At 35.5% G+C, this 288,358-nt stretch overlaps 13 protein-coding genes and 1 pseudogene across 15 annotated transcripts; 6 read left to right on the top strand and 8 right to left on the bottom strand.

Moving 5' to 3' along the window:
* Positions 1-5,415: 5,415 nt before the first annotated feature.
* Positions 5,416-6,675, bottom strand: LOC123523986 (transmembrane protein 18-like). Its single transcript, XM_045301827.2, has one exon. The coding sequence runs from the start codon at positions 6,673-6,675 to the stop codon at positions 6,139-6,141; it is 537 nt and encodes a 178-aa protein (XP_045157762.2). The 3' UTR covers positions 5,416-6,138.
* A 9-nt stretch (positions 6,676-6,684) lies between these two features.
* On the bottom strand, positions 6,685-11,707 carry LOC123523987 (uncharacterized). Of its 2 annotated transcripts, none has more exons than XM_045301830.2 (4): positions 11,582-11,649; positions 9,102-9,258; positions 8,163-8,300; positions 6,685-6,956 (listed from the first exon to the last, which is right to left on the bottom strand). In XM_045301830.2, the coding sequence occupies exons 2-4, from the start codon at positions 9,234-9,236 to the stop codon at positions 6,891-6,893; spliced, it is 339 nt and encodes a 112-aa protein (XP_045157765.2). In that variant the 5' UTR covers positions 9,237-9,258; positions 11,582-11,649; the 3' UTR covers positions 6,685-6,890. The 2 variants fall into 2 exon arrangements, with proteins under 2 accessions (XP_045157765.2, XP_045157763.2); XM_045301828.2 differs by having other exon boundaries at positions 6,686-6,956; positions 11,586-11,707.
* Positions 11,708-14,455: 2,748 nt separating this feature from the next.
* Positions 14,456-25,529, top strand: LOC123523344 (tartrate-resistant acid phosphatase type 5-like). The gene is made up of 6 exons (XM_045301031.2): positions 14,456-14,598; positions 15,173-15,408; positions 15,865-15,989; positions 16,407-16,598; positions 22,089-22,236; positions 25,269-25,529. Exons 1-6 carry the CDS (start codon positions 14,532-14,534, stop codon positions 25,512-25,514), a joined length of 1,014 nt encoding a protein of 337 aa, XP_045156966.2. The 5' UTR covers positions 14,456-14,531; the 3' UTR covers positions 25,515-25,529.
* A 3,521-nt stretch (positions 25,530-29,050) lies between these two features.
* LOC123523985 (tartrate-resistant acid phosphatase type 5-like) lies at positions 29,051-41,403 on the top strand. Its single transcript, XM_045301826.2, has 6 exons — positions 29,051-29,197; positions 32,327-32,562; positions 34,983-35,107; positions 37,292-37,492; positions 39,915-40,062; positions 41,013-41,403. Exons 1-6 carry the CDS (start codon positions 29,155-29,157, stop codon positions 41,247-41,249), a joined length of 990 nt encoding a protein of 329 aa, XP_045157761.2. The 5' UTR covers positions 29,051-29,154; the 3' UTR covers positions 41,250-41,403.
* Positions 41,404-50,331: 8,928 nt separating this feature from the next.
* On the bottom strand, positions 50,332-52,405 carry LOC128555975 (tartrate-resistant acid phosphatase type 5-like). The gene is made up of 3 exons (XM_053539844.1): positions 52,197-52,405; positions 50,929-51,076; positions 50,332-50,580 (listed from the first exon to the last, which is right to left on the bottom strand). Exons 1-3 carry the CDS (start codon positions 52,403-52,405, stop codon positions 50,332-50,334), a joined length of 606 nt encoding a protein of 201 aa, XP_053395819.1.
* A 7,184-nt stretch (positions 52,406-59,589) lies between these two features.
* Positions 59,590-75,626, top strand: LOC123523983 (tartrate-resistant acid phosphatase type 5-like). The gene is made up of 6 exons (XM_045301825.2): positions 59,590-59,692; positions 61,007-61,239; positions 63,004-63,128; positions 72,345-72,542; positions 73,238-73,385; positions 74,645-75,626. Exons 1-6 carry the CDS (start codon positions 59,635-59,637, stop codon positions 74,891-74,893), a joined length of 1,011 nt encoding a protein of 336 aa, XP_045157760.2. The 5' UTR covers positions 59,590-59,634; the 3' UTR covers positions 74,894-75,626.
* Positions 75,627-77,332: 1,706 nt separating this feature from the next.
* Positions 77,333-79,938, bottom strand: LOC128555976 (uncharacterized). The gene is made up of 4 exons (XM_053539845.1): positions 79,722-79,938; positions 79,162-79,390; positions 77,537-78,205; positions 77,333-77,375 (listed from the first exon to the last, which is right to left on the bottom strand). The coding sequence occupies exons 1-4, from the start codon at positions 79,936-79,938 to the stop codon at positions 77,333-77,335; spliced, it is 1,158 nt and encodes a 385-aa protein (XP_053395820.1).
* A 10,403-nt stretch (positions 79,939-90,341) lies between these two features.
* LOC123525584 (ficolin-2-like) lies at positions 90,342-91,249 on the top strand (annotated as a pseudogene).
* A 4,848-nt stretch (positions 91,250-96,097) lies between these two features.
* Positions 96,098-102,992, top strand: LOC123523343 (uncharacterized). The gene is made up of 3 exons (XM_045301030.2): positions 96,098-96,351; positions 97,401-97,525; positions 102,169-102,992. The coding sequence occupies exons 1-3, from the start codon at positions 96,101-96,103 to the stop codon at positions 102,858-102,860; spliced, it is 1,068 nt and encodes a 355-aa protein (XP_045156965.2). The 5' UTR covers positions 96,098-96,100; the 3' UTR covers positions 102,861-102,992.
* Positions 102,993-104,450: 1,458 nt separating this feature from the next.
* Positions 104,451-167,221, bottom strand: LOC123523981 (uncharacterized). The gene is made up of 25 exons (XM_053539846.1): positions 167,069-167,221; positions 162,961-163,107; positions 162,601-162,666; positions 161,795-161,940; positions 161,340-161,426; positions 160,819-160,872; positions 152,848-152,956; positions 150,717-151,286; positions 148,106-148,171; positions 145,845-146,111; positions 145,324-145,362; positions 136,188-136,955; positions 134,815-134,853; positions 131,794-131,856; positions 124,058-124,158; positions 123,525-123,660; positions 120,529-120,554; positions 118,184-118,261; positions 117,434-117,597; positions 116,157-116,290; positions 114,952-115,100; positions 111,417-111,551; positions 108,227-108,316; positions 107,822-107,929; positions 104,451-107,408 (listed from the first exon to the last, which is right to left on the bottom strand). Exons 2-25 carry the CDS (start codon positions 163,088-163,090, stop codon positions 107,334-107,336), a joined length of 3,600 nt encoding a protein of 1,199 aa, XP_053395821.1. The 5' UTR covers positions 163,091-163,107; positions 167,069-167,221; the 3' UTR covers positions 104,451-107,333.
* Positions 167,222-175,875: 8,654 nt separating this feature from the next.
* Positions 175,876-179,115, bottom strand: LOC123523342 (cholesterol 25-hydroxylase-like protein). Its single transcript, XM_045301029.2, has 3 exons — positions 178,889-179,115; positions 178,325-178,393; positions 175,876-177,322 (listed from the first exon to the last, which is right to left on the bottom strand). The coding sequence occupies exons 2-3, from the start codon at positions 178,383-178,385 to the stop codon at positions 176,415-176,417; spliced, it is 969 nt and encodes a 322-aa protein (XP_045156964.2). The 5' UTR covers positions 178,386-178,393; positions 178,889-179,115; the 3' UTR covers positions 175,876-176,414.
* A 4,305-nt stretch (positions 179,116-183,420) lies between these two features.
* Positions 183,421-209,498, bottom strand: LOC123523979 (ribonucleases P/MRP protein subunit POP1-like). Of its 2 annotated transcripts, none has more exons than XM_045301790.2 (8): positions 209,382-209,498; positions 203,884-203,998; positions 202,903-203,087; positions 199,444-199,671; positions 197,495-197,582; positions 191,403-192,101; positions 187,712-187,864; positions 183,421-184,900 (listed from the first exon to the last, which is right to left on the bottom strand). In XM_045301790.2, exons 2-8 carry the CDS (start codon positions 203,984-203,986, stop codon positions 183,693-183,695), a joined length of 2,664 nt encoding a protein of 887 aa, XP_045157725.2. In that variant the 5' UTR covers positions 203,987-203,998; positions 209,382-209,498; the 3' UTR covers positions 183,421-183,692. The 2 variants fall into 2 exon arrangements, with proteins under 2 accessions (XP_045157725.2, XP_045157726.2); XM_045301791.2 differs by lacking the exon at positions 209,382-209,498 and adding an exon at positions 207,150-207,387.
* LOC123523980 (2-iminobutanoate/2-iminopropanoate deaminase-like) lies at positions 209,496-218,996 on the top strand. Its single transcript, XM_045301793.2, has 6 exons — positions 209,496-209,600; positions 213,344-213,449; positions 213,815-213,869; positions 215,173-215,241; positions 216,023-216,078; positions 218,743-218,996. Exons 1-6 carry the CDS (start codon positions 209,527-209,529, stop codon positions 218,803-218,805), a joined length of 423 nt encoding a protein of 140 aa, XP_045157728.1. The 5' UTR covers positions 209,496-209,526; the 3' UTR covers positions 218,806-218,996.
* A 38,705-nt stretch (positions 218,997-257,701) lies between these two features.
* Positions 257,702-260,052, bottom strand: LOC123523978 (DNA-binding protein inhibitor ID-2-like). Its single transcript, XM_045301789.2, has 3 exons — positions 259,656-260,052; positions 258,955-259,050; positions 257,702-258,420 (listed from the first exon to the last, which is right to left on the bottom strand). Exons 1-2 carry the CDS (start codon positions 259,947-259,949, stop codon positions 258,994-258,996), a joined length of 351 nt encoding a protein of 116 aa, XP_045157724.1. The 5' UTR covers positions 259,950-260,052; the 3' UTR covers positions 257,702-258,420; positions 258,955-258,993.
* Between the last annotated feature and the right edge of the window lie 28,306 nt (positions 260,053-288,358).

Genomic DNA, 288,358 nt, shown 5'->3' on the forward strand with positions numbered 1-288,358 from the left:
GAAATATTTTCGTTAACAGTTATGCTTGGCTTCAATTATTCGAATAGTAATGAACTGGACGTCATTCGGCAATTTGATGTCGTAACTGATGAAATAATAGTCTCTTATCAGTTTGCACATCAACTGTCAATGCAGAATATACAGAACTTGGACTTCTTTTTTTACCTGGCGATCAAATTGAGCCAAGTTAGAATGTATAATGTCATATGTAAAGAGAAACCACAGAAATAAAGTTTGGAGAAAAGGTGAATCAAACAGCAGAACTTATTTTGTCAATTACAAATGATAATTAAAACTGAAACAAGAGGGTCATGATGACCCTGGATTACTCACCTGAGTAATATGAGCTACATGTTTCAAATGTCAAACTAATGATTTTTAGAAATTTTTTGGAAGATTTTCCGATGTACAATCAAGTAACCCATGGGGCGGGACCAATTTTACCTCGGGAGTCATGATTTGAACAAATTTTGTAGAAGTCTACTAGGCAATGCTACATGTCAAATATCTAAGCTCTAGTAGGCCTTCTGGTTTACTTTTAGAAAATTATGAAGATTTTTCTATGTACAATCAAGTAACCCCATTGGGTGGGGTCAGTTTTGACCTCGGGGGGTCATGATTTGAACAAATTTTGTAGAGGTCCACTAGGCAATGCTACATGTCAAATATCTAAGCTCTATGCCTTCTGGTTTATTTTTAGCTCACCTGTCACGAAGTGACAAGGCAAGCTATTGTGACCGCTTGATGTCCGTCGTCTGTCAACAATTTCTAAAAAAATCTTCTTCTTGGACACCACTTGGCAGAATTACACAGGAATGATCCTTGGGTGGCCCCCTTTCAAAATTGTTCAAAGAATTGAATTCCATGCAAAACTGGTTGCCATGGCAACCGAAAGGAAAAACTTTAGAAATCTTCTTGTCCAAAACCACAGGGCCTAGGGCTTTGATATCTGGTGTGTAGCATCATCTAGTGGTCCTTTACCAATATTGTTCAAATTATCCCCCTAGGGTCAAAAGTGGCCCCGCCCCGGGGGTCACATCGTTTATATAGACTTACCTACCAAGATTGTTCAAATTATGCCCCCTAGGGTTACATGGTTTATATAGACTTATATGGGGAAAACTTTGAAAATCTTCTTGTACAAAACCACATGGCCTAGGGCTTTGATAGTTGGTATGTATCATCATCTAGTGGTCCTCTACCAAGATTATTCAAATTATCCCCCTAGGGTCAAATATGGCCCTGCCCTGGGGTCCCAAGTTTTACATAGACTTATATAGGGAAAAAAGTTTAAAAATCTTCTTGTCTGAAACCACAACATTTCGACCTTTGATTTGGTTTGTAGCATTGTCTTATGGTACTCAACCAAAATTGTACAAATTGTACCCCTTGGATTAAAAGAGGCCCTGCCCTAGTGGTCCCAAGTTTTATATAGACTTATATAGGAAAAAAGCTTTAAAAATATTCTTGTCTGAAACTATACGACCTAGGCTTTTGATATTTGGTATGATGCATTGTCTAGTAGTCCTCTACCAAAATTGTTCCAATTATGCCCCTGGAGTTAAAAGAGGCCTTGCCCTGGGGTCACTTAGTTATTATGTGAGTAATATAGGAAAAATACTTAACAAGAGGACCATGATGGTCCTGAATCGCTCACCTGTCCCCACATGACCCAGTTTTGAACGGAGTATGAAGCCGTTTTTTTCTATTATTTGACATAGTGACCTAGTTTTAGAGCTCATGTGACCCAGTTTTGAACTTGACCTAGACACCATCGAGATAAAAATTCTGACCAATTTTCATGAAGATCATTTGAAAAATATGGCCTCAAGAGAGGTCACAAGGTTTTTCTATTATTTGACCTAATGACCTTGTTTTTGAAGGCACGTGATCCAGTTTCGAACTTGATCTAGATATTATCAAGGTGAACATTTTCACCAATTTTCATGAAGATCTCATGAAAAGTATGGCCTCTAGAAAGGATAAAAGGCTTTTCTATTATTTGACCTAATGACCTAGTTTTTGACCGCACATGACCCAGTTTCGAACCTGACCTAGATATCATCAAGGTGAACATTCTCACCAATTTTCATGAAGATCTCCAGAACAGTATGGCCTCTAGAGAGGTCACAAGGTTTTCTATTTTTAGGCCTACTGACCTAGTTTTTGACCGCACATGACCCATTTTCGAATTTGACCTAGATATTATCAAGGTGAACATTCAGACCAATTTTAATAAAGATCCATTGAAAAATATGGCCTCTAGAGAGGTCACAAGGTTTTTCTAATTTTAGACCTACTGACCTAGTTTTACACCGCATGTGACCCACTTTTAAACTTGACATAGATATCATCAAGTTGAACATTCTGACCAATTTTCATGAAGATCCATTGAAAAATATGGCCTCTAGGGAGGTCACAAGGATTTTCTATTTTTAGACCTACTGACCTAGTTTTGGATCGCATGTAACCAAGTTTCAAACTTGACCTAGATATCATCAAGATGAACATTCTGACCAATTTTCATGAAGATCCATTGAAAAATATGGCCTCTAGGGAGGTTGCAAGGTTTTTCTATTCTTAGACCTAATGACCTAGTTTTTGACCCACTTTCAAACTTGACCTAGATATCATCAAGGTGAACATTCTGACCAATTTTCATGAAGATCCATTGAAAAATATGGCATTTAGAGAGGTCACTAGGTTTTTTCTATTTTTAGACCTAATGACCTTGTTTTTGACCCACTTTCAAATTTGACCTAGATATCATCAAGATGAACATTCAGACCAACTTTCATGAAGATCCATTGAAAAATATGGCCTCTAGAGAGGTCACAAGGTTTTTCTATTTTTAGACCTACTGACCTAGTTTTGGACCACACATGACCCAGTTTCGAACTTGACCTAGATATCATCAAGCTGAACATTCTGACCAAATTTCATGAAGATCCATTGAAACATATGGCCTCTAGGGAGGTCGTATGGTTTTTCTATTTTTAGACCTACTGACCTAGTTTTGGACCGCACTTGACCCAGTTTCGAACTTGACCTAGATATCATCAAGATGAACATTCTGACCATCTTTCATAAAGATCCCATGAACAAGAGCTGTCTCCATAGGATGACACATGCCCCCGATGGCACTTTGAATGAATAGTTATGGCCGATGTTAGAGTTTACGACCTTTGACCTACGGAGCTGGGTCTTGATAGCGACACGTCGTCTTACTGTGTCACACATTCATACGTAGTTATTTTAAAATCCATGCATGAATGACAAAGATATGGACCGGACACGCCCATCAATGCACTATCATGAAAAATGACCTTTAACGTCTAAGTGTGACCTTGACCTTTGAGCTATGGACCTGGGTCTTGCGCACTACACGTCGTCTTACTGTGGTACACATTCATGCCAAGTTATTTGAAAATCCATCTATGGATGACAAAGATATGGATCGGACACGCCCATCAATGCACTATCCTTTAACGTCTAAGTGTGACCTTGACCTTTGAGCTACGGACCTGGGTCTTGCGCGCGACACATCGTCTTACTGTGGTACACATTCATGCCAAGTTATTTGAAAATCCATCCATGGATGACAAAGATATGGACCGGACACGCCCATCAATGCACTATCATGAAAAATGACCTTTAACGTCTAAGTGTGACCTTGACCTTTGAGCTATGGACCTGGGTCTTGCGCACGACACGTCGTCTTACTGTGGTACACATTCATGCCAAGTTATTTGAAAATCCATCCATGGATGACAAAGATATGGACCGGACACGCCCATCAATGCACTATCCTTTAAAGTCCAAGTGTGACCTTGACCTTTGAGCTACGGACCTGGGTCTTGCGCGCGACACGTCGTCTTACTGTGGTACACATTCATGCCAAGTTATTTGAAAATCCATCCATGGATGACAAAGATATGGATCGGACACGCCCATCAATGCACTATCCTTTAATGTCTAAGTGTGACCTTGACCTTTGAGCTACGGACCTGGGTCTTGCGCGCGACAAGTCATCTTACTGTGGTACACATTCATGCCAAGTTATTTGAAAATCCATCCATCGATGACAAAGATATGGACCGGACACGAAAATTGCGGACAGACTGACAGACGGTTCAAAAACTATATGCCTCCCTTCGGGGCCATAAAAATGTGACCTCTAGAGTGGTCACAAGCAGAAGTTTATGGATGCATGCACGCACGGACGCCACATGATCACAAAAGCTCACCTTGTCACTTTGTAACAGGTGAGCTAAAAATCATCTGATCCTATTTCCAAGACTGTTTAATTATAATTACCTGATGACCCCAAATAATATGATGTCACTTGACTGTGACCTTGACCTACTGACCTACTTTCTTGTTTTTTAAGATACAGCCTTGAAATTTTGACAACATACACAGTTCTGCACACAAATCGTAAAACTGAATTTCATTGACCATGAATATGACCTACCGACTTTCTTAATATTTTATCATCAGTTTGACATTTGAAGCATGTAGCTCATATTACTCAGGTGAGTGATCCAGGGTCATCATGACACTCTTGTTAGAAAATTATGAAGATTTTTCTATATACAATAAAGTAACCCCATGGAGCGGGGTCAATTTGACCCTGGGGTCATGATTTGAACAACTTTAGTAGAGGTCCATTAGGCAATGCTACATGTGAAATATCTAAGCTCTAGGCCTTCTGGTTTAGTTTTAGAAAATTTTCGAAGATTTTCCTATGTAAAATCAAGTGACCCCTAGGGCAGGGCCAATTTTACCCCATGGGTCATGATTTGAACAAAGTTTGTACAAGTCTACTAGGCAATGTTACATGTCAAATATCTAAGCTCTAGGCCTTCTGGTTGATTTTTTTTTAAAAATTGAAGATTTTCCTGTAGAAATCTATGTAAAATCAAGTGACCCCTAGAGCGAGGTCAATTTTGACCCTGGGGTCATGATTTGAACAATTTTAGTAGAGGTCCACTAGGCAATGCTACATGTCCAATATCTAAGCTCTAGGGCTTCTGGTTTTTGAGAAAAAGATTTTTTAAGATTTTCCTATGTAAAATCAAGTGACCCCTGAGGCAATGCTTCACACCAAATATAAATATCTAAGCTCTATGGCTTCTGGTGTTTGAGAAGAAGATTTTTAAAGTTTTTCCTTTCGGTTGCCATAGCAACCAGAGTTCTGCCTGGAATATATTTCTTTGAACAATTTTTGTAGAGCTTCACCCAAGGAACATTCCTGTGAAGTTTGGATGAAATTCGCCTAGCGGTTTATGAAGAGATGTCATTTAAAGTAAAAGTTTACGGACGACGGACACCGGACAGTGAGTGATCAGAATAGCTCACCCTGAGCCTGTGGCTCTGGTGAGCTAATAACAAGACTCAGTTTGAAAAATGTCATATTATTATGCATTTATTGTAATATGAAACACTACCCAAAACTTCACAAACAAAAGGAACAAGTGTCTATTTCTGTTACCAACAAAATCTAGAAGTTTATACTCTTAACACTTACTATTTTTTTAAATATACATGTAGAATAAAAGCATTTGTGGTTACTGAAGATACCTATCACATGTAATTAAGAAAACAATCATGCACCATTTCAATTTTTAAAATAGTTCAGCTTCAGTGACAAACATACAGACCATATAACCCAAAACAATATGCAGTGTTCCTTACTTTAAACCCTCTTATATACATAAAACACAATGTTAATTCATTATTTCAAATGAAATTATCAACCAGCTTGCAAAATTAACCATGTTTAGAAGAACTTGAAATGGAATTCTAGCAAATAATTTATATTTTCACAGTTAACAGGATTTATTGGAAGACTGATAAAATCTAGCTGTGTTTTATTCACTCAATTTAAGTGGATAAACATGCATGATTTGAGGTGATCTCCCCTTCCTTCTTGATCTTGAACTATGCGCAAAGTAATGCAAATTAAAAATTTCTTCGAATATACATATAACATCTTTTCTTTTAAAAAACACAGTTGTTACTCTGGTTCACAAAATGTAACAATATCAAAGTATGCACAACTGTTGAATATTCTAACACATATTCAAGGAATCAAATGCCTTTAAATTTTAATCACACCAGCATATTTATCAACAATCACTTCTCTTTCTTATCCTCACTATCTTGATTTTCTTGCGAATCCTGTTCAGTTTCCTCTTCTGTACTCTCCTCCTTGGCGTCCTTCCCTTTCTGTTTCTCAGCCTGTCTACTTCTCTGTTTTATTTTTAACTGTTTAACATTGTGAATCAACATTCCCACGTCCCACAGCCATGAGATGACGATCACTAAACAGTTCATCAACAACGGCATAGAGAATACAATCGAGATAAACAAACCGTTACTGTCAAAATATTGCTCACTGGCAAATAGTTTAAAATTCTTAGCTGCCCATTCATTTATATATTCCGCACAGAATACCAGAATCATTAAAACACTGAAATAAATGGCTTGTAGCACTCCCTTATTTCTTGTAAGCACAGTCAATATTGCACATGTAAGATGGAAAGCAGCAAGACCGCAGAACCAAGGTTCCGTCCAGTTTATACTTTGTAGGTATTTTATTAATCCGTCTATCTCATTAACTCTAATGGGATTTATTGGACCTCTGAAATCATTTCTTGAATCGTCAGCCATTTTTCAAATTTACAAACACTGCTCTATTATGTCTTTTCTTTGGCAAGAAAGCTGCTTTTATTTATGAGTGATGCTAGCAGTAAAGCAAAAATTATTTCTTGTGTTCTTGACAGAAATTAAAACATTAGGTAAAATCATTAACAAGAAAGATAGCAAATTGACAGAACGATATGTACACTATTGGAACTGAATATATTTTGTAAGTCTGTGAACCTCTATTTTCTTTGCGCAACACAACCTTTGAAGGAATTCAGTCTAACATCAATTTCACCTTCTTCAAGCTGAAAAAGAATAAATGAATGTAATTAACTAAACTATCCAAAATCAAGTTACTCATGTTCTCACTATATAACACAAGTTGGCCATGGTGACTCTCCAGAGTTTCAAAGTTTAAGCAGGTTTTAAAGACACTTGCTGCAGTTTCTTGTATGAGAGAGGGGCAAAAGATTTCCAATAATAGAATTTGTTCAAACTTTGTATATGAATACAGTTTCATGTTAGAAACAGAAAAATGCAAAAACAAAAGATCAACACGTTTGTTTAGGAGTTACCTAACCTTAAGTTAAAACTGGGTTTTTCTTCAAATTTGCATATTCAAGGGCAGATAACTCCTGAACAAGCATGGTGACTTTCATTTTTTTTTCATAATTCTGTTTCTAACATGACACTGTGTCCATATACAAAGTTTGAACAAATTCTATTATTGGGAATTAATTTTACCTAAAACTGCCACAACCATCCTAAACAAATAACATTTCTGCTAAATAACTTTGAAAGCTGGTATATTCTAAGGGAAGACTTTCAAAGTCTTCTAGATTAGGAATACAACACATAATCCCTGCTGTCATTTTAAAATCAAGAAGACTTTTAACAACTTTAGAAGACTGGTTTATGAGAAAGTATCTGAAATTTTGTGAAAGAGGATCATACAAGGAAAATCTCGGCCAAGTTTTATCAATTTGCAAAAAGTGGTTTCAAAGTAGTTGTTCAAAAAGAAAATGTTGACAGATGGACAGGCGTATGACAGACCGCTGGTGATCAAAACAGCCACTTTCAGCAAGCTGTGTTCTAGTGGGCTAAAGAGTAACTAAACAGTACTGACCAGCTTTATACATAATGCATTAATTCACTATATCAGCAAGGCTAAAGTTCTGGAGGAGTAATCAAGAACTTGAAAAGCTTCCTGGTGAAAAACCTTGTTAGTAGTGGGCCAAATATTTTAGACAGACACAGCTGATTAATCTTTCTTATTTGAGCCGTGTCATGGGAAAACCAACATAGTGTGTTTGCGACCAACATGGATCCAGGCCAGCCTGCACATCCGCCCAGTCTGGCCAGGATCCATGCTGTTCGCTAATGCTTTGAAAGCGACCAGCATTGATTCTGACCAGACTGCGTGGATGTGCAGGCTGGTCTGGATCCATGCTGGTCGCAACGCACTATGTTGGTTTTCTAATGGCACGGCTCATTTAAATTTTCACACATACCTCGTCTGCTGAGTAGATATCTTTGTAACAGAAATCTGAGATGCATTGGCGTATACAAATAGCTTGCTCTGCTCCTCGCTTTGCAAGACAATCTGGATTCACATCACACGGCTGCTTAGCATTCTTATAGATTTTATCCTACAACAATATAAAGTTAGAGATGTTAATAATTTTTACTAGGGAGGACACATTGGTTGAGAGTTCCCACACACTTTCCTATGTAGATGGCAGACCCAGGTTCAGATCAGGGCCAGTCCAACTATGGTATGTCCCTGATAAGGCATCTATCTCGATTGCTTCATTCTACTTAGCTGTAAATGAGTACCTCCTGGGCATAAAACTTGGGTAGTTAAATGCCAATGGCTGTTTCAAGAGCTTTAGTCTATCATACTCCTAGGTCTGTACAGACATTCAACATCCCCTACCATACTATTACCTTTCTTCCCTTAATCTCTTTCTAAATCTACCTTATGTTTTTCCAGTAAACCCGGAAAATTTTAACGTTAATTAAGAAATAATAAGTTCCCAAACGTGGTTTATCGTAGATGAGTTCTTATGCATAAGAATATATCACGAAGGCCGTAGGCCTGTGTGATATATTATTTCGCATCAGAATGAAAAACTCGGGTTATTCTACGATAAATCACACTTGGAAATTTATTATTTCGATTCTAACACGACATACTAGTATCAACAGTGTTAGAAAAAAATGGTAACTACTTTTTACGGCCGTGCTATGCACCTGAATCGGATGACACCATTGCAAGCGAGTGGTTTATTGCAGAATAACCCGAGATAGATTTTGCTCTATATTTATGTAGGTTATTTACTTGTCGTGTTAGAATGTCTTGTTACGACGTATAAAGTTCCTTCAGTTACTTTTCACTCTATGCTTTAATGCTACTCTTTTTTTTTCACAGGATTAAAAAAGGTTCTTACATCTCTCTTCTTTCTGTAAGTGTATTTCTTGTACTGGTACTGCACCCTCGCTGAATGTGCCTCACTTATACAATCTATGAGGAGCAGGATAGCTAAGCAAACACACACACTAAATAACAATCCGCCAGTCTTCATAACGTGTGGTATACATCAGCAACTGAAACAAAACGTTAAAACATACATGTAATTGGATTGCCAGACACTGCAATGACAAAATTACATACCCTAGAAATAAACTGACTTAGTATAAGTCATTTTGAATCTTTTAATTTCTAAACAGAGTGGCATTCCCTAAAACAAACAAAACATGTTGATTCTTCACATATATGAAGTATATCAAATGTTGCATTACATAAAGGCATTGCCATGCATTATCAGTTGGTAAACATGAGCTACAAATATCAAAGCTCCTGCGTGACCAACAATGTATCCACTAACAGACACTTATCTTGGCTTATTCTACCTTCTGGTACAAAATGTACAACCTCTTATAATTTCCAAAAAATATTGATTGCAAAGCTAGAAAGCTAATAGTACCATTTTTTCATGTTCTCAGAGACAACTGCTTTGAGGAAATTTCTTATACAAAGTAAGATACAATATTTTCACTATAAACTACTTAAATCAGAAACAAATTGATTACCTGATGCCTTGAAAACCCAAAGATAACAGGCTAAGAGTCTGGTTACCAAACAGCTAGCATGCAGGCTAGGTGTCCAGATACCAGATGGCTAGACACTCCTTAAGTTGTGTTTTTCCTAGAGCTAAACTGGACAGTGGTTAGGGGTCCAGTAACCGGACCTCTAGACTCTAGACCTAGAGTCAGGTAATCTAACCTCTAGACAACCCAACCAGTGCTTTTCAGATGTAAGGTAATCAATATGAACACTGAAAATGATATTTGCAGAGAGGAGACTATCATTTATCTATAAAAAAAAATAGAAGATTTCAAAAAAATTTTATCAATTTTTGCTCAGTTTTAAATATTAAATGCAAGCGACAGGAAACATTTAAACTCGAGAAAAACATGACTGCACATTTGTCACGGTATAGGACTTGAATAATGAAATAGTCAGAAAATGTGTAGGTGACCGGCTAGCTCATTCGGTAGAGCAATGGAATGGTATTCCAAGACCCCTGGTTCGAGTCCCAGTCTGGCTGCACATTTTTCTCACCCTGTGACATTTGGCGACCAATGTGGCGGGTGTTACCTCGTCTCTATCGCATTAGAAGTTCGAAGACGAATTTCATATAGCGGGGGGAGTATGTCATGGTACAGGATATGAATATCAAAATGGGTTTAAATGTGTAGGTGGCCGGCTAGCTTAGTAGAGCATTTTGAGGCCCCGAAATTGAGTCCCGGTCTGGCTGCACATTTTCTCACCCTATGACATATTTGAAAAATTATTAATTCAATAATTAGCTATAAGCTTTAATGGAAATTTTTGATCAAATTCATGTTTTTCTTGGGATTCAAGGAATAAAATAATAAATCAAATAAACTTTACTTTTTTCTTTAGTATTTTAGATTTTGTTACCTCAAGCCAAAGAGCTATAAAAATAAATAGATTGGCAACTTGAAAGGCATATAGAGCAAATCTCACCAACCTCCCGTGACCGGAAGTGGCGCTTTCTCCATGCGCCATTTTGTACATGTATGCGAAAGCAATTATTCATCGGTAAAATAATTATCACCGTATGACCACGCTTCTTTCGATTGCAAAAAAACCGTGTACTTCGTGTCTTAAGACCATTTCACATTAAACTAATTTTGTTTTAGAAGCTAACATGTATTTTAAATGTAGTTTTAAAGGTACAAATTGTAACTCTATTCTCACCGATGTTTGTTTTTAGTAAGATAACGCCGGATCACGCTCTGACATGAGCTCACGTGAGATTACAGCCAGTTGCCATTCTGTGTATTTTATACTTCTTTGCTCAAGCACATGAATAATTAAATTTCAAATTTGTTTTACTTCTTGAATAAACAGTGACTAATGTAAACAGCTGTGAATGATGTCTTCAAGCAGAGTGAGAGCAATTTATACAAAGATAACTACAAAAAAAACAATGAAATAACATTATTACAACTCATCACACCTTTACCCCGGAAATTACAATACACAGGTAAAACAGTACAAAATATTACATATATATATTGATTACCACACCCCAGGTGACCTCTAGCCACTTTCAAAAATAAAAGGCCTTGTCCTAATTACAGTAATAATTAATGCCACTTTGCTTATATATTAAGCTTTGTTCAAACAGAAAGTTTCATTTGAATATTTTATTATTGTAAAAAGAATGAAGCAATTTTGAACGACAACGAAATCCGAACGCTCATTATCCGAGTAATGCCACGTTTAAATACACGTCGATCTGGGTAAAATTGAAAATGTTATTTACCTGTATTCTGCTGTTAAACGAAAGATAACAACGTACGAATAAATAATCAACATTTATAATAAACGTCTTACCTACCATTCAGCCTTAAAATACTTTTTTCTTTCAGCTCGATGATGTGGAGTTTCTTCAAAATTACGACTAAGTTTGGTGCAAATTATCGCTGTCGGCTTGTTTTATCGTTGTCATCAGTACACGATCTGTTAAGTGTAACGTACGATTGCCCCATGACACATACGTTTATTTTTCATACTCTTGGATGACAGAAATAAATAATATCAGGTAGGGTACTATTCCTCCATTGCACATCTATGGTTGATAATTATCAACAGTGACAGAGATTAACCTGTAAGACAACACGTTGGTGGTTTGACTCTCTTTAATCAAGGAATGGGCCGGGTCTTCAACGGAGATTTCCCGCCCATTTGTACTTTCATAGATTAGGGACAGTCGAGAGCCTATGTGTCCACGCTATGTACCCGGATAATCTTGACTCTGTCCTGTCCTGTCCGAAGAGATTTAATTTCATGTAATGTAGAATGATGTAAATCACTTTTGTCAGATGGTGATAACTGCTTCATATTTTGTATTACGTCTTCCATGAGGTGGTCTAATTTGATTTGAATTTTCATTACATCTGCATTTTACTTTCATTCTGTCTTTCTTTGAAAGTAGGCTTGGATTCGTAACCCCAACAATCAATATCTCCCAAGGCTTTTTCACGACTGATCTTCTTACCATCAAAACACAGTTTCAACGGCTAGTGTTGCTGCTTGAAAACCATTCTATCATGCCATTGAAAGGAAGGTAACATATATTGTTAATCGGTAACTTGCCTTCATAAATCAATCGACTGAATTTCAAGCAAGATACTAGTTTACCACTTTCAAACAGAGAACTCAGTACTTGTGGTAAAATCCGTTTCATTTCATCGATAGCTTCATCTGTGCTAAGAATGTTCTCACTGAATTGTGCATGTATTCAAGTAAGTTTACAGGTGTATTTACAGTCCCGTGGTGACTCTGTTTCTGGCGGATGATAACAATATTATCTTTTACTAGAAGTTCCTTGCTACTCCGTTTAATAGCGGAAGGGATAATGCCTTAATTCGTGTTATTTAGATTTATAGCCATATTTGTTAGTCCCTGTAGTGCCCAAACACAATTCACAGTATTTCAAACCATTTTCACTAAGTTTCAAAGAGCAGTGTTCAATCATTTCCTCTAAAGTGTCAAAAGATGCATCACAATATACACACTTAAACTTTGAACGATCATAGATATCCACACTAGGGTCATTGATTTTGTTATGCTTTTGTTTTAAGGGCTCATTCTTCAATCACTTTTTTAACAGGACTCGTCTTCAACAATTTTTCCTGTTTCACATTTAATACTTTTGACCGATATCCATATTTCCCACTGTATACAACCAGCACAAACTCAAGCGGTCCATAGTTTTTACACTGAAAAAAAACCCATAAACACTGTCACTGATGAACAAGCAATATAATTTTAATGAAAATAGGCACATGCACACATATAATATTATATTTACTAGTAGATGCGATCGTTTAGCATACATCATGTACATGCGAACTCGTTCATTTCTATAGAATATTAGTCAGTTAAGTGTTTATTCTCCCAAGATTTCATGTAAGTTAGGTTTTTATCCATTCCGCGTGTAAACTGATTTCGGTTATAATTATCAACTAGAAGTTAGGTTTTTATCCATTTTCTCGCTGTCAGCACATTTGAACATGTATTGTGTCAATATGCAGTGTGCTAACAATATACTGTAAACGGGCCTATCAAGCAGTACATTTTTGTTTCCAAACAGCAAGATAGTAGGGGCAACAAAAGCATATAAGCATTTTTTTAGATTTTTCATAAAACATTTCATTGAATACTTTGCCTTGTTCGACAGTTTTCAACCTTAAAACAAAAGATTTAATACATTTAACATGATATATTTTGAAATAAATATACACTTGATCAATGGAGACAGATATAACAAACGAAACATACCTTTATACATCGAAATTACATAGAAAACAAATTTGTATCGTGTTTACATCCGCCATGTTGGCACTGAGTTAGTGTCGCAGATCAGAGTCAAGATTATCCGATAGCGTGTCGGAGATACAACCTGGGCCATTTTAGAATGCATGACATTTCTGTTACACTAGATGTACGTCAAAAGTCGGGCATAGCCCAATACACTACCCATCTTTGAGCCGCTTCTAGTTTGGTCTATTTCGGTCAAGGTATATGCGAGCCAGGCTTCGGAAGTTAGATTTACATCACTAAGGGTCTCAAGGATTGTAGTATATTAGGTGTTTACAGTCACAGGATGGGCTCGTAGTATGCCAGTCTTACCTGGATACATCCAGATCCCAAGCCGCTCATACGTTTGGGCAACATTTGTTTACTTTATCAAAATATTGTGCAAATTCTACGAGATATATGCATCTAGCTAATGAGATTTATAGTACGCATATCTTTGTTTTGCACGCTAGGTCCACGCTTAGTTAAAAGATTTTCGCTGTTGGATTTAAGTGCAGGCATTTCCTGAACATAAATGCAAATATATAACTGCAATAAAAATTTACCACCTACTTCTGTGACACGGTGTTTTCTAAGTAGGGAATAACCTAGGTCTTGTGTGAAGATTTCATGGCAAGGACTGAGTTCTTTGAATATGATATCAAGCTTAGACGAGGAAGAAAAGTTACCAAATTTATGTTTCTTGTCAGATATGATAGGTATGTCAACCGGAAGGCGAAACATAGACAAAACAGTAAGAGGTGTCCTCATGTTATCTCCTGACTCTCCCGTGAGCACGACAGCAAGACAAAATGCAACTTTGTCGTGTTCTCGTGTCATGTCACCCCCTACTCAGGCATGTCCTCTTATGGCGGGGGCATTTACTTTATCATGCTGTCGTGTTGTCGTTCTTGCGTGGCACAGAAACGAGCCATCATAGTTAAGATTACTACAGAAGATAAGATAAATTTCAGATAAGCATATGAACTCGGACCACAGAATGAATGACAAAATGTATATTCTTATAACGATATTGTTCATTTTTCAAGGTAATATTCGATTTATTTACATTTAATCTCTATATATATAACGCATGCATGTTTACTAACAACTCTAGGTTCTATGAAAAACAAACTCGTTCCAAACCTTAGTCTGTTACATTGATCTGTCTAGCGAATACATACATATATGTGGTATTATATGCGTTGAAGAGCCTAGTTCCAAACCTATGCATGCATGTTGTGCTTCGCTACAAGAATTACTTTGAATATCGGATCTTAGTCTTTATATCTCGGCAAAAATAACATCTTTACTTTCTTGCTAACTATATGGATAGCTAAATTGTCCTAAGATTTGATGTAGCTTGCCACTTTAAGTAGTTCCTATATCGTCTGCCGTGATTATAGCCACATTTAGTAAGAATAACCAATGCAGTGGAACTGTAGAAATAGTTCTTTCTGCTTAAAACTTTACTTATTATCAAGTAATGTTTTCTTCGAATTTTCGGAATTTGAAGCTCCTTAATATTATTTTTGCAACCCCCAATGACCAACATTTTTTCGACTAAGGAATTAGACAAATTCTATGTTGATGAAATACTATCTAGATTTCATTTGATAACAGTCGAAGTATGCACTCCATTCCTGTTTGAGCCACCAAGCAGCCATGGATCACTGAACTTTCTAGCATTTGGTGACTGGGGTGGTATATCTTTCCATCCATACACAACCCCAGTTCAAACCTCGGTAGCGGATCAGATGGCACGAGTAGCGGCGAGGGAGAAAGTGAGTTTCGTACTAGCACTTGGAGATAACTTCTACCTTTACGGTGTTGAAAGTGTAGATGATCCAAGATTCCAGGTAGTGTTCTGCGATATCTCCGTGAATAAATAATTTGTTATCACAATCAGAATTTTATAGTTTTATTAAATTATGTTCAGTGATCAAAAAGATTCCAAGTTTAGTTTGGGGTTTGTCATAGATTTGTATTAAACTTTTCTGACTAAACTGAACATGTATTTTAATACTTTATTTGTAGCATGTTGTTTTACTGTTGCGCACCAAGGTGTAAAATGTAAAAAAAGGATTAAGTTATTAAAAAATAGGAAAAGGGAGGATTGAAATGTTACAGTCAAGCACGTCAGATGGTCTTGTATAACCACGTTTTAGTTTCCGGGTTCCTTTGGCCTAATTTACATAGCCTTCAGTGTTCGAGCATAATCGCACCAGTACTAGTAAGGCTTTTGGAACAAAATTTACTTTTGTGTTGTGTTAACATAGGAATTAGTAATTCTTTTCAATATCCTTACATTGCAGACGACATTTGAAGCAGTGTATTACAATAGTTCCCTGCATATTCCATGGTATGTCGTCGCCGGAAACCATGATTACTTTGGAAATGTTTCTGCGCAAATTGAGTACTCGAAACGTTCTAGCAGGTGGTAAGGAGTCTATAACAATACATTATAGATGCATCTGCCAATGTATATGTGTGAACAACCGTTGTTCTAAGGGCTCTGTGGAGCAGTGGTTAGCGGGTTGGACCACAGTAATACTACTTGTTAAACGTTAGTATGGGTTTTAGTTCCAGCGTTATCGGCCTGGACTAGATGCTGATGGGGTAAATATGACCCTGCCATGAGCTCGGTCGGAAATAAGTTTTACCATCCACTTCAGGTCGGTATTTTAGACGACTATTTACGTCGATTAAATAAGACACTTTTCTACCTTCTTTATGCATAGATTCGTGTGAACGAGAAACATATGAAGTGCATATATGGCCCTTGGAAAAAGTGTAACAGTTATATCGCTGACTCTTTCAAAATTTAAAATTAGATACATCTTTTCTTTCTATAAAGGAAGTTCCCAGACTTCTATCACAAAGTAACACAGCCAATTCCTGGAGGAAGGACACTGGATATCTTGCTAATAGATACAATACAATTGTGCGGCAATGTATATGCCTTGGATCAGCCCCCGGTCGGCCCGGCGGATTTGAAGGCGGCTGAAGACCAGTGGAAATGGATTGAACGTTCACTGAACGAGTCGCAGTAAGTATTAATTTATAGATTATAATCAAACGCTATACGGCTTAAATTACAATCTTCAAACCATTTGATAAAATACGGTTTTACAAATTTCAGAGTATCAAGAAATTCTCTTTCAATTTAACTTAGCATGATTTGGATTCGAGACTCAGACAACAAATCTACGACAACTTTTAAAAAATAAAAGAAATAATGAAAATTTGTAACATCTTTTCCGCACATAGACGCATTTAAACGGGTCTATGCCTACACTGTGATTTTAAGAATAAAATTGAGTTTAGATAAACGATACTGATATTTAAATGCATTCCAGATAATTATGATTTCAACCACTGTCTGTCGTTCTTTTCATTTATTTTTATTGTATATTATTCAAACATTTTATTAGTAAAGTCAAGAAAAGTCACATTTTGATATTTTTACTACAATGAGAAAATGCTGACGTGCTTTTTAAATTTAATCTATAGTAAAAAACAGAAAGTTTTACCGTGCCGTTTTGTGACTATAAGAACTTTTTAAGCATCACTACAGTAACATTTTTCGACGCTGAAAAAAAATGACGTGAATGTGAAGATATGGCCCTTAAGGCTAGGCAAAAATAAAAACTGTTTCTGGTAACATGCTAAACAAATAGGATAAGTAGCTAAAGTGCCGCCAGTTTTTATTTACACAGTTACAATCAACTATAATAGATTTTTATTTAATGATGATTTAATCGGAATTGCTCTACGTTTTCGTTTAATAGAATGAAAGCCAAAAAACGAGTTTTGTTTATACTTAAATTTTCCACAAAAAAAACTTCGCTCAGCGTTAAAAATATCCATCCGTAATTTTACCAAAATAGAATATGTTTTACACTAATACGTCCTGTAAATATATAGTGAAAAACAGAAAGTTTTACCGTGCCATTTTGTGGCTATAAAAACTTTTTAAGTACCACTACAGTAACATTTTTCGACGCTGAAAAAAATGACGTGAATGTGAAGATATGGCCCTTAAGTTTAGGCAAAAAAAGTTTATTTCTGGTAACATGCTAAAAAATAGGGTAGGTAGCTAAGGTGCCGCCAGTATTTATTTACACAGTTACAATTTTTATTTACACAGTTACAATTAACTGAAATATATTTATTATTAGGTATAAGGCCATGTCACGGCTACGAAGTAGGTTCGAAATGGCTTTTTGACCATGTCTGGAAGGGTTTCAACCCAGTTGGGTCCCTTTTGACATAAACTTGTACCCTTTTAATACATGGTCGACTAGGTAAGGGTCCTGGCTACGGATTAAGACCATGTTCGAAAACCTGGGTGAGCCATATGTGTCAGGAGAGGTAATACATGGAGGAACGGTATTGTATTAAATTCATACTGAATTTCAGCTGATAATGACACTATGTTAGATTTTGACCCTTGTTCGAATCTATACTCCCCAGGTACCTACCTATACCGTATATGAATATGTTTGTAGATGTCTTAGCTTTACATTTAAGCTACTTACAAGTCCATACGATGCCATCCTGAGAGCTCAGGACAGGTATCTGAAAATGACCAAACTTGTTATTTGCAGTAGGGTGCTGGCCAAGACTAAGCTGGCCCGCCCAGGGGAGCCGTGAGAATTGCTCCAATGGTGTCATTGGACTCAGTGAAGGTAGTGTTTGAGTTTTCAGGACTGCCTTGACAGCTCTGAAAAGTTCATATTTTGAGAATATTACCGGAATTTGACCTATGACCTTTACCCCTAATCGACCGGGTTCGAACCTGACGTGGCCTGTTTTCTCTAGGTACTTGCTTGCACTTTGCAACAAGGTTTCATTTATTAAAATCGGAAATCAGGTTATGAAGATATGACTCCTCTGACAAGGCCAGCCCCTCTATTTAATATATGAAGAAGTATGCATATTTTCACGAAAAATGATACATTTTGAGACGGTCCTCCGACGAAACCGTCGGCGATAAAAATATACAATTTACATATCTGCTTAGATAATGTTTAGATATAATTTATAAAAGTTATTTCATTAAAATATCTAGTGACTGGAACATTCTACAATTACGTGAAGTTAATGAAAAACACTGCCTTTTACCATACGGAAAAGTACGGAAATACAGCTTTTATCCTAAATTACGTACAGACGGACGAAACGATGTTGTCTTTTTTGTCACAAACTTTCAAATTTTGTCATTTTCTGTCAAAAGTTTTAATTTGCAGTTATTTCGCCAAAGTAAATATTTTATAAGCACTTTTTCCTTATTTTACGGCAAATATTTCAAGCCAAAAATGGCAAAGTTCAGCAAATGTTTCCGACGGCGTGCTCATCGAGGAAGACAATAGTTTTTCATATTCGATTAGACAATATTTCCAACTACTTTTTAAAAGAAATTTCAGTTTGATATCTTACTCTTAACGCTTTTTATAATAAAAAGAAACTGATGAATTTTTCGAAAAAAATGCTACCAAGATTAGCGTTATACGGTTCCTATATCAAGTCTGCAGATCGTACAGACGGACAAAACTTACTTAAAACTATTTATTTCCAAAGAAATAATTGATATTCGCCAAAATGAGTTACTTAAGAGCCTTAGTTGATGTAAAATATTTTTTCAGAAAAATAAAGTGTATTTTCGTAATGTTTTTGCTTTTTGACATAATGGCACCCATGTTCGAGCCCGGACGACCCTTGGGGTCGGGTTTGAGCCTTGCGCTATACCTTTATGAAATAGTTCTTGAATAGTTCTACAAATGAATGTAACTTTCATTAAGATATCTAGAGTAATATATCGTAAACCTAGTAATAAAAAGCGATAAAAATCGTAAAATATGCGTCTACATGTCTTTTTAACACACCAAGCACGTGATCGCGATCGGCCAATTTGCTCTGAACAAATGTGTAATAATTTATGCTATTATAGACAAATTGGGTCATTTCTGTAAAATTACTACATAAATATGGTACGCTTTATACAAGGTATATAAAATAGGCTCAGTTCTATTTGCAGAAAATGTATTAGCAATAATTTTGTATATGTTAGAAGAGTTTCAAATAATACATGTTTATTATCTTGCATAACTTCGAATATGACCACGCAGATAATGAGGTCACTGAAAGGAAATTTACACTAGTGTTTCCACTGATGTGATAATTATTCTTATCACTATAAACGAATGCCATAGTCTCAGCCTATTCCTTAATCAGTACTTATCCTCGCAGAAACATAATATTTCCGTATTTCGGGTCTGAACGGTAGATATTCGGATCTGGCAGTATCTTAACTTATGATAGTGTTACCGTCTGTGTGATTACACATTCCATAAAAGCTACCACAATTACTAATTAATGGGATAACTAATGTAATTTCACGTTTATCTGAACGTTGCGTAACTTGTCAATTCTTCAAAAACAATTTGAAATGGTGACGTCGGAAAAACGTAAATTTGTTGACCTAGTATCAACGCATAACAGCTAATTACTTAAAAACGACACCGCAGAACTTTCTAAATTTTGACTGTTATTCAGAAAACATACTAGATCTAATTTAAAACATATTCAGTTTTAATCAAAAAATTACGAATGGATATTTTTTTACTGCTGAGCGAAGCTATTTTTTGTGTAAATTTTAAGTAAAAAGAAAACTCGTTTTTGGCTCTCATTTTATTAAGCGAAAACGTAGAGCAATTCCGATTAAATCATCATTAAATAAAAATCTATTATAGTTAATTGTAAATGTGTAAATAAATACTGGCGGCACTTTATAGCTACCTACCCTATTTGTATAGCATGTTACTAGAAACAAACATTTTTTGCCTAGCCTTAAGGGCCATATCTTCACATTCACGTCATTTTTTTCAGCGTCGAAAAATGTTACTGTATTGATGCTTAAAAAGTTCTTATAGCCACAAAACGGTACGGTTACGCGAAAATGTAGAGCAATTCCGATTAAATCATCGTCTGGAGTTTCATGTCAGCTTTCATTTCATGTATAATTTATGGGTTTACGTTAAAAAATATTGCCGGTACAATAATTTCAAGGCAGATTTTGTCCCAGTATATCTGACGTCAGAAGTGTGCGAAGTGATTATGTTTGCGACGTCATGGAAACGTCACTGATGCATTAAACGTAAAAATATACAGAGATCTAAATAAGAAGTATCTTCCAGTTTTTGTTGGTACCAGTCAATAACGTGGGCTCTGAAAAAAGAATATAGTGTGTGTGTTTCCTCCTTAAAATATATTCTGTTATATGTAGGCTAAATGTTGGTCTACTAAAGATGCTAAGCTTCTTATAGAAGGATGAAAATGCACCCGTTTAAATGAGGTATAAGATAGTCAGTGGAAATATCGGCTAGGCTCTGACGACACTAAAGCATTATCACCCGTTCACAGAAAAACTAGAGCAGTGTCCATTATGCATACTATAAACCAAGTAATTCAGTCAAGAGAATATTTTGACTGGCGTTTCCGGTGATTTAACCCATGCCGGCAAAACCCATCTGGCACCCCCATGCCAGATGACTCTCGTGCTGTTAATGACAACTAAAGCAGTGGTTCATGCACTGATAATATATTGCTTATGTAAAATACGAAAAAAAGCAGGAACATTGATAGATCTAGTTTCTCATCGTTCCTTATAGTATATTTCTCGATTCAAAATACGTTAGTTTACCGTAACATAACGTTACGCTACAAACGATAAAACTAAAGTGGAACTTTGTTATTGTGCGTGACGCAAAACATCATGACGTCACTTCTGCTTACGGAGGTTAATTTCCCGCGCTTTGTGTTCGTTCCCTACTATGAGAAAGAGTGCTATAAAGAAAGTATTTCTACCTGTTATTTGTAAAATACGGTATGCAAGAAAAATAATCTGCCAGAATAAAATGCTAACATGTATACGATATGCAAGAAAAAATAACAGTCATGTGTTTACGAATCGGATGGAAATATCCGTCCCTCGGCCACCTGCGCATGGGCGGTAATTCGGCAAGCCTCATTACCGCCCGATGCGCATGTGCCCTCGGGACGGATATTTCTATCCGATTCGTAAACACATGACAGATATTATTAATCTGGATACAACGAATCTTTACGAAATAGAAGTGACATAGACAAACCCCTGTTGCAGTCCATAATAATAGAAAAGTATGCTATGATACTGAGTTGTATGACCATTTCATCTCAGCTTTATTTTTAAAAAAGCTCCTGGAGACGAAATGACATTCAGTAATTTCAATTTCGACATTCTTTGGCCGTTATTACTTGGCTTCTCTGTAACAACAGTTCTTTTTCATTGATACGGAACAATCGTGAAACATCGGGTATTTCCGTATTCTCCGTATAATATACATTAAAGGCCGAGGTGATCAGATTGTGATACGTAAACAAACTGAAATTGTCCAATGTCATGGTGAGCTGTACTATATCAGGTAAATCCCATTCAAGATAATTCAAATATATTCCATATTGGCCGATTATAAGTTCGTGCCATTTATTGTTTCAGGGCTGACTATATTTTAGTTGGTGGACATTACCCGATAAGGTCAGTAGCCGAGCACGGACCTACCGACTGCCTCATTCAGAGACTCGAACCTATGCTGTACCAGAACAGTGTCAGTGCATATCTAGCCGGCCATGACCACCAGTTACAGGTAACATGCATTGGTTTAGTTACTTAATAAATAGAGAGCAATTTCAATTACTCGAGTTTTATTGACGTAGAAATACTAGTTGCACAGAAGTTAGAAATGGGAATTTAGAAAGATAACAGTTTGAAACGTACTGCAACAGTTAAGTTGTTTCTGTACGAGTATGAAATCCTTCTCTGCAATTAACAACTTCATAAAACAAATTTGAGACTGAGCACAAAGTTTATAGACGCACTGGCTTCTGAAATTATGACCGAGAATGCGCGAACATTCGAGGACATGCTGAGTGGACGTCTTAGTTTAAGATGGTTGTTCAGAAACATCATAACGCTGATAGTTTTATCCGTTTACACAACGTTTCTCACATATTCGTCGCATGATTTACGTTTGCGTATGCACGGCCCAGGTTTTATTCTATGTTATCCAGATAAATAGCGTTAAGTTAGGAATTGCGGGGTAACAGACATTCAGAGCTACCTTAAACATATTTGAGATATAGTGCTATAAGTGAGGATTCGACAGGAAGCTAGTATAAACATTGTTCTCTAGCTATTGAGCAAACTGGACGGGCAACTTGCAGTTTTCAAAAAATCTTGCCTGTAAGCTTGCAGGTAGCAAACGTACTAAAATTGAATTACATTGTGCTTGCTTTTTGTAATTATTTCATGTCAGCTTTTGACACACGATGGCCAAACATTCATAAATTCCACACCAAAACTTACCATTTGTTAGAAAGTAACTGACAACTTCTTACATCAACCAGAGATGGATGACGGATGTATTTGCAAAACATGACGACTTCCTACATCAGGACGGATGAAAATAACTTCCTACATCAATCAGAGATGGAGGACGGATGATGACAACTTCCTACATCAATCAGAGATAGAGGACAGATGTATTTGCAATGCATGACAACTTCCTACATTAACCAGAGATGGATGACGGATGTATTTGCAAAACATGACGACTTCCTACATCAGGACGGATGATAACAACTTCCTACATCAATCAGAGATGGAGGACGGATGATGACAACTTCCTACATCAATCAGAGATAGAGGACAGATGTATTTGCAATGCATGACAACTTCCTACATTAACCAGAGATGGATGACGGATGTATTTGCAAAACATGACGACTTCCTACATCAGGACGGATGATAACAACTTCCTACATCAATCAGAGATGGAGGACGGATGATGACAACTTCCTACATCAATCAGAGATAGAGGACAGATGTATTTGCAATGCATGACAACTTCCTACATTAACCAGAGATGGATGACGGATGTATTTGCAGTGCATGACAACTTCCTACATTAACCAGATATTGAAGACGGTTGTTTTTGCAATGCATGACAACTTCCTACATCAAACAGAGATGGAGGACGGATGTATTTGCAATGCATGACAACTTCCTACATTAACCAGACATCAATCAGAGATGGACGACGGATGTATTTGCAATGCATGACAATGTCTTACATCAATCAGAGATGGACGACGGATGTATTTGCAATACAGGACAACTTCCTACATCAGTCAGAGATGGACGACGGATGTATTTGCAATACAGGACAACTTCCTACATCAGTCAGAGATGGACGACGGATGTATTTGCAATACATGACAACTTCCTACATCAATCAGAGATGGACGACAGGTGTATTTGCAATACATGACAACTTCCTACATCAATCAGAGATGGACGACAGGTGTATTTGCAATACATGACAACTTCCTACATCAATCAGAGATGGACGACAGGTGTATTTGCAATACATGACAACTTCCTACATCAATCAGAGATGGACGACAGATGTATTTGCAATACATGACAACTTCCTACATCATCAGAGATGGAGTCGTATGTATTTGCAATACAGGACAACTTCCAACATCAATCAAAGATGGGGGCGAATGTATTTGCAATACAGGACAACTTCCTACATCAATCAGAGATTGGGGCGAATGCATTTACAATACAGTCAAACCTGTGTTAAAAACACCTCTGAACAAAGACCACTTGCCTGTAAAGACCACCTGTTTTGTTTCCCATTTTAACATTTACAGTTTATTTTAAACTGTGAATAAAGACCACCTGTCAATAAAGACTACATTTTGGCTCTCCCAAGTGTGGTCTTTATAGGCAGGTTTGACTGTACATGGCAACTTCCTACATCAATCAGAGATTGGGGCGGATGCATTTGCAATACATGGCAACTTCTTACATCAATCAGGGATGGAGTACGGATGAATTTGCAATACATGACAACTTCCTACATCAATCAGAGATGGAAGACGGATGTATTTGCAATACAGGACAACTTCCAACATCAATCAGAGATGGAATACGGATGTATTTGCAATACAGGACAGCTTCCTACACCAATCAGAGATGGAAGACGGATGTATTTGCAATACAGGACAGCTTCCTACACCAATCAGAGATGGAAGACGGATGTATTTGCAATACAGGACAGCTTCCAACATCAATCAGAGATGGAATACGGATGTATTTGCAATACATGACAACTTCCTACACCAATCAGAGATGGAAGACTGATGTATTTGCACAACAGGACAACTTCCTACACCAATCAGAGATGGAAGACGGATGTATTTGCAATACAGGACAATTTCCAACACCAATCAGAGATGGACGACGGATGTATTTGCAATACAGGACAATTCCTATACCAATCAGAGATGGAAGACGGATGTATTTGCAATACAGGACAACTTTCTACATCAATCAGAGATGGAAGACGGATGTATTTGCAATACAGGACAACTTCCAACATCAATCAGAGATGGAATACGGATGTATTTGCAATACATGACAACTTCCTACACCAATCAGAGATGGAAGACAGATGTAGTTGCAATACATATCGTCTCGTCAAGACATACTAGTATAGATTTGTAAACTGTACTTTCCATACTGAGTTAACGTAGTGGGCGTAATTTTTAGTAATTTTAAGCACTAATTTAAAAGTCTAAAAATCTGCATTTGCTTTCTGTATTTTAGCATATTCAGATGAGTACCGAGGGGCAAACAATGGATTACTTTAACGTGGGTGCTGCGAACTTCGTGGACAAATCTCAGGCGCATCTTACCTCCGTTCCAAGGGAAAATTTGAAATTCATTTTTGCGGACCTCATGTATTTAGGAGGCTTTTCATACTTTGAGGTTTCTGACTCCGCAATGAAAGTAAAGTTCATTGATGGAGTGGGTTTTGTTCGATACGAGCATGAAATTAAACCAAGGAAATAAAACATATGAAAAGTTTATCAGTTATGTTTTTGTATAAATATTTCCTTTTTACAGTTGAAAGATTAAAATACCGGACGTATTATCAGTTTAAGAATAATAGGCATCCGGTGTCTATATCTAGTCTCTTGCCTGTAAAATGTATCTTTTTGTATTTAGAAAATATTTTAAAGTGTGGTTCGGGCTTACATGCAGACCAAATACTGTAATTGAAACCATAATCAGAATTGTTGGACCTCGGTGATTATGTGGTTAAGGTTACTAACTTTGAACTCTGTACCTAGCTGTTGTATGCTAAAAATCACATTAAAACATATGTACTGTCAAAATGCTTTTATCAATTTGATTTTGGTAAAGTTATGGAAATTATTTTACCCATTCCAAGTAGTCGCTCATCCCTGCTCCCCGTCACTGCTTGTTATGCCTAATTATGCATACTCCGGTAGATTGACATTTGCACAGTTATACATGTCATTCAGAGTAATAGATTGATCCGTCTCTCGCAAATTCTATAAGGCCGGATTTCACTCGTTGCGCATATACATCTCAGTAACTGTTGTATTGACTCCATTATTATATACGCCCAGTAGGACGTATTGCGTGAGGTAGCTGGTCGTCCTAATGTTAGTAACTTAATGCTATTTTGGCCTTCAAATGCTTAAAGACAGCGGGTGGCCTCTATTGATTTTAAGAACAGTAGCTCAAAGACCGAGATCACAGTGACTTTTATTACAAAGCCGTTTGCATTCCATATCTTGAGAACCCATTGACCTACAGTCCTCAAACTTAGCAAGCATGTGGTCAGTGCACGTCACCTATTGATTTGGAAGTCAGTGAGTCAAAGGCCAATGTCACTATCTTGAGAATGCCTTGAACTACGATACTCAAACTTGGCAAGCGTGAGAGGTGATTGATCTCTATTGGTTACTAGTATGTGGTCAGTGTGTCAAAGATCAAGAACAAAATAACTGTTAGTACAAAGCCCGTTTTAATGTTCGACGTACGCGTACGTCATTTGACATTAATTTCTTACTAAACTGTACATGTTTAGCCTGTACGACACAGCATTAGAATGTGTCGAGCTTCTACTTTTGGCTGCGCTATTTGAATGCCGAGCTGAGTCGACACACGACATAAATTTTCTACATTTGTTTGCTTATTTTAAATTCCTAGTTTTGCATACTCTGTTCTATAAATCGTCAACACAAGAAATACATTGTTCTATAAATGGTCAACGCAAGACAAACATTTTTGGCGTATTTTGAATGCCGGGCTTGGTCAACACAAGACATACATTTTTGGCGTACTTTGAATTCCGGGCTTGGTCAACACAAGACATATATTTTTGGCATAATTTATAAATGGCGGGCTTGGTCAACAAAAGACATACAGGTATGGCGTATTTTGGATGCCGAGCTCGGTCAACAAAAGACACATTTTTGGCGTATTTTGAATGCTGGGCTTGGTCAACAAAAGACATACATTTTTTGGCGTAATTTATAAATGGCGGACTTGGTCAACAAAAGACACACAGGTTTGGCGTATTTTGGATGCCGAGCTCGGTCAACAAAAGACACCCATTTTTTGGCGTATTTTGAATGCCTGGCTTGGTCAACAAAAGACATACATTTTTGGCGTATTTTGGATGCCCGGCTTGGTCAACAAAAGACATACAGAAACATACAGGTATCTCTACGCCATTCTCTGAACATAACCTACCACCACAAATGGGTAGACTTTATTCCCATAAATGTATCAACAGACTATGAGGAGTTTAAAATAGAACGTTCAATTCTAACACACTTGATTTCGTAAACGAGAAACAAAAAACAAAGAAGTGGGGGTGGGGAAATCTAATGCACGCATTACGTATTGGCCGTATCTATACCGTAACGGCAGCTTACGAAAGGCAGTGTCACCGAATGAAAGTCTGTTCACATTTTGTCCAATAATTTATTAAATTAACATTGTTTTTTATATATATTAATACGTTAAATAGTACAAGCCGAAAGTTAATGAGTTATTCCTAAACTTCATTTCCGATCTAGTATTGAAAACAAAGAAACTAAGAACCTACACAGTATATCATCCGCTATATTAATGTATCAATTGATGTTAAACTGATGATTCCAAACTTATCATCATGTTCGAACAAAACATTACTAACTTATTTAACTTCATTACAAATTTTACATTTTGGAAATATTTCGATTCTTTGGAGGGTATTCGATATAAATTGAGAATATTAGGTCACTGTCTTTCTTAGCTTAAGTTTATCCACCGAGTTGGAGAAAGGTTTATCCACCCCGAGACGAGGTAAACTCAAGTTAAGAAAGACAGTAACCTAATATTCTCTATTTGTGAAGTTTTCATTATCATGACAGTTTTTTGTCAAGTTCACTCGTTTGGGTTTTACATGAGACAAAATTAACGGAAACTTTTTATTCAGAATTCAGCATTATATTTGCCGCTCTGACATCACTTACAAATATACAACTTTACATACATTTTTATATGAAAATATGATTAGTAACCTGTACCAAAAAAGGACCAGTTTTACAGCTGTAAAACGTCTGTAAAAGACCTGTATTTTGAAATTACAACTGTAAAAGACCTGTAAGTGGAAAACTGATCAGAAATACATTAAATTTTCAGGTGTAAAATATGAAAGTCTCAATTTACAGCTGTAAAAAGTTTACTGTTGAAAGTTACAGCTGTAAAATGGACATGTCTCAAAATTACAGCTGTAACATTTTTGGAGGGAAACATGAGTAAATGTCAGCCATCTTTAATGCATTTTGGCGGGATATAACTGAAATTCACACAGACATCACATCTTGTAAAATTTTGGAATTTAAAGCGGTATAGAGTAAGTACAGATGTTTAATTATCTATTACAGTTGTAAAAGGACATACATGTTATTTTGAACAAAAATACAGGTCTTTTACAGCTGTAAAATTTCGTACAGGAATAGCCAAATCGATTCTTGTTGACTGAAAAAAACTATTTACGAAAACAGTCTGATGGACGTGAAATCACGGTACATCAAAGGCGCTGTTCGAAGGACTGCTGAGAAAAATGTTACAGAAATTTCAAAAATGTAACAGTGTTGAAACGGAACCCTATATCTTCAGGCTTAGGGGCATTCCACCTTAAGCATCAATCCCTGCTTGAAGAAAACCAAGACAAAAATGAAATAATAATCAAAATAATCTTTACCTCCTATATCTACACGTGAGTGTATAGTATGGGTATACGTCCCGGCCACAGGGGCTTGATTCAGGTCAAAAACTTTCAAGATATGGTAAGTGAAATACAAAATTCCGATCAGCCTGTTTCGAGCATGTGTAGTCTTTTAAGCTAAGGTGATTTATAACATTAACATTGTATCTCATACACACGCACGCACGCACGCACGCACGCACGTACATGTGTAATGTGCTATTTATTAGATAAACATCCGTGATTGTCTCACACTTATAAAACATTGTTCTATAAATCGTTACAGATATACAGATGTACGATCTTGTTAATTGTTACGCTTTGACTAATCGATTAAACAACAAGCGGCTGTTGTTTTTAGTTATCTTTCCATTGAATATTTTCTTGTCAGAAGTGTAACAATGTAAACAAGTATTAGCCATGAATAATGCGTTCGCTTTCATGTTGATTTTAGTTTTCCAAGGTAAGAAATTTTTATATTTTAGTAAAAGGTGGCATCATGTAAATAAAGAAGTTGGAGATCACGTTATTGTGATTTAGCCCGCTGACGTCGATTTGTTTGCCCCTCATCTATGAGGGTAGTTCAAGAAGTACATAGTTGCCCCTCATCTACGAGAGTAGTTCAAGAGATACATAGTTGCCCCTCATCTACCAAGATAGTTCAAGAAATACATAGTTGCCCCTCATCTACGAGGGTAGTTCAAGAGATACATAGTTGCCCCTCATTTACGAGGGTAGTTCAAGAAATATATAGTTGCGCCTCATCTACGAGGGTAGTTTAAGAGATACATATTTGCCCCTCATCTACGAGGGTAGTTCAAGAGATACATAGTTGCCCCTCATTTACGAGGGTAGTTCAAGAAATATATAGTTGCCCCTCATCTACGAGGGTAGTTTAAGAGATACATATTTGCCCCTCATCTACGAGGGTAGTTCAAGAGATACATAGTTGCCCCTCATCTACGAGGGTACTTCAAGAGATATATAGTTGCCCCTCATCTACGAGGGTAGTTCAAGAAATACATAGTTGCCTCTCATCTTCGAGGGTACTTCAAGAAATACATAGGCGTCTACCATAAGTTCAATATTAGTCAATGGTAATGTCAAATTCGGTATCATTTTGACCAGTAATGTATCAGCTACAAATGTACCATACTTTTCCTTATATTTATTTTAGGGTCATTCCTTGAATCAAAGTGTAGGCATCCCAGTTCACGACAGCGGCGTCTTCATGACGTCAACTTTGTTTAAGACATTTTCATGATCAATTTAATTATTTCTGTGACGAACTACAGAAATATAATTATTATGAACGTTTTCTTATAGAAATTTAGCAAGCTAAGGGTTAAAACGATTCTTCATACATTTTAGGCAAAAATTGTTATATCTCAAACTTCGATAAATTATGGGTGCCCTGAAAGTGACAAAGTTACTGAAATAGGAGTTTAACAAGTTATCCTAATAAATTACCGGAGATATAGTGCCTAAAAGAGAAAACCGTTGTTACATTTGCTTTATATATAATCGAGAAAATCAACACTCTTTTCGCTTTTTTCCCCCCAATATCTAACACGTATTCTCATTTAATTTATTTGGACAGTATCACATATATATGCCAAACTTGGTGGAATTTTGAAAATTTTCTCACAGCTGTGGGCGAGTAGCTTTAAAGGATATGTCTCTAGAAACAGCTGTCAGACACAAGGATAATCGATGGACGTCGTGTACAACAATGCACGTGTACATTTAACAAAAAAAAAAAACCAAAAAAAAAAAACCACATATTAATCAAACATCTTGTCTTAATGTGATTTATCTATACTTTGTATTCAGCAGGAGAAATCTATCATTTTCCTGATGAAAAATGTAGTGCATAGTTATCCTTGAGCTTGCTGGCGGCAAGTAAATCTGCCTTTGCGACCAGTGCAGACCAAGATCAGCCTGCACGTCCTTGAAGACTGATCATAGTCTGCACTGTTCGCTGTTCAGTTAGTAAATTTTCAGTGAATACCCCTTTGAATAATAAGTGGTACTGCCCAAATTGAATGATGGGCTCGTCCATCTTAGTTCAGCAGGATAAAGGTTAAATATAACGCTGAATACCATAATAAGAAAATTTAGATATATTTACATTCATTTTGTATTCTGTATGGAAAAAAAATTACTTTCATTTTCGTATGAATAGAATTTGTGCAATAATAATATCAAGGGCTACCCTCTCCGCGAGACTGAACGTGCAATTTGACGCCGTTCACAAAAAAAAAAGATATATGTACTAAGAATATCAAGAAGAACATTCATTCATAGCTTAAGTTAAAAGATTGAAACTATATTGACGCGACAATGCGACCTTTCCTTAGATTTAAGGATAGTTTAGATTCAAATAAAAAAAATGTATTTTTATCGGATGGCAAATTACAATTTAACGAGGGCGATGCCTTTTTGGCTGCTTAATGTAATGCAAAGACCGATAATCGAAGATTTTTACATAATTATATTATGTTTATGGAAAGGGTACTTATACTACTGTAAAATGTAAGAACTGAACGTTATTTCTTGTGCGTTTAAACTGGTATTAACCACATTGGGACTGCCTGCAAATCATTCAAGTATCATTGGATGAATGACACCTTTTAATGTTCATTGGCGTACTATGCATAGACATTTTAAAGCGAAAAGTTCAGATTTTAATGCTATACTGGTACACATCACTGGCACCAGACCAGAAAGAAATCGCCACTGTACATGACTGTTATAACCTATCCCTAGGTATACTATAAGAACCATGATCATGAACGCGAAAGCCTATTTCAATCGCGCATTTCTCACCTAAAACGCGCAGTTCGGTAAATGCGTACCATGCAGATTGAACAAGTGGTGTTCTATCTTCCATCGTGCACCAGTCACATTGGCTAAAACAGAGTGGACACTCCGCATATTATATGATATTGCCGATGTTAGTAGTGAGGCTGCGTTTTAGGAACGTAGCTTTCCCTGTTGAATATTTATCATTGCTTTTTTCCACTTTTCCAAAACACCCCCACCCTTTTCCTTTTATTTACCCCTTATCCCCAAAGCCATTTTTGTATTCAGCATAAATTATAATAAAAATGTACTTATTGTTGGATTTTTGAAGCAACCCGTCGTTTATATTTTTCCGTTACAGTTTCTTTTTGTTGCGGGCTACTTTGCAATGCATGGCTGTGCTTGGGGTGCTCTGTGCTGCAGGGATATCTACCTTTATAGTATACCTAAGGGTAGGGTATAACATGTACAGTGGCATTTTCTTTCTGGTCTGGTGCCAGTGATAACCTTATGCCTTAAAATATCGGAGGTTAGATATACATTCTGTGAACCTGGACAAATAGACATACATATCACCAAATCATTGGACAATTGACAGTTGGTAAAATCGGGTATTAGTATAAGATAATCGACATATGGCATTTAGCATTGAGTATTTTGAATATGTAGCCTTTGGTATTTAGAGTCTAGTATTTAATATTTAGCAATTTACAAATCGAATGGCACACCGGTCTTCAATAACAAAGTTATTAACTAAAATATCAAACTGTATGTTATCATACAACAGCTGAAGGAGCTCCATTCAACCAAGAGGCTAAGAGCAATACTCATCACTCGGTGCAGTTTCTGGTTTTAGCAGACTGGGGTGGTATGCCTCACCATCCATACTCGACCATGGTTCAAGTCAACGTAGCACAACAAATGGCAATCACGGCGGAGAGGGAAAATGCGAGTTTTGTAGTTTCACTCGGTGACAACATTTATTTGGAAGGTGTCCACGACGAGTATGATTCAAGGTTCAAGGTAAATTACACCGAATTTCTTTACTAGATAAAATCCATCTAATTCGGTTTAAACAGATATAAAAAAACACTTTTAACTGAAAAAAAAACAAACAAAAAAAACATTACAACATTACTGTAAGAAACGATTATGCATGGTGATTTTGGTCCTTTACCGCGGAAATACTTATTGTATATATGAGCCGTGCCATGTGAAAATCAACATAGTGGCTTTGCGACCAGCATGGATCCAGACCAGCCTGCGCATCCGCGCAGTCTGGTCAGGATCCATGCTGTTCGCTTACAGTTTCTCCAATTCCAATAGGCTTTGAAAGCGAACAGCATGGAGCCTGACCAGACTGCGCGGATGCGCAGGCTGGTCTGGATCCATGCTGGTTGCACACCCACTATGTTGGTTTTCTCATGGCACGGCTCATATATGTATAAGCTTTTGATTAGATATGCAGATACCAAGAGGGTTTTCTTCTGGATCATTCTACACTTTATCTTATAAACATTTACATAATATTTTATAAAATATCCGATGATCAGTAACAAATCTACACGTATACTTTAATGCGACATTAGCAACGCTTTTGACAGGACCTATTCAAATTTGAACGAAATATCTTTTTTGAAATGTCACCAGTTAATAAGAAACAATCCTTGGATCAATGGGGATGCTAAAACTCACTTAATATAATCTCTCTCGAGACACATTATGGAATATGCATTTTCACTTTATGATAACTGTTCTGAGTACGAAAAAGAAATTCTGGAAAAAATACAATATTGAAAGCCTTACGCGCATAATCATATCTGCCACCATTGATTAACTTCTTAAGGAATTGGATGTATTTCTGTGTCAAACAGGAGAGAAATAAAAAAAAAATAGCTTATGGTAGCTCCTACATTTAGCCACGGAGAACTTCCGGATAAATGCATGTGTTCACCTTATAACTGTAGCAATCGAAGTGCCAACTAATGTTATAACAAGAGCTGTCCGTAAGACAGCCAAGCTCGACTATTCGAAATATTGTCCAAGAAGCAGGAAAATATTACCCAAAATGTTAAATATCAAAAGAGTTTTAAGTTCAAAAGGGGACATAATTTAACCAAAATGCATATCAGAGTTATGGGACTTGCTGATATCAACTAGTTTTATAACCCCGAAGGCACATGTGAAGTTTCAATTCAATATCTGCATTAGTTTTGGAGATAGTAACTTGCATGTAAAACTTTAACCAGGATTTTCTAAGTCCAAAATTGGGCATTATTTGCCCAAAATACATGTCAGAGTTATGGGACTTGACCCAGTGAGGTTGGTATTTGATGTAGAAAAAGAAAAAAATAAGTTTCAAATCTATATGCCTTTTAGTAATAGCTGTATGTACTAGCACGCAAAACTTTAACCAGAATATTTTAAGTCCAAAAGGGGGCATAATTTGCTCAAAATACATGTCAGAGTTATGGAACTTGACCCAGTGAGATTGGTAATTGACCTAGAAAAAGAAAAAGTAAGTTTCAAAGCTATATGCCTTTAAATGATAGCTGTATGTACTTGCATGCAAAAACTTAACCAAGGTGTGACGCCGACGACGACGCCAGGGTGAGTAGAATAGCTAGACTATTCTTCGAATAGTTGAGCTAAAAATTGCAAGACGACAACGTCACAGCTGATTCACGTATCTTTATAGAACACCATTTTTCCTTCACCTACTTTTCATTATAGTTCTATCACAAATTGATGGAAAAATAGCAAACAAAAGGGAACTGAATTGTTCCTAGTGATATGCCAGTCAGTGGTAGCCTGCAAAAAGACTCCGTCTAGTCCGCTCATTAAACCCCTACTTTAGATTTCGGTCTGCAAATTTTGCCATAGCCGTAATATAAATATGAAAACCGTCTTGGTTCACGCCGAATGCATACTAGCAGTAAATAAAGTGTTTAAAGCACCTGTTCCAGAACACGAACATACTTTGCATTATATATATTTTTCCGTTGACTTTAAATTTAGCATCATTTATTTCACATACATAATACATGTTATTTAAAGGCGCTCCAAGTCATTGCTTGGCCTTCGGCCTAGCCCGAGCTTTCCGCGGCGGCCATTCTGTAGTATGTGACGTATTATTGTTGTGAATTGCGCTTGGAACCAATCTAGTAGGAATGAGTTCCTACTGTAAGAAGGAAACTCAGCTTAGGGCATTGTACCCTGTGTACGGAAGGTTAGCCGACCGTCACAAAATGGTTTCCAGAATAGCTGCCGTTTAATTGCGCGGTTTTAAATAGTTGCTGGAAACACTAGAGATTCCTTTAAACGGGTTATATACTACCGCACTAATATCATAATCTACATGTTTATTTAGAAATTATTAATAACATTAAATTCATCAAAAAATATAGTCTTTACATTTGTTTTTCGTTTTTCGATGTTTGCAGACGACATTTGAAGAAGTTTATTATCAGGACTCCTTGCATATTCCATGGTACCTTATTGCCGGAAATCATGATTATTATGGCAACGTTCGAGCACAAATGATATATTCAGCCTTTTCAAGCAGATGGTGAGGTTTCAGTTTTATTTCTTGCGTTAAGTATATAATACGAACTTAGGCACTGCCTATTCGACGGGAAAAATCTGATTTGGTCTTTCCCACGAAAAAGCTCATTTCAGTTGCTTCCGTACGGTGCCCCTAAAGTGACATGTTACACACATTTTTTCCAATTAGGTAATGTGAGACTTTTTTTTATTTCGTTTAAACGAAATCATTTCGTTTAAACGAAATCATTCGTTTAAACGAAATAGTTATTTCGTTTAAACGAAATCATTTCGTTTAAACGAAATAACTTATTTCGTTTAAACGAAATCATTTCATTTAAACGAAATAAACTATTTCGTTTAAACGAAATAAGTTATTTCGTTTAAACGAAATGATTTCGTTTAAACAAAATGATTTCGTTTAAACGAAATAACTATTTCGTTTATAGTTTATTTCGTTTAAACGAAATGATTATTTCGTTTAAACGAAATGATTTCGTTTAAACGAAATAAGTTATTTCGTTTAAACGAAATAAGTTATTTCGTTTAAACGAAATAAAAAAAGTCTCACATTACCTAATTGGAAAAAAAGTGTGTAACATGTCACTTTAGGGGCACCGTACTTCCGGAAAAGATGCATTCCAATACTTTTCTGTATACATTATTTAACGATATTCTAAGTAAGCATGTCATTATTTCCTCCTTGCAGGCGTCACATTTGTGGAATTTAGGAATCAAGCAAACCTTTCAAAATATATCTTAATTGAATAAACTTTTTTTTTTCAATTGTGGCATTTTAGGTCAATGAATGACACTACTGTAGAGAAATGATGCAGAACTTAAAATCTGACTGATGAAAACAGACACATTTGTTATTTTTTCATGTCTTGTCGATGATTTTAATAGTGTTATCATTTTGAACAGGTCAGTCGTTATTTACTGTTCGCAAATTGCTAATTGGCGTTTGCGTACTGAAAATTTGCGACAGATATGTGTCGCCAATTCATTAATTACTTTGAAAGCAGTAACATGTAATTTCTATGGTGTCTGAAATCATGAAAGGTCAATAGCTATATAACATGAATGGCTATGCAGAATTTTTGACAGAAATTGTCATTGGAAAATATGTTATAAAACTTACATGCCAATTAGTAATTGTTAATTTATCAGTTATTGTAGTTATTTCTCTGTTGAAAACAACATCTACCAACGTTTAATAGATCTTTATATGTGACATATTCTTTATTGCTATCAAGAGATTGCGTGAACACACTAACCGTGTGTTTGGATGGTAATTTGTCAAAAGTATTTAAACTGACTGAGAATTTGTCTATGAGCGCCGCCGTATTTGTATAGCTACTTCTTCACCGCTCAAATCACTTTATGGGGTTTACGTAACTGACCAATCAGAACAGGTTACGTGTTCTTTTAAATTAGAGCGCTCTGAAATCAGAACAGATTACGTTTCCCTTATTCTTTTTTTTTAAATTAGAGCGCTCTGAAATCAGAACAGATTACGTCTGCCTTATTCCCTGTTCTTTTAAATTAGTGCGCTCTGAAATCAGAACAGATTACGTTTCCCTTATTCCTTTTTTTAAAATTAGAGCGCTCTGAAATCAGAACAGATTACGTCTGCCTTATTCCCTGTTCTTTTAAATTAGAGCGCTCTGAAATCAGAACAGATTACGTTTCCCTTATTCCCTGTTCTTTTAAATTAGAGCGCTCTGAAATCAGAACAGATTACGTTTCCCTTATTCCCTGTTCTTTTAAATTAGAGCGCTCTGAAATCAGAACAGATTACGCCTGCCTTATTCCCTGTTCTTTTAAATTAGAGCGCTCTGAAATCAGAACAGATTACGTCTGCCTTATTCCCTGTTCTTTTAAATTAGAGCGCTCTGAAATCAGAACAGATTACGTTTCCCTTATTCCTTTTTTTAAAATTAGAGCGCTCTGAAATCAGAACAGATTACGTCTGCCTTATTCCCTGTTCTTTTAAATTAGAGCGCTCTGAAATCAGAACAGATTACGTTTCCCTTATTCCTTTTTTTTAAATTAGAGCGCTCTGAAATCAAAACAGATTACGTCTGCCTTATTCCCTGTTCTTTTAAATTAGAGCTGTCTGACGTACGAAATAGACTCTGAATGCTATATCAATTTATCAAAATTTTATAATTGTTCGAAAGTTTTTTTTTTATTTCATGACTGCAAGGAACTTTCCATACTTTTACTACAAGGAAACGAGGACTCTACCCGGTGGTAAAGTTTTGGATATCTTAATGCTTGACACTATAGTTCTCTGTGGTAACACATATGGACGTCCAGATGGCGGACAGGGTGTGAAAGGTCCTAAAAGTGTCTACCGTGCCGAAAAGGAGTGGACCTGGATAGAACAAAATCTCAAAGATTCTACGTAAGTTCGATACCAGTGACAATTGTCAAGACAAACTTTCTGGTATACAACACGTTTTTATACTGCATTGCGTGCACTATATAGTTAAACGGGAAACAACCAGAGGATGACGTAGTTTATCTGAAACAAACTAATTTCAAAGCTTTAAGGTGTTTCTGCACGTTTTGATAAACCGAAAGTGATGGATCCGGATAACGTAGAATAAAGCATGGATTCGGTGTACGGAAATGGAAATCATTTTATGAATTAACGGCAATTTGGGAGTTAATTTATTACAATGGCAACATTACTCTATTTCTAATGTTAAAATTTGGTATTAAAACATCTGACACGTTAAAGAATACAAAATGATATCTTAAAACCAGCTTGAAATGTGCGGATTATTTTAATCAGGGGCAAATACCTCAAAAACAAGCACAAAAACCTGTACATTTTATTTCATCATTTCATAGGCCAATTTTTATTTTACGACTGTGAAAAGTTTCATTTAAATCTACATTGTAGAAAAATTTCTATCCGCAAAAAATGTCACGAAAATTGGGCTATTCCCTTATGAAACTTGCATGAGGTCATTTTTTTTTCAAATAAGCATAATAAAGAATCAAGCACACGATCCTATCTTTGTTATTCGCTAAATTTTCTAAGTATATTCTGGGGTTCTGAAAAATCAAGGTTTAGTTTAATTAAAGACTACATTGTAGCAAAAAATATCCGAACGTGCAGAACTACTTTAAACATCATTAACTTGAATATAGACTGGCTCCCGTCCCTATGTTTGTTCTTCTTTACATATATTATAAGTTTTATTTATTAAGAGGGAAGTTACTACAGCAGGCTGTTTCTACATGCCCCTGGCTCCGAACATAATTCAGCCATCAGATAAAATGTGCTATTTGACAGGCTTAAAATTTTATTATAAAATGTTTGCATTATTTATATAAAAACAACCATGCAGCCAGGGAGCCAGGCTAACTTGAATATTGAAGACACATTCTACCTACGCATTAAGTTCATTGAAATCGTAGCCTTTTAACTTGAGTTATTGAGCGGAATTTTTACCTGACTCATGCTGTTGAGCAAGAACCGGGTTTTCTATGTTTGTTTTTTATCGATCTGGTGACACCATGTTCAATCCCAAACTTTGTCTTTATGAAAGCCGCCTTTAAGTTTCGTTACAATAATTGACCATTAAGCTAAATGTATTAAGTAGAAACTGTTTTCATATTTTAAGTAATGGTGACCTTGAGATAAGTGAATTAATATGCAGTCCAAAGCTTCACAAGCTACCTTCGTACCAAGTTTCATTCCCATACCTTATTCCTTTCTCAAGTTTTTGAGATGAAACAGTTGCTTTATTTTTAGTAATGATGACCATGACTTTGGGCCCTAGTATTCTCATATACAATCCAAATCTTGCTTCTGTGCAAGCTATCTACACACCAGTTTTCGCTAAAATCGGTAACTCTTACTCAGGTGCGGAAGCCGTGTTTTTGTATGTTTAGTAATGATCGACTGACATTAATCATAGTGACCCAGTATGCAAATCTCAAACAGTCTCTATGCAAGCTACCTACATACCAAGTTCCCTTACAACTAGTTAGTCCTAAATAAAGATAGTCAGAGGAAACCAAAGTTTGACGCCGGCTGCTGGCCCGTCAAATGACATTCGCCAAAGTAGTAACTAGTTTTTGTTCATTTGAGAACCTGGTGTTATTAAGACTGACAGACATTTTGTTTCCATGGCAACGAAAAACGATCTCGATGATTAGATTGGTTTTGAGATATTCATGTGAACCGCAGTTCCTTAATTCATTCTGAAAATGAATTTATCTCTACTATTGCCAACTACAGCGAAAGAAATTGTCACTTTTACATCTTAAACTCAAGAAACTGTAAAACTGTGTCTGTTTCAAAGAGTATTTGAGCCGCGCCATGAAAAAAACCAGCATAGTGGGTTTGCGACCAGCATGGATCCAGACCAGCCCGCGCATCCGCGAAGTCTGGTCAGGATCCATGCTGTTCGCTAACAGTTTCTCTAATTGCTATAGACTTTGAAAGCGAACAGCATGGATCCTGACCAGACTGCGCGGATGTGCAGGCTGGTCTGGATCCATGCTGGTCGCAAACCCACTATGTTGGTTTTCTCATGGCACGGCTCATTTGCTAAACAAATGATTCACCAGTGTGTAAATAACGCCAACAATATTAAATGGCTCCCTCAATGGTAAGCCTTTTTAACATATCAATTTGTCATTTCATTTTTAATAAAGTCTGATTTTAGAAATTCTTTCAGCGTGATGGATAAACGATGACTTTCATGTTTTGACTACTGGTTAAACAATATTTCCATTCAAACTAAGTTATGTATACAGTTATTAAGTTTTTATTTGACTAGTTTCAAAAGGAATGTCGTGTATTTTAGGGCTGATTACCTCTTAGTTTGCGGGCATTATCCTGTCTTCTCCGTGGGAGCTAATGGGCCGACAGATATCCTCCTTACAAGACTCGAACCTCTGCTATACGAACACCGTGTCACAGCTTATCTGTCTGGGCATGACCATAATATACAGGTAATGGTTATATTACGATCTTCTTATGTCTTTTGTCGATACGGTAAAGAGAATAATATAACAATAGATCTTTCCGTTCAATTCCTTACGCAGTTTCGCTTGTAAGTGGTCAGGTCTTTCACTTATAAAAATGCATTCTGCAAAAGTTATGTTCTCTTACTATTTGTCAGTCAGATCTCAAGTGTTCTTTTGTTTTATGACAGAAAGACATTAATAAGTGACCTTTAATCTGAGACGAACCGAAAGATTAAATAACTTTGTGCATAGTACTGGAGTCAAATGAATCGATAAAACACAAACTAAAATATTTGTTCATGTCGTCTGTTCAAAAAGCAATAGCAAATTTGATTGTACGAACCATTGACTCTCTGACTTTTCACAGTGTATAAAGAAAGAGCAGTTGTCCTGTAATTTATTTTGATGAGTTTGATGTGTTTTTATACTACTGAAATGTAATACTTATCAGAAATACGTTACAACTATCACTTTTTGAGGTTTTGATCAAACAACTAGACGGCTTCCACAAATCAGAAGATATATCTTGCCAGTGCTCAAGCCAGAGTACGGGTTTACGACCAGAATGGTAAAATCGGTTCCATATGGGACTCGAAAGTGCTACATTAGTGCTGAAAATATTTTTTTTTGTGTAAACCTGGCCTTAAGGTGTAATCCTGCCATTAGTCATTTCAATAATTTAACGTTAATAACCAATCTCTTAGAAGAGTTTTGAGGCTTATCTGCAATGGTGTGTTACAACGTTCTCGAGATGAGATGCTGGCTATCTGGACGTCGAAACTTTTCAGTATTTATATATTTTTACAGTTTACATAGGTAAAAATTGGGCATTTTGGTAATTTGGCAATATTCACCATTTTGGGAAAAAACTTATATACATTTTGCCATGAAAGAGCTAAAATGGTTATATGTTGATTTTTTTTAATTATTTCCAGCACATCCAGACGAACAGAGGTGAAGAACGAATGAATTATTTTATAATAGGGAGTGGGAGTTACACTATCACAAAACAGCTCAATCTTGGCCGCGTGCCAGGGAATTCCCTTAAATTCTTTTTCGCTGAGCATGGAGGATTTGCGTTATTTGATGTGTCTGACACAAGAATGAAAATTAATTTTATTGACAGTAAAGGAATAGTGCGATACGAATATAGCCTGCGGCCGCGGAATTAAATAAATTAAAGTTTCAAACTCTATATGAAAATATATTTTATGTATGTACATCGCAGAATACCGGTATTTTTCAGCGGAAATGAAAAAACGACAGCAATGTATAGGAGATTGCCACAGTTAATATATCAGTTATATATATAGCAAGTGGAAAAAGCTTTTGCTGTTTATTATCCTTACCTACGGAATCAGTAATTAATCAAACATTTCGTAAAATCTCTTAACACTTAAAACCATTCTTGAAAAGGCCATACAAGCTAGACAATTCGTTTTCATTTCTAGTTTAAAATTGTCTCTTTTTTCATTATACATTCTACATCAAATGTATTATGTTCAAAGTGACCCCTACTTTCATTTTTGAAATAGCGCACCTCCCCCCACCGCCCCTCCCCGCTTTAATACAGCTCAGTAGGGACAGCGCAGATCTACGGATCGTGGGGTCGTGAGTTCGATCCCCGGGCCTCGTTCTATGTGACGATTTGGTAAAAGATACGTGTCTGAAATCATTTGTCCTCCACCTCATTCATGTGGGGAAGTTGGCAGTTTCTTGCAGAGAATAGGTTTGTACTGGCACAGAATCCAGAAACATTGGCTAGGTTAACTAACTGTAATACTGTTGAAAAAGGGCGTTAAACCCGAAACAAACAAACATTTTTGAAAAATTATCTTATGCCTGATATAAGATAAATGTAAAAATGGGATCACTTATCTTTTAATTAAGAGAGATTTGGGTCTGTCAAATTTCACATCAATACAATATTTAAACCAATTTAGGCGGTTGTCTGAAAATAAAACGAGTGCACAGCGGCAGTTTATTTGAAAATACACTCATTTGACCTTTGACCCAATTATTCTGTAATAAGGAACCATAGAAGGCGACAGTCCCTTTTAAATTTTATGTTTGATCCTAAGGACCACTTTTATACTAATATCCGAGCATTAACAAAAAATGCCATCATAAGTCACATCTTCCTAAGATATTGGCAGACTACAATATTTTATTGCTGTAGAACTACACAAAATAGATGGAATTTCATTTTACTAAATCCCTTTTTTAAATGTCACATACACATCTATTGAAACAAAATGAAAAAACAACAACAACAAAAAAAACTAACCTTAAATAAGAAATACACCTCTATGTCTATCAGAAGTGAAAGACATGTGTTCTATATAACCTGTAACGCATTAGCCATTACTAATGATTTAATATAATAATAACAAGAGCTGTCTCCATAGGATGACACATGCCCCCGATGGCACTTTAAATGAATAGTTATGGCCGATGTTCGAGTTTAGGACCTTTGACCTACGGAGCTGGGTCTTGCGCGCAACACGTCGTCTTACTGTGTCACACATTTATGCGTAGTTATTTTAAAATCCATGCATGAATGACAAAGATATGGACCGGAGACGCCCATCAATGCACTATCATGAAAAAAGACCTTTAACATCTAAGTGTGACCTTGACCTTTGAGCTACGGACCTGGGTCTTGCGCATGACACGTCGTCTTACTGTGGTACACATTTATGCCAAGTTATTTGAAAATCCATCTATCGATGACAAAGATATGGACCGGACACGCCCATCAATGCACTATCCCTTAATGTCTAAGTGTGACCTTGACCTTTGAGATACGGACCTTGGTCTTGCGCGCGACACGTCGTCTTACTGTGGTACACATTCATGCCAAGTTATTTGAAAATCCATCCATCGATGACAAAGATATGGACTGGACACGCCCATCAATGCACTATCCCTTAATGTCTAAGTGTGACCTTGACCTTTGAGCTACGGACCTGGGTCTTGCGCGCGACACATCGTCTTACTGTGGTACACATTCATGCCAAGTTATTTGAAAATCCATCCATTGATGACAAAGATATGGACCGGACACGCCCATCAATGCAATAACCTTTAATGTCTAAGTGTGACCTTGACCTTTGAGCTACGGACCTGGGTCTTGCGCGCGACACGTCGTCTTACTGTGGTTCACATTCATGCCAAGTTATTTGAAAATCCATCCATCGATGACAAAGATATGGACCGGACACGAAAAATGCGGACAGACCGACAGACTGACAGACCGACAGACCGACAGACAGACGGTTCAAAAACTACATGCCTCCCTTCGGGGGCATAAGAATTATGATAATAGGCCTAGGCGATGTCTCCCACGCTGGTTCTTACACAGTACCAGTAAGAAATAAAAGGTAGATATATTTATACTTTACATGTATCCACAGAAAATATCAACGAGGTAATGAATCAAATCAAACATATTTTGACAGTAAGCTTGCTTCAATTAAGACATATTCTAACAGGATCCGATTCATTTTCCTATTAAACAAAGAAGGCTGAAAACAGTGAATTATTATACGATTGACTGTCCTGACGTCACAATTATCACATCATCAAGGGCGGGTCCAGGATTTTGTGTTGGAGGGTCGCAACTAGGGGGGTCCGGGGGATGCCCCCCACCCACCCACTCCACGGGAAATTTTGAAAATAACGGATCCTTCTGGTGCATTCTAGGCGTTCTGAGGAATTTTATTTGGTATTTTAAAAGGACAGGTTTTGTGTCAAAATCAAACCGAATAACATGCTAATTAAATTCCAAGTTTTATGACTTATCAGGCTTATTCTTGCCCCTAAGTGTCTCAGAATGGAATTTCTTAGCCCGATTGGATTTCTGAGGATTTTTTAAGGGGAGGGGTTACCAAGGGCTATTAGAATAAAAATAAATTATTGTCATATGGTAAGAGCGTTATAGGAGCTCATGCAAAATTTGTTGGATTTTTATTGTGCGAGCGTAGCGAGCAAGGAAAAATGCATATTTTATATCTTTTTTACCTAGAACAAAAGACTATTCTCCTATGCACTAATTGAAACTTTGAACTAACTTTTGCCATTCATGAATTTTTAATAAAATATTTTGAAAGGATTTATAAATGTAACCAAAAATTTGGAAAAATACAGGTAAAATATCTTCTTTGTTTATTTCCAAATTTTAGTTTTACTTTTTATACAGCTACTTTTAGTTCAGATCTTGCAAACTGAGCTGTTTTTGTACTCTGGAACAGCTGCATTTGAAAGCTTTTGTTCACTATATTTTCACACCTCAAATGAAGGTCACCCTTAATTCAAGATGGCGGAAGTACCTTAAACCAATATAAAGCATGTACTTGTGCCCCCACAACAGAAGTACATAGCTGCACAGATTATGAAGACGTGGCTGCAGGCATATTATCTGCCAAACCAGGGATATAAACTAGCTATTTTCATTTAGGGGCCCAGACTGTCCAAACTAAATGTTAAACATTGGGTATATGGGCATTTTATCCAACAATTTAGGGGCCCAGCCGAATATCTAGAGGCCAAGGGCTATTCGGCCCCTGCTTATTTATATCCCTGCTTACGCAAGCTTACACGCTTATAATCAGCCTATATATTTATCATTACATTGTTTTAAGCTGCCGCAACAACTGGTTGGCAGTTTATATAATTCCTTTTAGCTAATAGCACATATGGAAAAATAATTCCGCAACCAAGCATTCATGATTACAACAAAAGGTACAATGAAAGGTACAATAGCTCAATGCTTTAGCCCACAGAGCCGCTGTGAAACTTAAAGGACGAAAAACAACACAGCGCCCCATTAATAATTTGCCCATATTTTCCCCCTACCGGTATTTTTATTGGGTCAAAATGAGCACAAATAACATTACCTTAATAATTAAAATTAGAAATCTTATCTTACGTAGGGCCTAACCAGCCAGTGCTCAATATGGGCCTTGAACTTGTAACCCCTCACACTTCGATAGTTCTTTTATTTTTATTATTAATTTATTATTTTTTCAGTTTGATGTGCTATAAACTAAGCTCGCCTGGTGCTTGTACTTGTAAAATAAAAATAAATTCAACTCTGAACTTAGGAAAAGAAGACCGATGCATTCTTGGTATTACCAGTTTACAATAATTCTCACAAGAGATGTCCTGTTTTAACACTTATAATTTCGGAGTTTATTTCCACCAGTACTTCTAATACTATTAGTTTTATTAACAACAGAGAGCCATGATATCTGAAACATTGATCTCATCTTTTCTAATACAGATTTTTTCATAGCAGCCTTGGGAATAGGATAGCTTATACCATAAAACTGAGAACAGTCAATTTTACTTAGGTGACTTTTGACTCTGTACATAAAGTTCCTACAATTACACCAAGCATTGTTCATACCATATATAAACACTGCCATAAAACTGCCCGTAATACAGAAAAATGGTGTCTAAATAAATCTTTATGACACAATCTAATCCCTATTTACTGATTAAAAGTCATGTAACTAGTGTGGTAATTGTAAAAATGTGTTTGATTAAAGTCATGTAACTAGTATGCTAATTGTTAAATGTGTTTGACATCTCAGTTAGATATTTCTGTTCAAAGGTCCTTATGCGTAATCGTAGGTAATGTATTATTAAAGGGATATAGCGCTAGACATCTTCAGGCAAGAGATTACCAATTTACACATACCGTTATTCAATTATATATCTATCTTTTATTTGTTTAGATCTACCTTAACATGTTGTATGTCTGTACATGTCGAATTGCCTAGACTCCCAACTACATACAATTATTAGAAATAAAAATAAAATTAAAAGAATTTCATATAATATAACAACAATTTACATCCCCTTACTTATAGTTTTTAAAATTAAAATTCATAAAGAATTTCATAAAATATACCAAATATTTACAGCAGAACAGTTTTTTTTTTGCACATTTCATAACCTCCACTCATGAACAGACTCAATCAAACCGAGTCTGCTATTATTCTTGATTGCATTCTATGTCTCCAAAGGATCTTTTTTCAAAAATGTTTAGGTAAACATGATTTTATTTTGGAAACAGGCATGACATCCTACTTATTACTTGCACTGTCTACCATATTCATAGCTGCTGATTTATTTTTCTGTGGACTGTTAAGACCGTGAATTTATAAAATCAAAACAAGCGTGATCACAATCACTATTTAAGTGATATACTGGTTGACAAATTGCAGCATTAACTGCGGTTTTCATAAATGTAAATATTTTAGAAATACGATGCAAACAGTCCCAAGAAAGATGCAATATCATCAGCTAGATCTATAATGGTCAATTATCCAAATATGTCATTCTCGTGTGCCATTCTCATTTCTACTAGTATTCATTAATTTAGGCAGCTTAATGTAGGTAATTAAGTTGTCACAGGCGAATGTCGCCTGCTTGGTTACAAAGTTTGTCTTGTATATTTTTAACAAATTATATGTTCCAAATACATTTTAGTTTTTTTTAATAGAATGCTATTTCCCATACTTCTACTGTTAATAGCTTGATATTCAAGATTTTTGAAGCTAATCGTCGGCTTTATTCTCAACCACACTTTCATTTTGTTGCGGGCCTACTTTACGGTGTATGTTTCTCTTGGGCTGTGTTTTGGGTGCTCTGTGCTTCCGGGAAATCTCCTGTTACCTTTTATTTTTGATGGTCATTACAATAAACATTTCACGGCTTATGAGCAAGTTCGTGACACTTAACAATTATGTTAAGGTTAGAGTAGGAGTACCATTAAGTAAGAAAAAGCTTTCTTGCCTACCTAGCGGAGACAGATAAGTTTATCCGGTTAAGAAAATCATTTTATCTTTTCCCTACAAGTGCGCATTTTGAAGTCATTATTGACGTCATAGTTTATGAGCGATATTTTATAATATCTTTAAAATATCACAATAATATCAACGGTAGCCAAGAAAATTTATCCAGTATGACTGCCTGAGTAGGTGTTTTTCTATCCCTCGGTTGTCCATTACATGCTGCCCCTCTGGATTTGGAAAACCCCTTATATTCTTAGCATTAGATCGAAATGTCATGATATCAAGAAAAAAATTGCAAATTTCAGATATGAATTAAATAAAACGTTTTCTTGTCACAGTTTTTACACATTTTCAAGTGCTAACATTCCAGTAATGTAAAGGATGTTGTTAAGTGCTGACAAGTTACTGGTTACTTTCTAATACTCTACGATAAGACTTGAGGACAAGCTGTCATCAAATTAAAGAAAAATAATTGATCTGTGCATTATTTAATTTACTGTGTTGTTGCGGCTGTTTCACAAAATCAATAAATGTGTCAGCACATTATTTGTTCAGCCTGTTGATCCTACTGTAGCTAACTTTATCCGTTTGAAAGATGTATAAATGTATGTATCATAATATTATTGTTATATTCATTTAATAAGGCAAATGCTGGCCTTTGAACCAAGGTGACCTGCGTTTTAAAGTATCCTTGCTCTATTATCTCAATGTAGGTTTGTAACAGACTGACGTTTAGCAATATCAGAACGATGGTCTTTCTTGAGAGGTGGCTGATTGCATAACATTGACTGTTTGTCTTTCCAAAATACCAGTTGATCAGTATATAACTGTATATAGTGGTAAAGGTGTTTATGGTAGTGAACTCTTTAGTCAATATTCATTGCTGCGTATTCCTAAGCTGTTCTCCTAAGGAGGAGGGGGGAAAAAACAGCAGCAGCAACAACAACAACAATACTCTCTAAGTAAATACACCAACGTAATCGTAACATATAACACTTGGGTTATAACTTTCTTATTTCTTATAAACTATGAGTTTCAGGCCCCTAGGCGGGATAAAATGATGTTTGTTGTGTTTCATTCATTGTACATCTTAGTCCTTTCTCATCATTTAACTTGAAAAATCATGTAGAGGAGTCCACATTCTTGATTAGACATTTATCAGAATAATGGTCTTGAAATCATCTGAGCTAAATTTGAAACTCAGTCATTTCGGATGAACTCTTACGTAAGTCCAACTTTTAGGCACAACCTTGTGTATGCAATACATTTCATTCCATATACCGAAACTTAGAAGTCAGCTTTGCATATGGGCCATGAACGGTCAATAAGTAGGTTCCTCAATACAACAATTAAAAAACCTGCTCACACTACAAAGGGACTGTTTTTTCTCCAACATTCATGAAACCTCGTCAGACTGTCTGTTTGGTTAGGGTCTACAAGAAAGACACCATTATCGTTATACAATATCCTGTTTTACCAGTACAACCTACACCACTTTGTTTGGCGCGGAATTTCCTGTTGCTGCATGCATCTTGCAGCACTTTTCGTATTTGTAAGGTATATTGTCAACCTGAGATGAAAGTGCCGGCTGAGGGAGACAACATCCGATATAACGTAAGCTTGACCTTTGCTATTTGTTTATTTTTATTTTTGTACTGGCACATATGTTTTGTGTTTGGCAATATAAAGATGTTATCTGTGCTTCCTGTCTGAGTATTGGACGGTGTCATACACAGACAATATTCTTGCGTGATACATTATACATGTCATGCCCCTATATCACAGTATAATTACTGTAGAAAACTATTTTCAGCCTATAAACTAAGTCGTACGATGAACAGAGAATATTCTTAGTTGATAGTTTCTTTAGTTCATAGGTGTCATAGTTATGGAATAACTTTGTAAGGGAACATTAAGGCAAGCTATGAATGCCATGTATTATTGCTAGGTTGAGAAATAATATATTTAGGAACATTTCTGTGTTCAAGTATTGCTAATTATATAACCACATTAGAGCTGGGGGCATGACTTACAGAATATATATGATGTAACTTTGAACAACTTTAAAACGACGATAAAACATTTACAAAGTTTTTTAAAAAAATGATTGGGTTACTTTTTGCTTTTTTTTTTGAGCGGGTGTTTGGAGACTAATTTTAGTTATTCACAGGTCCTTAAGTAAAGAAATGCTTAATGCTCACTTTTAAGCAATATTATTTTCATTACACGAGTCTATAGTAAAAAAAAAATATGACTGTGTGATATAAGACGGAAAATCTTTGAAAGCTGTTACTGTTTTTGCTGTTTATGGTAGTTTATAAGCTATCAGCAATGCATAAAAACAATCCATATGCGGTGTTATGCTGCATTAAGTGTACAAAACGAAACTTTCACCAAATACACTTTTTAATATATAGCATTCATTATGTATATGGCACTCTGTAAAAAAATAAAAACATCTGGTAAAGCATGCCACACTTCGATATTGCTTATAAGTAATATAAGAATGCTGTTCATAACGAACCTATAGCCCAGTTAGAAGTGTACATTGATCAGTATTCTTAAGTTGTGCTGCTCTCTTTTCTTCAAATAATAATCATGTATGGGAGGGGATATCATCTGAAACAGAATCTGGTTAACCTGATTAAACGTTCTTTACAATGACATACTGTGAAATCATTAATATTCGTGGGGGACTAATTTTCGTGGATTTCGTTGTAGAGTCAATCCACGAAATTTAATCCCAACGAACAAATAAAATTCCCATTTATTTTATGTTCAAAAGTTGAAATCCACGAATTCATATCCCCACGAAATTGCCGTTTTAACCAAAACCACGAAATTTCATGCCCACGAAATTAAATGATTTTACAGTATTCAATGGCGTTGTACATTTAATCTAAGAAGCCTTAATAATATAAATGATGAAATGTAAAAACTCACAAAAGTTTATAAACTAACACCTGTTCCTGTCGCATTTAAAACAATTATAAATGTTTTTTAAACAATGCAATAAAGTCTCTAAAATACAGTGTCTTTTGTTTGAATGTATCAAGTGATTCACTTTTGCAACATTTCAAAGCCAAAGGTGAGTTGAGCTCAATGGTTTATCTACTTTTGTCAGCAAAACTGTATGAAAAATAATCGTCTTGTTTTGTACAATAAAATTGTCACGTTTACTGATAAAGCGATGATGTTTACGATATTCCCTTACTTTCCCGAAATCAGCATTTTCTCAGGTACAAAGTAAGTTCACTTCGACATATATTTCCTTTCCAGCAATAAGCATTACGAACAGCTATTTAGATAATCATATAATGGCCATGCAAAACTTATATTTCCATTTGAATCTATTGATTTAGAAAATGAAAAGAACAACAACAGAAAACAATGGAGCTATCAAACGATTTTGATGCCATTATATTATGATATACCCCCTCCATGTTAAGATTCATTCTGATTTTCGAGGCTGTATTTCATATACATAATTTTCTACGCCATTACTGTCTATAAACTTGATTTTCATTCTTGCGCCGGACACGTCAAACATAGCAAATCCTCCAGTGCCTTTCTCTTCGGAGAAAAACTTCAGTGATTTGGTTGGCACATCATCAACATGTCTCTGTGATTCGTTAACTTTAGACCCTTTTCCGCTGATAATATAGTCCATGTTCTGCCCATTTTTGTGCATTTGAATATGCTTGAAATAAAAATGAATCTATCGTATCAAACTTTACAAAGAGTTTTGCTTTTTATGGAAAGGCACATGTGCTTTCTTATTGTAATAAATTTTTTATCTTTGAAGACAAGTAATACATGTATATCTATTGTTACCCGCAACAAATACTTACATGATCTATCGGTGGACTATCATGTATAACTGAATTAGATTGAAAAAAAATAGTATCTTTTTCATACGCAGTGGTTTTATGCTACTGACCTATCAAGGAAACAGTTATTTTCACATGAATATCAGAAAAACGACACAAAAGACTATGGAAATATCGTGTTTGTTTAACTTAAGTTTGGCTAAATACATATCTGATACCTGAAAAGAGTGGTCGTGCCCGGCCATATACGCCGTAGCACTATGCCTGTACAGTAAAGGTTCGAGCCTCGTATAGAGGCATTCAATTGGTCCGTGAAACCCTATTGAGTAGACTGGATAGTGTCCACCCACAAGAAGATAGTCAGCCCTGAAATAGAACAATACATAATGATGGACCAGATTAACTTGAATAATATAAAACAACTAGTAAGACAGAATCAAAATTACGCAGGGTTTATTATTATCATCACTTGATAGTATTACTAAAGTAGCACTTTTAATGTTTATATACACGTTTAAAAGTGATTTACAAAAAAAAATCCCCCCCCCCCCCCCCCCCCCCCCCCCAAAAAAAAAAAAAACGTTTTAGGGACCACCTAAGCTGAAAATAGAAAAAAAACTTAAGGAATTCCTCTCATGATCTACTTGATTGATATTCATCAAACTTGATCTGTAGCATCTTTTTATGAGCCTCTTTCAAGTTCTGAAATGATACTGTTTGACCCTTTTAAGGAGCTTAAAATACAAAAAAAAAGAAAATACATTTAAACATCTTCGTATCATGAACTGGCCACTTGATGGATCTTCACCACGCTTTTTCATTGGCGTTCTTGTAATGACCTCCCTCAAGTTTATTCGAATGGTTCCACTGGAGGGGATTTTGGTGGCCGCAAGTGTCAAAAAAGCGGACAAAACATTTAAACAAGTCCTCCTTATGGACTACTTGATGGATCTACACCAAACTTGGTCTATATATCATCGTTGTAAGTTTAAGCTGTTTTAGGTAGCGTCAGAGATGGCAATAAAAGTTCTATAAATGACATGTACACCAAACACTTGATGAAACAACTTGACAAGTTCAAGATGCCTGAAAAGTGGGTGACTTATTAACATTTGTGCCTTTTGTTTAGTGGAAATACAAATACTCACTATAGCTAGTTATATATTTTTGAGAGTGTACTCTTTTCTTTTATATGAAACATAATACTGCTTACACACACAAAGTTGTCTATTTTGTATTTACTGTTGTGTTGTAATTATTCATTCTTTAAAATATGAAATCTGGGCATAAGATCCTTCCAATATTTTCCAAATTTAAAACTAGAAAAATTAGACAGATATTTCTAAATCTTCGACAAACTAAGTCTTATAACATTTGATTTATTGGCAGAAGAAAAAAATGTTTGAACATAAAATACCTATTTGACTCTAACCTAATAACGAAGGGTAAACTCAACAAGATGAGTAAGCATATAAATAAAACTTACTTAGAATCCTTAAGATTTTGTTCTATCCAGTTCCACTGAACCTCTGCATCATGAACATCATCAGGATGGTAGATAGTTTTCCCTTCGGGAGTTTTATTAGCATGCCCACACAGTATGATCGTGTCAATTAGCAAAATATCCAATACCTTATTCCAAGGTAATGTCTTTGTTATCTTGTAATAGAAGTCTGGAAAGTTCCTTGACGTCATAAATATAAATAAGAAACAATATATGGCAAAAGAGTGTTTTAACACTATTTACGCACGATGGGCGGTTATACATTGGGCGTAATAATTTCACGAGGGCTGCGCCCTCGTGAAATTATTTGTACGACGTATTACCGCCCGAGTGTATAAATAGTGTTAAAACACGGTTTTGCTATAATTTATTTCGATCCTAATATGCACTTAATCTATAACTGTTGATAAAATATAGTAGCGCTCTTTCTTGGTCGCAACAAAAACATTGACGTCACCGCAGTTTAACATGATGTCATTCTAGCGTACGCGTGTTTTAACAGAGACAAGCATATTAGAACATGTTGTTAATTATTAGAAGAATTGTAAATAAGTTTACTATGGTCCATTGTTTCTGTAATGTCATGGTCATGTTGACGACCCTGCCAGAAAAGCGACCAAGCAAGCAGAGCCACTTGAATAAACTTAAGAGAGGACCTTACGAGGTTGCTATAGAAAAAGGTTTGGTGTAGCTTTATCAAGCGATTCTTGAGAAGAAGTCATTCAAAGATTTTTCTTTCAGTTTTTCGTTTTGACATGTCCCTAAAACGGAGCAACCGAAAAAATGTATAAAAAAATGAGCGAAGACTATACAAGGATACTAGACACCATGTTAGGTAGGCTAATGGTTTGTTAAAATAGATTATTTAAAGTTTTGTTCTCCTAATTTGCCTTAGTGGTTCCTAAATGGGTCCGAATGTTCAAGTTTGAAAAATATCGGGAGATGACCTCATATTGATGCCTACAGACAAATATTGAAATCAATCAAAGGAACGGATCTTGAGAAGAAGTCGTTTAATGATTATTTCTATTTTTAGATCAAGTGTATCCTAGATGAAACAAAGTGACCCATTTAAAAAAATGTGAGAACCCTTTACAGTGCTGCGGTTCATGTAAAGTAATTGTTTACATGTTTGTTTTTTTTCTATTTTAGCTCAAGTGGTCCAATTACGGTCCCCATTTGAATAAAGTTTGAAGAAGACGTTACATTAATGCTACAGATCGAGTTTGATAAAGATCCATCAAGTGGCTAACGAAACATTTGTTTAATGGTTTCTCTTTGTTTAATTCTAGCGGTCAAAACGCCACCATTTAAACACAGTTTTGGAGGACCATATAATAATGCTACAGATCAAATTTTGATTCAACAAGCGGTTCATGAGAAGAATTCGTTAAACGGTATTTTGATATCTGGCTTTAGCAACCCCTACAAGAGGCCTGGCACCTCTACTTTAACAAAGGCGAGACGACCTTACATTGATGCTACAAACAAAGTTTGGTGAAGATCTATCAAGTGGCTCATGTGAAAAGGTATTTTCCATTTTAAGCTCTTGTAACGTCTACAGGCCAAGTACCCCTAATTAGTGGTCCTCTTCCAAGGTCATTCAGATCTATCCCCTAGGTCAAAATTTGCACTGCCCATGGGGTCACTTATTTAGGAGAAATTTTACAAAGCTTCGTGTCTTAAACCTCGAATCCTTGAGCTTAGATAATAGGCATAGTGTATTGTGAAGAATACCTGTACCGATAATTTATGTGCCCATCTGAGCCAGATGTGCAACAAAGGGCCATCATTCTTTTTATTTCTACACAGTTGAGAAAAGATATTCGTTTCAAACACCAACAAAGCAGAAAAAATAATTTTTCTCTATTTCGTACTTAGAGCAATTAATTGATAAAAATAGCCCTATTAGACATTCACTATTAATTTCATTAAAGAAAATGATGGTTTTTTTCAACATTAATAGGATTGTTGAAAGCATAAACATACAACTTTTGTACTTATATCATTTTTTACAAAGACAATTAACAAACTTCTGCCACCGAAGCAAAATTGATAGTTCAACCGTGTAAAAATTGAATTTATCCTTTATTTAATGCGTCTGAAAACTGATAAAAATCAATTATTGAAATAGCTGTACGTTTGATACGGACATCAACACGACATAAATGGTTTTTCGTGCTGTCGTGTTGTGGTTTTTGCAGGGTTGCCAAAACAACAGCACGACATGAGAGAAACGAGCCATCATATATTACAGATAATGGATACCTATTAAATATTTCTTCAGACAGTCGCATATTGTCGTTGCTACTTCAATATTTTCTGGTACAACCGCTTTGACTGTATCCCATTAAAATGATTGTTATTAGTTTTATTTTGCACATTTTGATTTATCTGCGCTAGTTATTGACACAGGTGTTCGCCGCATACTCAAGATTGACAAGACTACCAATTCCCTCCCACTCAACCCCTACAAAACAATAGGCCGTTAAACGTTTGCTTTTATAAAGAAGCTAGTGTGTTTGATTGTTATTGCCTCACAAAATTTGTTTCAGTAAGCTAAATATTTCAGAGTAGCAGATTCATAAAATATTATCTGACCATTGATTGATTGATTTTAGTAGAGTGCCAATTTCGAAAGCTCTAGGCCGGCTGGACAAAAGTGCCAAATTTTGTACAACAGAAGCTTTGGACAATATAAGACTTTCGGCTGTAAAGGCTAAGGTCACAGATATTTGGAGTTCTATTTTTATAAACATTCAAAATAATTGCCATTAAAAACAAATAGCTATTTTAGTAAATCATAGATTTATTTTATTCCTGATACATGTTTACGAGTAAACTGATTCATTTTTACTCATAGGGTCAAGTGATTTATTTGCATAAAGACAGGTCATGTTACCCATCGGTCTGTCAGTAAATCTGTCCATATGATTGTACAAGTCAAATGATAGTTCATATGGCGACTTGTTAAGAATTGTAATAAGCTTTATAATGTGAAAAAAAAACTTTAGAAATAACAGTATTATATTTAGTATGTGAAAAACAAACTTTAGAAATAAAACAGTATTAGTATGGTCATATCTATATTTCTTGAAAATATTAATTTTAATGAAATATTAAAATGTTCTAATTAAAATATTGCCTTTATACTCTGGTTTCTTGTTATTATTTAGCATTTAGAGACAATTATGTGCAAGCTCACTTCATCTTTTGCATAGACAAATAGTAACCTCTAAACAATGTTTACTTTAGTTGCAACTGAAAGCTCTGACCAACCAGAACATTTTCCTGGTCTAATCATCATCAAACCAAAGTCTTCCGGTGTGATACTTTTCATGTTTACCCTGGTCAAATATCAAGCCAGAGCCTTCTGGTGTTGGAACAGTTTTGTTGGGACAAGTCACTCGTCAATAATCTAAAGGTTAGGGGTGTGATTGTCTAGCGGTTGAGGTGTCGGCCGCTCAACTCGGAGGTCGAAGGTTCAAGCCCCACTTGGACCATGACCAAGCATTCTCATATGGCACCAGTACTCGATTTTCCAGGAAATGGACTCAGTAGTGGTTTAGATAAGCTTCAAGCTTTTATCATAATAAAGCTAAAAATAAGTTTTTAGTATAAACTAATAAGCTATAGTTATTCTCATAGAAAAGAGATGGAATTGATGTATACGCATACATTTTGTTGATATAATGAGATCCTTCTTATTTACCTTTACTCTAACTCCTCTTATTTTACGTAGTCGTTCTCGTCTGTATGATCATTAAAAGCCAAAAGAAGATTTGAATTGCTGACTCTCAAACATTTATCACTGAAAGTTCCCATACATGTATATGCTTTTAATAAGAACTCTGTCTTCTATATGTATGCAAGGTTCTTGTGACGTTAAAGTTGAAAACTAAATACGAAATACAAGTTTTCTGTGAATTTTGCAGTATATTACATTCCATTGGCATTGGATTCTTATGATCTTTGTAACTTCAGGCCTATCTTAGAAATGAAAAAATGTAAATTCCTCCGTTTTACATGTAATTATCATACTACCGCTATGTCTTCTATTGTGTCCAATAAATATTTACAGTTAAAAACAGTATATCCTTCTTTTCAAATGTTAAGCTGCTTGCCCATTCTCTTCTTTGCCGAATTATGCACCTTTTCAAGCGAACCAAATATTCAAACCTTTGAAAAATATGTTATTGATAATTTTCGAAAAATAAGATTTAACAGGAAATTGATATACTTTATGTTCATAACAATAAATGCGGCAGCCACATTATAAACAAAGTAATTATGAAACTTTAAGCATATAAACAAATTGTTGTATACATACTTCTTGCATTAATAACAGGAAAGTTGGTCAGACATATTCATGTCCTCTACACCAATACAGAATTAAAGTCTAGTTTCACCTTACGGGGTTCATCAATAGTTATACCCACAAGCATAATCTAAGAAAAAGAAGGAACCTTTTCGTAAAGACAGGCGGATAAACAGACAGACTGATGTGAAAATTGACATCACTTAATACAAATGCATCATTTGACCCTAGGAAAAGGTATAAATCAATCTATTCATAAATATGTATCAAAAATAACATAAAACAGAACATACTTAAATAGTATTTTTTTTTAAATGAGGCCATTTGGAATGTTCTAAAAATAGAATTACAAAGGGCTGTGACATTGGCCTTTATAACCAATGTCTTGTATGGTTCAAACTACTTCTTTGCAAAGTTTGGTACTTTTGTTCGGTCTGTCTAGATTTTTTCAAATTTTATGATTAAATGAAACTTAGAATCCTTGTCTCTTGATAAGCCTGGTAAAGATACCATATATGCGAGCAAGTAGAGTATAAATGAGCCGCGCCATGAGAAAACCAACATAGTGGCTTTGCGACCAGCATGGATCCAGACCAGCCTGCGCATCCGCGCAGTCTGGTCAGGATCCATGCTGTTCGCTAACTGTTTTTCTAATTGCAATAGGAATTGATAGCGAACAGCATGGATCCTGACCAGACTGCGCGGATGCGCAGGCTGGTCTGGATCCATGCTGGTCGCAAAACCACTATGTTGGTTTTCCCATGGCGCGGCTCAAATATGCTTCGAATAGAGAAAAAGCAAGTAAGTCTAGCTGGATTATCGGCAAATGATACAAAATTATTCTACATACTTTACAAGAGGATATTGAGAATATTAATGTAATAATAACATTGATTATTTTAAACATGAATTAGTCGATCTTGCTGATAGAGTTCCTATTGTTTACTGTGATAACCTTTACAATGGTGATTATGCTGACATTGGTTAAAAGTGGTACCCTGTAGTATGTGAAAAAAAAAGAATACAAGGTTGACAAATCTGCATGGTAAACATAAGACCGTAGTAAAATTTTTATTTACGAAACTGAAATATAGATATGAACAGGATAAAAATGAAACTGAAAGCTTTGTCGAACTTGACGTGGAGTATTCAAATGAAACTATTCATGAAAAAATACCGTACCTGTATCAAAGAAACAAATATATCAAAACAATGTTTTTAAAGACATTTTAGGTCTGTTTATTATATTATCCATATGCTTATTTTTTAATCGTAAGGAAGATGTTTTAAAGTTAATTTTAGGATATGAACGGAAGGAGTTTAATGTCAAGTTTAATGTACCATTTACCCAAGATGTTTCATTAAAAGTGATAAAAACAATGAAGTACAAATGACAGTGAATTTCAACCTAAATGATTTTTTCTTATATGGTAAATGTACTTTGACCCACATTCAACAATCTTTGAAACACATTCAACAATCTTTTGAAAATGTGTTGTCTTAAAAAGCCATAAAATAAGGTATGAAATTTGGTTGAGAGGTCAATCAATGTGTATATGTGCAAAAGTAACTTTCTAATCTCATTCACAAAACTTACTAATACAAAGCAGGAATGTCAATGATCAGAACTGGACAAAATATACAATTATCCTCACTTTAATGCCATTTATAATGTGTCATTGAATTCTCCACCATACTTTTCATAACTTTGTTTGCTCGAGTTGCACGAGACTGCTGTCATTCACGTACAAAACGGGGTCAGACAAGTTGTAAATGCAATATCATCTAAACGTAATTAATTTGATAATGCAGTTCATGAAAAACTTTATGTCATAACGTATTGAACAAGTATAATGTTGCAATAACAACTTCACTTACACTGATCTCAGTAGCAGTCGGTTTATATGTGACTTTATTAATTCATTTTGTATTTTGATATTGTTGTCAAAAAGTGTAACGGAAGTGCCTCACAACTGAAAGCGGAAATAAGTTCGAATAGCAAAATAGTCCACTGTAAGTAATATTTTTTGATAAATGTCCATGGAAATACAAGTGCTTGACCCCTAAGTTGTCTCCCGTTGATTATTAGAGTTACCGCTCGTCCGGCGCAGTAATACTTTTTGCAGTGAATCGCCGAGAAGTCGCGGGAAAATCAAAAACCATGTAAATAAACCAAAATTAACCACTTTTTCAAGATCAATTTCAAGTGATCGACGTTATGCATTTAACCCACCAGACCTGTGTAGCATCTTAGATATCTGTACTAAGGTAAATTAATTGTGTAGAATGTCATGTTATGCCCTTGCAATGCTAATCCCACTCTGATTTTTTTGTTTACATTTTTTATCAATGAGAAAGATGGCGTCCATCCCGAGTTGAAATGACATGGCGTTAAATTTTTACATGTTTCAGCAAACCTGGTGTGATAGAAAGAAAATCTCATCCCTACAACATTATTTGTTACACTGGTATTGTACAAAAGCTTAATATTTTGTGTTGAATGTACTTTCACAAAGACCTCTGTTTTCCTGTTATATTCATAGTACCACATCCTTATGCACAAAGTACTGAATATTACAGGTGTCCATCAATATTGTATCAATTTAGGAATATGCTTTTTATCTTCCCACCATCAATTTCTTGAATATGCACCCCTTTCTCATTTCTGTATGAACTGTGAATGTAGCAATATGCGCCCCCTTAACAGAGACGAAAATAGTATCATTTAGTATGGTTTGGACTTAGCTGTATCCGATAACATAATGGCCTATTCTGTAAGTCTTCCTGCACTAAATTTGAAGACTTTTCGGGCATATTCATGTACAGCCAAGCAAAGACTGTCATTGAACTAATAAATCACGAAAACAGTATATCTGCCCGCACCAATTTGTACTAATTAGATTGAAATTAATTTGAAATGCATAATGAATAAATCACATGCACAGTAGTGACATGGTTAAATGGAGAAAGCAAAAGCTAGCCATTCACTCACCAACTAAATCAATATAGCCTGCTACCTACATTAAATTGTTTTTTATCGTCACAGTATATAAGAATGTTATATTCTTTTGCTGAAGTAGTCTTGTGTCGATCTATGTTGATATGTGTCTCATGAACGGCGGCTTTCCTCTAATCTTTGTGTTGGTTTTGACGTTAAAAGGTAAAATATTTTAACAATAAATAATAATAGTGGTGTGAAATATAAAATTTATGATAAAATATTTAATCGTAGTTGTAATAGTAACACTAATGGTGACAATTTTAGAGCGGAGAAACAGTGCATATCTTTAAGTATCATTGTAAATAGATAAAGTTTTAATTGTAAAAGCAAACACCTGTCAAGTGAAACGTAAATATATTTTGGTTAAAATGAGAATAAATATAGCATTTTGGCGTTTTTTCTGTTTTTCAGAATTTATTTTTCTATATAGTATTTTTTCTCATGTATATATCTTTAACTTTATTCTTCCTAAGTAGTTTGATTAATATTCCTGTATTAAAAGAATCAAATCGTACTGCTTTGTGACGTCTCAACAAAAACTTCAATAAAAAAAATTATCTTCCTTCGAGAAAAAAATGTGTAAATAATTTGCCAGCACAGTTGGTAGTAAATAAGCACCGGGCAGACAACAGCCGGTGTAACATTTAAACTGACCCCGTTGAAAATAGACCCTATGGGTCCTTTTTCATCGTTAAGAATTGACACCGTGTCAATTCGTCAACATTTCAGCATTACATTTTGATGAAAAGGTCCTTTTGCAACGTTGAGAATTGATCCCACCAATATTTCAACATTAAATTTTGATCAGTTGGGCCAATTTTCAACGGAGTCAATATTTAACGTTACACCGGTAGAAAATTATCCTTTTTATGTTCTGATTTTTCTTGATTGTTGGATACAACGTTGGCATTTTTGTGAATCCTGGACCAGACAGAGCAACACCATTAGTAATGTTAGTTGATGATGATGTGAAAACCCACATGAGCACACTAAATAGCTTGTTTCTTTTATTCTGCAATGTCTATAAAAACTGAGAAACTGCCTTATGGCTGCAGCAAGCACCAATGCCCATTTTAGATGTCTTTAACTTGCGTAGTATTAGTTCTGAAAAAAAAATCAAAAGAAAAGTGGAGATCATGTTTAAAGCAAAAATAAAAACCAACATTTTTCAAAGAAGCACATTGTAAAATCAAATCAGAAATATGACCACGAACGGTAGTGGTGGTGTATTGCAAAGGGTTTCACTGACAATGAAATTATTTTGCATTTATGTCAAGAATAGAACTGTCATGTGATTTCAGCAAAATGTTGCAATGGAAATAAAGTAAAATGCTCTATAGCAACAACTCTAATAATCATTTGAATCTTCAATTTTTTCAAGCCTTTTCCCTATTAGTGGACAAATGTGATGAACTGGGCTGCTCATGGTCCTTTCACTTTTTTTTTAAAAAAAAATAGTATGTCTTCTCACAGTTGAAGGGGCGCCACTCGTGCAAAATACAGATAGTACCCATGACTCGGTGCGGTTTCTGGTTTTAGCAGACTGGGGTGGTAGGCCTCGCTATCCTTACAAAACCAAAGTTCAAATCGACGTAGCACAACAACTTGCAATCACGGCGGAGAGAGAAAATGCGAGTTTTGTACTTTCACTTGGTGACAACTTTTATATGAACGGTGTGAGAAATATGCTCAGCAGTAGGTTTCAGGTATGAAAATTGTTTGTTGCCGCTCTAAGTACACAAAGAATAGAAACCCAGCATGCAAAATGACATGTTCTTAATGACAAATACTTCTTTCTAATTGCAAAATATTTGATTGCTAAATACTTAATGTATGACAATTTCTAAAAACCCGCTCGCTTAGCTCAATAGAGAGAGCATCGATCTACGGATCGCGAGGTCGTGAGTTCGATCCCCGGGCGGACCGTATGTTCTCCATGACGATTTAATAAAAGACATTGTGTCTGAAATCATTTGTCCTCCACCTCCTCTGATTCATGTGGGGAAGTTGGCAGTTACTTACGGAGAACAGGTTTGTACTGGTACAGAATTCAGGAGCACTGGTTAGGTTAACTGCCCGCCTTTACATAACTGAAATACTGTTGAAAAACCCAAAACAAACAAATTGACAATTTTTAAGTTATTGATGTAAGTTTTATATGATAAATGCTAACTATGAGTTAAGAATCTGTGTTGTTTTTGTTTTTGTTTGTTTGTTTTGGGTTTAACGCCGTTTTTCAACAGTATTTCAGTCATGTAACGGCGGGCAGTTAACCTAACCAGTGTTCCTGGATTCTGTACCAGTACAAACCTGTTCTCCGCAAGTAACTGCCAACTTCCCCACATGAACCAGAGGTGGAGGACTAATGATTTCAGACACAATGTCGTTTATCAAATAGTCACGGAGAACATACGCCCCGCCCGAGGATCGAACTCACGACCCCGCGATCCGTAGACCAACGCTCTTACCTACTGAGCTAAACGGGCGGGCTAATCTGTGTTGTACACGGTATATCTGAACAATACATATTTTTCCACAATATAGAAATAAACCATATTTTCACAAAGTAAAATTGTATCCGAAGGAAATTCAGCTAGTAAAAATGATAGAGTTGTGTGCTTCATTTTTTGTTAGACAGATTTGAAAATATTGGTCTTCTGGTCAATTATCACTTGTTTGCAATGTAAATTTGGGGATACCGTATGTTTTTCGTGCCAGTAAAATATCTACAGAATACCAAGCTACTGCTAGGTGCTTTAGTATGCTTAGGCCATTAGGTAAGCATAACATATGTAAAAAAACTAAATTATTCAAACATTTTGACGATAAATGGTCATTATATCCCATCCATGACGAGGTCATATGCTCTCCTCGTTCTTGTTTTGGGGACTTCTATATGTGGACGTGACATTTGTTATATGGCTTAAATACATGCACAGATACAAAGTGTGTTAACAGCAGATGGTCTCATTAATTTTCTCCGCTTTGGAGATTTGTCCCTTTAAAATGGCAGTAACAGCACTTTTATGCTGGTATATATATGGTAACGAAGCCCTGGTCTAACTTAATACATCTTACGCGAGTCTCATTTTATTTCATTTCAATTTTGGTCAAATGTATTTGACGAGTTTTCTACTTTTCGTGTCGGCAGGCGTCGTGGCGGAAACAAAGAAAAAGCTCCAACACATTTTTCAGTCTTCAGTTTGGATTTTTACAGCTTAATACATAAACTGTTCAGATATCACCCTCTGACTGTCGAGTTTTCTTGTGAAAATGACAACAACAAAAACGATTGTTTTCGTGTCATTCTGTCAGCACGCTTGAACGACATGGCAAAATTCATCCTCTATGTCATCCTAACAGAAATGAAGGTGAAAGTATCGTACTTGTTTTTGTACTGAGAAAAAAAAAATAATGTATACTAAACAGTACTAATATTATTATTTATTTCTTTATTTTCGACATTGAAGACAACATTTGAAGACGTATTTTACCAGGAATCATTGCATATTCCGTGGTACTTCATCGCCGGAAATCATGATCACTACGGCAGAGTTTTAGCACAAATTCAATACTCAAGTGTTTCACACAGATGGTAAGGGTTCCATTTCTTATATAGCTTTGATTATTTTTCCAGGAATGGCCATCATGTCTACCCAATATCATAATTTGCAACAGTTATGCAAAATGTGCTCGATAAGTGTAAAAAAAAAACTTCTTTGTATTGTCCGAGCTAATGTATATTTAAATAAGTAAAAACAACATACAGACGGGGGAGAAGGTCACCTTCGCATGGAGATGGCCGCAGACTGAGGGAAAGAGCTGTTTCAGAATATTTGTGACATAATGCATAACGCACAAGCTTGCATCTATTTTGTTGAGGGTTTTATTAAGCAGAACAATACAAAATATTCACACAGACTATTACTCTCATTTGACATCTGAAAGTACACATTTGAGCCGCGCCATGGAAAACCAACAAAGTGGGTTGCGACACATGAATCCAGACCAGCCTGCGCATCCGCGCAGTCTGGTCAGGATCCATGCTGTTCGCTAACAGTTTTCTTAAATTGCAATAGCTTTGAAGCGAACAGCATGATCCTGACAGACTGCGCGGATGCGCAGGTGTCTGGATCCATGCTGGTCGCATACCCCCTATTTGTTTATCATGGCGCGGTCATTTAGGTTTCAAGTTTATTTTATTCTAAGACACATGTGGCATAAACAACAATTTAGACAAATATTACGACATAAGCACGAAAGAAAAACCATTAAGATTAAACGAATATATCTTTAATATCCACATAAAATCAAGTCACATTCTATTCAATTAACACAGTCTTCGAATGGGTATCACCAATCAAACAGCGAAAAAACTTGCATTTGTGGTACCATACTACTAAAATGTATATACATGTATAAAGTAAAATATATTGTGTAATGTACTCGTCCTTTACTGACCTTTTATTTTGTATCTTAAACTATTCATTTACTTGTGTTACGTTATTTATAGACGTCTAAAAAGTAGCCCGAATTCTATGTATGAAACTTGAACCAACACACAAATTTATAAAGATGAAAAGAAAATTGAGCCATGCCATGAGAAAACCAACATAGTGGGTTTGCGACCAGCATGGATCCAGACCAGCCTGCGCATCCGCGCAGTCTGGTCAGATCCATGCTTTTCGCTTTCAAAGCCTAATTGAATGAGAAACTAATAGGAACAGCATGATCTGACAGACTGCGCGGATGCGCAGGCTGGTCTGGAACCATGCTGGTCGCAAACCCACTATGTTGGTTTTCTCATGGCACGGCTCAAATGTAAAGAATGTACAAATCAGTCGTAATGGCAATAAAGTCCATTGTCACTTCTTGTCCGAAAACAAAATAAAACAAAATCTGTGCCTTTTTTCCATTTTTAACCAAAGAAAATACTGATTTAAGTAAATATTTTGTAAGCGTTTTGCTATGCAAAATATGTAATTATCATTAGTTCTGGTAGTTTCGTTTGAACAGAAATGCAGGCCTTAACTGTATTATGTTAATAAAAATTCAGTCACACTATAAATGTATGTCTGCCTGTTTAGCATAATTAAGTTTATGCATGTAATGTAAATATCATATAAGCACCTCGTATTTAGCACTTTTATGTGCAAAATATATCTTACAAACTGATTTAACCGTAAAGTTCATTAGTTCTAAAATTAAATGTTTTTCAACTTACAGATTTAAATTCATTATGGCACTTATGGCGTGTAATATGTTGCAATATCATATGAGCCGTGCCATGAGAAAACCAACTTTGTGCTTTCGACCAGCATGAACAACCAGCTGCGCATCGCGCAGTTGGTCAGATCCATGCTGTTCGCTTTTAAAGCTATTGGAATTGGAGAAATGTTAGCAACACATGGATCTGACAACTGCGCGATGCGAGGTGGTCTGGATCCATGCTGGTCGCATACCCACTAGTTGGTTTTCCCATGGCAGCTCATATTTTCTATAATTATTGTCTATCTTTATATATTTATTCGACACCATAGTCCGATTTCGTTATTTCCAAAGCATCAATTTCAAATATTTATGCAACATAATCGTTCATTTAACACATCTGAATGCACAGCATCTGAAAAACACACTATGTGCAGTAAGATGCGCATAATTCCTCTTTAAATCGTTACATAAAATACATTCCGAAACGAAGTGAAACGTGTCTTTCAGCTTATTATATACGTTACATTTTCTCTCATCTAGTGCATACAAATAGGTCTTGTCCATCTAAAAATCTCAACAACAAAAAAAATGGAAATTAACGTACGCATGACAAACATAAATGGACTTTCCTAATATTTATAGTATTGGAATATGGCTGTGCACTTCTGCTCGGAATAAATCTGTAGAATAATGCTCCACTTGTGATTTGATTCTTTCAGCCTTCTAGAACTAATATTTAAGACTTTGTTTAACATTAAGTAAGAATAATTTAGACATTCAAATAGTCTGAGAGAAACATACTTCAAGAAATACAAATGCTCATAATTATCCTTCGACAATGCGTATCAATTTTACCTCTACTAAACTAAAGATATGGAGAGCTATCCTACTCGCCCTGGCGTTGGTGTCAGCATTAGCGTTCGCATCTGTGTCCATACCTTGGTTTAAGTTTTGATGCCCTTTTTATCTCTGTTACTATTTGATGGATTTGCAACTACATTATATGACACAAGGACGATGACACTGGTAGAAATATTTCATGGATGATGCTCCCATTTGAAATTTAGGTTAACGCATTTTCCATGTACCTCTGTTATAACAGAGGGATATTCGCTTCAATCTTACAATGATGATCCCACATCATCATTAATTCTCCCTTTTAACTTAAAATGTCATGTTAAAGTTTTAATGCACTGTTACTATAACCGCTTAAACTAGTTGTTTCAGATTTGTATCCACATTTAAGACACAAGGGCTATGCTTCTTGCACCAGTGTTTTATAATGTATGCTCCCTTGTTACTTTGAATTTCAGGTTAATTTCGATGCACTTCCGCTATGTATTTGTTATTTCTGAATGGATTTGATTCAAACTTACGATAGTTCTTTTAAATCGTCGCCCTCATTATTTGACACAAGGTACTTAACTCTGGCACACATTCATAAAGTATGTCCCCTTTTACTTTTGCTCTATCACAGCGATTACTAGATGGACTTGTTTCAAACTTAGAATAGTTGTTCCCAATTACTTGTTACATGTTATGACACATGGTGCATTAAATCATTCTTCCAGAACAATATCCCTGTTATACTTAGGCTGTGTCTTAATACACGTTCACTGTATATCTAAAATTACTAAATATAGCTGACTCTGACTGAAACTATTGTGCAATGTCGTATTCCACATTGTAGTCATAAAACACTCCAGTGACAACTCCAGCTTACTTGGATTTGCCATGCTTCTTTCTCCAAAATCGAGATAGTCGATGTTTCCTGACACTACTTTTGTTTTCTATTTGTGAGGTCAACAATATCGTATTCTTCTAAGATATTTGTTTTTATTTGCTTGCAGTAACTTAATCTAAACTTTTATAATACTATGACATTGCATGTTTGGTAGAGGTATTTTGAAAAAAAGAAAAGATGATAAACATTCACCCTATCTGACCCCAAACACATCCAAAACTATAACTAAGGCAATTGCAACACGTAACTCATTTACAATGTTTGAAAATTTCATTTGAATTTAATATAAAACTTCTTCGTCAGGATTGAAAAACGATCATCTGGCATTAAAACATATAAAAGATATTGTTCAAAAACATTTATTAGTTTGTTTGTTTGTTTTGGTGTTGTTGTTGTTTTTTTTTTTGTTTTTTGTTTTTTTTTTGACGATGGCACAGATTTAAAACAATTAACATTATAACAAATGAAGTTTCCAACATAAAATTCTGCAAATTGATTAAGACAATGTCTCAGTGTATAAAACCGCCTCGGTAGCCTGTTGGTAACACCCTCTTCGAATGCGGTAGACCGTGGATTCAATCCCTGGACGCGTCATACCAAATGCGTTAAAGATGGGACTAGTAGCTTCCTCGCTTATCGCTCAGCATTAAAAGGATAGTATCTGGACTGGTCATCCTGGTGTCTGTTTAATGTTACTTGGTGCTGTACTATGTTATCAGTCTACGGCGTGATATTCTTGTGAGACAGCACTATAAAGTTGGGTATTGTACTCACTGCGTCGTTTATATAACTGAAAAATGTTGGGAAAGACTCTAAACCACACAGTGCATAAAACTAAAGCGTGCATTTGAAAATGATTTGAAATTCTGATGTTGCAAGTTGGTTTGAACGTTTGGTGTATAGATAATAAGCCTTTTCCTGTCCTTAAAAAATGATTCATAACGGTGTATTTTATTTATACCTTGTATATTCATATGATTTTATTTATGGTGAATTAGGTCGGATGCCTCTACAAAATATGAGATATTATAATATTATTAAATTTTGGATTAAAATATTACATACGGATTGTAAAAAATATATAAGAAAAGTGTACACTATGTTATATCAAGATACTTTAAATTATCCTTATAGAAAAAACTGGTGTTCTTTGATAAAAAATTTACTGTGTTTGTTGGGTTTTCATGAAGCATGGATTTTTCAAACAGTAGGTGATACCAGTATGTTTTTAACGATTGTTAAACAAAGGATAAAAGATCAGTTTCTACAAAATTGGAATGAAAGATTAAACGATTCCAGCAGAGCCCTATTCTATAGACAAATATGTAATTTTAGGTTTCAGCCATATTTAGATATATTAGATATTAAGAAATTTTGTGTTAGTTTATCACGTTTACGTTTATCATCTCATCGCCTTTGTATCGAAACTGGTAGATGGAATCAGCCTGTAAGTACACCTATAAATGAAAGAATATGTAATGTTTGTAACTTGTTAGAGGATGAATATCATTTCGTAATACAATGTAACATGTATATTGAATTAAGGAAACGATTGATACCACCATACTTTTGGAGACGCCCTAGCATGTATAAATTTATTGAACTTGTAAATTCAGAAAATCCACGCATTGTAAAGAATTTATCTAATTATATCGAAAAAGCATTTACAACAAGAACAAATCTTTTGTATAGCCGATAAATATCCATATAGAAAAGGTCAACAAACGTTTTGGTACAGTTATTGTGTAGTTATAAAATTGACAAGTTAAAGGAAAATGTAAGTGACCATTTTTATTTCTGAAATGTAGGAATGATGCAAGTGCTTGTCACTTATAGTTGTCAAATTTTTTACCAATGTTTTATTACAATGGTTTTGCCAATTTCGGCGAAGATTCCACAAGCCGGTTCTTGTAAGGCCCTTTCGCTTTCTTGCTTACAAGAACGGTCATCCGTGGAATACAAATATAGCTTTAGTCATGTATTCATTCATATTATAAATTATGTAGTGTATTGAAAGGAAAATGATCTTGATATTTCGTTTTCTTTTTGTTTTCAATCAAGATCATTTTACCGTTATATATATATCACAATCTAGTATAGTTACTATAAGATAGCCTTTATACGTTAATACGGAAACATTTAAATCTTTGATGAATCTCTTTGTCTTGTCAGATTGAAGCATACATATACATGAATTGTTGAAGATGTTGCCAATTGTTATACGAATCATTTGTTTATTGTGTTATTAATTAAATGTTCACTGTTGCCATGTATATATAGCGTACCATGTGCCACATGGGTCTATGACCTTCTGGTTTAATGAAAATAAAAACTTTGAAACTTTGAAAACTTTGAAACTTTATGCACTGAATCATTTGAAAGAAACAAGTAAAAATATGGTTTGATTCCCCGTGTTAGAAAGTAGGGAAATCGCACAGATTGTTTCCCGAACAGGAAGTTTCTTGCTGCTTAAGGAAGACAGGAAACATCTGTGGGAACTCTCAGCAATGCCTGCCTGTTTTCACGAATGTTTGTGGATAAAACACCCTCCAAGTTTAGTACCTCCCGGCACAGTACCCGTCAAGCCTGCACACCCTAAACTCAACAGTCTTCTTCGTGTGCTGTACTTTAGTACATAGGGTTTCGTTTCAGGTGAGTTCTTTCGAACTTACTTTGTTGCAAATTTGGTACGGAAATGACCGTAAATCGGAGTTACATTTACCTCACGTTTTTAGTCACCGCTGCACAAATTGGTGTTATCAAAATGTAGTCCAGCTTGGTTTGACTGGAATTCACTTAATACTCATCTGGATTTCTGGCGAGGGTAGGACGAAGCTGTTGTGGCAGTAAATACTATATTAAGCAGCACTGTCCGTCTCGTGCAACTGTCTGAAAGAATCATTTAATAGGTATACACTTTTTTCTAGTTTCTGTCAAGCCGTGCTGTCGTTTTGGCACCCCGCCAGAACGACAAAACAACAGCTTGCTATCTTTCGTGTTGTTGTGTTGGCGACAAAATCAATCAGCTTTTTCCAGTAATTAATATCAGTTTTATTTACACATTACATGTATAATAAAGGATGATTATTTATTATATCTTATAGACTGTTAGAAGTCTCGATTTTGCTTTGATGGCAGAATTTTCTTAAATCTTTTCTCTAGATAAATGACGATAAAACTTTAAAAGTTTCGACCGCAGAGGTATGATTTGAACAAACTTCGAAAAGCCCGCATGCAAAATATCTAAGACAGATTTGAATTTTAAGACAATAAGATTTTAAAGTGTTGCCCATATAAATCAGTGCAGAAGCAGATAACCCCAATGCGGGGCCAATTTTGACCAAAGGGGCATGATGTGAACAAACTAGTCACAGAACGATTACATAATATAACATGCTTAATATCCAAGTTTAAGATAAGAAGATTTAATATCTTTTCCTGTATAAATATATATTAAGCAAGTGATTTGTTTGTTTGTTTTGGGTTTAACGCCGTTTTTCAACAGTATTTCAGTCAATGTAACGGCGGGCAGTTAACCTAACCAGTGTTCCTGGATTCTGTACCAGTACAAACCAGTTCTCCGCAAGTAACTGCCAACTTCAGAGGTGGAGGACTAATGATTTCAGACACAATGTCGTTTATCAAATAGTCACGGAGAACATACGCCCCGCTCGAGTATCGAACTCACGACCCCGCGATCCGTAGACCAAGTGAACCATTGAGCGGATTTTTCATGATTAAATAAACTTGGCAGATGACTACTAGTACTATGCAATGCTACATAACAAATATCTAAGATAATGGCATTGGAATTTTAAACAAGATGATTCATAAAGTTTTTTTTTTTATGTAGCGCCTATGTAACAAGTGAATCTCAGGCGGCCAAATTTTAAACAAATTCGGTAGAGGACCACCAAACAATGCAACAAACCAAATAGCCTTACCGATTTGGAGAAAAATATTTTTAAAGATTTTCATTTTGGTTGCCATGAAAACTAGATTTCTGTGTGGAATAGAAGTCTTTTAACAACTTTGGTAGAGGGATATCAAAGGAACGTCATGGCTAAGTGTCAGAAAATTCCAAACCATGGTTTCAAAGTAAATTTTTTTAATGTTTAGATAGGCCGTGTAGGACGACGGACACTGGACGGTCCACGGTTAGTTTTAGTTATGATTTTGCTAACCAACATCATCTCTCAAACCACTGGTCAGAATTAGACTAAACTTAGTCTGTAGCATCCTTCCTGTGATATTTATCAAATTTATTTTATGTTTCAGCTTTGCCCCTTTAAGAGGCCGCCAGAACTAAAAATAAAGAAACAAAAACAACTTTTAATTGACTTTTTCTGATGAACCGCTCTATAGCACTTTGTCAAACCTTAATTCCAGTATCATAGTCTTCTTCAAATTATATTCAAAATTGGGCGCTTGGACCATTTTAGGAGCTACGAAAGTTAAAGTTAGACTTCTTTCACGCCAAGCTCCTTGAATCTAACTAGTCAAACTAGTATGTAGCATTATTAGAAGTCGTCTTCCAAGTTGATTCAGAAAGGGAATTAGAACTCCTCATGAACTGTTGGCTGGATGGTTGTTAGCATCATTAAGGGGTCATGGCCAAAATTTGTTCCAAAAGGCTCTCGAGGGCCGCTAGATCTATATGTAGAGAAACATTAAAAAGACTATTTCTCATAACCAGCTTGTTGGACCTTCATCTAACTTGGTCTGTAGCATCATTATAAGGCGATTGGCCCATTTAGGGGTCACCAGAGCTATAGACATAAATATCTATTTTGAAGGTTAGCTATTAGACTTGGTTGTCGCATCATTATATGGTCTTCTTCTAAGATTTTTTTTTAATAATTAAGCTTGGCTCCTTTTATGAAATCACATTTAAACAACGTTTTCTCATGAACCGCTTGATGATGGATCATTAAACCAGGTTCTAGGTGTCAGTATTAGGCCCTCTTCCAAATGTATGCAGGTTGGAGCGCTTTGTTCCCTTTTTTGGGTAATCTCCAAACTTTGTTCAAATAGGGCGATTCGGCACCTTTACGGGCCACTAGGTTAAAATACAGATCAATCTTTAATCAATTCTTATGAATCACCTGATTTATCGTCATTAAACTTGGTCAGAAGCACCACTGTAATGTTCTCTTCCTAGTTATTAAATTGGGGCACTCGGAACCTCTTATGTGTCACTGGAGTTGAATGTTGATAAATAACTGTAACGAAACTTATTTTCATGAACCGCTTGATGGATCTTCATTTTGGTCTGTAGCATCATTTTACGGGCATTTCCCAAACCTTTTCAAAATGGGAGCACTTGGTCCCCTTCAGGAGCCACTTAGCTAAAAATAGAAATATTCTTTAAATGACTTGTTTTTCGTGTCCTGCTTGACCGATCTTCATCAAACTTAGTCTGTAACATCAATATAAGGTTTTCTCCCAACATTTTCTCAAATAATAGCACTTGGTCCTATTTAGAGCCCTCAGGGGCTAAAAAAGGGGGAAAACTATAAAGAACTTATTCAATTGATGTATCATCGCCAAATTTTGTATCAAGATTCCTAGTATTGTCTTCGCTCATTTTTTTTAATTGTTCTGTTTGAAATTTAAGGGACGACCAGCAGTATAAAATGAAAAAGAACCCTTTAAATAACTTGATCATAATGCCACACCAGACTTGGTCTGTAGCATACTTGTAAGGTTCTCTGTCATGCTAATTCAAATGTTTCTTTTGTTTGGCCGATTTTCTTGATTTTCAACACGACAGCATAGGCACCATAATAAAAGTATTTAAAATCCTTTACATCGCCGGGTAGATGATATTAACAACATGCAATATTTTACTTGAAGGAACTTTCCAGATTTCTATTACAAGATAACAAAGACATTACCTAAAGATAAGGTACTGGATATTTTGCTAATTGACACGGTCATGCTGTGTGGCCAGACGCATGCTACTCCTAAAGGGAAACGTGTGTTTGGTCCTGAAGATATACATGCTGCAGAGGTTCAGTGGAACTGGATAGAACAAAATCTTAAAGATTCTACGTAAGTTTGATTCTTATACTCATATTGATAGATATGAGCCGTGCCATGAGAAAACCAACATAGTGGGTTTGCGACCAGCATGGATCCAGACCAGCCTGCGCATCCGCGCAGTCTGGTCAGGATCCATGCTGTTCGCTTTTAAAGCCTACTACAATTAGAGAAACCATTAGCGAACAGCATGGATCCTGACCAGACTGCGCGGATGCGCAGGCTGGTCTGGATCCATTCTGGTCGCAAACCCATTATGTTGATTTTCTCATGGCGCGGCTCATATGTAGATTTTACTCCATTTTAAAAAATAGCTTATCTAAGATTAAAGTACATAATTGTTAACTCTTTCTACATTTAAATATGGAAAATATTGAAACATGGTTAGAATATATATTTTTGTTGTTGTGGTTGTTGTTGTTCCTTTTTAAATTTAAGGTCGAGTCTGTAACAGTATTGTCTATAGTTAAAACACATGAAAAATCCAACAACAAACCAGCTGCCTCATTTTCCATCTGATATACATGAAACCTGGTTATAAGGTGTGTCTTACTAAATCTAGGTCAAGTTAATTACAGGGTCATCTGGGGTCAAAATATAGGTCAAAATGATAATAACTATCCCTTTTTTAACTGAAGGTACGTTGTACTGATTACCACATATAATTGAATTTAGACTAATCCATCATGCTGTATTGTCTATTCCAGGGCTGACTATCTTCTTGTGGGTGGACACTATCCGGTCTACTCAATAGGGATGAACGGACCAACTGAATGCCTCTATACGAGGCTCGAACCTATACTGTACAAACATCGTGCAACGGCGTATCTGTCCGGGCACGACCACAATTTACAGGTAATAGAATCTGTAAAAAAAGTACTTCCGGAGCAAAGAATGCAACCAAGAAGAACAAGTAGGCTTCTTTTAAAAAAAGAAACCTAGGAAAGGTCCAGTGTTGCTCCTTTTAAAGTTATATCAGAGATATAACAATTGTTAATGTCTCTATGTCTCTGGTTATATGATAGGTTGTGCTATAGACGAAAAACAGTTTCCCTATTGCAGGTCACTGTGACCTATTAGGGGTCATCTATAGTCACTGCGACCATGACCCAATGACCTCGGAATCAATAAGTCATCTTGAGGTTATGATCAACCTCCGCCAGTCCGAGGACTGTAGGCCCAAGCATTTCCTAGCTACTGAATTTTATTAGCTACCACTGCAATAATTACTTAGAACTTGGCCCTGGTGAAGGGTGCCAAATTAGCATCTTACCATTTTTGCGAGAACCTCACCTGACAGGCTTGTTTGTCAACTGCCCGCCCCGAGAAGCCTAAAAAAAGCTTAAAGAAAACCCCTCTTATTAATGAATGTATTGTTTTTCCAATCTTAACCTAACAAAACTGCTGACCCGCCATTAGTTATTTTTGAGATTAAGTCTACACAACAATACGCTGTTGATGAGTTTTCAAAGTTTCAATTTTTTTTTTAAAAAAGAAAAGCTATCATGTGAATTCGCTCATTTTACGACTACAAACCATCTTTCAACAGTCGCAGAAATACAGTAAAACATCTAGAATTGATAAACCAGCGAACAACGTAATGAAGCACAATGGAAGAAAATGACAACAAAACATAAATAATTGCGTTGTCATGCCCTTTTAATATGTATGTGAAATCTAAACATTTCATAGTAAACATCAAAATCTACACTCCCTTATTTCTATAAAATATATATATTCATTTTCTAAAAACGCATTTTCATGCTTATTTTTGTGACTTTGGTAGTAAAATAAATAAAATATACTTTTGCGTAATTTTGAAAATTTTATATGATAATATTTATAGATAGATATAAATGTCCCCTTAATTTAAGAAATGTTCTTTCAGTATTTTTAAACTATTTGCAAAATAGCTAATGGTGGGTAAGTTCTGTATCGCAGTAATGGTAGGTCCTGTCAGTTCTTGCTGCGGGTAACAATAAATATAATCTTATTTGTTTAGTCATGAAGGATACAAAATCTAAATTGATTACAATAAGAAGACATAAGGGCTTTTCCTTACAAGGAAAGCTTTTATAAAATTATTGATCCGATAGATTCATGTCTATTTCAAGCATATTCAAACGCACAAAGATGGGAAGAACATGGACTATTTTATCAGCGGGAACGGGGCCTGGTCAAAGGTCCTACAGACAAATCTTGATGCTGTGCCAGAAAAATCACTGAGGTTCTTTTCAGCTGAGAAAGGTGTAGGGGGATTTGCAATGTTTGATGTGTCCGAAACAAGAATGAAAATCAAGTTTATAGACAGTAATGGTGTAACACGCTACGAACATGAAATAAAGCCACGAAAATTAGAATGAATCTGAATATGGGAAGAGGGTAGATCATAAGAGCCGCGCCATGAGAAAACCAACATAGTGGGTTTGCGACCAGCATGGATCCAGACCAGCCTGCGCATCCGCGCGGTCTGTTCAGGATCCATGTTGTTCGCTTTCAAAGCCTATAGCAATTAGAGAAACCGTTAGCGAATAGCATGGATCCTGACCAGACTGCGCGGATGCGCAGGCTGGTCTGGATCCATGCTGGCCGCAAAGCCACTATGTTGATTTTCTCATGGCACGGCTCAAATTTAATTTATTATTAATAAAAAGCCACTGAAAACGCATTTGAAGAATGTACATTATGATAACGTGACATCAAGTCTTCAACAAAAACTGATTGGTCAATTTTCTCTTTTGATTTTGCTACTTTATGTTAAATTTTAGTGGAGAAATGTGCCAAAGTTCTGCAATGTCAATATGATTACTATATAAAGAGATATCGGGATAGTTCGTAACTGAAGAAATAACTAATTTCTGAAAAGTTAGTAAAATCGCAGTGACCTTTAATTCTAAACTGAGGAAAAAGTCTAAATTCTGGAAAGTACATAAATATTACATTGGACTTTAGTTTTTAACTGAGAAAACGAGTTAATTTCTGGAAAGAAAACACATAATACATAAAAGGTATTTGTCCCACAGTCATCAAACCTCACAGGATTGACATTCAGCATGTGAAATCATGTACCACGTGTTTCACTTGGTATTTCACATAGCCATAATTCGCCCTTGAAGCGAACGGGTTACGAAATTGCGATGATCACATGTTGTTCACTCACTTGCTACACCGTCAGATTCATTCGGACCGTGTCTAGTACCATCATCGGTTCACGTTATCTTAAAAGCTTGGTCATTATCTCGGGCCAATGAATCAAAGTACATGAAATACTAACACAACTCAAATTCGCCGTTAAAACGAACACTTTCGCCCATGAAGCGAACAAGTAAAATGCATTCGCCCTTTAAACGAACAAGACATTTTTTGACTGCTGCCAATGAAATTTGCTGTTTTTATTTATGTGAAAAGGTTTCTTATTGGCCAGATTCCCCAGAAATTAAAGGCGCCATTTCTGTTAAAGAAGACTTCCTAGTATCCTTTCTGAAATGTTGTTGTTTTTTGTTGACAATTATACATACAGTTTTATTTAGTAGCCAATAATAGTTTGATGATGAGCTAGCTAGATTAAAGGTAGTACTTACCACAAGAAATAGTTATCGGTTATAAATGAAAGCTATAGCATAGGGAGATTCATGGAACGGACTTGGTCACATACGGGGAGAATCAGTTGGTAGAGCATTGGAACAGTATTCCGAAGCCCCGAGTTCGTGTTCCGGTCGGGCTGCACAATTTTCTCACCCTATATCTTATTAGCTTAGCTGAAATTTCTCAGTGCGTAATATATGCGGCAGATGGCTTATATCGTGATTCCAAAAGGCTTTAAAAGCTCACTTAACCATGATATAATCTCAAGCAGAATTTCTAATTTCTCTAAGAGTACAGATCAAACTTGTCTATAGTGAGATAAAAGGTTACAAAAACATACACGGCTCACACGATACATGCTTATTACAGCGGCTATTTTACTTATAAAGTAACTTTTAAAACTCAAATGACAAATCAAATTCATCTCGAACGTGTACAACCTTTGTAGAGCAACATCCTTTGGGTGTTACAAATATTGACTGAACATTACGTTGACTAGAGGTTGTTGTTCTCAAGAGGTGAATTTGATTGTATACTTCAGCTTAGGTTAATGTTGATGATGTTGTTATTGTATTTGCAAGTATGCAACTTTTCCTTACATCAGAAACGTTTAGATCTTGTTAAGGTTATGGCAAATATAATCAAAGTCCTGCTCAGTCGTGAGATGCATGGAAGAAGAAAGGAGTACGAGTGGGTAGCGCATCAACTTTTGGATAACCTCTTCTGGCATGAAACGCATTTCGATCATGACTCTTTATTCACCTTACATGTTATCATCAAAACATTATGTTCAAGATCTCATGCCATAACAAAGACGGTGATACATCAACTGCAGGAATGGGAAATGCGTTCACTTGCTGGAGATTGTGAAGAAATTGTTATAAGGAGTCATGTTTTTCTTGTGAAATATATTGCTGCGTATGTGTCTGAAACTGAGTTAAAGATATTACAAGACATAGTGGATGACATAAAACAAAATACAAACTAGAGACAACATTTTATACCATCAATACTCTGAAGAAACTGAATGTTTACAAATTAAAAGTAAAACATTTTCCTAGACCTTCTTATAACATGTAAAAGAACTAGTCTGTCTGTTTCAATCAATAAATCAAATTTGCTCCTTTAGACAAACTTTCTCTTTTTTTATTTTTTTCCCCGCGGCCTTTTCTCTGTTTTCTCTTTTTAATTGTCTTTGATGTTTCCTGTCTTCTGCATCAGAGATTTTCTTTTCCCTTTTTACTTTTTCTTCCAGTTTTGCTTTAAAACATTCATCAGAAGTAACTACAAAGTATTTATTCTTTTTTGTTGGCTTTTTATATTGTTGTTTAGGTAGAACAAGCATGGGGTTGTCAGGGATAATAGGTACTGTTATGGGCCTTGGGGATATTTGTTCTTTATACATTTTCCAGGTTTCGTACATGGAGTCGTTTAGTGTGCTGCCTGATTGGTATGTATTGTTATACAGGTTTATTTTCTCATCAGTTATTGCTGATTCGACCACAGATAAAGCGAATGCTGCATCGCACTCCCTTAGATTGCTAGTTTGATCGGGAAGGGTTGACGAATTGCACTCAGGCTTAGAAGCAGATGGCTGAGGACTTTGGTCAGGACCTTGCTGTGGACCTAACTGCTCTTCAAGAACCTTGATCATGCCATTCTCATCTAAACAAACAGGTAGGTCCACAACCTGGTCCATCTCATGTACATCTATGTCAATTGAAACAATTACATCATTTCCGGTACATGTACTACTGCTTGCAGCACAAACAGTGGGTAAAACAGCGGTTTCTACGGAAGGATTTGAATGGACTTGCTCCACTTTATTACACTCTTCCTTACATTGATCTAAGGGCGTTGCTACATACAGTTCTGATGGACTGTAGGCAATGTCAGGTATGACGCCTGGATTGAAAGGACAGATACCAGTAGCTTCAAACCCAGCTTTCACATTGTTACTGGTGAGGGCATCGTTCCACGCCTTTGTCATAATTCTAAAGAACTGGGAGTGTCCTACAGCTACCCCTGTTTGCGAAGTAAAGTCCTGTACATGTCTCCCCCAGCTCGTCTTAAAAGACTTAAAAACAGACCTGTAAAAACACAGTATTATGGTGTTTATAAAACACTTGTACATATTACATACATGTATTCTAGCATAAAACTGCTGTTATTGTCACATTTCGGGGGTGTTTTAACAGGAGAGAAAACGTGTGTTAACAGAGAGATTCTCGCGCTCACGTGCTGTTATAACACCTTTTTATATATGCGAGTTCCGTGGCAAAGCGTAAACGTCATTCGGCCCCAAAACGGATAATTCAAAACGAAATGACGTCAACGTAAAAAAACAGCTCAGACATTCCCGCGCATTTCATGGAAATTTAATGGCGTTGAGGTAGGATGTATTCATTTATTAGTATTTTTTCCGCGTTTTATGCTAGAATAGCGTTAGCGCGTGTTCATTTCGTGTTATAACATCTGCAGAATCCCTCGGGATACGTTGGTACCCTCGCCCTACGGGCTCGGGCACCAACCAATCCCTCGGGATTCTGCAGACATTATAACACGAAAAAACATGCGTTATCCCTACAAAACAAACTTTAAAGTTTACAGACCGGTTTAGGAATTAAATTAGGGCAAATTTTTCTTTTTGACATTTTGCTTTTCGCATTTAAAAATTGTATAAAAGAACTTCAATCGGAGACCTGATATCTCCCAGTGGCAAAACACTGAGAAGCGCCGCAATTATCGGATAGAGCGCCGGACTAATTCAGTGTCGCATGTTCGAATCTGGTCACTCCTCAGTCACAATTGTCTTTGTGTGTGTGTATACTGAACAGAACTACAGTTGTAGTTAAAAGTTGAAGTAACGTTGCCCTATAAATCATCAGTGTAAAATGAAGAATTTTTAACTAACTTATATGAAGCGATATAAAAAATAGAAAAAGAAAATAATGAATGACTAAAATTATTTTGAAAATGGACTTTAGACGGTTAACGATATTATGAAATAGTAAATGTCGACAAACTTTAGACCATAATTAGAAACCTGTCAAATGGCTGCGTAAAGTGACTTGTTTTACTGGGCAGCTCAACTATTACTATTCCCTCCTTCCTGGCCACTCCTATGAGTTCAACATGGTGGTGTGAATCATGGCCGTCAACAATCAGCACTTGAGGTCTATGAGGCCCAATGTTTGGTAGGAACGTTTCTGTGAACCAAAGTTCGCTAATCCCCTGTTTAGTCCATCCACTGTCAGAGACGCTGCACTGTGTGCCTATATAATACATTGAAATTCAAAACAGGCAAATAATGAAATACATGTAATTGCATTCTAGTTGAATATCGTTCTACATGTTTCTACATTATATCGAGTTTCACATACAGATGTTGTAAACAGTAGGGCACTCTTCTTGCGCGTCATTAATCAAAAGTTTATTTTACAATTTAAAGACTGTAGGGGTATATATGTACTGCGTTATGGACTTAGGTGTTACTTGTGTTAAAGTCTTCTCTAAATGCGTGATACTTAATCATGAAACAAAAAACTCAGGGACCTAATTTACAACAGTCAATATGATTGCAAAATATTTTGATGATGGCCTTACCCGCAGGGGCATTTCCAGTGTCATAACTGTGCAGTGCTCTCTTTGTTTTGCCTGGGACAATAACATGTGGTGGTATGATGCTCCCAGCTGCATTTCCACATGCTATTATAGTTATCATCTCTCTTGAGTTGGACGATTTAGCATGTACAATCTTGCTACCCTTACGGGCAATGATTTTAGGGGGTTTTGGTGCCAATGATAGCCCCGTTTCGTCCATATTCCAAATGGATGATGAGTTGTCTAAGATATGATTATCAGTCAAAACTGTCTTTAATTCCCTAAAGTAATGACTTACATGGGAGCGGGTCATTGACATGTGTCTGCCAGTTGCCGTAGACTCTGCTGTCCTTAATGAAAAGTAAGGGTGACGAACCTTGAACCCTCGCCACCATTTTTCAGAAGCTACCCGGCCCTTAAAATATACCCCTTCAGAAGCGGCATATTCTCCCGTAAAACGCAAAAAGGTTTGCTTAGAAAAACCAATCCCCATGTCCCTCTTTGCATTGCATAATTTATTAAATCTTTCTCCTTATCTATAGGCAATAGCGGATCTTTGCCCTTCTTTGCTCCCGGTGCGACTTTTCCAGACTTGTGATCATGTAAAGTTGTCACAGGAACCTTGTACTTTTTGGAAGCACCTCGTAAGCTTAATGACCCATGCTTCACTTCTTCCACAGCACTATATAAGGCCTCTTGAGAGTAAGGCATCTGAAATGTTACATGTATGGCAGACCTAATTATTTTCTTAATATATTAAGTAATTTATAGCATTTTACACAGAGGAAGTGAAATTGCGTTCTGTAAAGTCCGTTTACAGATGCAGTCGTTAAACAAATGCATATTTAGGTTTATGCTCAGAAGGTATTTATCTATATTGGCATATTCTAGATGATATTCACAACAAGACGTGCATAGAAATTTACGCAGTATTTTCCAGAACACAAAACAGTTGACATGTCAACATTTAATTTGCATTAGCCCTTGAAGCGAACACCCGTTCGCTTCAACGGCGAATGATGTCCGCTTCTTGGGCAAACGCATATATGACATAGATTTTAATTTTAGTAAACTTTTTTCTTACATATATGAAAAAATAATCAATTTTCATAAAGATAATAAAATAATATAATTAAAAAACAGCTTACGATTAATAGGGATCCAGCGTCACTTGAAATTCTAAACAAACAAAGTTTTGCAAATTAAAGAATTTGAATTTTCCCGCTCTGTAACTTTAACTAGAGGTCAACAACGACAGCGCCTGGGTGAGAAAGACCGAGGAACGATGATTAAAAGCTGTCGTTGAATCAAAATACCCGAAACCCGGAAAAAGTACGGGACAACGACAAACAGCGGTTATTATTAGCGCATGCGCGTCAAACATTGCGGCGAATTCGTTCGGGTTATGGGCAAATTCGTTTCAAGGGCGAGTTACATTGGACTTTAGTTTTTAACTGAGAAAACGAGTTAATTTCTGGAAAGAAAACACATAATACATAAAAGGTATTTGTCCCACAGTCATCAAACCTCACAGGATTGACATTCAGCATGTGAAATCATGTACCACGTGTTTCACTTGGTATTTCACATAGCCATACCAGAGTTATGGCCGCCTTCATTAAAAAAGTGTTCGACTTAAAGTCATATAACATTAAAGGTCTTATTTTGCATTTTGTGTTGTTTTTTTTTTGGGATTGCACTCAGCCATACAAGAGTTATAATCCTTGACTTAGTTAAAAATACAAATGGAAAGCTAAAAAGAACAGTATCAGGAATAAGAGGGGCACCGGTGTCCTATGGAAACACATCTATTTTAGTATTAGAAAGAAATTAATCGCAGAGTCTGTACATTTTATTATTAGTAACATTTAGAAGCACTTTCTTTTTAATTTCGAAATAAATGACATAAATCCTTTAAAGGTCCATAAGGCTTTAAATTTTATGTTAAAAGAAGATAAAGCAGATGCCCCAATAGATATTATGCATAATTACAGGGTGAGAAAAGTGGTAAATTAAATACTGCACATGAACTTTAGAAGTTACGGCTATAAAGGGAGGTAATCAGAAACAATATATTCGATATAACTTTCTACAGTATTCATCGATATTCTAACCTTTGACAGATATTAGAGAAAACAATTATCGGCAATAGGAATTATTAAGAAATTTATATAATGTAATATGTGGCAGTCACATTTTTAGCAAATCTTGCTTTACAAATATTCATGTACAAATAAACGGGTTTACTGCAAGTATTAATGGTTTAATGACAGTGTAGGCTTACTTTTTAATATGCATGTATTATGATGTACATAATTGTATGGACATTATAGGGCAAAGTTGTTATATATTTATAAGTTTGGGAATAAAAGGTTTTACACAATCATTCTGTGTTGTTTTTTTTTTTCTTTCTTTCTTTCTTTCTTTCTTTTTTTTTTTTTTGAAACCGAGACGAGACATTTTTATCCTTATTGCGTATCGTCATTCTAACTACATATCGGCAATATGGTTCTGTTTAATATGGGTGACTACTAAAAGCTCCGACTTCATGGTGATTAAAGTCGAATTCACATGCCAGTGTGTAGAAATTATCAGTTGATGTTATATGTTTAAACCACAAAACGTGTGAAAAAGCCCAAGAATGATTGCAACACACTCATTTTCTAACATAATTCTTCGTGATGGCAACACTTTAATTTCCAATTTTAGTTTTCTTTAGGGTTCAGGTAAAAAAAATATCAGTTATATCAGCACCCTCATTTTGTTCTATAGTGATTACAGTTTACATTCATTTTAATCAGTGGATCCAAAAGTAATGCATCACGCTCTCTGATTTTTAATTTAAGCTTTTCACGATAGATCAAGAGTATATGCAATTATAATTTGCAATGCACTCATTTTCAATTTGCCTACAGACACTCATATGGAAGTAAAGCTTTATTTAAAAAAAATGTCAAACGAATGCACACTCATTGTTTACTTAAGTTTCCTGTAGGCCTATAAGTAATGCAGTCTTCTTTAGACCACGAATGTGCATGTAGTACATTCATTTTCAACTTTATTCTTCATGAGACCAAGAGTGCATCCAGTATACATCAATTTTAATTTTACTGTAGACCCATCGTGGAGGCAGAACACTCTCTTTGTTACACTCGGAGCGCATGCATTTTCATTGATTTCAACTTCGTTTTTCTTTAGACCCAGAGTATTCAGTACATTCAGTTGAAAGTTTACTTTAGAGCAATAGTGAAAGCGATACACTCACTTTTAGTTTCGGTATGCATATACACTCATTTTCAACTTTCAATATCAGTTTTCTTTAGACCATGCGTGAATGCAATTCTCTAATTTCCATTGGCCACGAGCGTATGCAATAACTTTTTCAATTCAAATTTTCTTTAAACCCATCATTTACTTTCAATTTAATTTTGGTTAGACTAAGCGTGTATGCAATACATTCATTGTATGCAGTATACTCAATTACAATATATGTTTCCTCTAAAAAAAACTAGGTTTCCACTTGAGACCCAACATTCACTTTCGGTTTCACATTTCAGTTTCCTTAAAACCCAGGCTGCATGCAGTATACGCATTTTCAACCAAAGTTCTGTAAGTTTTTTTAGTCAAAGGGTGTATGCAATACATATATCTTTCTATACCGGAGGCGAATGCAGTGCACGCATTTTCATCAGGTTTCGTTAGAAACAGACTGTATGTAATATACTCAGTTACAATTTAAGTTTTCTCAAGGATACTAATTTTCAACTTATTACCAAACATTCACTCTCAATTTAAGTTTTATTTAGCCTAAGAGTCTATGCAACACATAGATTTTTCTACACCAGAAGAAAATGAATTTTATTCTTTTTCTCTGCTGAAATTTTCTTTACCGAGAGAGCGTCTGCAATCGCAGTACTATCGTTTTAAACAACATTTCTTGAGTAAACTTGGGGTTTTCTTCAGATCTAAAGTGAATACAACATACTATTATTTTTCAAAAAAAAAAATCTTTATTGTCAAAAGTGCGAATGCAACACACCGATTTTCAAATTAAGTTTTCTTTAGATCCGAAACGGATGCAGTATATTCATTTTGTATCGGCTTTTCTTTGAGCAATTTAAAGTTTTCTTTGAATCTACAGTGAATGCAATACAATCACTTTCAATTCAAGTTTTCTTTGGACCTAGAGTCAAATGAAACACAATAACTTTCAATTCAGTAGAGTGAATGCAATACAATAATTTTCAGTTTAGTTTTCTTTGTCCCGGCCAGAGTGTATACAAACAACTAAATGCCAACTTTTCTTTTGACCCAGAATGAATGCAATACTACTTCAATTTAAGTTCTTTTAGACTTATTATTCACTTTTAATGTACATGTAAAGCTTCTTTAGACACAGGTCCACTGGGAATGAAAATTAAGCTAGAAAGTTCCTTGCTTTTTAGAGTTTTTTGTTTTTATTTTCACAAACTTTAAATTTAAAACCAGCTCTGCAACATTTCGTTTCAAAAGTAAAGGGTTACAGTAACAATATTCTGTTAAGCATTTACAATGAAATTTCGTAACGTTTCCATAATAATTTAATTTGGTAAAGTCTGATATTTGAAAGTGGTCGACAATGGAGAATGATGGAAGAGTTCAAAATGGAATGGCAAACCATTATTCTTTTCATCATATTTAATAAGGAGACAACAAAAACAAACACACACATTTTGACGGTAGCCATTTGGTACACTATTTTGTTACAGACAATATCGAGTCAACATTTGATATCTTTATTCTTTTCTGATTCCATGATGGAATCTTATCTTGAACCTGTTAGATCTCGGCAGGCTAATGTAAAGTTGTTTTTCTTTCACCTTTGATTAATTTGGAATATGTTTACACTTGTTAATATTTCTCGTCTGCTGACATTTTGATTGGCGGTTCATTCGTCGCGTGCTCTCGTGCGCGCGTGAGTGTATCAGAAGAAGCAGACGAATCAAGTTATCTGTTGCAGTTGGAATGGTTTTCATGCACTTTCGGCGTCTAATATCACTATTAGTCTACACGGTGTATCGTTTTACCAAGAATAAAACTACTAGGAGATAAAAGTCCAATTTGTCAGAAGATATTTAGATGAAAATCTCGACTCGAAAACTGAACTTTTATTTCTTATCACCTGATAAAGTAGACGTTATCACAGATAATCTTTACCAATAGAATTTTAAGCAATCCATTTGTCAAGCTTGAAAGAAGTTGAACAGACAATAACAAATAAAAGTATCTGTTACTTTTCGTTCATCTATCACCACGCATTCTTATTTACATTATAATGTGTGGAATTCCTCTTTTCATACGCGATAGTGTTCCTTCTATAATTAAAAACATTAAAATTTTGATTTGTGTTTTCTTAATTTTGTTTATAACTTAACTTCAAAAACTACATAAAGGAAAAATAATCCTTGGTCAAAATCCTAAAACATAAGAATCGCTTATTTTATTCATCCTAAAAAAAAATGACTAAAATTTTTACCGTTTTTCTTAAGGTACAAGTTTTGGTAGAGTTTTTCTTGAAATTCTTCTTTATTTTGCGTGGCTTAGATATAAATCGAAAATAGGAAAGGCCACAAAGAATGCAGCCACCTATAAAAACAGCACTTCACATGAAAATGTAAACGTATAGGCGCAAATTGTGTGCATATAACGCAATACAATGATAAACACACAGATCAGACACAAACATACACGAAGAAGGGAAACGTTACTCATTTCGATTTCACTTGCAAAACATGTAATTTTTAGGGAAATGCATTATGAGTGCAAGCATTTTTTTTTATGAAAATTAAGGTTTTCCCACAATATTGTTGTACATGCACTTTATTTTGTTTTAATTTCATCTGAGATATTCTTTGATATTGACAGTTTCAGCCGCCAACTTCTTTTCTAAATATTTCTCCTGAAAATGGATGAAATTTACCACGGAGAAATTACCAACAAACATTCTTTGACAATAAATTCAAAATCGAGAAATTAAAGTAGTCCTAGTGTAATAAAAATATTCTAGGTTCATTTTTTAATACATGTAGCAGTCACGTCTCCTAGAAAAATTCAATCAAAACAAATTTTCTTACGGAACAAGGCGTATCAGTTTTGTTTTAAATTTAACATTTTATAGAAGAGTTTGAACCAACATATAAACCTTGTCATTTATCATAATATGTCGAAAAATATTGGGGTTTTATACAAGTAATGCCATCATTACTGAACGTGAAAACGCTATGTAAATTTACAATAAAATTGACACGATATTGTTTTTAAAATAGCAAGGTAATAATACTTAACTGTAGTCTCAAAAGTACCATGGATTCATGAAAATTTCAAAACGTGGTACCACGCTCTTCTATTTAAGACAAAGTGAAGGAAAAACAAGCCTATATAATTTATCATTTTATAGAACTTAAATCTCGGTAATATAAGACATAGAATTTTATTGGTGGATAAGAAAATTCGTATGAACATGCGATCTTCAGCCAATAGAAAAGCGTCCTCAAGACATGCTGGAAGCTTTACCTGTTCTAACATATACCCATCCTCAGTTTCCGCTGTGGAAGTAACTCTGAAAGGTAAGCTGGATTAATCAAAATTGTTTTGTGTAAAAATTAAAACATATTTAAATAACCGGACTTCTTTTTCAAAATACGTTTTTACATGGACAATGTTGTTTTTAAATCTTGAAGTTTTGCTACAAATCTGAAAATGTTCCTACGCAGTTCATATTTAAGAGGGTAATAGAAAAAGTACATACTTACATGGATTTAAAAAAATAAGAAGACAGTGTCGTTTATACTGTTTTTTCGCGAAATCAATGTCGGGCATCTTTTTGCAGGTCTCTTGTAACGTGCACAAAGAGTTTGGATTTTAATTAATTAATTAATTAACTAGATAAATCAATATCATTATGATAGGGAAGTAGTTATAATGTTGCACCACTCTTACCTATTTTGCAGTAGAAAATAACTATTTAGAAGGTGTCGTTGGAAAGAAACGTGTTAAGTATGGTGTAACACAATACCATTTATGTGTTCTTGTAGTAAGTAAAAATATGAATTTGCAATAATTTCTTAATCAAACGTCTTTTTAAACGGTTTCAGCCTTTTTATAAAAGTTCTATGAAAACAATACACAATTCTACGTAAATTCTTATAAATTAAAATGTAATGCTACGTTTATTTCATTTGCTAGTCTTTTAATAAGTGCGATACACTTTGCAAGTGCAATTTTAATGTAAATGAATTACACTTGAAGGGGCGTGGCGCCAGATTCAATTTTTAAAACTGTAGATATATTTTCTGAACCATTATTTTTCCATATTCTTTAGTAATAGGTTTATATAGAGTGGACTCCAGAGTATAGCTAAAATTGAAGTTTGGTTAAATAATGAACATAAGAACAGGATTTTTTGTAAATTATCACAAAAAAAAGATAAAACAACAAAAACATGTCTGCGTCGGGAATCAGTCCCGGCTTGTATCGATAGTAAAATTTCCTAACCATCTTGACAGATACACCACGGAAAAATGTGTATGACTGTTTAAATAAAGCTTTATAATTAAAACAGTTTACTTTCGGTGACTAACACCTTTCGAGTCTAGTGAAACAACTAGTTCTCATATCGGTTTCCATCACAATATAATCAGTAACTGTATCAGTCTGATCTCTTGAATTTTTTTACGATCTGAGGGACATTGGCCAGTACCTTTATTAAAAAAAAAAGATCGCGATTTCTGCTTTTATTTACTCAAAAAATTGAGATGAGTAAATGCTCTGTTTGAGACATTTGTTGGGAAGAAATTCAGCCGGAAAAAAACTTTTGTAATGTGTATTACAATAAAATTAGGTATTTTCATGTGAATTGCTTGTTGTGATTTTAAAGGTTTTACAAGTTGAAAAAAAAAAAAACAGGATTTTTCGTTAGGATGACAGTTTATTTCAACTTTTTATTCAAATGACCCCAAAATTAGTAGATCTCTAGTTTAAAAAAAATAGTAATTGACATATTGAGGTCGGTGCATGGTGTTAATTGTATAATTGTATATTGTATATATAAGTGTATATTGTATCAGGTTCGGCCATTCTTTAGCGTCTCCGTGATAGTAATTATACATGTTTTGCCTAAAAAGATAGGTTAAAAGTCATATATTACGCCAAGACCTGTGTTTCATATCTACACATTTCATTGAATTAATGTAGCAGTATGCAAAGTCATTGATATATTTAGTTAAGTTCAGACCACACTTTGTTTCTATAGTAAAAGTGTTGTTTTTTTTTTTAAATTATATATGTTTTTAAAACTGTACTGAAAAAGATATTGACGGCAAAAGGTTGCAGATGACGTTGTGAAAATACAATATTTCAAGATCGGCCTAATTGTCCACCTGTTTTCTTATAGTACAGCTGTATTATACATGTTTTCATTAAGGATATGTGTGCGTATGGAACGTCGGAGCTGTCTTATGTTAGATGAATACGAAGTATTTTCTTTATTTAAAGTAGTATCTTCTCAAGATCTTGTAATGCCTTTTGTTAATTACTGTGTTATCATGTTGTGTTGCAATGCTGCCATGTCTATTGTATGTACTATTTTGTCAGAGTGACGTATTATTTTGTTAAAACGACCATCCTATTTTCTCAGGCAATCTGCTGTCACGTCAACTTAACTTACTATCTTGTCTGAGTGACGTACTATTTTGTTTAAGCACCATCCCATTTTCTCAATATAACATGCTATCATGTCCAGTGTATATACTATATTGTCAGAGTGGTGTACTATTTTGTTAAACGACCACCCTATTTCCTCAAAGGAACAAGCTATCATGTCTAATGCGTATACTCATGTCAGAGTGTCGTACTGGTTTGTTTAATGACCATCCTATTTTTTCAAAGTAACATGCTATCTTGCCCAATGTGTATACTATCAAAGAAGTATTTATTTTTATAGCCCTTTGATACTATCTTCTCAGAGTGACGTACTATTTTGTCAAACGATCATGACAAGATAGTATGTTCACTGGACATGATAGCATGTTACTTTAAGAAAATGGGATGGTTGTGTAACAAAATAGTACGTCACTATGACAAAATAGTATGTTACTTTGAGAAAATAGGATGGTCTTTTAACAAAATAGCACGTCACTCTGACAAGATATACACTGGACATGATCTAGCATCTTACATTGAGGAAATAGTTTGGTCGTTTAACAAAATAGTACGTCACTATGACAAAATAGTATGTTACATTGAGAAAATAGGATGGTCTTTTAACAAAGTAACACGTTACTCTGACAAAATATACACCGGACATGATAGCATGTTTCTTTGAGAACCCGGGACCTCGAATTACCGTTCAGGTGCACTCTACGAACTTAAATCCTGGACCGCTCACACATTTTCTCCTGAATTATATTTACTAAATGTTGGAGTAGGATACTCTGCTCTATTACTCACTTCTACAACTCCTATTTTATGCACTACCTATATTTACAAAAATGCCTCTTCTCAATATATAAAAAAAAAAGAAATCATGTCCATATTTCTTTACCAAAAACGGATTTTCTGATCATAAAAATCAATTTCCTTGATATTCAGCAATAATTCACAGACTATCAAAAAATGTGTTTTTAAACGAAAAAACACCAATATAGTAGGAATTCCAGATGTAGTAAAAATAGATTTTTAATATTAAAATACATGTACAATTTCTTGATTAAAAGAAGTTGATTTTGGTGTGAAATGAGTTTGCTTTTCCTGATATAAAAGTGATTTTCTGATGGCAACAAACAGTTTTTCTGATCAAAAATTATTTTTGATATATACGATATCGACAAATAGATTTATATACAATATAAGAGTTTAAATAATACATGTATGTCATATTATGAAAGTGCCCTCTCAATTTTTATATCTAGGTGGCTAAATCGCTTGAGAACTTTAACAAAAATAAAAAACTTTCAACAAATTGACCTGGGTTCATATCCGCCACAAAATATTTAATAATAAACTTTATTGTATTTCAAACAGTGTGCAAAGCACATGATCGAAGTTGTGTGATACTGTACTTCACAAGATTTATAGTACATTTTGTAATTGAATCAAATGGTTAGTATTGTTTGACAAAAGATGGTTCGTCAATTTCTGAGTCTGTGTTTGCTATTGCTAACATTAAAGCAATGTTCATCATTTAGTGTGGAATACGCTCTGGAGAGGGTGGATAGTGTGGAATACGCTCTGGAGAGGGTGGATAGTGTGGAATACGCTCTGGAGAGGGTGGATAGTGTAGAAAGCAGACTTGAAGCGATTCACAAGTTGCGACGTGCTGATCTCGCGGAAATATTCAGCAAGATGTATGCATTAGACAACAAAATGAACATGTTAAATATGAAAAAGGACAACTCTAACAGTGAGAGAAAGATGGAAATAGTAAATGGAATAAAGAGCAAAGGAATTGCTGATTATCTTCTAAAAGGGGCGGCTGCGGAAAAATTTGAAAACATTAAAACAAGAGAGATACTGACCAATATGGTGAAGTCTGTTGCAGATAATCATACAAACAAAACAGTGTAGTTACAAAACATAATATATGAAATGGAAAACGAAATTGCATCATTGGTAAATAAAGAGTTGCTGGACACAACAGTGGAGAACACGAAGAAACAATGGGCAAGTGAGATAGAAACATCCAATTCAGAGTTAGAAACAAGGAAAGAACAAGAACAAGCATTAATTGATAAAATTGACTCATTAACAATTCAACTAAGTAAGTATAATAAAAGTCTTAAGTATAAAGAAATGGAGACACAAGTGGAAACAATTTTGTCATGTTCTAACCCAAGTGGTGTTTATGTTCTACAGAAAGGGCTACGTGTTTATTGTGATCAGGTTACTGACGGCGGAGGATGGACGGTGTTCCAGCGTCGTAAAGACGGGTGTGTGGACTTTGAACGTAAATGAGCAGACTACAAAGCAGGTTTTGGGGATTTGGAAGGCGAATTCTGGCTTGGAAACGACAACATACATATTCTAACGGCAACTGGGAATCATGAGTTACGAATCGATATGGAAGACTTTGAGGGAAACAAGGCATATGCAAAATACAGAAGTTTCAGAATAAAGTCCGAGTCGGACAACTACGCCATTGAAGTAAGCGGTTACAGCGGTGATGCGGGAGACTCTCTCATCGACATGCATAATGGGAGGGAATTCTCTACGACAGACAGGGATAATGATGGATATTCCACAAGCTGTGCTAAGAAATATAGAAGTGCGTGGTGGTATTCAAAATGCCATGCGTCGAATCTAAATGGATTTTATTATTATGGTGCTAACTCCCCTCCAGGAATGGGCATTAACTGGTATGACTGGAAAAGAACATATACATACTCTCTGAAACACGTGGAAATGAAGCTTCGGTAAAAGTTTGATACTTCATTATCAATGCGGAATATCTACACTCGGATATGATATGTTTCCTAATTTGAGTGTAAATGACATGGCAAAAACAGATAAATTTTATTTTATATCAGCATTGCAGTATTAGGTGTCAAATCAGATATGTTTTACACGCTTTGGCTGGTCTCATACTGACAAACGTTGTGAATACCACACTATTTTAACAAAGGAAAATTTGACTTCGTTGGAAGCACAGTTTCCATTAATACGGATTTCATAAAGTTGTCCTGTAGTTACTACATGTACATTCAGTGATATTTACAAATATGCTCAAATGTAGGATTTAAATAATAGGCAAAACACAGTCAAAGGTATTATTCGTTTTAGCATTCATGAGACATGAAACATGGAAAAAATAGTTTGAAAATATTATCAATAGTATGACATTTACGAAGTAACCGAGTCATTAAATGCTTTATCATCTCATATTGCTCATATTGCTTAGCTTGGCTAAATGTTTTGTTATCTGTATATTCTTAACATTTACCCCGCTTAAATTTCTATAATGGATTGGTCCATCGTTCAGTTTGGCCAGCACCATTTATCATTTGAAGGGGTGTTTACTGAAAATTTACTGACTGAATAGCGAAAAGTGCAGACCATGATCAGACTGCACGGATGTGCAGGCTGATCTTTGTCTGCACTGGTCGCAAAGGCAGAATCAACTCAACTGCCGCCAGCAGTATAAGGTTAAGTATAATTATAATATAAATATATTCAGAATACTTAAAACTTCTTGAATAGTTCCTCGGAAAATTTTCAAAAAGAAGACGAAGCAAGCGGGTGAGCGAATACGTATTCAACTAAAAACAAAGAAAAGACCCTGTTGAATGCAGTCTTCGTTGTAACAATCATTTCATAATTCAAAATGCCATTTTATCGACTGGGGGTGCTCTAAATGATGCGTCATTGGCAAGTGATTCTAAGTCGACTATTTAACTCGGCTATTGAAAGTCTGGACAGCCGGTCCGTTTAGCTCAGTAGGGAGAGCGCAGATCTACGGATCGCGGGGTCGTGAGTTCGGACCCCGGCCGAGGCTATGTTCTCCGTGACGAGTGTGGTTAAAACCATTCATTCTCTACCTCTCATTCATGTTTGGAAGTTGGCAGTTATTTGCGGAGAACAGGTTTGTCATAGTACAGGTTCCAGAAACACTGGTTAGGTTAACTTTCCGCCATTACATAACTGAAATTCTGTTGAAAAACGGCGTTAAACTCTAAACAAACAAACAAAAGTCTTGTCATTCTCCAGTGTAGCCATTTTCCCTTCATGCCTGTAACCACATGTAGAGTTTATTTTAACTTAAAAATAACGGTTCAACAGATTTATGAGTTCTTGAACTGAAAAGGTCTATGCTTGAGAGTCCGTATGCTCAGGTTTGAATGTTGTCAGTCACATACATGCAGCATTTCATAATAGTTTTCACTTTTCGTTTACTCAGTTAGTTTTGTTGGATTTAATGTCAGATTCACTATTCATAATTATTATGTATTTTCAAGTAGTGAGTTCAATAAACTGAACCAAACGGCAAGTTTTAACACTACATGTACTTTCTTAATCCATTTACTTCCGTTTTTATCAAAGTTAGATAAAAAGGAGGTAATAACAGTTTTACAAACTTGCATTTCTAGTGAATCTCAGCTACACATGTTACTGTTAATGCTTATCTTTGACATGTGTAATGCAGTCGGTCTTAAGTTAATATCATTCTTTGCGCAAAATTTGTTTATCAAACTGATACTTATGCTTAAAATCTCTGTTGCAACGGTGCAACAGTATAGAAAAAGAAATTAAAAAAAACAAGTTTTAAAAATGCAACATGCATTACACGCCCATTGTAATAAGATTATGCGAATCGGATATTCCATATACTTTTCAGAAAGTAAAAATAGTCCGGCCGTAGTTTTAACAGTCGTTGGTCATTTAAGTTAAAGCAGTGATAAACCCCTGTTTACCAAACATTTTGGTGTCATTGACCTGCTGCACAATAAAAAAGATATTTCTGTAACTGCGAGCGGGTGATTTTTGGTTAAGAAATAATATATCTCATCGGTGATTTGTCGCTGAATAAATCACTGTTTGGAGTTCAGATGCGAAGGAATTATATCACGAGGGCGCAGCCCGATAGATATAATGCTACGCCGCATCTGAACGACAAACAGGGATTTATTCAAGAGCAAATCACTAAATGAGATATATTATTTCGATTCTAACACGTTATTAAGGACTTTAAAGTACATCCTTGACGGCATGCATTGAATCGGGTCGTGTTAGAATTGCGGCTTTATCCCGCTACCAAAGTTAGGTGTATTTCTGACAATCATGTAGCATCTTTATTTGATTCCAAATCACACCTAAAGGATGTTCATGTGCTACATAAAGTAGTCCCATTCATGAACAATGCGGATGAATTGTCAATGATCAAGCAGTTCTTATTCGTCCTCTTTCCATTCACACTGGTCATTTAGATTATATAAGATCTGTCAATGATAAGGTATTCCAGCCCATGGTTACATCACTGACTTCCAGCTGTCAATTTAGATAAGTTCATGTAAGGTCAGGCAGAATTTATCTTAGATATGAGGCACATTAGTATTTGTTTCTTATACATGCCCCTATATTTATAGATTGGCATTTAAAATGAAAATAAATCTAGCAAAACCCGCAACCACCAGACATCTCAAGGCTTTGATTTTATTTGAAGATAAATTTCTGATGAGATCTTTTAGGTTTTATATCACGATGCCCCTCTATACTACTTTTGACACATCGATGACATTAACTCTGTCTATTGCAGAGAATGTTCTTGAGAGAGTCGCCCGCATCACCGCTATATCCGCTTACTTCAATGGCGTAGTTATCCGACCCTGCAAGGCTTCGTTCCCCCAAAAGTCTTCCATACCTCCGTAACTCATCAGTCCAAGTTGACATACGAATATATGTATATTATCAATACTTAGCCAAAATTCTCCTTTCACATCCTCAAAGTCTACTTTTTAAGTAGACTAATATATGGCCTTATCAGAAATAATATTACAAAGTTCTTCCATATCCAACTGCAAAATTTCTTATACAACATCCAGGACATGTAGGTTTTAGCGGCCCAGTGATTGAGACCGCCGACTTCGAATTACTTATCCCTCACTTCGGTGGGTTTGAAACTTCGTTTTGGGTGTAGAATCCGACCTTTTCAAGCTTTTGATAGTGGAGGAAGTCTCAAGTACCCCATCCCGGCATTGTTTCAGGCATGACAGGCTCTGTGGTACATACATTGTTCTTCTGTAAGACAGGTGGACGATTACTCACGAAACCTTTAGTTGGTAGTATTTCCCCTTTGCAGCAGTTTCCCTACTTTTAATGTTTTCAAGTTTTTTTTCCGCGGCTGCTACTTTTATAAGATAATCAGCACGGTATCACGAAAGTAACTTCACCCTTAGATCATGGGGCGATATTGCGATAATACGATGCGAGATGCAAACTTGAAGTACGATATCTAGTCGGGGAACCAAGGCATGAAAAAAACAACAGATTTACCTGTCCGGTCATGCTATAGTCACTTTCTACACATGTAATGAAAATACAATGTCTTGCGGATTAGAAAAACTGGACCTCTTGTAAAATTCATGAATTATCAGGGGAGATAACTCTATATAGTTGTTGAAATGTAATTTTTATTGACAAAACATAACAAAACATTTTTGAATCAGTTCAAATATATTTTTCAACATTGGTGTTGCGAATAAGGCTTAAGCTATAAAAAAAGGGTAGAATTTACAACTGTGAGGTTCATTTTTTTTTTTAAAAAATTGACACTGAATAGAAGAGAATAAAATTAAAAAATATTAATATTAAAATTCAGTATGAAAAATAACCTTCGAAAAAGCTCGGGTTACTTAATATCATTTATTATCATCACTAAAAAAAAACAGTAACAGTAGAAAATTATTTAAATACTCTAGTTCAGGTCTAACCAAGAAATGTGAAAAGTTACATACTTTAACAGATCTATTTTGTCAAAAAATAGCAAACCAGAAGGATATGTACCCCTTTTAGCAGTTAATGGTACTGTCCAAATTGAAAGATTGACAAGTTCATTATAGAAATTTAGCAGGATAAGGGTTAATATACAGTCTGTTGAATTGGCATCAAGATAGAAAATTAAGTACAGGCCATTCTGTTGAACCGAAAATTGATAGAATTATGTACAGAAGTTTCTTGATACTTGATTATGCACTTGTCATCTCATTTCGAAAATATGGCTATGCTTTTCTCAAAATTGACCGCAATCAAATACCTTCGCACCTTCATACATAGCTTTCTGTTTAAAGGACTATAATTCTACACTTCAGCCATGGTCTTTCACCAATTTGTTCAAGTTTAAAAAAGCCTCCATCTTAAAAAAAAAGAAAAAAGGGACATCTGTCGTTTATATTTTGTGAAAAAAGATATTTATTGAAATCAATATGATAACGTTTTCGGGGTTCGGTGTACAGATTATCTTTACCGGTTATCATTAACCCTTAGCCTGCTGGCGGCAAGTAATTCTGCATTTGCGACCAGTGCAGTCTGATCATGGTCTGCTCTGTTCGCCATTCAGTCAGTAAATTTTCAGTGAACACCCCTTTGATTGATAAGTGGTTCTGCCCAGATTGAATGATGGACCAGTCCATTTTAGAAATACAGCAGGGTTAATTGACAGTTTAAAATAATATTTGAAAAAGGGATGTGACTCATTTTGTAAGTTTGGACTACGGTCCTTGGGCAGTAGTTAAAACATTATTTTGACGGTTTAAAATGTATTCCAAGAACAAGACAGCCGGAATGATGTGTGGACATACGGCCTAAATTAATATTTTCAGGCAATAACGTTTTGTTTTTTTATCCACAGATATGCAATGGATAAAGGAAACATTGCTGACGAAAAGGGCCAACAAGTGATCAACGATGTTAAAACGCCTAGAAATGATAAGACTGGTCCCAGGCGGCTGCTCAGGACACCAAAATGCGCTCGATGTAGAAACCACGGTGTAGTTTCTTGCCTGAAAGGCCACAAGCGGTCATGTAGATGGCGCGACTGCACGTGCCCAAATTGTCTTCTGGTTGTCGAGAGACAGAGAGTAATGGCGGCACAAGTTGCTCTACGGCGGTAAGTACTTTTGTTTCGTTATAGTAATTTTTTGTTGCTTCATGAACTACGAGTTCTGCGATTTATACTTTGAAAGAGAGGAAACAGTCATTCATGTTACGGATGTACGAATGTATGTTCGTTTTAGTATAATATACGTAGGAACACGCGTGAGCTCATCACTTGATGAAATCATACCGTTAAGTAAATGTAGTGTTAGAAGTTGTTCATGCATTGAGCTTCCATGCACATAAAAAGAATCCAATGGACACATTTTGCATTTTTGATAAAATTACAAATAGAGTCGCTAATATGGACACGATTCTCCTTTGTGGCGTGTTATCAAGGTTGCCACCACTGGTTGCAGAGGCACAAGCAAACATTTTTTTTTTTTTTTTTTTTTTGTAAAAATAAAGCAGTTCTTTTGACTTTGTTTTCTTCTGTACGCTGAGATAAAAGTGAAGTGTGAATTTTATTAATTTTTGCGAAAAATATCACGAAACCAGCGGAAGTTGTTCGTGCATCAGTTGTTGATGTGGGTTGCAAAAAGTCACAACACGACCAAGTCGGCCGTTTTAATGATTTTTTCTAGCAAATAAAAAACAATCGTAAAATGACCAACTCGGTCGTGTCATTTTTTTAAACACATTGTCATTTTGCGATTATTTTTGTTTCGTTTTTGCAAAACTTGAAAGAGAATGAAAATCACATTCATCTTATTACCACCGTACGTCTGTAAAGAGGGCCTCCGTGGCCGAGTGGTTAAGGTTGCTGACTTCAAATCACTTGCCCCTCATCGATGTGGGTTCGAGCCTCACTCAGGGCGTTGAATTCTTCATTTGAGGGAGCTATCCAGCTGGCTTGTGGAAGGTCGGTGGTTCTACCCAGGTGCCCGCTCATGATGAAATAATGCACGGAGGAGCACCTGGGGTCTTCCTCCATCATCAAAGCTGGAAAGTCGCCATATGACCTATAATTGTGTTGGTGCAGCCTTAAATCCAAGAACAAAAACGTCTGTAAAGTTGTAATACCGCTTTAAAATTTAGATATTTTTGACTGTTTTTAAGCAGGCATCAAGCGTCTGAGAATGCGGAGTTGATGAAGGAAAAGGTTGAAATAGCATCGAGCCTACTCAGTCACCGGAAGTCCGTGCAACGAAGTGTCCGACAGCTAAAACTGGGTACAATACAGCATGGTAAGCGCGTACTTATGTTTTTGTGATCCTTAAAAGTTTTCTAAATACAGCATATGACAGAGAAGACTACTGTCGTAGCTTCATACACTTTGTAAAGAGCTAGATCTATTAATGGTTGAATACATTTTAGCAAATCGCTTTCTAAACAAATAGCAAAGAAAAGTACAGTAAAGGAAAATTCTAATGAGGTAATAAAAAGCTAATTGTATTTAACAGTAAGTAAGGCACTAGAGTTATAAGGAGTTGTAATAGATCCAGTCATACCTATACTCTGGGAGAAAGCATTGTAGGATCACATTCGTAACAGATCGCATTTGTAACAGGTGTTACAAATGCGATCGCATATGTAACAGGTGTTACAAATGAGATCGCATATGTAACAGAAATCAAGCACATTTGTAACAATTTTTGAGACAAATGTGATCGATGCCGATTTTTGATGTGACATCTGATCACATTTGTCACATGTCATTTTCAATCGGAAAAATGAACAAAAAGGTGCATTTTTACACCTGAAACACATTTGTTACATGTTTTGGCTCACTTGTACGAAGTGACAAAGTGAGCTATTGTGATCATCCTTTGTACGTCGTCCGTCGTCCGACCGTCCGTCCGTTCACATTTTTCTTGTGAATACGATAGAAACAACATTTATTATTTGATTTGACAAAACATGCACAGAACGTGTATATACGGCCCCTGAATTGGCAAAAAAATAACATGCTGATTTTATCATTGTCAACACAATGAAGATTACATTTGTTATTTGATTTTTATTAAACTTATAAAAGGATCTCACTTCCTTTAAAAACAGCCATACCGCGCCATTTGTCTGGGAGTAATGGCTGAAATGGCAAAATTTGCTTATTTTTGTCTCGTGAACACAATAGAGACCATATTATTATTTCATTTTGACCAAACTTGTATAGAAATTATTTATCTATAACATCTCGGTTCCTTGCGAAAATGTAAACATGACATAGATCACATTTATTATTTGATTTTGACCAAACTTGCATTGAAATTATATATCATTAAGATTTTGCTTTTTTCCTGGAAGAGTAGCCACATCACGCTATTTGTCTTAGAGTTATGGCCCTGAAATGGCAAAAATCGCAGATTTAATCACATGTATAGTGTAGTATAACTCATGTTAGCGATAGTGGGCCATAACGACCCTCTTGTTGATTAGAGATATTTCCGGTCAGTTAATATCTTGGTACTGGTTTGTTATCTGGCAATTAAACTTGGAAAGAATGCCGTTATCATGACTGGTCTGTTCATAGTAGCATGGTACTACATGTACATGTCATTTATAAATTTCCCATATCGGTTTTGGTTTGTAAGATTTCATTTTTACTGTATGCAATTGAATATATGAATATGTATGATTAAAGGGGAAGGTGCACACCACATGCAATCCCTGTTAAACTTTTATAGGTTTTATCGGTTCAACAACAAATAAAATGCACCGAAAACAGTATCAAGGCAGTCTCAACATAGAAAGTCGTGTAAAAGCTTGTTTTCGTAGAACACCGGGTATACATGTGTATATACATTTATGTATACTTTTGAATAGTGACTAGCTTGACTATTCGAAGACTGCTCATGGTTATTGTTCTGATCCTGACGTCGTCGGCGTGCGCGGGTTCGCTGCAAGATAGGTATTCGTTCGTTTTTTTGTTTATCATTGTCAATTCGCATTGCTTTGAACATAAAAAAAAATAAAAATAAAAAATAAACAACTTATACTGACGACAATGGATACATCAAATGAAATATGACCTATTCAAAACCCTGACGTGAACTTTGTTGGATTATATTTATTAAGAGAGTTTTCTTGCCTGGCCTGGTGTCTGCATTCGTATGGAAACACTCTTATTTTGTATCTCTATAGGAGCGGCACAAGTAACTCCATCGGTGAGGGTGGTGCATGGATAGTTTTGCAGATTACGAAACCGGCGGAGTCTGTTGAATTCCAAGTCAGGGCCGGAATTTCCAGAGATATTGTGTCTCTCATCCACCCAGTTAAGGCTTTACGTGTATCGGTGCGTTTTACCAGACCCGTAAACGATTGTATGAGTGTAAACTCCTATATGAGCCAGGGTATAATTTCAATTAATATTAATGGGAGGAACTAACCATCGACTAGAGTGTCAAGGGATACACGTTCGAGACCGGTCGATAACTACACGTATCTATTGCGATTTTCGCCTATCGGTGCTGTTTCAAGCTGGGAAATTGTCTATTACTAACATAAAGATACTGTTGTACTGATTTTGATATTTTTGACATTTGTTTCATCATTATCATCATCATCATCATCATAATCACCATCATTATCTTGGACTGGTCCGTTGTAGCATCAGTGGTAAAATTAACTGCCCTACACTGTATTACCTAAATACGGTTGAAAACTAGCGCCCTGAATCCAACAAACAAACATAATATTCATCAAAACCATTCTACAGAGTGCCAAAATTTGAGTCGTTTGCGGTAATAGGTGTAATACGATCACTACAGATTGTCAATAAATGGTGGTTATTTGTACCAAGGTATTTGGAAATCTTATTAAAGCGAGTTATGATCCGGACACAAACGTATATATTACAGCAAAATAACAAAACAAATCTAAATTCAAAGATATGACCATGATCTTGGATATAGCAACATGGATCATGATCGCAACAAACCTTTTATCCGTGCTGATCATTTGTACCAAAAAATTTGAAAATATGACAATGCATGGGCAAGTTATACCAAGGACAAGAACCTATATATAACTGCACGAACGCACAAACTCCGCTATTTCACGGCGGGATTATAATAAACGAAGGCATATTTCCTTACAAGCGAGCACAATGGGGTGAGGGTAATTAAAAACTAAGGTGTATTTTCTTAAAATCTCATAGACATTAGTCCGCAGCATGCACAAGGTCGTTCCCTCCTAGACTTAAGGCTAACGACTCCGTCCATGACAAATTGTATATAATTTGTCCCAGGACATAGCAACTTCCTGTTTGTCACCCAACTTGAAACAGCTCTGGATAACGAAAGATAGCTACAAATGTATGTCGCCACCGGGTTCGAACCAGTGACCTGAGCATGTGGGTCTACATTTCAAATAGTCGATGTAACGGTATAAGTAGCTGAAGTTGTAATCATATTATAGTGGTAGTGGCAGTGGATGCAGAAATGATAATAAAAATTGAGCCAAGTCACGGGAAAATTGGCATTCGGACATTTTTGTGAATTTCCGGAAACTCTATATTAAGGCTGACCTGGCATTTATGCATCTAAATTAGGGTCAGAAAACTTCATATTCAGGTAGAATAAGCCTTCTTTGAAATAACAGCGAACGGTGTGGGCTATGATTAGACTGCGCGGATGCACAGGCTGATCTGGGCCCACACTGGTTGCAAAGCCTCGAAGATTCCCGAAGGCCCATTTTCTCATGATGCGGCTCAAATAATTTTTTGACGTTTTTTGACGTCGACGACGACGACGCTAACTTGTGATGGTGCTTATGGCAGTCATTTAATGATGTTGCGGTGACAACCAACTGATTGAACATTTGCAGTATAAAACTCAACATGATACATAATGTGCTTCTCATGTCAACCCCAGTGTTGGACAAACACATTCGTAACACATTTTACCTGTTACGAATGCGATCGCATACGTACGAAATCTGTTACAAATGCGATCTGTTACGAATGTGGTCCTACAAAGCTTGCCCCACTATTGTCCGCGACTCGAAAAAAAATGTTTGTTGTGATAAAATATGAGGAGTCAAGGTCTCCACTCTAGCGGCGTGCGAAACTACGCCTCCAAGATTAAGGGACATTGTCCTCTACGTCTTGCCCATCTCCCAGTAGAAGTTTTAGATTATTAGAGCTATCATTTTTAAATGCATACTCTGTATTGTCCGTAAGTATTGACCTGGAACTCATTAATCTTCGCCGATATTTTCGGACGTTTTCGTTAATTTACGCAATATTTATATTCTTAAAATATCTATATTACTAAAGTAACAGATACAGTTAACCGATGACACGGTGGCGCAGTGGCAAGGTGTCTGACTTCAAACCATGTTACCACGGGTTCGAAATCACATTAAATCATTTTTTATGCAATGTATGTTATTGATGCCCGTTTTATTGTTACATTATTTTATGCATCACATTTTTTGTGAATTTTACTTGATTCTCTTGTAGTATTTATTTTCTGGAATTGGTGGTGATAATTACTTTGTATTTTTAGATCCTTCTAAAGCCATTTTCCCACTTCTTCTACAACGGTTAAATATGATAAAATTCAGTAAATGGACCATAAAACCATACGTTTGATCCGAAAAGTGGTTAGTTTGCATATAAAACTTATAAAAAAGATCCGATCAGGCGTAGGACTCGAACCCACAACCCTGCGGTTGGCAGCTTAACGCCTTGTCCGCACAGCTACCTGCACATACATGACATTACGTTATCAAGGAATTATATATACATAGCTACATCGCTATTCATGTTCGGAAACCGAGAATTAATTTACGGAAATAAACGGAATATTCATGAGTGCCAGGTCAATACTTACGGACAATACAAGAAAGATTATATAATAAATTCAATAAACAACAAACTTTGCAGGCGGAGGTACTACAGGCAAGCATCTACACAGATCAAGTACCAAACCGGACGCACTGAGTGACAGATTACGAAAAAGGCGTTGTTTTGCAGACGAAGAGCTTGACCGCACTATATCCATCGCAACACGTGGATTTGAACGCACGCCACCAGGGAATTACTCTGTTGGTTCAACTAGCCTACAGCGAAACATACCGGTAACTGAGCGTGTTCTCAACAATACCATACCTCAGACAGTGAACCTCAATCGAATTCTACCTCGTGCATCCTCGTGCTTCAATGTACCTATTCACGTGCAAAAACAAACCCGGTGTACAGATTCTGCAGGTGAATACATGCGCGAAATGTTAACTGGTACCAAGCTTCGAAAGCTTGAATTCGTGTGGCCGAATGGAGATGGGTGTGCTGAAAACATGTTTCAAAATCCGCTCCTTTTTGTTCCTGGACAAACGCCGTGGTCTGGATTTAGTGCACGTTTACCGAATTGGAAAACAGCTTTTATACAAAGTTACAAGGAAAAGGATGTGCATCCTAGTACATTAGTGAAAAAACGTGAAAACAAAGAGAAAGCAAAATCGAGGGAATTTCCGGTAAAACTTTCAAACATTTCCTGCTCATCCGAGTGCCAAAATGCGTCTTCCAAACTGCAGGATCTAAAGTTTTCTATTTCATCTATTTTGGGTTTAAAGGAGTAACTAAGTACTAAACTCTTCCTTACATAAAGGAAGCGGAGTTACTCTTACCGCAGACGCTAGGCTATCAAATAGTTAAAAAAATGAAGTGTGGTATTTAATCGGAAAGTTGTTACATCATTGTACAATAAAACTTTTTTCTTTTAACACGACTAAATATAGTTCCTCCTTTCATTTTCCTTAAAAATAATGTTCTTCTTTTTCTCAAAAGAAAAACAAGAAAAAGGCAAATCCAACCTCATTTTAATCTTGCATGGTGGCTTTTTCTTTATTCAAAATTCCAGACGGCAACTCGAGTATAGTCGAAAGTAATTTTAACTTGAACAAGGCAGTCTGAAAGACAGCTAAATCGCCCGCCACTGCTATGGATAGTGAAACCTTTGATTTTAGCTGTGACCTTGACCTGACATGGCTGACTCATGAATTCTGCACGTCTTGATGAGGTGATCATTAGACCCAAGTTTCATGAAAATCCTTCCAGGGGTTTAGGAGATACAGAGCTGAAACCTTTGACCTTCAGTTGTGACCTTGACCTTGAGTTGACATGGCTGACTCATGAGTTCTTGATGAGGTGATCATTTGACCCAAGTTTGATGAAAATCCTTCAAGGGGTTTAGGAGATACAGAGTGGACACAAAATGGAAGGCTCAAACCTTCGACCCTTAGTTGTGACCTTGACCTTGAACCATGGAGTACAATTTTCAAAGTCGTTGGAGTTGCAATATTACCTTTTAACTTCCAGCTAATCATATGAAACTATTGCCCGTATCAGTTGACGACCCGAGAACGGGCCTATAGTAATACTGTCCGACTATGCAACCTGTGGTCACGAGTTCGAGCCAGCGCTCAGGACTAAGTATTTCTAATTTCAAGATACCAGGCGTCGACTATGAATAAGCTTTCTTAAAAACACACATATATTGCAAACAGTTAATCTATGAGGATCAATATATGTACATAATCGGGGCCTTGATTCTTATTCCCGTATCAGGTATCCCAGATGGAAATGTTGCTTTTTGTGCATAGTCCCAAAACAAGGCTTTTATCATATAATAAAATGTATGAATACAGATTATGCTTCAAAATTCACTTTAACAGACATTCTCATTTTTGCAATTTTTGTTTTAAGGACGGTTGCTGCAGCTTTGGGTTAAACAATCGCAGTAACAGAATTTGTTCAAACTTTGTATAGGAACACAGTGTCATGTTAGAAACAGAATTATGAAAAAAAAACGAAGGTCACCATGCCTGTTCTGGAGTTATCTGCCCTTGAATATGCAAATTTGAAGAAAAATTCAGTTTTAAGGGCAGGTAACTCAGTCCTAAACAAGCACGGTGACCTACGATTGTTTTTGTTTCTAACATGACACTGTGTTCATATACAAAGTTTGAGCAAATTCTATTATTCTCTCATACAAGAAACTGCTGCAAGTGTCTTTAAGACAAATAATTCAAGAAACTTCCAAGTGAGACTGACTTTTTGTTCTGTTGAACTTTCCTCAATATAAAATACTTCTTCAAGGCAGAAAACATGTGTTTGATTATTCCACAGTGCTTTGTTTATATATGAGAGCCAATAAGAGCAAGCTATAATTAGGTTTGTTATTTTCTTTATTTATTCTTACAAATACATAATCTCAAGCTATGTCAGGTCCTAATCAATGAAAACTGATCTGTTTATAGTCTACAATTATACCAAGGTAACATAATTACTGAATTCGAAGCCGACTTGTTATAAAATTACTTAAAAGTTTCATCTATAAGTACATGTTGTAATACATGGTGAAATAAATAGTAAAGACTTTATGTCAAAAAATGTAACTACAAAGAGTTTGTCTACCAATATATTATCTAACAACTTAAGGTCTAAATAAAAATTTCTATAAATAACTGGGATTTGTTGAATAATACACATAATTCAAAGTGCTGTTTGTTCTACACTTTTCTATCCAAATCTTCAAAAAAAGTTGCTTTAAACCTTTATATTTTATCAAAAAACAGTTACATTTTTTTTCAAATACAATTATCTGTACTGTGCAAGTTTGTTAAATGCAATTTGATTTTAGCACATACAAAGCTGTTTTGTCATCTACAGTTTAATTGTGTCAAATGCAGTACAAAACTGATTGGATCTATGACAATGTATTTAAGTTAACTACTTCACTTAACTTTCACTTTCACTTCTAACATACAGCTACCTTTTACATAAAACGATCCAGCATCTATAATAAGCATTTAACCACTGATAGCCGTACCAAAATTTCAATATCCTACCATATTTTATCATTAATATAGTACAACGAATTCACCTACCAAAATGTTTCTTCCAATTGTGAAACACTTTCTTGTAAAGTAAGTAAGAAAACATCCAAAACCCTATTGTAGATTACATACAAACAAAAGTGGACACTCAGAACTTTTCAACAATTAAAATTTCACAGATTTTAATCAGTAATCCAGTGTCAACTTTCTAAATTAGATGTGGGCATTAAAACTAAAAGGGATAAACACAGCCTGAATATACATGTATTAACTTTATACCAAGGATCAACTTTGTACCAGATTTTGCCATCAGATAAACAAGTTTTCTGGTAAATCCATATCTGTCATAATATAAAGATAACTTAATTTATGAAAATTCTAGTTCTTCTTCACTGAAATAAAGTTCCTTAAACTGTAACAGTAGTAACATTATTTTGAACCTTCTTGAGACTTTAAAGCATGTGGATTTGTTGCAAAAATATGAAATTTTCATAATAAACAAAAATGAAAAATGAGTGCAATAACTTAAAATATATGATAATGTAAAACAAAACTTAAATATCACAGTCAATGCAAAACTTCCACTGTAATTATTATTTTTCATTGTACATTGTATTAATTTAGAGCTCTGCAATATATACACTTCAGTGATCTCTCTTTGATTTTGTAAGAACTAACAAATTAATTTTTTTTTTTTTCAAAATTCCAAAAAATTAAAACCCCTAACAAGCATGATACAATGAATCTGGACGGATTAATTTAACATATTACTGATATGAGCCGCGCCATGAGAAAACCCAACATAGTGGGTTTGCGACCAGCATGGATCCAGACCAGCCTGCGCATCCGTGCAGTCTTGTCAGGATCCATGCTGTTCGCTTTTAAAGCCTACTGGAATTAGAGAAACTGTTAGCGAACAGCATGGATCCTGACCAGACTGCGCAGATGCGCAGGCTGGTCTGGATCCATGCTGGTCGCAAACCCACTATGTTGGTTTTCTCATGGCACGGCTAAAATGTTCATTTACAACCCTGATTTGAAATATAATCTTCCTCCTCACACAAGACAATTATTTGGAGAAAAAAGTACAGCCCAACTTGAACCTGGAACCATAAGAATACTGTTTCAATGTGCACTATAGTCTGGTTGGTTAGATCATTCTTAACATATTTATGATCAAATACCTCAGAACCAGATTTTTCCAGATGCTGGATTTTGACCTGGTTTCTTATAAAATACTATACAAATAATATTACAAATGAATATTAGACATAAATAAAAATCATATTCTTCACAAACTTCAGTAACAGTTTGTACCTTTATGCTGACTGTAGCAATAACACTTTCTGAAGATTTTTTTTATGCATCCCTGGTCACTTTATTAACTACCATCTATAGCAGAAACAGCACCAGCTGTAAATGTTTTTACCTTCACATTTCATAGACATTATATCACATGACCAAAAATTCTTTCCAGTAGACTTGTGTCATGTTTAAAACAATACTGTTTAAAATTAAACAATTCTTTAATTAACTGTCAGTATATGATAGTAGTGTCCAAAGGCCCATTCAAGAACAAAAATATCATGCAAAAAGTAATGAAAAAATATTTTTTTACAAAGTAGTTCATAGCTATGTCTCTTGTATATTCTTTATGTAATGGTCCCAGACATAATTGGATATAAAACAAACAAAAAAACCCTGGAAAATGGAAGTGTTCCTAAATATGTTAATTCTTAACTTAGAATTAACACATGGCAATTATAAGCTTGCCTTAATGTTCTCTTATACGGTTATTCTGTAAAAATGAGGCATAAAAATTAAGGACACTATCAACTAAGAATATTCTCTATTTATGGAATGATTCAGTAACTAGTCTCACAAATACACATTGAGTTTTCTCAGATACATTAATTAAACACATACTGATTGGTTTGCCAGTCAATAGTCAGAACTATTGCCCCAGGTCTGAAGGCCAAAGGGCAAACAGTTTTGTCTATCTACCTGCAAGCCAGTTTTTATTACATGACAACAGAATTAAATTTTTCATCAGTTTTCACTTTATCCCAAAAAAAATTTAGTGTCAACCTACAGACAAGTCAATAGTGCAAACTATTAACCACTGATTTATATTAAGGCAGCATGTAATAAAAACCTATTTGAATGAAATTTTCTACAGTGATTATGTTACGATATTGGGGTATGTATAATGTATCACTTGAGGATATTTTCTGTACAGGACACTGTCCAATCACTCAGCTCGCTCTTTGGCAACAGATGGTGGGCAATCTGAAAACATAAATAATATCAGTAACTGCAATAGAAACCATACACAAAACAAATGTGCCAGTACAGAAAGTGAAAATCAATTAGGGAATATGATATGTACATGAACTAACATGTATGTCAGGTCATTGGCCACTGAGTCATAATAACTACACTGCTCCACAAAAATTAAGGAACATACGTGTTTGCTCTGTACAAGTAAATAAAGTCAGCTAATTTTCAAGTCTAATTATTTCCTGGTACAGAATTAAAAAGTAACTAGTAACTTTTTTTGCACTTGAAAAAAACATCTTTAGCACCATTAGAGTACTTGCAACTGAAAATAAGTCAAAACTGTGACAAACAAAAGCACACACTCATCTGATTTTTTCTCTCTGTATAACAGATTTTCTAAGTCTACAATCAAATTTACTTACAGCCATGCTTTGTGGTTCAACTTCTATTGTGTGATCAAGAGACGGTCTGTTGCTGACAACATTTTTACTGCGACTACAGTTAGCTTGTAAACTTACACTGCTGCGAGACTGAAATCCAAAACAAATGTCAACATTAGTATATCATAGAGAAATTTTTCATCAAGAATTATTACATAAACAACAACAGCAGTGCCTTTGCTATGTCACAAAAGCACAACACTACTTGAAACTGTGATAAAGTATACAAAATATCCAAAATGAAAGTGTAAGATATATAACTCCACTAAGAATCAGTTGGCCAGAATCCACATGTTGTTAGCTGCCTTTATCATAGGGCACTAAGTAGCTACTAGTGTCCATTTCTGTTTTATGATATCAGGACAGACATGTTTAGTTCATACTTACTCTGTTGTCTATAACAATAGTAGCCCTGTATTCATTCCTGTAAGTATACATGTATAAATCTTTCATATTGCGTATCTTAGTGGGCTCATCCTGAAATAAAAATGTTAAAACAATTTATATAAGCTGCCTTTCTGGAAAGAATTTAGTACAGATGAACCTGTAGTCACATGTATTAAGCAGGCACTTGCCAGTCAACAAACTTCCTAGGTTTTAAATTTTGTTCTTATTTCCTTCTGACCTGAGCAGCCACCTGTCTGTACCTTTGTACAATACTAAAAATGCTTATTACCTTCAAGTTGATAGAATGGTAGTTTTATATAATAAATAAATTTGTACAATAAACAGACGAACAACACCAGAGTCATAAGTGAAGTTAGTCCGAGTTAAAATTAATCTGATGTATGAAATTCAATAGAGACCCTAAATCGCTCACCTGAGTAATATCAGCCACATAATTAAAATGGCAAACTGATGCTAAAATATTAGAAAGTAGGTCAGAAGGTCATATTTATGGTCAATGAAAGTCAGTTTTACCACTGGTGTGCAAAACTGTACATGCCATCCAAATTAAAAGGCTGTATCTTAAAAAAAAACAAGAAAGTAGGTCAGTAGGTCAAGGTCACAGTCAGGTGACCCCTAATCACAAATCATCAGCTAATTACAATTAAACAGTCTAGGAAATATGATCTGATAATTTTTGAAGTATTTATTCCTATATAACTCATATAGCAAGTGAACCCAAGGGAGGGGCCTATTTTCACCCCAGGGGAATAATTTAACAATCTTGTTAGACATCCACTAGGCAATGCTACATACCTAATATCAAAGGCCTAGGCCTTGAACTTTCAGACAAGAAGATTTTTTTTCTCTACATAAGTCTATGTTAAGATAAGGACCACCAGGGCAGGGCCTCTTTTCACCCCAGGGGCATAATTTGAACAATTTTGGCAGAGGACCACAAGGCAATGCAACATACCAAATATCAAATGCATAGGCCTTACAGTTTAAGGCAAGAAGATTTTTAAAGTTTTTTCCTATATAAGTCTATGTAAAACTTGAGACCCCCCAGGACAGGGCCTCTTTTCACCCCAGGGTTATAATTTAAACAATTATGGTAGAGGACCTCAAGGCAATGCTACATACCAAATATCAAAGGTCTATGTCTTGTGGTTTTAGACAAGAAGATTTTTTAAGTTTTTTCCTATATGTCTATGTAAAACTTGCGACCCCCGGGATGGGGCCTCTTTTCACCCTAGGGGTATAATTTGAATAATTTTGATAGAGGACCAATAGATGATGTCACATGCTAAATATCAAGGCTCTATGCCTTGCGGTTTTGGACTAGAAGATTCTTAAAGTTATTCCTTTCAGTTGCCACGGCAACCAGAGTTCTGCATGGAATTCAATTCTTTAAACAATTTTGAAAGGGGACCACCCAAGGATCATTCCTGTGAAGTCTGATGTAATTCTGTCCAGTGATTTTCAAGAAGATTTTTTTAGAAAATACTGACGGACGGATGACACACGACTGAGATTGAGCAGTCACAAAAGCTCACCATGAGCCTTTGGCTCAGGTGAGCTAAAAAATAGACAAGCTCCCAGCAGACATGTTTTTTTTTCACAAATCAAGATGTCTCTTAACAATATCAGTAGACAGTGACCCGAGGAACATTTCTGTGAAATTATTTCAAAATCTGACAAGTGCTTTAAGGATGTACGAGCTTTTTTTTTTTGGGATATCCGCCATTTTGAAAAATGTTTCTTCGAGTATTGTATTCTCAGAAATGTTTTGCCAAAAATTAACGCTAAATATTAAAATATGACTAATAATGTTGTACCATTTAACAAAATAGGTTCTACTTTTTGTGAAAAAAAAATTTCACCCTTATTTTTGGCTGGCATTTGCCTAAAATTGACGTAAGATTTACAATGGGGTAGAGGTAGGTAATTTCAAATATATCTATGAAAGTAGATCAGTTTTGGTTTTGATATTTTCCTGACTGATACATATAACAATAAGTTATAATTGAAAGAAAAGTTTTCAAGATAACGCTTTATCTTATCTAGAAAATATAGATTAAAACAAAAAGAACAAAAAATATCAAAATTCACGAGTTTTAAACAGTTTTTTTCTTTAATAAATCTATTAGATGCACAGTGATCCCAACCTTTTTTCTTTCCGTTTTGAAGCATTTTTGTGAGTCATTAAAGCTGTAAACTATTTTGAAAATCTTACCGCCCGAACTTTTTGTAAATCTAAATACATTTTTTCCATTGAAAATAAAGTGGGTGGGGTAATTATGTCAACATGTCAAAATGAAAGAGATTTGTTAGTGACATTTATGCTTATATAATACTGACATGACATTGTATTCATATCAACCTATTAGACATGAAATCCCTTTAGCATTAAATGGGATATCATATGTTTTATAAAGTACCACTATTTTTTTAGTTTTATGAAATTCTTAGAAATTCTTAAACATCGGGTGAAGAAAATGCTCTATAAAAATAAAAGGAGTTCGGGGACCTGTGTTTTTTCTTCTCTTGTTTGTCTTAGAAACTAATATTCGTGAAGCTCATAGAGTATGAAAAAAAATTAACGTTAGAAAAAATTCGCTCCTACATCCTGAAGAGGAGATGGTGTCTGAAGATTTTTCTATTATTAGATCTAGTTCTGGTGGCCATCATTTTTTGACAAATAAGAAAAGTGTGAAGATTCTTAGTAGATTGCCATCCGAAGAACATTTCTTTGAAATAATTTCAAAATCAGACCAATGGCTTAGAAGATGCTGTTTGGAGACTTTTAACATTTAGCTCAGGCAGAATCTGAATAATTTAAACAGTCTGGGTCATCCAATGAATTGTATGAAATCACTTCAAAATCGAAATAGCGGGTTAGAAAAATAGGCTGTTTGAAGATTTTTATATTTTTAAAGCTGGGACTCCTCTGTGCAATAAAAGTAAAAGAATCTGAACATATTTTGTAGAGGATCATCCAAGGAACATCGAGGCCAAGTTACATCAACTTCTTTTAAATTGTTTCATAACAGATGTTGTTTGAGGAAAAGTACAGATAGAGGGAAAACACCCGACAGACAGTGGATCCCAATATCTCACCCGAGCAATTCCGGCTCAGTTGAGCTAAAAATACCAATATTATTCCACCAATTCTTTGAAGGAAACTTACAGCCTTTTCAATTGTAAACTGGCAAATTTCTGAAGCGAATTCCTTCTTCTCCAGTGACTCAATTCCTGTCACCTTAAAACTTGGCTTCTTCCTTCCTGACTCTTCAACATACACATCAACTCTGAATGGGCACGCCTGAAAAGTATGATTTAGCTTATTATTTTTCAGTTCCAATGATGTCAATCAATTTTCAACAATGTACCTGATATGCATGACAGTCAGTTAATCTACAACTTCCCAACTTATGACAAACATGGAGATAAAATTACTATGAAAATGGTTTTTGATGAAATTCTCAAAATGAAAATTTGCTTCACATCCTGACCCCATATTGGTGACAACTTATTAGAGGCCTGCTACTATTCATAACTGAACTCATTCTCCTGACAACTTCCTAGAAGCCTGCCACATTTGCTACTGCTAATTAGTTTGCCATTTCTTCTGATGTAATGCATTTTAAATCTCCAATTTTGCTGTTTTGCTTTACTTAACAACATTTCACAGTGTTCCTTGATTCTGCAAAAGTGCATTTTGCTTTCTGAAACTTTCCAACATAAGAGCTAGTATATGTGTTATTTCAGAAGCCTTCCTTAACCCATGGATCAAGACTCCCCATATCTCATCTATACTAGATGCCCACGGGCAACATGTCGAGCCCGTCAGCTGTCAAAAGGACTGGGAGTTGCACACGACACTCTCACTCTGTCGCACTGAGGCAAACATTTATGCCAAATAAAAAAAAATTTGCCAAAAAGTTACAATATAAGTTATTTGTAGTACCAACAAAGGGAAGTAAATCTTAAAAAAAAAAAAAAAAAAAATTCTAAGTCCACACAAAAATCCTTACCAGTAGATATAGGTCAAAATACACCTCAAAATTGGATGTAACATGCATGTTGTACTACAGAAAAGTGGTCTTCATTTTTCCCTACGACCAGTAATAAAAAAGTTACAATATAAGCTATTTATAGTAACAACAAAGGGAAGTAATTCTAGGTTCTTGCGCATAACACTCCATCTCATGATGATGAACAATTGTGCCAAGTTACATCAAAATCCTTCTATATATGAAAAAGAAATGCTCCGGACAAAGTCATTCTTGTATCTGACCTTTGACCTCTAAGTGTGACCTTGACCTTAGCCCTAAGTACCTGGTTCTTGCGCAGAACACTCCGTCTCATGGTGGTGAACATTTGTGCCAAGTTACATCAAAATCCTTCCATGCATGAAGAAGAAATGCCTGGACAAAGTTGTCATTCTTGTGTCCTTTGACCTCTAAGTGTGACCTTGACCTTAGACCTAGGGACCTGATTCTTGCGCATGATACTCCGTCTCATGATGGTGAACAATTGTGCCAAGTTACATTAAAATCCCTCCATGCATGAAGAAGCAATGCTCCGGACAGTCATTATTGAATTTGACCTTTGACCTCTGTGACCTTCACCTTTGAGTGAGGAACCTGGTGTTTGCGCATGACATTCCGTCTCACTGAGGTTAACACTCATGACAAATATAAATGAGATTGCTCCTTGCATGTCAAAGTTATGGTCCGGACAAACGAATCCGGACGGACGCACGCACATACACCGAACAGCCATTTGGACAACTATGTCTTCGCTTCTGCAAGCGGGCTCGACAAAAAAGCCTCTTTATCATGCTTTTACTGGGCAGAGTTATCAGAGATCTTCACTTACCTCATCTATAACAAGCCCCTTGTTCATGACCATACTGGTCACAGATATCTAGATACTTCTACATACCTCAACTATAATAGGCTCTTTGTTCATGCTTAAACTGGTCAGAGTTATCCAGACACTTCTACCTACATGCCTAATCTTGTAGGAGTTACCCAGATATTTTTACTTGCATGGCCACTGGTTAGAGTTATCCAAATATTTCAGCCAAAACATTCAGGCTGGTTTGAGTTATCCAGATATATTTACCTGCATGCTCACTGGTTAGAGTTATACAGATATTTCTACCTGTACATTCAGGCTGATTTGAGTTTTCCAGATATATTTACCTGCATGCCCAGGCTGGTTTTGAGTGTTATCCAGATATATTTACCTACATGCCCAGACTGGTCTGATTTATCAAGACACTTTACCTGGACTGGTAAGAGAGATACTTAGTTATCAAGATACTTTTACCCACATGCTCAGACTGGTTACAGATATACAGGCAACTCTACATACCTCATCCATTATAAGTTCCTTGTTCATGCCCATACTGGTCAGAGTTATCCAGGTATTTTTTTCTCACTTATCGGACAGAAAAATCTCTATTTTTAGAAATGCTGGAAAATCTTATCTCACATGGGTTACCCCACACTCCTGTGACGGACTACTTCATGTACTGAATATACATATTATTTATGTAAAATTATTAAAAATCAGGTACCTTTATCTTTTCTCTCCATTTTTTATAGTGTATTTCTCGATTCAAAATTCGTTACTTTATGATAAGAACGTACCGTTACTCTACAAACGATAAAACTAAAGCGGAACTTTGTTATTGTGCTCACTGAAATGTCATGACGTCACTTCTGCTTACGGATGTCAATTACCCGCGTTTTAAATACTTCTATATTTTCATGCTTGTTTTTATTGTTTCTGTTGTGGTAAGTGAGAAATAGAATCCATCATTGGTGTTCAGTGAAGATCGGAAATCCCAACCCTCGGGCGCACCGCTCAAGTCTTAAACTCGGCACAGCCTCGTTTAAGACTTGAGCGGTGCGCCCTTGGTTTGGGATTTTCTGATCTTAACCGAAGACCAATGATAGATTCTCTATATCCACATGCCAAGACTGGTTACAGTTATCCAGATACTTTTACCTACATGCTCAGTCTGGTTACAGTTTTCCAGATACTTTTACCTACATGCTCAGTCTGGTTACAGTTTTCCAGATACTTTTACCTACATCCCCAGTCTGGTTACAGTTATCCAGATACTTTTACCTACATGCCCAGTCTGGTTACAGTTATCCAGATACTTTTACCTACATGCTCAGTCTGGTTACAGTTATCCAGATACTTTTACCTACATGCTCAGTCTGGTTACAGTTTTCCAGATACGTTTACCTACATGCCCAGTCTGGTTACAGTTATCCAGATACTTTTACCTACATGCTCAGTCTGGTTACAGTTTTCCAGATACTTTTACCTACATGCCCAGTCTGGTTACAGTTATCCAGATACTTTTACCTACATGCTCAGTCTGATTACAGTTATCCAGATACTTTTACCTACATGCCCAGTCTGGTTACAGTTATCCAGATACTTTTACCTACATGCCAAGACTGGTTACAGTTATCCAGATACATTTACCTACATGCTCAGTCTGGTTACAGTTATCCAGATACTTTTACCTACATGCCAAGACTGGTTACAGTTATCCAGATACATTTACCTACATGCCAAGACTGGTTACAGTTATCCAGATACTTTTAACTACATGCTCAGTCTGGTTACAGTTTTCCAGATACTTTTACCTACATGCCCAGACTGGTTACAGTTATCCAGGCATCTCTACCTACCTCATCCATTATAAGCCCCTTGTTCATGCCCATACTAGTCAGAGTTATCCAGAGATCTTCAACATCACCCTCTGCATCCTCTGCTTCCATTTCATTCAACTCAATAAATCCTTGCTTTGTGATCTCTCCATTTTCTAATGATGTTTTCTCTGTAATTTTCAAAAAACAAAAATAAATTCTTCTTCTTAAATAGAATCTCTTAAAACTAGAAAACTCAGCTGATAAATGAGTGCAGTCATATCAAAAGATAGCATTTAAATAATTACAAACATTTTTTTAAAAACTTGTCTGATAGAATACATTAGGAAATGTAGGTAAAACAAGAGAAGACAGAATGTGAAAACATCTCTTCTATGAATATATATATATATTTGGAATGACATAGCCTCGATAAATCAATGAACCTATAATTTATTTTACAAATCTTAGCAGAGATTTATTTTTTTGCTTTTCTATATTTGAAATGTTATATACAAGGCTCATGTCTACCTAATTTAATCAATCAATGTGAAATGAGTGAAATAAAATTATTCTGATTCTTATTTACACATAACTTCTTGGGCTATTTTTTCCAAAACCTAAGATGGTATCACGTGATCCAACTCGGTATATACCATATCAAACCTACCAGACAAGTTTGTGTATGCTCAACCTTTACACTCTAATACAATCTTGCATAACATTCATTTAGTGGCTTATTTGGACTCAGTGCTGTTACCTTTTCTGAACCATTGGGATCACAGAGTCCATTCAGTTCTAACAGAATACAGCTTAAGCTGGTCTTAGAGGTATGAGGGGTGTTCTACATTGATTGCAGTTCATGAACACAATCAAACCAAGTCTGCTATTATTTTGCTTGGTTGTGTTCTATGTTTCTGAAGAATCTTCTTACAGATCATAATAGATAAATGATACAGAAAATAATATATGAGCCACGCCATGAGAAAACCAACATAGTGCATTTAAGACCTGCATGGATCCAGACCAGTCTGCGCATCCGCTGTTCGCTAATGGTTTTTCTAATTGCAACAGACATTGAAAGCGAACAGCATGGATCCTGACCAGACTGCGCAGGCTGGTCTAGATCTATGCTGGAAGCAAATGCACTTTGTTGGTTTTTTCATGGCATAGCTCTATATATATTCCTTAAATACATAGGCTCATTAAGCAAAAACAAAAGCAAATAAGACAGTTTTGTTTTGTACCTTCAACAACTTCCCATTCTTCTTCCCCTAGCTCCTCCCCACTTGTCCGTAAATTGAACCAGTTAAACTCATCTCTGCTCATAGTTCCATTATTGTCAAGGTCACACAGATCAAAAATGTCTTCTAGAGCTCTCCTGTAACAAACAGTCAAAATAAGTACACAATGTTCTTTATGAGTGAATACGGAATATATCAAAGAGAAGTGAAGCAATGTACACAAGCACGTAGCGCACGTGAGATTAGAAAACTGTCTCATTCTTCTGTTATATATATTCTGTAGTCATAAAAAGAAACAAACTTTCTTTTTACTGTAAGCTCAATTATGTTGAAATAAGCATTTTGCAACGAATTTCAATTTCAATGCAAGAAACAACGTACATGAACAAGAATGATGTCAAAGTCATGTGACGTTACAAAGATATATAAAATAAAGCTCCATTTCATTTTCTTTTTTGCAGCACATTGTTATAAATTTTTAGTTATCTGAATCAAGAAATATACTATAAAGAACAAAGTGCAACTAAAATTTTCATTCCATAACATGAAAAACAAGAAATAAATACACAATATACAAGTAAATCACTATCAGTGAGTGATGTGCATTCAGTTATATGGAATATACATTTTGTACCTCAACGACAAAACACAGTATTTCACCAATTAGCATATTTATTAAATTAAAACTCGTCCTCAACGACAAAACACAGTATTTCACCAATTAGCATAATTATTAAATTAAAACTCGTAAGTATTAAATTCATCTTTTAAGCTCCTCTCGGCTCATAATTCCACTTAATATGTCATTCAATGTCAAATAGGTCAAAATTAAAACTACTTATATTTATGAAACTTGCTCTCAAACAGCAGACCAGGATGTTTTTTTTGTTCGGTTTTACGTCACACCAACACAGGTGGAGGAAGACCACAGCTGCCCTTCCATGTGGCAGGCACCTGGGTAAAGCCTCTGACCTTTTGTAAGCCAGCTCCACATTGGTAAGGGGCAAGTGATTTGAAGTCAATGACCTCTATCACACGGCCACAGAAGCCCCTGTGGACCAGGATGAAGAACTTAGTCTTAAGACCAGTCTCGTAATTCTAACACCTGATTGGTTGATTCAATCTTGAAACTGACCAATGGCATGACATGATTATAAGACTCAGATTATAAGACTCAATGTGTTTTCAAGATTCAATGCTGTTTTAACAGCATTTAATGCATAAACAAAGCTCAAATGAAGACATTTCTTATTAAAAATGGGTGGAGAAATAGTTTATACCTAAAGGCAGATGTAATAGCAACTTTGCCATCTTTTGTTTTAACCAGTTTTGATTCCTTCATGTTTTCTTGTGATTCCTCAGACCGTTGCTGGAACCTACAACCTGTTGTGTAAGGTAAAACCTGGTACTCTCCTGCACTGAGATCACATTTCACACCATACGTCTGAAATTCAAAGCAAGAGTTATGTCTTTGAGATACATAAGTGTTTATTTTTTCAAATTATTACCAGGGACATTTGTCAAAGTAATAATCAAATACATTTCATATCAAGGTAGAATTTGGCACAACATATCTATATAGTGACTTGATTTTCACTAGTGTCCGCCCTCCTCCCCAAACCCCAACTGCACCCCTCTTATTGTACAAATAGGAAAAATCATCAAATAAAAAACATAAACAAAATTCTCTGAATGGATATATTTAAGTTATGCTTAAGGAATTTCAATTTATTTATTTGGGTTTTACAGTGCACCAACACAGTATAGGTTATATGGCGCCAAACAGGACTACAAATTTTGGTTCCACATCTCATTTACATAAGAAATTTCACAGAGGATTCCTGGGATGCCCTTTTGATTTTTTTTTTTTTCAACACAAAGTTGTACATGAAAGTTAAGTCTATACCTGGATAAAATAATCCTGAAATGTCATTAAAAACTGACAATCCATCCAATGAAATTGTATTAAAAATATAATACAACCTTCAAAAGAAGATGCCAGTCGTCTATAATACAGGTATGAAGCTTACCCCTTTTGTATCCCTCTGTTCTGTACAGGTAACAACTTTACCCCTGCTGTCAAATATAAACAGTGCAGTGTCTATTCCCTTACAGAAGAAAAAGGCCTGCTGCGTACTCTTGCTGTGTACATACAGCGTATATGATGTGTACATGATGTGTACTGAAATCAAGGGCTTTAAATAGTACGCAGGATATACACCGCACATACACTGATAGTACGTTTGTAGTACACTTTTGACATGCAAATGAGCTCTGCTGCGTACTACTTGCTGCGTACATGCTGTGGACTACATAGTACACAGGATGTACGCTGGAGGAATTTAGTATGCGAAAAAAAGTACGCAGCATGTATGCGGCACATACACTTTTCACATGCAAATGAGCCTGCAGTGTACTACCCCTGCGGCGTACATTCTGTGTACTCCTGGCCCGAGTCCTGCGGCGTACATGCTGTGTACTCCTGCTGCATACATGGTGTGTACTCTTGTGGCGAAACTGCTGTGATAATGTAAATTCCTTACCCCACAAACTTTCTTATGCAAATGCTGATCATTTGGACAGAAAAAAACAGAAAAAAGATAAGTACATGCATCAATAAGTATTTACCCTTACCAAAATAATGTAGATTGATGTTATCAAATAAATTAGTATGCTTTTCTTCATCCACTTTCAATGAAATAAATCAATTTTTGTAGCAGTAATTTGGTAAACATCTGAAGAAATTGCGTAACAGCATCAAGGGGAAAAATTTTATTGCAACTAATTAAAGTTATATAAATATTCGAATATCATGCAGGTGTAACATGAGTGTACATTTTCTGTACAATTCCCTCTGCTTACATCAGTATTCTTGCTTTAAAATTCCAAGAGTATGTGCAGCGTACTTGAAGTGTACTAGTGACCTCCTCCGACAATGCTGTGTACATTCTCTAAATAACTATGCAGAATGTCAGGGCATTGCGTGTGTACTTTAAAATGGATACATCCTTCGGCGTACACTAGTGTTCGCGGTATAGTTACACAGCATTACGCAGCATGAACGCCACAGCTGCTTTGCTTCTGTAGGGTTTGCTCAGTCTCCTGGTAAATTCTACTGAAATAATATACGTAGTATCACTAACAAATATGATTAACATTGGCCACATCTAACTGTGACCATTTACTTTCTTAATGCAAATGCTGTTAACAACAATCATCTTACCGAACTCCATTAAACCTGTTAGGTCAGATGGCCAAAGCAAGCAACCTCATTACATGAGCACAGTATTCCTTAATACTAGGCCATACAACACATAGTATAGTTTTTTTTGCCTGCAATGTTCATAATCCTGTATTTAAACTTCATTTAAATATTGTATGTTCATTATTCAAATATACACAGAGGCCATAGAATGCCCTAATCGCTCCCTGTTACCATTGCAACTATGAGACACAAGGTTCTCCAGAAAAAATATTCAAGTCAAAGGACAGAACAACAAAGAGATAAAATTATAAAACCCACCAAAATCAAAAAAAAAAACAAAATTCTTACAAGTACAGATAAGTTCAAAATCAACCTAAAAATGGAGTACCATCCAAGTTGTACACAGAAAAATGGTCTCCGTTTTTTTCTTATCAGCAATAATGTAAAAAGTTACTAAAAATAAGGCATATTCATATAACATAAAAAGGGAAGTAAATTAAAAAAAATAAATTGTAAGTGAACAAGGAGGATCTGCATCAATATAAATACTGTTGACCTCAAGAAATAGATCAGTATCTTATAAGTTACAAATATACATTTAAATTGAAATAAGGAGGTAATTTGACATAAAATCAGTCCTATTGCTCATCCCTGATATGTCATCAGTCAATTATACAAAATTAAATTTCATAGTAAGTCCTATAAGTACGATATTGATTTTAATCCATTTTGACTACAATCAAGTGGAGGTAAATCAGATTCACAATTACCTTGGAATCTACGTAGAATTTTTGTAATGCAATCCCAGATTGTATTGTGTGTGAAGGTATTTGGAATTGTAATACATAAAACCAGACATGAAGTATTACAGTGGCTACTAAGACCAAATACCAATTTTGGAACCTTAATGGGTCCATAACTCTTGAACCTGACCAATTGGCAGCATGATTAAAAAAGAACCAAGATCTGTGTTTGAAGACAAGTTGCTGTTTAAGATTTATGGTTAAAACAAATCATAAATGAAGATTTGCTATTGGTGCAAACAAGTTCAAAAATGTAATTGGCCCTTTCGGGCCATACTTGGAACCATTATGGATCTGCAGTTTCTAAAAAGGAACTGAGACGTTTGGCAATACAACTTTGTGTCAAGGATAAATGGTACTCAATCACAGGCTGATCCGAGACATCACACATCTCTGAAATTCAGCAAGAGTATTGTCATTCGAGAACATGAAAGTGTATTATTTCAAATATAGGAATTTAAATATCAAAAATTTTTAAGGTCGAAACGGACAAATTGACCAATATATCAGAGTTGATTTTACTAGATGTGCTATCAAAACTACCTTATTTAATAAACCCGAAAGAAACATGTAAGTCAATTCCATATTCTCATTAGTTTTGAGATGTAAGCTTGATTAAACTTTAACCATTTTTCTAAGTCCAAAAGGGAGGCCAAAATGGCTACAAAATTTGTTCAGAGTTATGAATTCACCAAGAGGTTTGGTACAACCTAGAAATATGAATAAATTAAGTTTTCAAAGCTAAATGCCTTTGTAAATACTGTTATGTACTATCACGCAAAAATTAAACCATGGATATTTCTAAAATGCAAAAGGTGCATAATTTGCAAAAATACATTCAAAGTATGGGACTATGATCATATCAACTATTTTTATACCCCGAAGACAATGTTGAAGTGTTCAATTTAATATCTGCATTAGTTTTGGCAGTCTGGTAAATCACTGCAATTAAACTATTCAACCAGGATTTTAAGTCCAAAAGTGGCATAATTTGCTCTAAAATACAGTCAATTTATGACTTTGACCCGTGGTATAATTGACTAGAAGAAAGAAAAAATAAGTTTCAATATCAATATGCCTGTTAGTAAAGCTGTATGTATTTTTTGGCATGTAAACTGTTAACCAATTTTCTAAGTTCCAAAAAGGTTGGCAAATTGCCAAAATAATTCAGAGTATGGACTGACCCAGTAGGTAGTAATTGATCTAGACAAAAGGAAAAAAAAGTTTAAATCTATATGCCATTTAAGAAAAAAAGAATACTGATTACTTGACCAAAAATAAACCAAAAATATTCTAAAGTACAAAGGGCAAATTGCCAAAAACATTAGAGTTATGGACTTGACACAGGAAGGTAGGTATTGATCTAGAAAAAGAAAATAAGTTTCAAAATCTATATGCTTTTATAATACTGATACTCAACGCAAAATTAACAGAAATTTTTAAGTAACAAAAGGGGGCATAATTTGGCCAAATGAAGTCAGTGAATAATGGACTTGTGCAGATCAATCTATTGTTTAATATACCCACAAGAACATGTGAGTTCAATTCAATATCGCATAGTTTATGGAGTTAGTAACTTGCATAAGAAATTTAAAACCATAATTTCTAATCCAAGGCATAATTTGCTCAAATACATGTTAGAGTTATGAAATTGATCCCAGTGAGTTGGTAATGACCAAGAAATAAGATAATAAGTTTTTCAAAGTATAACCTTAAATGATAGTATTGTACTTGCATGCAAAACAATTACCAAGTGTTGGACCTAGGCGCCGAAACTCTGAAGCCATGATGGATGGCAGTTAAAAAGAACAGACTATTATACATTTGTAAGTGAGTTAAATCAAATATAATGAAGTTGCTATTGTGCAAGACAAGGTCAAAATAGCTAAGTTTGGCCTTTCAGGGGCCATAACTCTGGAACCCATAATGGAATCTAGCCAGTTCAAGAAAGGAACCACGATCTTATAGTGATACAAGTTGTGTGCCAAGTTTGGTAAAAATCAAATCATAAATAACTGCTATTATGCAGACAAGGTCAAAATAGCTAAATTCTCGCCTTTCAGGGCCATAACTCTGACCATAATGGAATCTGCCAGTTCAAGAAAAGAACCAAGATCTTATGTGATACAAGTGTGTGACAAGTTTGGTAAAATCAAATCATAAATAAGCTGCTATTGTGCAGACAAGGTCAAAATAGCTGATTTTGGCCCTTTCAGGGGCCATAACTCTGGAACCCATAATGGGATCTGGCCAGTTCAATAAAGGAACCGAGATCTTATGGTGATACAAGTTGTGTGCAAGTTTGGTTAAAATAAAATCATAAATGAAACCACTATCGTGCAGACAAGAAATTGTTGACGGACGCACGCACGGACGGACGACGGACGAAGGGTGATCACAAAAGCTCACCTTGTCACTATGTGACAGGTGAGCTAATAAAAATGAGCAACACAATGAGAACACCAACATAGTGCAGTCTGGTCAGGATCCATGCTGTTCACTTTCAAAGCCTATTGCAATTAGAGAAGAAACTGTTAGCGAAAAGTATGGATCCTGACCAGACTGCGCGGATGCCCTTGCTGGTCTGGATCCATGCTGGTCGCAAATGCACTATGTTGGTTTTCTCATTGCTTTAGGCATGGGTAGGTATCTGGGTAGAACCATCGGCCTTCCATAAGCCAGTTGGATAGCTTCTTCACATAAGGAATTCCACATCAAAAGGGAGGTTTCAAACAAAAATTGGTGAAGGGTATGTGATTCTAAATCAATGGCCACTAAAGCCCCTCCCAGGCTGACCATTAACATAACAGCACTCTCTTATGACAAGCAGATCAACATACTAACAGCAACCAAGAACTACTGTTCAATATTTTGATCTACAGTTTTACAAGCCCACCCCATTAGCTCAAAAGGGAGATGGAAGATCTGTAAAGCATGGGCTCTCGTTTGATCCCCAGGCAAGGCGTATGTTCTCCATAATGTTTCGATAGAAGGCATTGTTTCTGAAATAGTCCTCCATTTCTAATTCTTCTGGATCAAAAAACACTTTAGCTATTATAATAACATCATCGTACATATGTATATTACATATCATTTATCATAATTATATATTACTATATCTTATACCATAATAAGACCCGCATGGGAAACAACATAGTGGTATGCGACCACATGATCCAACCAGCTGTCCTCCGCATTCTGGTCAGATCCATGCTGGTGCAACAGTTTCATCCATCCATGCTATAAAAGCGAACAGCATGAGCTGACACTTGCCGGATGCCAACTGTCTGATCCAGCTGGTTGCAAACCTACATATGTTGTTTTCTCAGCATAGTTATGATGATAATATTAAGAATAACTTACTAGCAAGTGGTTCCTGTATTGGATATGCAGAAAGATACACGCAACTGTCCTCCGTCAACTTCAGGCTGTATACATGGCTCACTATTTCATCCTCCTCATAGAAGAAACAGCCTTTACTTGTATAATGCATCCAGTCCTGTAAACATACAGCAATATTATAGACGATAGTTATGATGATAAATTGAAGAAATAACTTTATCATTAGAAGATCAAATGAACAATTATCTTGACAAATATTCATATCTTAATTAACAAGCGTAAAATATGCACTTGAAATATTTGACTGGAATTTTAGCATTTTAAAGTCAAATTGTCGGGCACTGACGAATATCAGCCGAGGCAGGCAAAGGAGCTGTGCTTCAGCTTTTTCAATCTGCACGTAGCTCTATACAGCTGTAAGTACAAAATGTCCTGATACAGTTACATTTAAACTGTTACACAAACAGAAGACGAGCATCATATAACAGCAAATCAGATGATGAGATATTAGTATATCATTTTCATTTAAAAAGCAAAGACTTGTAAATACATACATGTAAAGACTTTGCATCTGGTAATTTATCGCGACCCTTGGTTGACGGTGATTTTCCTTTTGATCCACCCTTCACCCTGGGTGATGGCCTTGGAACATCATCTAAAATAGACAATTATTGTTAATTACATTTAAAATAAATAAACTATTAAATTTTTCTTATTTGGTTCCACAGGTTAAAATATTGCACATTTACTGTAAATTGCATGACTTTCTAATCACCTTTACTTCCTGATTTGATATACAATGTACATAGCCATGTTTTTAAGAATTAAGACTTCATAGATAGTTATACCGGAGATTTTCAACTTGCATTTAAAACATTACAAATATACAAATATGTTCAATGATCTATATTTTATCATAACAATTGTTTGCTTCGATGTCTGTTACAGTTATAAATTATTCTGAAATGCATTTTTGATTAAAAACACTGAAGATTTTTTGAAACTTTATTGGTCCAGTTTCTCCCCTTTGTCCTTAATACATCAATTTTAGGTCATTTAAGCAAATTTATGGAGTACTTTTGTTGTTGCTTTATCAAAATTCCCCATACAAAATATGCTATTGCGACTGTATACTGAGATTCTGGAATCCACTAGAGTTAAGGTTTTAAGATCGAAGATTATAAGCGGAAAATTCATTTAGATGTATGGCTAGATGTATTATCTTCACAGAACACCAAATATTAGAGCAACATCTATTAACAAGAGGGCCATGATGGCCCTATATAGCTCACCTGTTATCATTGCACTTGAGAACAAGAAGGTCCTCAGAAAAAATATCTAAGTCCAAAGGACAGGAACAACAAAGCGAAGAAATTCAAAAAAAAGAAAAAAAAAATCTTACAAGGTACATATATGTCAAAATACACCTAAAAATTGGAGGTACCATCCATGTTGTACCACAGAAAAGTGGTCTCGGTTTTTCCCTACGGCCCATTATAAAAAAGTTCAAAACCGCCTTCGGTCGACGCTCATTGGAATTTTATGTAAAATAATAGAAATTGTCCTACCATGATTCTAGTAAAAGGATTGCAATAATCGTTGCAAAAAGCGAATAGAGTTATGTTTCTTGATGTAGATGTCCACTTATTGTGAAAAAAACGTTGAAGTTTAAAGCAAAACTGTTTGATTACTTATGATAAAAGTCACTATAAACATAATAAATTTAAAACCAAGAAAATGATTTCTAAGTCAAAAGGGGGCAGATATAAATATTGGCAAATGCAGATGGAGTTATGTTGTCCGTAACCGGCACTTATGATGTGAACAAGAGTGCAAGTTTTAAAGCATGCTTGTGTTTAAAAGAAAAAGTTGACCTAAACATAAAGTTACCAAAATCTGATATTTGCTAAGTCCAAAAGGGCCATAAATAGCACATTGTGGATTTAGGATTATCTGACCTGTACAGGGCAGTTATGAGGAGGAACAAGATGTTGCAAGTTTTAAGCAAAGCTTGATGGTTAAAAAAATAAAATTGACCTAAACTATTTCAAACTAACCAAAAAATCTGATATTTTGCCTAAGTCCAAAGGGGCCATAAATCTGCAAACAGCAGTTGGAGTATCTGGCTTGCTGTCAAGAAAGGTCCAGACTTATAGGTGAACAAGTGTGTGCAAGTTTTAAAAGCAATACTTTGATAGTTAGATAAAAGCTGACCTAATCAAAAATTAACAAAGCAAATGATCTTCTAAGTCCAAAAGGGGCAATAATTCTTGCAAAAAGCAAGATGATTATGGTATCTTGTGTAATTTGGGTTCTAGCTTATAATGTGAACACGGCATCCAATGTTGAAGAGCAATGCTGAGTAGTTTAGAGACAAAGTTGACCTAAACTATAAAAACAACCAGAAATCTATATATTTTAAGTACCAAAAGGCCATAAATCTTGCGAAAAGCAATATGGTTTATGTTTCTTGCATAAATCAGGTCGCTTAATGGTGAACAAGTATTCCAGTTTTCAATGGACATAGCTTGAAGTTAGGAAAAATGACTTGACCTAACCATGTAAAACTTAACTCAGGAACGCCGACTGCCGCAACCGTCAGTGATGACAATACTTCATATTTTGTTCAAAAAATTCAGATGAGTGCTCAAAATTTACTCAAAATAATTGTATTTATGTTTAACGTAAAAGAGGAAGTAATTAAAAAGAGAAGCATCCAGCCTTGCGATTGCTGACGCCATCAGATTTTTTTTGTGTGATAGAATATTGTTACTCTTCAAATCCGTAACGACTAAAAAGGTGCCCATATTCGATGCAAAAAGCAGGATGAGTTATGTTTTTTAGGTACAGTGTCCACTTATAATGTGAAAAAAACAGGATGTTGAAAAGTTTAAAGCAAGAGCATTTGAAAGTTTATGAAAAGTTACTTAAACATAATTCAACAGAAATGATTTTCTAAGTCCAAAAGGGCATATTAAAATTATGCAAAATCAGGAATTTGGATTTTATCGCGTTTGCTGTACAGGGTACTATGATGTAACAATGTGTTGCAGTTTCAAATGCATAGTTTGATAGTTTAAGATAAAAGTTGACCTAAACTAAAAACTTAACAATAAATCTGATATTTGTCTTATCCAAAAGGGGACCATAAACTTGCTAAAAGCAGGATTGAGTTACATTCTTGCTGTAACAGGTCACCAACTATGAGGGAACAAGAGCTAGTCAAGTTTAAAGCAATACTATTGTTATTTAAGGTATATAAAGCATGACCCAAACAATAATAACAATAAAAAAAAAACTAAATTTTCTAATCCAAAAGGGCAAAAATCTTGCAAAAAGTCAAGGAGTTATGTTTGGCAACTGTCAACAGGGCACACTTCATGTAGTTAACAAGTATTCCAAGTTCAAAGCAATGTTGTGACTATTTTGGAGAAAATTACCTAAACATAAATACTAACCAGAAATCTGATATTTTCTAAGTACAAAGGGCCATAAATCTTGCAAAAAGCACCATGGTGTTATGTTCTTGCTATAAGGTCACTTATGATGTGAACAAATCAGTTTCAAAAGCAAATAGCTATGATAGTTTAGGAGAAAGTGGACCTAGAACATAAATTAACCGAGGCATTGCCGACGCGAACAACGCTCAGTGATGACAATAACCACAATTTTTGTTTCAAAAAATCAGATGAGGCTAAAAGTGAAGTCTATAATAGCTATTTATGGTAACGAAACAGGGAAGTAAATTAAAACCAAGAAGCACTCGCTTGGGGATCAGACAGTCATCATTTTTTGTGTGAAAGAATTGTCCAAACCTTGAATTTCTAAGTTAAAAGGGCAATTCTTGCTAAAAGCAGATAGTTATGTTTTTGATGACCTGTGTCCCCTTATGATGTGAAAAGCTGTTGAACAGTTTAAAGCAATACTTGATATTATGAGAAAAGTGACTTAAACCAAAACAACCAGAAATGATTTCTAATTCCAAAAGGGTCAATAATTTGTCAAAAATAGGATGGATTACGCTGCTGCGTACAGGTCAGCTGATGAGGAACAAGTGATTGCAAGTTCAAAGCACAAGCTTTGATCAGTTAAAAGACAAAAGATATGACCTAACATAAACTAAAACTTCAAAATATCTGCTATTTTCTAAGTCCAAAAGTGGGCATAAAATTTGCAAAACATTCAGAGATTATATACATGTATTCTTGCTGTACAAGGCAATAATTGTGACAATCTGCAAGTTAAAAGCAATATTTATAGTTTTTGGATAAAGTTGACACTAAAATAAAATCTTTAACCAAGTAAATGTTTTCTAGTACAAAAAGGGGGCATATTACAACTGCAAAAAGCAGATGGAGTTTATTTCTGCTGTAACAGGTCACTTAGATGGTGAACAAGTATTTCCAAGTTTCAAAGCAATAGCTTTGACAGTTTGGGAGAAAAGTTGACCTAAACATAAAACTTAACCAAGAAATCTGATATTTTCTAAGTACAAAAGGGGCCATAAATCTTGCAAAAAGCAAGATGGAGTTATGTTTCTTGCTATACAGGGTCAGCTTATGATGGTGAACAAGTATTCCAAGTTTCAAAGCAATAGCTTTGATAGTTTAGGAGAAAAGCTGACCTAAACATAAAACTTAACCAGGCAACGCCGACGCAGACGCCGACGCCGACGCCGACACCGACGCCGACGCCGACAACCGCTCAAGTGATGACAATAACTCATCATTTTTTTTCAAAAAATCAGATGAGCTAAAAATAAAAATTGTAAGTGAACAGAAGAAGGATCTGCCAAATAAATCTGTTGGCATAAATGAAATTTCAGATCAGTATCTTCATTAGTTATGGAGATATACCCATTTAAATTTGAAATAAAGGGAGGTAATTTGACATAAACTCAGTTCATAGTTATCTACCCTGATTGTCTCAGTCCAACTAATAACAATAATGAAATTTCAAATAAGTCCTATAAGTACTAACTGATATAAATCAATTTTGATTACAATCAGGGGAGGTAATCAGATATAAAATAACTCTGGAACCTATGACTGGATCTGATTTGTCACGGAATCCAAGACTTATTGTTGTTGAAGATATTTTAAAAGTTTGTATCAAATAAAACCATAAATGAAGTCTCTATATGACTGCAAAAGCCAAAACAGCCAATTTTGGACCTTTAAGGGGCCATAACTCCGGAACCCATGACAGAATCTGGCCAGTTGAAGGAAGGAAGCAAGATCTTGTGGTGATACAAGTTGTGTGCAACTTTGGTTAAAATCAAATCATAAATGAAGCTGCTATTGTGCAGACAAGGTCAAAATAGCTAATTTTGGCCCTTTCAGGGGCCATAAATCTGGAACCCATTATGGGATCTGGCCAGTTCAAGAAAGGAACTGAGATCTTATGGCAATACAAGTTTTGTGCCAGTTTGGTAGAAATCAAATCATAAATAAAGCTGCTATTGTGCAGACAAGGTCAAAATAGCTAATTTTGGCCCTTTCAGGGGCCATAACTCTGGAACCCATAATGGGATCTGGCCAGTTCAAGAAAGGAACCGTGATCTTATGGTGATACAAGTTGTGTGCAAATTTGGTTAAAATAAAATCATAAATGAAACCACTGTCGTGCAGACACGAAATTGTTGACGTACGCACGCACGGACGGACGGACTGACGACGGACAAAGGGTGATCACAAAAGCTCACGTGAGCTAAAAACGGACCTTAGACAGATTTAGTAGATAAATTTTCCAAAACCTACTTAAAACCATTTCTGTATTGACTTCACAATTATTTTCTTTTGTTCATCTGTTGACAATTTGAAATTCAGATCTGTCTTTAAGTGAGACTAGTCATTTTTTCTCATGTAGGACATAGCTTCATCAGAAATAATGAAGTTTTTCCTAATCCCGATTGTACAATTCCTGATACAGCCTCCAGGAACTTGCCTTTGTTTGGCAATTTTTGTGCTGTGTCGAGTTGGTGAAAATTGTATTGTTTCATAATTTTGCTTCAGATAAAAGTTCACTGTAGGTGTGGCCACTGTAGGTCGCTTCTGGGAACTTTCTTGAATTCCACCAATAGTATTTGTACTGTCTTTTAACCTAATTTTATGAGGAATATTTAGTTATAAGCAAGAGAAATGTTATATCCAAGCCCATTTACCACTTCCAAGCCCATTTACCACTTTATTCCTACTACTATATGTTTAGTCTTCAAAAGCCAGTACACTAATGCTCTCTTGTCACCTATTTTCGAGTGCAATATAACATCAATTTTTTTCCTATCAAGGTACAGAGTATCGATACACAAGACATTAAAATAAAAAAAAAACAGTGCAATGCACACATTTGAAAAAATTGAACAACCTCCTCGAGAGATTTAAATTTATCGTGTTCAGTTATAAGTTGAATACCTCTCGTATGTTCAGGGATATTTAAAAAACTTATACAGTATTATCAACTGTTTTGAATTTGAGCATCTTTTTATTCACGAATATTAGTGAATACAGGTATACATATGATATCACAATTGTTGCTTTCATTTCATGTGTGACTGGAATTTATCATTTAGAATCTAACATATATAACTCTTAAAAAATTTAACTTTAATATGGAAATTTGTAACATTACTCTTCTTAATATACAGCATCCATATAGCACTTCTAATTACACAACTTAAAATCCTCAACCACTTCTCAAACTAGCACCAAAGGCTAAGCAAAGCCCCAATGAAGCTCAGTCAATCATAAAAAGAAATGAGCCATGCCATGAGAAAACCAACATAGTGGCTTTGCGACCAGCATGGATCCAGACCAGCCTGCGCATCCGCGCAGTCTGGTCAGGATCCATGCTGTTCGCTTTTAAAGCCTATTGGAATTGGAGAAACTATTAGCGAACAGCATGGATCCTGACCAGACTGCGCGGATGCGCAGGCTGGTCTGGATCCATGCTGGTCGCATACCCACTATGTTGGTTTTCCCATGGCACGGCTCAAATTACTATCTCTGATTAATTGTATGATTGTGTTAGTACTAAACATAGAATGCTTCCAAATCTCAATCAATTTTAAACAAAAAAAAAATAAAATACTTAAATTATTTCTAAATTGCTCTACGCATGAATGGAAAACAAAAATTCAAGGCAACTTAGTTTGGCAACCAGTCACAACATGCAACACTTCCATTGGTCAGTTACAAAACTGTATTCTGAACCAACCAATAGGATGCTAATGTGTTTGTGACTGTAATCTCAATAATTGGGACATTTATAAACAATGTTATATTTGAACTAATACTCACAATCCAACATTTATAATAACAACCATGATGGCCCTATATCGCTCACCTGTGTTTAGTTGCTTGCTTGAACAGTTAAAAGTTTCTAATAAAAAATTCAGGCAGGTACTGTGTATCTGTGTGTTGAGGGGAGGGTGGGGGTGGGGTAGATGTGGGGTAAGACATTGGGGAAATGATTTGATATTACAATATCAAACAAGAAGATTTTTTAAAGTTTCCACTACATAAATAAGGGGTAAAGTGACCACACTTCCTAGTGGTAATGCTTTTTGATGAAACAGAATCATTTGTACAATCTTCGTAAAGGGTCACCCAAGAAACATCTCGGTAGAGGATCACACAAGGACCATTTGTGTGAAATGATTTCAAAATTGGAACAGAGGAGATGTTGTTTAAAGATTTTTCTATTTTCAGCCCTGGCGGCCCCTATGTGCAACCAAGCGGAACCACCGAACAACTTTGGAAGAGGACCACCCAAGGAACATCCAGACCAAGTTTCATCAACTTCTGACAAATGGTTTCAGAGGAGATGTTGTTTAAAGGAAAGTGTGGATTGACGCCGGACGGATGGATGACGGACGGATGCCGGGCGATCACAACAGCTCACACCCGAGCACTTTGTACTCAGGTGAGCTAAAAATCCATAAATGCAACAAAGTAATTCTGCAGACAACTAAAAATCTTCTATTATCAATTTATCTGCTAGCATTTTCTACAGAAACAAATTTAGCTGATAAAAGATATGATACAGAAATGTTCAATTCAGACATTAATAACATACAATTGTATTACATTTGCATACATAAGGCAAAAATCTGTCTTGAAATCTGGAAGCTAGAAACCAAAATTTATTGTTAATTTGTTGTTAGTTTACACAAATAAGATTTTTGTTACAATCACAACGTATAGTTTTGTCTGAGTACATAAATGTTGACTGGTACTGTGCGGCATGCCAGTTACAACTAGCCAAATCTCAAGCACTGTGGGTGATTTACCTTCGGACAAGCGTGATACAGATTTTCTCGGAGATGGGGTTGGTGCAACGATTTCTTTGTCACCTGGATAATATCATAGGACCAGTCTAATATTAGTACAAGAAGAAAAAAAACCAGAAGAAATATTGTCATCAATCAACATGAAAATCTAGAGAAAACTTCTACATTAACTCACTGCCAAAACCTACTAATAGAATTAATAAAGCAATTAAAGTAACATTAATTTTACAAAGTAAAAATGCAACTAAAATGACTAATGTCTGAAGAATTAAAAAAGCTCAGCAAATAAAATGAATGATTTATAGTTTAAATTCATTTCCTTCCAAATCCTGAAAATTACCCCGAGCGTTATTTTTTCTAACATGTCCCTGTGCTTTAAGCACGGGATGTAAAATATAAAGAGTTCTGCCTGAAGATGCTAATGCCTGTCTAAAAGGGCTTGACATTAGACAATGTGCAACAAAAAAGTTAAATTAATGTTCTTGGTCTATTTAATACTCATCTAGTAATAATAAACAAATGGAAAAGTTTCAAAGCTATCACTCTTCTAGTACTCAAGGAATGTGTCACTGACCTAAACAACACATTTAACCAAAACAAGAGCTGTCTGATGACAGCGCGCTCGACTATTCGAAGAATTGATTGAAGAATGGGGTCAAAATATTTCCATGGATATTCAGACAAAAGAAATAAATAGATTAGACAAACAGTGTTCCTGTATTACTTTGATTTCGATAAGTCTTGCACTAAATGGTAATATATGAGCCAATTTCAAAGTCCAAAAAGGGCCATAATTCAGTCAAAATAGTTATGTACTCTTGCCTACAGATGTAAGTCATAATGATAAGCAAGTGTTCAAAGTTTAAAAGCCATATATCAAATAGTTTTGACAAAACATGGACCTGTATGAAAACAGAACCAATTTCAAAGTCCAAAAAGGGCCATAATTCAGCCAAAATAGATGACAGAGTTAATATGTTTTCTTTCCTACAGATAGAGACTATTATACTAAACAAGTGATAAAAGTTTCAAAGCCATATGTCAAACACTTTACAAAAAATATGAACTGGTACGAAAAACTTAACCAAGATTTCTAAGTCAAAAGGGGCCATAATTCAGCCAAAATCCTTGATGGAGTTATGTACTCTTGCCTATAACTGGACATGGTGATGGTAAACAGGTGCTGAAAGTTTCAAAGCTTTATCTCAAAAGACTTTGTCAAAATATGAACTGGTACAAAATATTAACCCAGATTTCTAAGTCAAAAAGGGCAATAATTCAGCCAAAATCCTTGATGGAGTTATGTGCTCTTGCCTATAACTGGACATGATGATGGTAAACAAGTGTTGAAAGTTTCAAAGCTTTATCTCAAAAGACTTTGTCTAAATATGAACTGGTACAAAAAACTTAACCAAGATTTCAAAGTCAAAAAGGGGCCATAATTCAGCCAAAATCCTTGATGGAGTTATGTGTTCTTGCCTATAACTGGACATGATGATGGTAAACAAGTGTTGAAAGTTTCAAAGCTTTATCTCAAAAGACTTTGTCAAAATGTGGACTGGTACAAAAAACTTTACCATGATTTCTAAGTCAAAAGGGGCCATAATTCAGCCAAAATCCTTGATGGAGTTATGTGCTCTTGCCTATAACTTGCCATGATGATGGTAAACAAGTGTTGAAAGTTTCAAAGCTTTATCTCAAAAGATTTTGTCAAAATGTGGACTGGTACGAAAAACTTAACCAAGGTGTGACGCCGATGCCGACGCCGTGGTGAGTAGGATAGCTCTACTTATTCTTCGAATAGTCGAGCTAAAAACAAACAATTTTCTGTGTTAAAAAGAGACATAATTCTGACAAAATGTAAGAGGGAGTTGTGGTTCCTGATTTTCTTATTTTTAGCTTAGTAAATACTTACTTATCTAATGATGATAAAGAAGTGTAAAACATTTCAAAACTATATTTCTTTATAGTCTTTCAGAGAGTGGACTGAACAAAAAGCTTAATCGAGTGACAACACCTCATACACTTTTTAAAAATCAGATGCCTAAAAATCTATGTCTTTCAGAACTAAATTGTTTTAGAACGAAATATAATCATTTTCCCTAAATATAAGCATCAAAGTGACTTTTTGTCTTGCATGTTTCTACAATGTATCAGTCAAGGTTTTCTTTTTTTCCTATCCAGACAGAGAAGCACATAAGATGCCTCTCTAGGTATATTTTCGAAACAAGCAGGCACAAGAGTTGAACCAGCAACTGTTAGAAAACCACCTGGTTTACTGTGTGGCTTTAAGCTACTCCATTGGGCTGAACTCAGTTTTACAACCTTGGAACGACCAAAAAAAAATTTTGGAAACTGAAAAGAAAGCTCTCTATATAAGAAGGTGCAGGAACAAAGTGCAACAAAACTCTGAAAAGGTGAAAGGTGAAGGTTAATCTATAAATAGAATGACTGTTAAAGAGTGGATAGACATACCATCCACAGACCATTAAAACACACACACAGTTTCAAATGCTGCATCAGTAATATTGTATTGAATTTTTTCTTACAGTGTTCTTTTTGTTAACCCTTACCCTGCTTAATTTCTATAATGAACTTGTCCATCTTTCAATTTGGACAGTACCATTAACTGTTAAAAGGGATGCATACCAAAAAGATACTGACTGAATAGCGAACAGTGTAGATCATGATCAGACTGCACAGATGTGCATTCTGATCATGATCTGCACTGGTCGAAAAGGCAGAATCAAACGTGTCCAGCATGATAAGGGTTAATTATAAGCATTTATCTGAGCACAAAACCACCAGTGATTATTATATTAAATGTAATTCTTTCACAAAAAAACCTACAACAAGAAAGTGGGTAACTGACATTTTCAATATTTGTGCCTTTGGGCATAATCATGGTCAGAGTCCGACATGAAAAACTGGTAGGCCACCACACTTAAGAGTGGACTCCTACTTATATGGAGAATATTGGTGCAGCAATTGTAACCCTGTGACCTGAGATTATTGCAGTACCTGATCTAAGTGATGTCTGAGAGCCTAAACCATTCTCATCTGCAAACCAAAAACATGCACAATTTAGCAACACAAAAATTTGGTTACACAAATAAAGCAATACTACTCACTGTATGTTAATATAGTACCTAGCTGATACTGTTAAAACATAATACAATTATACAGAAATAGACAATAAACAAATGAGTGTACACGATCCATGCTTAGCTCTACTTCATTTTGTATACAAACTGAAATATAACAACTAGCTTATCTAAAGTAAACTGTTTCCAAGTGATATGAGTTGCATTTAAGAAAAGAAACCCTAGCAAATAAAAATTGTAGAAAAGCTTAACTGAAATAAACTGCTGAAATTTTAGTATTTCAAACATGATACAAACGTGTTTTACAAACAACACATGTCACTGAAACTGAGAAGTTCACAACAATCCAGTAATTTCATCACTACAATGCAAAAAGTGTGCATGTGCCACTGACTACAAACAGTATATACAGTTATGTTGCACCCACTTCAAAATATACAGCAATTTTGTCACTTCAGTACAATTGTGTAAGGGGCATGACTAAACTGCACTCAAAAAACAATTTGCATCATGTTAAATACACAGACAAACCCTTGCATCTATTTATATGAAAAGAGTTACTGCATGCACAGATATTATGCAGAAAAATTTGGACTGAAACAAAATCTGTATTTCTGGTGGACACTGGTAATACAATGCTACAAATCAACACTTTGGTAGCAAAGACACTGTCTAAATATGTTTCAAATTTGTTTTCTACTGTGTAAGATAACTCTTTCTAAATCCTCTTTACCTAAATATGAAACCATAGGACACTGGTACCCCCACTTTCTGTCATTGTATGCATTCTTTTGACTAAGTTTAGACCATAACTTTGGTCTGGCTGTGTGAAATCCCAATTAAAACGCCAGGTGCAAAACTTCACATGCTAGCTTTTTTAATAACAATCCTTCGAGGTTTGAAGAGCCTAGCTCAAAAATAAATACTTGTTGAGATATGCAGAAATTCAGACGGACAGACGGATGTATCAGCAGAGGAAATCTAAGTGCCCCCACCCCCACCCCCCATCACACTTTCAGGGGGCACAAACACTTAACAAATATCAAAATTGGGGGGAAATATTTTTCTTTCATCTGGAAATATGAATCAATAATGGCTATAAAATCCGCTGAAAACAAAATCCCTGAAAAGACATGGTTTGATACTTGTTTCAGCCCACTATCTCTGTTGAAAAATGATTAATGAAAACAGAAACAAAGAATAAAATTCCCTCTATAATACATAGAACAAACTTTCATGATTCAGTTATCTATGCAAGCAAAAGCCAATCAGCCCTAGCATAGCCCTTACTTCTTGACGACATTTTAGCATCTTTCTTGTCTTTTCTTGGAGGCACCTTTGGTGTCGATTCCTGACTTTTGTGTGATTTGCTGTCCTTAGATTTCTCTTCATGGTCACCTTTCTTTTTTGATTGGTCTTCTGCAGAACTGTCATGGGAAATCATTTCAAACTCTCTTGCTAACAATGACCTGCTGTTTCTGCTGGATTTGAAAATTTCATCCACAAAATCTGAATTAGCTGCCTTTACACTATCTGCCATTTTATTTGAAGATGACATTAATACTTCATCTCCAGTATTTCTGCTAGATGGTTTCAAAAGATTTTCAATGTCACCAGTTCTCTTTATTGTTCTCACAGCATTGTTAGAAACATCTGATTTTTCACCTTTGTCATCTTGTAAGGTCTTTTTATTTTCATCCCCAGTTACTTTTTTGTCACCCCACTCTTCAATCCTTTTTCTATCAGGACTCTTAGGGGACGTAACATCTTCATTTTTGTTACCTCTCTTAGCAGTGCTTGCAAGTGAATGACTATCTACCGACCTATTACTTGTATTACCTTTTACGTCTCTTGCAGATTCCTTGGCATCTTTCTCCTTCTTTTCATCAGACTTTGCCTTTTCTTTATCCTTTGTTCCTTCCTTTGCATGTTTATCGTCCTTTCTAGGGGTACCACCAGGAGCAGCATTTAGGTCAATCCTAGGGGTTGGTCTTCCTGTGCTTACAATATCAAAATCGTTATCGTAATCTATTTCCTCACCAACTGAACGTGCCGAATCTTTAACAAATAAGACATTTCACAAATAGAATATAACATACACACTATAAATTGATGTATATATGTAGTGACCACAATAAATACAGCACCTAAAATGAGTGTCTTTTAATATTGAATTTATTAAAAGAGTTGAATGAAATAATAAAATGCAAGGCTCTGTGCAGCGTTTTATCACTTACATCTTTTAGAAACTGAAGAAAGACACTGATGCAAGGTCTTTTTTATAAAAATTATTATGACATGGCATTATTTTACTCCTGCAATGTCAAACATGTAATAAAACATAGTTGTAAGCTGTCATGTTAAAATGTACCATCTTTTAAAAACAAGAGGGCCATGATGGCCCTATATCGCTCACCTGAGTAGAGTTGCTTACTTGAACAAGATCTAGGCCTTCTGCTTTATTTTTAGCAAATTTATAAAGATTTCCCTATGCACAATCAAGTAACCCTGGGGTTGGGTCAATTTGACCCTGGGGGGTCAAGATTTGAACAATTTTTGTAGAGGTCCACTAGGCAATGCTACATGTCAAATATCTAAGCTCTAGGCCTTCTGTTGTTTTTTTAGAAAATTTTAAAGTTTTTTCTATGTACAATCAAGTAACCCCATGGGGCGGAGCCAATTTAACCTCAGGGGTCATGATTTGAATTTTTTTTGTAGAAGTCTACTAGGCAATGCTACATGTCAAATATCTACGATCTAGGCCTTCTTGTTTATTTTTAGAAAATTTTTGAAGATTTTCATATGTAAAATCAAATGACCCCTGGGGCGGGGTCAATTTTGACCACGGGGGTCATTATTTGAACAAATTTGTTGGGGTCCACTAGGCCATGCTACATGTGAAATATCTAAGCTCTAGGCCTTCTGGTTTATTTTTAGAAATTCTTTGAAGATTTTCATATGTAAAATCAAGTGACCCCTAGGGCAGGGTCAATTTTGACCATGGGGTCATGATTTGAACACATTTAGTAGAAGTCCACTAGGCAATGCTACATGTCAAATATCTAAGCTCTAGGCCTTTTGGCTTATTTAAGAAATTTTTTTGAAGATTTTCATATGTAAAATCAAGTGACTCCTGGGGCGGGGTCAATTTTGACCCCGGGGTCATGATTTGAAAAACTTTAGTAGAGGTCCACTAGGCAATGACACATGTCAAATATCAAAGCTCCAGGGCTTATGCTTTTTGAGAAGAAGATTTTTTAACATTTTCCTATGTACAATCAAGTAACCCCTGGGGCGGGGTCAATTTTGACCCTGGGGTTATGATTTGAACAAATTTGGTAGAGGTCCATTAGGCATTACTTCACACCACATATCTAAGCTCTAGGGCTTTTGGTTTTTGAGAAGAAGATTTTTTTAAGATTTTCCTATGTAAAATCAAGTGACCCCTGGGGCGGGGTCAATTTTGACCCTGGGGGTCATGATTTTAACAAATTTTGTAGAGGTCCACTAGGCAATGATACATGTCAAATATCTGAGCTCTAGGCCTTCTGGTTTATTTTTAGAAATTTTTTGAAGATTTTCATATGTAAAATCAAGTGACAAGTGACCCCTGGGGCGGGGTCAATTTTGAACCGGAGGTCATGATTTGAACAACTTTAGTAGAGGTCCACTAGGCAATGCTATATGTCAAATATCTAACCTCTAGGGCTTCCGGTTTTTGAGAAGATTTTTTAAAATTTTCCTATGTAAAATAAAGTGGCCCCTGGGGCGGGGTCAATTTTGACCCCAGGGTCATGATTTGAACAAATTTGGTAGAGGTCCATTAGGCAATGCTTCACACCAAATATCTTAGCTCTAGGGCTTCTGGTTTTTGAGAAGAAGATTTTTAAAGTTTTTCCTTTCGGTTGCCATGGCAACCAGAGTTCAGTATGGAATTCAATTCTTTGAATAATTTTTAAAGGGGACCATCCATGGAACATCCCTGTGAAGTTTCATCAAAATTGGCCTGGTGGTTTAGGAGGAGATGTTGTTTAAAGGAAAATGTGGATGGACGGACGGACGGACGGACGGACGCCGGACAGTGAGCGATCACAATAGCTCACCCTGAGCACTTTGTGCTCAGGTGAGCTAATAACTCTTTAATTATTTCAGATAACTCTCTGAATAAATACCCCATTTTCCTTATAAGTAACTTTAAAAACACCATATCTAGGAATTTTGAGCATCTGATACAAAAAGATTTTCATATGGCATAGATTTATGAAAGATACATAATTATGCAATTGAGTTTTTCTGCATTAAATGAAGCCTAGCTAACTGTTCAAGAAGCTTATATGGAAGAGGTGTTTTAAAGCCTTTGAGTGTACACATAAAATCTTGTTTTCCTTCAACAATAAATAAGACAGTAAATGAATTCACAAGAGCTTGAATTCCTGAAGTTTTACCCATGCGGACCTTGTTTACATGACAAATCACATTCCAATCACAGCCTGACTGCAAAACTATGCTGATACTAGAGAAACTTGAGATTTCATACAAGTGTATGTATATGTATGTTCTTTTATCATATATTTTTAAAGGAGTCTGTGCTGTCATTGTAAAGAACATTGCATGTATGTTTGGTTTTAAATTGTTGCACTGATGACTTTCCAGCTTTTAATGGTAGAAAGAGCCACCAGGTGCCCCTCCATGCATTATTTTAGGTACAAGCAATGCAACTGAATGAAACCACATGTATGTGCTGCAAGCCAGCTGGATGGCTTCTTCACCAGAGCAGGCCTAAAACAAAGAGATGATTTGTTTGTATGTTTTGGGTTTAAAGCCATTTTTCGACAGTATTTCAGTCATTTAATGGCGGGCAGCTAACCTAACCAGTGTTCCTGGACTCTAAACCAGTACAAACCTGTTCTTTGCAAGTAACTGCCAACTTCCCCACATGAATCAGAGGTGGAGGACTAATGATTTCAAATACAATGTTGTTTACGAAGGGATGAGGTGTAAGTGATCTAAGAGGCGTAAGTGATCTAAGTCAGCGATGGTTTCACCACACAGAATGAGTATACAGATCTTTGTTAATTCATCCGAAATCAAGCCTAAAACATTGAAAATCATACTTTTATAACCTGATTGTCTGTGCTCTAACCAGGGTACATGTGTAGTTTACCAGACGAAATGATGACCATGGTTGACCATTGTCACCACAGTTTTTGATGGTTGACCATATATTCACGTGGTCAACCATCAAATACCATGGTAAAAACATGGTCAGGAGATGGGTCAGCCATGGTCAACCATGGTGAGAGAAGACTGGCCATGGTCGACCATGGTCAGAAGACAATCACAGGTTTGACCATGGTCTACCATGGTCAACTTTTTTCCAACAACGGTTGACCATGGACTACCATGGTCATGTTAGTAATTTTCACAATTATCAAGTTTTACAATGCACCAACTTTCAGATACAATGTTGTTTAAGTTTTACAATGCACCAAAGATGCCTTTTGGCTCCAAAAGTTTTCCTAGATATAGAATAGTTTTCCTGCATCTACAGACAGATTCAAAGGTAAACTTTCATAGTCTGACTATAATTTGTTGTCATCTTAGCAATTTTTTGACAAATAAATGAGTGTCTTGCAAAAACAGATATAGACAGCAATTGTCATGTATGTTCATGACCCTTTCAAATTTATATTTATACATTTAATTACTTATCTGTGTTGGTGAAATATTTTGATATATTTTAAACAAACCTTATAATTTGTAAAGTGCAAAACATTGTTTCAAATATACTGATTTTAAAATATATCAAAATAGTGTATTTTGATTTCTCGTTACAAAGTAATTTTTCACATAATATACCCAAATTTTCAGTATATTTACATAAGTAAGTACTACCGAAGAAACGGTCTCTCAGAATTTTGAAATTTTCTCCCATATGATTTTATGGAACAGTCAGTTTCTTTTATCAAAATTTAGCCACCGACAATGTTCCATTATAAATTATAATATCATCGAACAAGATATCAACAATCTGAGAGATGCTTCCCTCCATATTGCATACTACTTTAAAATGTAAAAAAAATTGCAAGTCGATACATCAATAAATGAGAAAGGAATTAAATTTTAGCAGTCAGATATACACTTGATTTTATTTCTGTCCATTTTTAACCTCATGTGAGGACTGGTTCCCACCATGAGCATTTGAGCTTTTGTGTTTGCTAGTTGTCCATCAGGTATCTGTCAAGACTGATCCCTGTGTATATGGACTACCATGGTAGTTCATGGTCATGACCATGGTCGACCATGTTTTGTTAAATGGCACCACAGTTTTTTATAGTCAGTAATCACCATGTTTGACCATGGTCCCCAACCACGGTTAACCATGTTGATTATTGACTGTCAAAAACCCTGGTGCCATTTAACAAAACGTGGTCGACCACGGTCAACCATGGTCATATGACCATGAACTACCACGGTAGACCATGGTCATATGACCTTCATTTCGCCTGGGGTAGTACAATTTTAAGAGGGGCAATTTTTATAAGCAGATATTTATAACTGTGTACAGGGACTTACAACAAGTATGGAAATCTCAAACTGTCCTGATATCAAAAAATTATTACCTGCTATATTTTAAATAAAAAACAATCTATCTTCCATACAATTTAACTAAAGGAAACAAAATATTTGAACTCTTCACTTTCTTTAAACTTATATAAATTATTTTAATGTACATGAATTAAGGTCGAAAGATATGACAGAACAGCAATAAAGCTTTTACTTTTAGATTATATATAGTATTACTTACACTTGCAACAAATATTCTTTAACCATTCGATAGATACAGAAGCATGGGAAAGCAACTATTTTGGCTACACAACAAAATGCTGCAGAGATACTTAACACACCATCACCAATATAATACAAAATACATGCTTAGATCAAGCCCAAATCATTGTCTGTACAACTCGTGTTTGCTTCAACATATAACTTATCAAATGGAAGCCAGCAGCAGCTAGTTAAAAGAAACTTGGATTTTTTCAAGATACCAATACCTCTATCAAACACCATAAATTTATAAATAATACAAATAACAAGAGCTGTCGGAGGACAGCAACGCTCGACTATTTAACAGCCTTGTCGCTTGAATGAATAAGAAAGTCGAAAAAGGGGCATATGTTAGTAAAAAAGTAAAATAGGGTTATGGAACCTGCATAGTGCTTATCAGCTCATGACAGTGGACAAGTGTATGAAGTTTCAATCCATTCCCATTAGTGGGCACTGAGATACCAGCTTACATATAAGAATTTAACCCAAAAACTCCTAAGTTCAAAAAGGGGCATAATTTTGTAAAATGCAAAGTTGAGTTATTGACCCTTTGCACTGCATGTCATATCATGACAGTGAACTAGTGTGTGAAGTTTCAATCCTTTCCCATTAGTGGATACTGAGATACCAGCTTACATACAAAAACTTATCCAAAAATTTCTATGCTGAAAAAGGGGCATAATTTTGTAAAAAAGCAAAATAAAGTTATGGGACCTGCTTTGTGCATGTCAGATCATGACAGTGAACAAGTGTGTGAAGTTTCAATCCATTCCCATTAGTGAGTACTGAGATACCAGCTTACATACAAAACCTTAACCAAAAAATTCTAAGTCGAAAAAGGGGCATAATTTTGTAAAAAAGCAAAATAGAGTTATGGAACCTGTGCAATGTAAGTCAGTTTATCACAGTAAATAAGTGTGTGAAGTTTCAATCCATTCCCACAAGTGGTTACTGAGATACAAGCTTACATACAAAACCTTAACCAAAAATTTTTAAGTCAAAAAAGGGGCATAATTTTGTAAAAAACACAACAGAGTTATGGAACCTGTGAAATGTATGTCAGTTTATCACAGTGAATAAGTGTGTGAAGTTTCAATCCATTGCCACAAGTGGTTGCTGAGATACCAGCTTACATACAAAAACTTAACCAAATCGGGACGCGGACACCGACGCGGACGCGGACGCCGACGCATGGGCGAGTCCAATAGCTCTACTATTCTATGAATAGTCGAGCTAAAAACACAAACGAGCCGTGCCATGGGAAAATCAACATAGTGGGTTTGCGACCAGCATTGATCCAGACCAGCCTGCGCATCCGCGCAGTCTGGTCATGATCCATGCTGTTCGCTTTCAAAGCCTATTGCAATTAGAGAAAGTGTTAGTGAACAGCATGGATCCTGACCAGACTGCGCACATGCGCAGGCTGGTCTGGATCCATGCTGGTCGCAAAGCCACTATGTTGGTTTTCCCATGGCATGGCTCAAATACTGATTCTTCTACAACAAAGAATCTGCTATTCCATGTTTTTATATAAATGTACATTCTGACCATACATAATTATGAACATTCAATTTATCACCATGACGGTCAGACTTCCAATGCAATAAAGATCTTAGTAAGATTTAGCAGTTACAAGAAAAGAGATAAACTTTTTCCACTCTAAGCAGTTAAACAGAGTTATGTCAAAGACACTGAATCTATATCAAAGTTTGTACACCATACATTGACACACAAAGCAAAGCAAGCTATTTCATGCAGGTAATATTTATCACCTAATTGTTATAACTTGTTCTTAAATTCCAGTGAGTTATCATTGTCCCAAACAAATTGAGTTTTAGTGGCAAAGTACATATTTACAGTACAGCAGGTATCACAGAAAATAGAACAAGACTCCAAAACAAATTGAGTTTCAGTGGCCAAGTACACATTTACTGTACAGCAGGTATCACAGAAATTAGAACAAGACTCCAAAACAAATTGAGTTTCAGTGGCCAAGTACATATTTACTGTACAGCAGGTATCACAGAAAATAGAACAAGACTCCAAAACAAATTGAGTTTCAGCAGCCAAGTACACATTTACTGTACAGCAGGTATCACAGAAAATAGAACAAGACTCCAAAACAAATTGAGTTTCAGTGGCCAAGTACATATTTACTGTACAGCAGGTATCACAGAAAATAGAACAAGACTCCAAAACAAAATGAGTTTCAGTGGCCTGCATCTGGAGAGTGATCTCTTTGACATGTTTAAGCATACAATACTCAAAAGATTGTGGACATATCATGTCCAAACAGTCTTTTAAGGGCAGTCATTTCTTTTCAGAAATGAAGTTGTTAAAACAAAAATGAAAGTCGTTCTATTGCTGGATTGTCCATATTTAGATTAAAACTACATGTATTTAAACTGGAAATTCTTCTCCCGTTAATTATTGCAACATGACAATATCACAAAGGAATGGAAGTCAATTCTTTGGGCAGTATAAATTGCAATTTATTTCACTTATCCGAATTCATGTTTGTCCGAAATTCTGTGTTACAAGTTTGACTTTAAAACTCGCCAATTTTTGTTAAATCATGGTTGATTTTTTGCATGTTGTGCAAGTATTTAAATTGCATGAACTCGGTGTTAGCACTAACCTGTCTCATCTTCTGATGGCTCGATAAATATTGTGGTCAGCCAAAACGAAAGTACACTTTGGCAGGTGGCGGTTAAATGACGTAATTTTAAGACTGGTTTACATATTGTTTTGAAAACTACGGATCAGCGGCTTTGGTGTTATTGAATCAGTCTCAAATCTCAAATGCACATGTTTACAATTGCCTAGGGGTAAGATTAAATGGTTAATTGTTTGCAGATGGTGAGAGGAAAGACAATTAATGCCTCAGGCGTGTATCTCTCGGTAAACAAGCTAGGGATTATAGACAACTATCAAACTTATGTTGAAGAGTATTTCCTGGCTACTCGATATTGAATTTCAAGTATTTTCTAAAGGTCTACATTGGGTCCCAGATACAATTTTTCGACAGAGAACTTTTTTTCTGAATTTATTTTTTTACAGGAGGTTTTCATGTCCCGGCGGGAGACCGGGAGATATACTGAAAATACGGGAGAAAAAGGCTCCCGGCGGGAGATATGGCATTTATGACAAGACTCCAAAACAAATTGAGTTTCAGTGGCCAAGTACACATTTACTGTACAGCAGGCATCACAGAAAATAGAACAAGACTCAAAAACAAATTGAGTTTCAACAGCCAAGTACACATTTACAGTAAAGAAGGTATCACAGAAAATAGAACAAGACTCTAAAACAAATTGAGTTTCAGTGGCGAAGTACACATTTACAGTACAGCAAGTATCACAGAAAATAGAACCAGAAGTCCCAAACAATTTGTGTTTCAACAGCCAAGTACACATTTACTGTACTGCAGGTATCACAGAAAATACAACCCTAAGTTCAAAACTATTAGTGTTACAACAGCCAAGTACACATTTACTCACAGTGCAGCAGGTATCACAGCCAATAGAACAGATTTACTGTGTTCAGTATCACTCAGTCAAATAAAGCGAACTTCAGTGAAACAGTGATTTTTATTTACCTTGTGGTAAGTTTAACTTGAATGATACATATCCATGCTCTATAAAAAGTAAATAGGAGTACCACTGTGTGAAAACCAATGTTAGGGCTCTGTGAGCAGTATGGATCCAGATCTGCATGCAAATCCATTTAGTTTGATCCTGATCCATACTGTTTGCATATCAGTTGCACACAAGTGCTGTAACTGATAAATAAACAGTATGGATATGCACTGCTCTGGATCCTTGCTGGTTGTAAATATGTAACGTTGGTTTTTGCACAGCGACACATATTAAATCCATACTTAACAACAGTATCTAAAATTCTAATAGAAACCATATTAATATCCTATTTCTATAGTAAGACCATAATATGTGGTAGTGTGCAATTAAATATTTAGTTAAAACACATAAAAATAATACAACAGCAACAAACAAAAGTTAGACGTACGGCATTGTGTTAGTAAAAGGCATTCAAATTTCGGTAAATCATTGGGTTAATTTCCTGATTCAATTCATGCATAAATATTCCAAATGTGCACACCCTTACTATCGCCAGTTTTTGGAGTCTCCACCTTTTCATGCTTGTGAGCTTTCCCCTTATCTGCAATACTATCCTTTGATTTGGGAGAGTCTGGCAAAGGAGGTTTATCATGTTTAGCAAGATGTTCTCGTCTTGGTGTTTCTTTCGTGCCGGAATCTTTCTGTGCATGTTCCCTTGGTGTTACCTTTTTAAGGCTAGTTTTCCCGCCAGAATCTGATCTGGATCTTGGCGAAGCTTTGGGGCTATCCTTCTTTGGTGACTCTGATGCTGAAGTTGTTTACAGTTAACAAACTTTGTTTTGTAAACTTATAAATTCATTTTAACGAAACTTTCTAAACAATCTACAGTCTATTAAGCATGTGTGTATTGAAAATATTCATTGACATATTAAACATATAATGTAATACACTAATCTACTTAAACAAGAAACGATAATTTTAATATATCAACAAAAAAGAAATAAATTCTGTTTCAAAAATAATTTGTGATTATTATTAACTCTGCACAAAGAATACAAACTTCTGAAAGACAAGAATAGCGAGATTTTATGGTTGCTTTTCTTGTCAACATCTGCGTTGTACTGTTATTTTAAGGTTACAATGCATGTTTGTACTTTGTCTTTCCTGGAAACACACAGGTGGATGAAAGGAAAAACACAGTCAAGGGATATGGGAGGATGCAAGCGACTTTATACAATATATCAAGATAATTCTGGTCTTTTCCACTCGAAACTGTAATCTTTTATACCAGCAGTATTGGTTATCATTTCAATTTCATTTGTGCGAATAGAACTGAAAATTATACAATATCTGTAATTTTCTGTGAGTGCTGACAAATGCACCCAGTTTGATAGTTGTCCTAGCAGAATCTAGAAAGTTAACATGAACTTAAAGGCGTACGCTAGAATTCCCTGTATATGAGATGGGCGAAAATTTTCCCAATAACAGAATTTCTTTAAACTTTGGATATTGAAGGACAATCATCTAAGAAACAAAAATATGCAATAAAAATCATAGGTCACCGGTATCGAAAAAGAGTTATCTGCCCTTGAAAAATGCCGTTTTCAAGGGCAGATAACTCTTTTTCGATACCGGTGACCTATGATTTTTATTGCATTTTTTTGTTTCTTAGGTGATTGTCCTTCAATATCAAAAGTTTGAAGAAATTCTGTTATTGGGAAAATTTTCGCACCAAATTCTAGCATACGTCCTTAAAAGGACTGAAACCAAATTTCTTCTGTCTTTCCAAAAGTCTTTCTGTATGAAATAAGTAACTGTTCTGTTAAATTTTATACCAATAAATCGAAAATCTTGACATCCCCAACAGTGTACTGTAATGCAGACCCTCATAGGTCATTTTTACACAAGCGGACATAAACACCTTTCAATTTTTCACATGTTAATTGCTAAATTTCAAACAAGTAAACTAAAAAGATAAAAATAACCTTAATTTACAGCAATTTTAACAAAACTGACAATATTTTTCTTTATTCAAGTTTTGAGAAAATTCTATTAGTGAGACACTGACAGCATTATGTACATCTTGTAAAAATGAACCGATGTAGAGGTGAGGGTGATTTCGATATGAACTTGATTTTCTTTGCATACTGACGTACAAAATTACCATTTGAGTTATCTACCAAATAGTTCCTAATATAGGCTATAGGAGAGATCGCCATGACGTCACGCATAAATACCTGTTCATCTGGTGGTGGGTAAAACAAATGTTTTTACACCGTTTGTGTATGGGATCTGAATTTTTAATTTTTAATAACTTTTTCGCTCATTTATGGATTTTAAAAATTAAAAAAGTTTTGAAATGCTTAAGATTTTCATATTTTCCCATTTAAATATCTTTTTAAAATGAAAATCCGTTTTAAATGACATAAGATTTTAATAGCGGCGTAGCGATCCTCCAAACATTTTGGAAAAACACTGTAAGTTAAGCGTTCATAATTAATCCATTTAATTTCGAATTTATAATCAAAAGTAATCAATAAATTGCTTGTTTTATAGACTTTCCATTGATCAAAAAATTATTGATATTATTTGTGTTTTAAGAAAGTTTAAGCCGTTAGAAAAACATCACTGTTTACAAAAAACATGGACGCTCGGCGTCGGCCCACCCGGTCTTTGTCTTATCAGTTCTAAAAATAGAAAATACAATGGATTTGTTTACAAACACGATCACTCCTATAACCAAAGTTTATATAAGAGAAAACCCCTGTCACTGCAAAGCACACATTTCAATTCAGTGCTTACTGTTGTCATCCAGGTCATGTGATTTATGTGACGAGGTGTCAGGTTCATGCTTACTTGTGTCTGCCCCTAAAACATTAAAATACCTGATGGTGACTTTACTCTAACAATACCGGCATTTCAGTTATGTAACGATAGACAATACTTAAGTGTTCGTGGACTTTTTACCAATCTGACACTTCTATTCAGGTAACTCACAACGTCCCCATATATACCAGAGGTAGAGCCTCATATAAACCAGAGGTGGAGCCCCACATAAATCACCAGTTATGCCCATATAAACAAGAACTGGAGAGAAGCCCTTAATAAAATAGAGATGGAGCAACACATTAACCTGAGGAGAACCTTACATAAATGTGAGGCTCACATAAATCAGTCACAGACCACACATCAACCAGAGGTGGAGCCTCAGATAAACCAGAGGTGTAGCCTATATGAACTAAGGAGGAGCTATGCATAAACCAGATGGAGATCCACATTTACCACCAGTAAAACCCCACATAAACCAGAGGTGCAAATAAACCAAGGAACTACAGCCCCACATAAACTGGAGGTGGAGATCTACATAAATCAGCGAGGAGCTTCAGATAAACCAGAGCCTAAGCTCCTGGGGGGGGGGGGGGTTTAATATAAACCAAACGTGAAGCCCCACATAACCTAACAGATGAACAAGAGGCAGAGCTTCACATAAACCAGAGATGGATATGGAGTTCAGACATACTGACTTCTGTTAAACCATCACAAGAAGCAAAAACATCACATGGCAACTACACATCTTCCTGACACATTATCAGTGAGTGACAATTTGGCAACTGTTTATATGTGTTAGGATAAGAAATGCCTAACAATCACAAAACAGAAATCCTTTAACAGTTCTACCTCAATGTTCACTCACTGTTAAAAGTTACATTCTTGAATATTCTGGAAATCCACTGAGAAGGCTAAGTATTATTGAATCAAGGTTTTGATTTTAAAAGCAAAGGCACGCTTGCAGGATTGAAAAAGGAAAGGGAAAGAAATTTGCTGTGGATGTTTATTAAGTAAGCTATATGTTCAGAAAAGAAGCAGTTGCAAATTTCATTAATTACAGTAAACTATTACACGATTCCTTACATAAATTGCTAGTCAATCAGCACAGGTTTGCTGAGCTTAAGTCAAAAATTGAAAAAAAAACTAGAATGTGTCTGTAGGACACAGGGTGTGTCCCCCACTGGTACATTTGTCACAAATAAGGGGAAATAATTCAAATGTTTGCAGTCTTAATGGGGTAAAGCCTCAAAAAACATTTTATGAAAAGGATTCATTATTCTATACCATATACTTTTTGAGCTATGAGCATCACGAACAAAAAATCCACTATTTTGCCTATTTCAAGGGCCATAACTCTGTAAAAACGCTAAGATTCTCAAGAAGAATACCAAGTGTGCAAGGTCACATTATGATTAAGACTCAAGCAAGGTTTCATGAATTTACGTTAAATACTTTTTGAGCTAGGCACATAGTTAGGTGAAAATGTGCATTTTTTTACTATTTCAGGGGCCAGAACTTTAAAAATAGGGGAAGGAGCCAGCAAAAAAAATAAGAGGTGTGCAAGTTTATATCATGATAAAGACTCACGTAAGATTTCATCCATTTATATCATATACTTTTTGAGCTAAGTGCATCACAAGGTGAAAATGTGCATTTTTGACAACTTCAGGGGCCATAACTCTGAAAATAGGGGGCGAAGGCAGACAAAAAATAGGAGGTGCTCAAGTTCATATCATGATAAAGACTCATGCAAGGTTTAATAAATTTATATTAAATACGTTTTGAGCTAGGTGTGTCAAAAGGTGAAAATGTGCATTTTTAACTATTTCAGGGGCCATAACCCTGGAAATAGGGGGTGTACCCAGATGAAAAATAGGAGGTGTGCAAGTTAATATCATGATTAAGACTCATGCAAGGTTTCATGAATCTATATCAAATACTTTTTGAGCTAGGTGTGTCACAACGTGAAAATGTGCATTTTTGACTACTTCAGGGGCCATAACTCTTGAAATAAAGGGCAGAGCCAGACGAAAAATAGGAGGTGCGCAAGTTCATATCATGATAAAGACTCATGCAAGGTTTCATCAATTTATATCAAATATTTTTTGAGCTAGGCGCGTCACGAACTTCGGACGGACGCACGGATGCACACACAGACAAGAGCAAATCTATATATGTCCCCACCACTCATGGGGGGGTCACAAAAATCCTTCAACATTCATTTTTCGTGCCATATAATAAAACACTTATTGAAAAGCTTGCTTTTGGACCTTGGGCAAATAGTTTGTAATTATCTACCAGTAAACTATTTAGTAAGTTTATCTTACAGACATTGGCCCATATTTATCAGCAGCAAAAGTCCTAGTGCTCTGACTTGGCTAAATTTTAACTGAAAATGCTAATATTTCTTGAAAGTTTCAGCATGATCAATATAGAAAACTTTCGTGATTTACACAAATATCTTACAAATACAAGCCACCAGAAGCTCAGTTTTGAAAGGTTCTGAAAATAGTGACACACAGGATATGTAAGATGAAGCACTGAGGAAAACAATGCTTTATTACATTAAAAAGCAGAAGTATACCTTTCACATCTGTTGATTTTTCCATTTCCTTATATGACCGTAAAGATGCTTTTGATCCCATGCTTTCCTTTTGAACAGGTTTAAGAGACAACCTTGAACCCTGTGAATCTTGCTTTAATGAGATTTGTGAACCCTTGTTGATATTTTTAGAACTTAATGAAACTTTTGATCCAAGTTCATCAGTTGACCTTAAGGCATCCTTTGACCCAGTTTGTTCATCTTGTAATGTTCTAATCGATAACTGAGACCCCGTCTTATTTCTCTTACTCTCTGACCTCAAAGAAGTAACAGAACCAGCTAAACTGTCCTTTTTCCTTGACCTCAAAGATGTGACTGACCCAAAGCTGTTATCCCCTTTAGTTTCAGACCCATGACCCTTTGGTTCTGTATTAGACTGAGCTTCCCCATGTTTTAAATCATCCAACTGATTTTCTATATGTTTATCATGCTCTGGTACATCATGAATGGGATCTACAAATTCTTTATCTATGTTTTCCCTTGGAGTTTCATTAGTGTGCATGTCTAGGGATCTAGTTTGGCTGCTCAAATTGTCAGATTCCATATTTGAAGCTGTAAAGATGACCAATTAAAAATTGATAATAATTTTGGATTAAAAAAGCTCCACATAAAAAAAATGCAGCTGTTTCTATGTGTAGAATATCGTCTGTCATCTTGGATGGAGTCATGATTAAATCGCATTTTACTTAAGAAATAATAAATCTGTTCCTATATTTTATCAGTTAATAAAATATGGGCAGGAGTTTGGATGTGCATTATTTCAATCACGAGTGGCAGCACGAGTGATTTAATTATTCGCATCTGAACGACTGCCCATATTTTATTAACTGATAAAATTGTTGGAACATGTTTATTATTTCAATTCTAACAACGCAAATAATTCTTATTTTTCAGTACTATATTTACAGCGTAATACGTCATTTGAATCATATGCTGTTACAATTTACCCCAATGATTAGAAAGTGTTGAATAGCCAATGGAACTTACAGATATTTGTTCCTTTTTTATCAGAATTTTGAGAAGTATTTATAAATTAGTAATCTAACAGCTCGCAACCTATTTATGAACAGAATCATCAAATTAGGTTAGTTGACCCTGAGATACGAGCTTATTTTTGTATGACGTCACATCATTATGACGTCAAACTTTATGTCATACATTTATGACATCACCGCTAAATCATAATTATAATAAATTGAGCTAATTAAATTTGCTCATAGAGATCAAAACATGTTTTATGGACCTACACATAAGTCAGTATGACTTTCTATCATAATTATGTTTTTGAAATGTTGTTTTTAACCATTTGGTCCTGAAATATTTCGTATGTAATGGAATAGAAGTAGAATCTCTAATGTTACAATCTTACGGGGCAAAATGTACCAGCCAATCATATTTTATCGAAGATTCATGTATAGGCAGTTTCACTGTATGTTTATATAGCAATTGATGCGGATTGTGTTAGAATACTTTTTAAAACAGAACATAAAAAGAATCATTTGACTTCTCAAGCATTCACACTTAGAAAATGAAACAATTATTTTATTACATAATAATTATAATGCTCACAATTTTCTTGAAAATCATCTGTTAGAAAATCAAAAATTAATATCTTTAGAACAATATGTTATAATTAAGAATTGTTCATATTAGCCTTATATTAAAATACAACAAAGGCCTTTGCATTTTGCTTCTGGGTACTTAACTGTAGATCTTGATACTGATAAAAAATGGTTAGTCTGAAAGAAAGAGCTCTTGGGGGATTATACATGGACTTTTTCCAGCAAAACCTTTGTAAAGCAAAGTTATAAAACTAATGTTTAAAACAAAAATAAAGACAGAACAAATTCAAAAGTATTCGCATAATCAGTGTTTTTTGTGACAATTTAACATTAAAATTAAAAAAAACCCTTATTTTCTAAAGATATGACAAAATTTAATGATTATTTTAATGATTACAACATCTTGCTAGGAATCTGTACAAAAAAAAACAGAGTTTAGCTGTCAATAATGTAAAGAAGAAAAAGTAAACTTTATCATGCAAACAACAATATGAAAAAATATCAAAAAAGTAAATAATTATGGAGAAAAACATTACTATATCTAAATATACCTGAGTTATGTAGTTTTTCCCCAGGTCTCTTTTTTCTTTCTTTTCTCTCCATAACTTTCTTGGAAAACTTCTTTGTCTCTTCTGTAGTCTTCATTATCATGTTGGTAAACTGAATCAATATAACAATACCATGTCGGTAAACTGAATCAATTTAACAATATCTGAATTAATATAACAATATCATGTTGGTAAATGAGATCAATATAACATTACCATGTTGGTAAACTAAATCAAAGTAACAATAGCATATTGGTAAACAAGGCAACATTATCTCTTTGGTAAACTGAATTAATGTAACATTATCATGTTGGTAAAATGAATCAATGAACATATGCAATTCAGTATAATGAATCAATGTAACATCCGCATGTTGGTAAAATGAATCAAATTAACATTACATTAGTTAACGACATAGAATAGCATAATCATTTTGGTAAACTTAAACTTAGATTTACATGACATTTTCAAAACGGTATTAAAACTGAAATCAGGAATTTTCATGTTTGTAAACTGACTAAAAAGAATATCATCATATTTGTAAACCATAATCAGGTGTTTGTAAAACACGGTCACACCTGTGTAACTGTTTACCACAACATCACACGACCATTTGTGGCCATAACAATTACACCTGAATATGATTATTTGCATAACATACATGCAGTTTATAGAGTCAATATTGAATATCATGAGAAGTTTCAGAAAACTTAAACCGCTTGATTTCAATTCATCCCAATAACTTTATACCCCTCCTACCAATACAATTAGCCTCAGCATGGTACAGTCAAATTGGTGTAAATGGTCACCTCTATTATAAAGCCACTTGTCTTAAGCAACTACATTTGCTTATTCCTTTTTATATAATTTCAGAGCAAGTTAACCTGTATTAAGCAACAACCTGTCTTGAAAGACCATTATGCTCCTTCTCTTCACAAGCTGCTTATTAGCCCTGCTAAGTTTCTAACAGACTTTGAATTGCATTTTACAACCATTTCCCTAAGCATCTGATAAGCAGTATTAGTTTTGTCATGTAATGTTTAGAAAGCAATAAAACAGGAAAAGGATGACATTTTTCCCATTTAACCAGTGAAATATGATATCTTTACTTAGGTGTACACTTAAAATATTTGCAAAAGATCTTTGTACCTCATAAAAATTATTTTATACTTTTCGGTACTTCATATATTCATAAGTATGTATTCATAAGTATGACATGCAACTGTGAATGAAATACAAAACTTTACCTGTTACAACATTGAACATTCATATTCACATAACTTTCTTAACAAAATTTTATTTCTATTTCATGCTATCTATGAATTTCAGTTTAAATTGACAAGCAAGCAATTTGAAAAGAAATGAAATAAAAAAGTGTAATTTTCTATTTATATGATGGTTCCAGTGATGAAGCAGTTACATGCCCATGAAATGATAACGAGTGAAAAATGAACCCAATGCTAAGGTAAGGACTGCTGACCAAGTACAAAACTTTAGCCCAACACCTACAAAGTATATCATAGTAAAACTCAACATGATAACATATAACTGTTACGCGCATATAGCCAATCTGCGCATCTGGTAAATCGCGCAGCGCAAATAACCAATTTGTTATCTGCGCAACGATTTGTAAATCGGGCAACCTTATATATTTCTTATATGCACAGGGTAACTGTCTTGCGCGTTTGGTAAATGAGTCTGCGCTTTTAACATATGGATGATATCTCCCGATAAAATTGAATATCATTAGAGGGTTATACTTGTAGGCCTACATAAAACTGTTTTAATTTTAAAACTGATGGTGATCAGGCACATGGAAAGGTGTGAATTGACTGTGCTTAATTTGTAAAGAACATTTTTTTTAAGTAAATGAGCGTATTTATGCGGTAATTTCAATGAGATGCTCACGTCCCTGGTAGTTAATGGACAAAACATTTCTGTTGACGACGGTATTAAGAGTCATTTGTCATAGGTGTTATAAAACTTTAAAGGTCCAATACTAAGGAAAGTGAACATTTTAATTTCTTTTAAAAAGCACAGAAACTATTTCATTTTATTGGAAAATGAAAGTTGGTATGTAGAAATTCGAAATAAATCGCAGTATATGTACAATTATTTTCTATGAAGTATGAAGAAAGTTAAAAAGACCTGGGGGGGTCATTCTGTCGATTCATTGAAATTTCAACATAATACACATACATTTCTTTGAGTTCCAAAGACCTTCTGTTAATTTTGACCTGCCAATCTTCATTATTTAGTGTCTTGCAGAAGTCTATGCACTGTCTATGAAAAAAGTTGCCAACTCACTTTCCCTTAGTAATGGACCTTTAAAATGATACAAAATATCCAAAGAATATTTAATAACACAAGTTTTTTTTATTTATTTCTATTATTTTTTAACTTTTAAACGCCGTAGCCTGTGCGGAATGTCGATCCAGCGCTAATATCAAATCCTGAAATGACACCGATATTTCACATAAATATTGATCATTTCTTACAGATCGTATTGATATTTTTAATGTTTTGTAGTACAAAAGAGTAATTTTCGCCAAAACGTGAACGAATGTTTGTTGCTGCGCAAGATGTGTCCTATGCTAATAGAAAATCTGGAAATTACTCTGATAATATGAATAACTGCCATAAACCATGCTAACTTTTACATTGTTTAACAATTGCAGACTGATATTGCCAATCTTGGTTTTAAAAATGTGTCATAAATTTATTTCAACATCAGTAAATTCATGGGAGTCGGTCACCAGGTTTCAATATCTGCAGTATGATACAATATAAAATAAAACTCAAACATGCGTGAAGTTGTGATTTCCTTCGGATAGCCACATCGTCCTCTCTATTATTTTTATAACTAAAGTATTTTTACTTCATTCGATCACACGCAGTCATTTTATACCGGATATAGAACCTAAAGGAGACCTACATAAAAGACTGAATTGCCACACACTTACCACAATTCACCATATCGCTTTTTTCATCATATTTAAAAAGCGCAATTCTTTTTTACCAACGTGAGCATATCTCTTGATATGGCCAAGATTAAAAATAAAACAAAAATAAGCAGAATTAAAAGACGATTCTTACAGATTTTTTATACTTATATCATTTTTTAATGTTTTATAGTGAGACAGATAGAATAACTAATAAGTTTCGTCAAAATGTGAACGAAATTTTACATTTTGTAGGTGCGCAAGATGTGTGTCCTGCGTTATTAAAACTGAAAATTACTCCAATAACTTGAATATCTTTTATAAATCATTTTAACTTTTACTTTGTTTTTCGATTACAGTCTAAAAATGTAGCTTTTGAAAATCTGAATATAATGTTTCATCCGTAGCCTGCGCGGGATGTTGTTCCTGCGCTAATAGTAAATTCTGAACTGACGCCGATATTTCAAACATATTTCAATTCTAAAAGATACTATTTATGTAACTTCATAAAAAATGTTTTCGGAGTAGAAAAAAAAATAGAAAGAAGCGTGATTTCCGTCATAACGAGAACAAAATATTACATTTGTTATCTGCGCAAGATGTGTTTTCCCTGCGATAATAAAAAATCTGGAAATAATCCTGATAACTTGGATATCTTTCATCAACCATGCTAACTTTATCATTGTTTCGTGATTACAGGCTGTAATTGTAGCTTTTGCCAAATGAATATTTTGTTACATCTGTATCTTGCGCGGGATGTCGGCCCTGCGCTAATAAAAAATCTGGAAATGATCCCGATTACTTGAATATCTTGCATAAACCATGCTAAATTTAACTTTGTTTTATGGTTACAGACTAAAGTTGTAGCTTTTGCAAAGACAAATGTAATTTTAATTCTATAACCCGCGCGGGATGTCAGTTCTGCGCTAATAGCAAATCCTGAATTTAAATATATCTAATTTATAAAACATATCATTTATGTACCTTTTAAAAATGTAGTAGAAATAGATAGACACAAGAGTGGTTTCCGTCTTTTCTGTGCAAGACGTATGTCCTGCGCTAATAGAAAGTTTTAACATTACTACGATAATTTCATACGCTATATCAACTTTAATTTTGTTATTACAATTACAGACTAAAATTGTAGCTAGAATATAAAGTTACTTCTACATAATTCGCGGGATGACGGTCCTGCACTAATCGCAATTCCTGATATGTCAACAATATACCAAATATATGTCATTTCTTACAATTCTAATTGAAATAATTTTTTTCATGCTTTTATAATGCAAAATAAATAGAATAACGAGTAAATTCCATCAAAACTTGCACCAAAGTTTACATTTTGTAGCTGCGCAAAATGTGTGTCCTCCTCTAATAAAAAATCTGAAAATTACTCTGTGTTCTAGAATATCTTTCATAAACCATGTAAATTTTATTATTGTTTTACGGGCTGAAAGTCCAGCTTTTGCCAAAATGAATATCTTGTTATCTCTGTAATCAGCGCGGGATATCTGCACTAATAGCAAATCCTGAAATGATGCCGAAACTTCAAATATATAACTCTCACGATAGAATGACGTCACGTAAACGTGCGTTGACGTCAAAGATTTTGTTGCGACAAAGAAAAAGCGCTTGTATATTTATCTACTGTTTTAGATTAAGGGCATACTGGTATTGGAATCGAAATAATTTATAGGAAAACCATGTTTTAACACTCTTTATACACTCGGGCGTTCATACGTCGTACAAAAAAAAAATCACTCGGGATGCGCCCTCATGATATTATCACGCCCGACGTATAACCACCTGTCGTGCATAAAAATACATAGACATACATCTGCGCAGAAAACAAATGTAAAATTTCGTTCTCGTTATGACAGAAATCACTCTTTTTCTATTCATTTTTACAGTACTCATTTGAAAGTTTCATAAATAGTGTGTTTTATGAATGAAATATATTTGAAATACAGTGTAATTTCAAACTTTGCTATTAGCGCAGGACCGACCTCCCACGCAAGTTACAGGTGTAACATTATAGATCCATTTAGATTTGTAAAAAAACTATAGTTTTAGTCTGTAATCGTAAATCTAAGTAAAAGTTAATATGATTTATAAAAGATATTTAAATTATCAGAGTAATTTCCAGATTTATTATTAGCGCAGACACACATCTTGTGTAGATACAAATGTAATATTTCGTTCTCGTTATGACAGAAATCACTCTTTTTCTATTCATTTTTTACAGTATTCATTTGAAAGTTACATAAATAGTATGTTTTATGAATGAAATATATTTGAAATACAGTGTAATTTCAAACTTTGCTATTAGCGCAGGACCGACCTCCCACGCAAGTTACAGGTGTAACATTATATATCTATTTAGATTTGTAAAAAAAAAAACTATAGTTTTAGTCTGTAATCGTAAATCTAAGTAAAAGTTAATATGCTTTATAAAAGATATTCAAGTTATCAGAGTAATTTCCAGATTTTCATTTAGCGCAGGGCACCGAACACATCTCTTGTGCAGCTACAAAATATAAAATTTCGTTTACGTTTTGATGAAAATTAATTCTACTCTTTATTCAATCGATTTTGTACTATAAAATAATAATAATAATATAGATAAAATCATAAGAATTTTCTTTTAATTTTGTGACTTTTTTATTTCATCTTTTGTCTTAGACATGTTGAGAGATATGCTCCCGTTGGTAAAAAGAATATCATTGTGAAATTTCAAGATATTTCAATATAATAAAAACGATATTTTGCTAAGTGTGTGCTCGGGTGAAGTAAAAAATTATAAAAATAGCCTAAAACATACCAGAGGACGACCTGTGCAAGCTGGAGGAAATCACACCTTCACGCATGTTTGGGTTTTATTGCATCTTGTATAAGATCGGAGGTACTGAAACCTGGTGACTGACTGCCGTGAATTTACTGATGTAGAAACAAATTTATGACACATAATTTAAGTACCAAGATATTCAGCATTGACATCTATATTTATTAATAAATTGACCAACTGCATGATTTATCAAACACGAAATGAAAATTTCTGATATATGAAGTTACATTTGTTGTGCTGCGCATTTTGTAAATCGCGCAGGTTAATTTATCCTGCGCAACGATTGGTAAATCGTTGCGCATATAACCAACGTACAAATATTTGTTATATGCGCTGCGCTTTTGGTAAATAGCGCAGATTGGTTATTTGCGCTCAACATAACCACCTAGTGTATTACATCACCATCCCCTTCAGCTTATGTTTGTAGAATCTTACAAGAAATTTGTATGTAACTGGTACGTACATGTGGGCTAAAAGGAACAAACATGCTTGCATGCCCCTATAAATATCCCCATACAAATACCTGGTCATAAAATATCTTATCTTGCCAAATCACAGGTCTCCTTGAGGAGTATATCTTAAACGTTGGAGAAAAATAAAGTGACTTGTTTAAAAAAGTTTTTGTAGTTTTGACTACTTTTAATACTATATAACATCTTTTTAAGACTACCATAATCAACCGATTATAGGTCGCACTTGTGTATAGGACGCAGTGAAAAAATATCAGCAGAATTCTGGAAAATGCAAATACCCACTTATCTGAATTTATGTAGGTCCGAAATTCGCTATAGTTTCTACGAACTCGCCGGTTTTTGCTAAATCATTGTCGATGTTTTTGCATGTTGTGCAGGTATTTAAATTGAGAAGCATAAACTCTGTGTAAGCACTAAACTGCCGCATCCTCTGATCACTCCATGAATATTGACGCCAGTGAAAACGGAAGTACACTTTGGCATGTGGCGGTAAAATGACGTATTTTTAAGATTGGTTTGCAAATTGTTTTGAACATTACGGATCAGCGACTATGATCATATTGGATCAGTCTAAAATCTCATATGCACATGCTGACAATTGCCTCCGGGTATGATTAAACATTTAATTGTTTGCAGATTGTGACAGTAGGTGTAAGCTAAGTAATGCCTCAGCGTGAATTTCTCGATGAACAATAGGATTATAGACAACTATCAAAATTATGTTTGAAGACTAGATAATCGATTTCCGGGCTACCTGATATGGTGTTTCAAGTATTTTAATGCAAAATGGGTGAAAACACGTCGGGAAAGTTTTACACACTGGTCTTGTTAAAATCTTAATGATCAGTTACAGAAATGCGTTGTAAAATATATTTTTATGAAAAACAGAATTTATTTATCTTAAGATTTTATGTGAGCTCTAAATTTTACATTTTATACAAAAGTAATTTAAGAAGCCGGGTCCCGATACCGGCTATTAGCTATGCCCGAGTTATTGGTATTTACTCCCCTTGAATTCTCTTCAATATAAAGGTATGCGGTGTAAACAAAGATCGATTTTCTTGATTTTTGAGTCGGGGGAAATGTTTGGTCTTTTTCTATCCCCATATATAGGACGCATCGGTCCTTCGACCAGAATCTAGGTAAAAAATGTGCGTCTTATATTCGTAGGATGAAGGTAATATCACATTCAGGTCCTATCACTTAATTTTATGTTTAGTTGACTATATATCATTTTTTGTTTGTATGCTTTTGTTTAAGTTAAATTAAGAGTAACAGCAATACAATGTATGTAATATGGCGACTTTTTCAGCTTTTGATGTCGGAAGAAGACCCCAGATGCAGATCTTTGCACGGTTTCAGGCACAGCTATGACATCTGAGTAGAACCGCTGTCAATACCTAAGCAAGCTGACAGGCATTCATTTGAGCTTAAAGTTAATGAAAACTTAAAGCTTATTTGAAAACTCCCCATTCAACTTCCAGGAAAAAACCCAAGCACTGTTGTCTAATGAGTTGAGATTGTGTCCTAAGCCAGGTTTAATTTCAACATTTCTGGGTTAAGCCACAGACACCTAGTGCATTACATCACCATCCCCTTCAGCTTATGTTTGTAGAATCTTACAAGAACTTTGTATGTAATTCATATGTACATGTGGGCTAAAAGGAACAAACATGCTTGCATGCCCCTATAAATATCCCCATGCAAATACCTGGTCATAAAATATCTTATCTCTCCAAATCACAGGTCTCCTTGAGGAGTATATCTTAAAACAGTAAAACAAATGCTATCTTACAAGAATGGAAATACGACCATTGTAGCATTTTTTATCATAAACCTCATATCAATCACTTAGCAACTTTACAATCTCAATTAACACATCAATAATGCTTTTCAATGCTATATAATTACAAAGTTCTTTCAATCAATATTCAAAGCACAAATAACACATATAATACAAGTAAATTATGTTACCTAAGCCTGAAAGGGTGCTATATTTTGCTAAGTAAGAACTTTGCAGTCAAAATATTTGTTTTAACTTATATGTATATAATATTATTAATTTTGTTTCAGGCTGTGGTTATATCATGTCATTTTCCCTTTAAATGGTGGGCTTTTCCCCAAGAAAATATCAAGTTTCAAAAGATATTGTCTCACCTGTAGACACATATGTGTATCCTATTTATAAACCACTGAATTGTCTCCACAACTTGTTTCATTCAGTTAACTTACCTCACCGTAGTCAAGTTTTCCATCTTTGTTCTCATCAACTTCATCAATCATTTTTCTCACATCTTCTCTAGACATGTTTTCTCCTTGCTAAAACGTACACAAGTTTTAATGTTATTGATTAACATATATTTTGTGGATTCTACTTTAATAAATGATGTTGTCTTTTTCTGTTCATCATTCAAGATTCACAGTCTTTGTTAAATGAATACAGTTGTGCAACTTAGGCACACAGTTTTCAGGAATGTTGTCAATTCATTACATTTAGTACGTTTGTTTTAAATTTTGCACATCCGTGCAGGCTGATCATGGGGTGCACTGTTCGCTATTCAATCAGTAAATTTTCAGTGAACACCCCTTTGTATAATTAAACAATGCTCATACTTTCCAAATTGAATGATGGACCAGTCCATTTTAGACATTTCGCAGGGTAAGGGTTAAAGAAAGTCTATACTTACAGCATTCATGATTTTATAAAGTTCGTCCAGGGATATGTAACCATCTCCATTAATATCAATCTTCCGGAATGCTTTCATTAGATCATCTGCTGTTGTCACTGGCTCTTTACGACAGATGTCCACAAAGTCATCGAATGACAACTCTTCTGAAATTTCAAAACCAAATGCACATAAAAAATCAATGCCATCATTACAATGATATTTGAGCTGCGCCACGAGAAAACCAACATAGTGGCTTTGCGACCAGCATGGATCCAGACCAGCCTGCGCATCCGCGCAATCTGGTCAGGATCCATGCCATTTGCTTTTAAAGCCGGCTGCAATTAGAGAAACCGTTAGCGAACAGCATGGATCCTGACCAGACTGCGCGGATGCGCAGGCTGGTCTGGATCATTGCTGGTCACAAAGTCACTATGTTGGTTTTCTCATGGCGTGGCTCATATTTTTACAGAGACTAGACTTTTTCTTTAATATTTATCAGCAATCTTCTCTCAAAATTCCATTTTCAAATAAATCCATTTTTAAGGCTTTATGTCTGCAAAGGTATAGTTGTTGGTTTATCTTTTATATGCCTGCAAGTATTTAAGCCAAAATGCATCATGAAACGTTTGTTTTTTTTCCATTTGTCATGCTGTAGATGTGATTATTTGTGCCACACAGTATCATTATTTTCAGAAATTTAATCTAATTCAAAATTTTCTCCAAGTTTTAATAAAAAATTATACCTGTAGCTTGATAACTGAATAACGCTCCAATGGATCCATTTCCCTTCCACAAGACAATATAGAAAATTTTATCTTATGTACCTGTATTTCTAGGCCAATACTTGTCCATCGCCGCTTTTGTTGGATTTCTCCCAGACTGCTGCAGAACTGTTACATGACAGAAAGAAATTATATCATTGATGTTTTATAGGAATTATACAATTCAAATTTTCGTGTTATCTTAAAAAGGTAAATGCATTTTATCTTTGGTTATATTTAGAAAATGTTCATTGTTAGCTGAACATAATTCACAAATCTGGCAAAAAAGGATAATAATTTGGATTTCAGTCATGTTATGGAGGTCACTTAACTATATTTGTTTTTCATGGGTGTGTGACCAGTACAACATTTTTATTGAAAGGAAGTGACATGAAAATTCAAAAGCAATTAAAAAATACAAACCATTATTCAGTCTTTTCTTTGACTCTATCTTGTCATTGATATCATCATAGATGGACAAGAATGCTGCCTTACACTCAAGAATGAGCTCGCCACCCATGTCACTCTGTTTACTAGATCGCCTTGATGACATTGTAAACTGCTGTATACCTAAACCATGAAATAAAAGCTATACCGAGGATATTTGTTTGTTTTGAGTGAATATGGAATATATCTCACTGAGAAGTGAGAAAAATTCAAATATTTTCATAAGCACGTAGTGCGAGTTCAGCATGTTCAGGAGATATATTCTATATTCACAAAAAACAAACAAATTCTTTTTATTTTATGCTTAATTACATTGAGATATGCATTTTGCAACAAATTTTAATCTCAGTGAGGGAAACAGATGCATGTAAACGAACATGACATCAGACATGTTGTGACGTTAGAAAGACACACACAACATAAAGTTCCATTTTATTTTATTGCTTGCTGCATAACGTCATGAAACTCATTATAATATAGATTTTTAAACCCTGTTATACATTCCGCACATTTCACTGGTTACAAGTTTGTACAATTCAAATTTTTAGTATGTATACGGAAGGTGTGAAGGTAGGTTTAACATGCCATTTTTAACTAGTTTGTTTATATTTTGGCATTTTCAAATCATTGTTCATGTTTTCCTAGTGAAAAATAACCACACTTCAGAAAAAATGTATATGTAAAGTTTAAATCACGTTGATTTCCACCACAGTTTTGATCCTAACTACTTGAGATGTAGAGGCAGACATGTGTATACATGAATGTTAGTCTGTAAAATTGGTCTGCCTTGCAGTCGAAAATTTGAGACTATCTGCTACTGACTGTAGCCTGATCGAGCAACCAGACAGAGAATGCTGAAGTCTGATACAGAGAATACTTTATCACATAGAAATTGAAAGTGTTAGTTTAATTTATAGGAGAGATCGTATTTGTAAACAACTCTGTTGTATTTTCTATTCTTAGAACTGATAAGACAGTGATCAGGTGGGCAGAACGCCGAACGTCCATGTTTTTTGTAAACAGTGATGTTTTTCTAACGGCCTAAACTTTCTGTAAACACAAATTATATCAATAGTTTTTTTAATCAATGGAAATGTTATAAAACAAGGAATCTATTAATTACTTTTAATTATCATTTCGAAATGAAATGGATGGATGTTAGTCAAAACGTCCCCTAGTCAGAACGTCCCCAAGTCAAAACACCCCCCATTTTGGTCAAAACGTCCCCCTTTTCTGGTCAAAACACCCCCCTTCCAAAAATTACCAGGTCAAAACACCCCCCTTAAAAATTACATATGTAAATACATATTAATTAAGTTAATTTGGTAAATATTAAATGTTCATTAAACTGTTTTACATGCATAGTTTTTAATTAGAATGTTGTAAACCATTAGTTTTAGAATGTTATAGCATTGTTGTGAAATTATATCTGATGTTTATATAGTGAAAAAGTGATATTTCTGTTATTTAATAATAAAATTAAATGAAATTATAATGTTGTTATGTTATAAATGAAATTGTTACAACTGCATGAAGACAAAGGGATAATGGATCATAAAACAAGATGTTTGTAAACAATTATTTTTTAAGTATCTAAAATAATTAAATAATGTTGAAAAAGTTATAACTATTATATTCAACCACTAATTTTCTTAGTATCCAGGTGTATGTATACTGTCTGTCTCTGTGAATAGTGTGTTGGATTGTTATTTGTTTAAATATCGGTGCTTTTATAAGATAACATATGTATGGAGTATCCTTGCATTAAGTGTAGAAACGAAGTCAGACCGCGTCAACATGCCATTGCCTGCGACTCGTATGGTAGCTGGCAACACAGAACCTGTGACACAGGTAAGTTATATTCATGTTATTATTATTATTATTATTGATTTCTTGAATTACTAGACTTCAGTAAACAACATCTTTTGCGGAATACTTATCATATTCCGAATTGTCTAACTACTTTTTTGGCAAATATGTAATTTTCTGGCTGAACTATACATCATATAAACTTATACATTATTTAGATATATACATTATTTAAGGAACAAAAATGCCCATTACATAGAGTTATACAGTTTGTATGTTTACATTCCATTAGCTGATCAAAATCTGATTAACTACTTTTTACCATTTAATAATATTTTTATTTTATTTTATAAAATATTGTAAAATTTGGTCAGAAAGAAATAAACAATATACAGATCATAATCACATTATGAAAGCAAACAAATTCAAATATACAAGTAATCAATGCATTGTCAAGTTAATCCAATCAGAGCAGATAATGTGTTATCAGTAGGTGTTAATTCAATCAAGAGATTCTGTATATTGAATGGAATGAGAACTAAATAGAAAATATTTATTTTAAAGTACCAGAATTAAAAAGAAATAATGGGTCGTTCCATGAGGAAACCTGTATTAGTGACCAAAAAAATCAAAATTAAGATAACAAAATATTCATTAAGAACATTCTTTTATCTTTAAAATCTTAAAATTTGAAGTAATGATCTTAAAGTATAGGTCCATGCATTGGCCAGAGTATTCGCAACTTTGGACAGTTGATTATGTTCATGCTATTAGTATTTCACAGCCTTGATAAAAAAATTTATGATTTTTATAACACTCTTCTCTTCCAGCAACAGCATGATGAGAGATTTTTTTCGGAAAATTATTTATAGTTTGTGTAAAAAGGTATTATTATTTATAGTTTGTGTAAAAATGTATTAAGTTAAACATTCTTTTCAGTAATATCATTCTCTTACTATGGTATATTTTTTCAGTTACTTATGCATAATTTGTCATTTCTATCTCCTATAAATGTTTCTTATGTCTTTTACAGCTACCGTGCAGGGGTTATGTCTGCAAGTTCCTTGCTAAAAAAGATGAGCACCATTTACAAACGCAGGCTCACTACAACAGTTCACGAGGAGGAATAATTGTGATAAAAACATTAACTAGCATAGGAATGGATTTGACTTCTTGATATTGTGTAGCTGGAACACTTTGAATTATTATATTGTGAATTTGACTTCTTGGTGTAGAACAGTGAATGCATAGTGCGATATGTGATTTTTACTTAATAACTATGCAGTTGTGACTGTTCTGATGTTTTATTAATGTTTTATAAATAAAGTTATAACTCTGATCAGGATTTTTGTTCATTCTACACAAATTTAGATTGTATAGAAGTAAAGATTTTCCCTTCATAAATGTTCACACCTTATTACTGGTGATTAATGGGTTTATAACACCTACTAATATTAAGCCCTCAGCACAATTAATACACAACCAAGTATAGTTGATAGGTGTTGATTGCATTAATTTAGGTGCTAATAAATCATAAAATTTTGTGTATTATCAAAAGATAATCCATAAGTTTCAAACCCTTTAAAAGATATGAATTAATTAAAAAGAATTAATAGATCTAATACAAAAAAAATTAGGGGGACGTTTTGACCAAATTCTAAACTGAATGGGGGACGTTTTGACCAAAATGGGGGGTGTTTTGACCAGGGGACGTTTTGACTAGGGGACGTTTTGACCTGATACCAAATGGATTAATTATGAACTTAACTTACACTATTTTTTCTAAACGTTTTGAACATCATTATGCCGCTATTAAAATATATGTCATTTAAAACGGTTATTCATTTAAAAACAGATATTTGAATACGAAAATATGAAAATTGTAAGTATGTCAAAACTTTTTGAATTTTGAAAATCAATAAATGAACGAAAAAGTTATTAAAAATTCCGATCCCATACACAAACGATGTAAAAACATTTGTTTTGCCCAGCACCAGAGAAACAGATGTTAATGGGTGACGTCACTGCGATCTCTCCCATACTAAATTGTTTTAGCTCGGTTGTGATGAAAGCTTCAAGCTTATTGGAACCACTCTCGAGTCCACGTCCCAGAAAAACCTTGGGTCATGAGAAATGTTGTTGATTTGGCGACAGAATCAATAGCATACTATTCTCCACCCACTTTTTCAGACAACACTGCTAACAAAAACATGTTTGAACTTGCAGGTTCTTCAAATAATTCATTGTCCAAAACAGACTAGTCTATCAAATTTACCTTGACTATATAATTTTCAGTTCAACCGTTGTTTGACAGTGCGTGTTTACAATAACCAACACAATGATCCGAACCTGTCAAATTTTGGAAACTATGTACGCCATTTGTTAGCTACTGCACATGCGTAACTCTGCACTTTCCACTTCCGTTTTAAAAAAAAAATCAGTAGCCGTCCCATACCGTACACATGGTATATTTTTCGTAAAATCTTTTATATTCTTCGTAACATCTTTTTATTTTTAAATGGACCACACTATACAAAGCATTTTAGTACATTTTAAAGAGTTATGATTCAATATAGTCTAAAAGGAATTTATTGTCAATTAAAAGCCCGTAAGGGACTGACTGACTGACTGACTGACTCACTCACTCACTCACTCACTCACTCACTGCAGGCTGACTTTCTCACCGACTCCCTCACTGACCCACTCACTAAATGACTCACTCATTCACTGACTCACTCACTTGACATTGTATGTGTTGTACTATTACATATTGCGAAGTTGCGAACGGTTATCTACTGTTTTACCTTTTCTCCGTAAGAGGTCTTTTAAATACGAGACAATATCATTCATATAATTCATCATTCTAAAGAAATCCAGGATGATAAAAAATATTTTTAAAAATTCCAATAATGTTATTTATTACTTTTACATGTAGGCCTATCGTCAAAAAGCATCTCCTTCTACTTTGTGATGCATATCTCCTACTTTGTGATGCATATCTCCTTCTACTTTGTGATGTATATGATCATACTCTGACACTTTCGTACTGTTTTGTACTTACTACGTAATGTGAAGTGCACATGTATCTACATGACTGTGTAGGATTAAAACAGTGAAAATTTGCCCAAGTTTCTACGGCATAAAACCCATCTTGGTGTCTGAAATCGAAATTCAGTGACTGCATCGGTAACTAGTGCTACAGTCTGATACTAAGAAAGAGCTTATATAATAATAATGATGATGATGATATTTACATCGTTCGAGTGGCAGGACGGAAGCATGTATTTCACCCGTTTTACCTCTAGTGTTCATGGCAGACTGGTGGAAGACTTACTTCAGTTAGGTTGTGGAGGAGGATAGGAGAAGTCATCACAAAGGCTGCGTTAGTGCGGCGTTCGTATTGTAGGCTCTGCAGACAAAGGTGGTGGAGCTGACTGTTTTGTAGTCAATCTTGACAAAACGACCGGCGCGACGAAAAAAGCCTCCAATTGTGCAGTGTTCCAGTTTGAGGGTTCCAGAAGAAGCTGGCATTTTCTAGGATTTGTCTGGCTGGAGACTGGCAAATTTGGGTCTTGGTGTTCTGCGAGTAATGTCAGATTTCTCCGGGGAAAGGCAAGGTTGTTATCTGTCTTCCTTGCGGTGGTGGATAATGGGTGTTACACAAATTCTCTTCGATATTCACGTCAAGGTATCTAGCCCTTTTCATAAACTGAAGTTTGCTTTTGTTAATATGATACGATTTCTGGATTGGGTATGTCTGTCTTGTTACAAGAATTACTTTCAATTCACTTGAATTGAATGTTATAATCTAATCCCGGGCGGTCAAGGGCTGCTTGCTGGGTCTCGGCATCCTCTATTGAGAAGGTCTTCTCGTAGATGAGGGTGTCGTCTGCAGAGATTTTGGGACCGACTTGATTTGGCACACAATTCAATTATTTAGAACAAGAGGAGTTTGGAGAGGTTCCTGTGACAGGAAAGGCCGTACCGGCGACAGTAACCATCAGAACAAATCAACACCCTTTACAATATTTACAAATTTATTTACAAAAGATGATTATTAACAATGAACAGATATGAAAAGAAAAAAAAACTGATTATAAGAAAGAAAAAAAAAGAAAGTTCAGTATCTCTAGATACAAAAGTTCTTAAATTCCATTCTAATCTGACGTGACACAGTTCTTTAATTCAATTGTGAACTTTAAGTAGCACAAACAAAACGCAGCTTCTAAATTCAAAATACAGTCCCTTTAAACCGTGAATACGTTGATTCCGTGTTGGCTCCCTATGGTGGTAGGTGATTGCATCCCTGAGCTGACTTCAGAGGATAACAAAAATCATCGTCTTTGCGGTTTACGGCACAACCATGGGACGAAAGCTCTGCGCTGGGAATATCACATACAGGCGAGTGAAGACAAGTGAACCTCGGGCATTGTACTTCCGGGTTATGACATCACCAGGAAAATCGTCTGGCGGAAGAAGCTAAAATATATAACATATGGTAAGCACCATAGCAAAACAAAAAGTCAGGGCATAAAACTGCTCCTTTGGGTACACCATACCTCCGTAGGCTCCCATAAATAATACGTGCTACTTATACAAAATATATGTGCTACTAAGTTCAAACGTCACATGATTAAAATACGTCACTTATTACTTCCATTATTACCAAAATTAATTACTTACTTAAAAGACTAAAGTTAAAGTATGAAAAAGATATGAAAAGTATATGATGAAACATTATAGATACGGACATGATAAACTGCAGCTATTATTTACAACTACAAATTAACAAAATTCAATATAAATCAAACGTTATATCATAGTTGGCATCCATATAATATCTAATGCCATACATTACAACGGACATTAATTAGATGTGCTATAGACTGGCACACAATTACAAATTACAATAATATATACATACATGGTACTAGACTTGCCATATAGATTTATACATAACAATACAATGCAGTAATGGCGTTCCATAATTAACAAAATGTTTGACATAAGTTTTTGAAACAAAGTACTTTATAAATATCATGTTACAAATTTCAGTACAATTTTTACATCTTATATAAATGAAACATTTTAGATTCCTCTTTCTAAATAATTTACAAAAGTCTGAAAAATTTAATAAATTATCCTGACATACCGAAACTAGCCAAAATCATATGCCGAAAAGTAAATGTTACAGAATTCTGTAGAATGAACAAAAATTTACCAAATAAAAATCGTAATGCAAAAATCATACAAAAATCTAACAAATAAATTTCTTACCTCGATCGAGCATAAATTTCTAGCAAGAAAATAATTCAGACATAGATTCGTCTATAAAGTCGTAAGGTGGTGTGCGCAAGGCATATCTAGTCCAGTCTACTTAAAGGATAATGTCCCGCCAAATACTAAATTTCATGGGATTCACGGTTAAGCCGTGAGCTCCGACTATTGTCATTTTCACGGGATTCACGATATAGCCGGGAAATCTAACTACTTTGGCGCGGATTTAAATTGACAATTTGAGGCCCATTATAGTGGTTTTGGGGATAAAAACATAAATTACTGAAGTTTATAAAATATCAACTTTCTTAATACTGAACAGAACTTAATGAAATTTACATGGAAATTTAAGTTATGAAATACAGAAAAACATGAGAGGTATTTCATGCGTGAAATCTGACATTTACCTCAATAACTCAAAAATTTACAAAAAGATGATGCAATACCTGCATTTACACTACAGCTAAAATAAGGCCCGTATGTCAATTTGTGACAGTTCCATGGAGGATTCCTGGTGGACACTGAAGGTAACTGGTGATTTTTGAAAATATATCCCTCCCATTTCACGAAATACTAGTACTCTGCTAAGAGATGGATCAAACAGTTATCAAATGCACATTAACAGACTGTAGACTTTGGCAAAATCATCACATGCATTGATGTTGGCAGCGGATACTATGAATCCAATAATGTCAACAAAGGTGATAGCACATGGCGATTTTGTGAACCCTTAGATTAATAACAGACCAGCGATGCATAGGTAATGTTGAAAGGTATCAAATGAAACAGGCTCGATACAACCATAAGGAAACAATCATGCATTTACGCAGAATTGTTTAACCCTTGTTCGAAATATTTTGCCACCTTCACCGTGACGTTACCAGACAGTTTCGATTCGTCCATTTCATTGGTTTTCAACGAATAAGGCATAAAAAGCTTTTTTAAACATGTAGTTAAAGAAATCGTTTACAAACGAAATGAACATGCTCTTCTATTACAGACTTTCTCCTTCCAAACTGGATATTTAATTAGTCTCTGTTTTGCACTAATTGGTTATTTTCTAGCTTTATCTTAAGGTGCCACTCCTGGTCGTTGATTTTGTTTGTTTTGGTTTTAACGCCGTCTTTCAACAGTATTTCAGTCAGTCAGTTAACCTAACCAGTGTTCCTGGATTCTGCACCAATACAAACCTGTTCTCCACAAGTAGCTGCCAACTTCTCCAATGAATAATCTGAGGTGGAGGACGAATAATTTCAGACACAATGTCTTTTATCAAATCGTCACGGAGAACATACGCCCCGCCCGGGGATCGAACTCGCGACCCCGCGATCCGTACACCAACGCCCTCCCCACTGAGTTAAGCGGGCGGGTCTTCCTGGCCGTTGAAGATACGGTGTAGAAACATCGACTCTACAAAGCAGTGTCAGCTGCTGGTAACGGTCTTGAACACTTTTCTTTCTGAGTTACTTCAAATCAAAACGCCATATGATAATCTACTTAAATACAAATATTAAAATTCTATATGTACCCACCTTGCATACACGGCAATGGGTACATATGATGGTTGTCATGTGTGTAAGTTTACATATGAGGTTTCTGAATTCAGCAAAGATTTTTTTTATTTGAGTCCAATGTAAATTGTAGATCATATTTCAGAAAATTAAAACCGTGTACTTTTTACGTGTAATGAGAGCTTCAGCACATAGACTACACGGACACGGACACAGACTCTGGCACGGACACGCACGCGCTGAATTATACACGTGTCCGTAACCTCAACTGTTCGGGAACAAAGTATTTTAGAAGTATACAAGAAGAGTGGATGAGTTGCCTGGTTTTAAAGAAGGGTAATCGACAAACTCTCATTACGTACGATATATATCAAACTGGCTACTAGACTGATAATAAAGAATTTGTCACAAATGTTTCCTTCTTATTTATGTGATAGTGACAAAGGCAAGTCTATTTTAGAGATTTTCGCAGAGAACTGTTATGATACTGGACATATGATATAGACTGGCTACATTCAAAAATATATATCATAGTATAGGAGCTAGTCTAGATATATATATAAAGAGAAATGTGTTTTGCAAATATGTCTTTTTGTTACCATTTTTAACGTAAAGTTTTGCAAGTCCATCTTAAGCAATAGTCCTATTCCGTTCACACAAGTAATATTTGCAGAATTCATCGCTCTGGCGTTCAATAAAAGTAACGTTTAGGCAACACATTTTGGCAGATTCATATAAAATGACAAGAAAGAAAGAACTTTTATATTTCTATTTTTATTTTATGACCATCTTTAATCAAAACAATCTTCTGTACGTTAGATGGAATGTGAATCATTAAACTGTTTTTGTCCATCTCTTCTGACCCTGGATCTGATACATTTTCCAGCTTTTCTTTGCTGCATACTTGGTCAATTTCGTCTTTTCCTCTGTTGCATTTCGCTGTGCCAGATTCTGACACACCTGTATTTAATCTTTTTGCATTTTTCTGAGCTTCGGAGTTATGACTAATTTCTTGCGTGTCGGTTCTCTCTTCACCCTCTTCCAACTGGACATTATTTGGCCTGGCTAAACTTGCAGTTTTCTCAGATTTAAACATTTTCTTTATGGAATGCAATACGCTGTTTCGCTTCTTCTGCTTAACACTATCAATATTGAACACTGGTTGTCGTAAATCATTTGCCAGAAACGAATCACCCATTCCCATAACGCGTCTTTTAAAATCTTCCGCTTTTTGTATATGGTCAATACACGCGTCTCGTCTGACATTTTCAGTTTTAATTTCTTGAACATTTTGCGTTTCTGTTTTCATTGAGTCTTTACCTTCATTATCAATTTCTTGCCCTTTAATATTCCCAGTTTCGTCTACATCATGACTGTCGTAAAAGATGTCCCAGTCTTCTGGAGATCCAAGTTTCCGAACTAACTCCATTTCATTTACACGTTTGTTCCAGTTTTTCATTTTCCCGTCCAATTTTGGCAAGTAATCAATTGCAGCTTTTCCATCCAATTCATACCAAATTATTTTAGCAAGAAGATTGTTAAAACACACATTTGGTTTTGAAAAAGCACCGTTGAATTTGCAATATGTGTCGACCAATAGTAATGGCCTACTGTATTTCCAGTCGTCAAACACACATCCCATTTTCAAATCTACTCTGTTTTGATTCACGATATGTTGAGTAATGCTTCTGAGAAACATGTCCAACTGGTCTGGCCTCAAATATAATCGCGTGTTATTTCGCACGTCAGTCAAAACATGTTGACAACATACAGCCATGGCGGACGCATATTCCAACAACTTCTCTGTATCAACTTTCTCTCTGCAACTGCTGAACGAAACTTTCGTGAGCTGAAATGTTGCTTCCCCACAATATTTTAGTTTCTCGACAGCCGAACTGGTGACCGTTATAACTGTATTTATGTCCACCATCAGTTATTTCTAACTAGAAAATACAAGAGCGTCATTGCTGTATGCATTTTGCACCGGAAATGCTGTCGTTATGACATTGACGTCCGATGATAACTTTTTATTTGACGTCACTACGTCATTACCTTAAATCAATCGGGAGTGGCACAAAGTCTATTTTTAAAGCCATAGAAAAGGCGACCGAAATGTATGGGAAATATACAGAACCAAAGAAACATGTTTATATCAAAGTACTACTGATCTTGTACCATATATGTTTACTTACAACCGTCATTTTCTCCTTCGGTGGAGTACAAGGCGAAGTTTTGGTGTAGCATCGTATCGTGGAAATTGCGAGAGAAAAACAAGAATGTCAGATGCTGGTTAAAATACTTACAATTGCTACAAACTGGTAAATATTAAAAAAGTAAGGATAAGTGTGAAAGGCAAATAGTATAGTATTCTTCTCCTTATTTAAGTGGACTACAGGTGAAATGCTTTTTATCTTTCTCTTATCTTAACTGCAACCGATTTCTTGTCCGTATTTCTTTTCTTTTCTTACTCTGTATGCTTTTCTCTTTTCTTTTTCTTGCGCACCGTTATATCATGGTCAAAGATGACAGTATAACGTACAACGTAGATGTAGATGTAGAGAAATGGCTGGTTTGCATCATTCTCACATTTTGGAAACAATCATATGCTAGCTAAGATAGATAATAAAATAAAGTAACAGTAACAGAAAAGACAAAAAGCAAATCATGAAAATACTTTTTGCCGTCACTGAAAACTGCACGACATCACAATTACATCTTATTTTGGAAAATCACACGATACTTAAATTTGATTAATTTCCCGCATAAGCTTAAGCGGAAAGAGTTGAAGTTGTGTGAAGTTGGCTATGAGATCAACCATCGTAAACCGACGCTGTCTAGGTCGTATATCAATATTCAGTGTAGACCCGGATCTGCAATCACAGATCAACATTCAAAAAGTCTATGTCGTAGATCGACATTCGAAATTCTTAGGGCCGTAGATCACCGTTCAATGTAGACCGAGGACTGCAATCGGCGACCTGAACTTTCAGTGAGTTTCAGTTTGAATATCGATCTGCAATTGCAGACCAGGGCCTACACCGCATGTCGATCTACGATTGTCGATCTCATAGCCAATTTTACACAACTTCTTTTTTTTTCTTGAACGCAATGAAACAAAATACATTCTTAGAGACCACCAATTGTTTTCCCATAGACTTACATTGTAACATTATGGCGTGTACGGCCTTCCATACATCGAAACGTGTATATCTAATTACAAGTTTTTCAAGAACTATCTTAGTTCTACCAAAATATCGGACGAAAAACATATGAATAGTGATACTTTATTTAAGTAATTTTCGTGTGAATGAGATGACCCCCTGTTTACATCATTGACGTGGCGGGAGAAATTCATTTGATACAACTTTTTTTCAATACACATAAAATGTAGCAAATTTTGTCAAAATGTATAGATCTAATTTATTTTATGTTTTTCGGTGGTTTATCGAAATATAACGGTGAATTATATCCTGATAAACTCACTGGCCACTCAGTGAAAATTATCAAATCTGATACCCGGATTAACGTCAAAAAGTTTACCGAGCGTATTGAAAGCCGGAAACAATATGACGATGACGTCGTTAAAATGACGTCATCTTTGCGATGCTTCCTGATAAAATTTCCCGCAAATTTCGACATTTTATTGAAATAAACACAACAAAAGAAGAGTTTTAGACATAAAATAAACAGAAAAATTGTTGGTATCAATGTAATATCACGGTAATTTCACTCGTGAACACCAAAAGTTGTCATTTTCACTCGTGGCTGCGCCACTCGTGAAAAGATCACTTTTGGTGCCCACTCGGTGAAATTATAACGTGATATTACACCGAAAACAACAATTATCCTCTATAAAATACTGTAAATGCAGTGAAAAAATATCAATTTTGAAAAAATAATCACTTCCTGGGTTTGTTTACATGACTGACCAATCAGAACGCACAGACGTTACCTTATTCCCAGGTATACACTTACCTTATTCCTTGTAAGTATTCCCTGTACTTTTTTGAATTGGTGGTCTCTGACCTTTAATAAAAACCTCGGTTTGACGGAGTCTGATTATAAAGGGTAATTAAAAGGGCAAAACTACTCGCGCGCCTTTTAAATAGATTACTGTTGAACTCTATTGTAAATGGTCATTGGATGGACTCAACCAGAATAATAACAGCGCCAATTAATGGATGCGTTCTGGAGATAGCCTGACTACCGTATATCGTGATGAATGATTTATTAGGGTTATATCAAGGTACACATCTTCTTCTGACAAAAATATTACTAGTAAAAACGACGCATTCGTATTTATGCATTTTTATTGTTTGGCAATTGAAAGTCATATAATCGACATTGATATGAATGCTATTTCATTTATAGATGTCCAATATTCATTTAGTTGAAATGCAATAAAACTTGAGATAGCGGTGGTTAGCGGTTAAGATGTCGGCTGCTCAACCTAGATCGGGTCACGGGTTCCAGTGCCCCGGTCACGACCATGCCTTCTCATTTGACACCAGTACTGGTCTTCCAGGAAGCTTCAAATAAGCTTCAAGGTTTCATCAGCAAGTAAACTGGATGGTTTCCTCATATGAAAGAATTCTCCACACTAAGGGATGTTTCCAATCCGCATCAGTTAGGGGCTAATGATTCGAAGTCAGTGACCTTAACCACTCGTCCGCGAAGGGCACCAAGTAATTTTGAAAGAGAGAGTGCGTTATTGGACTAATTTTTATGGTAAGTTGTTGCAACCGTTTATTTATGATTAAAGTAACAGTCGTGCTTCAAAACAAAAACTTAATACATGCGAGCGTTACACCGCGCGTGGATTAAGGTTGCATATCAGAGTCGTTGGTAATTGTACAATTTAAGAAGTCTATCCAAATATGTAAATATAGGCTGGTAATTTCCATTCCCATTTTGATGATGTGCAAAATGTTTCACTGAGCCACCGACCAGACCGAACGGAACAAGCCGATGTAATCCGAAAGGCATGTCGTATCCGGCATGGTTATCTATAAGAATTCCTACAAAAATTGGGATGAAAATCATCCTTGTGAATGGATGGCTATCGAATACTTTCAGCGCAAAATTTGCAGTCAGCACCAAAGTTATTCTCTCAATGATTGTTAATTTATTTGTGATATGACTATGCACTACACCATGCTCATGGTGTTGTTTATGAATGTACTTGTACAAAAAGAAGTTTTTATGGAGCGTAAAATGAATGGTAAAAAATAGGGCGTCGTAGAAAATGAAGCTCGCTGCAAGTTGGATGACTATTGACACGGCCGACGGAGGCAGAGCTGGCAGTGCCCGTGTCGACTGTATGAACGTACTTCTCTTGTCTATCCAGACGGATGGATCTACCCCATGGTATTTTTTAACCATAAAAGTGTCCAGCAGCATTAATGGGGTCATATAGATCAGGAGCATCTTCAGTATCTCTACAACAGAAACGTCTTGATATTTCACGTTCGGGATGATTTTATAACTGTCCAGACATCGGAACTTGTTGACCAGCCACGGGTATATCATAATAATAGTGTAACAAAAGGTAGTAAAGAGTGTTTCAAAGTATACAGAATTAAAGAGGTAGGTTGAGAGTAAATATGAGTAACTCGAGTTGATGCAGAATTGGAGGCGGTCGTAATTAAACATCGCTGTTAGGGAAACGAACACAAGGAAACATCGTGCTGCTATCACAAACGTTTGTCCGCGATATTCTCTTGGAGTTCCTGCTTCATCGCCTGAAAATAAAGACGTGAAAAGCAGAGTTAGGTCGATCATTTTATACACTTCAGTTACCGGAGTTATTGCCCTTTAATCCGTCACTATAGCGCAGTGGTGCGTGCACATTTTACATCAGGATCTCTTTAGTTACACTTTGTGCACTATAGGTTTATGGTGCGTGCACATTTTTCATCTGGATCTCTTCAGTTACTGCAGAGTTATGCCCTTGAATTGTTCATATAAAATTTACATACTTCTATAAAACAAAGTAACTGATGGATCTTCATGAAACTTAATATAAATATAGTTTTTTTTTTTGCCCTTGATCTGGTAAAACATTGGAACCAACAAACTATGACATTGTCCTATTATGGAAATTGAATATCTTTCAACACTAGTCCCCTCATTCACAAAAACAACCTATTCGGCGGGGGATATATACCCACTGAATTTTCTTGCAATATTAGTATCAAAATGCCGTAAAAATCCTACAAAATGTTGATCCATGTGTGTAGAATAAAAAAGCCTGTTATAAATTAGAATTCTGCAATTATTCTATGACATATTTACAACTTCCTCAATCGAATAACAATCACTATAATCACGAAACCTCTATAATATAGAGGAAACACAATAATTCCCAATAACAGGGGTTGCTCCTTTATGATAGAATCAATTTACAGTTTTTTATAAGTATTATATAAAAGACCACTTTCACTTGTCTGACCGGTTTGTCAACAGTCAATTTATGGAGTTTTCACTATACACTCTATTCAATAAAAAAAAATGATAGTACATAATAACAACACAGTTTCCGCTAGAGTCAGTTTTCTCGAACCTCTCCTCCACCCTATTCATTACAACAGCGAGCCACGTACATGTCAGGCACATGATCTTAATTAAACGTAAATGTAACGCCAGAGATGTTAATTAATGACGTTATGAATACTTTTTTTTAATAAATATACAAATGGTGAATCATTTAAGGACATGATAAATAAAACTAAACAAGACTATACCTGGAGGCTTTCCCAATCCGTCCCTGTATCTCATCATTTTATCTTCCTCACACCAAACCATTTTACTCCCTGTAATTGACCACAAATCGATCACTTTTTAAAGTACGCAGACAAAACTAATAGACAATTTTGCAGTTTATATGTTGGTCAGTGAATACAATAAACCAATGCCGTTTAAATTTTTTGAGAACCGAACCTTGCTGCTTGGCAATGGTTGGGACGCTTTTTACGATACCTTTAAACTGAGTATAAAAATCAAATTGAGTTTCATTATTTCACATGAATGTATTTGGGGGAAGTAAATTAAACCTTCAATACATTTTAAATATAAAGAATACAGGCAAAATATATTAAATCAGAGCACAAAATTAATGTACTTATATATAAAAAAACTAATTAACTTGTCAATGTACATTATTTATTAGTTTAAGGATTTTATAAATAAATTTACACGAAAATATAGCGCTATCATATTCGCCATACCTTTTTCCAGTCAAATGCTTCAGTGTGAAAACTATTCGCCTGTGGGTAATTTACCAATATATACATCGAAATGTAACTTACCTTTACGTATGGTACAAGTGTCCTTTCTCCAGATAATTCACAATCTGTTTTATTATAAAAATATAAATACACAAAATGTATAGCCTCCTTTCAGCTGATCAATAAACATGGGTAGTTCAACTATCAGTACTTTTCTGTACATGTATGTTTAATAGATCCGCTTTTGTTACAAAATAAGGTGCATCTAAATTCTGCCCATATTGATTAGCAGATCGAGGTATAGTAGACAACGAATTTCCGACGTAGTGCAATGATTATTTATTGGCCTCGCTTGGGATTGAACACAATACCTCTGAATGTGATCTCGAGGGGAATGCCGGAAGGGGCAGGCGCGCGCGCCCGTGCATGCGTGTATCCGGGCCGCGCGCGCCCGTGCATGCGTGTATTCGGGTATAGCGTCTTTTTAACAATATTTAAGATATATAACGATACTTTCTACTTGTAGCAGTGCCGAGGAGGCCAAACTTTATTGTGCTGCATTTCAGGAATACCCGCAGACACATGCCATGATACTCCACCAAGTCACATCATACCGAAATCGAGAAAGCTTCTAGTTTCATTTCTAGTTTTTTTGACCGGGCCGGTGTGTTAACGGGTCTAACAGGCAGCGAGAAGGGCTTCTCTCCTGCTAGCTCAAGATTGGTGGCCTTGTGTCCTACCTCCACAGATTGACCATCGAACCTATTTCCATTGGAAGACAAGATACACAGCATTGGAGGGACTCGCACCCGACAACACCTGGTAACTGCCACAGTCTCTTAAGAATGAATTGTGCTTTATAATTATACAAAATGTTAAAACAAAGAACTAAGGATTAAAAAAAACATTTTAACGTCACGTCCACTATCTTCTACGAAACTGCTAATTCAGGGATAGTTGTTGTTTGTTTTTTGGTGTGGGTGTGTGTGTGTGTGTGTTGGGCGAGAGGGAGGGGCGGGGGGAGGCGGGGGGATACTCAAAAGCTCTGCATGATTGAATTAAGTAATTTCAGCACTGTTCAAGTTAATTGTCCAATGTCGTCAAATTTCTTGGGGTTTTCCATTTTCTTCGAGAAAACAATTACCACTTTTCTTGCAAAACAGATCGAGTAACACAAAGTTTTGCTCACTGCCTTAAAATCTTTATGACCAAATGCATGTTATACATGTAACCACCTCATAAATATTGTTAAAACAAACCGCACGTGATAAAAAACGCTTTTATTGAAAAATCGATACACTTCACTGAATATGCAGTTAAGTTTTTTCCTGTTTAAGATTTTCAAAAAAAGTGAAACTTAAACTCTAGAACTGTAAATTTTATTATTTGTTACATATTGTGTGCATGTATATCACTTTACGTCACAGTTTTTTTTGGGCGCAGTAAAATCGACTGAACTTAACAAGGAAGTGTCATATCTTTTACCTACAATTTAAGTCCGATTAGAAAAGAACTTATACTTCTATATTGTAAAGCCCTTTGTTGTGGATCAGAGTCAGAAACTTGATCCACAAAACGGAAGTTATGTTATATATATAAATTGGGTATAGTCTTTACAAATCCATCCAGTAAGGTTTTGTAATACCTGTTCGCAAATTTAGCATTTTGTCCAAATCAGTGCTATCTGCTTCGCTAATTACAGGGTGTTACTTTGTTTTAAAGGTGGTAAGTCACATTTAACAAACATTTTATGACATTGTTTGCACTTTTCTTATGTTCTGTGATAGATTTATATAAGAAAATAAAGAATGATGACACATGCCCCCTGAAAATAATTAAGAGTCCACAATGGGGTCACAACTTCAGGACATAAAAGTCCCGAAAACATGCGCATGTCCACTTCATGGTGATGATGTACACCAAGTTTCTTTTCAATCCGATATAATCTGAAGGAGTTGAGTACAAAATGTTCTGGTGTAGTTGTATTATTTCAGTCTGAAAAGGGTCATAACCCCAAGAAAAAATAAATCCAACGTGAAAGTCCCGATACTAAGCACATGTCCACTTCAAGTTAATCATATATACCAAGTTTTATTTCAACTGGATGGAAACTGTAGGAGTATAGAGTACACAATGTTCCGAAGTAGTTGAAATATCCAAAATTGGCCATAACTGCATTAAAAATAATCATACATATCAAGGGCGTAGGAGCTGGGGCGGCAGGGGCGGCACCCGCCGCCCCAATATTTCGCGGAGCGGCGAAATGCCGAACTCGTAAATTTTTGAAAAGGCTAGAAAATATAATTGAAAATAAATATAGCGGTCTGCCATTTATCATGAAGTGCATCGGTGACTGATATGTACACAGAATCTTGTCATATCACTGACACCTTGCTAGATCACCTTGGTGACAGGGTATTGTACAAAATCGATAATCCGCAACGACCAAGGTCGCTGTATTTTCACGCCCCGCAGACTCGGATTATAGGCAATACATTAATTTAATTAGCGAAAGTTAATCATTTTTAATTGCTTACTGCCAAAATTGCAATTAATGTTGTGTCTCGAATTCCGCCGACAAAGGAAAGTATCTTGAATAAAACACAAACGCAAATCGGGATCTTTAGATGTCTTTACATAAAATATATTAAATTAAATATTTTTGACACTTAAACATATTGTTTGAAAATCAAAAGTACCAATCATAATGATTAAATTCAACGCATAAAATGTAGAAAAATCCTCGTAGATTTTACAGATCTAGTAAAAAGTATTACAGCTTCTACATAAAAATATAAAAGACCAATCAGCCTCGCAATTTTGCATTTCCAAATCGATCATTTGGTAAAAAGAACCCTCAATGGTTCAAAGAAAACAGTGAACTGCGTTTTACCTTTATAATGCCATTTAATGACTAAAATGCTATAAGGATTGGATTACCCCTTTAAGTCAGGGACTTGTGCTCGATCCCCTACTTAGACATTACTGGTTTTACCCTGGCAAGACATTGTCTGTATCTAACATCGTGCCGCCATTACAGTGTTTAAACATAGTAAACTGTAAATAGGGGTGAAAACTCGAAAAGAAAAAACAAGTATGTTCAACAGATACTGAGCAGTCCAAGAAGTCGCCAGATTGCACCATTTACTCTGGCTATATGCAAAATTTTCCCGGACCCCGTTCATAGGAGGCGGATACCCCCTCCCAAACCCACCCCCTCCGCCGCCCCAATGCTCAAATCGTCCCTACGCCCCTATATATATATACATCTTTGTTGGGCACCTGGGAAAGGATAATCAAAGATAATAGGTAAGGGTAGATTTCTCGGAAGCACGGAGCACTACAACTAAAAACAGCCTCAGAGCAACGCATTTGCAAAGTAGGCCCACAACAAAAAGAAGCTGTAACGGAAAAATATTACAGACGGGTTGCTTCAAAAATCTAACAAGTGCAAATAAATTTATGCCAAATATAGATAGCGGGGGTGGGGGGGGCGTGGTGGTAGAAAGGGGGTGGGGGAGGGGGTTGAAGGGTAAAGTAGAACAAGGATGAATATACAAAGGGAATGCCACTTTCCTTAATCACAGAGAAAATCTATCAACCATCACTTTATACGAGATAATTTTAATTTCGATTTCATGTAGCCTTTCCTTCCTGTACTTAATTCTTCATAATTTTTGTCCAGATAGTTTGTTGAAACTACTGAAGGGAATTACATGAGCCCATTGCAGAAGACAGTGCTCTAAACTATTTTGATGCTGGATAGTGAAATTGTCACATCTGAGGAAGCTGGAGCTAGCTGTCACTAGGTGTTTAATAACTCTTGTGTGGATGAAGATATTTGACAATAGCTTAAGTCTGTGTCAAATGTATTTAGTACCGGTAGTAACAGAGATAGAGATAAAGTGTATGAAAACATTAGGTAGGCCTAAGTATTAAAGGACACAATTCATTGATAATTTCTGCAAAAAGAATGCACCATGTGCCATTTATTGTGTCTAATAATATAGAACAACTAATTTTAAGTTTGATCAAATCTATTAATACCAGAGACAGAGCAAAAGTGCATCACAACTTGAACCCTGACAGTAAAAAGGGGGTATAACTCAAAATATATTGATGCCAGCATTATGGACCTTTGTCATATGATGTTGGTGATGACAAGGAATAAATATTCTAAGTTTGAAGCAAATCCATCAAGTAATTACAGAGATAAAGAGAAAGTGCATCAAAACTTTAACCAATGTGTGGACGCAGGATGCAAATGGAACGCTGGAGCGGACACCGGGTTGAGAAGGATAGCTCTCCATATTCTTTGTACAGTCAAGCTAAAAATGAAACTTGACATTACAATAAACGGAATAAGAACAAAGTACCATGACTTGACCATTTATACAACCTTTTCGAGATAGAACATAGTGACAGGGGCACAGTTAACTCCACAACAGCACTAATCTTACCATTACACTGCTTATTTTCCTTGAATTTATACTTGTTATAAGTTACTTGCATACATGTGGCTGCTTTGACTAAATTCATGTAAATAGGCCACAGTAATACATGTGCTTTTATTTTAAATGAAATGGGAGAAAAGTAATAAAACAAACAAATACTTAATATAACCAATTTCTTCTTTCTTTAAATTTTTTTACTTGTTACAATGCAAACTATGCAATATGCAATTCAAGACCCGAATTACACTAGGTATAAAAACTATTACTGAATAGAATTAAGCAGTGGTTTTTGTGAAAGCTGTCACATATTTATACAATGCTATACATAAAAGTTAATTTGACTGTCACCAATACTTCTGGCAGTTAATGCAAAATTCTCAACTTCTAAAGAACTATTTTTACCAAATTTTCACTAAACAATCTTACTATCACTATATTATGATAGATAACCTTGCAAAACGATACTGTAATGATGAATTTCCTCTAACTAGAACAAGTGGTCCCTGCTCGCTTTCCCTACTATTCCTAACCAAGTCTACCAAACCCATTGATGACACAAAGCCAACCCCACCTCCATTCCCTGTTCCGAGAGAGAAACCACCAGAGTTCAAATAGCCAATAACATCTCTACAACCTGCTCTTACAGTGACCCCTTCTTTCTCAGCAATCAGTTTCAAACTTCTATCTACTTTCACTTTTTTTTTCAATCCTTTTTGTTTCATTTGCTTTTGTAGGTCTTTTTTCTCAATTAGAACTGGATCAACATGTAATGGCTCCACTGGGCCACCATAACTTTTATTTTTGTTAAACTGTTCAATATCTTCTTTACTTGGAACACATACTGTAGAAAACTGACCTGGACAGCCTTTTTGTACCATATCCAATCTTACAGCAACTACTGCATTATAATGTTCAGTCTCCAAAGTATTTAAAACATCAACTTTTACATCAACTTTACCTTTCTGACATGGTCTATATCTTTCAACCTGACATATATTCTGTAGCTTCCTGAGAAGTTTTGAATTCCTTAGGACATAAAACTGGCTTGTTTTGTTAAGTTCTTCATTTGACTGAGAACTGTTACTCATTTTACTCCCAGGGACAGCTTCCATGTCATTCCCTATTTCACCAGTCACTTTTACAACTTCTTTATTTACATCTGTCTCAGACTCATCTGTTTGCTTTGGTTTATCATGTTGTGTATCTTCATCTTCTCTGCCTTTCCATTCTTTGACCAGTAGATCCCATGGGCAACTGAAAGGGGAGACAACTCCATACTTTGTAAAATTTGGTCTCTTAGATGGTGGAATCCTATTATACTTGTCCACTTTTTCTTTCTCTAAGTCCTGCTGATATTTGCATCCTGACACAGAATCAGGAAAATCATTTGGAAATAATAATGATTTCTCCTCATAGGCATTACATTCTTGCTCCCTCAGCCCTGCACATCTAGCTCCTCTGAACACTAAAGCCAACCAAAAAGCCATGCCCCACCCTTTTGGCAACAACATATCAAAACCACTACCTTGCCCTAGATTAGGTGAATGCCCCCTACAGTTGGCAAGGGATGTAACTCCAGGTCTTTGGATAACAATTACAGGGATTCTTGATTCATCATCACCCAGCTCTAGTGGAAGTCCTGAAAATAAACAATATAAATGAGGTCACTTCCAAAACAATTTATGGGCCTCGTAACAAGAGAGCCATGAGGTCCTATGTACAATACATTTTTATCTTGCTCCTAACCAAGTGGTGAACTTCCATCTAGTAGCTAATAAAAAGAAGACATTTTGTAACTGTTTTAGATTTTAGCCCTGGTAGCTATAAACAGTATGTACCCATATGAGTCAGGTGAGCTAGATAGGGTCATCATGGCCCTCTTGTGTGAATAAATACTACAAGAGGGCCAAGATGGCCCTAGGTCGCTCACCTAAGAAACACTCCATAACAGTGTAAAACATGTTTGACCTAGTGATTTCATGGAAACAAATATTCTGACCAATTTTCATTAAGACTGGACCAAAAAATTGGTCTCTTGCAATAAAACAGTATTTTCTTAGATATGACCTAGTTTTTGACTCTAGATGACCCATGTTCAACTCGACCTAGATTTTATCAAGGCAATCATTCTGACCAAATTAATGAAGATCAACTGAAAAATACAGCCTCTATCACATACAGAAGTTTTTCTTTGATTTGACCAAGTGACCTAGTTTTTGACCTCAGATGACCCATATTCAAATTCGACCTAGATTTCATTAAGGCAATCAACCTGACCAAATTTCATAAATATCAACTGAAAAAAACAGTCTCTATCGCATACACAAGATTTTTCTTTAATTTGACCTAGTGACCTAGTTTTGACCTCAGATAACCCATATTCAAAACCGACCTAGTTTTCATCAAGGCAATCACTCTGACCAAATTTCATGAAGACCAATTGAAAAATACATCCTCTATTGCATACACAATGTTTTTCTTCGATTTGACCTAGTGACCTAGTTTTGGACCCCAGATGACCCATTTTCGAAATCAGCCTAGATTTTATCAAGGTAATCATTCTGGCTAAATTTCATGAAGATCAGTTAAAAAATACAGCCTCTATTGCATACACAAGGTTTTTCTTGGATTTGACCTAGTGACCTAGTTTTTGACCTCAGATGACCCATTTTCAAACTTGGTCTAAATTTCATCAAGGCAATCATTCTGACCAAAATTCATGAAGATCAATTGAAAAATACAGCCTCTATCGCATACACAAGGTTTTTACGTGATATGACCTAGTGACCTAGTTTTTGACCCCAGATGACCATTTTCGAACTTGGCCTAGATTTCATCAAAGTAATCATTCTGACCAAAATTCATGAAGATCAACTGAAAAATACCGCCTCTATCGCATACACAAGGTTTTTCTTTCATTTGACCTAGTGACCTAGTTTTTGACCCGAGATGACCCATTTTCGAACTCGGCCTAGATTTCATCAAGGCAATCATTCTGACCAAAATTCATGAAGATCAATTGAAAAATACAGCCTCTATCGCATACACAAGGTTTTTCTTTGATTTGACCTAGTGACCTAGTTTTTGACCCGAGATGACCCATTTTCGAACTCGGCCTAGATTTCATCAAGGTTATCATTCTGACCAATATTCATGAAGAAGAATTGAAAAATACAGCCTCTATCGCATACACAAGGTTTTTCTTTGATTTGACCTAGTGACCTAGTTTTTGACCCGAGATGACCCATTTTCGAACTCGGCCTAGATTTCATCAAGGCTATCATTCTGACCAATATTCATGAAGAAGAATTGAAAAATACAGCCTCTATCGCATACAACAGGTTTTTCTTTGATTTGACCTAGTGACCTAGTTTTTGACCCGAGATGACCCATTTTCGAACTCGGCCTAGATTTCATCAAGGTTATCATTCTGACCAATATTCATGAAGATTAATTGAAAAATACCACCTCTATCGCATACACAAGGTTTTTCTTTGATTTGACCTAGTGACCTAGTTTTTGACCCGAGATGACCCATTTTCGAACTCGGCCTAGACTTCATCAAAGTTATCATTCTGACCAATATTCATGAAGATTAAATGAAAAATACAGCCTCTATCGCATACACAAGGTTTTTCTTTGATTTGACCTAGTGACCTAGTTTTTGACCCGAGATGACCCATTTTCGAACTGGGCCTAGATTTCATCAAGGTTATCATTCTGACCAATATTCATGAAGAAGAATTGAAAAATACAGCCTCTATCGCATACACAAGGTTTTTCTTTGATTTGACCTAGTGACCTAGTTTTTGACCCGAGATGACCCATTTTCGAACTCGGCTTAAATTTCATCAAGGTTATCATTCTGACCAATATTCATGAAGATTAATTGAAAAATACCACCTCTATCGCATACACAAGGTTTTTCTTTGATTTGACCTAGTGACCTAGTTTTTGACCCGAGATGACCCATTTTCGAACTCGGCCTAGATTTCATCAAAGTTATCATTCTGACCAATATTCATGAAGATTAAATGTAAAATACAGCCTCTATCGCATACACAAGGTTTTTCTTTGATTTGACCTAGTGACCTAGTTTTTGACCCGAGATGACCCATTTTCGAACTCGGCCTAGATTTCATCAAGGTTATCATTGTGACCATTATTCATGAAGATTAATTGAAAAATACAGCCTCTATCGCATACACAAGCTAAATGTTGACAGACGACGGACGACAGACGACAGACGACGGACGACAGACGACAGACGACGGACGCCGGACATCGAGCGATCAGAAAAACTCACCTGAGCATTGCTCAGGTGAGCTAATAAAATAGGAAGGACAAATGTAAGACATTAAACTTTAAAAACATTACCACTATCACTATCACTTACAAATAACTGAAGCCTTAAAAATGGTTATGGTACATAAAATCTGGTGGCATTAACCTGGTACAAGTTTCTGTGATTTTAGTTCATGAATTCTATAGTCAGTAAACTTTGTTGAGGTAACCTCATCTCTGATACTCTCTATCCATAGTGGGGAGGTGGAGACATCTTTGGTTAGCTTGTCACGGAATGATGACATGTCCTGATTTATATCTGGAAAATAAATTACATACATGACTTACTGTGAAATCGTGGATTTTATGCTTGAGTCTATCCACACAAAGCAGTTAAGGAGGAAGGTTACCTTGTTACAAGGGTAAATTCAAATTAGTTGAACCGCAGCATCTTTTTGTATTTCGTGTAATATGAAGTTTTAACTGCTAAAATCTCAGTTTTGTTTGTCTCTGTCCCTTCAAGTTCAATTTTTATCCAGGTTTGAAGAACATGACCCTCCAAAGGTATTTCATATTGAAAGAAGAAGGAAAATACGGATATTTAACACTTTTCAATGTATTTTAGTTTCATTGATATCCGTAGAAGTCAGCATAATCTATAATTTTACTGGTATGCACGTTAGCTTTCTAATATAAGCTTAAAATGTATATGTCGCGGGGCTCGTGTTTCCATGGTAACGCATTTTCTCTCATTTTTAAACAACTGTGTATAAAAATAGGGGGTTTCGACGGCTTCAGTGCCATTCTGTTAATGACCAACATGGAATATTTGGGTAATATTATTAGCAAAATACCAAATACTATACATGGTACCCTATTTTTCTTAAAGTTTAAAGTAACCATGGCAACAGAGATGTTTAAAATGGCTTATATCTTGCTTTTTGTCGTAATTTCTTATTAAATAATATTGAATAAGATTATCTTTCTAGTTGATGTAGCTTTAAAACATATTATTTCTAACGTAAGTTATATTTTCGTGTTATCTGCATTTATTCAAACAAATTTCTAAGCTTAGAATACTTACAGCAGTACCCTTCGTCGGGCATTTTTCATGGAAAAATCGTTCAGCATGCTACTATTATTCTCATGGATATTGTTGAAATGAAAATAAAAAGCCGAAGCTGTGTTTCTTAAATAGACCAGTGTCAACGCTTTTGAATTTTACATTTAGATACATAGGTCACAGGCTTCGTTTCCATGGTAACATCAATTCAATTCAAGAAACCACAATTTTCTACTGAAATTTGAACAATTTTAGATCTTAGTTTTAGTATATAAGTAACAAATTATCAACGGAACCTGAAAAATAGGTATTACAAATCAAACTGCTAGATTTTTTATTTGAAAATGGCCGTAACAAGTAACCTCTCACCCAACTATATTCCAAATAACATTGGTTACCATCATCCATTTTCTTACATTCCGCATAACATTTCAATATAACTACATAAAAGAAGCAAAATATTGATCATTATTCAGAGCAAAAGACTCATAAAAAATATTTCAGCAAATAATGGTTATTTGAAAATAGTTTGAATAAAGAAAATGCACAGAATTACGTACTTTCAAGATAAAAGCTATTAATTTTGTGCGGTAACTGACACGTAACGTCATGACGTCAATGACGTCATTTTAAGGAGGTAGGTTACCTTCATATTTGTATGTGCGCATGTCCAACCGGAAGCTAACGTGACGATTTACGACGACGTTTACGACAAATTAAATGTGTTTGTATATTCATTTTCCTGAAAATAAATCACGAACCTGCCTCCGATCTGATACTTTATGGTTTAATAATGCAAAAAGAATGAATCAATTCCCGAAGAAACGCTTCAAAACAATGTTGCCATAAAATGACGTCATTGACGTCATGACGTTACGTGTCAGTTACCGCGCAAAATTAATAGCTTTTATCTTGAAAGTACGTAATTCTGTGCATTTTCTTTATTTTAACTATCTTCAAATAACAAATATTTGCTGAAATATTTGTTATGAATCTTTTGCTCTGAGTAATCATCAATATTTTGCTTCTTTTATTTAGTTATATTGAAACGTAATGCGGATTGTAAGAAAATGAATGATGGTAACCAATGTTATTTGGAATATAGTTGGATGAAAGGTTACTTGTAACGGCCATTTTCAAATAAAAAATCTAGCAGTTTGATTTGTATTACCTATTTTTCATTTTTCGTTGATAATTTGTTACTTATATACTAAAAATAAGATCTAAAGCTGTTCAAATTTCAGTAGAAAAATGTGGTTCCTTAAATTTAATTGATGTTACCATGGAAACGAAGCCCGTGACCTACGTATCTAAATGTAAAATTCAAAAGCGTTGACACTGGTCTATTTAAGAAACACAACTTCGGCTTTTTATTTTCATTTCAACAATATCCATTAGAATAATATCAGCATGCTGAACGATTTTTCCATGAAAAATGCCAGGCGAGGGGTACTGTCGTATGTATTCTAAGCTTTGAAATTTGTTTGAATCAATGCAAATAACAAGAAAATATAACTAACGTTAGAAATAATATGTTAATAAAGTTACATTAACTAGAAAGATAATCTTATTCAATATTTTTGTAAGAAATTACGACAAAAAGCAAGATATAAGCTATTTTAAACATCTCTGTTGCCATGGTTACTGTAAACTTTAAGAAAAATAGGGAACCATGTAAAGTGCATGGTATTTTGCTTAAAATATTTCCCAAATATTCCATGTTAGTCATTAACAGAATGCCACTTAGGCCGTCGAAAACCCCTATTTTTATACATAATTGTTTAAAAATGAGAGAAAAATCCATTACCATGGAAACACGAGCCCGCGACATATGCATTTAAAGCTTATATTAGAAAGCTAACGTGCATACTAGTAAAATTATTAATTATGCAGACTTCTACGGATATCAGTGAAACTAAAATACACTAAAAATTGTTAAATATCCGTATTTTCCTTCTTCTTTTAATATGAAATATCTTTAGAGGGTCATGTTCTTCAAACCTAGATAAAAATTGAATTTGAAGAGACAGAGACAAACAAAACTGAGATTGTAGCAGGTAAAACTTCATATTACACGAAATACAAACAAATGCTGCGGTTAAACTAACTTGAATTTACCCTTGTAACAAGGTAACCTACCTCCTTAAGGCAACATTGTTTTGAAGCGTTTCTGCGGCAATTTATTCATTATTTCTGCATTATTAAACCATAAAGCGTCAGATCGAAGACAGGCCTATGATTTGTTTTTAGAAGAATGAATATACAAACACATTTAGTTTGTCGTAAATGTCGTCGTAAATCGTCACGTTAGCTTCCGGTTGGACATGCGCACATACAAATATAAAGGTAACCTACCTCCTTAAGGTCCACTCTATTTTATGTTCAAAGGTCAAAATAAAAAAAATTATATTCCAAAGATCATGAGAAGTTTAAGCGCATTTGGCCCAGTAGTTTCTGAAAAATTTGTTTACATACAATAGTTTTACCTGGAATTCCAAGTTAAAAAGGCACACCATTTTGACAAAAAAATAGCTAGAATTATGTAACTTGTCCTGTAAGGTCATCTAATGATGCCAAAGACAAGTGTGAAGTGAAAGAATTTGGCCTAGCAGCTCCTGAGAAACCTGCTTACTTGCGTAACTTCTCTGACATGGAAGTGGTCAAATGGGGGATTATAAAAGCTCTCAAATTAGAAAAATTTCAAACAGTCCAACTAAAAAGACTATTAGTTTGAGCTTTTGAAATTCAAAGTTAGCTATTTATATAGTAATTAATAAAAGGATCAAAAACTAACTTTCTTCATCTGAAACCACTTTTGTTCTTTGCACAGGTCTTGTCAGACGTGGATCTCTGACTGTCATAGCAACTACACAATGGGGAGGTAACTCTGATGGTGACTGGCATGCTTCCATACTCTCCATGAACTCTCGTTGTGTCACATGTCCAATGGAATGTTCAGAGTTTCCATAGTAACCATTCCACCATGATGAAATTTCTTCTGACTGTTTGACTGGTACAATATTTGCCTGCTGAAGAGTGTCTACCAACACTGCAGTGGACTGTGGACCAGTCAAACGAAATTTTAACAATGATCCTGTTAATGATTTCATCGTGATGAGTTCACCTGCATCAACAGCTACAACATTTGTTCTATATTTGTCACAAATGAAAGGTTCTGTATTTTCATCTTCTTTCTTTTTGTCCACACTTTCTGTTGTATTACCCTCTTCTTTCTTGATCAGCTTGGTCTCTTTTAGATTCAAACAATCAAGTAATTCTTTCCAAATTTGGTCAAAAATGCTTGGGTGGCACCAAATCCAAAGCTGCCTTTGATTGGCTGCCTCGTTCTGAGACTTATCTCTGATTGGTGGAGAGGGATTCCACATGAATGAAACTGGACCAATGGCATTCCAAGGATATTTGTCAGACTCATACATGATGGTGTTTCCCTCTCTGGTACCAGCTAAACAAGAAACAGCAGCAAATGTCTGACCTAAAATAAACAAGAGTGCCAGAATGTCACAATATACGCCCGTCACAGCAAATTTCTTTACTCTAGCACCTGTATTTCCAAATGGAATTTTAATTTTGTGGTTGTTTAGTAATCATTGTAAGTCTTTTGTTTTTCTAAGTCCACAAAAAAACTCCTTACCAGGTAGAGATACCTTAAAATACACCTAAAATTTGAAAGTAACATCTATGTTGTACCACAGAAAAGTGGTCTTGTTTTTTCCCTACGGTCAATTATAAAAAAGTTACTATATAAGTTATTTATAGTAACAACTAAGGGAAGGTAATCTTAAAAAAAAAAAAAAAAAAAAAAAATTGTAAGTCCACACAAAAATCTTTACCAGGTAGATTGGTCAAAATACACCTCATAATTGGATGTAGCATGCATGTTGTACTACAGAAAAGTGGTCTCGATTTTTCCCTAAGGGAACTGCGCATGACACTTCATCTCATGATGGTGTATAATTGTGCCAAGTTACATCAAAATCCCTCTATGCATGAAGAAGAAATGCTTCGGACAGTCATTCTTGTATCTGACCTTTGGCCTCTAAGTGTGACCTTGACCTTAGACCTAGGGACCTGGTTCTTGCGCATGACACTCCGTCTTGTGGTGGTGAACATTTGTGCCAAGTTATATCAAAATCCCTCCATGCATGAAGAAGAAATGCTCCGGACAAAGTTTTCATTCTTGTATCCTTTGACCTCTAAGTGTGACCTTGACCTTAGACCTAGGGACCTGGTTCTTGACATGACACTCCGTCTCATGATGATGAACAATTGTGCCAACTTTCATCAAAATCCCTCTATGCATGAAGAAGATATGCTCCGGACAAAGTTTTCATTCTTGTATCCTTTGACCTCTAAGTGTGACCTTGACCTTAGACCTAGGGACCTGGTTCTTGAGCATGACACTCCGTCTCATGATGATAAACAATTGTGCCAACTTTCATCAAAATCCCTCTATGCATGAAGAAGATATGCTCCGGACAAAGTCATACTTGAATTTGACCTTTGACCTCTAAGTGTGACCTTGACCTTAGACCTAGGGACCTGGTTCTTGCGCATGACACTCCGTCTCATGATGGTGAACAACTGTGCCAAGTTTCATCAAAATCCCTCCATGCATGTAGAAGATATGCTCCGGACAAGGTCTGTGGACGCCGCCCGCCTGCCCATCCGCCCGCCAGGGGCGTTCCCATAATACGTCCCGTTTTTCAAACGGGCGTATAAAAAGGAATGGTATAACGTATAACTAACAGCATAAGTTGATTTTATTTTCATAGCAATACTGTTTTAAAAATGAATGCTAAAAATGACGGATAAATGAAATAATTTTATTTTTTCTTGAAACTAAAAACTTCCTGTGTCAATAACCCAATATCACAAACATTATAACTGAGAATTTAACATAACAATGGATCATTTTAGCACAGAAATATTATTGTTCTAGTTTTCAACATCTTTCAAATAACTTTACATTCAGGAAACATTTGTAACTAATTTAAACAACTCTAAACATATTTCAGAAACTCACCAACCCATCCAAATCATCACTACAGCATAATTTAACCTGTATCCTGCTAAATTTCTATAATGAACTTGTCCATCTTTCAATCTGGACAGTACAAATAACTGTTAAAAGGGGTGCTTACAAAAAAGATACTGACTGAATGGCGAACAGTGCAATCTTGATCAGACTGCATGGATGTGCAGACTGATCATGATCTACACTGGTCGCAAAGGCAGAATCGATCTTGTCCAGCATGATAAGTGTTAACTGACCACATACTGCAATAGATGTCTTGGTGCCAGACTTTTTCTCCCGTATTGTCATGCTTTCTAAAGGCCTCCAATTACCATTTTGCTACATAACCCTATCATAGAAACCCTGACACTCACATTTTGCTAATACTTAAATGCTGAACTTTTTAAAATAATTTAAAGAAATGCATTCCAGGACCATGTAATTTTAAAATAGTTCTACATTCTAAATACCTTATATAATGCCAAACATTCTTTTGACTTTATTTGTTTTTTTCATTACCGTATTTTGGTGTGTATAGGTCGCACTTTTTCTACCCATTTTGCTGCCTGAAAAAGTTCCTGCGACCTATACGACAGAACATTGCCAGCAGTTTTTTTTTTCGGGCCAATTTTCTGACCGTAGCTCTCGCAAAATTACGTGCATCTGTCACGAACGAACAAAATGGGTAAAAAATATCAATATCGGCGGCTTTTCAGCCAATAGCGGTTACTTTCAATAAAATATATCGTAAATAACCCATACAGACTATTAAAATTACGAATGACTTTAATTCAAAGATGTTTTTGCAGTCTGAATTACGTTTGTTTCTACTTTCGTTTTACTGGACGCCATTGACATGTACTCCGGGTTGGATAAAATCCGGACAGATCCGTCCTCCATTCCAAACATTGTTTATACTAATTCTTAGCGTATTAAAAAATTTGAAAGATAATTTTTTACTTTTGATTTTTAAATAAAAGAAAAAAATCCAAACAGAGATATTTTGTTAATCTTTTTACTCAGAATCAAAAGAACGCGGTTAATTACATGACATGGAAAGGTGTTATAATTGCTGTGCAAACAATTCACACTTAAACTTGCATGATAACAGAATGTAAACGCAAACCGTCTGCTGCCAATTAGTGTCAAAAAGCCGCTTTTCTTTGATGTAGTCTGTTACCGATACTACTGTTGGTACGAAACGGTTGGGAACGAAAATAACACAGTCCGATTTCCACCAATCAGGTTCCGATAATAATTCAGTCCGCGGCATCAATATGGCCGCCGCCATAACTTTTTTGCCGGTAAATATTAAATACTGCTGGGGAAAAAATTCGAAATTTAACTGCGACTAATACGCTGGAAGTTAAATTTTCCGACCATTTCCAGAGCAAAAATTAGATGCGAACTATACATTACCGCGACCTATACACACTAAAATACGGTATGCATTATATCATCATTATGTTAATATGAATTAAGGCACCGCCTAGCATTGGGGATTTATCTTTTATATATCCGCTTAGGAAGAAATATTCAACGCTCAAGAAAGTGAAACTTTGCTCTAAACTGTTGTTTACATTTAGTGTCATCATACCTCTTACAGCGAATATCATACTTTGCAAAATTTACGGAAGCCATGCCGGTGACGTCATTCAGCGTTCTCGCTCTAGCTTTTAGAATTTTGTTTTGTTTGTTTGCACTCCACGCAGAAACTTGACGGTCTTTACACTTCCTTACTGTTTTAAAAGTGTTTTTCAGTTGCATGTACAGTTTTCATTACGAAAAAGAAGTAAAATAATCATGTTAGCGCGGTTTACGAGTTTCTGTGACTGATTCGGGGTGGTCGGATGTTCATAAAGACAACCAGTCAGCGGATTTTACATAAACCGGAACCGGAAAACATCGAAAAAATTGCCTCAGTATATGCAAACAGCAAAGACGAATATCTATATACGGACGTTACCGTCTCGGGGATTTTCATCCCCGGCGCTTTGCGCCGGTGATAAACCCCCTATTATTATATTATATTATCATATTATACAAGTATTCAGTAAAACCAATCAAAAGCAAATTTGAAACATTTTTTTTATATAAAATTAAGAAAATGCTGACCTAACAGTTTTGAAAATATAGTTACAGAGGATATTTGTTTGTTTCAGTGTAAGATTGAAATATCTTTCATGAATGAACACCAGATGCAATATATTCAAGCGTGGCATAGCCACATGTGAAAATGTAAGATATGGTGTTCACAAGCGAAGATATTTTGATCTTACATGTAAAACAAACAATTTTTCTTTTCATTTCATATTTTGACTAAATTTATCCATTTTTAGTTTCTTATCAGTGAAGAATATGATGTTTTAAGTATGAAAATGCCAGATATATTTCACTCTAATATTTTGATAATTCACTGAAAAATGTGTAATAAATATATCTTATCACATATTTGACGTCGCGGGAGTGTAATAAAGCCATTAAATAAAAATGATAATACACTAGTGTAATAAAGCTTTGACGTCGACATCATTTATACTATAGGCTACGTCGGTCAAATTGTCTTGCTTATATAGTAAAAGAAAGTCGATATTTTGATGTTTCGACAAGAAAGGCTAACATGTGATAAAAAGAATATTACATCTGTGACTTTCCACATTGAATCTATTAAATTCGTTGAATAAAATTGATAAAATGCTCGGCAGAGCCTCGCATTTTATTTTATTCAACTCCTTTAATAAATTCAATATGAAAAGACACTCATGTAATATCCTCTATATACACCTGCTCAATTTTCAAAGTGTTATTATATTAATGAACTGATTTAATTTACATTTTTTAAGGTATAGGTGTTCTCACAAACCCAATGAATACAGAAAATCCGAGGTGTGCTTAAAAAGCTTCATTCAGTTTGTGTGTGTAATCTTGAATAACCCATTTTACTGTATCATGCATGTACAATTATTTTCATTTCAAAATAGCACATTGGTCTGAAATTACCAAATTAAATGTTTTCCAAAGCAAAGCAATTTTTTTCATAATATAATTTCATATGTAAGAGTCTGATGCAGTGCTACTGTAACATAACAATACAGATACCTTTGTCAAAATTTTCAAATGCTATCAAAAGAGGATATTACATGAGTGTCTTTTCATATTGAATTCATTCAACATGTGTAATAAATCCAATGTGGAAAAACACAATTGTAATATTCTTTTTATCCCATGTAAGCTTTCTTCTGCTGAAACATAAACATATGAGCTGTGCCATGAGAAAATCAACATAGTGGGTGTGCGACCAGCATGGATCCAGACCAGCCTGCGCATCCGCGCAGTCTGTTCAGGATCCATGCTGTTCGCTTTCAAAGCCTATTGCAATTAGAGAAACTGTTAGCAAACAGCATGGAGCCTGACCAGACTGCGCGGATGCGCAGGCTGCTCTGGATCCATGCTGGTCGCAAACCCACTATGTTGATTTTCTCATGGCGTGGCTCATATCTTCTTTCTTTACCTATTATAGACAAAGTTAATTTGACCAACGTCTTCTATACTCAAAGCTTTATTACACTAGTGTATTATCAAATTCATGTAATGACTTTATTTCATTCCTAAGACGTCAAACATATGAAAACATTGATATTTTTGTGAAAATTAAACTTGTCACATAAGCAGCCATTTAGATATGTTATAGATATTTACTGGAAATATTGGCCAGGTCCTGAGGCTGAAAAAAAAGGTCCCTCAGATTTACAATGTTACATGTATTCTCTGTATATATGTCAACCAGATGCAAAAAGAATATACAGTCAAGGAATGAAGTGTAAGGATATTACATTTATAAAGTACTATACCTGTTTGAGGATTTGTTACATGTGCCAAGCCTTGCAGTATGTTATCTTGTCCTCCCACTATTTCAATACAACTCATAAATGACAGATCCTGAAACAACAAATACACTGTTTCTAATTGTAATCCAATGTCAAGGTCACAAGGTTTTATATAACACCGATTTCAGACCAGTCTCAAAAACTTAAGTCTTTGCTTGACTATTTCTGTGTACAATTTTGAAACAATGACTAATGATCTTCAAACTCCAATGTATCATTCTGCAGCCCTGTCAATAAATACATCAACTTTGTAAGATGTCATATCAGATCAGCCATTAAATTTCCATCTGGATTAAAAGCAATGCACTGTATTTTGGATACAGCATGGATTTGCATATCAGGGTTATGGTTCTTGGCCTACACAGGCACATAATGGTGATAAACAAATGTACAAAGTTTCAAAGCTGTAGATCTAACAGTTTTTGAGAAAAGGTGGACCTAAACAAAACTTTTAAACAATGTTGATGCCGATGATCAAGTGACGACAATACCTCGTTTTTTTCAAAAATCAGACAAGCTCATAAAATGATGTGGAAGATAGAAACAGTTATAAAATGTAGCTGTAAGTGTAAAGGTACTCAATATCCTAATCATTCAGTGACTTGTACAATGGATCAGTAATGCAAACATTTAAAAAAATAAAACAGAAGAAATATAATGTTGATTTGCAACTGACTGTTGATTCTATGCATTCTTTGATGTTTTATTTCTTATTGAAAACTCGTTTTTGTACTGAAAGGTTTCCTTTGTAAATCATGTCAGTATTAGAAGTTTATACCAGAGTCAACTTAAAGTGACTTTTCAGTTTTAACTGTAGCATCATGAGTTGGCACCTTGGCAGAGCCGTGGACCTTCCACATGCCTGCTGCCTTCCTTTCATGATAACCAAAGCAGAACACAAACATACAGAAGTGAGAGGCAAGAGATATGAAGTCAGTAACCTTAGGCAGCTAGCCACAGCGGCTGCTAAAGTGGATAATTTAATATTTAAATCATGTTAATGGAACATACGCCTATCTCTCAGTACTGTTTCTACTTATACCTATCTGTTAGTTCTGTATCAACTTACACCTATCAGTCAGTTCTGTATCAACTTACACCTATCAGTCAGTTCTGTTTCAACTTACACCTATCAGTCAGTTCTGTATCTACTTACACCTATCGGTCAGTTCTGCATCAACTTACACCTATCAGTCAGTTCTGTATCAACTTACATCTATCAGTCAGTTCTGTATCACCTTACACCTATCAGTCAGTTCTGTATCAACTTACACCTATCAGTCAGTTCTGTATCAACTTACACCTATCGGTCAGTTCTGCATCAACTTACACCTATCGGTCAGTTCTGTATCAACTTACATTTATCAGTCAGTTCTGTATCAACTTATATTTATCAGTCAGTTCTGTATCAACTTACACACATCAGTCAGTTCTGTATCAACTTACACCTATCAGTCAGTTCTGTATCAACTTACACCTATCGGTCAGTTCTGCATCAACTTACACCTATCAGTCAGTTCTGTATGAACTCACACCTATCAGCCAGTTCTGTATCAACTTACACCTATCAGTCAGTTCCATATCAACTTACATCTATCAGTCAGTTCTGTATCAACTTACACCTATCAGTCAGTTCTGTATCAACTTACATCTATCAGCCAGTTCTGTATCAACTTACACCTATCAGTCAGTTCCATATCAACTTACATCTATCAGTCAGTTCTGTATCAACTTACACCTATCAGTCAGTTCTGTATCAATTTACATCTATCAGCCAGTTCCGTATCAACTTACACCTATCAGTCAGTTATGTATCAACTTACACCTATCTGTCAGTTCTGTATCAACTTACACCTATCAGTCAGTTCTGTATCAACTTACACCTTTCTGTCAGTTCTGTATCAGTCTATTACCTGCAGTAAACAATGTCTGCTAACTGCCCTGTAACAAGCTCTTTCACTTTTCATGGTAGGTTTCCATGGCAACTTGTATCCCCATTTTTCAACCATATGAAATCTTTTAGCGTGCCAGATGTGGGTTTCCAGCCAGACATGTTTTCTCTGCCGTCGCGTATATTCTTGTAACAAATTCTTCGGTCGTCTGCGATGATACCTGCTCGGCTTCTTCACTTTAGTTCCCACCTAAAAACGTTATGTATAAATGTTTTTATTGTTTGATATGAGTTTAGTGACAAGTGGTCAGTAGACCATACCATGTTCATCGATTTAAAACCAGTAATAGGTTGATCTTGGCAAGTACTTCTGGACTCTGACAGAAAAATACTTAAAAAGAGCTGTCCATAAGACAGCCAAGCTCGACTATTCGAAATATTGACCCAGAAGCAGGAAAATATTACCCAAAATGTTAAATATCAAAAGAGTTTTAAGTTCAAAAGGGGACATAATTTGACCAAAATGCATATCAGAGTTATGGGACTTGATGCTATCAACTAGTTTTATAACCCCAAAGGCACATGTGAAGTTTCAATTCAATATCTGCATCAGTTTTGGAGTAACTTGCATGTAAAACTTTTACCAGAATTTTTTAAGTCCAAAAGGGGGCATAATTTGCATGTACATGTACATGTCAGAGTTAAAGGACTTGACCCAGTGAAGTTGGTAATTGATCTAGAAAATGAAAAAATAAGTTTCAAATCTATATGCCTTTAAGTAACAGCTGTATGTACTTGCACGCAAAACTTTAACCAGAATTTTCTAAGTCCACAGGGGGCATAATATGCCCAAAATACATGTCAGAGTTATGGGACTTGACCCAAAGAGGTTGGTAATTCATCAAGAAAAAGAACAAGAGCTGTCCTTAAGACAGCCAAGCTCGACTATCGAGCTGTATGTACTTGCACGCAAAACTTTAACCAGGATTTTCTAAGTCCAAAAGGGGGCATAATTTGCCCAAAATGAAGGTCAGAGTTATGGGACATGCTGCTATCAACTAGTTTTATAACCCTGAAGACACATGTGAAGTTTCAATTCAATATCTGCATTAGTTTTGGAGATAGTAACTTGCATGAAAAACTGTAACCAGCATTTTCTAAGTCCAAAAGGGGGCATAATTTGCTCAAAATACATGTCAGAGTTATGGAACTTGACCCAGGGAGGTTGGTAATTGACCTAGAAAAAAAATAAGTTTCAAAGGTATATGCCTTTAAATGATAGGTGAATGTACTTGCATGCAAAAACTTAACCAAGGTGTGACGCCGACGCCAACGCCAGGGTGAGTAGAAATAGCTAGACTATTCTTTGAATAGTCGAGCTAAAAATGAAGTTTCAAGACTATATGCCTTTTGGTAATAGCTGTATGTACTTGGCTACTTGCACGCAAAACTTTAACCAGGATTTTCTAAGTCCAAAAGGGGGCATAATTTGCCCTAAATACATGTCAGAGTTATGGGACTTGACCCAGTGAGGTTGGTAATTGATCTAGAAAAAGAAAAATTAAGTTTCAAATCTATATGCCTTTTGGTAATAGCTGTAATGTACTTGCAAGCAAAACTTTAACCAGGATTTTCTAAGTTCAAAAGGGGGCATAATTTGGCTAAAATGCAGGTGGGAGTTATGGGAGTTGATGCTATCAACTAGTTTTATAACCCTGAAGACAGATATTAAGTTTCAATTCAATATCTGCATTAGTTTTGGAGATAGTAACTTGCATGTAAAACTTTAACCAGGATTTTCTAAGTCCAAAATGGGGCATAATTTGCCGAAAATACATGTCAGAGTTATGGAACTTGACCCAGTGACGTTGGTAATTTATCTAGAAAAAGAAAAAAATAAGTTTCAAAGCTATATGCCTTTTAGTAATAGCTGTATGTACTTGCACGTAAAACTTTAACCAGAATTTTCTAAGTCCAAAAGGGGGCATAATTTGGCCAAAATGAAGGTCAGAGTTATGGGACTTGATGCTATCAACTAGTTTTATAACCCCGCAGACAGACACATGTGAAGTTTCAATTCAATATCTGCATTAGTTTTGGAGATAGTAACTTGCATGTAAAACTTTAACCAGAAAGGGGGCATAATTTGCTCAAAATACATGTCAGAGTTATGGAACTTGACCCAGTGAGGTTGGTAATTGTCCTAGAAAAATAAACAAGAGCTGTCACTAACGGTGACAAATGCCCCTGCAGCATCTTGACCTTTGACCTGGTGACCCTAAAGTCAGTAGGGGTGGTGTACTCAATAAGTTCTATCAGCATGTGAAGTTTGAAGGTCCTGAATGAAGTGGTTTGCATGTAAAGTGCCCTCATGCAAAAAGTTAACGTTGGCCCCTGTGACCTTGACCTTTCACCTGGTGACCCTAAAGTCAGTAGGGTTGGTGTACTCATAAAGTACTATCAACATGTAAAGTTTGAAGGTCCTGGGTGAAGTGGTTCGCAAGAAAAGTGCCTTCATGCAAAAAATTAACGTTGGCCCCTGTGACATTGACCTTTGACCTGGTGACCCCAAAGTCAGTAGGAGTGGTGAATTCAATAAGTACTATCAGCATGTGAAGTTTGAAGGTCCTGGGTGCAGTGGTTCGCGAGTAAAGTGCCTTCATGCAAAAAGTTAACGTTGGCCCCTGTGACCTTGACCTTTGACCTGGTGACCCCAAAGTCAGTAGGGTTGGTGTACTCAATAAGTACTATCAGAATGTGAAGTTTGAAGGTCCTGGGTGCAGTGGTTCGCGAGTAAAGTGCCTTCATGCAAAAAGTTAACGTTGAAAACTAATATGCCTCCCTTCGGGGGCATAAAAATAAGTTTCAAAGCTATATGCCTTTAAATGATAGCTGTATGTACTTGCATGCAAAAACTTAACCAAGGTGGGACGCCAACGCTGACGCCAAGCTGAGTAGAATAGCTAGACTATTCTTTAAATAGTCAAGCTAAAAATTCAAGTAGTGATCTTTAGGACATTTTGTCTTCGTTAAGCTTTGGACAGTTTTTCATAAATTGGGTATACATTTAAAATATTATTATTTAACAACAAATTAATATATCTTGTTTAATTTCGATACATGCAATTTTTCTCTTCAGTAGTGCTTGGGAATTACACCAATAAGAACAGTGAATGTATGAAGTAACACTATGTTTACAATTACGTTCAGCGGGGCTTTATCACTAAGCTTCGTTTTTCTACACCAAAGAATAAGAATCCTGGTAACAAGTCAGTTTGGGGGGAAAACTACATATGACAGTAATATTTTGTGGGGACGATAATTGTAAACAGCTGTTGCTATAAAAGGAAAAAAGTTCCTGACCTTGTCTGTTTCAAACAAACTTACTAACTCTGTGGCTGAAGCTCTAACTTTACTTGCTTCAAACATACTTACCAACCGTATTGTTAAAACTTTACTACGTCCTTTTCTGAATACTTACCAAATGTGCGGCTAAAGCTCTGATACTTCTGGGGAGCCTTTTAACATTGTGGCTCATTGCACGTCTTCTCATATGTACCGGTATCTTCTGTGCGACGTTTCTACCTCCGCCAATAATGTCTACCTTGCTACTGAGTACCTGTATCTCATTGGCATGACTCTCAGCATAGTGGACAAGATCCACCTCTGTATAGTACAAGAACTAATGTATAGTATTTTGTTTTATTTCATAATAACAAGTACACAACAGAATATACTATATACAGATTTACTTCATACAGTTGACATCGCACTTGCCATCATCTCTATTAAGCGATTTTTGTATTAAACAACCTGTCAAAATCCCTCCCGAAAGTTTTCAGTATATAAATTCATTCCATTAAACGGCTTTTTTATTAAACGACTAGCGACTACATTAATGTAGTCCCGACAGGTAAAATATTCATTAAAAGTATCTATTAAGCGACCTGGTACCAAATTCCAGCCGGGCATTTCTTCACCTGTGTAATTAGCAAGTATGTTTTGCACCTGCCTAAATGCAATTAACTTTTGTAACAGTCCAACTGACAAACAATCCAGCTATTATATTCACAGTTTGTGAAATATATATACATATATGTATGTTCATAATAAATACAGTTACATTAACAGTTAAAAAGAACTGTTCTCTTCACCTGACTGAAATTCATTAAGAGACCATTCCATTAAGAGACCATTTTTTAGCAGTCCCTTGGGCGGTCTCTTAATACAATGTCGACTGCAAACCTGTCAGGAAAGTTTTGTGGAGCACGCACAAACGTAAGCACTAAATGTGTTCAACTCCTCAAACAGTAAGTAGTAGTTTTTTAGAAAATTAGGCTAAACAAAAATCTTAACCTACACCAACGATGATGATCAAGTGACAACAACACCACATACATTTTTTTTTATAAACAACATGCTGGAAAAAAAGAAATATTTGGATAGGGGTAGAAGAATATACCTCTAGGTGCCTCTGACAGGAAGTCTTCTGGCCTGCTCTTTTTACCTGACGTCTGATTATCAGTTCCAGCCTTTCTCTTACTCCTGCGTAAAGATCTGTCCATATTTTGCTAAGGCTGAAGAAAAATGGAATAAAGTAAATGTTAATTTAATTAAGAAAAAATCATGAAAGGATTACAAATACATAATGCAAAATTTTGTATAAAACTGTTTTGTTCTGTTGTACCAAATTAATCATTTATGCCTGCTGGCAGCAAGTGATTCTGCCTTTGCAACTAGTAGTGCAGACCACGATCAGCCTGCACAACCATGCAAAAACCTATATATTAATGAAACTACGGTAATAGTTTGTCAATAATTTAAAATTTTTAATCATTTCTTGTTTCAAATTACAAGTGGTTTCAAAAACTGTTACATCTACAAAGTTCTCATTTAAATTTCCTTATACAGAAACTTCAGAAAGCCATTTTGCCAAACATTTCTTCACGATTATAGCAATGAATTTGAATGCTGAGCAAGCGGGGATTTTCCTACCAGACTATTAGTATTTATAAATGAGATTAGACAACAAACAAGATCTCATTTTAATTTCAAACCCAGATACAAATCCCTACCATCGGCTGGTTTTAAAAGGAAGCATGACACATTATTTCTAGATATATTTTCTTATCAACCTGTCAGAAACAGCTACCACTATGGAAGACATTGAAGAAAAAGGTAGATATATAGTATCAAGAAAAACCACAGCAGCTTTTCAACACAATTATGTAAAGAACCAGCAGAGTCTGTGGAATGCATGCGGACATACTTCAAGTTATCTGAATTATCAGCGGTGGACAAGTTTGTTCCTATTTCGTTGTCAAGCAGCAGACAAACATGGTTAGAGACAAATCTAAATGCCTGATTGGAAGATTGAAGCAAAAGGCACATTCTGTAAGCAAAACACTCAAGAAAGGAGTAGGACTGGATTGGTCCGCCTATAAAACAACCCATCAAACAGAAAAATCTTCAAGATATTGTTTGTGAAAATTTGCTGATGGATTTAGAACATGTTTAGAAATTTATGTACTTTAAGTAAAACTCCAATACATCTGCAAGACATCAATTACATACCAAAATAAGGTCAAAGTTGACTCCCGTCTATTCATAACTTTATCATGACATCACAGTACATTAGGGGTTCTAATTGACCAATCAGAGAGCTGCATTTTCGAGTATCTGTCAGTTTTCACTTGGGTATAAAGAAGTATGTTTACCATGAACATATAGGAGAGATCGCCATGATGTCACGCATTAACACCTGTTTATCTCGGGTGGGCTAAACAAATGTTTTTACATCGTTTTTGTACAGGATCGGAATTTTTAATTTTTAACAATTTTTTCGCTAATTTATGGATTTTAAAAATTCAAAAAGTTTTGAAATGCTTACAATTTTCATATTTTCTTATTTAAATATCTTTTTAAAATGAACAAGAGTGCCAGAATGTCACAATATATGCCCGTCACAGCAAATTTCTTTACTCTAGCACCTGTATTTGCAAATGAATTTTAATTTTGTGGTTGTTTAGTAATCATTGTAAGTCTTTTGTTTTTCTAAGTCCACAAAAAAACTCCTTACCAGGTAGAGATACCTTAAAACGCACCTAAAATTTGAAAGTAACATCTATGTTGTACCACAGAAAAGTGGTCTTGGTTTTTCCCTATGGTCAATTATAAAAAAGTTACGATATAAGTTATTTATAGTAACAACTAAGGGAAATTAATCTTAAAAAAAAAAAAAAAAAAAAAAATCCAAAAAAAAAAATTGTAAGTCCACACAAAAACCTTCAACAGGTAGAGATTGGTCAAAATACACCTCAAAATTGGATGTAGCATGCATGTTGTACTACAGAAAAGTGGTCTCCAATGTGACCATGACCTTAGACCTAGGGACCTGTTTCTTGCGCATGACACTTCATCTCGTGGTGGTGAACATTTGTGCCAAGTTATATCAAAATCCCTCTATGCATGAAGAAGAAATGCTCCCGACAAGGTTTTCATTTTTGTATCCTTTGACCTCTAAGTGTGACCTTGACCTTAGACCTAGGGACCTGGATCTTGTGCATGAAACTCCGCCTCGTGGTGGTGAACATTTGTGCCAAGTTATATCAAAATCCCTCTATGCATGAAGTAGAAATGCTCCGGACAAAGTTTTTATTCTTGTATCCTTTGACCTCTAAGTGTGACCTTGACCTTAGACCTAGAGACCTGGTTCTTGCACATGACACTCCGTCTCATGATGATGATGAACAATTGTGCCAACTTTCATCAAAATCCCTCCATGCATGAAGAAGATATGCTCCGGTCAAAGTCATTCTTGAATTTGACCTTTGACCTCTAAGTGTGACCTTGACCTTAGACCTAGGGACCTGGTTCTTGCGCAAGACACTCCGTCTCATGATGGTGAACAACTGTGCCAAGTTTCATCAAAATCCCTCCATGCATGTAGAAGATATGCTCCAGACAAAATCTGTGGATGCCGCCCGCCCGCCCCGCCCACCAGGGGCGTTCCCATAATATGTCCCGTTTTTCAAACGGGCGTATAAAAACCATTTTAAATGAGATGTGATTTTAATAGCAGCGTAACGATGCTCCAAAGTTTTAGAAAAAACATTGTAAGTTAAGCGTTCATAATTAATCCATTTTATTTCGAAATAATAATTAAAAGTAATCAATAAACTGCTTGTTTTATATCCTTTCCATTGATCAAAAAATTATTGATATCTTTTGTGTTTTAAGAAAGTTTAAGCTGTTAGAAAAACATCACTGTTTACAAAAAAAACAAGGACGCTTGGCAGCTGCCCACCTGACCTTTGTCTTATCAGTTCTAAAAATAGAAAATACAACAGATTTGTATACAAACACGACCTCTCCTATAGTGACTTTAGAAATAAATATCACACTATTTTAGAAATCAAATTAAGATTTTTCACTGCACATGACCCAAATGATACTACAAACAACAAAACTTTGAAGTTTCATTGAAATGTTATACTGATTTAATACCTTTATTTTAGTTTAAAGTTTGAGATTTTACATGTAGGGAGTCTATGATAAAGTCAGAGTAAAATGTAATCATTACCCAAGTGAAATTAGTATAATCATTCCGCAATATTTTGGACATGTTAAAATTATGAATATCAAAGATTCACAGAAAGCTCCAAATGCCGCAAACTATAACCAAACTTAAATCCCAATGAAGCATAAGAACCAGACGTCTATACCAACCTTCTGTAAGTTTATAGACTGAAATACCACTTTCTTAGACTGGTAGTGGAACTAATCCAATTGTTTTATATAGTGACAGTCAAACTGGAACATTGCGGTGACTGCAAATGTCATGCAGAAAAAAAAAAACAATAGCAGCCACTCAGCGACTGTAAGCTTGTCTATCAGACCGGTTGACCACTCTGACTTTTGCAACATGGATATGCTCTGGTGGCAGTAGCCGTTGACAAATACTTAGAAGTCCAAATCAGTCAGTACCTGTCTTTGAAAACCAACATCAATATGACAGACAAAACATATAAAAAGCACAGGGATCCTTCACATGCTATGATAGAGGGGGAAAAAGAGAGGGGATTTTTTTTAATGTTTTTTTATTAATGAAATTCATGAACTTATATGTACCGTAAAAATAACACAAATACAAATATATTTGTGTTATTTTTATGGGTGAATTTTTTTTTACATATAAGTTCATGAATTTCATTAAAAAAAAAACATTTAAAAAATCCCCTCTATTTTAAAACTTTTCCCTTTCTATCATAGCAGAGCTACCGGCGCCGCAAAGCGGCGCCGACAGCGTCGCATTACGGTTAGACGTATGAAAAAGAAAATGAACAGAGAGATCTAACTGTGTATACTATCGAGTTGAAAATTCGTGGTACTTTTTGGAATCGGTGTTGTTCGGATTTTTTCAAGTACACTATGCACATAGTAATTAATCAGTAAACACGTCAGTAGACGCTTACTGTTTACGGTTGACAAAAGCGTCTCGCTTACTGCTTTGAATATTGAATAAAAATGCAAATGAGCGTTTGATAATAAGAAATAAGTGCTAAATACATTTTCTACGAAGAAAAAAAGAAATAAAACACAATATTTCATTTCGAAATGACTTTCGTCACGCTGCCATTACTGAACTTTATTATATATATTTATGTTTGTCTTATGACGTCATAACTCCACAATGGTGTAGTGGTTAGCGAGTTCGCGTTGTAATCTAGAGGTCGTGAGTTCGAACCTCACCTGGACCAGGTTTTTTTTTTTATTTCATTTTTTGTATTATTGTGAGTTTTGAAAATATTGTATAACTAAAGTCATTCATGTGAAATTCAACATGTGTTTAGTTTTGATGTCAGGTTCCACTGTAGTACCTGCGTAGAAGTCAGTAGACATAACTTAAAAAAAGAAAAGCTTTAGGATCAAAATATACAGGCATTAAACTGTGAAAAGCAAATAATGCTCTTCTCCCCATTCACATATTTCATCCATTAGCTTTAAAATCACTGACCAGAGTTTATCCAAAAAAAAAAAAAAAAAATTGGCGAACATCAAAAAGGTTCTTACTACCATCCCTATTCTATAGTGCTAAAAGATTAACCACTTTTGGGTTTAAAACAAGCTTTCAGTCATGGAAATGATTGTAATTTTCTCATACCAGGCGTCTGTTATAGCAGTATTTTTGACTGAAAGTTGGACACATTTTTCCTTCCAAAAAGAACCAAAATTTGACAATAATGACATTTAAAAGAATTACAATAGTCATTTCCAGGATTACGTAAATTCTAATTTCTATTAACTTTGGAATTGGAACATTAACTTTTTACATTAAGTCCTCATTGCCCAACACACAGAATTCCTTTGGCTATTGGCGTAATGAGATTCTGTTAGGTTTGAAATTTTCAAAGTTCAAGCTTTTCAGTTTGAAGCAGTTATCATTTTGTGACTGGTTTCCAGTATGCTAATAAGTTATGTAAAATTGTTGATGCAGTACGTTGTAATAAGAATAACAGAAATTATTCAAATACGTTTTTTTCTTTATCTTGGTGCAGATGTTAATCTATACCGAACTTTCTTTTGATTATATACAGAATATTTGTGGAGTTTTCACATGTCGAGAATTAATCTTGATGCCAGTTCTAAAACATGCATTCAGAATTCATGAATTATCATTAATAATTTTAATAGATCTAAAGAACATAAACTTCCTAAACGAATCCATAATTCCTGATAATTCCAGCACTACTCCTTTAATTTTTAACGGGCACTGGTGATTTTTCATGGGAGCTCTGCTTTTTAGGTAGCACCTAATTTCATATTAGCATGTGATGGATCACTGTGATTTAGTGTGATAAAAAGTGCTGCATGCAGTCCTGAAAGTATGAATTAGGAATGTTTTAAGATAATGACATTAGCTCATCTCACTATTAGGACATAATATCAACAAGGACTCACTATTGCAAGTAGGAAATGACTGCGCTGCACCGACAAATCTATTGAAATAGAGGAATTACGTAGTGCTTGCGTGCAACTCTATGGGCGCAGCCATTTTGAAAGTAAGTACAATTTTCAAGGGAAACAACTCTTAATAAACAACGCTATGTCAAAAATGGCAGACATTGTCAGGAAGATTGTTCAAACCGCAAAGGCACCTGGAGCGGTTGGACCATACAGGTGTTAACAATATTTCAAATGCTTTCTATTGAAACATAATTGAATAGATGACACTGTCTATAAAACAATAAATTTCAAGATTATTTATATTTCCTTCGTACCAATTATTTTCGTACATTATGAATTTCCGGGGATGGGGGAGTGTTTTGATGTGAATTATATTAAATTACTTTTAAAATATCAAATCATTATACAATCAAAAATTATTTTAGCTTAACTATTCATTTTTTTTTTCAAATAATATCTAAAGCTATTGTTGTTACACTTTTGTCGGCATCCACACTAGTCTAGTCCAAATAATTGTACTCAAGAGTTGAAATTATCGTTATATTTTTTGACTTGTCGATATCCGCCCCCTAGGTAGACAATGTAAAATATCAAAATGTAATATCGGTCTACCCGAGGTCTCATTATTTAGACTACATCTACACCAGCATCACTAAAGTTTTGTAACCAAATTTCTCTAAAACCACTGAGCGTAAAGCTTTCTAACTTCAAACGCACATGACATTACCAAATGACCTCAGAGGGTAAGTTACATAACTTGTTAACTAAAGAATTTCAGATTAAAGTTTTGCATGTTAATAGGAGAAGAAAAATGTGCAGCCCGATACAGGACTCGGACCTGTGACCTTCTACTTGCAAGTCAGATGCTCTGCCAAAGAACTAAAAATACACAGAATAGCAACTGGGGATAATCCCGTGTCATCTCGTGTTAGAGCGTTATCTTATTTCAAAGCATTTGCCGACTTGATCAATCGGGATCAAATCAACAGGCGCTTACTGAAGTATAAAATTGGCGGTATGCCCGGCGCGTAATAAACCGAATCGAGTCCCTTTTTCAAACGAAAACTGTTGATTTATTAGACTTCCAATCATAAATTCATTCCTTCCCCGTGTAGAAAATACTAATATTAATAACATTAAAAAAGCACCGTTATCATTATAAACAATCAATCCGAAAGTAACCTAATTTAAAAGCGTTGGCCAACTTTATCCATCGTGATCAACAGACGCTTACAACGAGATCTCATTCAGTTGTCACGGGATGTTGGCGAGATTTGCTCTATATGCCTTTCAAGTTGCCAATCTATTTATTTTTATAGCTTTTTGGCTCTACCAATTGAGCGAATCAGACAGTCAATATCATAGACCAATGATATACATTTATATAAACACACTGCTACATTCCTCCCTCCATTTTTAAGGACATTTTCAGATTCTTTTTACTAACCCAGCAATTGCTTCACTCTAGCTCTAGGATTCCAAGGCTAGTCACCACACTCATGGCACCAGTGTAATAGGAGACTAAAAATGTGTAGCCCAGTACAGGACTTGAACCTGCGACCTTTAGACAAGCTTACTGACGCTGAGTGGCTGCTTTTTAATTTCTGACTTTTGCAGCCACCGCAACGTTACAGTTTGATCGTCACAATATAAAACAAACTGTGTACGTCGGGTTAGTTCGACTACTGCGACCTTCTGCTTGCATGTCAGATACTCTACCAACTGAGCTAATCGAACAATCAATATCATAGACCAATTATATACATTATATACACACTGCCACACATGTAAGAAAGTTTGTCAAAAAGTACTAAATTTTGAATTTCACACATATCTTTGGCATCTCAAGATTACCTCATAGGGCAAGTTACATAACTCTAGCTTTTACTTTGTTGAAATTATGCCCCTTATGACTTAGAATTCAGGTTAAAGTTCTGTATGTAATTTGGTTTCTCAAAAAACTACTAGGCAAAATGCTTTCAAACTTCACACATCTTTGACATCTCGGGACATGTTACATATCTCTAGCTTTTATTTTATCAACATTATGCCCAATTTTAACTTATAAATCTTGGCTGAAATTAGCAACCATATGTAAGCTATTTCTGAAAAACTAGTACTTGGCCAAATGCTTTAAAAGTACACAAATGACTTTAGAACCATGAGATGACCGTATATGGTATTAAGTTACATTTCTCTAGCTTCTATTTTATGAAAATGATGCCCTCTTTTAAGATAGAAATTTTGTGAGTTTTAACATAAGCATGTTTCTCAGGAATAGCTTGACAAAATGTTTAGATTCTCCACTTATAATTAGCATCATGGGATGAACTAATGTGGCAAGTTTCATAACTCTGACAGCTAAATTATGGCCTTTTTTGAACTTTCCTTATTTTGCTAAAGATTTTGTATGTAAGCTAGTATTTGGTGAAGATGCGTCAAACAGCTACTTTTATTGCCTTGTCGTTAGAAAGCTCTTCTTTTAAATTTAATTGTTTGGTAGCCAACTATGGTGCCAAAATTTATGTGTCCTGAAAGTTACTAAAATGGGAAGCTTCAATTCCTATTATGTATGATCAACTCTTTAACGACTGTGTTAGACACACACAGTCAATTAACTGATACTTAATACCTGGGTTGATTTTTCCAGTTTTTCCCCTGGTATCAAGCAAGAAAGCTTCAAGTACCATTTTTAGCTCGACTATATGAAGTATGGACAGCTATCCTACTTGACCTGGCGTCGGCGTCCTTCACCGTCCGCAGTTTGGTTAAAGTTTTGATGCACTTTATCTTTATCTTTGTTATTACTTGATGGATCAAAACTCTGGCACCAATATTTCACGAATTATCCTCCCTTGTTACTTATAATTTCAGGTTAAAGTTTTGGTGCACTTTCACTTTATCTCAGTTATTACTAAATGGATTTGATTCAGACTTAAAATAGTTGTTCAACATTATCACCCACATCATATGGCACAAGGGTCATAACTCTTGCACCAGTATTTCATGAATTAACCCCCCCCCCCCCCCCCCCCCCCCCCCCCCCCCCCCCCCCCCACACACACACACACACCCCCACCCCTTTTTACTTAGAATTTCAGGTTAAAGTTTTGGTGCACTTTCACTTTATCTCAGTTATTACTAAATGGATTTGATTCAAACCTGAAATGATTGTTCAACATCATCACTCACATCATATGACACAAGGGCCATAACTCTTGCACCAGTATTTCATGAATTATCCCCCCCTTTTTACTTAGATTTTCAGGTTAAAGTTTTGGTGCACTTTCACTCTATCTTAGTTATTACTAAATGGATTTGATTCAAACTTAAAATAGTAGTTCAACATCATCACTCAAATCATGTGACACAAGGGCCATAACTCTTGCACCATTATTTCATGAATTATCCCCCCTTGTTACTTATAATTTCAGGTTAAAGTTTTGATGCACTTTCACCCTAACTCAGTTATTACTGAATGGATTTGATTCAAACTTAAAATAGTTGTACCACCTTATCACCCACATCATATGAAGCAAGATCCATAACTCTGGTACCAATTTTTAATGAGTTATGCCCTATGCCCCCTTTTTGCTAAGAATTATTCTTAATATTTAATGTTTTGATACACTTGATCCTTATCTCTAGTATTACGTAATACTTTTGACACAGACTCAAGCTATTATCCAATATTTCATCCATGTTGGAGTCATTAAACACTCCAGTGGCAGCTCAGGCTTCGTCATATGTGCTCAGTTTCACTATCCAGCATCAAAATAGTCAAGCACGCTGTCTCCTGTGACAGCTCTTGTTTTGTGTCTGGTTTGATAAGCCAAGAATTGAATCCTTGACCGGTGGCACACAAAGTTAACATTCTACCATTGAGCTATGAGGACATATATTATTGATTTCAATTTTATCGAACATAAATTATTTACTTTGTTTGTGTTTATCAGCCAGGCTGTAATTGCCGACAATACAATGTACATATCAGGACAGATTGGTCTGGATGTAAACACCAAGGCTCTTGTAGAGGGTGGTGCAGTGGCTGAAACAGAACAGGTAATTTCTGTTGGATACAGTTCAGCTATTTTTGACATCCCCATTGTCTGTTACTAACACGCCTTAAGTTAACATCAGCCCAACTCCCTCCCTATTGTTGGCTGACTTCATATAGTTTTTAAATCTAACCTTACAATAATAGTTTATAGGTTTGCAAGAGCAATGAAGGTTTTTCACCTGCAGTACTTTTACAATCATATGTTTGCCCATGGTAGTCACTTTATCTTGTGACTTTTACTGTCAAAGTTATTTTTCACTGTCAAAATATATTTACATAATGAAGCTTGTTGTGTGTAAGGACTTGGTAAATATAATATTGTTATGTGTGTCAAATAACATGTTTCCATATAACAATTTTCTTTCAGGCTTTGAAGAATATGGGTGAAATTCTGACTGCTGCAGGAGCTTCATATAAGAATGGTAAAACTAAATTATATTATGCTAGGGAACTCTTACATTACTGTAATAGCATTTAATTTAGTGGGCATGAAAGTTTGTGGCTTTAGCACAAATTATTATTTCTTTTGGACATAAACTTATGGATTTTAAGCTTTGAAGATAAAATGAATAGGATTTCAAATGAATGGGAATATATTTGTTCCTAGGGATCTAATTTTTGAATTTGAGGCAGCCACAAAAGCTATAAAAATTAGACCCCCCAAAGACATTACTGATTTAACAGTATGTGTTTACAGTATCAAGAAACACTTGCTCTTATTATCCAGAAAGAAAGACCTGTCCTTAGATGTCTTTAATCCAAATTTTAGATGTGTTTCCCTATATCATATTTAATATTCTGAAATAATAGTATTATCAAGCAGGCAATTATTTTCTGAAGGAAAACTTTGGAGCTGAAATATAGATTGTCATGAAGTATACAGTTCAACCTTCCTTAGGGGTCTCCTCTGTTAAGCAGCCACTTGCTTTAACCCTTACCCTGCTAAATATCTATAATGGACTGGTCCATCATTCAGTTTGGGCAATACCATTTAGTATTTGAAGGGTGTTAACTGAAAATTTACTAACTGAATAGCGAACAGTGCAGACCATAATCAGACTGCACAGATGTGCAGGCTGATCTTGGTATGCACTGGTCGTAAAGGCAGAATCACTTGCGGCCAGCATGCTAAAGGTTAAACAGTCAGTCAGCAGAGCTTACTTCCAAAATTGACATTTTGTTCTAATTTCATCTTGTCCTATACAGCCGCCTGCCATAAGCAGTCAGGTCATGTTGTTCCTTTGGCTGGCAGCTTAACACAAGTTTGACTGTATGTAGAAGAATCCTATTTAACAGGTTTAAAGGGATGTATTTCCAGATGTACCTCAAATTATCAGTTCTGAACAGGTTGTAATGTGTATTATAGTACCATAAGTCAATCAATTTTATGGATGTATTAATTAATATGATAAAAATACAAGTAGATTCTCTCTGTTTTACATTGAAATTTTACTGATTGACTGAAGTAACACTGTAGGTTACCTTTCTCTGTCTGAGTTTTGTTTATTGTCTAGACTCTAAAGCTGACTAAATCAGTCTGTTTTAACTTTTTATTTTTAGATTAGTAACTAAATTTTTAGTGAAAGTACTTGGTAAAAACTGGAGCCTTGAACTACTTATGTCCCCTTCTTTGGGAAGTCCCCGGCTCTATCCTTTATATACCAGCCATGTTGAACTTTACCACAAAGAAATAATTTAACAATTAATATATTTTTTGTTTTGCAGTTGTGAAATGTACAGTGTTGTTAGATGATATCAAGAATTTTCATGCTGTCAATGATGTGTATGTGAAATGTAAGTAGGTTGATTTATATTTTGAAACAAAAATGTGTCTAGGTACTTCTTTTATCAGAACTTCAAAGTTTGTTTCTTTCCAGTATTACATAAATGTGTCTTTTTGTACCTCTATAGACTTTTAGTGTAGTGCAGTTTTTCCAGTTAAGTTATTTCCTGTCAGTGTGAGTATAGGCAAAAGCAATAAAAAGATTCTGTTACTGTAAAAGGACACATTTTCTGTGGGTCATAATTTCATGAATTTGAAATTTTGAGTATGTTTGCAAGGTTCAACATTTGCGAAATTACAAAATGGTATCCTACTTTAATTTGAATTATGGTGGATATTTACGCAAGGATTAATTCCACAAGATATAGGGCCTTGCGAATATAGCAAAAATTTCTGCTTTTACAGTACTTTACTAAAAGTTTATACTATTAACTTTAAGTACAGTTCTGTAATAAAAGCTCAAAGCTTTTTTAAACACTTTCAAATTTACTTACTTAGAATAAAGTTAACTCAAACTATACTAGAGTATTCTTGTTGATTATTCAATTAACTTAAAATTTTACTTTGTTTAAAATAGCTATTAAAGAAATCGGTGTCTTCGATTTTCATTTTTTTTTTTTGCGTTTTGAGTTCCGTTTGTTTCATTCTGAATAGAAATGTTGTCAAATATTGCATATCTCCTTTTCAACATTTTATGTGTTATGATAAAGAGGTTGAGAAATTGTTTTCATTCTGTGAATCAAAATGGATGTCAATACTTTATGGAATCTGTGTCTTTCTTGCTGTTGATAGATTTTCCTGAAAACAAGCCAGCCAGAGCAGCCTATCAGGCAGCAGCTTTACCACTGGTATGTATAATATAATAGTCTCTCATTTTACAAGTTACCTCCCTTGATAGCCATGACAGTGTGTAATATATGACAATTCTTGAAGCACTTTTGTGTTAGCAAAATGTCTTCATTGACATCATGATGGAAAGATTTGGAAATTGAATTGTTCTGCCCGGCTAACTTAATATGGCGGTGTCTAACTTCAGATCTAGAGTTAACATTTTTAGCTTGACTATACAAAGATTATGGAGAGCTATCCGTGCTTTGGTTAAAGTTTGATGCACTTTCAATTTATCATGGATTTGCTTCAGACTTGAAATGGTTATTCTTCATCATCACCCACATCATATGACACAAAGGCCATAACTCTAACACCTACATGTCATGAATTATCCCCCTTTTTAGCTTACCTGTCACAAAGTGACAAGGTGAGCTTTTGTGATCGCGTGGCGTCCGTCGTCCGTCGTCCGTCCGTCCGTCCGTGCGTGCGTTCGTGCGTGCGTAAACTTTTGCTTGTGACCACTCTAGAGGTCACATTTTTCATGGGATCTTTATGAAAGTTGGTCAGAATGTTCATTTTGATGATATCTAGGTCAAGTTCGAAACTGGGTCACATGCGGTCAAAAACTAAGTCAGTAGGTCTAAAAATAGAAAAACCTTGTGACCTCTCTAGAGGCCATATTTTTCATGAGATCTTCATGAAAATTGGTCAGAATGTTCACCTTGATGATATCTAGGTCAAGTTCGAAACTGGGTCACGTGACCATGAAATGAACTCTTGCCTGCGTATAAATCAAACATTATCCTCTTACATATATCAGAATGTTCTTCATTTTTAGCTCACCAGTCACAAAGTGACAAGGTGAGCTTTTGTGATCGCGCGGCGTCCGTCGTCCGTGCGTGCGTGCGTAAACTTTTGCTTGTGACCACTCTAGAGGTCACATTTTTCATGGGATATTTATGAAAGTTGGTCAGAATGTTTATCTTTATGATATCTAAGCCAAGATTGAAACTGGGTCACGTGCAATCAAAAACTAGGTCAGTAGGTCTAAAATAGAAACACCTTGTGTCCTCCTTAGAGGCCATATTTTTCAATGGATCTTCATGAAAATTGGTCAGAATGTTTACCTTAATGATATCTAGGTCACATTTGAAACTGGGTTATGTGCAGTCTAAAACTAGGCCAGTAAGTCAAATAATAGTAAAACCTTGTGACCTCTCCAGAGGCCATATTTTTTATGGAATCTGTATGAAAATTGGTCTGAATATTTAACTTGATGATATCTAGGTCAGGTTTGAAACTGGGTTATGTTTGGTCAATAACTAGGTCAGTAGGTTTAAAAATAGAAAAACTTTGTGACCTCTCTAAATGTCATATTTGTCAATGGATCTTCATGAAAATTGGTTAGAATGTTCACCTTAATGATATCTAGGTCAAGTTTGAAACCGGATTACGTGCGGTTAAAAACTAGGTCAGTAGGTCTAAAAATAGAAAAACCTTGTGACCTCTCTAGAGGCCATATTTCTCAATGGATCTTCATGAAAATTAGTCAGAATGTTCACCTTGATGATATCTAGGTCAAGTTCGAAACTGGGTCACGTGGGATCAAAAACTAGGTCAGTAGGTCTAAAAATAGAAAAACCATGTGACCTCTCTAGAGGCCATATTTCTCAATGGATCTTCATGAAAATTGGTGAGAATGTTCACCTTGATGATATCTAGGTCAGGTTTGAAACTGGGTTACGTGCGGTCAAAAACCTAGGTCAGTAGTTCTAAAAAAATAGAAAAATCCTTGTGGACTCTATAGAGGCCATGTTTTCTCAATGGATTCTTCATTGGAAAATTGATTAGAATGTTCCTCTGGATGATATCTAGGTCAAGTTAATTCGAAATGGGTCATGTGCGGTTTAAATTATAACTTGGTCAGTTAGTCGAAAAATAGAAAAACCTTTTTGTGATTCTCTAGTGGCCAATTTTTCATGAGATCTTCAGAAAATTGGTGAGAATTGTTCACCTTGATGATATCTAGGTCAGATTCAGAAGTGGGTCACGTGCCTTCAAAAAACTTGGGGTCATTAGGTCAATTAATAGAAAAAAACCTTTTGTTGTGACCTCTCTAGAGGTCTTATTTTTCATGGGATTTCATGAAAATTGGTCTGAATTTTTATCGTGATGATATCTAGGTCACATACGTTGTGCTCAAAAACTAGGTCACTATGTCAATAATAGAAATAACGACGTCGTACTCAGTTCAACACTGGGTCATGTGGGGATAGGTGAGCGATTCAGGACCATCATGGTCCTCTTGTTGCTTAAAGTTTCAGGTTGAAGTTTGGTGCACTTTCTGTCTATCTCTGTTATTGCTAAATGGATTTTATTCATCTTTAGAATAGTTGTTCCACGTCATCATCCACATATATCCACACACATGACACAATGTCCATAACTCTAGCAGCAGTTTTTATGAATTATGGCCCCTTTTTACTTAGAATTTCAGGTTACTTTTGATGCACTTTCACTGTATCTATGTTCTTACTTGATGGACTTGATTCAATCTTAAAATATGTCTTCCTCATCATATAACGCAAGATCCATAATTCTGAAGTTTCATAGAAAAATAGAGTACCTTAAGAGGTGTAAGATACTTATTAACTTATACAAAATTGTATTTTTGTTTCCAGGGTGCCAAAGTTGAGATAGAAGCCATTGCTGTGCTTGGCAACATTGTGGAAGGGAAACTGTGATACAGATTAGGGATTAACTGGTTGCTGGAAACTAGTTTTTAATATTGCAAGACTTTCTTAATCAAATCTGCTCAATCAGTATTTAAATATTTTTAATTTTATGTGATTCAACATAATGTTTGGATTCATTTGGGTGTATAATAATATGTAATAATCGGTTTATATATTAAAGGGAAATAATTTCATTGAAATGATACTTGGTTTTATTTGAAGTGGTCTCCCTTGGCTTGATGTAACGTTGTAAATTAGATGTTGAGGGTATTTATTAATTAACCGCAATAGCCTGGTTAGGAAGGTAGGGCTGTCATCGATTGAAACGATATCGATGTATCACGATATATTTTGTCGATCGATTATCGATTACCATTTTCAAAAATCGTATTTTACAGAGAGAAAACAGTAATCCAGAAAAACACCCCAGACCTCAAAAACAATTTTAAGTTCACAAATTGTACATTTAGGTAAATGTAAGAGAAAAAAAAAAAAAAAAACCCCCAAACCCCCCCCCCAAAAAAAAAAAAAAAAAAAAAAAAAAAAAAAAAAAAAAAAAAAAAAAATTAAATAAAAAATAAAAAAAAAAAAAAAAAAAAAAAAAGAGAAGTGAAGGGCAAAATAAAAATGAAAGATTTTTATTAATTTTCATTTCTTTTTATTTCATAAATACAAATACAACACAATCAAACAGTTAATATGATAAGTATGCAATAAAACTTAAAATAGCATTTACAGGACGGTATATAGTATGCATATGAAACCCTAAAAGGTTGTTAATCTAACTTTATAAGCGGTATATAGTTGTATCGTCGATATTTGTCTTTGATAATATCGGTTTTGTCGATATGCCTTAAGACCCAATCAATGACAGCACTAGTAGAAGGTGCTGTTTTGCCAAAGGAATCGTGTAAGTTTTAAAGAGATGTTTCATTATGAGTGTCGTTTTTCATGCATTTAAAATGCTGTTATTTTCTATGCCATGTACACAGGAAAGTAAGCATGTGATTGAATAAGAAAATTTTGTAAGAAATGTTGAAGAATTTTAGATACAAATTATCCATGTGGTCTAAGACAGGATTCTGGCACTTTAGTTTTGATAGAAGGTGACCTTCAAAATATGGTAACCAAATTAAAATGCATCGGATGTTTGATAAGATATATCAAGATTTAGACTGCAGGATTGTGTTTTGACCAGGGAACAATTTTGCCAAGTTTGATATTTAAAGTACAATCTTTGTAATTTGCAGTTATGTATGAAATGTGTGAACTTTAACTTTGTTCAAGAATTGTTCCAGTAAATTTGGACTCTAGGAACATGCATATTTTGTTTACATGTATTGATATATAGTCACAAGGGTATCAGTGACATATTGATATTGTTTCAGTAAGTGACAGATATATCTATTGAATACTGGTATTCTACCACATACCCATAAACACATATATTATATACCTTTGTATATGCATTTCTGCAGAGATTTAACATTATGTTTTACAGAAACGGATTTACTGTCACTTGTTATTCATATTACCTCTTTACCCGGCTTTACACCTATGTCATATTCTAGGAGTAATTCATTACCTCATCAGATATATCTTGCCTATGTCATGTTGTGCACAAAATATTACCAATGATTATGCTTATCTCAGTTATTCATATCAAATGCCTTCACTTTCAGGCAGATTAAAAGGTTTGTAGTGGAAACATTTGGGCTCCTCATCGATGAGGGTTCGCGCCTCACTTGGGCGTTGATATTCTTTCATGTGAGGAAAGCCAAGCAGCAAGTACGGAAGGTCGATGTCTACCAGGTGCTGCCTTTGAGAAGTTATGTAATTAGGGGCCACCTGGGGGTCTTTCTCCTTCATCAAAGTCTTGGAAAGTTCGCTATATGACCTATAAATGTGTTGGTGCGACGTTAAACCCAACAAAATAAATAGACACTTTAACATTTTATGTCTAGATTATCTCAACCTCAATGATCCTCGTTCCAAAAGCCTAGCTACGTATACATCACAGTTTTGTCTGGGCTACATTTTAGTAAAATTAATGGCTTTTGCAATCAGAAGTAATTTTACCTTTTTTGGCAAAACTCAGACATAAATTTTATGGCTTTGATCGTTAATTGGTCCTTTACATAACTATATTTATCTCTACAATAATAATAACGCTTGTTTTCGTGGCAAAATTAGGACTATTTCTTGTTAAACAGCAGAAAATATTACCAGATATGCATCTACATTATCAGGATTGCAAACCCACGTGACTTTTGGATATTTTACACCCGATTCAGGTAGCATTTTGCCTATAATTTCATTATTACTTTACGGATTTTCTTAAAATAAAGAGCGTCGAAGAGAGAAAAAATGAACACGAGACATCTGCAATCAGTTCTAAGTACTTTTCTCTAACATTTCGCACCAACTGCAAAAGTGTCTGGTCCGTTACACAGTCCACTAAAAGCAGTTGGGCGAAGTGTTTGAGACAAGTACTGGAAATTGATAGCAGATGCTTTGTGCAGAGGAAAGCACTCATTTTGCTGTCTTAACTTACTTTATTTTATGAAAATCGGTCAAGTAATAAGGAAAATATAGGCAAAATGTTTTATCTGCACCGAGACGCTTTCTCCGTGTGTACGGTACCCAACAGCCACTTGAGTTGGCCACCCTGATTATCATGTACAAATATTTTCAGATTGTGCTAAGTATGCCTTGATATAGCTGGTAGAAATCTTTTTCCCATTCCTAAAGATAAACAAGTGAATATTTGTGCGTAACATTATTAATGAGGGAACCATTATTGAACATCTTAATTCTGTCCTTATTGATTTTCCTATAAAACATTCTTTCCATATAATGACTTTCTGGGAGAAATAATGCATTAGGCAATATTCCCATTATATTGTCAAATAGACAGTGTTACATCGCGTGAGAACATTTTGCTTCTTACAAGATAATGTTAGAACGATGTTTGGTTTTGTCTTGTTTACGACATGGAGAAATCTCTTGTGGGTTTAGAATGTTTGGTGTCTAAGACAATCTGTTACATTTTTTCCTCGTAAAATTCTTGAATATGGTATAAGGCCGTTGGAACATATACACGCGTTTCCTTTAACGTGGGTAAAATTTTGTTGGATCACATGGGGTCTTTTTTCCATTGATTTGATTCCATACCTCATGCTTTTATTTCGATGTAAATGAGATGTGAAACCAAACTTTGTAGTCCTGTTTGGCGCCATGTAACCTATACCGGGTTGGTGCGCCGTCAACCCCAAATAAATAAATAAATATTTTCCATTGAGTGTCAAAATCTTACATTTCTACTGTACGAGCCATAACTATATTATTTAGTACAAAGTTTCAAGTCCCGGTCGTCCCGGTCCAGGCACTGGAAATTTTGAGATGCTCTGTAGTGTCTAGGTCAATCACTGGTTCGTCCTAGGAAAGACGGCTTCAAGTGTATCGATGCTATACGTTCCGTTAAAGAACCAGACTTTTCGCAAAAAGCAAACAAAGTTAGCCGGCCAAGCCTGTTTCTTAAGGCTTTCTCTCCCTCTATTATTACCATATACTAATTTTATGCATAAATACAAACAAATATGTTTTAAATAAATGGCAATCCTCGTGGAACAATGCTTTATTCAATAAACTTCATGAGTTAGGTGAATGGCACCAAGGGAACAGATCTGTTTGCAGGAAAGAAGTTGTTCTTTCTCGTTGCCGAATTGGTCATGCCCGTTTAACTCGTTCTTATCTTCTGAACAATGAAGATCAACCTGAGTGTGTACCATGTCAAACACCGCTTACACAATTAACGTTATCAGTTAACTTTTACTCGGCGATATATGACCTTTTTGTGTCGGTTCGCCGTAAAAACCCAACTCTGGTTAGATCGCTGTGTATCTGTACTAGTAGAGGATGATATTGGCGCACTTGGTGGCGTAAAACGCCTTTGAACGTGTTTATCATGAAAAGGGCGTTATTTAAATCTGGTATAATATATTAAGACTGAAGGTTCTACATTGATACAGTTTGCTATGGACAAGCCATGAAAAACTCACAATTTTTTATAAGTTATTAATTATTTACCATACGACCTAAACAAAGATACATCTCATCATGTTTTGAATGAATTAAATAAGAGGCAAATAAACGAAAGATGACCTAGCTCCAAATTTATGGAAAAAAATATTCGAGAGACACCGTATATACAAGTAACTTCATTTGAATGACAATTGACAAGAGTGACAAACGGGCGGAAGTACAACTTCTTAGTATGTATAATGAAAAAAAAGACGTCTTAGTTTAATAGGTTATACTAATTTGTTTTAGCTCGATTGTGATGAAAGCTTCAAGCTTATTGGAACCACGCTCGAGTCCGCTTCATGGAAAAACCAGTACTGGTGTCATATGAGAAGGCATGGTCGTGACTCCAGTGGGGCTCGAACCCACGACCCCTGGATTGAGCGGCCGACACCTTATCCACTAGACCACCGCTCCCCTTAAAAACGTCTTAAACTTTGTATGTTGACTGAGAATCAAGTGTGAATAAAAAATCATAAGTCACCAGCCTTGATCATGAATTATTTTCGCTTGTATTAAGAAAAATGTCAAAAAAGTGCTATTTACAAGGGCAGATAATTTAAGGTTTTGAGGTTTACTTCCTATCTCTTCTACACACTGGATTCTCAGTGAGAATACGAAGAATAAAGAATTTCTGTCAAGAGCTTATTTTTGCCTTATTCAGATTATAGGAAGCTAGCAAACGCATTCCATTTAATAATGAGAGATTTAGACGACTTTTCTAAAGTACAACTGAGAGCTAATAGAAAAAAGTTATTTTATCATGATACCTTATTATAATAATAAACAAGATAAAACTTGTTTGTTTGTTTTGGGTTTAACGCCGTTTTTCAACAGTATTTCAGTCATGTAACGGCGGGCAGTTAACCTAACCAGTGTTCCTGGATTCTGTACCAGTACAAGCCTGTTCGCCGCAAGTAACTGCCAACTTCCCCACATGAATCAGAGGTGGAGGACTAATGATTTCAGACACAATGTCGTTTATCAAATAGTCACGGAGAACATACGCCCCGCCCGAGGATCGAACTCACGACCCCGCGGTCCGTAGACCAACGCTCTACCTACTGAGCTAAAAGATAAAACTACATGATCGTGATCATGATGATAAAGCCTTTAATAAAGAGGAAAAAACTCGTTTGACAAAGTCTTTCATGAGACCCTCATATAACTGAAATAGATACATTTTAATTTGTTTACATACATTTGTCATAGAAATCATATTATGTATATGCATTAAAATGATTTGTTGAAAACAGTTGTATCAAGTGCAGTTTGGCAAGATGTTCAAATCACCCCGAGTCGCATTTACAAGCGTATTGACTAGCCACAGACCGAATGAATCCCAGTTCCCTTCATTCCCGCTATTTCAGTATGTCGCGTATACATCTGGCCGTATCGTTCCCAGGACACAACGTGCGTGCGTGTGTATGTGTTAGTGTGTATTCTATAATTGACTGTCCCTTTACTCCAGCACTTTTTTTTTCAAACTTGGACGTGTCTCCGCTTGCCGATGTGGTGTTTGATAGAACATTCTGCTGTTTTAAAATGTGTATGGTGCTAAGAAACCTAGGACTGATGATATCCATACGATCTACCCTGCTAAATCCCCACAATGAACGTGTCCATCTTTCAATTTGGACAATACCATTAACTGTTAAAAGGGGTCTTACTAAAACGATACTGACTGAATGGCGACCAGTACAGATCTTCATCAGACTGGCCGGATGTGCAGGCTGATCATGATCTACACTGGTCGTAAAGGCAGGATCGATCGTGTACAGCATTTTGAGAGTAAAAATGCTGCTGAGGTAGACATTGAAAATGTCATCCATGCGAAACTTCGATAAAATATTGTCTTTTATAAAAATTTAAGAAGGAAAAATGGATGAATAAATGTTTTCTGCACACATCATATTTTGTTGACTGGTCAGAAAGAAACGTGAATAAAAACAATATGGAGATAGTTCGCCTTAATTCCAGGGTGTTGTAAGTCCATTTTTGGTAAAATTGAGATTTTTAGTGTCATTAGGTATATCTCAATGACCTCTGTATGATGGTAAATTTGTGGCCCTGTAGAACTAACATAATCAGGCTAAATTTTAGTTCAGCAAGGATGCAAGTTGTGTAGTTATTGACAATCAAATCTTAAAACGTCATTTCCTAGAACTATCAAAAAGCTAGTAATAAGACGGCGAGTTTCTGCATTTCCAAAAGTGACTGTACTTTGCTTTCGGGGCCATTAAACCTAAACACAGACTTTTAATGAAGATGGACACCAGATACGTATGATATAATAAGTAATGACTACTTTAGCCAATTTGTCGACTCAATTATAAGAATGCACACATAAACAGTAATAACTGTCAGCAGTTTTATAACATTTTTGCCATGTACGGCCACAAAAAGAAACCCTTCGTTTGTCCATATTGTTTTCGTCAATTACAGGCTGTAAGAGTATGATTTTGGTGACGTCTGTCATTTTGAATAAAGACAATGGCAGAAATTTAGCTTCCTAATAAGTGTGGGACACAGAGAGACCCAGTATTTCCACGCTATTTGCGGCTTAGAATGCGCGCGATTTTTCTTCATTATCCAAGCTATTGTCTCAGAATTATTGATGGACCTCATAGAGATACTGGGAGTTCTAAAATCGAATGTATTAACTTAATAGAAAATTTCTCGGTTTGCAGGTGTTTTCAACCAACGAAAAAGTTCGATTCCATTCTCTGCAGAGAACTTGGCGCGCGACTTGCCACGTGCGGCGGAACTGCGTTATTGGTTGGAAGGACCCAAACAGACGTAAATTTTCGGTTTTAATTTCCCGTTGAAGAAAATGAGTTTGTTACACAGGTGTGCTACCGCTGACCGTGCACGTGCCGTGATGAGAAGGTCGAAATATGTCAAATTAATGTCGAAACCTTTCTTTGTTTTCGAAAAGCCTGCATAGATTTTGAACAAATGCTGATGGCAATCACAGAGTGCGTTGAATATGGTGATAGTTTGATAATGTTGTTGGTTCAATAGTTGTGATATTTATGATAATTAAAACAAGAAATAATACTTTAATATCTGTATATAAACCATTCAATGATAACATCGCCACCGATACAATAAGGTCGCTAAACGGGGGACATAACGTCTCTACCATCTTCATTTTTTACACTGCTCACAGCTGTGCATACCCATTTATACATTGTTCCCTGCTAAAAGGTGTTCTATATACGTTACAAATCTTTGAAGAATGTAACGGCGAATAAAATTTCAAAAAACACCACGCTTACATATTTCCACACTTTAAACCGTATCTGTGTCCATCGACCTTTTTTCTTGTTTACCCCGTTTTGATAGAATTCTTCATTGAAAGAATACGCAATATAAAATTCTGAATGAAGGGTCAAGAAGTTACTACGGTGTTCCGTTTGGACAATCGTGACGTTTTATTTAATACTAAACCGCGATGCACGATGGTACGATGACGAAAACGCGATGGCACGATGATGAAACAACGATGGTACGATGGTGAAAACGCGATGGCACGATGATGAAATCGCGATGGTACGATGGTGAAATGTCGATGTAATACCGCGTTTTCATCATCGTACCATCGCGTTTTCACCATCGCACCATCGTGCCATCGCGTTTTCATCATCAGACCATCGTGCCATCGCGTTTTCACCATCGTACCATCGTGTTTTCACCATCGTGCCATCGCGTTATCATCATCGTACCATCGTGGTTTCACCATCGTACCATCGCGTTTTCACCATCGTACCTTCGCGTTTTCACCATCGTACCATCGTGGTGTCACCATCGTACCATCGCGTTTTCACCATAGTGCCATCGCGTTTTCACCATCGTACCATCGCCTTCCGGTTAGTTTTAGTTTAAACATATTTATTCCCAAGAGTACATAACATAGATTTGTATATTTACAACAACAAGTTAACATGATACTAAGGAAAGGATAAGAATGAAAGACATGTCTTATAGAATTCTTCTCCTTAGGCGGACAATAAAGTTTGTATGTAAACACAAAAGAGCATTATATCATATTATACTCGTAGTGGGAATAGGTCGTGATACAAGTATCTGTATAGTGTAAAATGATAATGATAATTAAAAATAGAAAATAGAACAACGTTAAGTACTAAAGACTAAAGTAATCAGAAAGAGGAAAGGCAGAGAAAGATAGGGGGGGGGGGGGGGGGGGGGGGGGGGGGGGGGGGGGGGGGGCGAGTATTGTCTCGGAATGAAAGGAAAGGCATCACGAAAATCTCTTACTCTCAGATATGTAATTCTGAACATGCGTGAATATTATAGTATTATCCTGGTCTGAAAGGAATGGGTTTCCAAAGAGCAATGTGTTGAGATCAATCTCATAGTTTTGTAGATTAAGTAGTAAGACGTTACGGCAAGCCTTCCGGTTAGAAATGCGTAGTCCCGTACACTTGTATTTTTGTCAACAATAGATGAATTTATCTCAATGTATTTTATGAGACGAAATTTTCCATTTAGATTCTGCTGTTTTGCAAAAATTTTACAAAATGTTCAGTACTCAGTTCATTAAAACTGTAAAATCTTCAAGGCCTTTGTATTTTATGTATGCATGGAAGTAAATAGAAAAACTGGGTGTAATAGTCACATGGTATTAGTCAAACTCTTATTTTTGTTAGGATGTAGAAAGTACATGGTGCAATATGAAAATGAGATTGTATCAAGCCTGTATTTTACTGACACATACTGTACCACTGCGCATGACCACCGGAAGGCGATGGTACGATGGTGAAATGCAATGGTATGATGGTGATAACGCGATGGTACGATGATGAAAACGCGATGACACGATGGTGAAAACGCGATGGTACCATGATGAAAACGCGATATTACATCGACATTTCACCATCGTACCATCGCACCATCGCGATTTCATCATCGTGCCATCGCGTTTTCACCATCGTACCATCGTTGTTTCGCCATCGCGCCATCGCGTTTTCGTCATCATACCATCGTGCATCGCGGTTTAGTATTAAATAAAAAGTCACGATTGTCCAAACGGAACACCGTAAGTTACAGTTTACAAAACACGGCAGCGCCAAGGTATGTGAATTTCTTCTCACTTTACATTCAATCGAGTTTGTCTGTTCAGTTCTGCAGAGTTTAATACTGGGAAAGGTAACAAACCACCTCATTTCACCTCTATGGATTCGGGTATGGTTTGCCCGCCTCATTTTTTTCACTCGGTGAAAATATTTTGACTGCCGTTAAATATAATGCACTGCAGTTAAAACTGCATTGGCCAAACTTTATCATTCTAACGTAACTACGTAACTACGTAACTGCTGTCGTCACTTTTCGGGAGAGAATACGTGTGTAACAGAGATTCTCGCGCCCAAGTGCTGTCAAAACACCTTTTTACATATGCGCGTTCCGTGGCAAGGCGTAAATATAGTTTATTCGCTTGTAGGGATAACACATGTTTTTCCGTAGAATCACTAGGGATCGGTTGATGCCCGAGCCCGATAGGGCGAGTGAACTTGCGGTTCTCGAGTGATTCTGAAGATGTTACCGTATAACAAGAAATGAACATGCGCAAATGCTCTTCTAGCATCAAACGCGTATTAACTAATAAATGAATATGATTGTCCCTTAAGGGGACGCATACTTTGAAATTAGAAAAAAGTGGGTGGGGTATTATAAAATTTACCTGCAAAAAAGTACAAGGTTTTGGTAAATGAAATGAATACTGTTTCAACTGTTATAAGTACACAAAGGATTGCTCACTAAAATAAAATGAGAAAAACTGAAACAAGAAAGTTATTGTTGAATTACATAAGACTTCTTGTGTACATTCAAAGTCAATTATTAAGACTTTTTGGTGCGAAAATAATAGTGCTTCACTTTGTCCAAATATTTATCAATGTCCTACAGATTCTAATTTAAAGAAAGAATGTGAAATAAGTTCACTGTATTGCTTTTCATTTCGCATATGTGAGCTAAAACACATTATTTAGTTTGTTTACAAAGTAGTGCATAAGAAAAGATACGGTGGTCAAGGAATGCCACATTCCAAAACTAAAAGAGTATATTCCCCTTAATACATTAAACATTTATCGTTACAGAAGTCTAATGGCTTACAATAAAGGCCTATAAATGTTGACATTATTAATTTTTAACTTGGTATTCATGAACTACAATGCACTTAAATATCAAAACACATTCAACAAACTTTTGAAAATGTATTGTCTTAAAAATCCCTAAAATAAGGTATGAAATTTGGTTGAGAGATCCAATCAATGTGTATATGTGCAAAAGTAACATTCTTATCTTGTTCACAAAACTTACTAATACATAGAGGATAATTGTTGGTTTCGGTGTAATATCACGTTATAATTTCACCGAGTGGGCACCAAAAGTGATATTTTCACGAGTGGCGCAGCCACGAGTGAAAATAACAACTTTTGGTGTTCACGAGTGAAATTACCGTGATATTACATCGATACCAACAATTTTTCTGTTTATTTTATGTCTAAAACCCTACTTTTGTTGTGTTTATTTCAATAAAATGTCGAAATTTGCGGGAAATTTTATCAGGAAGCATCGCAAAGATGACGTCATTTTAACGACGTCATCGTCATATTGTTTCCGGCTTTCAGTACGCTCGGTAAACTTTTTGACGTTAATCCGGGTATCAGATTTGATAATTTTCACTGAGTGGCCAGTGAGTTTATCAGGATATAATTCACCGTTATATTTCGATAAACCACCGAAAAACATAAAATAAATAGCAGGAATGTTAATGATCAAAACTGGACGAATATACAGTTATCCTCACTTTAATGTCATTTATAATTTGTCCTTGAATTCTCCACCATACTTTTCATAACTCTGTTTGCACGAGTTGCACGAGAATGCTGTCATTCACGTAAAAAAACGGGTCAAATAAGTTGTAAATGCAATATCATCTAAACGTAATTAATGGATTATGCAGTTCAAGATAAACTTTATCTCATAACGTAACGAACATGTATAATGTTGTAACAACAACTTTACTTACACTGATTTAAGTAGCAGTCGGTTTATAAGTGACTTCATTTTGTGTTTTGTTATTGTTGTCAAAAAGTATAACGGAAGTGCCTCACAACTGAAGCGGAAACCAGTTTGATGCGCAAAGTAGTCAACTGTAAGTAATATTTTTTGACAAATGTCCACAGAAATTAATAATTTTCAAATATTAAAGACGAATATGTGAATAGGATTCATCATTTGATAAGAAATTATAATCATCGACATGGTTTTTTTTTAAAATCGTACACGTGCTTACACCTAAGTTGTCTCCCGTTGTTTATTAGAGTTACCTTTCGTCCGTCGCAGTAATACATTTGCAGTGAATCGCCGAGAAGTCGTGGGAAAATTAAAAACCATGTAAACAAACTAAAATTAACCACCTTTTCAAGATGAATTTCAAGTGATCGACATTATGCATTTAACCCGCCTGACCTGTGTAGCATCTTAGATATCTGTTCTAAGGTATACATTGTGTAGAATGTCATGTTATGCCCTTGCAATGCTAATCCCACTCTGATTTTTTTGTTTACATTTTTTATCAATGAGGAATATGGCGTCCATCCCGAGATGAACTGACGTGGCGTTAAATTTTTACATGTTTAAGCAAACCTGGTGTGTTAGAAAGAAAATCTCATCCCTTCAACATTATTTGGAACACTGTCATTGTAAAAAACCTGTTTTTTCCTTATACAAAAGCTTAATATTTTGTGTTGAATGTACTTTCACAAAGACCTCTGTTTTCCTATTACATTCATAGTACGACATCCTTATCCACAAAATACTGAATATTACAGGTGTCCATCAGTATTATATCAGTTTAGGAATATGTTTTTTTATTTTCCCACCATCGATTTCTTGAATATGCACCCCTTCCGCATTGCTGTATGAACTGTGAATGTAGCAATATGCGTCCCCTTAACAATTAAATTTCCATGAAATGCGCGGGAATGGCTGTTTTGTTTGTTCACTGACGTCATTTTCTTTTGAACTATCCGTTTTGGGACCATAATGCGTTAACGCTTTCGCACGGAACACGCATATATAAAAATGTGTTGTTTTGTTCTTTTTTTACAGCACGTGAGCACGAGAATCTCTCTGTTAACACACGTTTTATGTCCTGTTAAAACATCCCTGAAAAGTGGCAACAACAGCCGTTTTATGCTAGAAAGCCGGGCTCGGGCACCAACTATAGTCTCTCTGGATTTTGCAGATCTTATAACACTATAAAAACATGCGTTATCAGTCAAAATAGTTTCATTTTAAATTATCTGACCTTCCTTATCAAATCATTTTACCGCAGCGAAAATACATTTTAATTGCTGTGAAAATCATTTTGAATGCAGTGAAAATAAAAGAAATCATCATGAGCGTGCTGGACCCGCAGCATACATACAGATATAATGTAATTTGTTTTTTCTTTTTGAACTGGCAATTTACTACAAAGGCAATCGTATATGTGTCGTCTCTAAATCTGAGAGATTCATTCCTTGGCTATTTTCGTAAAGAACTTGAATAATTGCTATATTTTTGTTCGAACGTCATATTTTTTATCAAACTTCCAACATTTCTTCCTATATTTCAGAGAAAATTGGGTGCTATCAGAAACTGGGGTCATTAATTATGATATATTTTAGTACTGAGAAAAAAGTAACAAAATCTAGAGAAACAATATAATAGAAGCTATATTAAAGATTTAAAAAAACAAATAAAATCGAATGGAAGTTTCTGTTAAGTAATTTTGTATAAGAACAGTTGAAGAAAAACTTTTCTGAAAAAAAATCTACGTAAATGCAATCTTTTCAGTTCCAGTGTCAGCTAACATAAATTCTACAATATATCGGCTGGTGCCAGACTAGTTTTGTTGTATAAGAGGCAGATCATAGGAAATATGACAACATATGTATACAACATGTTACAATTGAGTAGAATCGATTCTCCATTTAATGAACAAACATTTGCTTCATAAATTGTGTAAACCGGGCATCTGGAGAGCATGTGGCTGCTCCGAATAGGGAAAATATTAATCAAATATTGAAAACAAAATATTAGCAATCTGTGAGAACTATTTCACGAGGGACTGCCGGCGTCAAACATCGGCATCTGTTCCCCGCTACCGTTTTCTTTCCGATTTGGAAGACCACGGTTCGATATCGAACATCCGGGCTGCTCTCTGAGCGCCATCTGCCGGACAGCCATTTTCGTATACGTGTACAAGCACGTTTTTAGCTCTCTGGAGTAGCAGATGATCATAATGTTTCGTCTACTTTTGTTCAAAAATATTTTTGCTGATAAGAAGACGTACACGTATTGAATAGTCACAACATACCTTAAATGGTAATATCGAATTAAAGTAATTTGCAGTCAAAGTTTCATTTTCTTTTTGCCAACAGTTTTGCAAGTTGGTCATTTTCATTCGAAAATAATTTCAAACTAGGCTCGAAAGTTTGGAAGTCAGTCTTAAAACTAAGTCCAAGAAGTGCCCGATAAAGCATTGGGCTTAGAATATATAATTGTTCTTTTGGATAAAATTTTACCGACACCATTCGGAGTCGTATTATTGTGGGTGGCGTTGTGACTGAAAATATTGTTCTTGTATCACAACTTTTCACTATCTTTCCATATAACTCTCTTATTTGTTCTAAAAATAAAATTTAAATACATACTGTTTAGGGCCCTACTGAAAATTTTGAGACTGTGAATTAATTGCGACCTTACGATTTTTGTGTTTTGTTTGATTTTGCATAAGATTAAAAGAAGGCTAATTCTTCTTCATGAATTGTTATTTATCACTAAAATACAGTTTTTGGAAAAGAAGTGTACTCGAATTTATTAAGATTATGGTTATCCTATTTAAGTCTTTGAAATAAGCAAACTATTTTCACGGTCAGAAATCATATATTTAAAAACATTTTTTAAAGAAAATGATTAGCTCAAAATGAGGTGTTATTATAGTTAATTTTACGGAGAGCGTAAAATACATCCCAAAATCGATGTAATCTGCTGATGGCAAAACGTATGATAATAGATAATTAGTTTAAGATTTTCTGTCACGCCATTTTTCCATCCTGAAACAATGGAATCATTCGAATCTGTGGATACCACACATATGGTAGCACAAAAAAGCGGATTACATTTTTAAACATCTTCGATTTTCAAAATAATTCTTTGTCTCCAGTGTTCCAGCACGTGTCCACTGATTAAAACCATCTCGCCAATCTGCTGTCCAAATGTCCGCCATCATGGAAATGTATTCCCGTGATGCTTTGCTAGTGCGAGCGACACCTGCTGGCCAAATGTCGAAATTCCCGCTCCCTGCTTGGAAGCAGCAGCCGACAAATAAACAAAAAATAATCGAAAAAGAAATTTTTAATTGTCCCCACGTCTGGACCTATTTGAAAACTGTGTGTAGCGGATAGATGGTAATAACAATTATTAAATATTTTATGCGATATATCTGGGATGAGAAGGACAATATGTTATATTCTTCCATATTAATATCGCTATTGATGCAAGCATCAATATTAGTGAATCCCACAGGAAGGCGCACCTGTTTAAACATAGTCGGGTTTACGCTTCCAATACTTTGAAAATACAATAACATTGTTTTTATTGCATTGCCAATAATTTAGTGTTTTTTTGATAATTAGTATTTGTTGGGGCATCGAATAACACGATTTTGTAATGAATTTTTTAAATGGTAAATATTTGTACTAACTGGTTAATAAAGAAAATGATGCCTATCCTAAAGCGAGTTTAATAACTGATAAGCACAAAACATGCATTGTTTGAATGATAGCCAAACAGTATTTGATTACGAGATTAATTACCATACTTTTAAAATTAAGATCTAACGGTGAAAATTGAAAACGTGAAAACGTCCTATTGGAGGTCTGATTGTTCCGCATATATTCGAGTTTGAACCGCGATGCCTTAATATATTAGGACCGGCACGCATATTTGATGATCAAATTAAAAAAGGCTGAAACGTAATTAAAGGTAAACACTGATTTTCTAGCGTTAGAATTTTTTTTCTTAAAAAACGCAGCCTTCAGACTGTCATTTGCAGTGCCTATAAAGTATTAATAATCTTCCTACAATTACGTTTTTTTTTGCCACTGAGGATCAGACAAGGTGCTGTGTTACCTCCCCTCATTTTTCATTTATAGAAGATAAATTGCACTTTATGTTATATTAATAAAATACCTGGGGTGTTACGTGCAATGGGCGTACCCAGGACAGTACTCTCGGTAACCGTGTATTAATATTCCATGTGTGCATCTATTTTATAATGTTAATTATTTTCTCACGATACTGTTATTATTTCCGTATATCGCTGACATCTGCTTTTATACATGAACAGTATACGGTCACATCTGCCTTTTTTTGCAGATGTGTACATGTATACGTTACTTTAGTCTGCTCTGCATAATTAAATTAAATCGCTTGAATTTTCTGTTTGTTTCGTTGGGTTTAATGTCACACAGAGACAATTTTAGCCCAATATGAGACTTTCCAACTTTTGATAGTGGAGGAATACCTTCCGTACATTATTTCAATTATTGGCGGGCACTTACGCATAATCATCAACATCTCGCAAGCCAGTAAGATTGAAATATATCTTTCGAGCCCACATCGGTGAAGGGCGCATGATTTGAAGTCCGCTACCTCAAGCATACGCAAGACCCTCTGAGAAGAAACGATGGGTATTTGATTATGATTTATGGTTCCATTAATATAGATTACCACATGTTTTCTGTAACTGCATGTCGACTGTAAGTGTCCTAACATGTTGATAAAAATACAAGTAGTTTCAAACTAATAACAATAATGTATAGTACACAGCGAATTTCAAGAGAGAATATGACAGTTTCTATAGTAATCCAATGCGCTAAAAATGCATCATTTTAATACTGCTGTTTTCAGCATGCGTTGGACAGGAAATTAGTTTCGTTGAATCCGGCGGGCGTTGCCAAGAGAACAAAAAGGTTTCCAAGTGATAGTTTATCAGGGGTTGACAAAATTGCTTGCTTGAAATCTGTCACGAAAAGAGTCCTCTATTTTGTTATAAAATGCCATGCGCATATTGTGTATGCCTGCATGTATTATAACATCTGGGCTTTCTAAAAAATCGAAATCGGTCGCGACTTAGCTGTTAGCTGGTTTTAGTTAATTTTTATTTATCAAATAAGCTGGGCCTTCGAGAGGTGTGTCACCTGAATTGCCACGGTTCAGAGTTCAGATGCACAGGAATTAAACCACGGTGGCGTTAGCTGGAGTGGTTAGATATCTAGGCACTTGAACAATGTACCGGAGACGACAAACCACAAGACGGCCTTGGTTGACGTCTACATTCTTACAGGCTCGTTGAAAAAAAAAAGATAAAAATTATGCTGGACTTTATTAATGATCTGAACGCCATCCGGCAATCTAATCGGCAAAGTATGTGCGAATAGCATGTTCAAGGGACGATTTTCCAAACTACGGCGTTAATGAGAAATACTTCTGATTCCATTGTTACATCAAACTATTCCCCGAAGTGTGCAAAATGGTGCATACAAAAATCACGTGTATACAAATGTGCAAAAACCGAAAATTCGAAAACGGTCGTATTAAACTTAAATGATGCATACAAAAATCACACACACACAAAAAAAAAAACAAACGAAAATTGGAAAACAGTCATTTTACTTGACATACCTATATCTATATTATCTTTCCATCTTTTGAAGTTTTACCAAATCATTTGTTGTGTGTATACGACCGAATATGATTGTACATGTTAGTTTATGATGTCGTTAAATAATTGATATAATAATCTGTCATCTTATATCCCAGCTGGTACTTGGCCACATCTGTGTGTCTGTGCACATCCTGCTGGAATACTTTGATAAAATAAAGTACTGAAATATCATACATTTTGCGCACATATTTTCACAAGCCAGGTTTTGCAGATCTTATAATCGAACACATTACACTGAGCCGCGTCATGAGAAAACCAACACAGTGCGATTGCGACCAGCATGGATCCAGACCAGCCTGCGCATCTGCGCAGTCTGATCAGGATCCATGCTGTTCACTAACGGTTTCTCTAATTGCAATAGGCTTTGAAAGCAAACAACATGGATCCTGACCAGACTGCGCGGATGCGCAGGCTGGTCTGGATCCATGCTGGTCGCAAACGCACATGTTGGTTTTCTCATGGTGCGGCTCATTTAATAATATTTTTCTAAAAGTTTTCAATATATTAAAGGAAACTCGTTGAAATTTGTAACATACCAAAAGTGATAACTTCTCTTGAAAAGATGATTGAATAATAGGTGATATTTACAGAACTGCTGATTTTAGAAGTGACACATCCGCACACAGTGACACAGCTGAAAAAATACACAAAATATTGTAAGCAAATTTGGTAACGCATGCCTGTCATTAACATGCAAAATGCAAATATATCCCAGCAAAGTGAATAAAAAAAAAACATTAACATTCCTTTCAAACTTAACGTCTAAAATCTCGAGTTTGTGCCGAAAGAACAGTTTTCAGTAGCTAAAAGACGTCAAGAGTGGTTATATATTACTAACCCTTTGACGACTGCAATGTCTATGATCACTTTGATAACAAAGTAAATACTCGGTTATAACTGCCTTTGAAATAAATCACTTTTTACGACATTCTATTTTTTCAACTGAAAATAGAGTATTAGGCAGCAGGCATGTGATTTTACTGACTATTTTACAGTTTCTATACAACAAGAAATTATAATCAAACTCATACAAAATACATGACTTTAGCTGCTGCAAGCCCATCAAAAAACGTGAACAATAACGATAAATATATTTGAAGAATGCATTATATAATATCAATATTTGCAAATGGAACAGATCGATTGTTAAATTAGTTATAACATTCTTCATAGATATAAATGCATAAACTTCAAAAAAATCAATGCAAACAGTAGTATATCTTTTCTCAGGAAAGTACACATTGGCGGAAATAAAAAAAAAAAACAAACTTTGCTGCAGAAATTAAATAAGCAGATTATCTATTCGAATATTTACTGAGAACTAAATTAAGAGCTAAGTAATAGGACTGGACGTTTTTAAAGAGTATCTTCAAATCAATTTAGAGTTATGATAAAGAAACTGTACCGAATTTAGTCCTTGTTCCTTCCTTGAACGTCAAACCGCACAACGGTTAAACAATTAAATACCACGTTTCACACCCACAACTACTTTACGGCACTTTGTCAGATACACCTAAGTGTTACTTTTTGTGAGATCTTTGTATTTTTCTGTAATGGGTACTAATACTTCTGTCAACTCCTTAAAGGCATCAGAAAAGCCGCCTAAGCAAATAGATAAAAACATTTACACATTCTTGTATTTGGAAACATCACGATTATTTGCAATTCTTATCAATAATTCAAAAACACCGAAAACTGTGCAACATTATATGATTATTTATTTAGTTGCATCACAGATTAAGGACCTACACCTTTTCTTTGATCAAGTGTCTCTGAAATCAAACAAAGTGGAGCGAAGTTGCCGACACAGGTATTAATATGGTCACCTTAAAGGTGTTACACCACTAAAAGGTTACTTCGCGGACAGGTGTTATACCGATAGATCTTCCGCCAATATATTAACACTGATATACTATCATTGTCGTCAAGGAAAATCAATTTCTATTATTACTATGGTTATTTATACTGCCATGCCGACAATGAAATTTAACAATTTTTACAATCTGTCGGTAATTGATAAACCGATAAGCGGATAAACCGATCGTATTCGATTGTGTGCTATTGTCAGGTGTTTCAGTTAGCAGGTGAGACACCGTTTCACTGTTTTTAGGGTTTAATGTTGCTTGAATTACTGACGACAGTAGATTTAAGTCAAATAAAACTTAGATGCACGTCCTTTTGCAGCTACCTACGCCCTTTATTCTCATCCTCCTGGTATGTGAGAATGCACACTATATTTACTGCGTAAACAAAGCGGTAGATGCATTTTCTATATATTTCAAAGACTACACAAGTGATACTAATATGAATCAAGGCACCGATTTAATTTTTATATATCCACTTACAAAGAAATATTCAACACTCAAAAGAAAGTGTAACTTCGCTCTAACTAAAACAGTGAAGTTTACATTTAGTGTCATCATACCTCTTACAGCGAGTATCATGCAAAATTTGACGGTGACGTCATTCACCGCGTTCTGATTCTCGCACTGGTTTTAGGATTTTGTTTTTGTTTGTTTGCACTCCACGCAGACACTTGACGGCCTTTATACTTTACACTTCTTTACTGTTTTAAAAGTGTTTTTCAGTTGCATGTACAGTTTTCATTACGGAAAAGAAGTAAAAGAATCATGTTTGCGCGGTTTACGAATTTCTGTGACTGATTCGGGGTGCTCGGATGTTCATGCAGACAACCAGTCTGCGTTGTGTACATAAACCGGAACCTGAAAACATCGAAAAAAATGCCTCAGTATATGCAGACAACAAAGACGAATAACTATATACGGACGTTACCGTCTCGGGGATTTTCATCCCCGGCGCTTTGCGCCGTGGATAAATCCCCTATAAGTAAAAAAAACTTCCTAATTGTGAATGAAAATATTCAAAATCTATTAATTAATTCAATTTTTATTAACGACTATAGTCACTTGGACTTCTTCTAGAATGATGGAATAGGGAATTATTAATCATTAAATTCTTAACACAAAACTGTTCGATCCATTTTTATGGTAACTGTTGTTTTTTTCTTGACTTCTCTTTAAATATAAGACACTATTGTTTATACTATTCCTCATTTTAAAGAAATTTAAGATTGGGATTATGAAAAGACTTTAAACTTTCAAAATATCTCTATTTGTTTTCAATTTATTATCATCAAAATGATTTTGATTGTCAGTCATTTTAGACACCAAAAAGAAAATGAATTAAAATTTGAATATTGCTTTTATTTGTTAGAAAACTTTCTAGACAAGCATATACGCAATATTTTAGCGAAAAACGCTTTATTTCACTTTTTATTTATTGTGTTGGCTTTAATGTCGCAGCGACACAATTATAGGTCATATGACGACTTTCCTGCTTTCCATGGTGGAGGAAGACCCCAGATGCCCCTCCGTGCATTATTTCATTACGGGCGGGCACGTGGGTAAGCCAGTTGGATGGCTTCCTGACACGAAAAATTCAACGCCCGAGTGAGGCTCGAACCAACATCTGTGACGGACTAATGAATCGTATTCAGCGGCCTTAACCACTCCGCCATGGAGGCCTCCATGAAAAACTATTATGTTTCATCGGCCAGAATTTTACACAGGCGAAAATATATCTTAAAATTCCAGAAGATTTTAACCCCCTTATTGTAACCTTCAGATCAATGTATATCTGAATCTTCCAAAAGATAAAAATAAATAAATAAAGTCTCAATCCACTGTAAACCCTGTTTCGTATTTGGTGGAGATTTCATCAAATTAATTTCCAGTGCTATAATTACGGTTTGTTTAATGTTTGAGCAAGTTACCATAATGGTGTTTCATGTGTACATATGTAAAGCTCTGAGGGGACACATTATAAAAGACGATTCTAAATTTTTCTCTTCATAACAACACCGTCAATATATTGTAAAATTGAAGCCTGCACAGTCTACATAATTATTGATTAAACAATAAACTTGTTGTAACCTATCTTTAGAGCCGAAACAATTCTGACGATATCGTGCACTTCTTCAATATTGCCAATTCAAAGATAAATCAACGCATTCCATAACATTGCCTTAAATGGTAAAAGCCTAAATTAAGGCTCCGTGACTTGGCATTGATTGAGTTTTCTAAGTGTGGGGTATAGACCGAGCTATCGATTTTACTTTGATGGACGAACCGCAATCACGCCGCTCTAATGGTTAAACCTTGTAATTCCGATACAGCTTTGGCAGCTAACAAACCGACAACTATAGCTTTTTCCAGAAAACAACTAGCTATACCCGCTTATAAGACGTTTCCGGGAAAACAGAAGCTCAGCACGAGTCCAGTCAGCACCAATCCCATCGCCGTCTTGCAGACTTTATCCTACAGAATAATAATAGACGGTTATGTTTTCTTTTGATGTTTCCACGAAGTACACTGCATTCAATCTCTATGGCCGGAAACTGGCGACTGTGAAACTATCTACATGTTTCTTTTTATATTTTCTTGATTTTTGTGTGTTTTTTTTTTTTTTTTTTTTTTTTTTTTTTTTTTTTTTTTTGCATTTCATAGAGTGTAGATATTTAACAATCCTTGGTGATGAAATCATCCCACCTAACATTTACCATCAAATGAAAGTGCAATATACCCTATTCTGCTATACTTGTACGGGGTAAATGGGCGGTGGCTTTTGGCATAGCAGATGTTTGCGCATGTATCTGTTGATTTTCATGAACAATTGCATAATTTTAGTTATCCCGTCTCCTGTAAAGGGCACTTGTTTAGATACGATACTTCTGGACACACGGAAGAAATACACGTGTACGAGTCACAAGGACAATATAAATGTAAAATATGCAAGTTTCCTAAAATCTAAACTGATATTTCTAGAGTTAGATATGTGCATATTCCATACAAAATAACACCAGAATAGTTTCTCATTCCAGACGAGAATCTACGACAAAACCCATTCCACTAAAAGCTTCATGAATACGAATGGGGCGCATTGATTTCTGTCTTCTGAATAAGTCATACTTTCGCGCCTTTCGCTGATTAGATTTCACACAGCTCTAGGCATTCCTATGGGAGACTCACTGTTCTAGAAATTTCAATAAAACTCTGATTCCGAAATTCATCTACGAATACGGGGGGAAATTGAAATAAAGCCATGTTTGTTGTAGTTGAAAAGACACGAGGTCTCGCGAGATTTCAGTTATGGTTGTCGTCATGAGGTTTCCTGTCACATGACGACAAAAGATACATGGCTGTATTGTTATATACACAATTGTATTGTTTCGTTATGAGCGGACGTGCAATAATTATCGTCCGGGTTTGCCAATGATAATTTCTCATCTTTATTTTATATTGTCCTCTATACATGTGTGCAATGTCATACACTACTCAACGTTAATCGGTCACCTAGATGTTTCGTATAGGCCTATTTGAAAAAAACAACTCAAATATGTTTATTTAGATTCTATATGGCAATTGTTTTGTTTCATATCTTATCAACGATGAGTGAAAGCTTCATTTCATTCAATGAAAAGATAATCGAATCAAATACCCATTTCACCCAAAGTCACAATATAATACGTCCATATTTATTACTATCAAGCAACGGCACCAGCAAGATTTTTTTCCTCTCATTTTTCTCGTGTTGCTACAAATCGTGGCACGAGACTGGCAAGACTACTCACAGTGCCAAAGTGTTGGGGATGCAGGGCATACTGATAAACCACAATGTGCGAATAATCGATTGGTCCGCAAGTGCAATATCTAGCACATTAAGGCCTAATTGAAACCAGAAGCACGACAGGATGTGCACTCAGAACGTCATTAAAACATAAGCTGGCACCATGAAACGTCGTTGTCAGGCGTTTATTTATGTGGACGGCGGGCATACAAGTTTGTGATATTATTGTAGTTGTGCTGCTGCAAGTAATCCCTGTTTCACGTACATGTCACTAATTGTTGTAGTTTCGTTCCACAAATTATGTTCCAAGCCCACCCCAGCACTATGTCCTCCTGATGAAAGTTGTACATATTCACCGCCGGTCGTCTTTGTGCATTTTCTTCTAACGAAATCTCTAAAGTTAACGACGCTTGGATTGGATGTTCCTTGGATGGTCCTCTTTCAAAGTTGTGCAAAGAGTTCCACTTGGTAACACATAGGGACCACAAGATCTAAATAAAGCAAAATTGTCGGACAACATGGTACAACTTTTGGAATAATTTCGCAGAAAAGTTTTCAAATTACTCAGTTTAATCAATACATGGTTGCAAGTGGGGCATTGTCAGTTTTCCTTATATGTAAATAGTGGGACTATTGAAAGTGTTCAGAAACTCCTTTCCAAAAAAAAAATAGTATACGGATTGGAAATAATTTCACACAAATGTTACTTGGGGGACACTCTACCAAACTACCAAAATTGTTTAAGCCGTCGCAATTCGCAAGAAAAATCATGGCTGTCATAGGTAGGGTGGTTAGTCCCTATCTGAGCATTTAGTGTCTTGTTTCGTCCATGATGAAACACTTGTAGGTTTGCTGCGTCTGCGAATACCGTGCACCACTCATGCTCCACCATGTAAAGTGGTAGAGATGGAAAAGATAAAAAATGTACGTTGACAATTTTCACATTGCCCTTTCCAGAATGCATCTGAACTATTTCATGTTATTTACTGTCGAACATACGGTTTTGAAAATGTCAAAATAATCAGCGCGCAAGCCAAACATGGTAATTAAATACAGTCACAAACGGTTCCCATGACGACATTATACATAATGGCATCATTAAGACAAGAAAATTCGATAGAGCGCTTCCTGTAATCAACCTCATTATACGGCATTATTTTACAGCATTTGTCGGCTGACATTTTCTCTCAGTAATGACGTGAGCTTGCAACAGTCGTCTGCGAAATATGGTATTTTTCTAGTCCTAGTCACGGTATCTCAAAATTAAGTATAACAAAGTCAGATTACAAAGATTTAAAAGTTTGTTTATGATTTTATCAATATGAACTGTAGAAGGACCATGTTAGAAGTACGGCTGGTTAGAAAGGTTCCTGGCACAGCTGCCAATGGTTAGTGTATTTGTAGGACCATATCTTTCCCATGTCACATTTTTCGCACGTGTGAGGTATAACTGCTATTCCTCGTAAATATGAAGAATGGGATCTCTCATTTCACTCACAACACAGTCACTTTTTTCATATTTTAGTGAAATTTGTGACAAATGCAGTTTTTATATGAAGAAATTTCAGTATTAATGTACATTTTTTATCAAAAATATGCATTTTACATCCACATATTGTTAAGTTATGAACTCCGAAATGTATCAACTGTGAACTGACTGATTCGTCAAACATATATTAACTTTTACGAAACCATTTCAGGAGTTGCTGCGGTAACGCAGTTGGAAACGTAGTCAAATTTGTTGTTTCTAGGCGCTGTCACCGTACGGGCTAGATCCCGGTAAGTGCCAAAAATGAAATGAGCCGCGCCATGAGAAAACCAACATAGTGGCTTTACGACCAGCATGGATCCAGACCAGCCTGCGCATCCGCGCAGTCTGGTCAGGATCCATGCTGGTCGCTAACAGTTTCTCCAATTCCAATAGGCTTTAAAAGCGACCAGCATGGAGCCTGACCAGACTGCGCGGATGCGCAGGCTGGTCTGGATCCATGCTGGTCGCAAACCCACTATGTTGGTTTTCTCATGGCGCGGCTCAAATGCATTTTATGTTCATTATGGTGTGGCATGTCCGTGTATGATATTGGGTCCAGTCTGTAATTTTGTAATGAAATGACGAATTTTAAACTTGGCACAAATATTTTCACATGAAGGCGATTTGCAGAGGGCATGATTCGACCGCCTGGGATCAATGTCAAGATCACATATTGATGTTAAAGGACAGCTATATTTCGAGTCCGCTCAATATCTCCTTAATCCCTGGAAGGACTTTCATGAAACTCGGGCACGTATTTACTGCATATATTGTCCAGTATTGATTAAATGTAGCATACCTTCTATACTGTAAATGAAAATCGTATCTGATAATTGCTTTTGTTTTATCGAAATTAACAGCAAAACTATATTTGAGCGTGCCATGAGAAAACCCGTTTGCGACCAGTATGGATCCAGACCAGCCTGCGCGTCCGCGCAGTCTGGTCAGGATCCATGCTGTTCGCTTTTACAGCCTATTGGAATTGAAGAAACTGTTAGCGAACAACATGGATCCTGATCAGACTGCGCGGATGCGCAGGCTAGTCTGGATCCATGTTGGTCGCAAACCCACTATGTTGGTTTTCTCATGGCGCGGCTCATCTAGTAAGAATTTGTAATGTCTACTTATACTATTCCACAGATGTTATTTCAACTTCGTTTTATTTACGAAATTTTCCCCAAAAGCACTTTCAAGCTCTGTTCACATTTACGTAAAAAAGAAAAAAACAAACTTTATCTAATGTTCATCTTCGTTTGATAGATATTTTTCAAAATAGCCTTAAAAGGAAATGTTGTGAACATCGATACATATCATAACCATTGCAGCCACTTTATTTCCATGGTAACGTAAATCAAAATGGCTGATTCAATATACATTTAAATGGTATTTACCGTATTCTGACAAACAATGTCTATATTTTATATAACTAGAGCGATATTGGAAACCAAAATGCTTTGCCTTCAAAGCTCGAGAGACTTAATGTAGCCATCTATTTAATTTGCTACATTAATAATTCAGCAGTGTGTAAGTGCCGCAGTAAACGCTTAAATGGTTTAAACGCTGCCTTCGTAAACAGTCAGGTATTTTTTGTCACGGAGTTTATTTTTAGCAGTTCCATTTTTGAAAATATCGTCAATATAATTATCACGGTTTGGACTGTCACTTTCTTACCTATGACTTATTATAGTCTCCTGGAAAATGCAGTTCCATGTTGTCTACTAGATGCTCTTGCTTTGCATTAGAATACTTTAAGATTGTCACAAATTAACAAATTATCCCCCTTTATTCGATTTCTTCCAGAGTTGCATACCTTCTGTTTAAAAGGTTCTTCAATACGTGGTCTTCTTTTTGGCTCTGGCAATGAGGAGGTAGAAAGATAAAGGTAAAGTGTCTTGTTTAACGTGGCTATATGACAAAAGTCCCCGCCTGGAATGGATAGATCAACTCATTTTCAGCCAAGCCAACAGCAGGTGTCACGCCGGAAGGGCAAGTGATTTGACATAAGCTTAATGTATACTGTTTGTCTGGAATTTCACAATGCTCTTTGTACTGGACAGACATATCTCTTTATCCCCGAAGAGCAGTGTTCGTTTACAGTCTCTGTAAGAATATCATTTACCACCAAACAGTCCTCAATTCTGTTACTTGTTCACAAAGTTCTCATGTAAATCAAACGATAATTTACATAAACACAACTTCTTGTTGCACGAAACATCACTTATTGGAAATTGCGTTTAAAACCGTTAAAACGATTTAGACATGCAAATGGAACCATTTTGTCACATCTTGTTGCCATCTACGCCTGCCAAATGCAATTTTCTCTCAGTTTCCCGTGGGATGTTCCAGAGTGATTGCTTTATCTCGGGAAAGAGAAACCATATTACAAGAGATTAATTCCAGTCTCGTTTTATATGACAAATATGAGTCTGCAGGTGCAGTCTAGAATAGCTATTGATTCTGTATCCTTTCCGGGGGAAACGTTTCTGTTGTATGTCATTTTTATTCGTGAACTCCCCACAGGGGTTCCATTTGACCCGGGACCCCGGGTCCGGACCCGGGAGATTTTCAAAAGACGCTCAAAGGACCCGGCAGAATTCTTGCCTGTGCGTCCTTCGGGACCCGGGGACATTTTCCGTTGATAATCCTTTCTCTTATCATTAATTTCCTTCAGTAAAACTATTTCCACGATAGACACGTGTATTCAAAATAAACACTCGCGGTCATGTTCTCCTGCCTTTGATCTCTGCTAAATCCCGCCCTTTCTCCTGTAGACATGCCTCGCTGATTTTTTATCAGCAAGTTACGTCACGGCGAGTGCACATAGGTAACAAGAAATCAATGAAGTGTTGAAATTAATTGATAAAGCGAATCCTGTGTACTGTCAAAAAAGGCGCCAATTATTAAATTATCGTAAGCAGCTAATTACCGAGCATGTGAAAAGTGCCCTGCAAGATTTTTTCATGCCAACTTTAAATTAGATCATTGTTTAGTGATCATATCGTAAATTCAACAAGAAACTTCACAAATTTTGATGAATTTCGAAAGCAAAAATAAGTTTAGAATGTCCGTTCACGGGTCTAATTACACCCGATGTCAAATGCATATTTCCAAAATTCCTAAAAAAAAACTGACTTTCAATGCAGTTTTTTATGATAAGTAGCATCATTATTTGAGGAACTATCGCTGATTTAGCTTAGTTTGCCAAATAAACTGAGCAAAAACTACTTTCCGATGACATTCTGAAAGTGTAACATTATTCGGATGGTACATTTTGGATACATTTTTCTAGAGTGTTATAGCACTGTTCTGTTATTTAAAAAAAAATAAAATGAAGATAAACCCAATTAAAATAACATGAAATGTTATAGTAAATTATATTGACGTGTTGGGACAGGATTCCTGTATTTTGGAAAAGGACCCTTCAAAATTTGGGCCCAAGGGTCCTGGGACTCTTGGGTTTTCGGGTCTAGTGGAACCCCTGCCCCACCCCCGTGATAAAAAGTAGGTGGTTTGACAATGACCGTTTGCAGACAATATGTCACATATATCATCGTTTGTGTGTCTGTATTTTTATGATGCAAGAACTATGGCATTAGTGGCTGCTCTCTGCAGACCCAATGATGTAGGCCCGTATTCATGAACGCACTAGGGCTTAAATGTTATAAATGTGTAGGTGTGTTAAATTGTATTAAAGTTATATCACTCTAACAAAACTTGAAAAGAAAACAAAATTTTTACTTCAGTGTTTTAGTGTAAATCTCGTGCTCGTGGCATACATCGTTACCTCTCTCCGTGGACTCATTGGCACTGCAGCAAATAATAGTATTTCAGGACCAGCAAATCTCTCCATCATTTGCTCATCCGCTTCAGATGGATGAAATGCGTTTAAGGTTCGACAACTCCTTGAACGAGATTGCCAAAAATCTATTAACAAACTGTAGGAATATAGAAATGTAGCTACCCACTATCTAAAAGCGTAACTGAAATGTAGATACGGGGAATCAGTTACAAGTATTCCGTTACACAGTTGTTTTTTTCTCAACAAATTATTATGAAATATACATTGTTCTCAAGCTGCGGAATTGAAGTGTGAAGTTGTTTTTTTTTTAATTTTTAATAAGCTTATTATAAACTACAGTACATATAAAACGCTGTATTTCAAATATATTTTGATAAATCATCTTCACAAAGAGTATTTTCAGTGTGTTCTTTTGAAAAAAAAAATGGAGGGGATAAAAACAGGGAATGTGAAGAGAAAAATGTTAAACTTTGTGCCTAAATAGTTTATGGGAAATGTCTATAGAAAGGTGTTGCAGTCAACCCCCTAACGACGGTGGGGATTTGGCAATACACATGTCGGTAAACGGTGGTTAAAAGTTTCATGTTTCGTTAAAAGAAATAGTACCTAAATTAGTTTGAACTGAGCGGATTGAATTAGTTTATTCTTTTCATCACTAAAGTTGTATTCCTTGTTATAACAAATAATGTTGGACTCGATATAATGAATCGACCATTGTTGGATAATGACATCTGACATCTGCCCGCAGTCAGACGACAATAAATCACGTGACCCAAGAAATTTGCATATTGGCACGCGCCAGAGTTCCAAGCACCCTCGTAACTAAGTGCGTTCTTTGGAACTATTTCCCTTCCAGGTTCCGGGTCCAAATGATTTTTCACAAACCTAATGTGTTAGTTTCCGGTTGCGTCCATTTTTGAATGTATTTTCGATCTGGACACCTGCATAATATATTGTTTCTAGCAGAGGTAGCGCATGTCAAAGAATAAAATGTTTATAGATTTTTATCGGAAATATGTCAGGGTTATGGTGGTGAGTGCGCATGAGTAAAAAATATGCAAATCTGTACATGTTGGAACTCTTTCATTACCATAAAGGTCTTTCACCCCGTAGACCAGGTGGGATGAAAGCTTTGGTGTACAAACGTTATGCGGGCTGATAAGCTTTTACTTAATGAACGACAGACGACCACCATTGCCTTGCCTAGCCGCTTCAACTCAACCAGGAGGCACTGCAGTTTCTTTAAATGAGTTTTTACGTCTGTCCAATTCTTTTTATTTGTTAAAAAAATTGAATTTTTGCCGTGTATGGTTTTAATCTTGATTAATCTTCATTTGTGTGATTGTGTTAACCTAAGCACCAATACCGCAAATTAACCAAATGTACATTGTTACTATGGCACTAATGTTTAAGCTCCATTCTTGGCAGAACGTTTCATAACAGTTTCTAATGAGCTCATATAATTTTGAACCTGTAACTGTTGTAGCTTTAAAGATTCTCAGCACAACTTCTACTGCAGAGTAACTTAATATTTCTACAAAAACGTTAATACTTAAGACGCCGCCAAAATTATGATTTCACGGGAAGGAAAAAAGACACTTTAATGATTTTGCACTTTTTTGTAATGCATATTACACAATTGATGGAAAAGAAACATTTAAAGTTTACACAAAAAAGCTACACGGTGCCGTGGCAGATGATCTGCTGTCGCCCTAAAAGAAATAGGTTTTTGAGTGTTTCACATACTTAAGTCGGCACACACCAGGAGTAAATGGATATTTGAAAGAGACGGGGACCAAGTTTCCTGACAGTAAAAGAACATATTTTCGAATTTAAATCCAAAAGCATTATCATTCATAGAAAGATATGTGATGTTACATCTGTTAAGGAGTTTCACAGCTTTAGGTGCCAAAGTGCTACAGTAACTCGTGCCAGAACGCAGTCAGCAAATCCAAGAAGGATGTTAAACGTGCCGTATCGGCAAGGGAGACCATCGTGTGGGTGGCAACTTTTGGAGCTGCGTGCGGCCGGGTCACGCTTGCGGTTCAATGTCAAAACCATGTCATCTGCTGTATGTCACGCGATATTTACTTGGCAAGAAGCCACGTAACCCTCCCACCTGCATACTTCACCATTCTTTAATTTTTATTCCCGCCTCCCTTTGTTCTCGTTTGTATAGCACGTGCTGGACATTTTCATCGAAAATAGTACCCAGTGGCGCAGGTGTCAAGCTACACTGAAAAAAATAGTACCAGGTCGTAACTTCAAAAACCGAAAGTCCTGCCGCTTTTCGCGCATAACGACAAGGTTCATTATAATAACCAAGCCATCAATTTTTCATATCTCCTCTTTGTACAACTGAGAAAATTACCGACAGATTCGATACTTTAAATTGCCGTCAATATAAAGTGTTTGCCCAGAATCAATGTCAACATCCAACGTCAGGTTAAACGTATGTTATCTTTATTGATACTAATCACTGATAGCGTTTTGAAAACAATTAGAGTCCATTGATACTGCGACATCGATTGACACGGGTCGATTTCCCTGTATTTTGCCCAGGTGCGACTCTCACTGGCGTTTGGTATAATCACTTTGCATTATTACTTTGTTTCCTTTAGTTTTGGAACCATCGTGGTAATTTTAAGTTGTTAGATATAGAATCTAACTTTTTTCCCGTGTCTGTCACTATACAGTTCATGGCAATATGCGGTCAGCCTTTCTTAAAGATACTTCTATTTACCAAAGAGCTACATGTGAGATATTTTCAAGTAAAAAGATATGTTGTAGATAATGAAATACTACATACTTATCGAAACCTCTAAAGCCCCTCGCTATTTTTGAAATTTCTTTCATACTAGAAGTAGTACATTATGAAATTTTTCACACGTTTAGAAAAATGTCTATTGTTGTATTATTTCATCTATAAACTCAAATATCAAGTCACATCTATTTTTTGTTCAAGGATATGACAGGATAAAGAAATCATAAAAAATGCTTCCCTGAATTTTCAAATTGGATTGAGCTTGCAAATTGAATGAAAAGATATCATACTCTTTTCTCAATTTCGTTGAAATTCAATCAACTTATTTAAAATATACTGTTCTAATTATATGAGAAATTTCATAAATTTGCTTTTCGTAAAATGAACCCGAAGTTTGTTCAAAAATATTTTGGGGGCGTTAAAGATTTGTTAGTTTTGTTTTATTACATCTGATTTTGTCCACCCGAGACGGACAATATCCTGTATCACCCGAGCAGGCATTTGTTTTATTGTACCGAAAATCACATCACGAGATATATCTTCAACAGCTACAGTCCATAAAATAAACAAACGTGTTTGTAAACATGGACGGATCCAAACGGAAGGGGAAGAAGCATTTTATAGAAATATTTCGATGGTAAAATACAATACATATCGCAGCCCTGACCAACCTATAAACCGGACCCGAGTCTATTTTATAAGTACAACAACACAGTTGACCCATTTAAACGAGTTGTACATCGTTTGTTTTCTTCGAAACTGGTTATATCATACTCATTAGATATAGCTGCGCTTTTGGAAATAAGTAGCACCCGCCGTGTGATATTGAAAACAGTTATCACAACTTTAAAAAGTGTTGGAAATATAGCATTCAAAATGAATTCTGAAATGTTTACTTAATATGTATGTAAAATACCTCACAAAAGTTCTCAGTTCAAATTCCCATTTGGTTTTTTAACTTGAATACGATGCCATTCCTCGTGTGCGAAATCGATATTCTGATTTTCATTTTTTTTTCGGCCGTTATCATATTCCCCAGTAATTTAATATCTAGTGTGCAATAGAACAATTTTGGTGTTCTGTGCATGTGATATTTTCACCCGTTGGGATCCGGCGTACTTTCGCATCGCTGCAATAAAAGTTGTCCCGACTGTTCTTCATCTTTTTCTACAGGAATGACAAACATTCAATACTGATGCATTATGGCCAGGGGTGGGGGGGGGGGGGGGGGGGGGCGTGTCCACCTAGTGCTTCCTAACAGTTGTGATAAAAAAAGGTGCAAAATTAATTGCGAATTATATATACACATAACTGTTGTGCAGAAAGGGAGGCGTTAACCGGTTAAAAGCAAAAGCTGTTATTAATAAAAGAAATATTACTGCCACTGACCAAGTATCACTAAATTTGAAAAGTTGATGTCATCAAAGTCAAAAAGTGTCTAGACTTAGCGAAGTATAGATATTTTGCAACAAAGAAGAATATTCCATTGCCCCTTTCGCCTTCAACCTAAAGAATATATTTGATATGATCGCACTGTCATCTGTACCACACAAGATTTTTTACTTACGTTCTTCGATAATATTTCTGTAAAAAAATGTCTTTTATTCATTTTTTTTTGTCTCTTCTGAGAGTTGTTGGTGTAACCTGCGATAATATTTCTATTAAATACGTCTATGATTGAACTTGTATTTTGTATTGAATATAAACTTTATGCTGAATAAACTTGTATTAAATATTTTCTATTGCAAGACAGACATTTTTTCTTTTAATAAAAACAAATGAAAAATGTATGAAGCACAGGAACCTGTTTCATTGTGTGGATATTCAATTTCTACTGATTATTTCAATAAATCAATTCACTTATCATCTTTTTGAAAGAAATGTTTAGACACATACTGTTTTAAGACAAATATTAAATGAACAGCAACGAAATATTTTAGTCAAATTAATAACACAAAAAAAAATTTAAGAATATTTGCCCTGCTATAGAAATATATATTTATCTTCTGGTAGTACTTTAGTAGTATAGAATAAAAATGATAAAAATGTGAAAGGTTGCATACTAGGAACTCTATATGAAATTAATGTACATGATCTGTATTTAAAATAGTTTTCATTCAAGCCTAATTTTTGAAGTACTAAATTTGTTGACACAAAATTATCTGTCCTAATCAAACCTAGTAATCTTGTCAGGTGCACGGGATTCCGTGCTATACAAACTAAACATAGCAATTTCATGATAAATACATAATCGCATTATATACATTTTAGTATGTATTATTGCATTTACAATAGTTAGCAAACTACCAAAATCTGAGATTTTTTATGGTTTAACAAGTGCCCTCCCACAATTTTGCCGGTCATGAATGGGGGCCCCACCTGTGGAGACTTAAAGGGATTACAGGATTTCTAATCTTTGATAAGTACAACAACAAACCAGGCCAAATAAAGATGACAAATAAAGCTGTCAATATTTATTAGAGTTACATGTATACAGTTATTAGGGCATCTTTATTTGTATGTCTAATTACAAGTTATGTCATAGGATTTCAAATAACTGCGCACCTGGGTCAATACCAGGGCCACATTTAATGCCTTAGGAGGTTTAAACCTGAATATGATATATAACATCTGCATAAAACGGCTTATTAAAAAAATGTTTGAAATGGTTATAAAATTTCAACTCTTTTCCGAAAGCATTCTAGGCACTTTTTCTAAAGTAATGTATCAGAAATAAATCCGCTTCTGAGGAGTGGGTGCAGTGGCCGATCCGTGACGCTCCGGCTAGGAAACCGGCTAGGAAACCAGACCGTAATTTTGATCAACCGTTCATCCAACTCAGCTTTTACAAACACTGGCTTCTAGAATCGGAGCATCTTCTATCTTGGGCTTCTGGAAGAACCGCCCATTTGGGTTACCAGCGGCGACTACGAATTGGTCTAACATATATACATCCGCGTTAAGATATATTAGCTATATTTATAACTGTTTCATTTTTCCTTCATCAAAAAATGTTCAAAATAATTATCATAATGAACAGAACAGAAACAAGAAAAACTAAAAATTAGTAAAAAATGAGGGGAAAATTTGCGACTGTTTCGAAAGTTTTAGGAGCACACTGATAATTCTCCATAAATACAATGCAGGAACTGGTCATGCTTCTACTACAAAACATTTTTTCTTGTACAATAATTATGATTGAGAAAAAAATCCAGATACACGATGTAAATTTATATACTCCGAGACGGCATGTTCTAATCTCTGGCCTGGCCTGGCCTGGCCCGGCCCGGCCTAGCCTGGCCTGGCCCGATGAGCCCAATTTTCGACTGGGCCGGGCCAGGCCAGGCCAGGCCAGGCCAGATTTTATTGTACATACAGAAATGAATGGCATAAAATCTAATATATAATTACAGTAGCAGGCAGTATTAACCTGTATTGTTTACTTGCTGCAGGTCAGACAAAATGAAAAACCAGTCCTCTGGAGAATCATTAATTAGCCGTCATTCATCTTATTTGAAATACAGAATTGCACTGAAGAAAATGGTGTAAGTTAACTAAATGATAACTACCGGTACCCATTTCTTCTGTGATCAAATTATTTATAAGTCAACTTTAACACTTGGTTTTAAAACTAATAGCTTATTTCATTGATAAGTTTACCTGCTGCAATATAACTGAATATTTGCATGCAGTGAATTCATCTCTTTGGGAATTGTAATTATAGGTTGTGTCCCTACTATCCTTAGCTGACCTTTTAACTGTTCATTTGAACTTTTAATGTGTGTTTGTTTTAGTTAAGCTGATGTTCAATTTATGGAAGAGTAATGAAAATAATATTCATTGTGGGACCTCTAACTCATTGTCAGGGTGTTGGCATTTTAGATTATTGATGTTTTTCTTGCACAAAAAAAAATAATGGTGCTTTGTGTGTGTGTTATTTCTAAGTGATATATTTAACGCTAAAAGATGCTCTTAAGCCTTTGTAGGATTTTTTCCCACATACTTAGATCAATATAAAAACAATCTTACAAAAATATTCAGTATGTGAATAACCTAAACTACAAAATTTATTTATCGCTTCCCCGCACCATACTATCCCAGATCCTAGAACGGAGACAGCATTGTTTTAGAAATTGAAAGTTGTTGTATTGACAGGTGTCAATCATTAATCTTCGCCAATATTTTCGGGCGTTTTCTTTATTTTACACCATATTTGTAACCTGAAAATATCTAAATTGACCAAAATAACATGCATAGTTTACCAGTGGCACAGTGGCATAGTGATAAGTTCTTTGACTTTCACACATGTTACGGTGGGTTCGATTTCAATTCAGATTGTTTTCATTAAATCAATATAATGTCATTTTATTGATACTGTTTTTATTCTTACAGCATTTTATGTTGTAAGAATAAAAACAGTATGTAGAAGAATGTCAAATACTTGTGTATTTCTTTCAATAAATGAACAATAAATCACGATAAGTGACAATTTTCCTGCATTCTAAGTTTACAGATGAAATTTAAAAAAATGATAATGAAAATGGTCAAACAGGAGTTTCGAACTTACAGTCCCGAGATTAGTAGCTAAACGTTTTGTCAGCACAACTATATCTGCATGTATGACCTGGCGATAAAGAAATGTTTATATTTTATTTGGTTTTCAATATTTATATTTTTATTTGTGTTTGGACCCCGAAAATGTTTTTTACGGAAGCCTACGTAATATTTTTGAGTGCTAGTTCAATAATTTCGGTCAATACTAAATAATCCTCAGTAGACAAAATAATAATAATTAGTTAGGTTATTCAATTAGGGGAAAACCAAGCCACCAGTCAAGGGTCAATTGAGGTGGAGATCCCCTGATAATAGTCATAACAATGAATCAGGCATGGCCTTTAAAATAGACTTAATAGTTATTTTAGCTACAGACTTATTCCCAGGTGTATAATTTTACAGAGTGGGAATTCAAAATGTATTTATATAATGTTTGAAATATCCAAACTTATTCCTCAATAAGTTCCAAAAGTCAGATTTTAAAGATGCTATAGAAATCGCTTTCACCTTTTACGAAGTTGAAATCTATGGCCTGGCCTGGCCTGGCCCGGCCCAGTCGAAAATTGGAGTCATCGGGCCAGGCCAGAGATTAGAACATGCCCTCCGAGACGAGAGACATTGTTTAAAAAGTAAATTTCTTCTGGATTAAAAAATCTCAAACAATGGTTTATATACTACATGCATTATATTGCTGTCTATTTACTGAATTATCCTCCTATATGCAGAGAATCAAAATTCACAGTGTGAAATAGTTCCAAAAAGAAATGCAAAGGACAGTTACCTATCATCATCATGGAGTCGCTTTAAAAATATGTGTGGCAGACAAAAGCTACAATTTTAGTCAATGAACATGTGTTATATTCCACCCGTTTTGTGGCCTAGTTTTTATACATGCAATATAGCTGTCGCAGACCAATACTTATTACTAATTCATCACACTTTACTAAAGGAAACAATGTTAGCAAAATCAATCACTCGTTAATAGTATCGATTTTGATGCGAAATTTGCCGTCTGCTGCAATGGCAGCTTTCCGAACACCACCACCTGTCATGCGCAATGGTCAGCTTGAGCACGCGCTGCCAAGAAAATGCTGCTGTTATATCACGTGTCAAAATGGACCAGTCAGTCCGTGGCATATGTCTGGTTTTCATCACAGATGTCCAGTGGGGTTGGATCCTCAGAGAAGTTGGCATCTATGACACCGTTGACAAGAACAATGGCATCATTGCATCTGTCAAACTATAATCTCACATATGGAGTAAAAATGAGCAACTGTTTTATTTTGTATATGCAAATTTGTTTCCTTATATATTAATTATTTTATCAAAATATTGTACATGTATATAAAACAAAACGATTGTGCGAGTGCTCGTAGTTTCATTGAAACAAGATTACACTGCATGTCTTCAACCTTTCTGGCGCGGCTGTCTATGCATGTTGTTGATTTGGTGAAGTTAATACATTAGAATATACATGTATTAGCGCATTAAGTGACTTAATACTGTATAAAAGTGCTGTAGGATAATAGTAGCAGCTGTAATATCACCCTCAAACCGTTTAATGGTGAACTCCCGAGAGTGCATGTTTTAAAGGGAGACTACTCTTCATACCTTGAGATCAAAATGGGCCAAAAATCTCGAAATGAGTCTGTTGAATGTAGATCTTATTTATCATTTTACGGTTCTCCCTGATTTTACTTTCTAAAAACAGAATGATATTAATGATTTGTGTTGATTAAGTCACGTCGACACAATTATAGGCATAATGCGGCATAGTCTGCCCCTTCTGATACTCCATTCATGGACGGGCACCGACCTTCCGTAAACCAGGTTGATGGTTTTCTTACGTAAAAGATTTCTATTGATTCGAACCAACAGTGGTGCGGAGCAAGTGATTCAAACTCAGCCACCTTAACCACTCTGCCACGGAGGCACCTTTTAAATAAGGTGCACAACCGTAAGTTCGAATGAAATAAACTCATTTATTTAATATTCCAAGCATAATGATACAATGATTATGTGCTTGAAGTTTTGCTGGACAAATTAAAAAAATATGAAGGAAGTTGTCGAAAAACTGAGGCTGTGGGAAAGTCATAATTTTAGTATGGAAAAATCCTACTCGACCTTAATAAAAATTCTCACAATTGTAGATTGACCTTTGCTGTTTTATACAGCCAACTCGAATATTGTAATAATTTATCGTACAAATCTTTTGCTTAATTTTGAGGTGCACTTCTGGTGTAGCAAACGTGCAAAACTGCATCAGAAACGTTTTGTAGATACATTAATATTTACTCGTGCTGTCTATGGAATTTAATAACATTTCTTTCGCTGCAAATTAAAAAACGAACAATTTTTTTTTTTTGTTTAAATTCTGTAACAGGGCACTGACTGTTTACGTCATTTTATAATTCAGCTGTTTAATTAATAATGCCAGCTTCTGAATATCCTTTGTAATTTTATGATTATATTTCGTAACAGAATAGTTTTGTACAGTAATGACCCGACTCTGAAACAGGTTTTTTTTGTTGTGTCCACATGTCTCAATTACAAACTAATCAATATTGGAGGGAAATGGACTGACAAAATTAACCATGTTGGCAGGTTTGTGCAACAGGTCATATCCCACGCTGAATCATGTCAAAGTGAGTACCTTATTTTACTTTTAGCCCTTACCCCGCAAAATTTCCATAATGAACTAGTCTATCTTTCAATTTGAGCAGCACCAATAACTGTTCGACGGGGTGCATACCAAAAAGATACTGACTGAATGGCGGACAGTGCAGATCATGGTCAGACTGCACAGATGCGCAGCTTGACCTTGATTTGCACTGGTCGAAAAGGCAGAATCAATCGTGTCCAGCATGATGAGGGTAAGTGTACATGACTGTTTAGTCTACCCCACATGACATGATTTTTTTTTCTTTCAGGATCTTTAAGAGGCTCATTTTTCCGCATTTAATAGTGAAATGAATTAAGAATGTGGCCTGAATTCCAACCTGTGATATATGTATGTATATCTATATGGCCAGTAGAGGCTCTCTATGGTACCCTGGTCCCCGGATTATGACGGTTTTCTGGTAGACAAGAATGTTACCCGGCAGATCTATCGATACATTTTTGTATGGATTGTGTTTGTAGTACTGATCTACAATGATGAAATTATTAATTTTTGAAGTTTAAATGAAACTCTTTTGTAACATTTTTAATATATCTAATATTATTTTTCCCATATTCCAAAAACTTATAATAATTTATCTGACATCAGTTTAGGTTATTTCTAATGAATAACCACAACGCATAATTAATGTTACATTCTTTAATAAATCTATTGAAGGACTCGAAATGTTATCTCATATTGTCATTTTCTAAGTAACTCAGTGTATCTTCCTTGTTTCGCCTGAACAATACATCAGTTCAATTTCGTTTTAAGTAAATGCAGGACTTCGTATTCAGTATAATAAAGTAGTTTGAATGGTTTTCCGTAAATTGCGTAATTTGTTATAAAATTTCTGGCTATAATTTTTGATAGAAGAAAAAATATATCTTATTTTCCCATGGTCATTGCGAGTCCAGTCTTGTGGTTATAGATCATCCTATACTAAATACGAAATCTGCATCTAAGATATCAAAATTCCCTGCATTTTTTCATCAGTACGACTATGCATACATGTAACGCCCATTCCTTTGAATAAATGAGCGTCTAAAAGAACAGAATACAGATATGTTTCAATCATTTTTTATTATAAAGAAATGTAAAAAAGATCAACAAACAATAAACTTTAGAACAAAATAACGTGCACTATATCTAATTTCTCATCTTTGCGCTAATTCACATTTTCTGATGTTCAACATCTTCTCTCAAAGGGACTCGCAACGGACCGGCGTTGTGTCCCATCAAGTCTCAAGATAAACACTAAATCCATGAAGTTATCAGTATGCAAGATCTAATATTTGCAAATGTCTTCTTGAGACGAAATGTGAAAGTTCTAAAAATTCTTTCTTCTTGTTTCCATAGTTTGTATTATTACATTACCTATACATGTTCAGCTGGTAAGAATTATCTCAACTGGGTTAATAATATCATATACAGCACTGGCAGTGATATACTACATTCCTCAGTGAATTAACAGAAGTAATAACTCCCAAGTAACGCTTCAACCTATTTTACAATAGCGTAACGTATATTACAGAGTGTGTTGGTAACGTATGTAACAACAGTGTTAGCAACTGTGTAGTTATTTCCCTGAAAGTTCGTCCATGGATTTACATAAACGTAACTCTCATGGTTAAAAACATCATGAAATCATCCGTCACAGATGTTGCGCCAAAAATTGGTCACGTCTTGTCATCTCCGTAACGTCAACTCCACGTTACCGTGAACCCTTAGTGAAGAACCACGTTGTAAGGCCCTTTTCTGGTGAGGATCACTTTACAACATCCTGAAAAATAAATTGTAAAGAAAAACATAAGTAAACTGATCAATCTACTTGCATTTGAATAATTATTTAATCAATCATTTAGATATACCATAATATCGTGTTTCGGAATTACATCTTACCAATTCAAGTTAATTTATTAACACCATAAACCGAACGTAATCGATAACCACCTGATGGGGCGTCAAATTAGTGTCAGTATCTATTTACTGTCAGTACTCAAATTACAAACTGTACCTAATCATGGATGACAGAGTGTATTTCTATACAAAAGAAGATGATCTTCGTGGTGATAAAAGTGTACATTACAATTAGGAACACCTGTATGAAATACATAAACACTACACAGGTTTTTCTTAGACGTTGTGGCGCCGTGAAGGAATGAAAAATATTTACAATCAGATACCGATGTTTTCTTGAAAATAAAACGAAAACGCCTCAACAGATTCAATAAAAACGTTGTTTTTTTTTGTTAAATATTTCTCGTTGTTTCTTTATGAAAGCAGCTGTTTGTATAGATAAATGGAAGAAACTTACCAAAATAAAAAAACTCGTGAGCTGAGTCTTTCTGTGGGTTTATTTGGATACAGGTCTCTCAATCTCACTGTCAGAGTCTTCCATACTGACAATATTCTGAAAAATAGCAGAAATATTCTATGAAAATACATATTCCCTATTTATTAATTGTAACAACTTATAAATATATAATCATAGCTTTCATAATATTATATGCCATCTAATTAAAAACTTTTTTAACATGAAAAACTAGGTCGTATCTGAATGAAATGATATCTAACAAAATATAAAAATAAGTAAACTGATTAAGGAAAATCTATGTTCCAGAAAAATGCACTAAATGACATTTTGAAAAAAAAAGATACTATGAGATAATTATTAGAACTGTCAAAGTAATTGAGCCATGCATGGAAAACAACATAGTTGGTATCGACCAGCTATGGATCCAGACCAGCCTGCGCATCCGCAGTACTGGTCAGGATCCATGCTGTTCGCTAACAGTTCTCAGTTCCAATAGGCTTTAAAAGCGAACAGCATGGAGCTGACCAGACTGCGCGGATGCGCAGCTGGTCTGGATCCATGCTGGTCGCAAACCCACTATGTTGGTTTTCTCATGGCACGGCTCAATTTATATTTTAAACAAATGCGGAATTATTTTTTAGTGTGTTTCACCAAATATTAAATCATATGAAAACAATGTTGCTCTGAAATTGAACACCTACCTCAGTATGGTTTGGGGCAGCCTTTTCCATCAATGGTTCCCTAGGAGTCGAGTTGAAGACTACTGGCTGAAAGTCCAGGGATAGTTCCAGGTCATAGATGTAGTCAATAACATGCTGGAGAAGCTGTGTCTTGGAGATTTTCTTGTCGTCTGGAATGCCGGGTACGAGCTCCTTCAGTTTGAGGAAGCAGGCCGCCATCTCTCCGTCGTCAAGTTTAGGTTTGTTAATCCTGAACATATCTCCTTTCAAACCGATCTCGGTGTTTCTGGTAAGTCCTTGTGTAACAGCCTTCATTTTTATTGAAGTATTAAAACTGATAAATCCAAGTGAAAATAGTAATATTTTAGAGCGTGCGTACTTCTCTGAAGTCAGGCAAATTCTGATACTATTGCATAGCGTGTGAATATTTTATAGCAAACGGATAGTAAATATCGTAGTGAGCGAAGCTCCGCCTACTTGAGCGATCGTGAGTGGTTATCAGCGGACGTCTGACACCTATTGGAAAACGGCGGCCAATCAGATTGGAGTATTGTTAATTTTGATTTGCCGCTTACTCCACCTATCAATAATTCAATTAAACCCTTATCGTGAAAATTATCGATTATGTCACGAACCATTGGCATGTTTAGTGAAATACAAAATAAGCGTGGTTTCAATGTCTGTCACCTCTCACTTTTTTGACATGATTGCTTGCCCTGTTTAGTAAATACTGCTATACAGAAACAATTATTTCAATTAAATATGATGATAAACCGGACATTGCAGTTGATGTATTTTATGTTATGAAATTAGATGCATAGTATCTAATACAATAAGAATATCGCATTTGCTATGTATATCATATCATGGCCACACAAATCAAAAACATTATCGCATGTTATATTTAACAACATATTTTTCTCATACATATTTAGTTTTATGCATAATATATCATATCTGTATAAGTATTCCGGTATTCTGCGCACCTGCATAATAAAGGAACAACTACTTCATAATTCCTATACAAAATGCTCAGCTGAGGTTCAGACACTTCGGCGCCGAGATTTGTGACGTCACCCATTCATTAAAACATATACTCTGTCTAACTGGGCGCCTTACGGGCGGTCGCTACAGTTACCGACCTGTCAATCAAATACTACTTCAAAGGCGCCGCGTTCAAGCACTTGATAAATTGCATTAAAATTCGTCACCTCTCGCCTATTGATACTTCACACTTTATACACCTGTGCAACAGTATAATTCATTTTAAGTTTTGTGAACATGTTTTACGATGTAGTCGGCGCCGAGCGTCTTATAAGATTAACTTAAGTAAATACGCGTCCTGGGAAAGATTTCCTTATATCGGAATGCACATTCCAGTACACAAGCTAAATGGCCTGTCATTGAATGTGCAATGCACCATTAACAAACACTTCTGACATTTTTGACGACAGTTTTTCTTCCGCAGAGTAACGTTAATTTTTGGTCTTGTTTTTAAAAACAATTCAGAGATGCTAGAAGAAAATAAAAGACATTTAAGTATCAGCGCACATTTAATATTTCAATGTGCGCCAAAAATGCAAAGTATTATCATATGAAAGGATTTGTCACGTCAAAAAGGGGCCACCTGAAATTGTTCCAATAACTCCTTCTCCGCCTAACAAATTGCCTCCTCCCCGCTTCCAGAAAAAGCAAAATCAACAACAACAACAACAACCCTCTTAAAGTTTAAATGGCATGAACAAAAAAGGTCTTTTTCGATCTTGATTGCCTGCAAAAATAAATGCTACAATATTTAATAATTTTTAAAAAGTTGTTTCACGAATGCATTTTGTTTCGTTGTAGTAACTTCCTGTTTCCGGATAAAAAAAAAAGATGAAACCGAAAAATGAAAAAATGAGTTGTCGCGTCCGTACACGGTGAATAGTTTAATAATAAAATATTAACCACCTGTTGAACATTATATAGTGCCTACTCGACAAACAGTTGAATAATTATTCTTGTTGTCTCTTGTAAAAGGAAAAAGGCGTAAGTTATTTATCTGTAATAAAATAAATGCCTACAGGTGTTGGAAACACACACCTTATTTAGAAATTAGATAAGTCTATAAATTTAGCTTTAAGGTTAAATTTGAAGAAAAAAATTTGAAGAAAAAAATACGCGTTTGTTCTTATCAAATGAAACATTTATATGCGTTTTATAGATGTTTTAACGTATCAACAAAATTAACAGGTACATAGAATAAACAAAGAACAGAGGGTGTTTTTAGTTTTTCTGGGGTGTGGGAGGAAGGGAAAGAGGGGGTGGGGGCGGGGTGGGGGGTGCTTTTTGTTCAATTACACTCACTCGTCAATCAGCTGCTGATAATAAGTCATACTGATAAACTGACTAGCGAACACTATGAACAATACGCCCGTCCCCTTAATTGACAAAAAGGGACTAAAATTCGATCGAGAACATCTGAAACATGGAAAACATTTGAAAGCACGCTTCGCGAGCTTGTACCTTCATCATTTTTTGCTAATCTTCCACTGTTATCGTTTACTTTTTCCGATTCGTGTTGTTGTTGTTTTTTTTTTGCACAGAAGTGCTCGTACCCGTTTCTGAAAATTATTTTTGTTCTTGATTTTACGCGCATATTGTGTGCAGGGGTAGCCCGCCGCTCCTCTACCATATGCATGTCATGCAGCTGAATCTTACTTTATCATTTTTTATGCAATTATGGCAGATTAAATCTAATACACCATGTAATATTTGATTCAGGTGACAGATGATGTGCTGAATATGAGACACTTTTTTTCGAAAAGCTACACTTCCGGTTCACTCCTCCGCGCGCCCTTATCCAAGGTGTGTTTAATTCTGACTCGTTCCCAAAAACCATGAGCAGTATAAATCTAACTGAAAATCCGGGTTCTTTCACTATGTGTGCAGAAAAGACAAGAATAAACGCAAATAAATAAGATTAAAACAATTCAAATTTAAACTGGGTTCGAAAACGTTGGCACATAATTTTTAATGACCACCGCGCTTTCAGTACTAAAAACAAGTCTAGGGTAAGGAATAGACAGCATCTGTGTTCCTGAAAAGAGGGACCAGTGACAAAGGCAAGGGGACAGCTGAGCAACACATGCTACAGATGGGACCTGGTAACGAACACAGATTGTACATTGATCCAAAGCCTGGTGCCATACGCTTCAAAACTTGGGGTTATATTGGATGAAATTGGTCAACATATGGGGGCTTGCGTGCCATATTGTTCAAGAAGAACATCGGGCTGACAATTTTAGAGTGACAGGTTAATGTCGATTTTGAACCAGGCATAAAAGTGACATTTTTTTTGTAGAAAAAAAATAAAAAGAAAGAATCAACTTCGATACCGTATTTCTCGTTCTCAATGAAGTATATCTAATCATTTGGTTAGGTGGTCCGCATTAATTCTGTTTGGACAAGATATTTACTTACGAAATCTTGAAAAAGCCAGAAAGACAAATACTGTCTATTGCACCTCGCCGTGGGCAAATAATAATTAACACAGTAAACATAATGGTCAGTGCAGGTGCACAAATTGACCAGTCCAACGGACCGGGCCGTGAGAGTTTTCCCACGGCATTTTGTTGTCGTATTATTCGTTTTTGTCACTTATTATTAGGCCAAAAGAATACGTTTCCTGTGCTGTAGTAGTTTGTTTTATATCAGGATACAAAATTTAATTCAGTACGTTTTATTGAAACAAAATAACTTCATCTTCTGTACAGTTTGAAGGGCAGTCGTTCCGACCCTCGCCGCTTTTCTTACAGTATAAAGCCAAATCTGAGGGATGCCTTTGCAAAATGTTCACTTTTTATCGTATATAGATTTTGTTTTTACTTGTAGTAAATAATTCGCGATAAAATGCAGCATATGAGCAAATTACTATAGTGGATGTAATATGAAAAAATATGTAAAGAATAATGACAATATTTAAACTTCTATGTACAGTATAACGTGACGATGATAAACATATGAGCCGCGCCATGAGAAAACCAACATAGTGGCTTTGCGACTAGCATGGATCCAGACCAGCCTGCGCATCCGCGCAGTCTGGTCAGGATCCATGCTGTTTGCTAACGGTTTCTCTAATTGCAATAGTCTTTGAAAGCGAACAGCATGAATCCTGACCAGACTGCGCGGATGCGCAGGCTGGTCTGGATCCATGCTGGTCGCAAAGCCACTAAGTTGGTTTTCTCATGGCGCGGCTCAATTATAATTTTAGAGATTTCGAACTATCACTATAAGGGCTTTTTTTAGACTGAGGCTTATTCGTTACCTGCTTACTTCAGTATCAATATAAGGGATTACAAGTTACCAACTAACTTTAGTTTAAGTATAAGGTCTTACACGTGACTTGCTTACTTTAGTCACATGCTTGCTTACTTTAGTCACATAAACTTGATATTCAGTCAGAAAATAAAATAGACCATAAGTCTTCCAAAAATGACATCCTATATCAAGTTCCTGTGCTTTAGTTAAGATAAGTATTACGTCAACCTTTAAGCTAACAAGCCACTTTTTAATTCTTCGTTTTTTACAATATGTTGAGAAACGAACACCTTTTTTTGGCCTCATCAGTGTTGTCCACTTTATATTTTATTGTAAACGATTGTTTGACAACTGTCAAAGGATGCATTCAAAATCAATTATTGAGGAAATAGACACTTTTATTAATGATTGTAAAGATTTGACCAAGATGGCGCAATGCCTAATATTTTACGTACATTATTATCTAATATAATTGTTTGCCTGCGGAATGGAAAAGTAATTATTAATTTGAAATATTTACTGCCTGGAAGAAAGATTTGTGCAAATGTTGTTAAATGACAGTATATATTTATGTCAAAATTTAATCAATAAAAACAAACAAATTAAAGAAGGTTTTTATGGCCAAAGGAACGCCTAAATTTGTCGGCGCACCTGTGGAATTTGACCAGCGATTGTTATCGAAAAGCCTTGTTTTGTCTGGTCAGCACTGACACATTAATGCCAATAAATGTCACTTTTATAATTAATAATCATGTTCAAATTAATGCAAAATTGTGTTTGAAAGGTCCACAATAGAATGTTTATGATATAGGAATATGTTTGTTTGAATGTAGGCTTATTTATAGTCTCCCCCGGTTATTAGCTTTGTATCGGGAAATATGCACGAGTTCTGTTGCGGAAATATTGCGCGACTTGAGGAGCGCAGTATTCTTCCGCTAAAGAACGAGTGCATATTTCCCGATGCAAGGATGATAACCTTTTTATTACATACGTGTCTACACATATAAATGTAATGTAACTATTATTAATTTATTCAAAAGCCTGAAAAATATTGACGTTGCTGGTTCCAGGATAACTTAACGGGGAATAGAAACGAGTACGAGTATGTAATAAACTAGTATTTTGTTAGCCGCGCTGCGCATTAACGTCATAGAAGAAAGTATTATATATCTGGGATGACTTAGGCTCAGACCAGACCACACCATGCCAGAAATTAGAACATGCAATTCCAATTTACATAATCGGAAAAAATATATGCTTTCGCTTCAGCCGGACCATTTTGAAAGCTAGATCTACTTTTGATGCTGAGTATCACTATGTCAAGAGTCATGACCATAAGTGGTCAGATGACTGTGTCTGCTGACGACAGTATTATTAGGAGGAAATGATTGTTTATCCAACAGATAACAGGCAGAAGTGTTTCAATTCATCATACCCCGAAATCTCAACAATTTATTGTCATTAGAGACAAAAATTCCCATGATTAATTTTTTCCGCCTATTTTCAGCCATCTGGGCTACTTACATCAATAACAAAGAACAATTAAAGACGCCACTTATGTCATTGAAAATTTCACAATTGTTAGTGTGTTGTACTGTCATGATTTGCTAAGATTTCTCCAAATATACTTCTGTGACAAGGGCCATGCACTTGAAGATGTACTAAGACACTTAAAACTCGTTTATTTCACACTATTAACCGCTTTAGATAATCATTTTATCAAATAACAGATGTTTCGGCGAAACTGACCAAAAAGAGCCATCATATATTAGAGTAAGTCTATTTCCCTACTGTTAGAGACCGCACTTACGTCTCAATTGAGGGAAAACGTTCATATTTAATAAAAAATGTTCTAGATACGTTTGCGTAGTTTGCAGTCGCGTTTCGTTTGTGTATTTTACATGCAGTCTTAAAGTTTTAATTATAACATATTGATGATTTATTGGCGAAAATTTTGGCGCTGCTTTTTCTGGAAATAATTGTGGAATGGCTCAGCTGCAGTTGATATCATACTGGTATCTGTCTTAGATTTGACTGGCAGTATATTTCTCTTCGGACAAAGAGAATATAGCCCGCACGTGCTTCACGTGTTATGTATAACCGGCAGCTGTACCTCTCATTAGGGACCGACTGTGTCTATTTGTTTCCAATTGATCAGATATAATGAGCACATATGCAGGTGACGCAGTTCTCTAAGAAAATGCACGCATATTCCATAATTTTCTTTGCGCGGGAATTCCACATCTTGTTTTCAGATTTTCACTCCCTGTATTGTTATTGCTCGGCACATGTTATCATAAAAGATTTTTTTCTTATCTTCAAACCACCATCTGACGGGGAAAAATAAGGAACAAACAAAAACATGTATCGGAATTCTCTTTGTGACTAGTTCTTTCAGATGGTTGAAATTAACAATTATAAAATCGATTAACGCTTTAAAACATATGTTCTAGTCCTAACTTTACGATTTTGCCAATCGCTTGTTCATTTCGTTTTATAGAATAAAAATAAAAACATCCTCCTGAAACAGAAACAGACGACATTTGCAGACGACAAATTTTGGCGCGCGTTCAGACTATGTTAAGGGTACATCTGTCCTGTACGTTTGTTACGGAATTACCAGGGACAGACTGTAGCTGGGTAGCAGACGGATAGGGTCTGACAACAGCTGGACGGAAACAGCTGATGGGTGGGGTGATAAGTCACTGTCAGAAATATCGAAATCTGGTTTGACCTCAAGAGTACTTGCAATTTTACTGCCGCAGTGTACTAAAATATCGAGAGCATGATAGTTAAACGCCAACGTACATGTGTTCTGGCTTTTAGAGTCTTCCTATATCAACTTCTCATCCAAAGTGGACAATGATAAATGGTAAACACTTAAGAATTCGTGCATTACACCACGTGGCTGTTAAAATTGTACTCTAAAATTTTAAATGATCTAAATACGGTTTCAAAGCGAAAATTGAAATCATGAAAAGGATATTCGCATTTAATATCCGCCAATTATATTGTAGTAATTTTATCATTCGTCAACATCTGCAGCACCCGCTCTTTATCTATGTCCGTACCGACTATCTTAATATAACAATATCGTTATCATCCACATCTTCACTATCTCAGATTATCTTCAAGCTACAGGTGGATGTTATCGGACCCCCACATACTTAAAATTCTGTCACTGTTATAATAAGCGATTTATTTCTATGTGACTACACTGATTTCCATCAATAACCTCAATAATGAGGAAGAAAACTGCGTTTTAAACGTAATTTGATTGAAAATGACAAGTTGAGAGATTATACAACAGCTAGAAGGGTATATTTTCCTAATAGCTGTGATTGAGGGAAAAATGAAAAGTTAATGTAAGATCGAGAATAAATATAGATTCGATCTATTGTAGCGGAACTGTCCGCCCTGAATGAAACAAATGAGAGAAATTTAGGCTGTGGTAATAATGTGCTGCCCACATCAGCTTAAAATAACCAAACATACTTAATGCTGCACGTATTTACACCAGTTGCGGAGGTTGAGACACATGAATAGATTATTTTTTTTACTACTTTTTGATATTTTGTGTAACTCCCCAGACAAACATTTCAGTCTGTGTTGAAAAAAGAAGTGAGCCGTGCCATGGGAAAACCAACATAGTGGCTTTGCGACCAGCAAGGATTCAGACCAGCCTGCGCATCCGCGCAGTCTGGTCAGGATCCATGCTGTTCACTTTCAAAGCCTATTACAATTAGAGAAACCGTTAGCGAACAGCATGGATCCTGACCAGACTGCGCGGATGCGCAGGCTGGTCTGGATCCTTGCTGGTCGCATACCCACTATGTTGGTTTTCTCATGGCACGGCTCAAGTCTGTTTTAATGTAAATGCCATCTTATCAACATAATCTCAATATAAAGCTAACGCTCTGTCTATCACAAAAGCGAAATGGGCACGCATCTAAAAAGATGCCCATATGAAATTCTGCAACAACGATCTAAGTTTGTTTTATTTTTAGAATTTTACGAAGTCTGACGTTCATCTGCAGATATTCCCCTGTATTGGCCCAAACATCCATACATGTATGTGCATTGTACATGTGTGTACCTAAGTTTGTCAAAAAAGAACTCTTTAGTGCGACTGACCTTTAGCTTTAGCCTCTTCAGCTAACCAGTAAACTGACTGTATTATTTTTAGATATACACGTCCAACTCCTGCTGAATATAATATAGGCTGTAGTTTATATAAGTTGTGTGATGCTACGAAAAGTTTAATGTCTGGCATGACTTGAACCTAACACCTCTAAATTGAAGAGTCCAGCGTTGTCTTTACAACATATTGTCTTCTTTTTGGACGATCTGTCTAGCTAATTAGTCAAATTCGAATATTATGTAAGTGTCGATTGATTTGGTAACGTATTTTCACTATTTATGAATCTTGATATTCATTTTTTTAGTGGAAAAGTTAGCACTACATTAAAATTGAGATCCAGAGAACTCCAAGGTGCGACTCTAAATGTTTTCTAAGTAATGTAATAAATACATATAAACTGCTAAAACATGTGCAGACTTCTTTCAGTTACAGCAGCAGTGTCGTGAAATAAGAGTTAAACCGAATTTTGAATTTTTACATTCAAAGCGTTGATGATTTTATCAGTATGTTTGAGTTATCTAACGTTTTCTTGAACAGATCTGAATGTGAACGATTAATGGTGCAGAGGAAACGGGTTGCAATGATGAATATTATCTCCAAGAGCTTTTTTCTTTTTTCTTGTGACAAGGAAGATAATTATGCTTCCATTTTTGCAAGAAACGACAGTCATTTCGGACACTATCAAATTATCTTTTAATATTATTTCTGGAAACATTATGTTACACTAAATAGATAAAAAAAGCAACAACTGTATACCATCATTTAGGTTTGTATTATCATTTGGTCAACTCCGAATATGGTTACAATAAGATGTTATTCACCATTTTGTATACAATATACAATCTTTTATTAAAGGCAAACGTACTCTGTTATCTGGAATTAAAGGGTATCTGGTTTTCAGGGGTCACATGTATAGGCGAGCATTCGGACAGGACGAAACAAGAGGGATCCGGTTCAAAGGAAGTCGGTTTGAAACGAAGATGTCACCGATTCCAAAATTGCCAACAGAAATTTCAAACTATTACAGTATCTTTAAAGTTTAATGTCTTATTTTTTGAAAAATCTGCTTACATTTCAGAATTCTATATTTGAAATGAATAAATGGACCGTCTTTACATATAGCAATATTTTGGAAAGCGAAGGATGTAAACTTAAGGGCAAAAGGGCTTAAACCGGAAATATAAATAGTCCGGAGTCATCAAAAGTAGGATAAACAAAGCGAAATACTTGGAACACGTGGACGAATAACAAATATTAGCTCTAAGTATTATGGCGATTGGTGGACGAGGACGATGAAACCCTCAACTGTAATGGGTGAGGAGGGGGTAGAATCATCATCCAAATAGTCTCGTAGAGAAACAACAAACTTGGTCATGAGCCAGGACCACACAGAAATAGACTGCAACCTTTTATTTTAATAGCGGAGACAAAATCTGGCGACAGACGACATTACAGACGATATTTTGAAAATAAAAGTTGCAGGCATAAATAAGCGCCAAATTTTCTATGAACGCATCTGGTGTATGGCATGATAAAGCAAATTGAGACAAGAGAGTCTTTTGGGTGCAAGTTTTGAATTATGTTGACAAACAAAATATTTGTTACGTGGCATTATACCATGTGGCGACACTGTAGGTGCCAGGCACTAATGAAAAGGTTAAAATAAGTTTTGTTTGAACGCCATTTTACAACAGTACTTCAGTGCGTTACAAAAAAATCACCACGGGGGACGAGTGACTTCAGAAGTTTGTCTTCTGCAAAAACAACCGCGGAAAACATTCGCCTCGCAGTGATTGAACACGTGTTCTAGATAAATTGGCAGTCTACTAGTAGCCCTGCTGAACTTGACAGGGTTCAATTTTTAGAATATAATTTGCCACCGATTGTCCATCTACTGACCACAAACTCAAAAAAGCTCAACTAACTGATCTTGATCTTTGATTTATAAAAATCAATGACTGACTTTTCAATTCCATTTGTTGTGACCTTAACCTTTGACTTACTGACGCTAAAATTTAGTAGAGCTAATAGACTGACCATAGGCGATCATTTTCGGAGTGCCATATCTGTACGCTGATTTTGCAAATAAATAGCAAATATATTCCAAGTTACGTGTATTCATGACCTTGACCTTTGACTTATGATTCTGAGATAATCACGACCCAATAGCTATACCAAACAACAGACTTCATTTACTTATCAAAAACAATCATTCTATCCAGTTTCATGTATTTAGGCACATCAGCTATAAGGAACACCTCTCTGAACTACTGGGGACATACTAACCCAAGTAAAAATAATCATGCACTTCTGCGTAGACCACAAAATAGTGCGGTAGTACGTTTTTCATATTTACAATTCCGTCGCGACGTAAAAAGCGCATAAGGAGACAGAATGGGTTTTTGTAATGCTCAACATTTCTGTATCAATAGGTGGCTAATTTTCTGGGTTTTCTAAAAGCCCAAAGAGTTATTCAAAAACAATGTTACATAATGTTATAATATATTTTATAAGATCCAGAAAAACCTAGTTAATAAACTGTTAAAGAAGAAGCCTTGCACATTCTTCAGTTGAAATCTGTTTCTGAGAAGAATGAATGATATGCACTAATTTTCGGTTTCTTATCTTTTTATATTATCAAGACGGTCTTCCTCTTTCATGTTTTTAGCTTAAAACCCCTTTTCTTTATGGTTTTCATTAGAAAATATCGAAGTTCGGCGCCAGAAACTCCTGGCTCAAAACAGCTACATCTGTGTATCATATAATACATATAGCAAACATACGGTAATAGATAAAATGATAAAACATAGGTTTGATGCCACCTGCGCACGTTTTGCTTGGCGCCGAACAGTCTGTACAAAGTCTGAAGAACTGTAAAAAGTCAATGGAAGCCGAATGTTAAACATGTCCCGCCAGGTGAGACCTATGTGAAATTATGTTTTTTTCGTCTCTCAATGTTGGCAACCGTGTTCAGTGAGTAATGGTTTATAACATATGACCATATTTATCCGGCTTTTAAGGAACACGTGCGATAGTGTTTCTCTTTATATGTAATATTGTTTATGCATTGAATATATCAAAGCTGAGGAATATTTATGATTTGACAATTTGACATGTTCAGGGAAAAAGGAAAAAAATATGTTTTGTATTGCTTTGTTTTTTGTAAAACCCAGGTAAAATATCACATGGTATATGTAGTTCACTTTCTTTAAATTGGACAATTCACATTGAAATTTGTATGTGATGCTACTGCTAATTTTAAAATGCTTTCTTGAATATAGTTTCAAAGATTACATCTTGTAGTGCATTTGACAAAAATATTTGATTTTCTATTAAAAGTTATGAAATAAGAAACAAAATAACTACTATGAAATACGAAAAATGCAATAACGTCCAGTGTTTCAAATCCTGGAGACTAATCACCTGATCACTTCTTTTCTATCTTCTCCTAGAAGGAGGAAGTGTACAGAAAAGTATTTCTACAAAAACTAGAATGAATGCCAGTTTTATAATATAGATAAAATAGGGCGGTATCAATATAGAAAGACACCTGTGCCGGATTTTGTTCGGCGCCTCTCCGTCTGCCATAGGGCTGTAGAAAATTTTGCAAGACTGTACAAGCCTAACAAGTTTCGGCTATGAAGGAATGAGCCAGGTGATACTTTATCTGTTTGCCAGTTTTAGAACCAAGTGTTATTGTTCATTACTTTCTTTTGAAATGTTCATATTCCAGGAAATAGTGTGGCATGTTTTTTTTCTAGTGCATTGGTATAAGTATACACGTCTATAAAATGAAAACATAGCTTTTGTTTGAAGCTAGAAATGAAAGTGATAGGTTCTTATAAACCCAATATCCTTATGCAACTGGAAAATGTTCAAGCATCATGACGTACTTTTCTGTTTTGTAGTGGCAAAAACAATGACATTGAAGAATTTGGGAACACAGGTGTCTTTTTTGGGGAAAGTATAATGTAAGTACGACAAGAAAACCAGAATAAACTTTCTTTCGCAAGGCTGTTTCAGTTAACTGCTTCAGGAAACGTTACTGAACTGGTGCTTTGAAATGAGTCCCTGAGCTTCTTTACTAAAATGCTTTGATCTGTTAATTTAAAATGAATGCTTTGAACAGTAAACTATTCTTATTTCATAGAACCACTGCGCTGACTTAACGCAACTTTACCCAACTGCTGGTATGTTCCAGGGTTGCTGGACCAAGCAGGAAGAATGTACATAACTTATTCACACATGCCTTAAAGTGCTCTTATTCGTACGTTGGAAGCAGAGGGCACAGAAGCAGCTTTTTATAGGTTTTACTGTTCCTTTATGTTTGGTTGATGTTTAGATGGACAAAATTGAGCATACCATAATTATGTAAAAGAAAGCATTGTTTATCTAGCTGCCAAAATAATATAAACTACTTGCTATACACTTAGTATTTAGAAATATGGACATATAAAAGGGGTACACTTCCGGATAGTTCGGCACCTTTAATACATGTCTGTGCTCGTTCCTTTAATTATTATTATCCGATTGCTAACTTTGCACAAAAAGAGGTTAATCATAGCTTTTACCTAATTTGACTGATTGGTGATTTGACCTTGGAGGCCGCCATTTGCAAATAAAAGGGCGATAACTTTGCTAAGACGATGTACATGCTTTTTGTATTTTTTCAGAGAATTCGAGGTGCAATCAGCTGCCGAAGGAAGCATAAATCGTTAACCGAGCATCTAGACGAAATGTCTAGATCTGGATCCGGTCATCGTAACCATAGACACCATCTGAAGTATGATTTGAGCAGTAACTGCGTGATAGAGTAATATATTTAATAATCAAATCATTTTTCAATGGTTAAAACATTTTGTGAGCGGAAATCTTTTAAAAGATTTCTAATTTCTCCGTCCACATGTCGCTTTCTCTTAAACTGGAAGAGAAAAAAAAAACAACTGTATACTATCTTGCCAAAGTTTCCTCAATTCCTGTTCGGCAAGTGACAAGATTTTCATTTTGATATAAAAACGTCCTTATAAACCCTAATTATCAATACATTCAACTTATGGCTAGGTGAATCTGACCAAAACTGGTGCCTCAAAATGCAGACCCTGTGCCTAGTTTGGAGATTCCGTGAGAGCTTTCGTTTCATTCGTAAACGGTAAAAGCTTTATGTTTTTGCTTTTTTTATATAAATGAGCCATGCCATGAGAAAATCAACATAGTGGCTTTGCGACCAGCATGGATCCAGACCAGCCTGCGCATCCGCGCAGTCTGGTCAGGATCCATGCTGTTCGCTTTCAAAGCCTATTGCAGTTACAGAAACTGTTGGCGAACAGCATGGATCCTGACCAGACTGCGCGGATGCTGGTCGCAAAGCCACTATGTTGGTTTTCTCATGGCACGGCTCAAATAATTTAAGGTCTTTAGTTGTTAAACATTTTACAGTGTGACAGTTTTTATAAGGTAGCATTGTGAAAAATGTTTTACCAGAAAAAAAAGCTGTTCCTGACATCCTATTACCATTTGGCTTATTTCTTACTACATAGTCTATATCAATGTGTCAGCAACTTGCTTAAGTTATTGTGGTGGACACAAACTGACGTATTGACTTTAATGACAAATAGTCATACTTATACTAGTGGTGTAATGATATCAACGTCAAACTGAACTCATATTACATAGTCTATCATAAGTAGATACTTAGAAAAAAAAAATCCGCTATGGTGTCCTATTAGAACCTTCACAAAAAGGTATTTCCTGCAAACTGACTCATAAAATACACGTCTTGTTGATTTTAAGTTTCTATAGAGCTCGTGTCCTCTACCAGACATCTAGTAGTGTATTATGTAATAATTATCAAAGATGATATAAGTAAACAAATCTGAAATAGGATCAAAAGACAGAGTGTATACAAATTAGCTGACAGCTTCGTAGTGTTCGTTTCTTTTGTACCAATTGTTTGTTTTATAAGTATTTACCTTTGTTTTGGTCCGATTTTTTCTACAATCGTGAACAAAAACTATCATCTGTAGGAATTCCTTTGGAGCTGAACTGGATGTTATTTACAACCTCTCTGTGAAATAAATGTGCCACCGTGTCCTATCATCACGTTAAAAAGCGTCATTCGGATAATTTCGAATTTTTGAATTTTGTAGACTGCAATTACAGACTTATTTCTATCTTAATCGTCATAAATTTATAGAATTTGAAATTTATGTATAGTAAATGCGAATCTTAAACAGGATTCGGCAAGCTTAAACGACGAACGCTCCGAAACAAAATGGTTCGTTTTACTTATGTATCAAGCATTTATGTCGACATACTTTTTATTTTATAATGGTACTAATGGGACACCATACAATGGTTTAAGTGACAGCTCTGCTGAAAATAGACAGTGTAATTAATGTTTTATTATGTCCAGACTATTACTATGATTGGCATTTTTGTGGCCTTATTATGACACGTCATTATAGTATTCATTTTTTGTCATCTTGGGGGTATCCCTGGTCTAGCGGTAGACTATGTGACCTATCAAAGGGACTAATATTCGTACCTGTTTCAGAAAGGCCATATTTCTCAAATGTCGGGATGTATACCTTTATGATAAAAAAGTGCAATGACAATCTCACATAGCCGTTGTATCTAATTTTTGAACAAACAATTACTATCATCATGTTGCGTGTACACAGAACTTCGAAATGTTGACTCACCTTTATTTTCACTGTTAATAATACGTGTAATACTATGTTCTTGGTCATACTTTTGTGGAAACTGACCTTTGCAGTCCAAAAAAAAGTATCGAGATATATCCAGTTTGAATCAGTATATGGACTGTATCATCTGGTATGTATATTACATTTAAAACATGCCGACGTGCAAAATATTTGCACAGTCTGCACAATATGGAAACTATATTATGCATTCTTTGCGTGCCCATCTTTACTACATTATAGAAAACATTGCTGTTCTTCCAATACTAATGAACCAACCAGCTGGTGTGAACGTGTGTCTTGTTTACACTTGGCAACACATACATACGAAGAACATTTTTTACTTCCTACATACCACTTTCCGACGGACACGAACAATTCAGTACACACAGGTGTACGTACAACACAAAAATGCTGATTATTCATATGTTATGGCAAGTGATCCGAATGCACGTGCACATTTACTCTTTAATCATCAAACCATTATGCATACTAACGTTGACCACAAACACTACCACTCTTAACGTTTTCTGTGTTCTCAGCTATTACCAGCAGTTTTTTAATGTTCATCTTTAAGTGTGACATTAAAACATCTGCCATGAAGATATGATTTGGTATTAAGTGTTCTAACATAAACTGCTGTTTTGTCGTTTTCAGGACCTATAGAGAGATTCTCGCGCTCATGCGCTGTTAGCACTTTATATATATATATACGCGTTCCATGGCAAACCGTAAACGTATTACGGCCCTATAACGGATAATTCAAAACGCAAGGAAGGCAACATGATCAAAGAACGCTGACATTACCGCGAACGTCATGTATTCAATTTTCGATATTTACACACTTTATGCTTGAATAGAGTTTTCGACTTATAACATGCGCAGAATCCTTTGGGATACGTTTGTTTCCTCGCCCTCTTGGGCTCGGGCACAACCAATCCCTTAGGATTCTGAAAATCTGAAAATGTTATAACACGAGAAAAAAATGCGTTATCCAGATACCAGTACCTATATACATAATCACTTTGGGTGATTTCACTGCGTCTTGCGGAAAGGACATTTTCAGCGTACGTTTAAACTTTCTCAAATAAATCATTTCCTACTTTTAATATGACATTAAAGATTACTCATAGTTTTTGGAGACAGAACTCTTTCCCACCAAATAGGGAGTAAAAATCCCTAAAATACCACTTACCGGATACACAATCGAAGTATTGATCAAGCCCAGACTACTGGGCGACAGCCCTAAGACGTAGCAAATACAGTTATGTTTACTTCAATCAAAATCTGTTTTATTCGGGGCAATGAAGTGTGTGGCAATAATAAAGTTAAATGTCCGAAAAGATACAATTCAAATGTTGTGGTTTTCTCACAGATAAGAAATACAATTGCCACTCAACAAGGTGTTTGCAATGATAATACTGATAATCATTATAATGGGTAGGTTGCAAACGGGGTAATGTTACCAAGTAATTGGGCGGCGAAGGAGCGCAGACATACAGGCGGGTGGGTTTGCCGCACGAGGGACCACAAGGAATGTATCCCCGTTAAAGATGAACTAAATGACTGTTTAATTGGTTTATTTGATACACACGAATAAGTAGGGAAACAAACAAATATTGCTGACATGAAAAATTGGTAGAATATGAACTTCTATGAAATTCCTTTTTGGCAGTAACAGAACACTTTAAAACAAAAAAGAATGATAGAAACGCAAAGTGGTTTAGACCTGACTCAGTACAGCTTGAAATATCATATTTTCACCAGTAAGGGTTTGTTACTAAGCAGTCATTGTTCCAGCTACGCGCACGTCGCAGAGGAGAGAAAGTCGGTCAAATCATTTAAAATCAACCATTGGTATCAACGACGAGCATGGCTCTTGCGCGAGAAGTTAATTGGAAAGAGAAGGAATGGATGAAGAGTTGGACTCTTGTTACAACCGTCATACTTGCAGATTTCTAGATAGTGCTGACACAAGACCACAATTGACCACAGTTGACCGCAGTAAGGAAGTTCTTACTCGGATAAAAAAAACACCTCTTTTGATGCTGAATATTGATGAAAAGTACAGTGGAAGACATGCAATAAATAGCAGGATTTTAAAGAGGTGTAACAATGATATACTTATATAATGTCAGAACAGGAATTTCGACAGGAATGCAAACGTTCAAAGGTGTATGATTTTGCACAACATTGTTGTGAAAGAGTCAGTTAACCCCTTTTTGTTCCTGCTCGATTTTTTCCCTCTGGAATAGGTTGTAATTACTGCAGGTATATATTTTTTGGTGGTTTGGAATGCAGACAAAATTTCAATATTGTACAGTGTCTATAGTATATAGAGCATTATAGTAAAAATAACTGTAGTCTTAGGCCAGTGCTGAGCCAAACAACAAGAGTTAAGTATATACTTGATGCCGAGCGTCAAGTAGAAAGAAACAAGTCACGCTCAGACATCTTGTCACCATCAGCAACAACAACATCCTGAAAGTAAAGCACATTGTTGATAATGTTGCCAAATATGGTCGCGTTTAATAGTTCCGTTCACTCAAAATGTTTCCTCCATTCAGTCTGGTAAACTGCCTGCGTTAGAAGACTGCTAATCAGATAATCTTGCATTGAATGTCGAAGCTAAATAATCAACTGAACTCTTGACAAGTGTTTTTCATCTATTTTTGTTACGCCAGAACACATGATGGAAACAAATGTCATCAGCGATTCGAAACTGTGGTCTCCTACACTTGTGATTCGAAACTGCGGTCTCTTGTGGGTACGGAGCCGGGTGTAAAATCACCATTAAATTTATTGAGTAAAGTTATAAGCATGCCTCCACATGACTTGGATTTTAATTAACCGTGCCTAATGTATTCATAATCATTAAAGTAAATTCATAAATTTCATTACAGATAAATAGGCAGAAAATGAAGTAATAATTAACTAAATGATAGCGATAATCGAACACCCTGATTGTAGTAAATTGAATTGATACTCGGTATCAGGTATACAAATTGCAAATTTTCTTTGGAAACGATGAAATTAATCTGAATAAATCCCCGCAAGAGTTCAGGTAAAATGTTTGAAGCATGCAGAAATCGACTATGACCGTATGGTTATATTTTGTTCCATATTTTCACGGAATGTTTAAAAGAATATAACGTGTATTTCTGGTTGCAAGTTTCATTTTATAACTTATCTTATATTACAGTTAAATTATTTTACTTATTTGTAATAAATTTTACTGTACCTGTAACTTTCATCAACAACAATAACAGCAATAACGTATTAATTTAGCAATATCGGTATTAACAATAGAGTATGAAATTCTGCAAAATATGCACTTAGGTACAACTAAAATGTACAAGTTTTTATAACGATGAGACAATGTAGAAATGCTACTGCGGAAGATGTTGTAATAAATATGTGCACTCGTTTTTCTTGCGGTACAGTTGATATGCATATCAAAAGTATACGCCACTTTTAAAGTGGTTTGTTTTTTTCGTTCAAGGTTTTGAAGGCAGGAAGTGATGTGTTTGAACCTTTTCAAGTATGCACATCGCATTTCTGTTGACATATAAAACTTCTTACAATGCTTTGTCATTTGTTACTCGTATAAATAGTCTGCCCTTAGTGTGTGCTATATGACCAATCTGTATTTAGTACATGTTTACTGGACTACTGCGTTTGATAATTAAAATTAAAAAAAATAAATAAATAAAAAATAAAACTATGAAAATTAATTTCTGATGTCATTTTAAATTACTTACTGGATGTCTTGCCTGACCGCGGGCTAATAGTTTTGACTATTGACCGATAGGTCTGTAAGTGTATATTTAAAATTTCGAAATAATCCGTTATCATCTACTTAATTTCTTCATGCAACAGAAGTCGTTTTAGATAACTTTTGATCACGTGTCTTTATAAACGACCTAAACAAAGAGCACACCTTTACCTCCGAAAAATAACAAATGCCAGTCCCAAATAAAACAGCATGGAAAATGTGGACATGTGTCGACAATTTAATAAATAGGAAAACTTTCTCACATTAAATTTGAAATGGACAATTCACCCTGCTCTATCCCAGGCCATAAGGTACGGAACACCTGCACGGAGACCTGGAGGTTTATTCAACACGTGTTCTCGCGTCCGCAACATGTCAGGGGTCAAGTCCTGCCAGCGGACATCTTGTGACGGGTCGGTCTAATGTATTGATCGATTATTATCATCATCTTGCAAATCAAAACATGCGCGTCAAATTTTTATACGCTCATTTCTGTCAATAAAATTTATGAATAAGTGTAATCAATCTCTTTCAACGTTTAACAGATCAAATTTTGTCTTTAGGTAATCGTTCAAATTCACCTCGCGAAATTGCCATTGAAGGTGTCGAATTTCGATCAGCTCTATTAGAAAAGACTGGCGTTTTAACATGACATGCTAAACAATTGGGAAAATGCATAAAAATAATTAGCTGAAATGCAAATATTCTGCGTGTGACCACTTGCTTAAAACTATCTAGATTTAAAATATTTAGATACAGGCTAAAACAAGATTATAGTCGCTCATCTTGGTCACTGCCTTTTAATGCGTCTTTTTCATTTGTCTTGCCACGCATAAAACATGTGTTCAATAAAGAACATAAAACAGGAATAATGACAAACTTTTTTTCTTATTGATCAATTTTGGACACCTGACAGGTGAGAGTCGCTACGCTTGATTTTTATCACTGAAGTTAATTTTATGTTCCGTAAGAAAAACGACATGTCCGGGCTTATGACCGTAAATGGTTGTAAAAACTTTCAGATTTCACTCCGATATGATTGTGCTATTATGCCCACTGGACATACATATGTCTTTGGCCATTAAAAAAGATTTCACACCATAGATAAGTCAATTATCTAGTAAATTTCATTATTTGTTTATTGAAGAAACATCATTGTCCTTTTCCTATCTAAGTCTGTCTTGTTTCGTTGAATGTCACTGTTTAGCCATTAACACAATCTGACTAAGGTTCAGTAAGACAACTACAATTTGATATACAAAAACAATTTTTGTGAATAAAAAATAATAATAAAGAATTAAAGCCACCATTACACACAGAATTTAAGCCTAGTATCTATGACTTCAAAAAGAAGACCGGACAAAAATCTTTAAAAAGTTACATTAAAGATAGAGCTGCTATGTTTGCCACCAGTTATATACAATATTTCTGTCTGTGTACAATTTCATTAGGGTTATAAATGGAATTTTATAATAATAATAATAATAATAATAATAATAATAATAAAGGAAAGTTTTGTTTCAACTCATTTTCTCCGATTTGTCTTAGTAGCAAAGATATTGTGATATAGATGAAGAAAAATGTTCAAAAGTCGATTTTCATTAAACTTCCATTTAAAATCATTAATTTAAACCTAAACGCTGCTTAAAATGATTTATTCCTCCCTCTTCTATCAAACTAATCTCTTTCACAAGTCCTTAAATCTTTGATTTCTCCCCAGGAACCCCGACTGAAACCCATTCCAAAACCTTTGAGCTCCTACATATCTCCGCAGTCTTCGATCTGAACGAACGAATCGCACAGGTGTACTGTCTTCATTCACGCCGAGTTACTCATTTGTATCAAGACATTCTTGTAGTGTATACATAACGTAAAGATTTAAAACTGTCGAAACAGCTGTACTACCTTTAAACTACGCTCAGGTGTCCCTCAGACAGTTTGGCGACACGGAGATTATTAGTCGGCTTGCACTTCAAAAATATACATAAAATATACGCATAACGTGCTTGATAAGTAAAGCAGGTTTATAAATATATCACATTTTATATCGCTAATGCATCGCTACCATCTTGGCGTGGGACTTTTTCATAAGGAGAATGAGGTGGCATTTTGTGTTATTTATTTGAATTTGTTGGTAACAAAAACATCTTGAAATAGATTTTTTTCTGCCATGAGTATAAAAACACAATGTACCTATCAATGATTTTATTATGCTCCATCTATTACGTGTATTTGTTTTTGGTGTGAACGTTTTTTGGTATACTATACTTCTTATTGCAACGTAAAACTGACAGACAAATATGAAAGTAATGTTTTGCTCAAAGAATGCCATTGGCTGCAAGCCTCTGAAAATGTGTTTGCCCATTATTTAAATTATCTTTGTAGTTCTCGTCAAAGTCGTCGGGATAGTTTAAATTCAACTTGTTCAGCCGCTACGCAAGATACAAACCTGCCTAATGGGACTTGAGAACAAGATCTGTGCTGACCTGTCTGACCAGAACCCTGGTCAGTCCTTCGCTAACATGTGCTGCACCGAGAACGTTAGAGAACCAAGAGATGCTTTATGATTTGGGGTTGTCTGTATCTTACAATATCATCTAAAAACTGAGTGTCTTTTTTTAAAGAGGTGCCTATAATGGTAACCAGTGACTGATTGTCTGTACATTCATGTTTAATCGCCTTGGCTACAACGACAAGATTTTTGGTGTGTCTATTCAGAACTAAGAAGATGTTGGGGAGTTTTCTACGATTTTTGTTCAATGCCAGTATTTCTTCTGTGTGTATTACATAATTCCTTGAGTGGTGCAAGTGATTGCAGGACAACCCTACACCCAACCCCGGACAAAATCCAAAACCCCCCCCATTGTGTTGGATAAAAATCTCTAAAATTGAATAACGATTTACTTAAGGTTTTGGAAACGGCATGATGCGACTGAAAAATGAGAGTGGGGATTTTGTCCGCCTTGTTTAAATTGAGCAGGGGGATTTATCCAGGGTGTGTGGGGAGCGGAAGATTTTGTCCGTATCCCGATGCGAGTGAATGACTTGATGTTTAGATTATACAGAGAGTTTACTTGTCATATCTAGAGATATTAAAGACTCATAGAAAACCGCTTAGTCAACATCTTGTTGGTAGCTGATGAAATATTAAAATTATTTTAAACCCATAGATATGTTGAAAGTGTTGGGATTCGTACAATGTTGACTTCCTTTAACGTATTTAAAGCATCTTGGTTTGGTGGCAGTGGCGTGATAAGTCCGAAAAAAGGACCCCCTCTTGTGTTTGAAACAGATTAATTCCTCAAAATCTAGTGACAGAATGAGATATGCTCAAGCTCAACTCGGCTTGTAAAAACATTTTAATTTGTTCAAACGGAATTTTCTCAACGCATTCAAAACACAGTTATGGCGATAGTTGATGGAATATGATGGGCAGAGATTTTCACCAATATGTTCAAACCCCTTTTATTTGATAACCGTGTTGTGATAACGTGTGCAAAACCTATACATATCTGATCTGCGGTTCTTCGCTGCAAATTGATCTGGAGGCAATGGTTAGATTTACCCTAAAAGGTATTTGTGCCAGAGAGTCCCTCTGGACCCATTGATGGTAATTGAGTACCATGGATGTCATTGGAAGATGTCCACTAACTATAAAAATAAATCTGGTTGTAACTGGAGTTCTCGGCAGTGAATGAAAAAGCTCGAGATGGATTTTCTCCAGCGTGTCAAAAAGCCATAATCCGATAGCAGCAGAGGAGTCATTTACAAAACAGATTTTCTTCAACTTGTGTTAAATTCCAAAACTAGGTGACAGTAATGGGAGTTGCTTCTAAGTTGCTTCTAAGTCATGTTCTATATCGTGTTGAAAATATTCGAATCTGATGCCAGTAGCAGTATCAACTAAGAGTTAGATTTGTCCAGTGAGTTTAAACTCCAGGTTGGAGGAATTAGAGTTATATCTAACGTATATTTTCCAAATTTGTTCTCAACCACTAAACATGGAAGCAGGAGTTGGATTTCCTCGAAGGATATTTTTCTCCGAACTGTTAAAAACCAATCAATTTGGTGACAAGAATGGGTTTATTTCCAAAGAATCCTCCACCCCAATTTGCTAAAAAATAAACATGAATCTGTTGATAACGGTGTTCGTTCTCTCATAAACCTAATAAGATATGGTGACAGTTATGGAATGGGTTTCAGATAGATTGTCTTCAACGTGTTGAACAGAATGCAAAATAAATTTGGCGGCAAAGATGTTAAATTTGCTGGTATATAGTAATGAGATTTATTTCAAAGGGATTTTTTCAATGTATTCTTTAAAAAAATAATTTTGTTGGTAACTAATTAACTTGGTGGCAGTGGTGGGATTTGATTCAAACGGATTATTCTAAATGGAGGACGGACGTTTTGGCCACGGACGTTTTGGCCCGGAAGTTTTGGCCTAGGATCTTTTGGCCTAGGATGTTTTGGCCAAGAAAATTTTTGAGGTAGGATGTTTTGGCCAAAAAAAAATATTTCCATAACATGCAAAATATGATCTGGATATTAATATGTTATCATATGTTACAGTATAATTGATAATTTTTAAACAAAAATAATTGTGAATAAAATTTATTTTCATAACTCTTTTGGTTTGTTGTAAATGGCAAATATTTTCACATACACACACACATACACAATGTATATATAAATATGTATACATATAAAAAGATTATAAAGAAGTAAAAATAAAATACCATGAGTATGTTTTATTATCAGTTTAATTTATTCACTTACACTATAACAAAGAGCTATAAAAATAAATGCTTTTTATACTTCTTTGACTATAACATTCTTTGATATGGAAGCACAATTTATTTTTGGCCAAAACGTCCTACCCCCAAAAAATGCCTGGCCAAAACATCCTAGGCCGAAAGATCCTAGGCCGAAACGTCCGGGCCAAAACGTCCGCTGGCCAAAACGTCCTACATTCATTCTAAATATGTTCCTAACTAACTTGGTGGCAGTGGTTGGTTGTTTCAACGGCCTTATTTTCAATGTGTTCCTAACAAAATAATTTGGTGGAAGTGGTGGGATTTGATTCAAATGGATTATTTTTAATGTGTTCCTAACTAATTAACTTGGTGGCAGTGGTTGGTTGTTTCAACGGCCTTATTTTCAGTGTGTTTTAAACTAAGTAACTTAGTGGCAGTGGTGGAATTTGATTCAAAGGGAATTTTTTCGATGTTTTACTAACTGGTGGCAGTAGTGGTATTTACTTGCAATCAGGAGTGCTCCAAGTTTATTAAGACGTGGAAAACTGTTGGCTGTAAATATTTTGCCCAGTTTATGTTGCAGAGCTCATTTGCGTAACTGTAATTCCTTTACATATGATAGAAACTTTTAAATTCATGAATGGCGAGATCCTTTGAATATATTCAAAATCGGCTGAAATATATTCTCTTAGTTTAAAGTGATGATTTTATCTTTAACTAACAAGGGCGTCTATCCAGTCATTTTATACATTGGCCACAATATATGCACTGATAATAAGGAATATCGTGTTTGTTTCTTTTATCAGAAAAGTTCTTTTTTTTTTCTTAATAGCGTTTGCATTTACATTTTTTGTATTCAACATAGAGACAAATGCCAGTTTTATAAATTAATACAAGACTCTCGTGATTACACTGGAAATAGGATACGGACTGGCTGTAGTGAGAACAAAATTGAAACCTTTTGATCAAAGTCTAGGAGATAGTCAAATCAAATTGAAAAAAGTATAAACTGTATCCGTATCCTATCAAAAATGCACGAAGCATGTTACACCTCTTATAATGCGAGTATAATGGGCGTATGTTTGCAGACAGACAGTACTTGAAGACTATTGTTTTTATACATGGAGATAGAAATCTTACATTACGTTATTCAATTGTCCTACTTATAAAAGAGATATACAATCAGAATGATAAAACGAGATGTCTACAGGTATCAGCAAATATTTCTTGAAGTATAACATTTAATATGTTACATTAAACCATATTTTTGTGTTTTACAAAAATCTCAAATGTTGAATTAAAACATATTGAAAGAAAAGCATGAACTGTAAAATAACAAATTACATCAAGCCATGTTTGTGGTCAAATCATATTTTTTTTCTTCTCCCGGATAAAATTATCAAAATAAGTTATCATAAATGCTATAGATATTGTTGTTTCCGGCAAGGTGATCATAAATTAAGGTATAGCTAGGAAAATGTAAAAAAAAAAAAAAAAAAAAAAAAAGAACTTACGTTCTAAAGCGTTCTGGACGGGCCACTAGACTGAAAACAAAGATTTTGTGAGAAAAATTCGGTTTTGATATTTTTCTTTATTTTTGTCACAGTTATCAAAATACCAGACAGAGTCTACATTAGATATTTTAGTTCATTTCTCACAAAACTTTTCATAAGAATATGGTATTGTTTATGGCTATATTGATAATAATTTATAAAACGCCATAAATGTAAAATATTACGATAGTCTAGGAGATAGTTTAAAGATAGACCTAAGATGAAGCTATATACTGTAGTAAATGTTGTGCTATAGTGTAATCATTGTGTAAAGGCATTACATTTGCAGAAAAAGCTGCAAATATATAAATCATTTTTTATCTTTATTTTATAATTACCCACTACAGCCTCTTACAGCCATTAACAATTGTTAAAATGCTCGGTTTTTATGGATTCGGCGCTGCGCTCTTGACCCTAATCAGAAAAAAAAAAAACATGCGAAGAAAGTGTTTACATACAAAAAGGTCATAGACCCGGGAACAAGAATAGGCAACAGAACACCATACATCTCACTGGCTGAACTTACTGGGAAAATGTCTGCAAAATGATTTCCATGAGGAAGCGACATTTCATTATTATCTGCCATACCTGTGACATGATAGGGACATCTGCTGACAGGCTTGTTATTAACGCTAAGTATGTGAAATATATCAGTGCCAAAATACCTTGATGAATACTCCGCCAAATTGCATGTGCCCTCCTTCTTGTCATGCAATGTTGAGATATGATAACAATGCGTTTGATGTATTGTTTCTTACATAGATCACATATATGAGCCGCACCATGAGAAAACCAACACAGTGGCTTTGCGACCAGCATGGATCCAGACCAGCCTGCGCATCCATGCTGGTCGCTTTCAAAGCATATTGCAATTAGAGAAACCGTCAGCGAACAGCATGGACCCTGACCAGACTGCGCGGATGCGCAGGCTGGTCTGGATCGATGCTGGTCGCAAACCCAGTATGTTGGTTTTCTCATGGCGCGGCTCATATATAGGTTTCCTGCAAGAACGTGATTCAATGACTGATTGGTGGCTTCTTTGATGTTTATGTGTTTACAACACAGGTGGATATTGAACCCAATAATATCGATCAGTTAAATTAATGGTTGGAATAACGCCCCAGACAGATAACATACCGATTACTATGATACGCCATATAATACGCACGCGGGCAACTACTAGCATGACTTATCATTGACACAGATCTTGTAGATAATCGTTAGATGGAATAGGTAAAAATGATAATTAACCGCAAAAACATAAACAATGTTATTAAAACTGCTAAAGAGTTTATTTTGAAAGTCGATAGTAAAGTTGTTTACATATTTGTATCATGATATACCAGTCTTTGCTAGTGTCCTTCAAATGTTTTTCTTTTTGGTGACATTGTTGACAGCGACAGCTTTCGAAGCTTCTTTCTTTGTACATGGAGTAAGACTTCGTAACAATAACAGTTCCCCTTTCAGCATCCAGGGTGTTATATGAATGATATTTAAAATTTTCATTGTCTCTAAAACATCTCCAAAGCTAATATCGTCATTTCTCCTTTGACCATTCCATTTTTTTTTCAAATGTTCTCCAGACTGAATTATTGAGAGAAAAAAAGGAAGTGGAATCTGAATGATAATACAGTCGTGATTATACGATATATAAATGGACACAACGTGACGGGAACCTAATTATTTCGCCACTTCACCGATGGTTTTTCTTATAATGATAAAAAAAACGTATAAGGAAAGAGTGAATGCTTCAAACAAACTGGCTGATGAAATAACAGACAAATACATGCGAAACTATATAATGTCAGTTCTTACATACGACTGGATCAGACATTTAACAAAACAAACAAAAAAAAACAATCATTTCAACCAGACCAAATACGGACGGAAATTAAAGTTTAAATAAATTAACATGAAGGAAAGAAAAGATGTTCCGTAAAGTTAAAATATTTCAATAATACATTATCCAAAATTAAGTTATTCATATGAAATCGAACCAGCGCATTGTGCGAAGACATTTCACAGAAGACTGATTACTGGTTGTATTGGAACACCTGTTGGAAAGGAAAGAAAAGGTAACTGGTCTGCCAGGTAATGTCAGTTCATTAAAGATGATTATCGTTTAGATAACGCTATCGGGAGAAAGTCTGATCAGGAATAAATCTAAAATCTGAGAATCGCCAATCAAAGGGCTGAAACACGTGGTTAAAGATAGCGCACATATTGAGTGACCACTGTTATGAAATATTACTTTCACTTAATTGACAGAGGGCACACATGCTCATGGGTCACTGACAATAAACTTTTATTGAACCTCGCACCTGCAAAAGTAAAGGTATCTGGATGCAATTTGATAGTAGAAATTAAAATGAAACAAAAAAGTCGTTGGTGAAGTTTAAAGAAAATACTGAAATTAAACACCGGAGATACAGTGTGGAAGTATCAATAGAATGGGAAAATCTCTTAGAATCAGACGACCATAAGAATGAACCAACCTGCGGAAATTCATGGACTAAGATATGTCATCTGAAGATAATATAATCATCAAAGTCTTTTACTGACTCGGTTTGTAATGAACTTTGGCAAGTTAGAAGGTAATGCTGTCAATAAAAAGACGACACTTATAACAGATTAAAGCTTCTAATGTTAGAAAATCAAATTTACAATACCTACTTCAATTACAACATGACCCCTGAAATAGAAGCTGACTTTTTAATGTCTAAGTTTTGAATAATTCAAATATTGACAAAACACACTAAAAAGACAGCTCTTTCTGAGATTGTCTCATGGATACCCCCGGTATGATAAATTGTGACGAAGAATACCGAAAAGACAGCTCTGCCTTAAACTGTTCTGGATTATACGATTGGGCAAGAAAACTGAAAAAGGATAAACGTTGGCTAAAAAGAACAAAAACTGAGGGTGGGGGGTGGGGGGGGAGTTAGAGCTACAGCTAAAGATGTCTTAGAAATATGATTACAAAGGTGTCAAGAAAGCAGAGAAAACAGCTCTGCATAAAACTATCATAGAAGAATGATAAAGCTTAGTCAAGAGCACCGAAAAGACAGTTCTGCCTCAAACTGTCTAAGAAATACGGTATACATCGGCCATAAACAGTCTTGGATACACAATAAACCTCGGCCAAGAAAACTGAAAGCAAAGCTCTATAACAAACTATCTTAAAAATATGACATACATTCCCCAAGGACTCTGAAAACAGTTCTAGAAATATGATTCGGCCAGTTACACTAAAACATATGTCTAAAAAATGGTCTAGTACTCTTGAAGCCTGAAAAATAGCGCTGTGTAAAATTGTCTTGGAAATATGAAAAACGATGACCAAAAAGCACAGAAAAGACAGCTCTGTCTAAATTGCCTTCGGAATACGATGAACACTGCCAGAACACAGAAAAGATAGCTCTGCCAAAATTGTCTTCGTTGGAACAAGACAACTGAAAAAAATGTCTACCTACGATTGTCTCAGAAATCTGATAAATC

Source organism: Mercenaria mercenaria, chromosome 3 (genome assembly GCF_021730395.1).
Source record: "Mercenaria mercenaria strain notata chromosome 3, MADL_Memer_1, whole genome shotgun sequence".
In the NCBI taxonomy this organism is placed as follows: Eukaryota; Metazoa; Mollusca; class Bivalvia; order Venerida; family Veneridae; genus Mercenaria; species Mercenaria mercenaria.

Bases quoted from the DNA above. Each gene is read 5' to 3' on its own strand.
- LOC128555975 (XM_053539844.1), bottom strand. From the start codon at position 52,405: ATGACGTCAAGGAACTTTCCAGACTTCTATTACAAGATAACAAAGACA. The intron at 51,077-52,196 runs GTAAGTTTTATT...GTTCTATTTCAG, and splicing joins CAAAATCTTAAGGATTCTAA to GGCTGACTATCTTCTTGTGG. The intron at 50,581-50,928 runs GTATCAGATATG...TTTTATTTCAAG, and splicing joins GGCACGACCACTCTTTTCAG to CATATTCAAATGCACAAAAA.
- LOC123523342 (XM_045301029.2), bottom strand. From the start codon at position 178,385: ATGGTTTGGTGTGAGGAAGATAAAATGATGAGATACAGGGACGGATTG. The intron at 177,323-178,324 runs GTATAGTCTTGT...CTTTATTTTCAG, and splicing joins CGGATTGGGAAAGCCTCCAG to GCGATGAAGCAGGAACTCCA.
- LOC123523344 (XM_045301031.2), top strand. From the start codon at position 14,532: ATGAACTCGGACCACAGAATGAATGACAAAATGTATATTCTTATAACG. The intron at 15,409-15,864 runs GTAGTGTTCTGC...CTTACATTGCAG, and splicing joins TAGATGATCCAAGATTCCAG to ACGACATTTGAAGCAGTGTA. The intron at 15,990-16,406 runs GTAAGGAGTCTA...CTTTCTATAAAG, and splicing joins TCGAAACGTTCTAGCAGGTG to GAAGTTCCCAGACTTCTATC.
- LOC123523978 (XM_045301789.2), bottom strand. From the start codon at position 259,949: ATGAAGGCTGTTACACAAGGACTTACCAGAAACACCGAGATCGGTTTG. The intron at 259,051-259,655 runs GTAGGTGTTCAA...GCTATTTTTCAG, and splicing joins CTGCCCCAAACCATACTGAG to AATATTGTCAGTATGGAAGA.
- LOC123523979 (XM_045301790.2), bottom strand. From the start codon at position 203,986: ATGGACAGATCTTTACGCAGGAGTAAGAGAAAGGCTGGAACTGATAAT. The intron at 199,672-202,902 runs GTAAGTATTCAG...TAACGTTTTTAG, and splicing joins GAGCTTTAGCCGCACATTTG to GTGGGAACTAAAGTGAAGAA. The intron at 187,865-191,402 runs GTTAGTTTTTGA...TTTATTTTCCAG, and splicing joins AGTGGTTTCAGATGAAGAAA to ATATAAATCAGGACATGTCA.
- LOC123523980 (XM_045301793.2), top strand. From the start codon at position 209,527: ATGTCAAAAATGGCAGACATTGTCAGGAAGATTGTTCAAACCGCAAAG. The intron at 213,450-213,814 runs GTAATTTCTGTT...ATTTTCTTTCAG, and splicing joins CAGTGGCTGAAACAGAACAG to GCTTTGAAGAATATGGGTGA. The intron at 216,079-218,742 runs GTATGTATAATA...TTTTGTTTCCAG, and splicing joins AGGCAGCAGCTTTACCACTG to GGTGCCAAAGTTGAGATAGA.
- LOC128555976 (XM_053539845.1), bottom strand. From the start codon at position 79,938: ATGGACGAAACGGGGCTATCATTGGCACCAAAACCCCCTAAAATCATT. The intron at 79,391-79,721 runs GTAAGGCCATCA...TGTATTATATAG, and splicing joins CACTGGAAATGCCCCTGCGG to GCACACAGTGCAGCGTCTCT. The intron at 77,376-77,536 runs GTACGAAACCTG...AATGTTTTAAAG, and splicing joins AGCACACTAAACGACTCCAT to CAAAACTGGAAGAAAAAGTA.
- LOC123523987 (XM_045301830.2), bottom strand. From the start codon at position 9,236: ATGAAGACTGGCGGATTGTTATTTAGTGTGTGTGTTTGCTTAGCTATC. The intron at 8,301-9,101 runs GTAAGAACCTTT...ATATTGTTGTAG, and splicing joins CTTACAGAAAGAAGAGAGAT to GATAAAATCTATAAGAATGC. The intron at 6,957-8,162 runs GTATGTGTGAAA...ATTCTTTTTCAG, and splicing joins ATATCTACTCAGCAGACGAG to CTTGAAGAAGGTGAAATTGA.
- LOC123523985 (XM_045301826.2), top strand. From the start codon at position 29,155: ATGAATAATGCGTTCGCTTTCATGTTGATTTTAGTTTTCCAAG. The intron at 37,493-39,914 runs GTAAGTTCGATA...CGTGTATTTTAG, and splicing joins CAAAATCTCAAAGATTCTAC to GGCTGATTACCTCTTAGTTT. The intron at 40,063-41,012 runs GTAATGGTTATA...AATTATTTCCAG, and splicing joins GGCATGACCATAATATACAG to CACATCCAGACGAACAGAGG.
- LOC123523343 (XM_045301030.2), top strand. From the start codon at position 96,101: ATGGATAAAGGAAACATTGCTGACGAAAAGGGCCAACAAGTGATCAAC. The intron at 96,352-97,400 runs GTAAGTACTTTT...GTTTTTAAGCAG, and splicing joins GCACAAGTTGCTCTACGGCG to GCATCAAGCGTCTGAGAATG. The intron at 97,526-102,168 runs GTAAGCGCGTAC...CAAACTTTGCAG, and splicing joins ACTGGGTACAATACAGCATG to GCGGAGGTACTACAGGCAAG.
- LOC123523986 (XM_045301827.2), bottom strand. From the start codon at position 6,675: ATGGCTGACGATTCAAGAAATGATTTCAGAGGTCCAATAAATCCCATT.
- LOC123523981 (XM_053539846.1), bottom strand. From the start codon at position 163,090: ATGTCATCAAGGCGATCTAGTAAACAGAGTGACATGGGTGGCGAGCTC. The intron at 148,172-150,716 runs GTATACTTCTGC...TTAATGTTTTAG, and splicing joins AAAATCAACAGATGTGAAAG to GGGCAGACACAAGTAAGCAT. The intron at 134,854-136,187 runs GTAAGGGCTATG...TTTGGTTTGCAG, and splicing joins TGCTAAAATGTCGTCAAGAA to ATGAGAATGGTTTAGGCTCT.
- LOC123523983 (XM_045301825.2), top strand. From the start codon at position 59,635: ATGTGTCTCATGAACGGCGGCTTTCCTCTAATCTTTGTGTTGGTTTTG. The intron at 61,240-63,003 runs GTATGAAAATTG...TCGACATTGAAG, and splicing joins TGCTCAGCAGTAGGTTTCAG to ACAACATTTGAAGACGTATT. The intron at 72,543-73,237 runs GTAAGTTTGATT...TGTCTATTCCAG, and splicing joins CAAAATCTTAAAGATTCTAC to GGCTGACTATCTTCTTGTGG.